General features: G+C 42.6%; 5 protein-coding genes across 26 annotated transcripts; 2 read left to right on the top strand and 3 right to left on the bottom strand.

The window, feature by feature from the left end:
* Positions 1 to 12,284: 12,284 nt before the first annotated feature.
* SQLE (squalene epoxidase) lies at positions 12,285 to 29,177 on the bottom strand. Its single transcript, XM_036407007.2, has 11 exons — positions 28,362 to 29,177; positions 26,101 to 26,353; positions 25,635 to 25,815; positions 22,894 to 22,990; positions 19,174 to 19,287; positions 18,193 to 18,364; positions 17,310 to 17,405; positions 16,609 to 16,751; positions 15,402 to 15,498; positions 14,889 to 14,976; positions 12,285 to 14,131 (listed from the first exon to the last, which is right to left on the bottom strand). Exons 1-11 carry the CDS (start codon positions 28,653 to 28,655, stop codon positions 13,939 to 13,941), a joined length of 1,728 nt encoding a protein of 575 aa, XP_036262900.1. The 5' UTR covers positions 28,656 to 29,177; the 3' UTR covers positions 12,285 to 13,938.
* A 77,105-nt stretch (positions 29,178 to 106,282) lies between these two features.
* Positions 106,283 to 230,784, top strand: MTSS1 (MTSS I-BAR domain containing 1). 15 transcript variants are annotated; one of them, XM_036379078.2, is made up of 15 exons: positions 106,283 to 106,941; positions 123,102 to 123,163; positions 125,896 to 125,969; positions 197,373 to 197,457; positions 198,869 to 198,960; positions 200,647 to 200,721; positions 206,429 to 206,440; positions 211,606 to 211,763; positions 213,004 to 213,111; positions 214,061 to 214,158; positions 216,114 to 216,324; positions 224,997 to 225,191; positions 227,247 to 227,411; positions 227,731 to 227,893; positions 229,106 to 230,784. In XM_036379078.2, the coding sequence occupies exons 1-15, from the start codon at positions 106,870 to 106,872 to the stop codon at positions 229,642 to 229,644; spliced, it is 2,109 nt and encodes a 702-aa protein (XP_036234971.1). In that variant the 5' UTR covers positions 106,283 to 106,869; the 3' UTR covers positions 229,645 to 230,784. The 15 variants fall into 15 exon arrangements, with proteins under 15 accessions (XP_036234971.1, XP_036234976.1, XP_036234968.1 ...); XM_036379075.2 differs by having other exon boundaries at positions 106,284 to 106,941; positions 216,198 to 216,324; positions 228,959 to 230,784; XM_036379070.2 differs by having other exon boundaries at positions 106,284 to 106,941; positions 216,117 to 216,324; positions 228,959 to 230,784.
* A 3,590-nt stretch (positions 230,785 to 234,374) lies between these two features.
* NDUFB9 (NADH:ubiquinone oxidoreductase subunit B9) lies at positions 234,375 to 238,010 on the bottom strand. Its single transcript, XM_036378967.2, is given in 5 exon segments — positions 234,375 to 234,620; positions 235,565 to 235,678; positions 237,581 to 237,744; positions 237,747 to 237,772; positions 237,896 to 238,010. Coding segments are annotated over 5 exon segments (522 nt in total). The 5' UTR covers positions 237,982 to 238,010; the 3' UTR covers positions 234,375 to 234,488.
* A 45-nt stretch (positions 238,011 to 238,055) lies between these two features.
* Positions 238,056 to 253,980, top strand: TATDN1 (TatD DNase domain containing 1). Of its 8 annotated transcripts, none has more exons than XM_036397825.1 (12): positions 238,056 to 238,105; positions 239,490 to 239,555; positions 240,139 to 240,188; positions 242,492 to 242,555; positions 243,759 to 243,902; positions 244,002 to 244,044; positions 247,619 to 247,704; positions 247,810 to 247,850; positions 249,206 to 249,282; positions 249,958 to 250,028; positions 250,892 to 251,018; positions 253,727 to 253,980. In XM_036397825.1, the coding sequence occupies exons 1-12, from the start codon at positions 238,084 to 238,086 to the stop codon at positions 253,827 to 253,829; spliced, it is 894 nt and encodes a 297-aa protein (XP_036253718.1). In that variant the 5' UTR covers positions 238,056 to 238,083; the 3' UTR covers positions 253,830 to 253,980. The 8 variants fall into 8 exon arrangements, with proteins under 8 accessions (XP_036253718.1, XP_036253743.2, XP_036253726.1 ...); XM_036397850.2 differs by lacking the exon at positions 238,056 to 238,105 and adding an exon at positions 238,122 to 238,158; XM_036397833.1 differs by lacking the exon at positions 238,056 to 238,105 and adding an exon at positions 238,164 to 238,211.
* Positions 253,981 to 254,504: 524 nt separating this feature from the next.
* Positions 254,505 to 261,806, bottom strand: RNF139 (ring finger protein 139). Its single transcript, XM_036397813.2, has 2 exons — positions 261,452 to 261,806; positions 254,505 to 256,559 (listed from the first exon to the last, which is right to left on the bottom strand). Exons 1-2 carry the CDS (start codon positions 261,630 to 261,632, stop codon positions 254,749 to 254,751), a joined length of 1,992 nt encoding a protein of 663 aa, XP_036253706.1. The 5' UTR covers positions 261,633 to 261,806; the 3' UTR covers positions 254,505 to 254,748.
* Positions 261,807 to 288,253: the final 26,447 nt, after the last annotated feature.

Here is a 288,253-nt window from a genome sequence, read left to right as displayed (position 1 = left end):
GCTGCTGTGGGCAAAATGAACTCCCTCTCAGCCAGAGCCAATATATACCCAATCACCCTCTGATTACCATTTGATTTTCATTCAGATATCAATTAATCACCATTTGTTCATCGTTTGATCACTTATAAAAGCCTTGTAGTTAATTCCATGCTGGTTGCTCTTCATGACTCAGCTTTGAAGCCAGATAAGCAAATGAAACTGTAGAGCAGAAGAAAGGGAGCATCATGGTAAGACAGCACAAAAAAAAAAGACAAAGGAGAAGGTGAAATGGGTGAGGTGGGAAGTCAGGTGTCACCCAGCATTAACAACCTGAAGTCTTAAATGTTTAACCACACAAGAACTATGTATTTCTAGTTTAACAGGTAGGAAAGCAAAGAGTAACAGTGGGAAAATATGAATTGGTGTCACACTCTTTTTTCTCCATTTCAATTCAATTTAAAGCTTTTCCTTTAGAAAGCTCTGAACTTTCCCCAAATGACTGCAAATATCCTGTCCTCACAGTAGTACAGTTTCCTAAAGATGGCTGAATTAAAACACACAGAAAACTCTTAATGCATTAAGACTTACATTACTAATGCAATTATTTATGATGAAGCTTCAAATTTTAGGCAAGAACAGCTACAAGGGGCATTCACTGACAGTGCACATTCACTGGCAGTGTACATTACATTGCTGGAACTCAGCAAGCAGAAAAATCAATGATGATATTATTAAGGAAAACTAAGGTTCACAGACAGACCAGGAAAAAAAATGGAAAAATAATTGTAATTGGTTTCTGCATCTGCAGTAGCCCATAAACATCAGCAGGAACCTTTCCTGTGCTCCAGATCATCACAATATTCTTCAGCAGAGATTATATCCCTGCATTTCTTATTCTGTATTACACCCACAGTCTTAGTAATGATTTATGAAACCCTGACTGAACTAATCTGCTTTGAGGTGTATCCACAATGCCTGGGTTAACTGGCTTTCCATCCCAGAAATGACCATATCTCCTGCCTCATCTGGGTAAAAACCACCAGTGCAGGGAATCCCTTTCACTCTAAGCAGATACAAACAGACCAATGAATAGTGTGCCCCAGATGTTAACATGCAATTAATGCCAATTTTAATTATGGTGCTTAATTTTAACTCCTGTGGCTCTTCAGATAAAACTAGAAAAATTCATATTTAGAATAATTATATAGGTGTGACTCTAGCAGACATCAATTAATTATACTCATGATTGATGTCTCATCTGTCCATAATTAAAATAAGTAGAAATCCATGAAAACAGATCATTTCTGCATGCCTGTGTCTTTCAAACCTTGTACTTCTTTGAATGTCATGTCCATCTCTATTTTGCATTTAGAAAATAAGCACCTTCACCAAATACTGAGGTAATAAATAATCAAGATTATTTCCTTCTAGAGGTATGCCATTTCTTAAAATCAGATTATAGGGATATTTTGAAGCTGTGCAGCTCCCCACAGTATTGGAACCGAACAAATCTTCTCAGCAGCATTGAGCAGTGATGACTGGTGTTATAGTTGCCTCCTCGAGCCAGGTCTAATAAATTTTTGGAGGCCTATAACACACCCAAGATATCTCAGCTACCTTTGGAGGCATAAAAATCAGCAGGATGGCTTCTGTTGCAGTGTTGGAAACAAAAAGGTTTATTAAAAGGCAAAATAACAAAGAGAAAAAACAAACCAAGTGCCAGACGGTCTTGCTCCTAGTAAAACACTTTACAAAAGCAGTTAATTTCTTGTTCTCTTATTTTTCTACTTAATTGCCTAAGTGAAACTTTTTAGCTTCCATCCAATTAGCTATCCTTAAGTTTGAAATAAAGTCCTTTAAGCCTATGAAGTAACTTGTTTTAGCTAATAAAAAAAAGAAAATTTTAAGCTTCTTTCCTTTTTTAAAAAACAAATAGTTTTGTCACTCCATCAACAAAAAGCACATTCCTAGAGACTGCTAACGCAGAAATTTGAGGAGAAATAGCTCCCTGTTCCAGGCTTTAATTTATCTGGCTATAAAGATGGTATGTGACAAATACAGTAGCTGATAGGTGAAAGGAAACAGCAAAGTGTGACGCTGCAGGAAATTCTTGGGAAGCACAGAAGACCTTGAATTACCCACTATGTGAGAACAGAAAAAGCATCCTGTTTCTTTGAAAGCCTGCAAAGCCTGAGGAAATTACCTGGCTGTCAGGCTGATGGATTGATTGCAGGCCTGCAGCCGGGATGTGTGCGAAGGATGAACAAAGATCCCACACAAAGTGCACAAGTACTGTCTTAACTCTGCAATAAACAAATTCATGTTGCTCTCAGCTGGTGAGTCTCGTTTTCATACACTACAGACAGGTGCTGTGCAGGCACTGTGTGGGGTAGAGCGATGCTGGGTGATGCTGATGGGATCTGACACATGGAAACAAGAGAGCTCTGATTTCATTATCCCAAGCTGGGCTTGCACATAACATCTATATGCACTGCCTGCTTGCAGATGTCATTTGCAGGAGAAACTAGCCTGTATGGGATAGAAAAAAATCACCAAATGCATTATAGAGAGACAGAGCAGCTGCATGTATGTCCTGCAGCAGCCAGCAAGTGCCCTTTGTGTACAAAGGTGTGCTGGTTTTGGCTGCAGTAGAGGCAATTTTTTTCCCAGTGTTTTGGATTTGTGCTGAATACAAGGTTGATAATCTAGAGATGTTTTCATTATTGCTGAGCAGGGCTTGCACAGAGCCAAGGCCTTTTCTGCTTTTCCTACAGCCAGGCTGGTGAGGAAGCTGGGTGTACAGGGGAGGCTGGGAGCAAACACAGCCAGGACAGGTGACCCAAACTGACCAAAGGGATATTCCTGACCATATGACATCATGCTCAGGATATAAAGTGGGGGGAAGAAAGAGGAAGGAGGGGATGTTTGGACTGATGGTGCTTGTCTTCCCAAGTCACTGTTACATGTGATGGGGCACTCTCTTGGAGATGGCTGAACACCTGCCTGCCCATGGTAAACAGTGAATTAATTCTTTGTTTTGCTTTGCTTGTGTGCTGTGGCTTTTGCTTTCCCTATTAAGCTGTCTCTATCTCAACCCCTGAGTCTTCTGCCTTTTACCCTTCCAATCCTCTCCCTGATCTCACCGGTGGGGGAGTGAGTGAGTGAGCAGCTGCCTGGGGCTTGGCTGGGGTTAAACCACAATAGGAAACTGTAGTAAGTGAACACCCAGTTTCCACCCCCTGTAAATACCTGTGGTTGCCCAGTTACTGTATGACCAAACCTGAGCCACAGTGGTGCCACTTCAGAGCTCACCTTTGGCACAGAAAAACTTGAGTACTGGATCTGATTCCTGCCTGGTGATGTCAGTAGAAATGGAGACCTTGGAGCAGAAAGCTATATGGGCAGCCTTAGTCAGGAAAGTTTTCTAGCATCAGAAAAGACACCAGGGGCACAAGTGACTGCCAGCATCCCAAGAGAGCCTGTTGCAAAAGTTTCTCTCGCTTCCTGTTGATTCCAAGTTGAAAAAGAATACTTGCCTAGAAAAAGCAGTGTAAGGCTGAAGGTTAACAGAGTCACTTATTAAGGGCTCAAGAGCAGATGGAGGCAGGGGCTCTGGAGAAGGTTTCCTGTAGGTGACCCTATGTCATCTCAAATCTTGATGGATTTATGTGTCTGCAACAGCTTGTGCATCAAGATGGGATCCTTATCACCAAAATACATTTCAATCCACATTTTAAAAAGTAAAGCAAAAATTAGCTGAAATCTGTGTACATCCACCACATTCCCAAAACAGTGACCAATTTCTTGTTACCAATGACCTCCTCTGCAAGAGTTTCCTCCAGCAGACACAAGAGCAAAGCATTGTTCTGACTTAGGAAATGCAGAGGCAGCAAATAGATCCAGTCACAAGGAAGGTGGAAAAGCTTTGTAACTTAAAACCTTAATAGCAGGGTTTTTTATGTTGAAATATAGGTGAGGGGTCCATTTATGCCATACATAAAAAGTTTATGAACCAGAGCTCAGCACTGTGCCCAGCAGCCCCACATCAACCTTTGCGTCCAGGATCTTGATTCACAACTGCATAAAACATGTCAGGACCCATCCTGCGGTGCAGCATGGCCCACACCCAAAATACAGCAGTCTGGTTCACCCAGTGTTTGCAATGATCCCTCCTCCAGGCTATTCCCTTTTCCCTGAAGTCATTCCCAGGAGGAGCCTGTGCCAAGGCCATCACAGGCAGAGCACCACCAGTGAGGGGCAGGGACATCCATTGTCCTTGGGTGTCTCCCAGGGTAGGTGAAGCCTTCAGGCTAACAAGCCACAGCAGAGATCATGGACCCTTATCCCTCTGCAAGCTTCCCCTGCCTGTCCTGCCCTTAAAGAATCCAGCCTCAGAGCCTAGAAGCAGCCATGTGGTCAAACTCACCCCACCAGTGCTGCCATGTGTGTACCAACACTCACAGTTAGAAGTCAATGCTTGTACATACAATTCTGTATACTTTTATACTGTGTATATATGTATATATACTGTATACTATACCCTTTTACTAGGCAAGACAAATTTTCAGGACCATATAAGTATCAGCCCCTACATCAGGGCTATCAGAAACCACACCAGGGAAGAGAGTGTTAAGATGCCCTTGCCTGAATGAAGGATGTAAATCTGGACCTGAAGGAAACCAGCTGCATCACAGAAACCCAAAAAAGCTGTAGTTGCATAAGAATGGCTCACAGGTAAACAAGGTGTTGAGCCAAAGAAAACTTGCATGTTCCTATGAAAAAACAAATTAACTACTTTAATAGCATAGGTGGAACCATCTAAAATTGGATGAGTATTCAACACACCCCACTGGGTGCTTCCCAAGAGCTGCTGACTACCCGTGTTCCTATTGCCTTAATGTTAACGAGTGTTTCAGCATTTGACCCATGGTTCTGCCATTTGTCATTGCTGGATTGGTAACCTGTGCTTGAAGAGGGTTTTAAGCTCTAAAACCTGGATGCAATACTAGAAATCACTTCTTCAACGGCCCTTCACTATCTCTACCTTCTGAAAATGATACCAGCAAAGGCCAAGCACTTCACTCTGCAGCTTCTCTTGACTCTGCCTGAAGCTCCTGCTCTGCCATACACCAGTCAGTGCAAAGGCCTATTTCAAGCAAAATTGTCATGTGCTCTGCTTAAGCCTTCCATAGCAATTTCCAACATCCTGTTTACCTTTTTATCTGATGCTGCCAACTGGGTGGAAGCATGGAGAGGACTAGTCATGGTGATTCCAGGACACTCTCCATTGGGTTCTACCATCATCACTGGTATTGGACAGCAGCACAAACAACACTGTGTGACCAGGTGGATGATTTGCTCAGCCTGGTGGCACAGCTAAAGAGAGGAAGCAGGATGGTTCAGGAATATCAGGGAGTCTGTGAAGGAGACAGACTGGTAGAACCTGCCTCCCTGAGACAGGAACAACCACCAGAAAAAATATATGATCAAGGGTCTCTGGTATCTTCCCCCCATCAGGCAGAAAACAGTAGCTCCAAAGAAAGGAGTAAATGGATAAAAAGTCCTTACCTGAGCAGCAGATGAAATCCCTCCCTGTCCACCTCACTCTCCCTGGTGCCCCTGTACAGTATGCTTGAGGTTCTGGAGGTGGAATGCCAATCAACATGTGATCAGGATGAAGGTCCAGCTATACCAGAGGTATTGGCAGAGTCAGAAAGGCCTAAACAAGACATCACAACCACCTCTGTGAGGAAGAAAAGGTGAGTTGTAGTTGTGGGTGATTCCTTTCTAAGGGGAACAGAGGGTCTAATGTGCTGGATAAATGCTCCTCTTGGGAAAGTCTGATGCCTCCCTGGGATCCAGGTTCAGGATAACTCCAGGAAACTTCCTAGCCTGACACAGCTCTATGACCCATTACTGGTCTTCCATGTGGGTGGCAGTGGAGCTGCAACATCCCAATCCAAGGGTCATCCAAAGAGACTTCAGCCCCTTGGCTTGGTTGGTAAGGGAAGTGGAGCACATCATTTTTCCCCCATCCTTCCAGTTGCTGGCAAAAACAAGAAGTAAGAAACAGATGGACCCAGCCTAGTTCATGGCTCTGTGGCTGGTGTCACTGCCAGAATTTTGGTTCCTCTGAAAATGGGATGGCCTACACAGCACCAGGCTTGCTGCCATCAGGTGAGATTCACTTTTCTCGAAAGGAGAAGGGGCTCTTTGCTCAGGAGCATGGGGGCTCATTGATAGAGCTTTAAACTAGACATGGCAGGGAAGAGGGATAATATGAGGCTTGCCCATGACAGGCTGTGGGAGGATGCACCAAGGTTTAAGGGACAGAGTGCTAGTGAGGGCCCTCAGACAAGTGGCTCTCGAGGTGTTGTCCTCATTGGAGAACATTGTAAATCTTATGGAGATGAGCCAGGCACACCTGGGGTAATAAAAGCAATCAGGGAAACACCAGTGAAATACCTCAAAGGAATTAAGGGGTGCCCCTCTAAGAAGGCGACACAGCTGACAGCCCAGCTGAAGGACCTCTACACCAATGAACACAATGGACATGAGCTGGAAGCCACTGAGCTGCTAGAAAGCTGTGACCTACTTGCCATTGCTGAAACTTGGTGGGACAGATCCCATGACTGGAGTGTGGCTATTGAGATGGGAATCTTGTGGTTGGTGTCACTACAGGCCACTGCAGAAGGGGAACCAACTGATGAAGCCTTCCTGCTCCAGCTGCAGGAGGCATTGCACTCTGTGGCATTCACATTCTCTGAAAAATTCTTTCACCCAGGGTTTTTCTCCTGGGAAGCTAAAAGGCAGAGAGAGGCCTCAGAGAAAAGAAAAACAATTCTTATCTTATTTGCTTCTCCTGTGTTATGCTCATTTGGAATGTGTTTGGAGATTGTTTACCCACAGGGTGATTGTTTCATTGGATTCTGGCGTGAGTTGTTTTGACTCATTGGCCAATTGGGGCCAAGCTGTGTTGGAACTCTGGAAAGAGTCACAAGTTTTCATTATTATCTTTTTAGCATTCCATAAGTATCTTTTCTGTATTCTTTAGTATAGTTTAGTATAGTATTCTTTAACATAATATAGTATAATAAAGTAATAAATTGGCTTTCTGATAAGATGGAGTCAGATGCATCGTTCTCTTCCCCTCATCGGTGAGGAGGGGAAGAGAACCTGCATTTACAATAGCACTCACAGACTCTTGTCCTGCAGGGGGACTTCAACCACCCTGACATCTCCTGGGGAAGTAGCACAGCAAGCTATGAGCAGTGCAGGAGAATCCTGGAATGCCCAGAGGGAAACTTCTTCAGCAAGGTAATAGCCAGTCCTGCCAGAGGGGATACAATGCTGGACCTGATGGCCATGAATGCAGTGAGCTCATCTGGGACACCAAGACTGGAGGCAGCCTAGGCCACAGTGATCATGCAGTGGTGGAGTTCACAGTCCTGAGGAATATGGGTCAGGCAAAGAGTAAAATCTGGACCCCGAATTTTAGGACAATAGGACCCCCTGGAAACTGCCCTCTGGAACAAGGCAGCAGAACAGAGCTGCCAGATCTTTAAGGCTGCATTCCATAGAGTGTGAGAGCTCTTAATCCCCAGGAGCAAGAAATCAGGCAAGGAGGGCAAGAGACTGCTGTGGCTGAGTAGGGACCTGCTGGTCAAACTACAGGGCAAGAGGCAAATGAACAGGCAGTGGAAACAAGGACAGGTAACCTGGGGAAAGCATAAGGATGAGGTTTGGTTTTGTTGGCACGGGGTGAGGAAAGCCAAGGCACAGCTGGAACTGAACCTGGCAAGACTCAAAGAATAACAAGGACATTTACAGGTTTGTTAACTAGAAAAGGAGGGTGAAAGAAAGAAGCAAGGCCATGAAGCTGGTAACAAGGGATGAGGAAAGGCCTGAAGTACTCAACAAGTTTTGCTTCAGTCTTCAATGGAAAACTCTCTTCCACCCCTCTCAAGTGGATGGACAGCAGGATGGAAACTGAGGGAACAAAGTGATTCCCACTATAAGAAAAGATCAGGTTTGTGAGGAATCTGAGTAGCCTGAACATACAAAAGTCTATGGGACCCAACAAGATACCTGCCTGTTGTCATTATATCACAAAAGTTCTATTATCATTACATTGCAAAGGTTCCACGTTGCTAGAATTTCATATCTCCTTGATGTTTCTTGTAGGCAGCTCCTCTAGGCACTGACTCTTCCCTATCCTCACAGCAGCCAACTGACTCCAGCTCCCCTCAACCAACCAATCCACTCTTTTATAACACTCTTCTTATTGGCTACAGCTGCGGCCTGATAACATTAGGCCTGCTCCTAATCTTTAATAATTAACCCAGCTGCAACTCTTTCGGGGGTAAGATTACTTTCTATACTACCTTTATTTACTCATATTCCATCCCCCTACACCTGCCAGAGTCCTGAGGGAATTAGCTGATGTAGTTGCCAAGCCACTCTCCATGATATCCAAAAAATCATGGCAGTCATGGAAAAGGGGAAATGTACCCATCTTTAAAAAGGGTAAAAAGGAGGAACCTGGGAACTTCTGACCTGTCAGCCTGGGAACACCATGGAGCAGATCCTCCTAGAAGCTGTGCCAAAGCACATGGAGAACAGGGAGGTGATTCAGGACAGCCAGAACAGCTTCACCAAGGACACCAAGGACTGTGATGGGGTGTGTTCATCTGTGGACAAGGGAAGGACTACAGATGTCAGCTCTCTGGACTTCTTAAGGCCTTTGACAAGGTCCCCCACTACCTCCTTTTTAAATTGGAGAGATATAGATTTGGTTCTGTGAATAAGGAATTCTGTGAATAAGGAATTAGTTCAATGGTCACATCCAGAGGGTAGTGGTCAATGGCTTAATGTTCAGACACAGATAGTGATGAGTGGTGTCTCTCAGGGCTCTGTATTGGCACCAATACTGTTCAATATCTTTACCAATGACACAGACATGGGAATTGAGTGCACCCTCAACAAGTTTGTAGATGAAACCAAGCTGAGTGGTGCAGCTGACACACCTGAGGGACAGGATCCCATCCAGAGGGACCCTGACAGACTTGAAGACTGGGCCCATGGAAACCTCATGAAGTTCAACAAGGCCAAATGCAAGGTCCTGCATATGTATAGAGGAAACTCCTAGCATTTATAAAGGCTGGGGAACAAATGGCTCGAGAGCAGCCCTGCCAAGAAGGGCTTGGGGGTGCTGGTAGATGGGTCTGGCCATGACCCAGCAGTGTGCACCCACAGCCAGAAAGCCAATAGTATCCTGGGCTGCATCAAAAGCAGCAGGGCCTGCAGGGCAAAGGAGGTGATTGTCCCCCTTTGCTCTGCTCATGTGAGACCCTCCCTGGAGAACTGCATCCAGCTCTGGGGTGCCCAGCACAGGAAGAACCCAGACCTGTCAAAGCAGGGCCAGGGGAGGGCCTGGAAGGTGATTAAAGGATGAAGTCAGTCTCCAATGAAAACAGACTAAGAAAGTTGTTCAGCCTGGAAAAAAGGCTCCAGGGAGACCTTATTGAGGCGTTCCAGTACTTGACAGTGTTCTATAAGAAGGATGGGGTCAAACATTTCAGCAGGACCTGTTGCAATACAACAAGGGACAACGGTTTTAAACTGAAAAAGGGCTGATTTATCCTAGCAATAGGAAGATGTTTTTACAATGAGGGTGTTGAAACACTGGAACAGGTTGTCCACAGAGATAGAGGGTAGCCACCCAATACTGCAAACTTTCAGGATCTGTCTTGATAGGGCTCTGGGCAACCTCATCTAGCTGAAAACGTCCTTGCTCATTTGCACTGGCATTGGAGTAGGTGAGATTTAAACATCCTTCCAAAACAAATTATTCTATGATCAGGATTATTTTTCCTATTTATGTTACTTTGCTTATATTAACAGTGGATTTCAGTTACCATTTAAAATACCCTGCCAGCTTTTATTGGCAGTACCTTGAGTAATTTCATCTCAGCAAGCTTAGTCATGCCTTTGTTCACTCTGCACGGTACAGGAGCTGGTGCAGCTCTTTGGAGCTTCACAGGGAACTGTTTAGCAACTGCTGACACTATTTTCCATGCAGTACTGTGTCATGCTGAACAAGCTAGAATTTCAGGATGAATAATTTATCAACTGCCCATATTTATTCTGGATTGAATGGATTTCACTTTTCTGCAGAATACACAAGCTGGTTTCAGAGAGAGGGCACTATGTACAAGGACTATGACCCAACAGTAAATTAATGCCCTACTGACACAAAACAACCCATGAGCACCAACAGTATTGCAGCAAAGACCAACACAGGTTGGTGGGGATGTGAGCAGCCTTTGAAGTAGCAAAGGTCACAGATTACACGTGGAAAGCCAGTGCAGGCAGCATGCTCCACACCTTTCCCACCTACCCCTGTGGTGTTTGTGATGTCCCCAGGACGAGGTAAGAGATGAGAATTTGACTCCATGTTCTCAGAAGGCTGGTTTATTATTTTATGATATTATATTAAAAGAAATTCTATACTAAAACTATACTAAACCATAGAGAAAAGATACATCAGAAGGCTAGAAAAGAATGAATAATAAAAACCCATGACTCCTCAGAGCCTCGATACAGCTGGACCATGACCGGTCATTAAATTGAAACAATTCACATGCTGGGTAAACAGTCTCCAAATCACATTCCAAAGCAGCAAAACAGGGAGAAGCTGAAGCTTCCCAGATTCCCAGGAGAAGAAATCCTGGCAAAGGGATTTTTCAGAAAATATCATGGTGACATACCCCTTCTGCAGTGCAGCAGCCAAATCCTGTGTCCAGTCTTGGGCCCCTCATTACAAGGACACTGAGGGGCTGGAGTGGGCCCAGAGAAGGCAATGGAGCTGGGAAAGGTCTGGAGCACAAATCTTGTGAGGAGCTGCTGAGGGAGCAGGGGTGTTTAGCCTGGAGAAAAGGAGGCTTAAGAGTGACCTTATCACTCTCTACAACTGCCTGAGAGGAGGGTGTAGCCAGGTCAGGGTCTGTCTCCTCTCCCAAGCAATCAGTGACAGGAGAAGAGGAAATGGCTTCAGGCTGTGCCAGGTGCACTTCATGTTGTGCATCAGGAAGAGTTTCTTCACTGAAGGGGTGGTTATGCACTGGAATGGGCTGCTCAGGCAAGTGTGGACTCACCAGCCCTGGAAGTGTTCAAGCAGCAGCTGGACATGGCATTTAGTGCTATACTTTAGTTGACATGGCGGTGTTCAGTCAAAGCTTGGACTTGATCTTTGCAGTCTATTCCAAAGTTTATGATTCTATTATTCCTTGATACTGTCAGTCTCCTCTTTCCACTACAAGCAAGTTTTCATACTCCTGCACCATGTGAACATCTACAAACTCACCACTATGTAGCTACTTCTTCCTCTACCCTCTCCAGCAGCTGCAGCTGCACCAGTCCTGGAAGAGAGGGACAACCACATCCCACAACTCGTATCTCCTTGTGTCCACAACACTTACCTAACAGCCCATCATTGCCTTTAAATGTTGCAGTGTAGAAATCCTGTGAACTAACCTCTTCAGAGTTAGAAAATAGACAACTCACAAGTTGCATCAAATATGCCTGCATTCTGCTCCTCTCAGATTCTGAATCGTGCCTGTGACAAAACCTTCCTCACATGCTGCTGTATTTGTGGCATATAGATGTAGAGAATGAAAATAAGGATTCTTACAGACCATCTGCTGCATGCTGTGGCTTAGCACTAGGTACTGTTGGATTCCATTTCTGGCTGTTTTACCTATGGACATGACTCACTGCCAGCTTTACTCCTCTTAGCTGACTCAAGAACTGCTTTTCTCATGACTTCTCCTCCACCAGCCAACATCCCTCTGCATCCAGGAGAAAATAACTGCAGTCAGGGACCACGGAACACAGCTTGAAATTCTGCCCTGCAGCTCTTCTCTGGGGCAGAGCTGGTGGGCCACCACCAGCTGGAGTAGGCACCCAGCCAACATACCAAAGACCAGCTCATCAGCAATCTCAGCCTGAAGCCCCATCCTGTGTTGCTGTGTCCCAATGATCCCACTCTGTCTGATAATTAAAAGTAAGCCTTTCCCCTTGCCCTGAGGGCAAGGCATGCAGCCATTTCATGGTCACAGTTTCAGGTTGATCCTTCTTACACACACACACACACACACCACCCCATTTATCTCTCCCCCAGCAATTTCCAATAAGTGATTGCTACCCTGACCAAGACACTTAACCAGGCACTGAATTCAGGACAAGAAAGAAAAGTTCTTACATATATATGTACATTTAAGCAGAGACACACAACAAAAATAATCTACAGATATAATAACTTTTTATTTACGTAAGCTGAGGATGTGTATTTGGCTCAGGACTTTTTATCCATGATTTTAAAGAGACTGACTGCAAATAATATAAAAAAATAAAAAATGTAAAATTAATCAATATTTTCAAAATTGTCACAAATTTTGAAAACACTTGTATAAATCCTGCAAACTTTGTGTACCCTTAAAGGGGCATAATTTAGTTACCACATATAATGATATTTGAAAATATTAGTACTTTACCCAAAAGTTTCAACATAGACATATTCATGATGAGTGTAATTTCAGAGGGTATCAAAAGTGATCATGGTTAGAAAAATATACATACTTTTGCTTCTGGAAAAGAAAAAGTCATTTGAAATATCCATCAAATAAAATACTAAATAAAGTCTCTCCACAGATTTTTTTCACAGTCCAAGATAAAATGGATGTTTATACACAGCTTATGCAATCTGTCATTTTCAAGGTAGAGTCACAGTTTCACCAGTACAGAAGAATAAAAACCTGTTACTACTCTCCAGACTGCTGGCTGCACCCACGTGTGATTGTTTAGGCATGCCAAAAGAGCAGAGCCATACAGTGATATCCAAACAAATCATAAGAAAGGTAGAGAAAATGCAGATGCACAAGAGCAAAGGAAATCACACTGGTAACATCGAGAGGAATAGTGACCAATAGGAATAGACATGAACTCTTTAGTAGCATGCAGTAATTCCTACAGGAAAAGTAATCCCACCACACTCCAAGTATTAAAAGGACACTTTCATGGTGCTTTTCATTAATTTTCAGAAGTAATATTAAAGATTACTGTCTACTGGAAATAGCCTGGACTTAATTTGTTTCAGTGGATACAGTTTGTTGCTGTGCTTCAGTTCATGGCAGTGTTAAACTTCAGTTGCACACACACCAAGCAGAACAACCCCAAACTTTCAAGATTTTGAAAGGAAATGAGAAGAAATTTTCAAAAACATGTGCTTTCACTACCTGAGTGCATTGCAGTAGCCAACAAAGCAAAGATTTGGTTATTACTTGTTAAAATGAATTCTGGTGTAAAGAAGGAATTCAGAAGAGCAACATGGCACTTGCAACAGTAACTGAAATTAAAGATATAGTGACACATCAAGATCTGACATCCTTTACAGTGTCCTTTTAAGTGTCAACAGACCAGTATCTTAGCTGCAACTGAAACAGAACAGATGCAAATACTAATGGAATAACCAAATCAAGAATATTATGCTATTTCACAGTAATAAAGTCTGTGGAACTACTGAACAGAAAAAAGCATGAAGGATAATAGCAGCATATGGTTTACAATTTTCACTTCTCAGTTTATTAATATTAGTGGTGCACTCAGCAATGCATAAAGCAAGGAAAGAAATTCTGTCAAAACTGGCAATTATCTACCACGTCAACACTTAATTATGGTCTTTGTAAACAGCTAACTCCTTTTTGAACTTAAATTGCAAAGAAAAAATATTTACATATAATATATATGTATAGAACCACAAAACCAAAATTAAGTTAAAACCTTATCAAGGAAATTGCATTTTGAGGAGAACATGATACAATATTAAATAATACACGTCCAAAGATTTTGAAGGCATTGTGATTTTCATGCTTTCTTCCTCCAGTCACTTTCCCCTGGATTTTAATAGACTAAATACTTCATTTCAGAGTAAATAAGTGGAAATATTATAGAGCAGCTCCGGTAAAGAATAGCTCCACTACTGAAAATTGCTCGAGGCGTGGTGATCCAGGACTCTGACTTAAAGCAAAAATAAACAGCATACAAGGCCACAGCAAAGAAGTGGCCAATCAGTACCATTGGTTTGGGAGATAACCTGCATTAAAAATAAACAGATAAAACTAGTAAATAAACAGCATCAGAAAGAACTGAAAAATTTCCATTTTACAAATAGAGATCACACACCCCCTTCTGATTTAGGCAGATCTGGTCCTGCCAACTCAACTGAAAAATACAAACTTGGTTTTCTTGGGCTGTCTGCATTCCCTTCTATGGCAAGGCCAACATACACTGCTGCTTTCTCTTCATTTCTAGTTCTCTTTGTCTACCTCTTACTCTTTGTCTTCCCCCAAAGGAATATTTTAAACAGGCTTTTCAGTTTTAGCTCTCAGTCCAAAAGGAGAGAAATATAAAAGCACACATTCTCCCATGTTCAGAGTAGTAGGGTTTACTGTGGATTGACAAATTTCTGAGAGGTCATTCAAACACCTTCCTAGCTAAAGATTTCCTTGTTCCTTACAGGTTTTCATGGGAGGCCTCACCCAACACTACTCCCAGCTTGTCAAGTAGGAAACATCTCCACCAGCTCCTCTGGACCCCTCTACCTTATTCAAATTCCTGAGCCACCTACACTAGGGGCTACCAGCTTTTTAGTGGCCTTTTTATGCATGAAAAAAAAAAGAATAAAAAAGAACCAGCTCTTAAAGACACAATTTCTAATATAGTTCCAACCTTCAGTATAATCTTAAAACCTAGGCTCATGTGGGCCATCCTCCCTGTGTTGAGCAGCCTGATGGCAGCAAAGCAGATCTCTCAGGGGCTCACAACAACCACTGCCAGCACAGTGAACTTACACTGAGAGCAATCCAACAGGACCTGCAACACATTCTCCTCCAAGTCTGAAGTAATGGAAACAGGCTTTCTTTAGCTGATGCAAGGAATCTACAAAATTAATTAAAATTAATAAACAGATATAATCAACACATACTGAAACATTTTTCTGCATGTACAATACTGATATTAAGTGCAGGACTTTGGTAGCTGTTGCTCTGTTCAATTCAGCTGGACTTTAGGCTACATTTATTTATACAAAGCGTAGTCTTACAGAATACTACATATTTTCATATTAACAGACAATTGTTTTCTTTGGTTTGTTATTTAGTCCTAACTCCAGACTTGCCTTCACATTGCTAAAACTCTATCTAAAAATCTAGGCAGAGAACACAAGAAAACTAATTTAAATTCTTTGATTGATGTATTTTCAATATATAACAATATACACACAGACAGACATGGACATCCCCTTCCCAGTCATATTTATTTACCAAGTTGTAATTAATCAGAGGTTAACTTTAAGATATATTTACCATCTGTGGCAGCAAAGAGCTCATAAAGTGCCTGGGCAAGAACATTCACTACAAAAGAATGAGATTTTTTTCTTGACCAGTAAAATGTTCTTTTTGCCTGAAAAAAAAAAAAGAAAAAGAAATATTTCTGTCAGTAAATACAAAGGAACATTCAAAAGATTCCCAAAGAGGCAAGGTGGCAAGAGTCATGCTCATGGATATGTAGAAGGGATTTAGTGATATGCTAGATTGATTCCAAGCTAGGTCATTAAGGAATTTCAAAAACTTGTTGAACCAGTTATCCAGGCTCCCTTTACCTTAAATATAGGAGGGAAAAGGTAGTTCCAGAGCATGTTTCTCATCCTACAGGGGGTGTTTGGGATACAGCTGAAACTTGAAGGATAATGCTCAGCTAGTTCCCTCAATTTACTGGTAATAAATAGGAAATGACCAAGTCTGAGGTGACTAGCTGCCACAAAAGTGTCTGCATGTGGTGAGACAAGTTCAGGTAAGTCCTGAACTGTCCTGGCATACAGGGTTCCTCTAGGTGCCTCTCAATTTTCAAATGCACTTTGGGAATCATCTACTTGTAGTCTACAATACACTACCTGTAATTTAGCCAAGACAATATGCCTAGCCCTGTTAAAAACAGTAAACAAATAAATAAATCTTATTATCTACTCATTAGAATTCTGGGACTAAGTATCAGAGAAAAATAAACCTTTCATGAACACCGATGGAGCAGATCCTGGGAAAGAAGGATCCCTTCTAATTTACCACTCAGATTAATGCAGCAGGCAAGAGGCCAGTGGAGGCTGAGATGTCTCTTGAAAGACTGAGTACACAAGCTCATTATTGTCCAAGTTCCACTCACACAAGTGTAATGGTTCAAACCCACCACATTTAGGATCAATCTGGTTAAAAATGCCCTATGAAAATGGGAATATCAGGTTATCCCAGCAAAGCATCCTGACTAGACACAGCACACAAGTCTCCTTAAGAAAACACAGCAGGTCCATGTGCATTCTTGAAACTGCCTCTGGTCGCACAGCACAGCAGTTAATTCACATCCACTGGTGAATGCCTGATATCTGATTATTCCAGCCAAAGCTTTGAAAACTGCTATGCCTCACCAGTAACTTACTTGTTCTGAGTTGCATAAAACTTAGAAGTGTGTCATTGAAGTGCAGCACAAGCTGTCTAAAATAAATCCAAAATAAATAATCACCTTAAGAACATCAGAATCTTCATAAAGGTCTGGGATATCCTGGAGCAAACTTCTCCATATTTTAACATCATTTAAAATAACACTCATTCCTCCACCAGTTAGAGGGTGTCTTATATTATATGCATCTCCTAAAAGAAGAACACCTAGGTAGAAGAGAAAAAACAATAGGATACTGCACATCTGCTATGGAATCTTAAAATTCAAATCCTCTATAAAAAACATCAAACTTACTAAGAATTCATTCCCACCAGAAAATAAGATGTATAGCAACTAGAAAATAAAAAGCAAAAACCACAAAGTATGTCTTTTAATTTAAAGGCTTAAAACAACTTTAAGATAATCAAGGTCAAACTATTTTTCCCTATAGGTATGCGTGTTCATGTGTCAAAGAACACAATTTTTAAGTTAATTTCTTTAATTTTTTTATCATTTTTTTTCTTAGAAAGGCCACATTGTATAAGCTTGAGCAACCGAGTAAATTAAACTTACAGATGAAGCAGGTATTGACTTAATATCTGGTGTCAATGTAAACACTCCAGTTAAATGTTGCCCAAGGTACACATTTTCAAAACATTATTTTTTATAGAAGATTTATGAGACAGTTAAATTGAACAACAAATATACATCCAAGACAACAAAGTCTTATGCCCCAGAAGAAGTTTATAATGCCTTTTTTCCTCCTTTTATTTCATAATACCCACCTTTCTTGTTTACAGCTGAGGGAGGCAAGAAGCTGGCTGGCATAGTCCTTAAACGATCATTCTGAACTGCTATTAAGAATGGCTCCTTTAAATGATCTGCAACAACCAAATATTTTAGTTACAGTAGTTAGACAAAGACACAAATAATTTATATACAATGCATTTTAATCTCTTTGGGATATCACAGAGTGAATGGTGTGGGTTGCAATGGGACCTTGAAGATCATGTAGTGCCAACCTCCCTGCCATGGGAGGCGAGACTTTCCCTCAACCAGACTGCTCAGAGCCCCATCCAACCTGTCCTTCAACATGTCCAGGGATGTGGCAACCACAACCTCCCTGAGCAACCTGTTTTAGTGCCCCACCACCCTCACAGTAAATAATTTGTTCCTAATATCTAATCTAAACCTACTCTCTATTTGAACTCATCCCCCTTGTCCTGTCACTGATGCCCTTGTCAATAGTTCTGCCCCATCTTTCTGGTAGAGTCCCTTCAGGTACTGGAAGGCCACAATTAGGTCCCCCCAAAGCCTCTCTTTTCCAGACTGAACAAATCCAACTCTCTCAACCTCTCCTATGGGAGGGGCCCTCCACCCCCCTGGTCAACTTGGTGGCCTCCTCTGGATCATGCCAACAAGTCAATGTCCTTCCTGTGCTGGGGACCCCAGAGCTTTATATAATCCTGAACTGCTGACCTCACAGATGTGAGCTGAACAAACTTCTGTGTCTTGTGTGGTGTGCAACCAAAGAAGGGTAAATGGCTCCTGAAACAGTGACTGTGCACACGGAAAAAGCCACACATTTCTATTAATTCAATGAAATGTGTCTCCTTTTTTTTGACATAAATAAATGTGACAATTCTCTAGAAGCCCTTCCAGACTCACCAGGTAGTTGTGGATGAATGGTCTCAATCATGTACTCTTTTAAATTTTTTGGCATTTCCCCTCGAATATCAACAAGGACCCGAGTTTCAGTTGAAGAAATCTTATAGATTAGCACTGGACTTGTTTTAGCTAAAACAAGTTCAGCATAATTAGCTTTAAACTGAGATGCATCCTTAAAAAGGAAAGAAGGGGAAGAAAGATTGAGACTGATTAATGAAAGGGTATTAAAAATCAGACATACAAAATTAATTTTCTAAAACACTTTTAAATAAAATGCTCTATCATATTAAGCTTGTGTTATTATTCTCTTGAATGAAGAAATGTTTTCAAAAAGAAAGTTTTGAATTTCAGTCTAGCAACAATTCTTTTGCCAATACATATTAATATTTACTAGAATCAGTAACTTATCCATTTCATTTGAATGCCTCACCAAGATTTAATATATGCCATTAAAAACCTGTAATATAATCAATGTAGGAGTTTTCAGTAAGATAATTTTGTTTTCCTTTCATAAAGAAAGTGGTGGGAGGGAAAGAAATCCACTAGTCTAAATATAACTACTTGGAGACACAACTGAAGAAGAATCACAGGGCCTTATCTAAAGAGATCTTAAAGGAGATTCCAAAAGTAGACAAACTTGGGCAGTGCTAACTGGATTAGAGACCCAAAAGTACTGGAGTTCCTACCACTCAGTGTTCCCAGTCTAGTGAAAATTCTGTTAGCTTCACTTCATGCTTAATTATTTTTGCTGTTAATGCATCAGTTAATGCAGCAGACACAGAGTGAAAGAACCAGACAGGATTTCTGCCTGGATTCTCCAACCACCCAGCTACCAACCCAGATTCCCAGTCCAAAACCAGGACACCACCTTCTCTCTTGAAGTTTGTAAGTCCTGAAGGCAAACCTGTTCATATAGGTTACAGGGTACCCCACCTTCAACAACAGCATAGTGGTTTATATAGTAGTCTACTTAAAAGTTACCTTCAAAATGCAACCAACAAAATGGGACGAAACAGTAACTTTGCTGGATATCAAGTTTTTCCTGAATTTGGAGAAAAGTCCATCAGCTACAACTGTAAGTGGAGCATGAAGTTCCTGCAGCATAAATGAAAAATAAAGATAAGACACCATCAATTTTGCTACAGAACAATGAGAAGCAATTCCCAACGTAGGTATTAAAAATACTGTGGGGTTTGCCTTCCTTGTATTCATACTTATCTATTTGCTACACAAGCTGATCTAACAATATACTCCAGCTTTTTTAGAAAATACAGCTATGGGAACTGTGTAGAAACTTGGATTAAAAAATACAATAAAGATAAGTATTTGCTCCCTTCAGGCTGTAACGCTCACAGAAGAAAAAAGAAAACAAAAAAGAATTTCAAATTAAAGAACTATGTATAAGCAGCTAAAGAAAACAAAACCAAAAGTATAACAAACTGACAAGCTGTAAGCACATAGGCTCTTTTTTAAAAGACCACAAAGGGAGCTCTGAGCAGTTCCAATACTTAGGAACTAGACAAATAGTATATATATGGACAAAATACAAATCTGAGTAAACTCACCAGGTTCAGCCTGAAGGTCTGTGCAAATTCTTAATGCTTAACACAAACATTCTTCTTGAACATAGTTTCAGTTACTAAAATGTACTTTTATGCCTTTTACTTTTATGGTCATACAACAACATTATTATTCTAGGAAGCATTTAAAGGTAGGTGTTTCCTTCTATCTACAGCTTTCTCAGTGTCAATATATTCAGTGATTGAACTTCAAATGACAATAGATTTACAACAAGCATTAGTCCTCAGCTTTCAGTGATTTCATCTGCTTGGTATAAGCAGTAAGAAGTATTTCTCCTTTTAAGCTTTCAGTTTGTAAGTAAGGCAAAAAAAGCACACTGTGTTTCATTAGTACTCCTAGGAAATCTTTTACTATTGTATGGGTGAGTCACTCAGTGAGTTCCTCTATCAGCAGTTGCCACCAGTATTGGAGTGAATTCATAAAATCATAGAATATTCTGAGTTGGGGGGACTTGCAAGGATCTTCAAGTCTGACTCCACTTGGTCACACAAACCTTAACATCTTTTGCTGTGTGAAGGGAAGTTGGACAAAATCAGATGACAGTAGATGTGAGTAAGGTAAAACATGTTTTATGGACCTGTGCTTATAGAAGTGAGCTCCTGAGTAGAGTTACCTCTACTATGAATTCACCTCTTTCCTATGGATTCCTAGCTTGGATGACTGCAAGCTCTAATTTTTCCTGCAATTAGACCAAAGTCACCTGTCCAGTCACCTGTCCATATCAGTTTCCTGCTGTCTAATGAGTAGAACACTCATGCTACAATTCTTCCACAGTCAACACAATTAAATTTGAGCCTATTCAGTTGCCTAGTTTTGAAACACTGTATAAGTTTTAGCATACTGGCTAGTTTGAATCTCATTTAAGAGAATAAAAATCTCAGAAGTAACGTGGTGGAGACCGTAGGATGGAAAGAACAGAAAAACACATACACAACACAGGCACTTTTCTTTATAAAAGCAGGCTAAGGAATGCAAACAGGCTTGAGTTTGGGGCTTTTATTCAGCTAAGAGCTTCCTAGCTGTAAAAACTCACAGGTAGGGAAACACAGTAAATAGAAATGCTTAATGGAAATTTCTTGTATACCAGATTTCTAAAATCAAAGGAGATCTAAGCCAGCAAATGAAACAGCTCTTTCCAGCCACAGAACTTCAGCATTCAGTGCAAAACATGAATTTGTTCATTCCCAGTATAGAGAGAGGAAACTTAAGGCCTTTAGAACAACATCCAGACTTTCAGGAAAGATGCAGGCTAGAACACTGGTCACCCCGTGTTCAAATAAGTCACACTTAAAATTACAACAATAATATCCATAAGTGTGTGAAGCTTAAAAACAGAGCTCAAAACAAAACATGCACGTTCTCCTTCTACCCCTCAAACAAAATAAAACAAAAACACCCTTCTCTGTTCCTGGATGATAAAGCCAATTGAATTTGGGAAATAAATCCCAACAAATACCCTTCTCCCTGCAAAAAATCCTCCTCCTCTCGAATATCCCTGTCTTTCCCATACCTGTGATTCAGTGGCTTATTCTCTTTCCTAATACAGTTTCATTTATTTTACATGGCAGCTAAGACAGACCAAGGAACAGACTTGGAACTCACTCCTCCTCCAGCTACCTCAAGAGGGGTCAAGGGTGTTGTTACTTCTCTGCTCTGTTGCAGCACTTAGCCATTGAGTGGCTGAAATGGCACTTGTCTGAGGACAGTCTAAAACCAGCTTGCTCCCCTAAGCTTTGGCAAGTACTTTTAAAAGGCTCTCTCCTATTTGGTTCTGTGCCACCAGTCCCATCTCTAAATGACTTAGAGATGGAAAGATGTCAGAGACGTCTGATCTTAGAGATCTGAGCAGGATCTTCCAGCTACTCAGGGACTTTCTCCATCTAGTAAGGAGGGGAGCACAGCATGGGCAGATTCCTATCTTTCCCATCAGAGTGCATCTACATAACTTTAGGCAACAAAGTAACCTCAAAGTACACAAAGATGATCACAAATTTGGTTTTCCTGGAGAAAAACTGGTCTCTCCTAAGTTCACACAGTTTCATAGCATTTAGCCAGCAGTTTAGCAGTAAAATATGCCAAAATTCTTTTTCTGTCATCCAAGAAATGACAAGACAGAACTTTCACTATCAAAAAGTAATTTCTTCATTTTCAGTCCCTCACTAGATGGTGGAAGTATATGTGGAAATGCAGACCACTACACACAGCTGAAGCACAAATCTTAATATATTGTTCTTTTCACCAGAAACTCCTGAAAGACTTTAAACTCCAGACTGTGGAAACCCACAGCACCGGGAGTATTTCACTGCCTGCTCTGGGGTGTCCTGACCCCCAGGGGAGCACTGACTTTGACCCTCTTTCATGGAGAAAGTTTCCTAGACTTCAAGATAGACTAGAATCCACAAAAGTGTGAAATAGATTATAGAGAATAGTATAGTAGAGAAATTTAGGTTTGGGGATTTTTAGTATGTTGTGGACAGAAGCAAGATGGAGGGCACAGGATGTCATCCTGGGTTTCTTCTTCATGCTTCTTCTTCCATCTTCTTTATGAGTTTGGGTGGCATTTTGTAATTGGAGAGAAAACTCCTCAATGTGGGCTCTTTGGGATCAGTTATTGGGTAAAAAGGGAAAATAATGTAGGTGTCAGTTCTTAATTGGATAGTTTAGTCTTAAAAGACCTTGTAACAAGAGATTGTTGGCCATTTTGTGCCTTGCTAACGAAATGCTGCTGAACTCACAGTAGGGAGACTGTTTTACTGATAAGAAATAATAAACACTTGAGTCTGAACATGAAATACCATCTCAAGTGCCTTCAATCCAGACCCAGAGAAACCCACAATGATACCACCACACCAGACATATGAATAATGAAACAAATAATGAACTGAATTCTCCAGAGAAACTGAAAGCAGAAGCTTCATAAGAAGTTATAACAAGAATTCCCATATTCCCAGACTGTATGCACGAGAAAATAATCTCCCTTTATTGAATCTTTGGCTTTCTTGATAACTACATTACTTCTGTACCAGTGGTCTGAAATAGAAGCTTTTAAAAAATTATATATCTAAAGTAACCCTCAATTTTCTCAACAGTTTAACAAAGATTATAACAGAAAGCTCTTACCTTAGTGTCACCAGTTTCTTTGTCCTTGTACTGAACACCCACAACACAGTCATCTTCCTCAAGTAACTGTAACACAGTCCCTTCAATGAATTTTGCACTGAAATGAAACAGAGGGGTTAAAACAGAGGAGGATTAATGATGCCAGCATTTCAAGGCACTAGACAAAGATAGAAAACCAAATTTTCAACAATGTTGTCTCTGCCAACATGATTAAAATTTTGCAAAAGAAGGGTTCTTGAACACTTTCTGAAGCCACATTAAATGTCAAAAAGTGTTGGTCATAAATTTCACTTTGACACTACCTTTGGTTTGATACCTGAATATTCAAAAGACCATACTGTTTATCATAAACATCCTGTCACTTAGAGTCTGCAGCTGTGCCCCAGGGCCCTGTGAGAGATGCTGAGAGGAGTTTCACACCTAATAATGGTCAGAAATCAGGGAGCTGCCTGAGTCATCCCTGCTAAAAGCTAGGAATCACTGACAATGCAGGTAAGAACTAACTGAGAAGAATTAAAGAGCAGGATCAGCAGCACTTAAACCCTTAACATGAATACTAGATGAAAGTCAGGCACGTAATTCTCAGAGCAGTCCAAACTAACCTAACCTGCTTAGGACACAGATATCTAGTTTGTCACCTCAGGAATTTGGGAGAGAGTTCTGGAGTTTTTCTATTCATGCTTTTAAGGTTCTGCTAACATGTTCAAGTGGAGCATCCCCTGCTTCCATCTCCCAATCAGAGCTGTTTTGAGTTCAGAAATTAAATCTCTCTAAACTTATATTCTTTGTTGGATCCAAGCTCTTAGACCTGCTCACAGCACTTCAGACTAAGCAGCTTGAAATGGGACACTCAATCTCCTGCAAATATTCCATATTCAGATGTAATTCCACAGCTTTAAGAACTGAGCTAAAGGTGCATGTGAGGATACAACAGCTTGCTATTTTAGGCTCTTAAAAGGAATTCAAGCATCTCAATTAATGGTTTTTTTCCCCTGGCATGCAGCACAGACATTTCAGAGCAGCTCATGACTGGCTTAATTTGACAATAAACAGGCATGTTGGCTGTATCAAAATATGAATGGTTATGAGTGAGCACTCAACAGAAACCTCAACAGCAAGGCACTGCAGCAGCATGCCAGGGAATCAGAGTCCTGCAGATCCTATCAGCTCTAAGTTTCTATTATAGCTGTCATTTCAGTTACCTGAGTGCTCACTTTTTCATCTCATTCTCATCCACTATAAGTGAGTTTATAATTATATATAATTAGTTTATTATTATAAACCAATGATGCCCTACCTCCTTCTGCAGCAAAAATAACTTTACTTATCTGAAATACATTCATATTGCCTAGTGCTTATAAAGAGGATATACTAACCACTAATAATAATCCCCTATATCTTCAAAAGCTTTGTAATAAAAGCCAAAATCTCCTGGCACTATTAAGAGTTCTTGATCTTTCACTGCACATAAACATGCAGTTTTCTATGCCACAAATTAAATGGCAAGCAAGCATATGCAAAACAAACATCCAGGAGTGTGTGAAAAATGGGAAAGAATTTCATTCAAGTCACAAACATGATTTTTGCAAGTTTTTGTTTAAAAGACTGTGTACAGCTACAGGAGTTTTTCCCACAAGTTGAGCACTCAGATACCCAAATTTCATTGAACTTAGAGCCTCAAGAAGGCTTTAGCTTTCAGAGATAGTGAACACAGTCACCATTAATTATAACTGTACTACAGAGCTGCTATCTTTAGTGCCACTTTTAGTAATTCATATGATATAACAAATATGAAAGGAGAAAGCAATTTTCCACCTCAGAATAAAGATGTTAGGTAAAAATATGATAATGCCATCTGTCCCTTTACAAGGGACAGATGGCATTATTATATTCTTAGGGGAAAAAATTATTTAGGGGGAAAAAAGACAATACAAAAAAAAAATACCACACAGAAAGCAGCACCTAGAATCTATTCTATTTCAATAGAAGTTTACTTCTCATCTCCTTTATAGAAGAAAGAAAACAGTTAAGAGAAAACACCGATTTTTTCTTTTAATTATGAAAAGAAATTGTCTTCAAGATTCTGAAACATACAAATTATTAACTAGAAAGATCTACTTCCATTTAATGCTCCTTTTTAGTTACTTTGGCTTACTTCTTGCTGTCCAAAAAGAAAGCAAAACAACATACAAATGTAAACGCTTGCTTTCTATCATCACTGATAACATCAGTGTCAAAGCTACATGCTACTGCCCAGTGCAGGAGGGTTGGACCACCTGACCTTTAAAGGTCATCCCTTCTAAGCCAAACCATTCTGTGATCTAACAAATAGTGCCAGATTTGCCACTCATGCCTTGCCTAAAGAAGTTCTGTGCACTGCTCACCAAGAAGAGGTCACTACTTCTGGTAAAATGCCAAACCCAAGAATCAGCAGAAGAGAATCAACCCTTTGCCTGTGAACTTTTCTCTCACACAGATGGGCAAATATCTCGCCTAATATTTAAAGCCCATACTCCCTTAAAGATTAAGTTGTCCCAAAGTGTGATATATATATATGATGTGTATGTAACCTATGAACTTGTCTACAGAGATCAGAATGAGTAACTCTAGCTGCTACATTCTCTCACTCCTGCTCATCACAGCCCTCTGGGTTGGGAAATGGTTAAGCAATCTCATAGAATTGATGGGAACAATGCTTCTGAATATCTGGACCCCAACTGTGCTTTCACAACGTGACTCACTTGGGCTCTGCCATAGCTGCCCTTCGGAGGCCCATGATAAACTGGCCATGATGAAAAGATCTTCCACTGGCCACACGTCCGTCTTCAGATGTTGGATAAGGAATCTCAACCTCCAATTTGCTCTCTAGATCATGAATTATGTAACCATTTACTATTTGTGAATCAATACCTTCTACTGTATCTGCAAGATAAAAGCCAACAGATGGATTAAAACAAGTCTTTAAGAAAGCCTAATTATTTATAAAAGGCATTTCTTTACACAGGGTCCAATTTTCTTAAACAAAATACACATATTGAAAGAGTTTTCAAAATAGCAAACTGGAAATACACAAGTGATTTTAATTAAAATGTTAAGTGCAGATAATGTTTTTCTTAATTTTTCCTGTAGGCATGCTTTTACTAAATACAGTGTTGAGCGTAGTAACTCTTGTGTTACAGATCTATTTACACTTTGAAATGTACCCACCTTCAAGACCCAAGTCTCGAAGAGCATTGAATCCTCCAGGCTGCAGCAATTCTCCAACTATCCTGTCAGGTTCTTTCAGATCCCTCTCTATCACAGTCACCTTCCTTCCATCTCTTGAAAGCACCGTGGCCAAGGAAGAACCAAGGACACCTGATCCCACAATGATAATTTCTGGATCATATTGGGGTGACAATGTTGTGTTTGGAGCGGTCTCTGTCAGATATACATCTGAGAAGTTCACTTCTCTTTTACCCTTTAGAAAACAAAGCCAAAGTTACACATGCCAATGGATATGTACCATAACCTTGTCAAGAGGGCTGACTTTGGAGCAGCTCTACTCTGAGGGAGGCTACTAAGGGTGCATTGGTAGTTGTAAGGCATCTTGCAGTTTAGTTTTGTCCAAAATTGAATGTGTCATACTCTACAAGGCAACAAAAGCACAACAAGCAGAGAAAAGAAAAAACAATACTGCTGCAAATCAAGACCCTGGCTAAACCTGCTATAAAAGGCAGTAAGAAAAGGCTGTCCCATATTCTTGTCCTATAAAGTAAGACTGATACCTTCATGCCAGTGAACCACTCCAGTATGGAGGCCTTAGGACTTTTTAATGAAAAAGTTATTAGATTTGCTGGAAAATGTATTTCTCTGGAAAACATACTCCTTTTAAATTATACTCTAACTGAACCTACCTCACTAACTAAACAGCAACTTACGGTAATATTCAGAATGAAAAAGCGTCAGCAGAAGCAGCTGCCTGGGAAATGCTTTTAAGAAATAGTCCTGAAATGAAAACTCATGTAACGTCTAAAAGTATAAGCAAAATCACCATTCATCTACATTTAAAGCTGTTAAGAATTGACATATATTGGACTGGACATCAGTGAATACAGAACTGGTATCTTAAATCAGCTCTATTATAGAACCTTCCCCAACAGCACCTAATCACATACACTTCAAGGTGAAAAATAATTTTAAGGGCAACTCCAATGCAAAGCTGCAAATCATTTCTCCAGCTGATAGATGAGAGTTCAATTCAGTCTTTCACAAATGCCTCAGCACTGCAGCGCTGACATTGGTAAAATATGATTGCATCAGTGAAACACACTGACACCAGAATTTTTAGTGGCCTAGAGTCATGTTTGTATTTACAATACAGCAAGACAGTGCAAAACTATCTGAATTCAGGTAACACAAGAAATTGGAAAAGGCAGGCTTGAAGAGAAAAATTAAATAAAAATCAATAACCTTTGACTTGCAGCCAAAATGAGTTTCATGTATTTCTGTGTGAGGGGTCAGTGCTCATGTGAAATTGCCCAGAAGTACACAGGAAAGGAGCCAAATAGTGCTGACCAGAGATGTACTGGATATCTATGTCCAGTTCATAGTCTTGGATGGCAGGACTCCAGCTAAGCTCCAGGCACCACCTACAGCTCTCCACTTGTTCCACAGCAAGGGAACAGACTGACTATCTGAGCAAGTCCTACACCTATTGTACAAGCAATAGGTCAGCAATCATTTCCCAGTAACTCCATCTGCAGTTGCATAAACAAATGTGTTTTATCCATAAATATCATGAAGCTCATCAGAGAGTTACAGAATGGCAGAGGTTGGAAAGGGTTTCGGACATCATGGGGTCCAAAGCCCCCGTTCAAGCAGGACCAGAGCAGACTGGCCTGGGCCCTGTTTGGGATACCTCCAAGGATGGAGACTCTTCCACCTCTCTGGGAACCTTGCAGTGCTTAGTCACCCTGACAGTAAATAGTGCCTCCTAATGCTCAGAGCAAACATCCTCTGCTTCCGTCTGTGCTCAGCACCTCTCATTCTGACACCAGGCACTGATGGAAAAAGCCTCGGCACAGCCTTCCTTGCACCCTCCCTGCAGGTATTTACACACAGCCTTCTGTTGGGGACAGTCACTCAGCCTCTCCTCAGAGGAGAGATTCTCCAGTCCTTCAGCTCTAAAACAGACTGGCAACCGAAGATATTCTTCTGCTACTACAATAAGCTTTTACTCCAAACCTTTCTTAAAACATATTTGTTTTGATGCTAGAAAACCCCTGGTCTACCACTTAAGTTTCACTCTTTCTTTTGCCATCCAAAACTGACACAAAATATGACAAATCAAACATCCAGCATCTAAAGACAAACCCTGTCCACCCCTTTCTTAGCTCTTTTCCCTCACCAGGGCAGAGGGTCAGTGGCCACAGAGGGAGGAGCAGCAGGACTTTCCACCTCACGTGCCGCGCCTGAATCCAACTTACCTTTCTGGATTTGGGCTGTTCAACTTGCTGAGACGCCGGGGTGGGTTTGGCCCAGAAGAAGCCAACCAGCGGCAAAGCTGAAAGCAGATCAGAGAGCATCCCCAGGTGCGACTTCTGCTTCTGCTGCTGCCGCTGCCTGGGCCCCCTGAAGTGGTACCTGTAGGACAGCACCAAGCCGAGCGAGAAAAACACCAGCACGGAGAGCAGCACCTCCTTGTTAGCGTAAGTCATGAGGTCGCCACACTTTTTATACACGTAAATGAAAGAGGCGATACCCAGAAAGGTCCACATCATGAGGGTCACTGATCTCGGTTGTTGCTCCAAAGCTTTGCCGCAGATGGATGCTGCCGAAAATAGGGTTTCGTGGAAGGGATGAAAAAATGTATCTATAGAAAAGCGACGATCTCCTTTTCACTGGAAGGTGGGGAGATTTCAATGGAAAAACACAGAGCCACAGAAGAGGAACAAGCCCCACCTCGCCAGGCTGCCACAGGAGCCTGGATAGAGATTCCGAAACCGGAAAAAAACAATGTATAAAACGTCTTCTCAAGAACCCCCTCCCGAACACACGATGCCGGAGGAGCTGGAGCTCGTCTCACCGCCTCCGGTCACCCCTCGGCCGTGCCCAGCCCCGGCCGGTGCCGGGACTCTCCTCGGCTGGCGGCGGCGATGCTGCCGAGCCCTCACGCCCGGGGATGAGGCAGCGGCGCCACGCGGGGCGGGGGGAGGACGGTGCACGCCCAGGGGGGCGCGGCTGATGCTCTGCTCTACCTGCCCGCACCAGGGCACCCCGCAGCCGCCTCACGGAGAGAAGATGCGGTGCCGCTGCCTCCCTCCTTGACCCGGTCGCGGCGCCTCGCCGCAGGAATGAGGCTGTGGGAGGGAACCAGGGGCAATAGGCGCGAATGGCGAGGGCGGCCCGCGGGAGGGGCGGCCCCGCGGCCATGCTAATGAGTAACGGCCGCCGCCGCCCCGCGGGCACCGCGCGCCCGTGCCTCAGCAGCGCCGACCAATCGGCGGCGCTATGCCGAGATGGCGCTATGGCCAGCGACCAATCGGAGCGCCGGTGGGGCGGGGCTTGCGCCCGCCGGGCGATGTGACGCGAAGGGCGGGGCGGAGTTGCCGTAGTGAGGGTGAGGGGCGGGGCCGCTGAGGGGCGCTGGTAGGCCGAGGGCAGCGGGCGGCCGTAGGGCTATGTCCCTGCTCGGGGAACGAAAGAAAGCAACACCCGTCGGAAAAATCCGAGAATCATGGAACGGTTGAGCCGGAAGCGAAATTGGAAGGTTGGACAGCGACACCTTCCACTAGACCAGGTTGCTCAAAGCCCCATTCAGCCCAACGTTGAACGCTTTCGGGAATGAGGGATCCAGAGCTTCCCTGGGCAGCCTGTTCCAGTGCCTCACAACTCTCACAGTAAAGAATTTCTTACTGATATCTGATCTAAATCTACTCCTCTTCAGTTTGAAGCCATCTCTCCTTGTCGTGTCACTCCATGCCCTTGTGAAAGGTCCCTCTCTGGCTCTGTCGTAGCTCCTTTACACTGGGATGTGCTGTCAGGTCTCCACAGAGGCTTCTCCGAGCTGAACAGCCCCATCACTCCTGGCCTTCTTCACAAGAGAGGTGCTGTATCTCCTCTGATCAGCTTTGTGGCCCTTGTCTGGGCTCATTGGAATGAATCCGTGTGTGTGCTGTGTTGGGCTCCCCACAGCACTCAGGTGAGGTCTCACCAGAGCAGAGAGCCAAGGAGCAGAATCCCTTCCCTCATCCTGCAGCCACCCTGCTTGTGATGCAGCCCAGGATTAAGCTGAGTTTCCTCTTTTAGCCTTGAACTCCTTAAGGGCACTAACCTGTGGTCCTCCCATTTCTGCAAGAGTGACTTTTCTTGGGCTGTGTACTTGTTGCTATGCAACAATATCAAACATGTCTGTCTATCACAGCATAACAATATTTAAGTGAGGAATCTGTGAAACACGATAGCACTTCAGGAACTGGTGAAATAATAATCAAAACCAATCACACTCATATGGAGCTAAAGGAGATGAGATCTTTCCAGTGGTAAAATGGAGTAGATTTTGAAGAGGGGAGAAACATCTGGTAGCTTTTCAGTAAAATGAGGTTAAACCAGTTTGACACTTGAATAAATCCAGGTGAAATTGGAAGCCATTAAGAGGTGGGGCTTTGGTTCATTCATCTGATCTGTCAGTTCAGGCTAAAAGTAAAGATTCTGTGAGCTAGAGAGATCAAACTCAGATTTTTCTACTTGGTAATAACCTGGGTCTCATCCAACAATGATGGTTATTCCTCAAACAATGAAATGAATTCTGGTGCAGCAGTAGCATGCAAAATCATAGACATCTATCTGTAAAAACATGTTCACAGCAGGAGCTGCTTTTCCCCAGTTTGAACAGGGGTTATTACAGCTGTCAACAAGTTCTAAACCACTGGAGACTTAACTTAAATACATCTGCACTCGATTTCCTATATTCAGTTTATAAATATTTCTTGTGCTTGCTAAAAATGCCTTTTCCTTATGGTCCAATCTCCACAGATGGAGCTAAACTGTGTTTAACCCTTCTGGGTATTTCGTGCTAGAGACCAAACACAAGAAGTGCCATAGCCTTGAAGTTACTGGAACCAACACAAACCTTCTGAAGACTAAGAAATGTAAATTAATATACATGAACCAACAATTGCTGAAAATTAATACCACACTAATGCAAGTGCATAGTCAGAACTGTACCAAGGAGCAGAACAAGCTGAAGTGGCTAATAGAAAGAAGGATGGTAGGCAAGGAGACAGATAGAAGCAGAATTCTGTGAATGAAGATACTGGAATGATGATTTTAAGACTAGAGTAGAATTTCTTCATTCCCTTTAGTGCAAACTACATGAAACCCTTCATCCAATGAGGATCCTGCTTGATGAAGCTGTAAGGTGATTTTGGTCACAACAGGTATGTGTAACCCACTGCAGAACATGAACTTTTTGTCTTCTTTTGTCCAAGTCACCCTGTAGCCACTGTGCAGCAGTCCATGGAAGGTATGGGAATGAGTAAGTGTGGGTGTTTCTCTGGCTGCAGGCTATAATTAAATCTTACTAGGTGATCAACAAGATTTCATGATTATTCTCCTTCCACCCCAAGAAATTGCCTTCTCTATATGAGATACTCATGTAAAAATTCTTTCAAGATTATGTAATTTGTGAGTAGTTTTTCTTGGTACTTCTGTTTGGAGTGGTTAGTGCTGGGAATTAAAGCAATTACAGAATTCTGACAGATGCATCTGTTCGAGACTCAGATGCTATCAGAACATTTCTGTATTTCCAGCCAAGACTTTGGAAATGGGTGGCTCCCTGCTCCTACTTAATTTACTCTCAATCTCCTTGCTGTGGTGAAGAGCTTGGCATATTTGCATTTCTTGAAATGCAAGTTCACTGTAAGAGCTACCTTTTTTTGCTTATGTTGTTGTAACTAAGGTGGATACCTAGATAGAGCTACTGATTTTATTGTTGTTAAATGCCATGACCTTATTTTCCAAGTTTACAATTTATGTGCATTCCTGAACATTTTTTTTCCTAGAATGAGGAACTTCTTGTTTCATTTGCATTGCCCTGTTAAAATTACTACTGGGAAACATCTTTTAATGATTTAAATCTCACAGTGGCAAATATGAAAAGGCTGAAGCAGGAATTTCTAAAATTTTGACAGCTTTTAACCAGGAAATAAAGGCTCCCAAGAAGAGCCTTGGAGGTTTTTCTTGCTTGGAGTTGAGCAGTCTTTTCTTTTAACCCTTCTCAAGATGCACCTTCCCTCAGCAAAATGCTGTTTTCAGACTTGGACAATCAGCAATTGGCAGGGCAGTGGTGTGATGTTGGAATAACCTGAAATGGTTGGCTGAACTCCAGGGTATAAAAACTAAATCACTTGATGAAGCCTGCCTCTTGTGCAGAAGCAGGCATTGTTCTGAGCCATCTTAAGCTGCAGAGCCTTAAAACACATGTCCCTGGTGGTTGCTGGTCACAACTGCCCCAGGAGCACAGTGTCAGTGACAGCATGTGCAGCATGACACTGACCCTTGCTGTCCATGGATGTGCTACAGGTGACAAAGAGCCTGGTCTCACTATGCATCCTGGTCATTAATTAATTAGTAATGGTCTTCTACCTGTACAGGTAGATAGATAGAGCAAGTCTGGTGTATAAACTGAAATTCAAAAGAAGATCTATTCTTGTGTTTCAGTCATCATCATGAGAAGCAGCAGAGCCTGGTAAAGGTTTGGACAAGGCATGGTAGGGATCCTGAAGAACTAGAAGAATAATTATATAAAACTGCAGTTACTCAGAATCAGAGATGCTTCAAGCTCTGAAGCAAGAGGCCACTGACATAAAAAGCCATAATCATTGTGTTTATATCACTGGGTGTGTGAAGGAATAAAAAACCCACTGTCCTTTATGTGGGCATTTTATTGAGAAGCTGGGCGGTTAAATCAATTTTTAAAAGAAGTAGGGCAGTGCAGCTAGATATTTTCTATACTGATTACAATGAACTCTGCAAATGTTTTCAGAATTATTTTAATGAATGTCAAAAAAACAGATTAATGACTGAACAACAGCAAAAACATTATCGAATATGTATGTAAAGCATGAACTGGAATTATATTAAGGTGTTAAAATATTATGTAACACATCATGAAAGTTCATCCTGATGACATATTTATTGTATTTTTAAAGTGTACCAAGGGATCTTTAGCAATATTTTCTCTCTATTCCGGCAGGAACATTGTGAAATAATTTGTGTCTTCTTAATGCATAATTAGGGAATTAAAGCCACTAGCTATTATGTTCTTTGCAGTTAGATAGTACAGAATATTTAAAAGGGTACCTATCTCGGGGCAAAGTTGTAATTCCTGGGGAATCCAGGCAGTAATTTAAAGTTGTTTGGGTTTGAGGGACACAGGCAACACACAGGCTGTGGTGTAGCCAGTGGCTACATATCCTGTGGCAGCCCCAACAGCTACATCCATAGGCATTTGTCCCTCCTGGGTTTTCTGTGTTTGAAATGACCCCCAAGGTATTAGAAAATCTCTTTTTCCCAGCCCTGTGACTGAAGAAGAAGTCAAGATTCATTGGTTCTGCTTTTCAAGGTTGTTTATTTTCTCTTATCTTTAACATTCTTTCTCTGACCTGCTGGGATCTCTCTGGCAGGTTGGTTCGTGGCACACTGACTGCCCTTGGGGTGGTGTTAGCTTTTAATACTAAGAACTACGTGTACTTTATTTACAATAAATTTCCAATGCCTATCACCTATGTTAGACAGTCTGTCTCTAAACCAATCCAAAAGTGTCACCATCACAGCAGAAGATGGAGGACAAGAAGATGAAGAAGGACAGGACACACCAGATTCCTCCATCTTGCCTCTTGAACCCCCTTTTTAAATCCCCAAAATTCTACTTTTTCACACTGTGACAAATCAACTATCATTCTACTCAAGCTCTTGTGGCTTGTAAATCTTCACACAAAGTTGGTAATTGTTTCCATGGCTTAAAGTTGAAGGCACAGGTGTCTTTGACTCTGTGCCAAGGTCTCTGAGCCCCTGCCAGGGTCTCGAGTCATCCAGGGCAGCCAGAGGAATGTCCTGGGTTCTGACAAGTCCCCTTCTTGGTTCTGTTTTCTCTGTAAGCCTGGGATTATGCTGTCCATTTTTATATAATTTTATCTCAGATTTCACATGGTGATTTTAAAATATACTATCAATATATTTACCTCTTTTTCTTACTCTATAGAAATTATATCCATATGATATCCATAATCGCAAGTCAGATAACTAGGATGGAAGGATGGAAAGGAGAGGCTAACTCATTATTTTAAAAATTATAATCCTTACACCAGTTTGTGACAGTGTTTTGTGTTTTTCTCTGACTTTGATTATGTGTTTCACAGACATTTCCTAGTTGTTTCTTGCTGAAGACAGCCAAATGTTTTCACGAGGCACTGCAATCTTCAGGCTTATTGTGAGAAGATGGTGATGTAGGAGTAGGGTTAATAGAGAGCAGATATGCTACAGATCATGAGAAAAGAAAAAAGGGTTGAAGAACTAGAAGGCAGAGTTAGGGTGGAGAATCATTTCAGCATTGCAGTGGCATTTTTAAAAAATATTTTCCTTTTGAGCAGTTACACAGCACTGAATAGAAATGCAGCCTCTGTACTGCTTTATTGCCACATGCAATCCAAACACATTCTCTTTATAGACCCCAGAGGCTGCTTCACTCCACTGTTTGCTTGGTGAGTAGTATGTTTCTACATAGCTGAAGCTCACCTTCACCCAGAAGACAATCACATCTTCAAGTTCAATATGCAGCAATGCTGAAGCAAGAGGTGCACTAGCTCTGTGAACAGAAGAGCTGGGCGTATTTGTGAATTCCTATGAGGTGGAATTGCAAATTACACATTACAGTAATCCATCCATGCTCTAGAAATTGAGAACAGGTGAGCTCTGGAGGGCAGATAGGAAAGACAAGCCAGAAAAGAAGGGAACAGGAGAGAGAGCTTAGAAAGTACTAAAAAAAAAAAAAAAAAAACCAAACAAACTTACAGGAATTAATCCACATCAACTCTGCTTTGAGTAACTTTATCCTGCTGCTGAGCAAACTTATGGGCGTACAAGTCTGATGAGGGAGCTGGGGGAGTTTAGCCTGGAAAAAGGGAGGCTCAGGGGAGACCTTATGGCTCTCTGCAGCTCTCTGCAACTCCCTGGAAGGAGGTTTTAACTAGATGGGGGTTGGTCTCTTCTCCCAAGCAACAAGTTACAGGATGAAAGGAAATGGTCTCAGGTTGTACTAGGAGAGGTTTGGATTAGTTACTAGGAAAAAAAGTTTTCATGGAAAGGGTTGTCAGGCTGGAACAGGCTGCCCAGGGAAGTGATGGAGTTACCAAATGTGGAAGTATGTAAAAGAAGAGTAGATGTGGTGCCTAGAGACATGGCTTAGTGGTGGACTTGGCAGTGCTGTGTTAATGGTTGGATTTGATGAACTTAGAGGTATTTTCCAATATCAATGATTCTATTCTATGAATCTCAAGAAGATTAATTGCCACATACTAAATTCCACATGACTTCATAACAAAAAGTACTGCTTGCTAATAAAAGCCCGAATAATTTGGCATCTAAGATAGGTGGAATTTATGACTGAATAATATAGGTTGGAAATGTCAGTAAGAATGAGGACAGCCTGTAATTACAGACTGTAGAGCAGCACGTTACAGCAAGATGTCTGATCTACAAAACAGTGAGAGGATCCACACAGCTAGCAAATTCCATTTAGCAGGGTTTTTTGGTTGCTTGCTTGCTTGCTTTGCAAACTAGAGATTGTCTCTTTAGACTGTAGGAACATGTGATAAAGCCTTCTGAAAATATATCATTTCAAGATGCAGATAAGTTCTTCCACTCAGTTCTGTATATTTTCTCGGTCATCCATCTTCCCTGTTTCCCTTCAGTCTCTTCTGCATCTACTCTAATTTCTCATTAGGGGGTGCAATTGCTTCTTAATCTTCAAAAACTGGAAAAAGTACTCCTAAACAGAATGCACTTTTGGATTGACCTCTAAACTCCAAGCCTAATTTAGTGGAATTTAACATCCCTTCTTTCATCTCCTTGAAGATACTGATCGCTACAGTGATTCACCCTGCCCAGATGAGGTGGTGAAACAAAGAAGCCACTTTGTTCAGGTAACTTTTATTTTCTAAGCAAGAACTCTTAAGGCAGGATAAACACTATTGAAGAGCCAACTGCCAAACCCGAAGATTTTTTAATGAAATACATAACAAATACAGAGCTGGAACTAATAATCTATGGGGCTCACTGGCCATGGTAAGATGTCCTACAGCTCTTTGCTTATCAGAAGAGAACATGAGTGAGATGGGGAGAGGCTGACTTCCTTTGCTTTGTGGAGCAGGGATGCCCTCAGTACTGCTGAGCTGCTCTCTTCTGATCTCCTGATTTTTTTGTCTTTCATATCAGAATTCTCCTCTAACCTTTATGCTCGTAAGTGTTAGAATTTCAACTGCTTCACTTACACTACTTATTTGTCTTATCTGGTGAGGCTCTCATGTATTTTTTCCCACCCTAATAATTTTCTCAATAAAAGTGACTGAAATTCACTCACCTATGTCAAATTTGAATGAGAGGCAGTGGAACCCCTGGATGAAAGGCTGCTCTGCCTTCTCACATGCTGTTCCTCCACCAGAGGAATATAACCTGTACCTCAGATGAAGCTCAGTCTCTTTACTCAGGTTGTCAGAACCATGGCTCAAGCTCACTCCACTCCTGCAATTATAGTCAGCTGCCTGTCTCCACCCTTCCTCTCTAGATGGTGACTGCTGAATGACCTTCTCTAGTTCTGCCCTAGCTCAAGCGTCTTCCACATGTTTTTGTCAGTGCCAAGTCCATGTCCCATGTCTTCTGCTTTCCCTAGCTTAGGGCAGGTCCCTTGCTCCCAATTTTGTTCTTTTGTGTATGAGATTGGGCTGGCTTTCAAGAATACTGATGAGCAGAATGAGGCTTACTGATGGTCATTCCTGGCTTCCTTTCTTCCTCTGGGGAGCAGCTGGGTCCCTCACAAGGGATGTCCAGGACAGGCAATGGACATCCTCTGTACAGCCATTAAAGAAGTCGGGCTTTGTAGAGCTGCTGCCTCCTACAACCAGCCACAAGCACCCATCCTGGTGGAAGGCCAAGAGGACTCACACTTAGGTTGGGTAATCTCCCTTCCCTTAGTCACTAAGAGTGAGGGAAAACCGCGGAGTTTGGCAGGTACACAGCAAGGACGGGTGGGATAAGCATAGTCTCCAAGAGAGCTGTACCCATGGTAGAGTGTGGTCACTCTTTAGATGCTCCAGAGCCCTCTGTCAAAATGTAGATGAATATTCCTACATGAAACCCTTGTAGGAAGTGCTTTAACAGTATTTACAGCCTCCTACAGGACTCTCTACCTGTGTGTAGTGAGCTAATAGCCACCTCTAGTGGGAAAAGAGCCCATGTCCCTTTCCTCCAGACCTGGAGTTTCAGCTACAATTACTGCATTTCCATTGCACCCTCTTGTTATAGATCTAAGTTACAATAGCTGCCAGGTGCTCAAATCTCCAGGATGACTGCAGAAGTAACCAGCAATCATCTACCTTTCAAAAGGAGAAAGGAGTGCATAATGAGTACAAATGCATTTCAGGGGAAATGTAAATGTCAAGAAACATATACACTGGGTTTACCTGAAATTACACACATTTACCTAAAGTTACCTAAGTTTTCTTAGCTAAAACTGATTTTCAAGAATGCTTGTTGCCTTCAGCTTTCATCAAGGCTGGAGAAGTTCATGCTGTATTGCTCAGAAATGTCAGGATCCTCAGGCTGAGCTTTTGATTCTTCAGGCAAACACCTATCATAGTGTCCTGATTACAGAAGTACTTCTCTACATAGCATTCAGCATTGAAGAAAAGAGAATGGAGCTGCACTGAAAATCAACATCTAAAACATCTAAAATTTTTCAAGACTTGCACTTTAGACTTTTGTGTTTCAAGCTCTCAAGATTGGGAAAAAACCCACACAAAGTATCTAGGGCCAAAATGTAAGAAAAGGGGTTAAATGGGGATTTAAGTACTGCTCTGTATGGTGCAGTCATATATGAGCAATGCTGGCCTAAGTGAGATCTGCAGTTTTGACTCAGTAACCTCCCCTGTAAAAAAGGGATCTCGGGTTTTTACCTTTCCTATAAAGGCATGGAAACAAATTCTATTGTTAGGTGCTGCTGTATTTCTTTCTAGAACCAGACTTTGTTTCCTATTATCTCAAAAGTTGAAGTAACTGATAGGATATTTTCAACTGTTTACTTCAATACATGTTATTATCAACTGTTTTGTATGGAAACTATTTCAGTTATTTTAGAATCCTAAAAACAACCGAGGTCGGGCTGTCTAAGTAAAAAACACACAGTGTCTCAGTCTCTCTGCGAGCCTCTCAGGAACCCTGGGCCAGTCCCGAGTCGGCAGACACCGGGGAGGGCAGCCCCGACACGGCCGACAGCGGGGAGACACTCTCTGTGCCCCGAGGGTATTGAGGGCACTTAGGCTGGTTGCCTTCGCCGCAGCAGAGACAGCAGAGACATCGGTAGAAGAGAAGGGGCCGACTCTCAGCAGGGGTTAGTCCAAGGTTTTTTATTAAGAGTCCCGGAGGAACTCCTGCACCCCAGGGGGCCTCCTGCCGAGAGCCCCGGGAGATGTCCGAAGGTCACATTTAAAGGGAGGAGGAAACCAAAAGTAGATAACATTTTACCAACCAATAGGTATCTCTGAGGGATGGGAACTGGGGGATAGACATATAGGGCAGCGTATGGGACTCGGCCTGGGGGGCTGACCCCTGGCCTCTGGCAAATCACTCGACAACTTGGACCGAAACTTCTGGATGGGGGGGATGGGATGCTGAGTGATTGACAGAGAGCCAGGGTGGGGGTTTAGGGATGATCTCATCCCAGGAGAGGGATAACACAGGTAAAGGGAGGGGAGTACAGTCTGGGATAAACCATTTGGGAGCAATATTGGAATACAAAACAAAACTACTTCAAAGTATTACAAAATATAAAAACACACTACAACAACACTGGATCTGGGTGTCCATCTCCAGAGGGTCCCCAGAAGTGCTGCCATGTAAGTGAAACCTTACTGAAAAACCCTCTGCAGACCTACCCAGGCAGATCCTATTTTCAGAGCAGGCTTTGCTTGTGGCTGGTACCCCCCTCTTGTGGACTTCTGCTAAATTACACACCAGAACTCCTGTATTTTGTCTGTGAATCAGTCTCTCAGCCGTGCTTCTGCCCTGTCTGCTAGTTTGCAATAGAAATGGACCAAAGCTAGATGGGAGGATTTCGGTAGAGAAATTTAATTTATTTTTACCTTAATCCCTAATTTCGGTTTATTTGGATTTCTCAATCCATGCCTTCAGCTTTTTCAGCTTTTCCAGTTTTATTTTAACTGGTTGATGCAGCATTTTTTAAAAAACTTACTGGTACTTGAGGCTCAACTCACGCTTTACATATTTTTAGCATCACAGATCTTCAAAGCTCTCTTGGAACTTTAGTCAATACAAAATGAGGGACTGGTATGGAAAGTGGCACCTGTGAAATTCACTAAACGTGCATATCCATGAAAGTGATGTAGCAAGAGATATTAAAGCAGTAATTTTTGGATGTATAAATGAGCATAGCAAGTAGGAAGAGTAAAACTATTTCACTGTGGTATATGGTATTGCTGATGATGATGCCAGAATGGTCTGTGGGAATTTGTGTCCTCAAGGACAAAAATCAACCTTAATAATTGAAAAAAAAATATGGGAAAAAGCGGTCTATACCTGATTTCTTAGACTTGAAAAAATGCATTTCACTACAATATTTAAAATATTGATTGTGTTGAATTTGTCAAATAAATGATGGAGAAGTAACTGGTTGTAGCAAAGAACCACCTCTGGAAAAAAAGTTTTGTGTGGCAATGGGTTTCTTACTCAAACAGCAGTGGCTCAAAAGCAGTGGCTGCCAACAGATCCAGAGTCATTCAAATGAAGAATAAGGCCCAAATATTTAGTGCTGAGTGTGATTAATGCCCAGAACTGATCTCTGGTGAGATGATAGAGACATGGTTTTTTTATCTGTAAATCAGGTGTCATGTACATATTTTAGTCAACCACAAGCTATGCTTTTGTTCAGCACAAGTAATTGGGTTAAATGCAGAGGTAACTGGTTGACATAACATGATTTGTGTCACATGTGACAGTTTAAATTGCTGTGTCCCCTCCTGGAACTCAGTTCTATGATTTTGTATTCTCTCGTGGTTTCAAAACCATCTGTTTATCAGCTGGAAAATTGTGCTGGTGGAAGGAAGGAGAGTAGAGCTAATGAATGGAGTAGTTACCCTTGCACTCCTGAGATACCATGTGACCATCTATAAAATGCCAAGGGAAGCTAATTAAATGAAGTATTAGGAAAAATCCCAAATACAAAACCAAAGTACTTGACTGTAGCAGAGTCAACTGTAGATGTCAGATTTGATGGTAAAAGCAGTGAGTGTTACAACAGCCTGTTTGAAAATGCTAGCTGAAAACCTTAAAGCAGCATGCAGCTTTGCCTTGCAAAGGGAAAAATTAGTTTGTTACTTCTTGATAGCTGACATAATGAAATTAAGATGAATATGACTCTAGTAGTGTAATGATTAGGAAAGGAGAGGGACTGCTTCCTCCATGAGCAAATACCTGAGCTGAGCTTGTAAAGAGAATTCCCAAAATTACAGTGACTGCAAGAAGATGGAAAAAAAATAGGCAAGTCTGAAGTGTCTGAAGTAAATGCATCAGTGTGGTGGTGCATCCCACTTTGACCCACAGTCTCACTGTGATCTGAGAAATGTTCCTTAGGCCTTGACCTTGATGAGCAGCACCTGGACTCAGCTCCTCTTGAGTTTGTCAGAAACACTGAGGGCTCCCAGGAACTAGTGCTGTCTAATGAGCTCCTGCTTTTTTAACAGCACTGGAAATTTATTTTTCTAGCCTGAATAACAACCCAAGTGAAATAATATTTTCATTTTCAAACTTTCAAAGAAAATTACTGATGCGAATTGCAGCCAGGATGAAAAATTACTCTGACTAAAGCCAACTCTCTCACAACCCTACATAGAGCAGTCCAAAGTGAGACCCTTGGAGCTCTCCTGGACTGCAGCAGCTGCAAACAGCAAAATCCCTCTGGGTGGGGCCTCTAAGAGCCAGTAAACTCTGAAGTTTGCTAAACTGAAGTTTGCTAAACTTGGAGAACAGCTGAATGAGGCTCAACCCTTCTCCTCTTGAGAAGATGCAAAGGCAGACATGAATAATTCACTGAATTCAAGGGGAATTTTTCACAGATAACATTGTACAGACTCCTTTATGTCTGTGTGCATGCAAGTGTGAATATGCTATAGCAAATGTACCAGGAATGTTCCTCTCCTAGATTCTTAAGTACTTCAGATTTGTAAGCAAAAAGGCCTGTAAGTAAGTTACTGTTGTGGTATTGTAAATTTTATAATGAATTTTTAATAAATTTCACATGAATCCTTTGTCAAGTTGTTTAACTTAAGTCATTGTTTAAGTGCTGTTAAGTGCTGTTAAGGTTAAGTGCTAAGTGCTGTGGTTAAGTGCTCATAAGATTAAGTGCTGTTGGGCCCTTAGGCATTACCTGTTGGTCACGTCCAAGCTCTGTTTAGTGAGGGGACAGGAAGGCTTTCCATATTCCTTTTTATCCTTACCCTTCCCTATCCTTTTCTCACCACCCTTTCCCTCAGCCTGTACATAGTTAGTTTTGGGTTTATTTGAGTTTGGATTGATTGATTTATTTTGGATTTTTGTTTGCTGTTTCTCTGTGTGCTTTAACCACCCGATAGGTAATAAAGTGAAAACTTGCCAGCAAACTTTGTCATGCTTTTGCTTTATATTAAATCTGGTTTTGCCAATAATACTCCTTTGAAGATGATTCTTTCAGTGACCTTAAAACACAGAGGGACAAAGGGGAACCTAGAAAAGGAGGCCTCTTCTGTTTTATCATCTACAGCAACCTTTCCATCTGTTCTCTATTTCGAGTCTGACAGGTGTGAAGAATCATAAAATCATAAAATGGTTTGGGTTGTAAGGGACTTTGAAAGATCATCTAATCCAATATCTCATCTTGCACTGGGTCAGGTTGATCAAAGCCCCATCCAACCTGACTTTAAACACTTCAGTGATGGAGCATCCACAGCTTCTCTGGATAACTTGTTGTTCCAGCATCTCACCATCACTGTAAAATAACTTCTTCCTTATGTCTAATCTAAATTTACCCTTTTTAGTTTAAAACCCTTGCCTTTTGTCCTGTCACTACACTCCTAGTAAAAAGCCTACCTCCCTTTTTCATATGAGCCCCCTTTAAGTATGGAAATGCTGCAATGAGATCTCCTCAGAGTCAATTTTCTCAGCCTTTCTTCACAGCAGAGGTGCTCCAGCCCCCTGACTACCCTTGCTGCCCTCCTCCTGACCTGTTCCAAGAGTTTCATGTCTTTCTTGTTCTTTCTTGTACATCCAGAGCTGGATGCAGCTGAAGGTGGGACCTCACTAGAGTGGAGGAAGAAAAAACCCTCCTCTATCACAACCTGCAGGACACACTTCCTTTGATACAGACCAGGATACTGTTGGTTTTCTGGGCTGCAAGTGCATTGTGCTGATTCAGTCAGAACTTTTTGTCTACCAGTGTCCCCAGGTGCTTCTCCATGGGGCTGCTCTCAACCTCTTCACTGCCAGCCTATGTTGATGCTGGGGATTGCCCCAGCCCAGGTGAGGGACCTTGCTCTTGGCCTTGTTGAACTTCAACAAGGGCCTACTTCTCAAGGAGCCAAAGTCAAGAAGATCTTGAGACTCAGTTGGACCAGATGATATATTCTATTTTTTGTTTTTAATGTTTTGTTACGCATGCCACCTCTATTCCTGTTGGCTGGTGTGTGGGATGGTTCAAGAGTGAAAGCAAATGGTGTGTTGTTGGATAACAGTTTCTTCAGTGATTATCAGTGACATGAGCCACATTCTTCACTTTTTACCAGTCAGCCAGACACAAGCATCAGGAGAGACTGAGAGATGAGCTCAGGGTGCTCTGACAGAAGAACCAGGTAGCAGGACTGGACAAATACCCTGCTTCTCAGGGAACTGGACACAGAATGCTCCCTGCTGCCCAAGAAGCCCTCCCTTTTCAGCCTACTGTACTGCTGACTGAGCTTTCCCTATAGTCTTGGTTGTTCCTTGTTCTTGCCAGACCTGGATAAGCCTGAACACAGACCTTGTTCTGGCATTTCAGGAATCCTGGTCTGTAATTACCTAATGGGCTGTAGCAATTCAAATGTTCCTGGGAGATCTGGTCTGAGAAAACAGTGCTGGGACTTTAGTGAGAGCAACAAAGACAAAACATGTTCATTAGAATTGTGTCAAGTGAGGTCTGTCCATTAGTGGGATGCCAGAAGGCATTCTTGTTATTTGGAGCCAGATCCAAAGAGAAGATCCCTGAGAAGTCCCGATTTCACATTCAAAACCATGCAAGGATTGTTATGACAAGTAGACCGTGCAGGGAGCATTTGAATTAGTGGGCAATTCTGCTGTGAAAGAAGTCATTAGCTAAGGTCAGAGTGGTTTGGGGCATATTCATGCTACTGTGCTATAAAGAAAAAGAATTGGCTACATGAATAAGGATATTTTTTGTCTCCTCTACATCCTGTTCCCAAGGACAGTTGATGAGCTAAATATTTAAAGATCAGCTAATACCTTTAATAGAACTGATCTCACCCACAAAACTTCAGTTTCTCTGGCTTTCAGTATGGTTTTTTTCTCACAGATCAGAATGAACATTTTGCTGAAGTTTGTCTTGTCCAATGACATTTCTTGGCTAAAGCTTCCTCTTCTCTGGCAGCAGCAGAACTGTACTTAATGCTTAAACACAATGTGATGGCAGATTAAAATTGATGGCAGATTCAGCCCACTCCATATATGTGCCTCACCCTTCCATGGAATAAGTATTGTGATAAGGCAAGTTGTATTTAGGATCCATCCATTTTTGGATTTTTGACTTAAAGCACTCTGGCATTAGCTGTGCCTTAAGGGTTTGGTGGATTGCCAGAGTCAGAACAATTTCAGCCAAGCAGATTTAATCTGTCACTGCATATGTGTCAAGGACCTAAAGGTGAATCTGCAGCTTCAGGAAAATTCTATTTTAATCTGATTTATTGTCGTCTATGAAAACATGGTATCACTCCTTTTTTCTGAAGTAAATAGTTTTATTTTGTTCTCACTTTTTGAAATTTTCCATCTAAAATAAACCATACAAATATATATTTTCCTCCAAAAAGAAATCTCTCATTATCTTACAAATGTCAAGTATTCCTATTTGTCAAGAATTCTGAATTTTTTTTTCCTAAGATTTTCTTTTGCATTTCCAACTAGCTCTATAGAAATTTCCATCATGTGAAGTCTTGCCTTTGCTGTAGCAGTACCAAACATGTTTGAGACTTCTGGTCCATTTCAGACTTTCTGCTGATTTGCATTTAGTTATTTTCCAAACCTTTTCAGTTTCCTTACTTGTCTGCTGTGTCCAGATTTGTCTGCTCTGAATATCAGTTTGAGCAATTCTCCTTTTAGTCTTGTTTTATACAACAGAATCACACATACTGTTCTCCAGTACTTGAGAAAAACTAGAAATGCAATGTGATGGTTTAGTTTACTTTGTAACCTACCCCAGAACAAAATGCTAATGAAAAGTAAACTCTTCAAAGCCTTTCAAGGTTCGTTGAAGAGTTTTGTATTTGAAATACTATTGACTAGTCTTACCCTTCCCACTCAAGTAGATCATCAAACTGCAAGGCCTTGCAAGGATTTTTTTTTCTACTGGAATAAAAATTGTTGGTACAAGTTTGATATACTCTTAGTATAATCTTGTTTATTTGCAAACAATGTACATAGATCCCATTTCTATGCAGGCAGAAGGAGAAGCTCTGCTGGGAAGTTTCATTGCCTGTAAAAGAGGGTTTGCCTGACTCCAGGGCCTGGTCCCAGGAAGACCAACTTTCAGCTTCTCCTCAAAGTCACATCCATAAGTCTTTCCTCTGCCTTCCTGCTGTTCCTATTCACAGCTTTCAGGCTACACCACAGCCTGTCTTTTTTCAACCACTTAAACCTTTCTGAGTTTATCTTCCTTAGTTCTGGGTATGCACATTCCTGTACATTTGAAAACAGGTCTGAACTGAGGGTCTATTGTGCTGATCTTCTCAGGGAGATAGTTCGGAATTTCTGATGATTTAAATTCAAAACAGCATAGAAAAAACACATTTTGAGCTTATCTTAGGAATTTTATAATCACAAATTAATATTATTCAGAAATTTTCTTTTGTACCCATTGTCTTTTGATAAAACTTAATTTGGAGAGGTCAAATTACCAAAATAATCAGTGTACACTTTGGTAAACATAACAGAAAGGTCAAAAAATTCAGTCTCTGGCTCTTACATAAATCCAAAAGCTACCACTGGAAAGATAACCTTTTAATAGGACTTTTACTTGCTTTTCTGACTAGCAGGAAAAAAAAAATAAAGCAAGTGTTATAGCACTTCATGAGACAATAGAATAGCTAGCGGATCCTAAAAATTTCATCACCAATGCATCAGACCCAAATAATGAAACATGCACAGTCAGTAAGGCTGTGGATCAAAAAAGAAAGCAAACATTAGGGAGAAAAATAAGAAGAAAATGTAAGAAGAAATCTTACATTTACTTTGTGCATCCACAAAGTTTCACATGATTAAGTAAGACTCCTGTTTTTTTTAAATTTTGAGGCTTTCTGTACAGGTTATAGGGAAAAGTACAAGTTGTTCCATAAGAATCTTCATTATTTTTTTCATCAGCTATCAAACTATCCCAGTCTCAGCTGCAAAAATAGCAACATTCTCAGTGTGGAAATAGTAGAAGCCAAAATCCAATTTTAAAAGTTCCTGGAAGTATTGAGTACCTTTTTTTTCCCCCATCATAGACCTGAGGTTGCCTTTTTGCACTGTGAAGAGGCGACCTGAAAATTGTCTCAAGATGGCAGAGCCCTGCTGAACAAGGTCAGCTCCCACAGGAACTTGACTTGTCTTTGATTCTCACCCTCAACATGAGTCACATAAACAGCAGTGGGCAGAGCTGCAACAAGGTTGAATGTTTCCTGGATAAAATCCCTGGGTAATGACCCTTCCTAGGAGTGGGAATAATGTAATACTGCTGGCTTTAATAAATGTGATGGAGAGCAGTGTAAGTATGGGCCAGAAGGCAGGCAGGAAGTGCTGCACTTCCCTCCAGGGGCTGTTTGTGCCTGTGGTGCTGCTGCTCAGCCCAGCCAGCTCTCAGCACCACATCCCCACAGCCTGGCTGCTCTTCCTGCCTGTTTGTGCCTTGTCCCCAGCAGCCTGAGGCAGGTGTCTCCTGTGAGCCACTTCTGCAGTGGTCCATCAGTAAGGAGAGAAGATACATCATAAACAAATTGTCAGATAAGGCCTAGCTGCTACTTAGTACATTCATGGCTGTCCTGAATAACTGTCTTTTTTTTTTTCTTTTTTTTTTTTAAGAAAGTCTGAGGTTTATTTTAGCAACACCTGGGAGACCTTCCCATATGATCAGAATGAAACCACTCATCTTAAATAGGGTTTCAGCATTTTATCTTGCTTACTTTTAGCACTGCCTGGCCAAACAGGACAGCTGGATGACTACAAAATCCATTTTTCCCTGGATGAAACTGCAAAGGACCACCCTTAACTTTCTCTTTTGTACCTAATTACATCTACCTCCTTTGCTCAAGTATTTCCCATTTGGTGTTTTGTAAACACTGCAGTGTCCCTCCAGGCACTCGGGAAGGTAACTTTGAATTTGGCCCAGGTTTGTTGGGGGAATTGGACCAACCTACCTTCAGAGGTCCTTCCAAACTGAATTATCTATCACTTTAGATTTCTTAAAAGCTGAGAAATCACTGTTGCATCAGTTTTTCCTTCAGCAGTTATTATCTCACCAGGATGATTATCCTCTTGCTTTTAACCTTGCACTTGCTCATTGACACAAATTTTAGTCAACAAGGTTAACTTAGGAAAAATATGTCAGTGTTTTCTCTGCTAATCAGCAAATAAGATCACTATGACTTTCCCAGCTAATTAGGTTCCTTATGAATATTAATATGTATTAATAATTAATGTCAAACAGTTTTCTCACAGTGAAACTTTCCTGCTTGTATTTTTGCAGAGCTTTTAAAGCACCATGAGAAAAACTCTCCAGCTGAGTGACAGAGGCAACAACACAGTTCCCCCTCAATTTAATAGGCTTTTTATTATATTGTGAACAAAAACTATATAAGAAAAAGACGCAATACAGAACAAGCCATAGGTAGCTTCACAGATAAATACTACACTCAGGCTGATGCTGGAAGAACAAATGAATTTTTAATTCTGCCAAATTTCCTTCTAAAATCAGTATAACTTGCATGTTTAAGTATGCCCCCCCTAAAGTCCTAGCTGGGTAGTTCTAAGGAGCTAAAAGGAGCAGGTCTTCTCTGCAGCTTAATGATAAGGGTTTCATGAACAAAAAAGGGCTAAGGGAAAAGTCAGAAGGGGAGATTTCTGCAGTTATCCATGAAAGATGATTATCTATTTACAAGATTTTATCCATGGGAGCTTTACTGTACTTCCTGCTTTCTAACCATTGGCATTTGGGATTCTGATTCTACAGTTACTGAGTTGTAATTGTCCTCTTAGGAAGAAAAGTAGGATGAAGGTCAACAGCCCTTTCAAAGGATAGCCAGGACTTGACCATTTATCTAAATGCTCAAGGCAATTATCTGGCTGCCCAGGCAAGGCACCCAGGATGTGGGAAACCAAAGTTCAAGTGCCAATACTCTGGAGAAGGTGTTAGTCCAGCTCCCTCCTCTTTGCTATCACTTTATCCATCTGCTACAGGATATTCTGGGAAGTTCTGCTTTGTATGACACACCTGAATATTCAGTAGGACAAAGAAAGCAAATAAGTATAGTACAGTGTGGTTGTTAGAGCATTCGAGAAGTGAGTGCTTTACCACTTCTTCCTGGTATTTAATAATTAAATGGAATGCCCGCTTTAGACCTTCTCCCCTGAGCAACTGGGTGACTACAGCACTCACCTAGCCAATACCAGTGTTCTGAGATAAAACCTGGAGGTGTTTTAGGTCTAGGTGAATGCTTCACTTCTGAGCTATTATGGATGAAAAGCAGATGCCTCCAGCCATGACTGTATAGAATTACATATCAGCATATACATTGTATCAAATCCTGCAGATGAAATAGGATGGGCAAAAAAATTGTCCCCTGAATCTGGGGTTTCTGTCTAAATTCAAGGTATTTGGGTCCTGTAAAGATACAGATGTTAATATTGTCGGGTTATGGCAACATCTAAGTAACTCTCATGAATTTTCTCTTTTGAAACAATGTATTTACTGATTTATTACAGCTAATAGCACCTATATTTTGCTCAAAACCACATAAAATCACATAGAATCACTTGAATTCTAGTTTTGTAACTTCATTCTCTAATGCTTTAAAAATTTACAGATTTGAATACTAATAAACACAGTGCCCAGCAGTCCCTCTCAAAAGAGAAACTAGGAACCTCAGTGAAGAAGAATTCTTGAGTTCAGAAATACATGAAGCTAATTCTTGCACAACTCTGAAGTTTTGAAGTTTTCTGAGAAAAGCCATGAGCTAATATAGTTGAAGGATCCTTCTGAGTCTTTCTGCCAGGCAACTTATTTCCTTCTCTTGTTAAACCAAGACATTCAATGTGTGAAAAGCTCTAGTCTGGTCTGCACTGCCTTGCACAACTATGTCAAATCTGGGACCTAGAAGTACCACATTCTCAGTCAGATAATACATTTGCCTCTGATACCACATATCAGCATTGCAGCTCTATAGTAATACTGTACCATTACTAAACTACTTTTTTACTGCCTTGCAATTCTATTAAAAAAACAAAACAAAACAAAACAAACTTGTAAAAACACAGATTATTTTTCCAAGAAACCTTAAGGTGTGTCAAGAACAATTCAAAATATTCCTTGGCTAGAAGATTTGGTACAGCATGCAAACATAGAGAGCAGAAAGAAGAGAATGAAAACAAGGAAATCATCCTGTTAGCCAATTAGGATAACATTGATAATTTACTCATTCCTACATATTTGTTATTAAAAAATGTGAATTCTTGGGAAGTTTTGAGTGTAGCACAGTGATGTCTGGTGCATAGCTCTGGGAATAATATTGTAAGCATACCTTCTGCCAAATGGTATCAGCAGCAAGAGGGAGCTAAATTTAAATATCAAAGACATTTAAATTGACACACACACACTGGCTGCTGGCCAGAGACCTAAGGAAAGCTGTGTTGCTGGGTTTGTTTTTTAATGAGTTCCTTTTTTGGATCTCAGGGAGCTTGGTAGCAAGCTGTCTGTCAGGATGTAGCACTAGGGAGGCAGTGAGATGTGAAACTGATGTGTGGAAGATCAACAGTAGATAAGTATTTTAAAGGTAGTTGGATAGAGGTAATAATTACATACACATCAACAGGAGAGGTCACCCAAGGACAGAGGACTGAGGATGGGGGGGCAGCAATACCTTTTGAGAAGGCTACACCATGAGGTGGGAGGAAAAGCTTTGGAGAAAGACACTTGAGGGAAAGTCTAGACTGAAACCTAAAGAGCATAAAAAAGTCCTTATGCCCAATGCTACAAGGTATCAGAGGACAGACATTTAACACTGGTGTCAAGGGCAACAAATACATCAGAGAGGGTGAGGATCATCCAAGATGTGCAGGTTTGAACCTTGGTTAGAAGTAGAATTTCAGTGATTGTACACGGAGGATGTCTATGAAGAGGAGCCATCAGGAACACACTGAAACTGGTCTAAGACTCAGATCACAGCTATTTATTTCCTTATTGCCACCACAGTCACTGTTCATCTGCTTTGTTTTTTGTAACAGTTGTAAGCATCAAGAGCTGTAGAACCAAGTGTTCTGTCTCTAGTCATGTGGACAGCACCAAAGGTCAGAAGAGATGCATAATGGGCCAGGAAGATTTTGTTTCCCAGGAAAAAATAAATCAACAGGGCAACTGAAAGATTAATGCAGTGAACAGGGGAATAGGGAAGAAATAGCACAGTCAGCAAAACAAGAATGAAAATAACAAAAGCTGTTAATTATCATATTACATTGCGGTTAGTGGGTCAATTAACATTTGCTACCTTTGCTGTGTTTGTTTATGAAACCTGCAACTAGTACAGAAAGTTGCATGTTAATTTAAAAGAAATCAAGAAACACAGATAATACTGTTTATTGCTAAAATCAAAGCAGTCACTTAGTAGCTTATCTTGATGAGGCCTTGCTGAAATGGGGTGGCATCTTCTCAACAGACACTGAGCTGAAGTAACCTCTCTGGAACCACTTCCTTAAGCATACCTTCAGCTGCCGTATTTCATTTAGTTTGCATATCATTTTCTAAGCACTTCTTAATTGATTAACATATTTTTTAAGTACATTAGGATATAGCTAATACTGGCTATGCAAATTTGGTAAATTAAAGTACAACCCGCAGCTCATCTGCAGTACATTGAATTTGCATTGTGTTTTTCAGGCCTGCCTTTCCCTGCTTGCACTCTGCAAAGCTAAACTCAGCAGTAGGGAAGGACAGAGGGTGAAAAGATTTCCAAGGACTCCTCACATATCTTCTAGCAAGGTGCAGCAGATCTTATTTCCCAGTCTCTCCTTCCTTGGGGCCAGCATCTCAAGAAACATCAGCAAGTATCAAACTGTGCAGGCAGGAATGGTCAGACAAGGGCCCCTTCCAATGATGCTTCTGAGACCTGGAGCTTCACCTGGCTTCTCAGTACTCTCTGCTGCAAAATGGGTATAATTATACTCATCTGCCATGCAAAATTGCAATGTTTTCATTAGCTAAGATGTGCTAAGTGTCTGGAAGAAAGTTGGCTCACATAAAGTGATTAAAAGAGAACACAAAGGCAGTATAAGTTCTCAACAGATCTCTTCAGAACGAGAAGCTATGATCAGATTAAATAGGTGATATTTGTTTAAAAAGACATTGGTGGTATGAAATACTGGCACCCCACCTTCTCCTTATGCCTTGCAGGGGCTTGTGCATAACACTCAGGATGCAGGGATGGGCCAGCAGGTGGCTGTAGATGGCAGCGGCTGCCTGGAATGGGGCAGGTCCCAGGATGCCAGAGGAGACCCGGAGCAGGCTCACTGGAGTGATTAATACCGGTACCTTTACAAGCAGTCTTTGGGCAGGGTCCGGCCCTTGGCTATCCATGCCCCAAATAGGCTCAGCTAAAATCAATTTCTCCTGTTCCCAGTGTTTTGAAGTCAAACCACTAACACCAGGGAATTTGTACTTCAGAAGTGCCTACTATGGAATAAATGGTTGCATTGCACTATGTAAAAGGTAGTGACAAATCATAAATATGTTTATCAAAGTGTTTCCCAACTCGCCAAGCCAGTATACCTCAATTCTGAACTCACCTGAACATTCACTGACACCATTCCTTGATACTCTAATTTTGTCAGGCTCTTTATCAGAAATTTGGATCCTGCAGTCTATCAAACACACGTCTCATTATGGCAAGTGGGACTTTAAGGAGAAGGAAAGTGGCTTGCAAAATATTCTCTCTAATTTCACCAAGAGGGTATCAAAAGACAAGAATCTTTCAGATTTTCCTTAGAAAGAGATTGGGAAAGATTTTGTATTGTTCTTCCTGCTGGACTCCCATGTTCTATGTTTTCAAAACACAGTAGTGCTTTTGGGGCTGTCTGTCAGAACATTCCCATGTCAAAGGATGAAGAAATCACCATGACCAGTGGAGGCATCAGAGAAGGGAACAGTCTGGAGCCTATCGTAGCTGCACTAAACCAAGAAAATTACACAAGCATTGCACAAGTGGGGATTCACTGCAAGTGTTGCCTCTGGCTCGCATTCCTTTTAAGCTGTTATAAAACTTTAAATATAATTAATAAATAACCAGGCCTCTCAAGCAGAGCTGAGTCCCAGGCTCTGCCCCCTGCATGAACCGCGGTTGTTATTTCAGCTCTGGATATGAAAGTGCAGCGTATGGCGGCGGCCGCAGCGCTGCTCCAGCTGCGGGGCTGCCTGCGGGGCTCCGCCGGACTGGCCCGGCTGCATTGCTGCTGCAAGGAAACAAACCACAAAAGGAGGGGCAGGCTAAATCACAGCCCTCATTCCAGGCCGGGATGGATGGAGGTAGCTCTTTCAAAGTGCCCTTGGGATGAAGGGCGAGGAAGGTTATCTGCTCCCTGACATCGGGGGATTTCCTGCTCCTCCTCCTCTCCCCTTCCCTTCCCCTGCAGCATCAGCAGTGGCCGGAGCCACCCCGATCTCAGGGCTGGGAGCCCAGGACTGCCTTTGCAGCCTTCGTTTCTGTGCCCCTTCAGGAAGGGGGCAGGAAAGGCGAGGGATCACTGGATTGAAGGAGGAGAGCTCTGCCTTTTGGCTGCCTGGCGGGAAGGAATCTTCCTCTCCCACTGTGCCCTCAAGGCGATTCTCTAAGGGAAAATTCTTTGACAATAGTCCTCCCCTCCTTTTTTTGTTTATCAGTCTTTGCAAAGCTAATGATCAGCTCTGGAATTAAAACACTCTCAAATTCTTTAAGTATGTAAAGACAAGTTTTTAGACCCATGTTACACGTTGTAATTTTTATCCACTCACGGTAATTTCAAAACTATCAGAAATCTGTTCTCTGAGACTCTGGTTGCAATTAATGTATTGATATCACCTGTACCCGTGTTCCTTTGTGCCACAGCAACTCTGTGAAACATTAATATCAAATTTAAGAACTACTTTTCTCATATAACAGGCTGTTTATTGGGAGTGTCTGGGCTAAAGAGATAAAAGAGTGTGACTAGACACAAACACCTAAGAGTCAATATAGACTACTGCTAATTAGAAATTCTAATAATTACGGATTTTATTGGAGTTTTTATGTTTCCAAAAATCTGATCACTTTCATCTAAGGGTATAAAAAAGAGTGCAGCTTCTGACAGCTTTGAAAACATCAGCTGTGGTTGCTGGTCTGAGACAACAGTAACTTGATTTCTAGAGCTGAGAAAATCTCTGTGCATGTCAGATACCACACAGAAGGTTTAAAAATGAATACTATAATCTCATGCTTTATATTGTAGTATTTGTCCTAGTAAGTGCAAATTCAATGCATGAAACAAAATAAGCACTGAGTACCAAATGCTCAGCAGCCAGATGCTTGTAGGTAGAGATGGAGAACAGGAATATTACTGCAGCTATATAAATATTCAATGTTCAGCTACTATGAAGCAATAATTAATATCAGGTCTTGTTTAGACTTTTAAATTAATGATGCATGACAAATTGCAGCTCAAAATTGACCTAAGGAGGGCATTAAAATTCACCATAAAGTATTTTCCAGGGTTGTCACAGAAGATAAAGCCCAGAGTACATTAGATGGCTAATTTGTCCCCTGGTTGATGATCCATGATTTCAAGACAAACTCTTGTTGCAATATATTCTTACAATGAATCAATTTAATATTTTACCATGTGTAAAATGGTGAAAGGCACCTTATAATCTGCTAAGGACCTACTCACAAACTCTGGCTTTGAATTTGGACACATGAGTGTACTAAAGGAATCCAGGAATTTTCAGATTTTATCTAAGAATAAAATACAGTAAAAGTAAAGAATATTAAAGTAAAGAAGAGCTAGGATCAACAAGCAGGTTTTATGCCAAGGATGACTATGTATTCAGGTAATGCATTTACATACCATGGAACAATAGTCTTGCTGGTTGCTGCAGATTTCCCTTGTCTTCAAGTGTCATTCTTGACTCATATCCTGGGACATCCAAGAAGAACTGAGACAGAGGTTGGAAAAGGGACAAAGAGAGGATGCTGGTTTAGGAGCTTTTAGGAGCTTACAGACCAATTTTTAAAGTATTGTTTTATTGAAAATAGAGCACTTAAAAAAAATCTGCTGTGTAGCTATGTCCTATGGATGATATGCAATTGCCTTCTCTGCTATTTTCTCTATTTAATAAGCAGCTCTATGAATTTTGGATGACCCCAGGTTTTGTAACATGGTTGATAATCCCAATTGTGGTATTGTGCCCAGGAAACATGAAAAAATTAATGAGGGGAGGGGAAGGGAAGGGAAGGGAAGGGAAGGGAAGGGAAAGACACAATGTACTTTAGGGGAGACAGGAAATGGCTGACCCCTTCTTCATGTGTGTTAGCAAGTCCTTGCTGTCCTACCATTGGAGCACCTAAGCTACAAGACAAGTTGTATGATCTCTGGGAGATTTCTCCTAGCCATGTTTCCAAATGTGGCAGTAGTCATAGGAGGAAAAGGATGTTATAGGTGTTCCCTGAGCACAACAATGGGATCAGAACTTTCAGGCAATGTGGGTGAGGGATGACCTGACTGTGGAGCTTGGCTGGTCCTTCTGAGTACTCCTAAAAGCAGAATTGTAGGTTGCTGGAAAAATTTATGAGGGGAAGTTTATATCTCTACAGACATCGTGTAGTGCTAAGTGAAATTTTTGAGATTTGCATATTTGAAAGTGAATACCTAAACACCACCAAAGCCTAACCTCAATAATTCATGGTCCTTCACAGATCCAACCCAGTGGGCTCACAGAGATATAGAGCAAAGATCATAAACCAAGTAAATTCAACATCTGTAATAAACAGATATTTTGTATGTGAAAGTATTCAAAAAACTCAATCTTTCCAATTCCAGATCAGTTCCCTCACATCATCACAACTGATTTTACTGTGGCTTACAATAAGGCAGGTGACTATGGACTTTTTTACATTTTCATCCACTAAACTATCAGCTTCTGTTTAAAGGATCCATTGTAGGAAGAGAGTTTCATAGATAGAAAATAAATTAAAACAGTTATTCCAACATTTCTTAAAAAATTATTGTATAGAAGAAAAGATACATATTTTATACTTCTCAAAAACAGCAGAACATAATCCTGATAATTATTTTAAGGGGTTATATGCTGAAAAGTGACTGTAAAAACATTTAAAGTATACTTTTTTCCCACATATTATTTGAATATCATAAAACACTGTTGTCCCATGTGTTCTGGGAGTCTGAACTGGTGATATGGGAGGGTGTTGGGTTTCAGTGGACAAACTCCTGTTACAGCATTGTAATAATTTGAATGAACACTTAAGGTGGTTTTGGCTGGGATGGAGTCAGTCTTCTCCATAGTAGCTCCATGGGGCTGTGTTTTGGATTTGTGCTGGAAACAGTGTGGTAATCCTGGGATGTTTCATTATCCTGAGCAGGGCTGACACAGTCAAGGCCTTTTCTGCTCCTCACCCCAGGAGCGAGGAGGCTGGGGGTGCACCAGGAGCTGGGAGGGGACACAGGCAGGACAGCTGACCCCAGCTGACCCAAGGGACATCCCACAGCACATGGCATCGTGCTCAGCACATGAAGCTGGGAAGGAGGAGGAAGGGAGGACATTCCCAGTGATGGCATTTGTTTTCCAAAGTCACTGTTATGTGTGATGGAGCCCTGCTTTCCTGGGGGTGGCTGAACACCTGCTTGCCCATGGGAAGTGGTGAATGAATTCCTTGTTTCGCTTTGCGTGTGTACACAGATTTTGCTTTGCCTATTAAAGTGTCTCTATCTCAGCCCACAAGTTTTCTCACTTTTACCATTTCAGTTCCCACCATCCCACCACAGGGGAGTGAGTGAATGAGGGCTGAGTTGCCAGCTGGGGTTAAATTCCAACAATGGTTCACAAAGACTGTTTTTCTCTTGGTCTTTTGGCACACATCTTTATGATGCATATCTTAAAATAACACAACAGCAGTCTGCAAGGAAATGAGCCTGATCATGGAATAGAGAGACTAGGACTTTCTTCCCACTGTCCTCTTGGCTGGCAGAATTTGTGCCTCATTCACTCTGCCAGCTACCCAATAGGTTTTCCTGTAGTATTGATTTCCCTTTAAGTATGCTTTACAACCTGAACCTACCAGCTAAAAACACTTCATAAGAGCAAGATCTTATCACTTGATGACTTGTGATATCAAGAATGTGTTTTAACTTTGGTGTCTATCCAAGCAGGTGTTTTATCTTTCTTATGAACAGCTTTCATGGTTAGAATTCATGCTCTATTTGCATGTCAGTAATAATAAAAAAAAGCCCCTTCTTCTACTTAATAGCTGGATACTGTTCACTGGAGAATGAATATTATAGATATCATTACCAAATCAAAGAAATTTTATTTTTCTTTTAAATCATCACAGACATCAACAGTGAGTTGTACTACAAGTATTCTATCTGCTCAGACACAGAAATGTATTGAATGACAAAATCTTCACCACAACCATAAAAAAAAAAATCAAAATAATTAAATAGGACATGAAGTAATTTGTCCACCTTATGTTATACCTAGTGTCAGAAAAGCAGATGATGTAACCTCAGGCATTTTCACTCACACCTCAGCTGTCCATCACTGTTAAACATAGAAGACTGGCTTTAATACAGCAAGAAGCTGATCTAGCTGATCTAACACTGCAGCACCTAATCTCACTGGCTAATTAGAAACACTTGAAATTGATTCTTTCTGAGGCCAGCAACAGCTGGTATGGTGCATTCAAATTGGCAGAAGCTGCTGTGATGTACTAACTAACTGCTGCAAGTGAGAACTGTCAACCCCCCCATGGAAAAAGTGAATCTCTAGGTGTTAGTTCTTTCTGAACTGCTGCAGTATTGTGCTGGTTTAGGGGAGCCTCTGAGTGTTACTGGGAAGAGTGAAAAAAGAATAATAGCAATTTATGCAGAAAATAACCATAGCTGCTACTCTGATGAGGCTTCACTGCTTAGAAGGGCATGTTTTGCTCAGCAGCTACTCAGCCAATCTATTTCTCTTCTGCTTTGCACTTGGGTTGGGGCAAATTGTCAGCCTGCCCTTCATACAACAGTGCCTTTAAGAAAAACAAAGGAAAAATATTTTTTCATTCCCTCCACCCTCCTTCAGTATTTGTTCTGCCTGTGCTGTGTTACTGCATAATCTTGCCTACTGCTGGTAATGTGGGTAATGTAGACATCTACAGTTTGTCATTACAGAGGTATAAGATTAGATATTGTAAAGACTTAACTTTTCTTATATTATCAAATACTGATTTGTAGCAGCCTTATTGCTTTCCATTGCTGATTAGCCTTTGATGAGGTCTGGTAGCAGTGCTGGCTTACATACCCTACCTGAACCCTCCTGCTTTTGCTTTGAGATTTGCCTGTTTGTTGACAGAAGAGTCAGGCCTGTCTGGCTTCTCTTCTCTTAGAACTGAAAGAAACAGCACAAGAAGATGTGACATGTCTAAATCGTTAGAATTCACTCAAAGGCCAAATTTAATTTAATTTTGGCTTGTATTTGGCTTGGGTTATTACTTCTGTTGTTTGTATCAGCCCAAAATACTGACTACTCCTATGATACCCTGTCTCTGTAAATGAAAAGGCAAAAACATTGACTAGCATAACTGTGCTTGTAGTGAAGGTAACATATTAAGTAATTTACCTCAAAATATCTTTTTTTTTTTAAAATTTACATCTATCTTAAAATGCAGTTGTTTTAACTATTAAGACATATTTGAGTTCACAGTGAAAAACTGTGTGAAGAGTATTATCATCCTTAACCCAGATCCTAGCTCTAAGGGAAAAAAGAGTCTTATATAAGAAATAGAGGAACAAAAAAGACTGTTGGGTCTATTCTATTAAAGCTCACTCCATTCAGAAAACATTTCCCTGCGGTCAGAATCTAATTGCTTTCTGAATAACCATTATGTATTCGCCTTTGCCCACTGGGCCATTCCAAACGTGACATTCCTTAGAGGGGAAAAATGACATCCAGCTGTCGTGTTTGAATTACTTTTTTGCTAGCAAATATCAATATTTCATCCAAGAAGCTGTATTAGGAAAAAAATTAATTATAAATGCAGTAAGTCTGATGATAAGTGCTAAAATTAACATTTGCCACATTCCTTAGTTTATTACCTGTCTGTGTTATGATACAGGTTTTCATTGCATCACTCTGTGCCATGTGCTCCAGAGGATGCTTGCTTTGCTTGGTGCTAAGGAGGGGTGACATGTTGAATGATCAGCTTCAAGAGTTTCACTGTGCAGCTTCAGACATTGAAATGTGTTCTGTTTAATACTGCACCCAAGTCACAAATGTTAATTTCCTCACAGCCTCCTCTGTGGTGCTTGGAACTATCATCAATATTGAATTCATTTTCATACCTTTCTGGAGATGAATATAATTCCTTGTTTTACTAAGGCAGAGCTGAAGCCCGGTTAAGCAAATATCAAAGATATCCACTTGTTTTGGATTTCCATTTTGGGGTCATGAGAATACTAAGCTTATTTGGAATACTTTTCATGTGCTTTAGATAACAACATATTATTACTGTGGAGAGAAAACACAGATGAGCTGAAAAGCAGTAAATTGTCCATCCAGTACAGCCCCATCACAACTGCTTTTCTTTTCGTAGTCCCATTCTGTTGGAACCCTTCCATCCACTGTCTTAGTCACCTGTATACTATTTTACTTGACTGCCAAAGTCATACCACTGGTGTTCTGATCTTCCTTCTGCTCAGTCTCCTCTCATTCAACATCCCAGGATATGTCTGAAGTAATTGCCAGGAAAAGCTATGCTGCTAAGTGTGGGGAAGGGAAGTATCTATCAAGCCTGTAGTTGTGCCAGTCTTTTAAGATCTTGATGTTTTCATGGTTGCTAGTGTCATTTCTATGGGAGGCATGAGAGGGACATGCAGTTCCAGCAGAAATAGCAAATATAAAGTGAAGAGGTGACTGGTGGATGAGTCAGACCAGGAGTGGCACAGGAAGGGAGGAAGGGAGGAAGGGAGGAAGGGAGGGAGGGAGGGAGGGAGGGAGGGAGGGAGGGAGGAAGGAAGGAAGGAAGGAAGGAAGGAAGGAAGGAAGGAAGGAAGGAAGGAAGGAAGGAAGGAAGGAAGGAAGGAAGGAAGGAAGGAAGGAAGGAAGGAAGGAAGGAAGGACTGCAATGTTTGGTTTTATTTGGTTTTACACTAATGAAATAGCTGCAATGGAGGAGCACAGGCAGGTGATAGCAGCAATCCCAAAGGTAAGCAGATATGGCCAAGCCATCAGGAACTGTGCTGACAGCCGTGAGCCACACGTGGATTTTCAGCAGTTCCTGTGTAACTCCTGTTCCCCAGCACCTCGGACCGACCAGCACAGCCTTGCTGTGCTCAGACTTCACCCATGGGATCAAGCAAGCCTTCAGCTGCCAAGGCTGGTGTCATCAGATCTTCTGGAGGCCAGCTGGGTACCTAAGACAGGTTTTACTGGCAAGGAAGGAATTACATCCTTGGAATCACTGATTTCCTGGCAAAATCTGTTGGAGTTTGCCATCAGTCATCTCTCTGCAGCAGCTTCATACTCTTGCTGGAGACAATTTCCCAAGAGATACCTCAACTGGAAGAGAGGCCGTGCTGGAGTTTTCTTAAAGGAGAGCTGATCTGTGTGTTCAGCTTGATTGATGTGTTCCAATGAATCCTGTGGTCTGGGACCTGTGAGATGAGGGGCCATCTTAGCATTTCTAGTCCTGAAAATCTGAGCACTGTATGCTCTCTGACAGCTGCTGATATCTCTGTTGGTTTTCATCTCCATGTTCCTCCTAAGGCTGTGGTTCCCCACTTGAAAGCAGAACCTGTGTCCTGTTGGATGAAATTAGTGGGTGGGCTGTGAGTGTGCTTTTGTTCAGCTTGCAGAGACTCCTGAGAAGAGGTTTATGCTGGTTTTGGTCAGCTACAGGAGAACAGACAGCATGCAACACAGCAATACAATCCTGGTTACCCTGCCTCGTCTACAAAAGTGGTTTTGGTAAAAAAGAACTGGCAAATGTAGAAGGTATTAATTGAACCTGTCCTTGTGTGCATGACATGTGAGATGCAGTACAAGGGCCTTGAACACAGACTTTAAGATCTCATCAAATTGTTGTCTGGGTTGTACTAGAGCAGTCCCACTGATCTAAGAAGTAAAGATAAATAAATAAAAGCCTACATTTTATGACAGAATTTAGTGACCTCTTTTTCTTTCTCTTGAAACATATATTTCTTTATAACATACAGTTTTTTTCATCTTAAATATAGGCAGCTACAAAAGGTATGTTAAAATGTCAGCAGGAGATTGACCTTTTTGAAACTTCTAAATAGCCATTCTAACTTTTAGTCTATTTTTTTTCTGAAAATACAGGTCTAAGTTTAAATGCTGGCTCCAGGCAAACTGTTTGAATTGTTCAACTGTCTAAAAATATACTTAAAAGCTGCATGTGAGGAGACAAGATGCTGATGTAGAAGCAAAGGAAAAGACAGAAAGTCAGAGCCTTCAGGAAGCTGTAACACAAAGACTCCACAGAAGTTCCCTTCAAATTATCCCTCATCTGCCTGCTCATAGTGCAGATATTCATGTGGAAGGAGCATGCTGAATTCTTCCATGAAAGTTACATAAAAAGAAGTAATCTAAAAATAACATTTTTTGACCAGGAGACCTGGAGGCAATGAAGAACAGAAAGATTCAAAATATCAGAATTAAAGAAGGTAATTTGCTACAGACAATCTTTCTAGTAAGCAGCTAGAGACAAAAAAAAGTAATGCTGTTTGACATAGCCTCTAAACACAGAAAACCTTGCAAGCTCCTTAGATTTTTCCTTGCTAGCATGACATAGCAAGGCTTTTTTCTTGGGTACTGGGTCTGCCAGATCAGGAACTGTGGAATATAAAAGCAGAAGGTTTCAACAGTGACCAAAGGGGCAAGGCTGATGAAATGGGCTCTTGGATTTTGTTCTCTGAGGCAAAGAAAATTTTGCAAGGCAGATCACCTGATTCCTTGCTTCATGCAATCTCTTTTCATTCAGTCACTAGAGGCTGGAGATAGTATGTTTCTTTATAAACAGCTTTGAAAGATTTCTGATCTGCCTTAATTGGGTTACCATCCTGTCTTTCCCTGCAGTTCTGGATGAAATGTTGCTTTGTGACATACATTTCCTCTTCCTTTCTGTACAAAAGAAAAAGATGAAGATCAAGTTATTTCTGAATAACAATGTCTAGACACTATTGCTGGACGCCATCCAAAAATGTTTAAACAGGTCATAGCTTAAGCTGGTGTAAACTGGCACAGCTGCAGTGGCTTTGTTCTCGTTATCCTGGCTAAGGCAGGTGGGGATGTAGCACATGTTAACCATGCCCTTCTTGCTCCCAGTGCTCTGACAAAGACTTTTCTGAGCTTTACTCAGGCTTATTCATTTTTGGGTACTCTGAGTGATGGTTTAATGTAAGAAATTATGAATGAGATTTAAGTGCATGACCCAGTATCGAGACTACTACTGGCACTTAATCTTCCACCTTCCATGTAGACATTGCTTTTGTACATAGTTTAATATTTTACTGCTGTTCCTGCCTGTGTGTTGGACTGTGTGCTCTTTTGTGTGTGAAACTTCAGGATTGCAAAGAGATTGCTCTGAGTGCACTGTATTACTTCTTTGTCTCTTTCTTCCTCCTCTCATCATGCTCAACCTTTGGTTGACAACAACTTCAACAAGTAATTATGAATCATCCAATCTGAGAAGAAATGCTTCAATTGCTTTCATAATCACCTTTCTGTCATCACTAACTACAGAAAAAACAAAGTACTGTCAAGATTGACCTCCACACTCTTGTAAACAATCTGGTCTTGCTGTTTGCCTGCTGTTGAAACAATGAGGTAGACAATGGGCTGTAGAGAAATGGGCCCAACCCCTTTGCCCAGAGTTTTACAGTGACTCCTCTCATCTCAATACGTGTTCATTGCTGGCACTGTACAGGTCTCAGCACGCTGTGCTTCATGACAATCTTACTAACTCAGCTTCAGTCAGAGGAAGAAATCCTTTCCTTGTTAGCTTTGGAAAGATTTGGGTTCTGTTTCAATGCATTTAATATTAAAACAAGAAAAAAATAGAGAAGTGAGACAAAATTGTTGCCGACACAGAGTGGGAAATGAGTGGGAAATGTTATCTCACCTAGAGGCACTTTGTTCAGAGAGACTCAAAATGCAAATTTCGTAATCTTGGTCATGTTCCAGGTGATGGCCCTGGTTAAGCAAATGAGAATGTTTTAACTTTGCAAACTGCTGAAAATGCAGGAAATAGAGAAAACAGCATGAGCCAGCAGTTGCCTTGTTGCATGGGGTATGAAGCAGGAACGGCTCCCCGTGGCCTCACTGCTTGGGAGCTGGAAGCAGAGTGCAGTGCCTTGGCAGGTGCAGGGGTCACAGAAGTGGCTGTGCTGGCCTGGTGGCAGGGGGCTGCTGCTGCTGCTCAGCACAGGTGTGAGGCAGAGAAGGAGACAGCTGTGTTACCATTGTCTGGGCAGTTTTAGTTTTGCACCTTTCTCTCTCATATTAGTGTCTAATTTAGCAAAACAGCTGAGGGTCAAGGCACCCCTTAAAAAGCTTGCTTCTATATTAATGGATTTCAGGGGTTTGCCATTTGACTACTTAACTCTTTTAATGGAGGGAAAATATTCTTTGGAGACTCAAGGATCATCTAGACAGATTGAGTTAATACTTGTGCTCACAGGCAAGCCTTGTGTAGGCAGGGAAATGATGGATCCCTCTCTGTGCTTCCTCATAGTCTAATAGATAATATGATGGAACTTGAGGGTATTTTTTTAAATGTCTATAAATGATAATGCCTGGGAAGAGGCATCTGAGACATGGCCTGTAGTTTAACTGCTGATACATTTATAGCAAGACATAGAAAAAGACCTCTAGTCTCCTTTGTTCCCCCTCAGTGACCAGAGCTGCCAGATCACTTTCTTCTTGTCAAAGCACAAACTTTTACCATGTATTTGCTCTCATTTGATTTGGCTTTTCTCCCTCTGCTGCATCTCAGGAGGCCTCACTCTTCCCTGGTGCCACCTCACAGTGTATAGGAGACCAGAACCTGCATCTCTCAGTTCATCACCCTATTTGAACCTCACATCCCTACTGCAGCAAGGCCTGTCCTGTCTTTCTGCTGCCAGCCTCCTCACCTGGCCTTTGTTCCTGTCCTCCCCTCCCCTCTGTCTGAGCTGCCTTCTCCTGTCACACCTACACCCACTCAGGTGTGCTGGATGCCTCAATCTCTATTTTATAGTCAGGAGGTTGAGGCTTGGGTTTCTTCAGGCCTTTCCTGCCTCACAAGGGGACAGGAAAAAAAGATTGCATGGGACTTCCTGGTGACATGGAAGGAGGAGGAAGAAGTGCCTGGACCTTCTCCAGCAGGCAGAAGCCCTCTGCATCCTGGCTTTCAGGGGAGGGCAACTCATGGGTCTGCAGTTCAGTGGCTGCTGCATGTCCTTTTGAGCCCAGCAGCTTGCAGATGGACAGGGAGGAAATGAACCAAAACTTTGAATTCTCTGCTTCTCTTGCAGTCTCTAATTTTTCTTGATGGCACAGGTCACTTCTACATACACAGCACCCCCATGGCTCTTTGCATTAAAGGACCAGGGAGGGCTTTGCTGTGACTGGGATAAAAATCAAGCATTTGAGGGCACGTTTGGCATAATTCAAGCTATGACTCCTGCTAAAGATTTTACAGAGCAACTTCACTTCTTGTAAGTTGTTCATGAGTAGACTACATTTTTACACATTTAGTTTATTGGTTGTTTATTGTGGGGTTGGGGTTGTTTTGTTGGGGTTTTTTTTTTACATTTTGGTTTGCATATTTTCTGCCAATTCTCTCCTTGATGTTTGTGAAAGATTGATTTCAAACATTTAGCAGTTAACATTTGAGCTGCCCCTATTGAATATATAGACATACATGAGATTTAAATTTCACCTAGCCATGACTTAAGACATTTAATTTGACTCTTTATTAAGGCTGATCATGCGGCCTAAGAAGTTTAAGCAAAGCTTAAAATCAATTGATGGTTGAAAATAGAGGCATTAAGTTTCCTGGGAGCCTAGGTCAGTGCTCCTGTTCAATTCCAATTCCCAGAGGTATTGATAGGAAGCCAAATACATGCAAATTCTGTCTCATGAACCTGGGAAGCAGTGAAATCTAGAGAGAGGAGGAAGATTCTCCCCTTTAGCCTAATGGCAACCTCAGAGGGTATGAGACCATTCTTTCCACTTCCTCAGAGAGCATCTTAACTATCCCCATGTATCTGCAGAGAACCATTTTTGGTTTTCTGGTGTCTGCTTGGGCAGGATGCCGGCTTTTGGTTGTGTAGCATTCTGCAAAATATGCAGAAAACTTTTTGTGCACCTTCCTACAAACAAATCCATGAGCAAGAATATCCTTAGCAAGTAAGCTGCAGTTCTTTCTACTTTTCATGCAGGTCCTGGCGCGATGGGATGTGGGGCTGTAATCAATACTCCAAGTCAATACAACACTAGGTGTGTACCAGTGATGTATTTTCTCATCATCCTGCAGCAGGAATTGCTGCACTGACATGCTGTGTCTGCTGAAGAAAGAGAGAGCTGCATCTTGGAAATGGTTTTTTTTTGGATATTAAATTAAATTGTACAAGAATTTTATAGCAAGGTGTTTAAAGTATAGCAAAAAAAAAAGGGCGCTAATAACTTGAATTGTATTCACAGTATTTTCATATGTTTTATATAGAATTTTGTATGGTAAGTTCAAAGTGTAATTGCTTTTGCTTCAGTGTCTTAAGCTTTATTTCCCCCTGTACTGTCTCAGCAAATTAATTGCCTCAACACCCTTCTCCCACTGACAGGAAACATGGTTTTATAGGCACTGTCCTTCAGTAACTAAGAGGCAGGGTATGAGGCAGTGGTGCTTAGTAGGATTTTTGAAAGGTGACTAACACAGCATTGCCATGGAAATCAGTGGGATTTAGCCAACTGGAAATCTCTTCCCAAAATCTGTCTACCAATGCAGTGAGCTCAATGTTTTGGCTAAAACTTGGTCAGTCACCTCTGCTCATGCTGTCATATTCCTCTGTAAGGGTATTTCAGTTTGGGCACAGGACAGGTTTCTGGCTCATAGGTTCTCTACCTGGTCAGAGTGACCCTGAGATAGGTTAGAAAGTCTCTTTTCCCAGCCCAGCAGTCGAAGAAGGAGTCAGAACTCTTCAATTCTTGGACTCAAGGTTGTTTATTGTATCTTATCTATAAAATTCTTTCTCCTGTCCAGCCAAGATCCGCTCAGCAAGACAGCGAGGGGCACTCTGCCTGCCCCCTGGTTGGTGTTATTTTTTTATACTAAAAACTACGTGTACAATATTTACAATTACTTTCCAATACCTATCACCTATGTTAGACAGTGAGCTTCTACTCCAAATCAATCTAAAAGTGCCAACATCACAGCAGAAGATGGAGGCCAAGAAGGAGAGAGGCTGGACATGCTCAGATTCCTCCATCTTGCCCCCTGAACCCCCATTCTAAAAACCCCAAAAAAATATTTTTTTCACCCCGTGGTAAATTCACTATCATTCTACTTAAACTGTGGTGGCTTGCAGATCTTCATCTAAGGTTGGTAATTTGCTCCATGGGTCATAATCAAAACCACAGGTATCTTGGGCTCTGTGCCAGGGTCTCTGAGCCCCCTGGCAGGGTCTTAGCAGTCCAGGACAACCAGAGGGATGTCCTGAATTCCGACATCTGGCCACATCGGAAAAGCACTGCAGTGAGAGGGAGCTGCACTGGATTATGTGCAGCTCCAAGCTTCCAGCTAGGAGGCACCAGTGGGATGAGGGGCACAGAAGCCTCTCCCTGGCACTCACTCCCTGATTGTAAGGATAAGGTTTCAGATGGCGAGGGAAGCGGGATTGTTTCAGAGGGGGAAGCTGCCGTGCTCAGTGTGCGTCCAACCCCTCTGCTCTCTGCAAGTTTGGGACTTCCTACAGTAGGAAGACGATGATCACATTCCCTCCAAGGTCAACCATCACAGTGGGCAGCAGGTGGGAGTAGGAGCTGTAGTTTTGGCTGGTGTCCTTTAGCTAGTCCCGCTAGGAGACCTCCCACTGCAGCAGGCAAAGGCTGCAAACAACCCATTTGCCTCTTGCTAATGCTGGAGTGCAAATTCCTTTTGCCCTGACCCAGGATAAACACACCTGCATTCTCTTCTTGCCTTGGCATTTGATTTTGCCCCAGTGAATAACAGCAAAACAGAAGAGAGAGCTTTGTGGTTCAGGAAGCTGACATTAAAAGTATTATTAAAAGTAAGTTTTACAAGAAGGCAAGACGGAGGAAGGGGAATTCTGACAAATCTCTGATATGTATGGAATGTTTTTTTTGCATGGGAATAAAGTAGAGTTCAGAGTTTCTTCAATTACATTTTGGGAGCTTAGTTATTTGAAAATAATTGTTTGCAGTTGCTTTATTTTTCCTGAGCCAGGGCAACTTTGATTGATGTAACTGGAACAAACAGGATTGCATAAGTCTGCAGAGGTTTCCTGGTATGCTGGCCAGGCTTTGTAGTGATTTTTATCATAGCTGTGAAATTCTCACCTGACATGTGCACATCATGTCATTTGCAGTACTGCTAACATAAGGCATTCCCACAGAAGGGTCTCCAGCATGTCACTGTGGAGGGATGGAATGCAGATGCCATAAGTTTCTGCTGGACATGGACACAGCAGCAATAAAAATAACTCCCCTGATTTAGCAAAAGAAACCACAAAGGCCAGGTCAGCTTTGCATCTACTAAAAATGGTCCAATGTGATGACATTTTTTTATATCACTTCTGTATTTAATTCTAGAGTCTTGTCATCTGGAAGCAGCATGGGCAGGTGCAAGTGAATGAAATAACAGCTCCAGGGGGTTTTTGTAATTTATCTTTTTAAATATTGCCTGCCATTTGTATTTATAACTAATTCAAAAACTTCTGGTTTATGTCAATGCCTTTTGGATGTTTCTAGGATTTCAAATCAAAAGAACTCTTTGAAGGACAAAATGCAATATTCTGCTGGAGACAAGGTTATTACCTGAAATGTTTGTTTGCATTTGAGAGAAAAACAGGCTTATAGAAATACAAAATAAACTGACATCCTGAATGTCAGCAGTAAGAAGAGAAAGGACATCTGTGCTTCAGACATCCTGTGACTGTGGTGGCAATAATTCATTACAAACAATTGAGAGCTGCAGAAAATCACCTGAGGAGGACAGTCTGTGATGACCAAAATCTCCTGACATTGACATTGGAGTGATTCCCCTGCAGGTAATAGAAAGGTCTTTGGGACACCAACTTGAATCTACAAGACAGATTCACAGAACCTAGAAGGCTGTTTTTCATCACCCATCTGATTATTTCTGCCTGCAGTGATACTGAGTCCTGGTCACACAGAAACAGAGAGGGGTGAGCCCCTGTGCAGCCTCTCCTCAGCCACGCCCTTCTGGCCTGAGGGGGGCATCCAGCCACCACAGTGATGCCCACATCATCTGCAGGGTGGAACTGACTGCAGATCTTCCTCAAGAATGGTTGGGCTTTTAAACAAGGTGGGCAAGTAGCATTGGGGTCAGGGTAAACTTTTCAAAAGAAGCAAAAGCCAGACAAAAATGTTCTTAATTGTTCTTTGGTCCTGCTGATGTGTTTCACAAGGCCATATTAGGACAGCTAAGGACTCCAAAAACCCAGCACTTTGGAGTCTTTGTTCCATTTCTTGTTTGTGAAACTCAAGCTCTTGGCACAGAGTCCCAAAAGTATTTGGGCATGTTGAATCCTAGGGATTCCTATGATCAGGTAACTCAGCTGCAGCTGCCTCGGAGACTCGAGCTCTAGGGCTTCCTATCACTTCTGAGAAGAAGATTTGCACTTTTAAGAATTTTACCCATTATTTATGGGAACAAAGAACCCTTTCAAAAGAGAAGCTTCTAATTCCATAGCACAAGGCCAGCTGTGCCATCATTCCCCGGGGTGAGGGCTGCTCTTGCTTTGCTGGGAGCAGCACCAAGCTCCATTCAGCAGGATGCTGAATTAAGGTTGGACTTTGGCACTAGAGTAGCCCTGTTGAAGGATATACCTGCCTGAGGTAACAACTGATGTTTTTGTTCCTCATTCCTGCTTATTTAGAAAGCAGGCAAATAGTGATAAAGCTTTAAAACAATTCCAAGAAGTTTGTAATTGCAAACAAGCTATGGGAACTCTGATTTAAATCCAATTTTTTGTTTTTCCACAGAACATACATCTTTTTACACCAGGAAACGAATAAACATAGTGTCAACAAGAGCCATCAGATTAATTCTTTAGGATTTGAAGGGCAGTTTGTTCATTGAGTGACTGGCTTCATTCCCTCTCCCTTCTGTGTTAATCTGAGAAACAAAGGGCTCTGAGAAACAGCAAGTGGGATCTGTGTCTGCATTTGGAGTCTTAGGGATTTTAATTTCATTCTTCTCCATGAGCTTTGTATAAGCCTGTCACTGGCCTTCAGTAGAGAATAAATAAGCAGCAATAGCTTGTGTGGTGCCAAAACTATAAAACAACTGATATTAGTGGGAGCTTCCAGTGCTTGTGAGATACTTAGAAATGTGAGCCCCAATGTGAATGACTCAAGGAATGATATTTCATATTTTCCCTGCTAGTACAAAATTCTTAAGTTCATACATTATTTTTAAGAGGCTGTAGCTAAGTTAAAATTCTTGAGGAAAGTACAGGCAATGGTAGGACTGGATAATGACTTTGTGATCTGGACTCCTGCTGTGTAAGGAGATCTCACATAGGATGTCCTGTGATGTAGATGTTCCATTTTTCTGAGAATAACATTAAGGGGTTTTTTCCTATTTTAGAAGGTCCAAAGCCTTGCAATGCCCCTATTAAAAAAATACAGAATTACTCATACACAGTAGAAATAATGTAGTCTGTGTTCCCCTTTATTTGAGTCCTATAACTGGACTTGCGTTGTCTAAGAAGGGTTGAGTTGTCCTGTCATGTGTCTGTCCATACACTCTGCTCCCCTCATGGAGACATTTTTCCATGAAAAATGTAGTAGGAACCTTGCATGTTTGAGATAGAAATTTCTCTTAAATCAACCAGAAGATTCAGAAGGGAGCTTCATGAGAAAGAGCAGTGGCAGTGCCTGTAGCTTAGCCTAGGGAGGGGTGATGAGCAAGCTGGGAGTTTATGGGTGGGGATTAAAGGGCAGACCAGTGTGAGCAACTGTGGTGGGTGTCAGCTACAGATCATCTGATTGGGAAGAAGCAGCAGACAACTGGGAGAAGTGTCATGTTTGCAGGTCTGGTTCTTGAACCACCCTGGTAGCTGCTGGGAGAAGAACACAGCAGGGCACAAGCAACCAAGGCTGTTGGTCTTTTCCAGACACAGGTGACAGAGAAGTCAGCAAAAAGAATCTGCTCTGCCTGATACTTAACAATGTAAAAAAACTGATCAGCAGTAGAAAAGTCAGGGGTAGCCTTGGTTGCAGTGATCATGAGATGAGAATGAGGCAGGGAAATTGGTGACAAAGGACATGGAAAAGGTCAAACTCAGTGCCTTCTTTCCCTTGTTTTTTTCATGTAATATTTGCCTACAGGAATCCCAGGCACCCGAAACCAGTAGGAAAGTTTGAAGCAAGGAAGACTTGCTCCTAATGGATAAGAATTAATTAAAGGAACATTTAGCCAGTCTAGATATATACAAGTCCATGGAATCTGATGGGATGCACCCATTAGTAATGAGGACCTGCTCAATGTCCTTGCAAGGCCACTCTCAGTTATCTTTGAAATACTGTGGTAACTTGAGGAAGTTCCTGAGGTCTGGTAGAAAGTCAACGTCACTTCTGTCTTCAACAGGAGAATTTGAGGAACTACAGGCTGATTAGTCTCACCACGATCCCTCAGAAATGGAGGAAATAATCCCAATTGCACAAATTTACAAAAGTCAAATCATACTTCACTAACCCAACAGATTTTCACAATGAGATGACTGGCTTGGTGGATGAAAGGAGAGCAGTGGGTGCTGTTTATTTTGCAAGGCTCTTGACAGTGTCTCCTGTAACACCCTCAAGACAAAATGTTGAAGTACAGACTAGATAAGTGGACAGTGAGATGGACTGAAAACTGGCTGAACTGCTGGGCTCAGAGGGTGCAGATCAGCAGCTCAAAGTCCAGCTGGAGGCTGAAGTACCCCAGGGGTTGATACTGGGCCAGTACTGTTAATTCTCTTCATTAGTCACCTGGAAAATGGGGCCAAATGCAGCCTCAGTGTGTTTGCAGATGATAAAGAACTGGGAGGAGTGATGCAAGAGCCACAGAGTCCTTGTGGTAAAGGTGGCCAGCAGCCTCCAGGGCTGTGTCAGGCTGAGTGCTGCCAGCAGGTCAGGGCAGGTGACTCTGTCCCTCTGCTCAGCCCTGGGAGACACCTCTGGAACGCTGTGCTCAGCTCTGGGCTCCCCAGTGCAAGACAGACATGGACCTGCTGGAAGGAGCCCAAGAAAAAGGTCACAAAGATGGTTCAGGGCCGTGTAAGGAGAGGTTGAATTGTGATTATTCAGCCTGGGGAAGAAAAGGCTGCAGGGGGACTTTATCAATGTTTTTAAATATCTGACTGGAGAGGAGAGTGGAGTAAGGAAGATGGGCCAGACACTTTCCATGGTGGTGCCCAGTGACACCACCAGAGAAGCAATGTGCATAGAAAAATACAGGAAATTCTGTGTGAACCAAAGAAGTAAAATTTTACTGTTCAATGGTCAAACACTGGACTCAGTTGCCCAAAGAGGTTGTGGAGACTCCATCCTTGGAGATATTAAAAGCCTGACTGGATGGAGCCTTGAGCAAGCTGTTTTAATTGCCCCTGCTTTGACCAGGGTTCAGACCAGATGGTCCCCAAAAATGCTGAACTGTTTTGTGATTCTATGGGATGGGCACATCTGTACATTTACACATGTGTGAACACACAGTATGACTACAAAAACTCTTCAGAAAATCAGGCTTACGAGGATAACAGAAATTTTAAGAGGTTTCTTTCAAGGGGAGTTAGGAAGTTTGGTGCTCATATGAAGAGCACTGTTTTAATCAGTCTGTGTTTAGGTTTGGGTCTTTTATGCAATACAGGCCACAGACTTTTTAGCATATACTATCCAGAATATTATTTAATGTATTTTGATGCAAATACTTCAAATCTAGTGGAAAATGCATATTAAATGCAACACCTTGTGTGTCAGCTAAGCACATTGGTCCAGGTTTTGGTTGCCTTACAATGTCCCTCACCAAGTCATGGTGTTCTAGCTCTGTGGGGTCCCAGGCTGCCCAGTCTGCCTAGCCTGTGTTTATTCAGTTTAGGCAACCACACATCAATTTGGGACCACCCACAACTGCCACAGAAATATTGAGAAGGACCTTCCTGCTCAACATCTATCTAGTGCAATAATTAAAAACACCCAAACAACTTCCACATTTTATTCCTTCCTCAGGTGACCAGGCAACAGCATCTTGCTTCCATCACTTCTCTCCTGTGACAGTGTTTAGGCCCTTTTGAACAGCAGCCCATGGAAGGCAATAGGTGGGCAGATTGTCTATTAAAACAAGTTATTTATTGTGCAGTAAATAATTCAGCACAAATCATAAAGTCTAGTTAGTCTGTTACTTTGAAAGTCTTTAAATCAACACATTCTATATTTTATTTTCCAATCAGCTGCAAAGATGATGCAGAACACAAACAAAGCAAGATCAAAGGCTGTGTATTATTACACTGTGTAAGTCTATAATGGGGATAGAAAGGAAAACAATTTCTCCTCTTCAGTCTATCATGTCACTGTATGTCAAGAATAGTAAATGAAGGCTCTTCCCTGATGCAGAGAAAAATAGTTAACAGGAAATCCTTAAGCTGAGGACAAGGCAGAACAGTTCTGGGAAAGTGCTCTTACTCTCCATCACCTGCCAGAGTCTGCTGTCAATCTCCAGGAGGAGCTTGGATCTTGAATCCAGTCTTGTTTTGAACCAGTTAGTGCAGCTGAGCCAGATAAGCTTGGTCAGTCAGAGGAAACATGGATCTTATAATTGTTCTCTTGAGGAGTTCCTATTATGTGTAGTATGCTAGTTAGGGTCTGAGTCAAGGAAACATATGACCCTGAGCTTTGTTCACACAAATTCAGAAGGGCATTTTGGAGCTTTGTGCACTTAAACATTTTTCTGGAGCGTGGTGGCTTTCTGAGGTAATATCTGTAGCCATCCCAGTGGAGCTAATGGAGAAAGACACTATTGACTCTTGGAATCAGCTTTCTCTGTAGTAATGTTGACAATGCTGAAAAAACCCAGGGATCATCCATAGGATGTAGCCCTACAAGGGGACAGGTTGAATTAAGCCACAGCCGTTGTTTTAACTTGGACTGTCCTGGAGCTTCAGGGATGCGACCATCTGAATGTTTCAGAGGACCAACAGTGAAGAGTCAATGACAGTTCAGACACTTGTGGAGGCTCTCTTTCTCTCTGCCCTCTAGCTGAGAGAGATCTAATATAACAGTGGTTTGGGTGACTTTATGTGACTGTGGAGACTAAACCAATGAGACTGGAAGAGATGAGACCCCCAGAACAGTAATTTATTCACCCCTGTTTCCCTGTAGCTGCCAGAGCATAACAGAGCAAGGTCTTTGCTGAGGAAAAGGGAATACCCTGGGCTAGAGGCCTGGAACCTACCCAAGGGGCAGTGCCAGCCCTCAGGCTCTTTGCAGAAACACCATCCCTGCTAAGAGGATGCCCTGCTTCTCAGAAAGCAGCAGTATAGATGGTCCACAGGAGTCCTGCCCTGCCTAGGAACAAGGCTTTCCATCCCCCCTGACACCACTCTGGCCTTTCTACACTGTCTGAGGTGGTGTCAGTTCCCATCTCTCCTGTGTGTGTATTGCTGCCCAAACCCAGAAGCCCTGTTAGCAACACGCAGCCAGGCCCAGCCGTGGCAACAGCGGATGTACAGTGACCTACTTTGAACACAGCTTATGTAGCCTTTCTTGCTGCTTTATGCTTGAATGGCAGAATTTGCAACAAAAGGTCAATTTATGGCAGCCTTTTATTGCAAGGTTCTTTTTCTGTAGTCCAAAGTTATAATGACAAAATGCTCTGTTGAGTACAATGAGGACTGCAAAAATCAGCCCCACTTTTTATATAAGGCTTTCAACTTTATCTGTTTTAAACAGCTTTTGGTGCTAAGCTTTTTGTTTGTGTTTGCTTTCTTATGAAGAGATCTTTATTACTTGCATGGAGAGCAATAGAGGAATGTGTCTGAATATGAATAGAGAGGGTCAGAAATGTTGGGTTTAAGTAAAATCATAAAAAATACTTCTGAAGCTCAGCAACCCACCCCCCTGCATAGAGGGAAAAGAGCCTAAGCCACAGCAGCCCAGAAAAGGGAAAACTGCATGGCAAAAATGGAATGGGAACCTGTCCCCTGCCAAGGGAAGGCATGAAGTAAATCTGTTGTGACCCAACCACATAGGGTCATAAACAAGCTGAGAAAAATACAGGAGGAAGGACACAGTGACAATAGTTAGCCCGGAAGGCTGAGACACATGGCTGAGTTTCTACATGTCAGCTCTGCTGCAAGAGCTGACTGATTCACACACTTGGCCTAAGGCAGCCAGGAGGTGAAACACATTATGTTAAGCCTCAGTGGAAGAGGGTTGGATGAACGTGCTCTCCTTGATTCTTGTAAAGGAGTGATGAGCTTTATTTACAAAATGACCATGAGCTGTTCCTGCGGTTCAGCTAATGTGGGCACCCAACACTGCACTGAGCATCCATGGCTCCCGTCCATAACTCCAACCCCTTTCTAACGAGGCTTAGCCTGCTGCAAATAGGGGCTGTGGAGCATGTTAGCATAAACCCTTTCTACTGCCTGCTCAGGGTAAGCACATGATGGAGAAATAGTGCCTGATACCATGTGGGGCTCCTTAAAAACCCCCTTCCAGGTTTGAGCCTTTAGCAGGGCCATGCAGTTGGCAAATATTCCTCTTGGGGAGATGTCCTCTTGGGGAGATGGCTGTACAGAGCCTTGCTGGGCTGACAGGGTGATGGCAGCCTGTGTCACACTCTCCTAGCAGGATGCCAAGGACTGTGCCCCAATAGGGGCAGAGCCTTGTTTTCCTCTCTACTCAGCTTTCTTCCAGATAGCAAAAGCAGCTTTGCCAAGGTTGCTCTACAGCTTCTACTGCTGCCAGTAATCTGGGTAATCTCTTATCTCTTCTTACTTTGCTGTTTATAGCCATGACAGCTGAAGCCTAGACAATGTGTAATGGGTGAGTTATGTTAGACATTGTCGAGCCAACAGTGATCTGGAGCCAGGGCATTGCAAGCTGTGTACCAGAGCTCAAAGCACCAGGGGTAGAAATCACCAGTGGCAAGTGATTTGAGAAATTGCTGTGTCCTGGCTTCAGTTTACTCATTCAGTGCACAGTCTGCTCCTTGGGACTGATGGAGAGTTTTGCCTAGAGGCAGTTGAGTGTTTCTAGTTTTGAGAGACTCAGCCACAACTTCAAGCGAAAGGCTTGTTAGTCATCTTCCCTTTATCTCATGTATCATCACATGAGGTAATAACCCTCTCACAGCTGCCATTCAGGATGCTGGGAAGTAAGGCTCTCTCAGTTTGAGCCTTCACTATCTCTGTGTGTTCCCCGTGCTTTGTCTGTCTTTCTGCTGGTTAGGACTCTGACTGAAGTGAATCTCCAACAACAATTGGAAAATATACAAAGAAATCACATCTTTCTTAGCTGGAGTGACTCCTTGACTCCTGAGTTTTGGCAGGACTAAGGAACTTTTCAGTCAGTATTGAAGCTGCTAATATAATCAGTTACTCCACACAGAGCACCATCTTTTGCATATAAACATATTTGTATAGTCCCTTTCTGAGTCTTAATGACTAGGTGGATCTAAAGATAAAGGGGATTTGAAAAATTCATCAGTCATGAACTGACATACTTCTTTCTGTTGAAGAAGTAGGTCCACATTTCTGTAACATTAAGAAACCTTAACACAAGCCATCACTGTAGAATTGGTGATGCTAATTGGTCTTTCTTATAAAAAATAGGGAAAAAGAATTCTTTTTAAGACCTGATCTTAAGTTGACCTGCACATCTCATGAGTCCTTTCCTGGAAAGAGCTCAGTACATTTCTGAATTGGCTGGTTGAAAGAATGATGTACTATGAAGACAAGGGTTTGGATGTACGAATTTTCTCAGATACAGCCATAACCACATCCTGAGTTAGGGCACCATGCTTGCAGTCATCTTATCAAGCAGCCCTTGCTGTTATCACCCTATCAGTGACAGCAAGGCATGAGTGTTGAAGTAGAGAGACAGATAAGGAGAAAGGAAAATTCTCTGAGCAGCCAGCTGGGAAGACAAATAATGGGTCCCCCATAGTTGGGTGTTCTCTCTGTGTAGGAGGGTCCCCCCACCATAATGTCCCATAATAACCAAACAGTTTTAATCAGGAACTCTTTTGGGGGAATTTGTGCTTTATTTGTGCTCACCATGCTTTTGGGAGAACAGTTTGACCAGGGTGGGTATTGCAGGCCTGCTGGTTCTTAATCTGATTATTTTGGGGTATCTCATTGCAAGATACCCTCAAGAGGAAGAGAAAGGGCAGGCATGAATCTCACCCAGTGGTACTTGCTCCCCTTGCTCACCTAAAGAAAAGTATAAGGTTGGCAGGTTCAAGGCCATAAGAGTAGCAGCATGGGAACAACAGTAATGAGAATAACTAACAGAGGAAACAACCACCCCAGAAGTGCTGAGAAACATTCCTGTGGCATCATAGGAGAAAGGGTACAAAGCTGTAGGTGAAAGGCAGGCTGTAGAATGGCAGCCAGAAGGGCCTGAGGATGACATGGGCTAAGGCACCTACAGCACTGCCACAATGAGGGGGCTGGCAGCCCAGAATGGGGCCCACACATCGAGGGTTCTGAGCAGGACATTGCTAAGAGAGACTGAAATGTGGAGAAGTCAATCCTGAAAATGCTGTCTTTGACTTAGGTATTTATGTGAAAGCTCAGATCAGGTGTCAGCTTGGGCCATGAGGCTGCAGAGCTCTGATGATGCACAGTTCACCCCACAGACCTCCATACAGACAAGCCAGGAACCAGCTGGGGTGGGCCAGGACTTCTAACCCACACACCCACATCTTCTTCCCATGAAATCCAAAGAGTGGAAGAGAATGGAAGGTTACTACACACCTTGGTGTCCCCATGGCACAGGGGGACAGGATGTGGCAAGGGCAAGCATCCAGGCCGGGGATTTGCAGAGCACTCCCATACATCACCATAATCCTCCCTTGGCTGGAGATTACCAGGTAGCTCTTTTTAAAAAAATTTTTCTTCCTGAATCTACCCGAAGCAGGTAATTCCTTCTTTTTGCATAAAAACCAGTTAATTCAAGCACTTGCCCAGAAATTGCAAGACCTGGGTTTCATCCTCAGACTGAGAGATTTCAGTCCCTCTGCTTCCCTTTCCACTTGAGCATCTGCACAGCTTTCCTTAAGGTCAGTGAGAGAAGGAAATGTTCTGTACATCCACATCCCTAATTGTAGCTGGTCTATTGTCTATCTTTGTGCAGGGTTCAGCTCCAACAGGAAAGGGTAAGGAAGAGTCCACCTTGTTGTTGGGGTGCTCCCAAAGTTGGCAGCTTTGGACTCTCCATTATAGTCTTCACTCTTCAGTTGTAAATTTTTCTAGACAAAGCTCAGATTTTTTGTGATGTGTCTATAAATCAGCTAGAATACCACTGCCAAGGACCTTGTTATTACCTTGTTACTCTCATTAATTACCTAATTAAAGCCAGTCATGATATGTTAATGATAAACCTCAGCATGATTTCTGAAGAAAACAAAAAATTGGCTTAGTTTTCCTAGCTCTGGTCTCATTTAAGCCTCATGTCATTCTCATTATAATGGGATTTTCATGACTTAATCCATTATTTACTGCAGGGAGAATCTGAAATGCACAGAACATATTTACAATGCGAAAAGGCTACTTGAGTACTGGTCTTTGAACCAGTGGTTTTGTACAAGGAATTGCTTTACAAGTCTGTCTTGTGGCTACTTTTAAAAATAATACTATTTAAAATAGCTATTTAAAGGGTGAGTAACAAGTCCTGGCTTTGCAAATGCAGACATTAGATCACAGTGACCGTCTGCCTCCTGGGAACAGCTTCCTTCTCACTTCCAAGCCATCAGATAATGTGTGTTGAGTAAAGTGAACTTAGGTCAGAGAGCTGCTCACATACACTGCTAATTGGTGAACTCCTCATTTAGTCTTTTAAGGGATCTGGCACCATGTAATGTTTCAGCCTTACTCTCCAGATGGCTCCTTGATCCTGTTGAGCTTGTTCTTTATTATTTTTCATTTCAAATAGCAATGTTTCCTCCACAGAAGTCTTAGTTTCCACAATCCAAGGTTTTTTTCTGTTTCATTCAGAAATGGTACCTTGAGAAGAACTATGTTTTCCCATCTCTGTGATGGGTTCAGTGGTGACTCAGAGTGACACGCAATGAACAGTCAGCGCCGCTCCCCGCAGTGTCTGGCCTTTCAGAATTCCCTCACCATCATAAATCTTTGTGGTTTGAGAGGTCTGACAAGTCTGCCATCAAAAGTGGAAAGTTCGGGGAAGCCCAACTCTGTTTTCACATCAGCTGTTGGTTTAAAATGCCAAAGCACAGAGAAAGCAAACCCACAAAGATAAGGGAACTGCAGCACAACTGTTGTCAAGGTAAATCAAAAGCATGGGGTTTGCAAGCTCCATTTTTCCTTACAGTCTATCACAACATGAATTCATGAGGATGCTGGAGGGGAAATGGCACAAGAATTCCCTTCCTTGTTGTGCCCAGGGAATGGGCCACCAAGAGCCGTGTCTCTTGCTCTCAGGAGGAGATGAATCTATCACGCCCAAGAGAGATGGAAGGTGCAGGAACAATGTCAAGCTCTCTGTCAAGCAGGTCCTCAGGGGACAGATGAGCAGGCTTGAAGTCTTCTAACAGTCTTCATGAACATGCTTCCTCACAGCCAATGTGCCCTCTTCCCACCTGGCCTCTATGGTTAAATCTGTGGATGTTTGATATGCTCAGAACTGATCAGCAAGAGTTATAGAGTCTCATTTCTCCAAAGAAAACAAGAAGCCCTTTATCTTCAAGGCATCACATAGTTTCCAGTGCCTCCCTACTTGAATATCAACTCAGAAGATTTTTTTGGTCAGGTGCTTAGTGCCCCTCAACTTCACAGCTATAAAAAGTGTTATGAAGCACCATGGTGGTTCGGTGTTTGGGAAGAAGCAGATGCCTGGAGTTGAAACACACCATTTGAGGCAGTTCTTTGAAACACAGTGGAAAAGCAGTCTTCTGTTGTCCTTGTATAAAAATAATGGGAGAGAACAGATTAAATAATATCTGGTCTTTGCCTTCAAATCCGGCCATTCATGATGCCTTATTTCTACTCAAAATGCAACACACCTCGAGATCTTGCTATCTGCTTTGTTTCCTCAAGGAAAATCTGCTTAATTTTATCTCCCTTAAAAATTAATATCATTAAGAGGAATGCACTTTGCCGTACTGGGTTGCAGTACACCAGGAGACAAAATGACCCCCAAGACCATATCCTTGACCAAATTTGCAATATCTTGGTGTGGGTGTTTAAAAGGTATCCACACCAAGTGATGAGTGTGCTGGAGCAGCAGTGCCAGAAAGTCACCTCTCTGTGCTGAAGGGTCATCTCTTTCAGGGGGCTGGTACTGTGCAGCTTGTAGTGCAGGAACATTAATAACCACACAAGGTTATATCTCCAGCCATTGCCTGTACTTGCATATCCTAAAGCTGCTGCGCCTTCATGAAGAGGAAGAGGGGATGACTTCTCTCCAGCCATGGAAATCCCACCAGGAACAGTTCCAGGTTATATGCTGAATGCCTGGATGTCCCCATCTGGCCACAGGTCTGCTGAAGGTTTTAAAGAGGCTGGAGCTCAGTGGTATTTGGGACAGGACCCACAGCATGAAGGATCCACAAGTGTAGGCTGGCAAGTGATGACCACACCTGTTTGGCTGAGGATTATTGGAATATGATCCCAATATTACCAGATGGAACGTGCCTGGGCTCGTCTGGCCCTTGCTGCTGGACCAAAGGCGGCAGCTGTGGTGTTTCACCTCAGAGACACCTTTGGCTGGCTGTACATGGCAGCTGGCACTTGGAACAAGTCCAGGCAAGCAGGAACTCAGGTTTACCTCTGGCAGGAAGGCCTTAGGTGATGGTGAAGAGGAAAAGGAGACGGATTCTGCCGGAGGGTTTAATCCAGAGTTTTATTCCAGGGTCACAGATCTCCGAATCTTGGTAACAGCTCCAACAGAATGACCACTGCGTGGTCCCAGTGTCCTTTTAAGCCGGGGGAAAGGGGGAGGGGATGGGGTAGGTGTCCCAGCCAGGTGGGAGGGGGGGAGTCCCAGGGGACAATGACACCCAGACTGGCCAATGACCCCAGGGCTGAGAAGCATCTTTTGAACTTGACCAACCAGACGACGCCCTTGCTGGAATGTTAAGATTGACGGACAGCACTTAGCAAGGGGGCAAGGGGGAGGGGAAGGGAGAGGTTGGCACACCTGAGGGACTGGGATAGGTGAAACAGGATATTGCTTCACACCGCAACAGAGGATGACGTGAAATGGAGCATGGAAGCACGAGAAAAAGGAAAGCAAATGCCAGTGTGGAAATAACCCTTCACCACCCCCTTCCTCACCCAAATTACCACACCAAGGAGATTTCTGGTAGAAAACAAACCACCTGCAGTGAGGGGGCTGAAAATATAAATTGAAACCACGGGGGAATGGGGAAAACCAGGATGGCACAGTCATAGTCAGATTTAGGCAAGCATATAGAGGTGTTTCTCAAGCTGCTGCCGAGGCAGGACACAGTGGTCAGCAAATTCTCAGGAACATGAGGACAGGGCTAAGATTTCAAGATGGATTTGAATCTCAGCTAAGTTTTTGTGGCAGAGATCATGGAGACATAATTTCATGCTGCAAGTGAACTAGAGAGAACTGAATTATTGCTATGTTATCATGCCAAATGTCCTGGACAGGACAAGAACATCCCCACTGCCAGCAGGATGAGGAACCACAGCAGTAAAGAGGTGATAAATTGCTCTACATCAGCCTCTGTGGAACTGAACTGGTATTTGGTGCAGTAAAATGCAATCAAATGTTAATCCAAATGGAACTTGGGTTTCTTTTTGTAGGGCCTGATCTCATACAGCTTAATACAAAAAAGGGAAGTAAAGAAAAAAACAGGAACAGTATTTGATTTCCTGATCAAAACTGAGCTCTATTTGTTTTGAATGAAAATTTTGTCTCTACAACAATGACTCACAAGCCACAAGTCAAGAAGAAAAGAAAAATTAATCACAAGGGAAGGGAAACACAAAAACAAAACCAAAAAAAAACCCAGAAGTTCTTCAGCTCTATGGGGCTGAGGGAATGAGTGTGTATCTTGTGATGCACTTGGCTTTATGCAAGTGGTTTTCCTACTGCATTTTCATCTCAGTAAAATTAGAGGTTGGAGTATGGGGGATGTGAACTCAGCTTTTGATTCTCCACAGCTTCCTGGGAGGCATAGGATGAATTTTCAAATCTCTCTGGGTCTCACCTGTAAAACAGTAATAATATTCTTTGGCTATTTAAATTACTTGTTCTTCCTATGAGTTTCTACTAGGCTTAGAGTAACAGGGCCCTAATGTATCATTACAATCTCTAGCTGCCACTGTGCTATGAATAATAATGTTTATTAGTCATAATAAACATGTCAGTGCTGTCAGAGCATGTGCATGGAGCAAGTAGAGCAGTGTCTGATAATCCCATCCTGCCATGTAAGGCTTGGGATGGAAAATAAGACTCATTTTGCAGGCAACACAAAACCCATGGATGGCCAAAGTCTTCCTGCAGGCAATGCTGGAGAAAAGAGAAAAGGCCATGTTTGTTCTAAAAAATAATGCAAGAATATCACAGTGTCCCTCTCTAAAGTGCCAAAATAGCTCCCCACATTTCCAGACTGCAGTAGTGAGGGATCCAAGTAGAATGCCTCCAATCCAAAATATATCTAACAGAAAACTCTAACTTACATATTTAAATTACTTAAATCTATTCCTTAAATCTTCCCCCCACTTGCTCTCCTCCTCTTCCTCCTTTATCCAAATCTCTATTTTGGTGAAGAGGCAATGAAAGGCAGAATTCAAATCATGCTATCTGATGATCTCAGTTACTAGTCCCTCCACCTGTGTGCCAGCAAGGGACAGACTTTATTTCTTATTTCAAACAGGTCTTATTTCTGACTCACCATACTGAGAGAAAGGGGGGATGGCAGCCCACCAAGGAGAACCTCATACTTTGCATGCTCAACAGATCTTATGGTAAGGCACAACTCAAAGTGGGTCAGGTTACCTTGCTTGCCAGAGTGGTGTAAAAAACCGAGATCATTCCAAAACCAGCTGGGGTAGGATCCACCCTTGCCCATATGAAATCATTGCTGCTGCTGACAGCAGGAGGTCAGCTCAGATTTTGGATTATTTATATTAAAACAAGATACATAAAGCCTTTGATGCTCCTGGAGTTACTTGAGAATCCAGCTGGTGTAAAGGAGGTTAGAACCTGCTTCTAGGTCCTTTGGTTGCATCTCATTGCTTGATCTATGCTGGAGATACTTGCTGCAGGGTTAGTCATCCTTGTGTCCTGAAGAGACCTCACAGCACTTTCTATTACTCAGAAATACCTGCTGGGAGGAATTGTCTGGTGAACTACAGGACTGGAACAAAAAAGAAGGAAATTCTTTATATTGAGAAAGAATCAAACCAACAAAAGCTCTGTAAAAATTGTGTGCTGTGCAATGGGGAAACAGTCTCTGTCCTTGCTTGATTGCCTGTGGATAATTACAGTGGCTGATTTATTCTCCCCTGGAGCACTCCTGGTCCCTTGCTCTGGTGTAATCCATCCCTGGCCACTCCTGCCAGCCCCACCACCTGGGAGCCAGACAGGTCACTGCCACCCTGCACCTACCAACATCAACCTTTGACTTTCAGTGACAGCATCTTCTCCACGCTGCAGCCCAAGCCAGGAATTATTGATCTGAATTAAGGAAAGAGCATAATTGCCCATTTTCATATGAAATTCAAGTATGAATTGTTTGTTATTTTAAATGCTGAAAGGTGCTGGTCACTCAAAACCCACTGAAAACTGTAGGATCTGAAGACCCAGCTCTCTCCTGTTCTTTCACAAATTTGAGCTCCAGAGATGTCCTGGTCTGTGAACTCAGCCAACACTTCACGTGTGACTGCCTTTATAATTTTCTCATTGTGGCACTGCCAATACCTTTGTGCTTTTCAATCACTCCCTGTTTGTTTTGGAACAAAACAAACATTGTTTGCAAAGTGTGTCTGCTTAAAGCAATTCTCTGAACTGTTCACACTGTGGGCATCAGCCATGCCAGGAAAATGTGTGTCCCCATGTAAAAACCAACTGTGTACCCAACCTCTGCAAACTTCCCATGCTCAGATGAGGCCCAGCTCCTCCATTATGCCAGAGGACAGTGATGATGTGCTCACTGCTGTGTTCCTAGTGCTGACAGACAGCAACAAGCACAAGGAAACAAAAATAGCACTTTTACTTAACCTATGTCCTTGTAGAGAACAGTCCCTGGAATTTTCAGCAGTGGCCACATCATGCCAGGCTCTTGGGTCTTGCTAATTTTCCAGCATCAGCATTTCTGCAAGGCAGGAAATACTGTTTGGTGCAGGCAGGAGAACCACAAGAAAAATAAAGTCTTGCCCTAAGCCACCATTTCAAATCAGTGGTGGAAACTAACAAATGCCAGGAGATTCCCAGTCCCTTGTTTCTGCCATGAGGCAAATCTGGTTTTGCAGTGACATCAGTAGCTCACTAACACCTACTGACTGTGACATCCAATTCATTTTTACAAGTTTTGTGGCACTATGGTTTGCCAAGGAATCCAGAGTGAACAATAATTTTCATTTGAACCATTTTTTAGCTGTGGATATTAAAGTCATAGGGGAATGGAAATAACCCCCACATGGAGCATCTGTCATTTTTCCACCTTTTTCATTGTCTTTGATGTGGGAGCTGCACCGCTGTGCCCTCCATGTCACGACATTATCTAATACATTGTTTAAAGGGTTGCTAAAATGTCTATACTAAAGACTGAAAACATGTCAGCTTGTTTTATTTAGATTAGGGCATGAATGTTTACCCTGCACTACCTTTGGAGAAGTGGCCATGCCCAGGATCAAAGCCATGGTGCCACCCAAACCTCCTGATCCTGAGATGTCACCCCTGGCATACAGGTTGGAGATGCTATTTCCCAAATGCAAATGTCAAAAGGGTGGCACTCGTTCAAAAATCAGCCCCTTGCTTTTGCTGACTGCATGAAATAGCTGAGAATGTGTCTAGAAGCAGGCCAGGTCCCTTACAGCAGGCTGTAAAACAGAAAATCTGGGATAGGGAGGAAGCAATTTAGAAAGAGATGAAGAGGACTGAGATAGGGAGAAGGGCCCTGGCAGCTGTGCCAGAGCCTGTGTGCCATTGTGGCATCACCATGAGATGAACTCTCTCCCTAAAGCTGCCTTATTTGAGGATGGGCTCTGGAACAGCATCACCTGTTCTCTATCCTTTCCAGCCTGGCTGAGCTGCCATTTGGCTCTGCTCTTTCCATGCTAAGGGCAGCTGGGAGCCAGGCAGATGGAGTGGGGGCACCAGCACTGGCACCACTTATAGACCATGCCATAGGGGAGTCAGGGCCTGACAGCACATGGCAGCAGCCTGGACCTCTTCCTCTCAGTTCTTCAGCACCATGTACCAAGAAAACACCAGACATCCCTGGCACCCTTCTAAACAGCATGGAGGGAGGGTCTGTTCCTGAAGCATTTCTAGATTCCAGCCCTCCAACCCAATGAACAACAAGCATGAAGCACTGGGTTAGCCCCCCTCCTCTTGGAAGCATCATCCCACTTGGCCAGCAGAATGGGAGGACACAATAAGATCAATTCTGGATGATCTGTGTGACAATATTAAGCATTTATTTTTTCTTTTTCTTTTTTTTTTTTTTCAGTTTGGTGCTGGATGAGATTGCTTCTAGGATGCTTCTGTAGCTTTTGGCTCTGGCTAAATAGCAGGAGAGCTCCCAATAGCAGGAGTCATATGACCATGCTCTTGTGCACTTGTGAATGGAAAATCATGTGTCTTCATAAATCACAGGAATATAAAGACCGGATGTGATGTTCAGAGCTCCCAAATATTCACATAAGAATGGGCCAATGCTAGGGAAGAAATATGAAAAGAGAATAATATGTGCTATGTGTTTTACTTTGCTTTAATACTGAATGTAAGTGGAGAAGTGAAAAAATACAAATAAAAGAGAATGTCAAGAATAATGAAAAAAAATGTGTGTTCCAGGCTCAGAAAAATTATTTTGACACCATCTCTCACATTTTTTTATTATCACCCCTTTGGGCAAAGTCATTCAAAAGAACAAACAGAAAATCATACCTCAGACTAAGATACAGAACCTACCTCTCTCAGCAAACTGGATGTGACAGCAGAAATAAGACCCCAGGATCCAAGCATGGTGGAAAATGAAAAAGTTATTTTAAAATATTAAAAAGATTCCAGGATCCAAGCATGGTAGAAAATAAATTATTTTAGTAAGTGGGGAAGTGAGGAGTGAACCCTCTGTTATTAAGAAGGTGATTGCCTTACCATTACCTTACCCTATTTTTTCCCCTAGTTTTAATACAGGCAGATTGAACCACCACAACCTGAATGTGATAAGCATCTGCCAGGATTCACTCCAGGACTTACTGGGGCTGTTCCTAAAGAGACCTGATTTGCCCTTGAGTGTGTCTGTCCTCTGTGGATGCTGGGGAGGCACCCACAGTTGGTGCAGAGGGTGCTCCTGTGTCTGGAGCTACATGTGCTACTTCTCATCTCACATGGAGTACCCACAAACCTACCACACTGGAGTCAGCAAACATCAGCTGGACTTCCCTTTGTAGCAGCTCTTTGCAGTCAATAGGGTGCACAGCTGGCCTTCCTTGCTCTTTTCCATTCATTCTTTCTGGTTTATAGTGGTTTTGGTTTTTTTCAGCCTTCTCCAGTATCACTGTCATGGGAGTTGTTTTACTCACCTTGAGTTGTAATATATGAATACACATACAACCAAGATCTTTGGACCATTGAATTAGCATTCTTCTGCCCTATAGGGCCCCTTCTTTTCCCTTGGGATTTGCTTTCTGACTACCTTTGGAGCTATGACTCTGGCCTGTATGAATTAAGTTTGCTCCTTAATTATGAATTCATTCATAATCCTCCTCCTCCATATAATTGCATGTATTTTACAGAAGGAAAAGAAATTAAGGGACATAAACATGGAATAGTTTGGGTTGGAAGGAACTCCAAAGATCATCTAGTTCCAACTCCCCCAACTATGGGCAGAGACACCTTCCACTAGACCAGGTTGCTCTGAGCCCCATCCACCCTGGCCTTGAACACTGCCATGGATGGAATATCAACAGCTTCTCTGGGCAATATGGAGCAGTGCCTCACCACGCTCACAGTAAAGAATTTCTTACAAATACCTAATCTGGATCTACCCTCTTGCAGTTTAAAGCCATTCCCTCTTGCCCTGTGCCTTTGTGAAAATGTCCCTCTCCAGCCCTCTTGCAGCCCCTTTACATACTGGAAGATGCTGTAAGGTCTCCCTGGAGCCCTCACTTTTCCAGGCTGTACCAGCCCAACTCTCTCAGTCTATCTTCATACGAGAGGAGCTCAAGCCCACTGATCATCTTCATTATCCTCATCTGAAGCCATTGTAACAGGTCCATATCCTTCTTGTGCTGAGAGACCCAGAGCTGGATGCAGTACACCAGGTGGGATCTCATGAGGCCATCACCTCATGAGGTCCCATCACCTACTAAATTAGAGAAGAATGTGCTCCAGGGGCTGCTGTATTGGCTTGTCTCTTGGAAGAGCTCTTTCACATCTTTTTCAGACTTTCCTCATGACCTTTCGTGAGCTATTTAGGATCTGAACCTCCAGGGTCTTAAAACTTTGGAAGGCTTGGAGCACAGGATGTGTCTATCTTGCAGAAATACCAGCTAGGTGTGCAGCCTGGGATTCAGCAGGGATTCAGCAGGGATTGGTTTATCTTGCTGTAAATAAATAAGGGAAATTTGTGAACTATGATTTATGATTACTTTAAACCAGAGATTTCTGTTGTATCTCTACAACACTGCTGCCACTTTTTTAATTGTAGTGAAGATACACACAAAGTGTTGCTGCAGATATGCCAAGAGACACATGCACTGAACACCGGGATACAATGAGGGGATTCACAGAAATTAACACCAATCAAACAGGGAAAAAATCCTTCATGTCTGGAAATAAGATATTGCTACACCACAAAGGAAATCAGCACTCATTTGGCATAGAGTACTGGAGAGCAGGGTCAAATACTGGAACATCAACACTGTGAAACTCTGGAGAGGTCTTGGCCATGACCATGGCCCAAGGTAACCAGCAGTCTCCTCAGCAGAGGTTCAGCACTTAGCCTGGACCAGGGACTAATAGTAATGGTAGGAAGTCTGCAAACTTGTTGGGGAACAAAGCTAAAAGAAGGGAGATGGGCAGATGATGCCAGCTGGCCCCAGGACCCAAGGGTGAGCACCAGTGCCAGCTCCTCAGCACAGGTGTAGCCAGGAGAGGCCAACAGGCCCCACAGCCATCAGTGAACTGGCACCCACCTGTGCTATTCATCAGCCACTTGGCCCTTTTCTGGGCTGTAATTTTTTTCTGCCCTAAAAAGCAGCTGGCACCTCCACAGAGCCAACAGGTTTCTGCTCCACCGAATATCTGTGAAGGTGTAAAGCAGATGTATCTGAGCCAAGGATGGAGGATGAGACACAGAAGGATACCACAAAGCTCTGAATGCTCAGTCTCAGTGCAGGCATATTTCAGGGTGTATAAAAAGTGATGGTGCACAAGCTGTGGGCAAAAACATGTAAACACAGCCCAGTGAACATAACAAGGAAGAATATGAAAGAATCTCAGTAAGTGTTTTTGCCAAGTCCATCGTGGTTTCGAAGTGACTGTACCTTGCACAGACTGAAGGGGTAAAAGAGGATTTTTGATCCATCTCATGACATGAGCTGTGAGAAGACCAACCAGGTGAAGCTAGCTTTGCACATGAGTAGAAGAAAACCTCTGTGGAATCTGAGGAGGTTTAGACATGTGCTTGATGTCTACACAGGCATTTCTGGTCTCACCCCAAGTCCCCACCTCATGATGCAGGAAAGAATTGTGGTTCTAGGTCCTCTCCCCACCCTTTACCTCACTCCCTGTGTCCCCCCTTTATCACTATGTTACATCCCTCGCACAGAAAGTACCTAAAAACAGCAATACACTTGAATTTTCATAGATGAAGCCTAATACTTCAACTTAGATTAAAATATTCTTCACAAAGACAGCTAGTTTTTGCCTTATTTTCCAGTGGACATATTGTGAGATGTATCTTTTAGGCACATCGGTGGGTACAAGGGATCCATGTAAAAATCTGTGTAATAGAGGAGTTCTGAACTCACAGCTCTACCTTAGCATGGCCAGAAGTCTTCAGAATGAGGCCTCTGATCTGCATGTTGATGATTGCCCAGGGAAAACTGAATGGACTTTAAAACATTTGTCAAGGCTCACAGTAAAGATTCAAGGGAAAGGATGATTCATAGCAAGAGTAAATTTTCCCAAGCAAATCAACCCTTCCACCAAAAGACACTTTTTGGGAACATGGGATTGAAGTTAAAACAAAATATCTTGTTAAAAACAGTTATGAAAGAGCTCATGTAGTACTTGAAATAGCTGGCCTTGGTGTACTTTCAGCAATTGTTGGGCTATATCAGGTGCAGGTGGATGGTTTTGCTTGGTTGAATCAACATGATTGTCGTTGTAATGCTGGCCTCCATGGAAAGAAACTGTGAACAGGCCTACAGCTGAGCTGAGCTTTTGTGAACTGCAGATCTGAAGGGGGACAGGGAAATGGAAAAATATGAATTTGAGGATAAAAATGTCACGATAAGCTCATGTGGCTGTGTTCTTAGTTTGAGTCCCGTTTGGGGTTTGTCATTGTTAACTTGAGTCCTGATTTCCCTGTGTAGAAATATGATCCAGAAGAGAAATTCTGGTTTTGAAGTTCAGTCCCATGAGTAATGCATGAACTTTTCAACTTAGCACTGGTTTTCAAACACTAACTGCAAGTTTGCAGTTTTTCATCAGAACCAAAGGAAAAAAGCAAAACATAATTTGCACAAAAAGTGTATTAAGGCTGTCACAGCAGAGCACACTAGGATGGTGCTCCTTAGCACTCACAATGTGAATGATGCTCACATTACATTAATAGTGAAGAGAAATGAAGAAATAGGGAAAAAATAATCTCTGCATCAGTGTGCAACTGTGCTGTATTTTATAGATGAATGATGATGCTTAATGGCTTAGAATAAAGCAAGGAGCTCAGGGTCTCCATTGGATGTCACCATTTAGGGCTGTAGTGCTATATTTTTGATGTAATTCGAATCTGTGAAGGTCTAATTCACCCATGCTTCAGCCCCTGAAGTGAGGAGGAGCAGGAGTGGGGTCACAGAGTAAGAGCAAGTCAATGAATTTAAAAGAAAAAACATCAGTAGATCAGAACACGTGGTTAGATCCTCATGAACCGTTCCTCTCTCTGCAGCACTCAGGCTCAATGGATTCATAGATGTAAACTGCTTTGAGATTTCATGGAAGAGGAAAACAGGTGTCAAACACTGTTATTTACACTAGGTAATTGCATAAAGAAAATCACAGAATCAGATCTTTGTTCTACATTCACAAATGTATTCTCTTAATGGTTTATTTTCAAGCATTTTGAGCTATAAATAGGTTTGTAAATTTAAGAGCTGGCAATAAGCCACCAGCAATAGTGACCGGGTATTGTGAGAAGGGTTTCTTATTTTTGTGTTGGGGGAAGGGGCTAGGCTAAATCAGAGTGGAACAGACATGCTGAAACCAGCCTATGCTTGTTGGGAAGGAGACCATGGGCTAGGATTCACTGAGGAGAGCGGGCAAGGAATGAAGGGAATAGGGAACAAAAGCAACACAAAATAATTGGGATTAATATGGTACCACATGTTAAAGTTTTTGAAAATAAGCAGAGGTAACAATGAAAAGTCCTTGCCTAGCTAAAAATAGTTATAGTTATGTAAACAGAGGAAAAACACAAGCACATAGAGTTATGCTGTAGGAATTTCTTGATGCAAGTGGCAAGGGATTCTGTTTCTCACAGCTAAAAAAACGTTTCACCACCAGACACTTTGCAGCAATGGGCCAGTGTGGCCAAGCAGGAGCAGCATGTGAGAAGTGAGTGGTTGTGATGGAAATCGGAGGAAGAGGGTCTGCTGAAGGATCTCTTCCTGTTGTCATTATATATTGCAAGAGTTCTATTGGCATTATGTTACAAAGGTTCCACATTGCTAGAGTTTCATACCTCCTTGATATTTCTTGTAGGCAGCTCCTCTAGGCACTGACTCTTCCTTGTCCTCACAGCAACCAACTAACTCCAGTTCCCACCAACCAATCCACTCTTTTATAACACTTTTCTTATTGGCTACAGCTGTGGCCTGATAACATCAGGCCTGCTCCTAATCCTTAATAATTGGCTCAGCTGCAACTCTTTAGGGGGTAAGATTACTTTCTATACTACCTTTATTTACTTATGTTCTATCCCCCTACATCTTCCCTCCCCAACAATTCGTGAGTGCTCTGCCTGCCTTGCCAACTCCACAGACTCCAGATACTAAACTTAGGACATCATCTGCTGGAGATCAGCTGGAGCAAGCCAGCACCTGCAAGGAACACAGCAGAATCCTGAAGCATGCAGCCCACTACTGGTGCTTCTCCCAGGAGTTAAAGCCAGGCTTTAGGCTTTAGAACATTTTACCCCTATTTGACAAAAGCTCCTCAAGGTCACAATTTTGGTGCTACTCATTGTGCATTTAGTAGAGAGTAATCAGCCTTTCCCTATGCAGGGAAATGTTTATTCTCATGTTATAACTCACAGAACAAAGTAACTGTGTCACCAAGGACATTTTTTAATGAACTGTGCTAGTGAAAATGACTCTAATAATCTCTAACATCTTGGATACATACATTTCTCTGGTCTACAACTGCCTAAAAGGGACTTCAAACCATCCTCCTCCAGCACTGGTCACAGCAGTGGAGGGCTGAGGTCTACAAAATGTCCCAGACTCCACACCCAGTGTGACTCCTATTAAAGACACCAAAGTAGGTTTAGTGATCAGTAGGAGCCCCTCTGTTCTAGCCTTTGGTTCACCATCCACCTCCTCTCTTTCAAAAGTATTTTTAATTAAATTTGCACTTAACTATCAGCTACATGATAGGGTTCCCTATGCATTGCACCAGGATTTTGTCTCTCAGTAGAACAAACAAATTTGTTGCTTGTGCTAAGAGATATACAGGGACCCAGGGGGGCAGGTAGAGGTTGTGGGAATTAGACAGCAGTGGATGAAACAAGTGAAAGAGTTAATTTCCCATTTTATTTTTTCTCTTCCTTTCTGGCAATGATCAGTTAATAAGACACAGACCAGGCTCTTGAGTTATTTTAATCTTGGTAGGTCAGAGCTGCATTTTAGCCTTTAAATAAGAGAACAGAGAAGACACCTGCCCCTATAGCCTCATGCAGTGAGTCTACAGCAGAGGCGGGGACATCTCAGAGCATCCTGCTCCTGCACAGTCTGTTCCCAGTCCCTCTGTGGTCTTGTCCCACAGCACACAGCCTAACCAGCCTGAGGCTGGGCTTGGGGGTGACAAAGAAGTGCAGAGGGCAACCTCACTTCATCACATCTTTGAGTATAAAATGTATAAGACCTACAGTCCCATCTTCTCTCAGGGGCCTCCCAAAGTGCTGTTGTCCCCTAGTAGAGCTGAGGTCTGCAGAGTGACACAGGTGCCAGGCGAGCTGTGAGACAGGAAAGAGGCAGGGAGGGATCCCCAGCTGCAGGCTGGGAAAGGATTGCAAAGGGAGATCACTCTGCTGCTGGCTGCTGAGGATGGTGCTAGGTGGGCACACACAGAGCTGACACAGGAGGCAGATACTGTGTGAGGAGCAGCTGCCATCCCCTCTCGCCGTGTTTGCACACACGGGCTGCTTCCTCCCTCTCAGAGCTGCTGTGGGAGGCAGGTTTGGCTGAAAACCACTTCTCACTGCTGAGTCACCCCTTCCTGCTGATACACTCCCTGATCCCAGGGCTCTTCGAGGATGGTGAAGCAAATGTTCCAGAAGTGCTTTTGAAAGGTAGAGTGGAAGTGAAGAAATCAGTCTGAGTTCTTCTCGGAATGGGAACGGCAAACAGGGGGGAAAGGAAAGTGATAAAGTCATTGGACTTCACAAATTTGGGTGGTTCCTTCTTTGGATCTAGCTTTTGAATCACCACTGTCTGGTCTCATTTGCTGAGAAGCTGAAGACCACCAGCTTAAGATCCTCAGATATTCAAGTACCTCGGAAAATCAGGCCAATTGGATCAAAATCACTGTGCATTTGTGGAAACATGGGTCTGCACATTACATTAGAAGCCTGTTGTGAATAGACCCAGACTTACACTTACCAAAAAGAAACTAAACGGCTTGTACTTTTTCAATCATCAGAATTATATTGTAGATTCAGAGCTACACTGCTCTTGGAAAGAGCATAGAGAGTGAAATATAGTGTACATCCCACTGGGTAACACATTCCCTAATGGCATTTTTAAAGCATTTCACACTGGCAATAAAATAGAGAGAGAGGGAGAAAAGAGCACAGCCTTCTCTGAACATAGAAGATGAAAAAATTAATAATCTCAAGAGCTTTCCACTGATGTGGGCTGTGGCACCATGCTATCTGCTGCTCAGAGCAGACAGTGTTTCCAAAATATACACAGCCCAAATCCAGCAGAGCGAAACTTGAATAACTAGTCATGATCCCCCAAATTTAAATATATTGCCAGCTCCCTATGGAAAGAGACACCAAAAATAACTAAATCTGGATTACTGGAATAGTTGTCCTTCAAATAAACAACCTCTGTAGCAACATGTGATTTCCAACAGTTTCCCAGTGAAGCTACAAAGGTCTGTTCATGGTACCCAGTGATATATGACACTGCTGATCCCATTTCAGGATGAGTAGGGAGTATTTATTTGTTGTTACCCCTTGAGAGAAGGATGTGCTTTATCACAAAAGAATGGTGAATTTCACAGGAGGGTACCAGGCTCCATTCAGCTGTGATAGAAAGGTCAGCATTGAGCAGACAGTGGTTTTTGTACAGGCCTGGAGATATTTTAGGACAGTATTACAACAAGGTGAAATTCAGGCACCATTGAAGTTGATTCCAAAACTCTTGTTGACTTCACCAGAGCCAAGATTTCCCCAAAAGAATCCCTATGCATATTTTAAGTCACTGGAGCTTTACGTTAATAACAATGTTTTCTCCATGGAACTAGAAATAAAGAGGAAAAAAACAGAAGTGAAGGCATGTTGGAGAAAGAGGAATCAAAGCTTCCTTCCCCCATTTCTTTCATAGGAAGATGCTCCTGATTACCCTCAGAAGTCTACATCTCTCTGCTCTCCCCTTTTGCTCTGAGAGGTCTCATCCCTTCAATGCAGAGGAGCCCATGGGCAGCCTGAACCTGGTAGTGCTCCACTGCTGGCACTTCTTGCTCTGTGGGATCAGCCAACAGCTTAACAGCATCCTGCTTTCTTGTTCACCTTTATACTCAGTCATAAAAGACTGACAAGGCAGAAGTGTGATGGCTTCACTGCGCCCACAAGTGAAGAAAAGGCAATGACTTCTTCTTTCAAGAGAATCCTGCTGAAGATCCAGCTTACAAATGGCCTGAAGTGGGGCTTTAGCTGAGGTACCTAAGACTCATCACCAAATCCCTCAGTGTGTTGTAGGCAGTCAGTGCTGAAGAGGAAAGAAACATGACAAGCTGTATGTATGACAGTCTGTTTCTCATGAATGTCTTACCTTTAATTAGAGATAATCAGAGCCTGATTTAGTCCCCAAACAGGAAACTTCTTTCTCCTTTTCAAAATTGGTGACAAACTGTGATTAGATGGCCTTGCTACCTGTAGAATTGGCAAGGTCTCTGATTTGATTCTAAAGTCAACCTACAGCCAAGCTGTCCACAGCCAAAATGTATGTGAAATAAAAGCAATTTCCTTATTTTGGTGAAAGCTATTTGCTATTTCAGTCAGAGTGATAGTGCTTTGAGAGAATCTGATGGCTGGAGTTTCAGAGGATGTTTTGCCAAGAAATCACCCATCAGAGAAGGCTGCTTGCAGCAGGACATCTTGCCTCTCCTCCCACTTTATATTTTTTAATCTATTTTTTTCCCGGGAAGTCATCATTCCCCCAGCCTGGGGAAGGAGAGAGTGCTGCATTCCTAAGACCAGCAAAGAGAGAAGAGAGCCACTGCTCCCAGTGAGCTCCTGCAGACACAGTGCAGCAGGTGAGCAGCAGCACTGCCTGTCACTGTGAGCAGATCCCAGCTGCCAGCTGATGGTGATTTCCTGCTTCTGGGACAGGCTGGAGCAATGGGTTTGTAATCCAATTGAATTTTGGCCAGAATGCAGCCTGGGAGACTCACTGCTGAACCATTTCGCTCTGACAGCTGGCAGAGATTTGGGGAGCACAGGCAGGGCTGCTGAGCTCTCTGCTCAGAGGTGGATGCAGGCTTTCACAGAGCTTGCCCATGGGAGAGACACCTGCTCCTGCCTCCCAGCTCCCACCTGGAGATAAAACCCTCAGTGTCTCAAGAGACAGAAATTCTCCTGTCACTTGTGAAATGCAGGAGCCCCTGGCATATAAACCATCCCTTTTTCTTTTCTCTTTCTCTACTTTGGCCATTGCAGAAAATAATTTTAGAAAAGTCTGCTTTCATTTCAAGGACTACATTAAGTTCAGAGTCGTAATGCAGATCAAGGCATGGACATTAAATCAATTAAATAATGCAGTGCCATATCTACAAAATCCTCACTATCAGATTTCACATACAATATGCTGTTATCACAATAGACAGTTCCTCCTCCCAGCATTTCTAAGTGGGAGACTTGCCATCAGCACCAATACAAAGTGCATTGAATACTGAAGAAATAAAATAGCAACCTGGCAAAACACAGTTCAGGCATTACATAGACTGCAATGGTATAAATAAACACCCACATCTTGAAAAATTAATGCTCCAAAAGCTCTGTTTTGTTGGGATATCAGAGAGACAGGTGACACAGTGCTTCAAAGAGCTTCTGCTGCAGCAGCTGGGCACTTACTGTGCCTTCTGCGTTTGGTCCACGTGGGAGCAGGAGGAGCAGGTGTCACAACACAGACACAGACCATCGTTCCTCCTTGGCACACTCAGCTTCTTGCCTGTGATGGAGGCATGGGATGGAGGAGGAAAGCAAGCACAGTGAGTGATCACAGTGGGATACAGATAACAAAAGCTGGAAGCATATTTCCTGTTTGGTACCACTATCTCAGATTGCATTGGCAATCAATGAGTGATTAATGCAAGGAAATATTACTGTGCTCCTTTTAAAATTACTTCATCTAGCTGCATTAAATTCATAAATAAAAAGGGGAAAATGGAACACATCTATTTTGCTAGCCCTGATAAATATTTTAAATGCAATGCTTGCCATCTTTGCATTTACTTTATTACTTGGAAAGCTCAGTATCTTTAAGAATAAAGTTGCTGAATTCAACTGAAAGTTAAACTCATGACAGGTGACAGACAAATCAGCTCACTGACTTCTCATATTACCTTATTTTTAATCCACTGGTGCCTCTGCAATGCTATGCAGTGGATTTTGTATGCAGAAAGAACCAAATCATCTACACTTTTCAATGAGGTACTCAATTCAACAATTTGAATAGAACAGCTTCTAATAACATCCTGCCCCTCAAAAAAACCCAACCAAACAAAAACCAAAAACAAACAAAAAGCACAAAACCCCAAACAAAATAAAAACAAAATAAAAAAACCCAACCAAAAACAAAACCAAAAACCACCCACAAACCCCAAATATAGTCTATACTGCCAAATCATATATATCTGCTTAAAACAGCCTCCAGACCTACATCTCTGATCACATTACTCTGTCTGCCTTTGCAGCCTGGGGAAGATGGACCTTGCAATGTGCACTGAGAAGTGGGGAAGGCAAGTCAATTCCCAGCTTCAGGAACCCTTTCTGGGAAAGATGGGAACAAAAGATTCAGCTTGTTTGTCCTGGGGAAGCTTCACCTCAGTTTGGTTCTGCTCAGCTGAAATAAAGTTGTGTGGCTCTGGGCAACATGAAGCCTTTCCCCAGAGTAGTGGGGCACCAAACTTTAGGGTGTCGTGTCCTCTTTCACCTGACAATCTCCACAAAAGTCAGCTGGGCACTGGCTTTCAAGGCTGCCAGTCTTCCTTCCTTCCAGAGGGAGTCCATCCTCTGTCCCTAACCACACAAGTGCTCTGAAGTCTTCAGGGAGTGAGAAAACATCCTGTATACACTTGTTCCTTGGGGATCTATTCTCAAAACCCAATCCTGTTGCCACAAAGTTTCTCCATCACTCTCTCCTGCCACAGCTTTGTTACTCTGACTTCACTCTGTGTTAGAGGATTTGGCCCTGGCAAGACTGTGGATGTAGAAGAAAGATCAGAGGTTAAACAGAGGTCAGTGAGGGAGGAAAAATAAGTGTCTTGAGTTAAAACTGAGGTTGACATTTCCTCAGACCAGTCCTTGTCACAGTCCCTCCATTGGCAAGAGCCCTTCAGGAAACACTGCTATTTTTATTATCTCAAGAAGAAAAGCAGCAGACAAAGATCGTAGGCCAGGGTTCTCAGAACTCATCTCCTTTTGGCTTCCCCCTTTTTTAGGAAAAGATGTCTCCTGAAGTCAGGGAATCCTTTAGTTCTCTTGAGATGGTCATCTTTACAGCATTGGGTTTTTTAAATCCTAAGAAATGGTCAGGCTCCAAAGTTGTATTTTTATATATCTTGGAATAAGGCTGCATTGTTTCCCCTGGCTTCTGCATTATTCACTTACTGCCCTGCAAATCCTGCTGAGTGGATTACAGTGTTTATTGCTCTGCCTTGCAGTATTTTCTTCCCACTTATTTGAGCAATATTGTCTGCAAGATAACCTGTCAGTAGTGGTCTCTTCTGTCATATGAGGCTGAACACATGCTGCATGCCACCAAACACAAAGCCATAACCACATTGAGCATCCTGCTGGACAGACACCACCACAGCTCTGGTGCAGCACACAGGGGCAGTTGCTACCTCTGAGGCTGCAGCAGCAGTCTAATGAACATTGGAAACCAAGGGATGGAGTTTAAGCACTCTAGCCCAAATGATTCATTTCAGGACACACAGAAGTGGCATGGAAGAGCAGAGAACCAAGCCTGTGGCTCCACATGGTTCAGAGCAGAAAGGCACACAGGGATTTTATTCAGAGCAGTCAGTAGTGCACCTGGGTTCTATCAAAGAGTCTCCACGCCCAGGCAGCTCTTGTACTACCAAGGTGGCAAGGGAGCACACTGTGCTTCATCCCGCTGCAGGATGCTCTGACTTCTCAAGGCCTTGTGCTGTCACACCAAGCAAACCAGGAGGAGAAAGTTTGTCTTCTGGGATCTTCTGCTGGTGTTGCCTTGTAGTCCTCTACAGGAAGACTACAAAGATGAACATTCCCCTTTACTGGTATTCCCACATATACCTTTATACCTGTTATTTTTTTAGAGAAAAAAAATAGATTTGACAATGTAATTTGATTCTAGTGAAATTTCAGAGGCAATAAAGTTTTTGGCTTTTTTTCAATTCCTCTCTAGTGGACACTAGCAGCTATAAAGACACTTTAATATTATCCACTAAACTGCTTATATAGTCAGAAGCATTAAGGTTGGAAAAGACCTCCAAGGTCATAAAGTCCAGCATTTGACTAATCACCACCTTGTCAAATAAACCACAACACTGCCACATCCAGTCATTTGTTGAACACTTCTAGCAATGGTGCCTCCACCACTTCCCTTGGCAGCCCATTCCAATGCTTGACAACCCTTTCCATGAAGTTCTTCCTGATGTCTAACCTGAATCTCCCCTGGCACATCTTGACACTATGTCCTCTTATCCTGCCACTCATTGCCTGGGAGAAGAGCCCAACCCCCACCTGGGCCCTCCTACAGGTAGCTGTGGCAATAAGGTTTCCCCTGAGCCCCCTTTTCCCCTGGCTAAACACCCCCAGCTCCCTCAGCTGCTCCTGGTGTGACTTGCTCTCCAGACCCCTCAGCCGCTCTGTTGTCCTTCTCTGGACACACTCCAGCACCTCAATGTCCTGAAGTGAGGGGCCCAGAACTAGACACAGGACTCAAGGTGCATCCTCATATGTGGATGGACTGGACTGAGTGCCCTGCCCTGTTAACAACACACCCCTGGAGTGCTACGGGAGCATCTCAGGCTGCTGTCAGGGGCCTGGGCTTGCCCTCGCTCTGGGCTCCCCTCTTTAGCTCATAAATTGCTCTCCCTACTCTCTGTTGACATACTATGGCACACATGGAGGAGATGCAAGGAAAGCACAGAGTGGAGATGGCACATTTCTCTTCTCTTAAGGACAGCGTATGTTAGAAATGTGTCAGGATTCCTGAGTTAAAGCAGCACAGTGAGATGTCAGGGAAGGTGAACAGAAGGGGAAAATTAAGGCAACAGATTTCCCTGGGAAACTCTGTTTTGCAGAAAAATCATTGGAGGAAAATGCTATTCTGATTAACATTAATTTGTCCCTCTTTTTTCTTTTTTTTTTTTTTTAATTTAATCTCCAGGCAGGATATAGGGCAGAACAGAGAGCAGGGAAATGGCAGCCCCTGGCTGAGCCAGCGCTGCAGCAGAGCTGATGGAGTATCTGGGTCAGCGTGCAGCAATTCTTTGCAGATGACTGAGACCAACAGAGCCGAAGGCCAGCCTTGGCAGTAGAGCCAAGGGCTCCTTTTGTGACTGAAGGGATGCAAAATCTGCTCCCCCTTTCCAGCAGCATTTGCAGGAGGGAACCCCATGCTGCAGCCTCTGTCAGCTGGAACTAAGCCATCGGCTCCGCTCACCCATCCCTGCTCAGCAGAGCACAGGCTGGGAAATCAGCGTTGCCATGGGATTCAGCTACAAAAGGCCAAAAGATGTGGATGTCAACCAAGTATCCAGATAGACAGGGAGGGTATTTTCTGCTCTAACTAAACCTGATGTGGAAGCTCTTCTCTAAGAAACAACATTTTGCTTTTTTTACTCACAAGAGCAATGTCAAAGGTTACCTGGAGAAATTTTTTTGTATTTTAAAGGTCCTGACTTAGCTTTGAAGATCTTTGTGTTTCAGGCAGGCTTTAGGAAAAGCTCATTCATGCATTCAAACATTTGGCTTCTTTTCCCAAATATCCTGCTAGGCCTAATGAGAGACATTACCTTTGCTGACAGCTGTGGTGCCCTCAGAAGAGATACAGCTTTGGAGAGACCAGCACGCTGCCCACTGGGCATACACAGATCACATATCATGGGATCTTTGCCCTTTCTGCTTCTGTGCCTCAACCCACTGGGACAAGAGCATGAAAGGATCAGTGCTTTCCTTATCTATCATCCCTGATCATCAGTAAGACTGGCAGCTGTCTCTCAAGATTTGTGGTAAACCCTTTGTTAGAGGTTGATTCACACAGCCACAGCCTTCAAAGTCAAATGACACAGTTAGATCATCCTGTCGGGTAGCACAGGCCATCAGGATTTGTGCTGATTTGTGTTTTGTTAAAAGATGTCCTTCAAAAAAGGGTAGTCCACCTTGGATTTGACAGCCACAGAAGAGGGAAGATCTGTCATTCCCCCATACTAACCAAAGTTTAGAAAGTCATTCAGGATTTTTCCCCAGATGTTGAAAGCTCCAGGAGAATTTTTCTGATGATCTTGACTCCTGGCAGAATACATCAAATTTAATGCTCAGGACCTAAACTGGTAAAATGTGATGCCAACCAGCTAACTAACCTGCCTTGCCACTCAATGTTTAAAGACACAATATAGAAGAAGTGCCTGATTTTCAGCAGTAATATTGAGGAAAGGTCAAGGCCAGAAGAAATGTTTGTGTTTCTAGAATAACAGCAGCTGCTTCTGCATATGCTTGAAAGGAGGGTGGATATTAACACAAAGATTTTGAGGAAGTAGCTATTTACTACTGGAATTTTTGACGACAGCTACCACATTATAGGTGTTTTTCTAATAATATTCACCCTAACACTGCTATGCCTTGTCTGAACTAGTCAGCCTAATGCAGATCACTCCTTTGTTTCTGCCATAGCAGAACTTGCTAGAACAGCGTTTTTTACTATGAACATTTCTGCTCAAATCCTTCATGTTCTGATTCTGGATAATTTCCTCTTCAAACTGATAATATAGGGCAAAAGACAAAAAGATCTGGATCAGAAAACCCTTAATTTAGTGAGTAAATAGTATTGTACTCTTTTTATGTGGACACATAGAGGTACAGCATTTGACAAGGCATAAGGATTCACACCAGTCTCAGACCTGTCCACGCACTTTTGCCCTGGTCCACAGAGATGACCTCATAAATTAGGTGCAGGGATGGTTGTTCACAGTCTGAGTGATACACAGACATGTTCTGAACAGCATATAATGCACATTTAATGGTATTTATTTAGTGGCCATGGTTACAGAGATGTGACTTTTGTACTTTGTTCACATTGTAGATATGTTACATTGAAAAACTCTCTGTCCATCACTATCTCCTGCATAGGTATATACCCATAGGGGTTAGCAGAAAATAAGAAGGCAGGGAGGCCTTCCTGTAATCTCTGCATCCTGCTGAAGCTTCACACATCTGCTTACTAAGAAAATAAAGGCTATTATGTTCCCAGACATGTTAAGTCCGAGTCTTGTGGAGTCAGGAGTATGGCAATCCGCATGGTAAAACTGGTACAAAATGTTGGTAATCAAAGGCTTGGAAAGAAGATGAAGGGAAGAGGGAATGAAGCTGTGACAACCCACTATTTTGACTGTTGAATCTGCACTATTCATAGTAACACACCAACTGTATCTAGCCAACTGCAGTAATGAGTGATAGCTCACTACTCAACAATTAGGTGTTCCTTCCCCACCTCTGCAACTAAGGTCATAACCTTTTCTATTTACTTTTGGGATATGGTAAATTAGAGCTTCGGCTTCATTACAAAAATTAATTAAAACAGTCACACAATGGCACCATTCATGGCTGTGCTTGTCCTTCCCTGCAGTGTGTCCTCATGTCAGCTCTCATTGGTTTCAGTCCCAAATTCCAGTACGTGCTAGTCTGCCTGTATTATCTGGATCAGTAGACTAGATTTTTCTTTTTGTCCATCTTCTTTGATTCATTGGAAGGACTCCTCTTGTTTCTAATCCCTCTGTTTCTTTTTTTTTCTTTTAAGAAAGTGTACACTAGCAGGCTGTCAGCATGATCTGATTGCCTCAAAATGCTTTCTGGCCACAGACTTTGCAGCAGAACCTTAACTTGGTCTCACAGCAAAGACCTCTGCCTAACAATTTCTCTTAGGGACATCCCAGGTGTCTAGATCTGGAAAAGAGGATTAGTACTCTTTTCCTCAGAATTTCAAAAACTAAACAGAACTACAGTGATAGGAGGATAAAAGCCTGACTATTCCCCAGTTACACAGAGTTGGGAGTCTGCCCATTGAAATAAGTTTGGGTTGTTGGTTTTTTTTTCTAAGCCATTTCTTTGTGAATGTAGTGCTTGTTTTAAAAGCTGGATTTATGAACTGGCAAAAAATAATATTTTCTTTTGTAAGAGAAAGTGTTGCATTATGTTTCACATGACCATGTCCTGAGGTGGTTCAACGTACTCAGTTCTGTGCATACCAATAAATACAGATCTCAGAGATTTCAGGAGTAGTGATTTACTAAAAATTATTGCTCTATGGGAAGTAGAGAAGAGCTCAGTTTCATTTATATAACACCTGAAAGGAGAAATGGCCAACAAAGGCTTGGACTAATATATGTGCTGGTGAGAGAGTCCAACAGGCAACTTTGATACATATGTGTAATTATCCTGAAGTCAAAGCTGATGTTGCTCTGGAGATGAGGATGTGAGATATTTGCAAAAGTGACACCTATTATAGCCTTTATTTCTTCAGAGCATTTAAGCATGTGTGTAACTGCAAGTATAAAAACCTGATTTTTTTTTTTTTAACTTACTGCTTGACTACACAGGTGCACTCAGGAAATTGTATCCAAGTTAATTTAGGGCATGACTTCAAGATGCTGAACAGCTGAACAGCTTTAAAATGTAAAAGGGAGGCTTGGTTTTGTGGAGTGAGTGTGTCCTCACCAGAACCTGATATAAGGTGATGAAGCCAGTTTGAACAAGGGTTCAGATCAACAGTTCCTAAACCTGTGTTGGCTACAGATGAGAAACAAGAAGGTATCTAGTGGAGAATGACCATGGGAAGGGTTATACAAGCTGCCCCTTCTTTGTGAAACACAAAGAGGCAGGGTCCTCCTCTGGGCCAAAATGACCTTTCCTTGTCGGCTGAGTTTTCTGCCAAATCAGCTCCCATGGGTGCCTGAGCTGGTGCTGGTGGCATGGAGGGGCAGGAAGGAGGCCATGGATGGGAGGTGACAGTGGCAATACACTGTCTGTGCTGCTGCAGACTTGCACAGGATGAAAGTGCCCACATCACCTTGGCCACAGGACCCCCTTGGGGGTCTGTGGTTACTGAGGTTGATCATGGGGGAGATTTAAAAGCAATGATGGGAACATTGCTTTGGAAGGACGTGACAGACCTGAGCTCCTTTTCTGAATCTGCAAACTTCAGATGGCACATGTGAGCAAAGACATCCCACCTTCCCACTACTACAAAATGTAGTCTCTCTCTAAAGCCCTTGATATAATACACAAACTCCAATTTTCAGATTTTGTGCTTTGCACAGTGATACCTGGGAGCAGGACTTTTTTAGCCTATTTGTTGGTGAGGGGGAAATGGAAGACAAGTTTAGTCCCTTAAAAATAAGCATCTTGTCCTCTATGTGCCCTGAATAAATGGCATCCCATGTTGAACTTTGCTGAAAATGCTTTTTTTTTCCTTCTGAGAAAAGCTGAAAATGAGACCGCATTGATATTTTGCTGCAGAGTTGTTGCCTGTAGGTAGGCTTTAGATGGAGCTGTTCTATGGAAATCAATCCTGGTAAAGCAATAACAGCTGCTATTTTGCCAGCACACAGCAAGCAGAAACAATTGCAGAGGTACCCCCACTACAGCGATGCTACTTGGTAATTTGAAAACAATGCATGACATAAAAAACCCGGATAAGGCTGGAGAACCACAGTATTGTTATTCCTCCTGTTCTGAAACTGCAGACTGTAAACACACACTCTTGGAAAAAAGGGAATTCCTTCACCTCTATGTATGGCCAGTGAATAATATATTATTTATAATGCTGTTGGGACAGCTGTGTGAAATGGATTCTGTTTGGTTTGCTCAATTTTTCACCAATTCCTTTTGTCATCCTTCTGGCTGTGTTTCCTGGTATTCTACCTCTCTGTCCAATAGGGCACTGCAAAGCGAGCTCATCTGCTCCCACGGACAGAGCAGGATCATACCCTGTGAGCACTGTGAGGACTGGAGGGATGGGAAAGACTCCATTCTTGGAAGCTCTTGGGCTCTTTTTTCTTAATCTATAAATAGGAAAACACCATCATCCTTCAAAATATAAATCATTATTAGAAAACTTCAAATGGGGACGGAATACACTGGTTTCAAAAAAAAATAAAGTATTCATTTGCTTCTCAAGTTTATTGATATATTTCATGAAGGCTCAAGGATGAAAGATTCTGAGGCAATATAATGGAGTATTATAATATTAATTTGCATCAATTTCTTAAAGAGATAATTCAATTAAATAGTTCAGCCTTTAGCAACCTATTCTTTTAAAATCATATCTCTTTTTGAACTGTCAACCACTTGGAGGAACAGCCCTTGATTCTTTCTTGATTGTAAGCTAGATGAGGCAATTTTTCCTTGGGGAATAACATTAGCTAAATTAGGAACACTGTAATTTAAAGGTGATTAAGTACCTTTTGTGATTATTGTTCTAAGACTTCAATCTGATAACACTTAAGTGCATGTGTAATCTAGTCTTCCACAGGGCTACTCTCATTCATAAGTGGGTTTAAATCCTCATAAGATCAGGACCTAAATAAGTACCACAGTTAAACCTTTTATGGCACATTGACAGAGCATGTATTTGTTCTGATTGCAACATTTCACACTTGGGCTTGGTGCATAAACAGTAGGAATGCTTTTTACAGAAGGAGAAAGCAAGGAACAGGAATGTGAATAGATACATTCTGGTCATAAGGCAAGTCTGCTGGAACACCTGGGAACATACTGTGGACTCCTGACCCTCATGAATTTGTGTCCAGCTTTGCTCCAGCTGTACTTTGTGCCTTGGTGCTCAGCATGGGAGAAGCAGCAGGAACCATCCAGGCCAGGCAAAGTGACCAAGTCATTGCTCAACCTGCTCACTTATGTGTGGAGAAATTCTTTCCTAACCATCCGTCTTCTTAGGGTTTCAGTAGAATTTTGTCAGCAGAGCACCCAACGTGTTGAAGGATGTCAGAACATGGGCTACTATTGCACCACGGACAAATTTAGGGCTGACATCTGTTGGGGGCTGCTGAGCAAGATGCACTCAGCTGACCCATTGTCAAGAAGTGCTGCTGGCATATGTCCATGCACAGGATATTTTACAGAATGTCATCACTTGGTAATGAAATGCTCCCCGGTAACGATGGCTCACAAACACAGAAATAGCCTTTGCCCATAATAAAGTTTTGCAAATAATGCTTGCAGGAAGTGATTTGCTATGAATCAATCAAGCAGAGCCCAGAAATAATGTGACAGATGGTAACCCGACATTACTGCAACATCACCAAACTACTTCTTACTCGCACTTTAAACAACCATTTGGACTCAGGTCTTTAAAGAAAAATGTTCACTCTCACTCTACAGCTGGTTGAAGCTGAATTGTCACCCCACAGAAAATTCTATCCTTAGAATCAGTAAAAGACAGGATAAAATTAAGTCTGAAATGTCCTTCAATGTGAAAGAAAAAAATATTCTGTTATCAAGACTCTATTTTGATGCCTTCAGGCTATATGCCCTTTCTCTATTTTTAGCTATGTTAGGCTACAAACAAATAAAAATTTTAAATATAAAATTAACACAATCTTTGTTCTAAGTGATATATACAAAGAAAATGTAACAAAATAGATTTGAAAAAGAAAATGCTGGAAAGAACAAATACCTTCCTGTTGGCATTTTGATTTTTTGTCCTATGAATATAAAAGTTTGTTGAAATCATCATGTCTCCATTTTTCATGCCCTAGAACCTTCTGACAGAAAAAATAAACCACCTGAACAGTTTTGATTAGGTCTCTCTAGGTCCTGCCTGGGTACACTCAAGTTACAGTGGTTTAAAAAGTTACTCATCGTAAGGTGCACTTTCTTATTTGCAAGGTAAGACCCATTATCTTACATTGTATGCCTAACTTACTTGTTATAACTGATTGAGATTTAAAATTATTAAGTTTTCTGTTTATGCCTGCATATTCTTCATATTCTTTCAACACTGTATAAAGACTTGTTGCATGCCACAGAGCAGGCAGCCCTGATTTATTTACTACGGTATCAATATAGTCCTTAAACAACAGCTTTACTTGCAGATGGAGATTTTTCACCCTCCTCTCCCATGTGCATCATTGCACTCTGAAACCTTTCCAGAAATGAGGTTAGCCAAGGCACTGTTTGCACTAAAACAAGGAGCATCCCAGAAATGGGGTGGCTGAAGAAAGCAAAGTAGGCCACCAACTTTCCCCGCCGGATTGCTGGCTGTGAGCGTGTCCCACAGGAACGCTGTCACGCTGGTTGTGCGACAGCACCTGGAGCTCGGCCTGGGATGAGCAGTGTCATTATCACTGGGGACATTTGCTGGGCTCTCTGGGAATGAGGGTCATGCAGAGCTCCAAATGAATCGCCTGCTCGGACCCATGCAGGTCAAAGCAGAGGGAAATTACTGCGGCAGCCTGTGCTGCCATGGCCCTGCTGGAGACAGGGCACCTGCCCAGCACTTTCCCTCAGAGATCAGTAACAGAGGATGATTCCTCATGGGCACCTACCTAGGTACTGGCTGAAATGAAGCAAAATGCACTGGCACAGGCACTGGCTTTTCTCAGGCAGAGTTTGTAAAGTAAATTTCAATAACTCAAATTCCTAAATTTCCGTCTTAGCCGTGGTTGTTCATGCACCACTGTCAGTATGAAGGGAAAGACCCTTGAACCTCCCTCAAGGTCTAAGGCTTATTCCTCTGTACATGCAGGTTCCTGGTTCTACAGCAGTTTCATAGTAAAACTCGTACACCACAGCCCGTGCTGTTCCCTTGGTGTGTGATTTCCCTGGGGGGAGCAGCAGCAGGACCTTTGGAGCTCTGCCCCTCAAACCATGCAGGCAATGCTCCATTCACACCACGGGAGAGTCCCGGCCCCTCGGTGTGAGCGCCATGTGCCAGTGTCACAATCGTGCACGGTGTGAGCCACCGCCTGTCTGCGTGCGGAAACAGGGGATTTTGACCACAATGTTTTGTAAAATCTGGCAGAGTTAATGTGCAAACTGAATTACTTCAAACCCCCACGTTTTACACAACCCACTCTCACAGTCTTGCCTATCGTCTGGCATTTGTGGGAGAGGATGAATGAGCAGCCTCACAGCTGCTGCCGGCTGCACTCCCCAGGCTGCAGCTTTGCGAGGCCTCTCAGCTCGCTGTCGGGGGGCTCAGGCGGCTTGTCACCAGAAACAGCCGAACTTGGGGCCATTTCGGCGAACGTCACCAGAATAAAACAGTTTCTTCGCCGAATGCTAAACATGCAAGTCAGTTTCTGCCCTGGAGAACGGGAACGGGACCGGGAACGAGACCGGGTCCAGCGGAGTCCTCGGGGCGGCCCCGTCCCTAGCGGGGCGCGAACCCCCGGCCTCCGGCCCACCGGCCGCGCGGGGCCAATCGGCGGCGGCGCTGGTGACGCGGCGGGGCGGGCGGGGCGCTGGGCGCGGGGCCGGGCGGGGGCGGGCGCTGCCGCCGCGGGAGCGGCACGGGCGGGCGGAGCGGCTGTTCCCGGAGAGAGCAGGCAGCGGGTCGGGTGCTTTGGCTGTAGTCTGGTCCGCTGGGGTTGACCGAGACCCCCCCCCCCCCCCCCCCCCTCCAGGCTACTCCACGAGCACCGGCTTGACGCTCGATCTCTTTTAATAGACACCGATCTTTTTCCCCCGCCTTGTTTTTTCGGGGTGCGCTTCACCCAGCGCCGCGGACGCCCGCTGCCCTGAGCGCTGCCGTGCCGGGAGGCGCGGGGGGCCGGGGCCGCGATGCGCGGAGATGGGGCCTGTGGCTGCTCCCGCATGGGCTCGTAGTGCCCGCTCGGTGCTGAGTGCCCGGGTGCCGGGGAGGTGCGTGTAGGAGAGAGGCGCCAGTAGCGCTGGATTTTATCCCCTTGTAGAGGTGCAGGCAGACAGGGGTTCAGGTGTGTTGGTGTGTATTTTTTTTTTCCTCTCGTTGCCTACATCAGCTTGCTTGCCCCTTCTCCTTCTCCCCCTCCATTTTTTTTTTTTTTTTGGGGGGGTGAGGTGGGAGCCCGGGGTGGCTGGTTTTCCTCCAGCTGAGCAGTGCAGTTGCAGCGGTAGCGGTGAAATCCTGCTCCTCCTGTGAGCTCCAGCCAGGAAAATGGAGGCTGTGATAGAGAAGGAATGTAGTGCGCTCGGAGGGCTCTTCCAGACCATCATAAGCGACATGAAGGTAAGAGGCTGAGGTGTGTGGGGGAGCACAGGGGAGGGGAAGCGTCTTCCCACCTGGCCCGGTGAAACTTCGCCCCGGGCGGTGCAGCCGCATCGGGGGCTGCTGGCGGCGCGACCTCCCCGCGGCGCTGGGGGGACGCTGCCCCGGGGCTGGGTCCGCGTCCCCGCCGGCGGGACCGGCCTGGCAGAGGGATTCCTTGGCTTCACACCCAGGATTTGGGGCTTGCGAGTTGGTTGCAGGATACCGCCTCTCCCTCCCTCCTTCCCTCCCTCCTCCTTCCTTCTTTTCTCTATTTGTCCTGCTCAAACATGCAAGCTGTTACCTTGCACCAGGGTCAGCGATTTGCCTCTTTATTTTACAAATATTTTTATTCTCCTTTTTTCTCGCCTGGTGTGGGCTGTCAGATCGGTAGCAGAATGAATGCAGCGGGGCGGGAGCGTGGTGCGGAGGAGCCGGGCACGGAGCATGTCAGCCGTGGGGTGGGGCTCGGAAGGGCAGTGTGAGCATTTCGGTGCCAGGCTGATGAGCGCGATGGAAAAAAAATCTCTGCCTGGAGATGCTCAGAAGTTGATGTGTGCCTGGATTAAAATTGCGGCTCAGGGTGATATTATTTTCACGCTGTATATGCTCGTGGAGGTGGCATTTCTTTTTTTCTGTGAATGGATGCAAAGGTTTCAAGTGCGGGGGTCTCTCCACCAGCCACCAGAAACCTGAGTGTGCTGATCCCGTCTCTGCCAAAGGGTCCCTTTGAGAGAGGCGCTCCCACTCTATCCTTGGCAGCCAAGGGCACTCCTGCAGGGTTTTCTTTGGGTGAGCGGGTGCCTCCCACCCTTCTCTCGTGGAAGTAAATAGCGTAAAAGCGTTGCTGTGTTTTGCCCGTCATGTCTCCCCCAAAGCCCGGGGCTGGAGGCGCCCAGCCTCCGGCACACGGCCGTACTGCAGAATACTGCAGTGTTCCCCTGGACAAGGGCAGCTTGTCTGCCTGCCAGGGCCGACTGGGAAGGATGCAGTTGTCGGGAGATGTTGAGGGACGTGTCAGATAATGGGGACTGCCGTAATTTAAAGGCGGCAACCGTGCACGCTGTGCTTTTCCCAGGGCATGGGATTTCTCTGGATGTTTTAATTCATGCGGGGCTGGTGAGCAGCGAGGGCTGCGGGAGAAAGAGCTGCCAGGTAGTATTGGAGGACAGGGTCTGCTCTAAGAGGGAGCCTGGCAGAGGTGAATGGCTTCTAGTGTATTTTTTGGGGAGGGTGGAGAAGCTGTTTGCACTAGAAGTTATTTTTTGGCAAATGTTCATATGCACGTTCTTCTCAACAGATCTTAGGAGACATTTAATTAAAAGCGTGGCTTGTCAAGAGCAGGCAGGTTGCAGAGAGGAGGGGGGAGTCTGTGTATATCTGTCAAGACAATGCTGCAGACCTGGCAGTGGTGGTCCTCAAGCTCTCAGCCTCCTTGGATTTTTAATAATGACTGCACTTTAAAATAAAAGAAACCCCCCCAAAAGCAGGAAACGATCACAAATTCTGGAATAATTTCGGTGGTCAGTGCAGGGAACAGGCAGGAGATGTTCTGTTCCAGATCAAGTGTGGTTTTGGGTTTCATTACAGAGGAACACAGAGTATGTTTATTCTTTCCTTCTTTTCATAAGTGATGCATTTGGTTTTTCTTGCTCTTAAACCAGTGGGCCTCTGTGTTGATTCATTTTTTTTCTTCTACACATTGCTACTTGCATGGGAATGTTGCTCATCAGAAAACATGTTGACATGAGTGTATGGAGATGGGCACAGGTGTGAATATTTTTTTCTTAATGCTCCATAGTAGTGGAACCTGTTTTGTGAAGTGGCAATTACTGAAGGGGGAGGTTTGGAAGGAATAGCTGCAGATCTTTAGCAGCATGGTGGTTGTTATGGTTAAAAAAAATCTGCTCATTATTTAGCATGAGTAGAACAAAGAATTTTTACCTGTAGTGCGATTTGATGCAGCTGATGCTGTACTACTGAGATGCACTAGGATTCTTTCTGAATTGAGCACAAAGGAGCACAACAATTTCTAAGGAAAAGTAGCTATTTTTTTGATAGTTAACCAGAACCTTTCAACTAATCATACCTTTAGTAGTAAAGTGAAAATTAGCATTTTAAGTGCTGTTTCACGTAGTCAGATCTGTGTGGGCAGGCTGCTGGCAGGATCTCGAAGATGTTGCGTAGGGGTCTGCCCACGCATCCCCAAGTGCTCTCTCCGTGCCTGTTTCTCATGGCAGGCTGTGATCAAGGCCCCACATGCCCTGCAGTGCTGAGGGATTTGATGCAGCATCTGCCTTTTTTTAACCAAATGGTTCACAGGTTCTTTTATGATATGTATTGCTCTACCTTAAACTTTGTTATAAAGATGGTAGGGTTAATCAACAGCTTCAATTACTCTGAAGTGTTGCCAGTGGATGCAGATGGGTGCTGCAGCTGAGGTGATGAAGATACAGTACATGAGGACTGATTTTTCTCTTTGTTCACAGTAACACAGAACTGGCTCAGGTGTACTTGTTGTTAATTTTGAGCTCTGCCTGGTTCTGCCAAGGTTACAGGAACTGGAATTACAATTCTGAGCAATGTGATTGTTTCCATTTATCTCTGTATACTCTGTTAGATCTGAAACTTCATATGGGCAATATATGTCAGTGTGACTTAACACATCACATTTTTTGACAGCAAGATTGTGTCTTGCTGGCTGAGGTCTCTTGAATGGCATTTAATGTTTTCTCATGTTTTCTCATGCTTTCTCCATAAACCCCAAATTTCTCTCCACCCTCTATCAAAAATATTTTTGTGTCTAATACTCAACAAAACCTGCTCCAAAAAAACTCAGCATAAAGCTAAGTGATTTGGAGAAATGTTACTGTGTAAATGTAAGAACAGTTAATAAACATCCCATTGTACTGCACATTATTGTACATCACAGTGTCACAGACTATTTTGAGTTGGAAGGGACTCACAAGGATCATTGAATCCAACTCTTAGCACTGCACAGGACACCCAAACAACCCCACTGTGTGCCTGAGTGATTTGTCCAAATGCTTCTTAAAATCTGTCAGGTTTGGTGCTGTGACCACTTCCCTGGGGAGCCTGTCCCGGTACCCAAACACCCCTTGGGTGAAGAAACTTTTCTTGATCTCCATCCTAAACCTCCCCTGACACGGCTTCATGCTGTTCCTTGGGTCCTGGCACTGGTCACCCGAGAGCAGAGATGCCCCTCCACTTCCCCTCGTGGGGAAGCTTTAGACTGCAATGAGGTCACCCCTCAGTCTCCTCCAGTCTGAACAGAACATCTGGAACTTCAGTCCCCTGACAAAGGAAGTCCATTTTTTCCATGCCAAACAAGGGTCAGATTTGTTGAGTAATATGGTGGTGTACATGATGACAGGGTTGTTTGTGTAAAGTCCACAATGGGAACTGAACTTGGCCGTTGTGCTCTAGAATTGGATTTCTGTGCTTTGAGATTTCAGGACCTGATTAAACAATCATAAAGGTGGGAGCGTGTGTGCCCATCCCATCCTTATTTTGGTCCACTGTCACAGCCCTGATGTTTCCTACAATACATCACTGAGCATGTGGCACTTACAATTAGTTACACTCTTATGCAAGATCTTTTTCAAAGCAATTACAGTTTATAAAAACAAAAATAAAATGTCCCCTCAGAGGAGGAGTCCTGTGTGCTATGTGCAGACGCTGTGTGACTTGTTTTTGAATGCGGCGAATTTTCTGTAGCTCCCTGTGGGAAGGGAGTATTTGATCTGAATGGTTTGTAACTCATTTCTTGCAATTGAGAAATGAGATGCTGCAATGTGCTGTTAATTTCAATATCTCTTTTAGTGCAAAGCAAATCATTGCAGTTAATTTTTGGGAGGGCCTGTTGCAGATGGGTTTCAAAAGAACTTGTCTTCTCATGCAGAGCAGATCTTTAATGCTTCTTTTCCTTCTGAGTTGATTTTACATTCCTTTTAATCATATTGTTCTCTGCTATCCTGAAGAAAAAAACCACCGCCTCTGAAAACATTGAAATTGGCTGTGTTTGTAGTTCATCACTTGCTTGATGGTGTTTCTTTGGCTTTTAGCATTCTCTTTATTTGTCTTGCCTCTTCTGCCAGCATGTGTTTTGACAGAGCAGGGGCTTTCTGTGTATGTACAGCACCTGACATCTGGGGGGTGGGCATGGGAGGAAGATGAGTAATGAGCAGTTGGTTGAACGCAGGTTGTCTGTGACTTCATTTATACCAAGTCAGAGGATTTACTAAATTTTTATGGGTCAGGTGTGTATTACCAGTTAATCTCATTCATCTCCCTGCATGTGAGGGATGTGCAGGTATCGTCCTGAAACAGGGTTCCCAACAGCCATGTGAGTTTTTGGAACAATTATAAACTTTTATTATCTGTGTATGTGCCTTATTTTTATTTGTTTAGCTGAAAGCACAATAAAATCAGTACTAAATCATTAATCTCTACTATAATACTCCAGAGGAGCTGCTGGGACTCCTGGACTAGGCAGTGGCACATGTTTCCTTTCAGCTATGCAAAACTCTTGGTTGATACAGAAGAGAGAGACATGAACATATGAGCATGAGAAACATTTATGTTTTTGCACCCTCTAACCTGCTTTTAGAAGGTGATCCGTGAGAGGCAGCATTTTAATTTGCTTTTGTAGAAGTTGGGACCAGGGGTGGCCACATCAAGGGTTGAGAGTTATTTGTTTGGTAGCCCTGTTTGCTTACAAGGGATGGCCTTGTGATATTCACACAAATAATATAAACTGAGGAAAAAATATTTGATGGAACAAATAGAACTGCTGAGACAGTTACTGCAGCAAGTACAGCTGCAAGTCCTCTGTGTGTGTTAGTCCAAGGAACAGCACGCATGTACCAGAGAACCTGGGCAAATTTATTTTCCCGTGACATGTCGTAGTGCAACAGCTCTTCCCCAGCTGTGCTTTATTTGAAGCTTGAGATCTCTGTGGAGATTAGGAATGTTCAGTTGGATGATTTTAAGGGTTAGTTTCAATCCAGCTGTTAAGGATGATAACTACTGTAAGGAAAAACAAATGTGTCATGCACTGGGACTGGCACTGTTTAACATCTTTGTTGGTGACATTGACAGTGGGATTGAGTGTTCCCTCAGCAGGTTTGATGATGTCTCCCAGCTGGGTGGTGCAGTCACCGTGCTGGAGGGGAGCAATGCCGTCCAGAGGGACTTTGACAGATTTAAGAGGTGGGGCTGTGTGAGCCAGGGAGACCTTATTGTACCTTGAGTACCAAAAGGGGTCTGCAAGAGAGTTAGAGAAGGACTTTTGACAAGGGCATGTAGTGACAGGACAAGAGAGAATGGCTTCAATCAAGAGGGCAGGGTTAGGTTAGGTACAAGAATTTTTTTACTGTGTGTTGAGAACAGATTTTCCAGAGAAGTTGTGGTTGCCTCTCCCTGGATCAGTTCAAGGGCAGGTTGGATGGAGCCCTGAGCAACCTGGTCTAGTGGATGGGGTTAGAGCAGATGATCTGTAAGGCCCTTCCAACCCAAAGCATTCTGTGATTTTCTGTGCAACAGACAGGTAGGTCCAGGCTTGGAGAGGAAGCACACCTGCCATGTATGCACTGGCATGTCCCTTATACAGCAGTCTTTAGGACAACTATCTCTTTCAAACCTAGCAAACTGGTGTTTCTTCCCCTTCACAAAAAGTCTGAAATGAGTTAATTTGGAACTTTTCTTCCCATATATTTTGTTCCTCTAGGTTTTACCACCAAGGCATTTGGAGCATAGCTGGCTGCTCTGATTTCTTATCCCTCTGCCTCCCAACAACCTGCTTGCTCAGGCAGTTGGTTTGTGTACACTGAAATTCTTGCCTTTTCCAAGCAGCTGCAGTATCTTTCTGTGAACATCTCAGAGGGGGAGGGGTTGACATGCAGCAAAGGCTGAAAGATGGTGCAAGAAGAGAGCCTCTGCATGCCTGCCCAGACACTGAGGTTCAAGCAACAGGGCATAGCTGGGAACATACTTAATCACAAGTAGTTTATTTTTTAGGGACACATGCTTTCTTGATCCAAATACTCTTGTGTGAGTGTTAACAATTTATACAACTGTTGAACATTTGCTACATAAGTGTGTACTGGGCTGGCTTATCCTGTGACATACCCAGAACAAGGATTTTTAATATCTCTTGAGAGTTCTCCTTTTGGACCTGGCAGGATGCCAAGAGCTGCACAATAAGGTTTGTGAGGTTCTGAGTGTGGAAGGAGTTGTGCAGTGCTGCATGAAACACAATTGACTGAACAAATGTTGGAGAACAAGAAGTCTGTGTAATTACGGGCTTAGTGCTGGTTAATACCTAACAGAGGTGATATTCAGTGGAGGTTGCTGCTTCCTACCTGAGATCTGAGTGTGCATGAACTGAACCCAAATCTTTGTTATAAAATACCTGAGAAGCTAATTTTATTTTTTTAAGGACAGAAGTTGCAAGAGTTGATGGAGTATACTTGTGAATCTCTAAACAGCATTCTGAAGAACATTTTTAAGGTTCATAGTCTACCCAAAGACAGTTGATCTTGAAGATAAGCAGGGAGCAAAATAGGAACTATATCTAAAAAGGCTTTTTGGTCTACTTCAGATTGTGCAAAGATGAGTACAGAGAAGTTTGAGTCAGTATCATAAAGTCTACCCTTCAGAATAAGGTAGTCTCTTTAGGCTACATATATGGAAATGCCTTTTCCTCTTCAAGGGTACATTTTCAATTTGAAAATTATTTCTGCCTTGATACTGTAAGGTGCAAAGCACTGCTTTGTTTGCTGGGATCTACGCTGACCTTTCAGGACATTGATTGACTTCTCCTGCTGGGCTGAGATACCTTGAATGCCAAGATGTTTGGAAGGATTGGAGACAAAATGTCTGGTAGCTTTGTGGCTAAGGCCATAGCAGCTTTCATCTTCAAAGTGCTCTCTGAGTGACTTGGCTGCAAAGAATGGCTCCCATTTTACAGAAAGGCAAGCTATGGCTGCAGGTTTAGTGACTTCTACTCCCTCCCCCTAGGACAAGAAGAAATTGGGTGCATCTACAACATGGAGTTAATGAGGGAATGTTGTTTAAGCTCCCAGTGTAATAGGTTTCTATCTTCATGTACACACTACTTTGTTTTTACTGATTGAGACGTGTTGCTGCTCACCCCTGTGATAACCCGATGCTTGCAGGCAGAAGAGATGACATCTAAAGATGACTGATAAATTCTCAACAGAAGTGTCCTGAACTCCTCTCCTGGAACTGAAACTACAGGACCTCTCTCAATTTTTAGTGGGGAAGCCTGACTGAACATCTTAACCATAAGCTGGTTGATCATGAGGAATTTGTGTCTTGTGGGGTTTTCTGTGAGCTCTGTACTTTTTACTCTTCTGGTCAACAACCATAAGTGATATGTAGTTGATTTGAATTCTAGGATGCTAGCTGGAGTACAGTCATCCTTTAACAAACCATTCTTGCAGGAATGAGCTTGTGTTGTGTGTAAAATGCTGCTGATGAGTGTGTAACTAGAGACACTTGGTTGATAGTACAAAAAGATTCACATTTGTTCTCATTCTTTCTTCCACATAAACTGCCATCATACTTCTCACCCAAGCATGAGATATATATTTTTTTTTTGCCACAAAAGTCACGTGTGCTTTGTAATTTCTCTGAAGCCACCTGTATAGAGGCATAATTTCGAATTTTTTGTTAATAAAGCTTTATTTGGGATGTCTCCTAACAATAGCATCCATGAGCAAACCAGATGGATGCTCGTTGTCCATGAGCAAACCAAGGGTCTAATTTGGAGTTTGAGAGGGATTATTTATCTTCTCATGAGTAAAATGGAAAGAGAGTAGCCTGCATTAAGCATATACCTGCACTTCACTGTCTGTCATGAGACAAAGGTCAATAAGCATTAAAAATGTGGGCACCTGGCTGCTGCCTTTCTCCCAGTAGGTACTTTCCTGGTCAACTCAAGTGCTTGTTAGTAGTTTGAGTCCTGGAGATTGTTATGACTGCTTGTGGGATGGAGATTGTGTTGAGTGGATGGTCAGAAATTAGGGTTTCTGCTTGCTTGGAAAGAAAGAAGTGATGAGACCCCAGTGGTGTTGGTGACATTACCAACACCGGACTGTTGGCTTGAGGCTGTCCTGTGTAGGTATTAACTTGACTGACTGCCTCCTGATATTTTAATTATCTTCATTTTGATCCAGCTGAAATATTGTGGGTTTAGAAAATAGCTGCTGAGTATGTAGAGTGGCCACTTAATGATTGAGTGGATGAAAGGCGGTATTGATGAGTCTCTGAGGAGAAATCTGCTATTCAGGCTTGCAGACTTGTTCAGACCTGCAGTGAAGATTGTGGAACTAAATGCTTCCTCTGGAAGACTACTTAATGTCCAGCTTTTTTCATGTGGCATGGGATAAAAGGTCTCTAGATGCTGTGGCTAGTTGTTTCCCACCGCCCCCTTGTCTTTTGAATAACTTCCTATGTTTAGAGAAGGAGAGACTGTATGTTTATGCCTGATGTATTTTCTCACAGTATGAGTCTAACTTTTGTTTGCTAATTACACAATCTTGGATTTAAACCATGAAGTAGCTGCTTTGGAGCTGAGTTTCTTCATGTTATAAACCATGAAACTGAACTGTGGACAGTACAGATTTGAGGTGGTCCCTGTTGACATAGAAGGAGGCTCATGAGTTGGATTTGTAAGCCAGGATAAGTTTTCACAGGTCCTTGCCGTACTACTACTAGATTGGAGTCACAGCCATAAGGCATCTGGTACCTGCACTGGGGATGTTTAAGCATGGGCTAATGCACTGCAGGCATTATTACAATACAAATTAAAGACTCCAGAGCTCTGACAGCAGAATGGTACCAGACTTAGGTTCCCTCTCCCCCTTTAAATGGTTAGTGAGATCTAATATAAATGTGTGCTCTTGCAAAGTAGTGCTGCACTTCAATGCTTCTGCTAAGGGAATTGGGCATTCTTTAGAGTTCTTCAGGTGGTTTGAGAATGTAGAAAAATTGGGTATCTGTGGTGTTGCTGTTGTTTGGGTTTTTTACCCCAGTGGTGTGAATAGCCTTTTCTGGATTTTAATCACTGGATTTTAGTCTTGATTTTTTTCATGTCATTATCTGTTTTCTTCATTGTTCTAATTGTACTATTTAAACTAAAAACTAAACAGTTTTGAAAATACTTTTTGTGTGGTTCTGTGATATGTAGAAGTACCCAGTTGACAGGTTTTTTTAATAGTGTATGAGATGTTTTCAGCAGCATTTTGTTGCATAATTTTCAATGTTCTGATAATGTATGTCCTTGAAAAGCAAAGCTTGGCATGCCTGTTTATTCTATGCATGGTGAGGGAAACTAGTTTCTAATCCTGCCATTCCCTAAACAAGAGGCAGAAATAATGAAAGTAAAGGTATGGATACAAGACTGTGATTTACCCCTGCTTTCTTTCCTGAAGGGTAGTTACTGCTTAAATGACATCTTTCATGTGCTTTTACTTTCACCTGCATGCACTATAATCACTCAGACCCTGAGTCTGTACCTGCCTGCTCTGTTCAGTGATGTGTGTGTTCAGCTCTTGCTGTGAGATCCTGTGAAGTTCATGTCTTTTGCTGTTGGTGCCTTTTCACTCCTGGCCCAGCACAAGTTGAGAGTCCCTTTTGCTGATGGAGCTCAAACTTCCCCTATGCCGGGCAATACCTTCAGCTTAGAAAGACAGATGAGACTTTGAATTCAGCTGGTCCCTTTCCTTGTCTTGTGGCAGTATTTCTGCAAGACCTCTACACAAATGTGTTACTCTTCCTGAAAGAGGTCTAGTGAAAGGAAGCTGCCTGACCTTTCAAGAGTTGCATGTTACCTGGTCTTATAGTTGAATGGGTTGTGCAATCTGAAACTTCTCTGCTGAAGCCAAACTGATTGTTTCTTGTTCTGCACCACTGGAAAAGAGATGATGGACAGCATCAGGGATGCTCTTGAAATCAGTGTTGGGACTTGCTGCTGAGTTCTTGTTCTGAATATAAGAAATAGGCAGTAGATAGGGTAGATTTAGATTGGACACAAATTGCTTTAATTTACAGTGAAGGTGGTGAGAGAGTGGAGAAGGTCACCCAGAAAAGTTGTGGATTCTCCACCATTGGAAGTGTTCATGTTCAGTCTGGATGTGGCTGAGAACAACCTTATCTAGTAAAAGATATTCCTGCTCCTGGCAGGGGGCTTGGACTAAATGGTCATTAAATGTCCCTTCTAACTTAAGCTGTTCTGTGAATGTGTGTATTTGAAAATCTAAGGAGTAATGGAATAGATTTTGTGTACATCTCTATGTCATAAAGAATGAAGTTTCTCTTGCCAGCAAAATTCCTGTTTCAGTTTGTAGAAAGATTTGAGACTTTAGATGCAGCTTAGGAACATTCATGATACTCACTCTTGATGCTTTTCAGAGTAGAAAGAGGGAAAGCCACCAAGCAGAGTTTTTTGGATGGAGAAGAGCAATTCTGAACTTCAGGCAAGATGATGCTGATTCTGTTCACCCCTTTATGTTGCAAGACCTTTTGTGACTTGTTAAGGGTCTAGGCAGTCCTGTCCGTGAGTCGTGGACTTGTTTAAATGAGTGGATTGTACAGAGGAGGATGTGCTAGTCTTTGGTAGCAATTTTTGACTTCTGCAGTTATGGCTGGCCAAGTGCTTTTTCACCCAATTGACTATTTATTCCTCTAGAAAAGAGGTAAAACTTCCAGTGCCAAATATTACCTGAGAAGGGAAACTGCCTCTCAAATGTTGTGTCTTCCAATGTGTTGAGACATCTGTGGCTGTAACCATTGTTTTTCCCTTTTTTTCCCTTTTTTTTAAATTTATTTTTTCCCCCTCCTTCTTTTTCTTTCAGACTGTTATTGTTTTCCTGTGCTCTTTCCCTCCACTCTTTCCTGGTTTTGTCTGTTAAAGGACTCTGGAAAAGTGGTAGTGTCTATGTGCAAACCTTACTTGCTGATTGCCATTTGTTATGTGTAACATCTGTGACCTTGTGTGGTGTTTAGCACAATAAAGTCTCTTTGCTACTTGGAGGTAGTGTATTGAATGCCACAAAAATGAGACATTCATAATAATCCTTGTGATTCTGTTATCTGGTAAAATTATAAAAAGAAATCTTTTGTTTCCAGCATGATTTACTTTGGAGGGGTGGGAGGTCACATGCACAAGCCAAGTTAAAATTTTTGTTCCAAAACCAGATCTGTGGCATTTGGATGTATTACTAGGGCGTGGATCTCTGTAACACTGTTGTGTGTTTGGGACTCAACTTTTTAGCTTATCATAGCTGAACAACAACACTGAGGTGGAGAAGTTCTTACTCCTGTGGCCTGTGCAGTTGTTTTCTTTTCCATTTCATTGAAGTCTTGCAGTTAGTCATTGTTAGTACTTTCCTGGAAGGCATGCAGCTCCTGGTTTGATAACCCCTGAGATAAAACCAAGGCACTGCTGTCTCCTGGTTCCTCTCTGTTACCTCTCTAGCTGAAACAGCCAGAATTGGGTTCTGGATTTGCTTTACTGAAGAGCACCTCCCTGGCTCTTTCCCCCTGTCCCAGAAGTTTAGATGGGTTTTTGCTGTGAACAAGATTCCAAACTGTTACTGCTGCCTTTGTACTTGATGTGTCAGCAAGAGCTGGTAATAGGGCTGCAAAGCCTTTCTGATAAATGAAAGAAAGCACTTAAAACAACACTGTCAAGGGTTTTTTGAAGATGGAATGAGTCTTGTATGTGGGAATTGGGGTGCAAGGAAATAAATTAATAAAGTAAGCATCTTTTTGCCTAATGGGAAAAAAAGAATCATAACTTCTTGGCAGAAAGAGTGAGAGAACATTTTAAAACTGTCAAGGCTGCTGATACTTAAGTTGTAATCTTAGATACAGCAATCTGGGTTCCTGTTCGTGCCTTTAGATGTCATCAATAACAGTTTCAGTAAATATCCTTTGCTGCAAGTCTATCCTTCCTTTTTTGAGAAATCATTGAGTTTCTCATATGTGTCTCTTGTCATTCCTGGTGTGGGATCACTGGCCTGAAAGGTAGGGAAAAAGTATCATCCAGAAATCTTTTGTTGAGTTGTGTTTATGTAGAGGGGTTGTGCTGGTTCACCAAAATATAAAAATTTCCCAAGGCTTAAATTCTTTTTCCCAAGCTGCATCTTGGTGATAATTTCCTGCTCTTCTGTGGTGTGGAGGGCTGATCTTGGCCAGCTACTTTTTATCTCTCCTTCCTCAGTGGGGTAGGGGAGAAAATCATACGAAAAAGCTCAATGATTGAGATAGAGGCAAAGAAATCACTTGCTAGTTATTGTCATGAGCAAACCAGACAGGGTGGAGAAGATGAAATTTATTGCCAGTTAAAATAGATGTGAATGGTGAGGAAGGTGGACAAAAATGGAGACATCTGCCCATGTCCATGGGGTCTGGGTGTCAGATGGGATTTCACTGAATGAGGATGGGTCACCCTTTTCCCCCTGGCAGTGTGGGAGCTGTGGCTCTGGAGGGCTCTGCCCAGGTCTGGGTGTTTGTCTGGCACTCCCAGACGCACTCGCTGTCCCTGGGGGAAGTTGTTTCATGTCCCTGATTGCGGAGGGACAGGCACGGGGCGCCGGGTGTTTCTCAGCCCTGAGGCTGAAAGGTGTTTCCCGTGTTTGCCCTGCCTGTGTTTGGCTCAGATTAGCTGGAGCTGGGCTGTGGGATCAGGTGACTAATCACCTATAAGCCCACTAATTAAGCAATGGGGTAGGATAATGGCATGCTGCAGCTTTCTGGTGACATGCTGGGTGACATGCTGAGCTCTGCTGAGGAGCTCCAGGGGCCTTGGTGCCGTGGAGTGTCATATGGCAGTGGGAAACACCCATGCCATGGAGGACAGGTCAAATTTCTTCCTTCAATGACTAAGATATTATTGGGCACAAAGTTATTTTGGGGGAAATAGTCCTTGGATTAATCCTTTAACAATTTAAAAGAAAATTATTTAAACAAACCCTCACTGTAATCGATCCTTGGCTTAATCCACGAGGAGCTAAATGGGAATTTGTGACCCAGGATCCTGCAGTGGCTCTTCCCTAAGCGTGGCTGCACCTGGGGGAGGCCTCCTGCTTTCACAGATAACACCAGGCCTGAGTAACCCTGACATTTAAAAAGGGAAAAATTAGTTTCTTTATCAGCCAGCTGAAATTGGAACTTGCAGAGGGAGCACAGGAAGCTCTGGGAGAGGCAGCATTAAAAATAGTGTGTTATTATTCTTCAGATGAGGCTTTATGTCGCAAAAGCGTGTCATGGACAAAGACATCAAATTCCACCTGCTGTTTCTTTGTGTTTAAATTGAGAAAGTAATACATGTTGAATCAAGGATGTGTATTTTTCACCACTGTTAACATTTCTCTTGACGCTGCTTTGACAACAGTGAGAACAGTTGCTGGAGGGGAGACACAGCAGGGCTGCCGTGCTCAGGAAGAGGTCTTGGGGAAGGAGTTGCTGGCCTGGGCACTGACACTGTGTGGATTTACAGCATTTGATTCCTGCCATCTCCTTAGTTTGTCCCCACAGGCATCACTTACATGGCTTTCTTGCTTCCTAGCTGCTGGAGTTGGGATAAACCCCTGGTTATTTGGTCTTGTAAAGTGGTGGTAGGTGTTGAGCTCTTTTACTGTAGGTAGGAATGAAGGGGGTTTCAGTTTCAGCAGGGATGTGGTGGTGGAAATGTTCTTTGGAAAAGCTGAAAGGAATGATGCAGTTTAGTGCGTGACTTCGTGATCTGAGGGAGAGATGAGCTTGTGGATGTGGCTCCAGCAGGGAAAAGTGAGAGCAAATTATTCTGGAAGCCAGATGAAGTACATGCCTCTTACTTTCAGCTGAGTGTGAAACCAAGATATGGCAAGCTGAGCAAATAATATAGGACTTCATATCTCCAATGTAAAACTGCTGGAAGGTTTTCTTCAAAAATGCAAAAACAAGCAAAAAAAGAACTCCAACAAAATCCACCAGCGAAGGTATTAATTCAGTGACATTTAAAAGCCCCAAAAGCTCAATTTTTCTACTGTCTGAAATGAGATCAGATGCTCATTGCCACTATATAGGGAGCCCAGGTAAACAAACTGCATTGATTTCAACCAAACAAATACAGCAAACAATTAAACAAAGTGTGCTCTTACCGGTTACTTGAGCAGCCTTGGTTTGAGGAAAACGGCATTTTTATAGGCAAGAACTAAATAGTTGTGGAAATGTTTGACTTCTCCAAATTTGCTTTCCAGACTAACCAAAAGTAAAAAAAAAGGGGGGTTTCTTCCTGAGCTGTGTTTTGATAGGAACAAGCTTGCTTGGGAAGCAGCTAAACACAGGGCTGCTTGTGTCAATCTCCTCCATGCCACCAGGTGTGTTTAGCTGGATAATACACCAGGGAGATGGAAACATAATCGGGCTGCTTTGGTATCCTCTGCTTGCCGGCTTGCATTCTGCTGGAGAATCCTGTAAAGCCTTGGGCCGTGCTGGTGATTGTCAGGGCTCCTGGCATGCACATGCATAATGCATGCACGGGGTGCAGGTGACACTGAGAGATGGGGTTCAGAGTAGGGATTGCAGTAAGACTAATAGGTTTAAGGAAATAGCATTTTTTGCCTCTTTTAAATAATTGGGTTTCTTTCATTTTTAAAATGTCTGACAGTTTTTTGCTTAGCACAAAGCACTTTATATTCTAGGTCTTGCCACCCAGACAACTGCTATTTTCTCTTCCACTTTCTGTATTTGCCATTGGCTCTGTCATGTGTAGGGTATAACAAGGTTTTATGAACACCTGCTTTGCATTGTTTGGGGTCTTTTCCCTTTCTGTTTTCCTCTTTGCAAAAACTCCACAAGCTTTGCTGAGAAATAGAGTACCAGTAGGCTTCCAAGCAGGTGTCTTGGGAAGGAAGCTGCCTTGCCAGGGTGTACTGAGGAGCTGGAATTTGTCTGACAGCTTTTGGGGAAGGACCTGTCTTTGCCCTGAAAACAAAACACTGTCTCTCACGGCAGTGGATTTTGGTTTACTTACAAAAATCAGACCAGTTTATAAGGGTGGATTGAGTTTGCTACAAGCAACTGCACTTTTCTTGCAACCTCTTCCAGTCAGAGCTGGGGTAATGTTAGCCTTGAGGATCTGCCTTATCTGGGTTTTATTGTGTTGTTGCTCTGGTAACAGCAAGTCTTATACCTTTATTAAAGGAAGCAGGGATATTTTATTTTACTCTCTAGACTCCAATCAAAGGGAAATGTTGAGGTTTCTTTCTACCACATTTTTGCTGTTAGCAGAAAATTTGTACTTGCTCTGCAGAGAGCAATTTCATGGCAGAGAGCAATTTTTTGTTTTAAATTTGGCAAATAAAGATCAGGACTTGCAAGAATACTTTGTGTTCATATTCTAAGTAAAACTTTGGGTTTTAATCCAGTCTTTAAAAATGGGGGAAATTCTATAGGAGACTTGAAGTCAGGAAGAAATAAACCTTATTAAGCACTTTGTATACACTCAGTGCCATGCTCTTTTATCAGCTTCAATTCAGAAATTGTCTCCAAGGCTTTTGACTGTTTTGGAAACAGGTCTTGCAGTGACAAGGTAGCTGTTGGGAAAGCTGATTGTCTTGAGCTGTCACTATGCTTTTCTGTGTGCAATTACAGAGTTATATTGAGGCAGTGCTTGAAGTGGTGTCTTAGTCAAGTCACACTTTATTGTACAGGCTCTAAACCTGGAAAAAAACACAGATGATCACTTGGTAAAGAAGAACAATTCTGATGCTGCCTTTGGTTTTGTGAGCCTCTCTGTACATGCTGTTGCGGTATACTAGTGCCCTGCTTTGAATGGGCTTGGTTTTTGCTCTATCCATCCAAAGGAAGGCTTTTCTTTTTGCTGCTTCAGTTGAAATCCCTCTTGCCCAGTGTTTCTATTCAGAAAAACTGTAAAGCCTCATCAGAGGACTACTGTTTCATCTGGATTTAGAAGCAGTTGATTTTGGTGTTCATGGATTTAGTACAGTTTTAGTTATTGTTTTACATCCAGTTTAATTTGATCTATAGTCTTAAAATCAGAATGGTCAAATCAAGTGTTCATTGTTGTGTTTTGTTTTTTGTTGCAGGGAAGTTATCCAGTATGGGAAGATTTTATAAATAAAGCTGGGAAACTGCAGTCTCAGCTTCGGTAAGTTTTATGTTACACAGTCAAGATCCCCTACAGTTCCTTGGATGTGCAAACATTAAGATTAAACACAGCTTTTGCAAGGATAATTTTCTAAGCATGTCCTAGTAAAATTGTGCATATTTCTTAGTCAACACCTGCATGTAATTTTTTAAATACTACTACTGGTGTTTTATCATATTTAGGAAAATTCAAAATATGCCACCAACTATACACAATAAATATAAAATGAACTAAATTCGATGGATATTGATGAAAAATTGGAAAGAGTTTACTGTTGTTTAGCAAATACACATTTGGAATTAGGTCTGTGTTACCCTTTTTATTAGTGTAGAGTACAAAGGGGTTATGTGGGAAGAGGGCTCAAAATATTAAAAAATCTTTGGTAGCCTTAACAGTATTTTCTTCTGACTTGAAAATGAAGATAATTGTTTTGCTGGATCATACATTGGTGATTATTAAAACCTAAGGATTTGGGGTATACTTTGAAAATGACATTCTGGATTTTTTGATATATGGCAGAAGTATCACACTCAGACCAATTCTACCTCTAGAATTCATTCATTTGTAAATTTGTTTCTGCTGATACACATACAAGCTCCATTTCCTCACAACTCTCCCTAAACCACAATCTCCTCTCTGTTCTGCAGAGCACCAGTTTTTTTCCCCAGCAGCTGTGGTGGTAACAGGTTATTGGCAGTCTGGTTTGTGGTTCTGTGTTGCATTATGAACCATTTCCCAGAGAAGCTGGGGGTTTGCTTCATTTCCCCTAAACAGCTGGAATATGCTGTTCTGCTACACTGTGCCTAATGTGCCACACTTGCATATGTTTTTTTTCCTTTTCCAGCAATCATGTCACAGTGAGTATGGAAGATGTAGAGGAAGTAGAGAAGGAGGAAAAATGGAGAACTTTCCTAGCATTTTGTACTCTCCAAACACAGGCCTTCTGGGATGGCATGAGACACAGTTTTGTTTAATTCCCAGTCCTGTGGTGTTGCATTCTGTCAGTGCAGTGCTACAGGAACATGCAAGCAGGCAGCTTGAAAGCCTGTGTTCGAGGATTTGCTGTTTGTTTCTAGCAAATGTGAGCCTTTTACTGCTGTTTCATTTCTGTGTGCTCTGATAAAGGACAGCAGATGCCATTTGAGCTGGAGCCAGATCTTTCTGGATCTTGTTACTGGGGAAATGGAACTTTGTTATTAGCAATATAATTAATAATTAACAACATAGTACATGAATAACAGGGTGACCCACAAGTTTGGAAGATGAACATCACAAACAGTGTTAAGGAAAATTTTAGAAAATATTTTCTGGTTCCAGGGCCCAATATTGCTAGCTAGCTGTCAGGGTGGGGGGTTTGCCCTCCCTTTAATCTCCTGGGCATGTGGAGAGTCCTTATGCATTTGCTTGGTCCTGTCATGCCTGGGGTGGTTTTTTCTGTGTGTGTTCAAATCTTTTGTGCTGTCAGTAGGCCATTTACCACACTACCAGTTATGTCCTCTGTACCTTGAGCATATTTGGAGTGAGACTTGCATAAAATCTGACCTAATTAAGCAGTCCTGTGGTCTTTCTGGCTGAGGATCAGCTTCCCTGCAGGTCTGCTGGGTTTTTTGAGGCTACCAAGGAACTCTTGAAACAAAGTGAATGTGATAGTCCCTGTTCTGGATTTTGCTTGAAAAGGCTGACTGACACCACCAGGAGAGAAAATCAGAGTTACTGTTAGAAAAGATGTGCAGAAACAGAACCATGAGGTAACTGTGGAGAGGGCACAATTGTAGAGCCCTGGCCTACTTTCTCTTTAATTGGGTCAACCAGACTATAAACCTTCAGAAATTGGGACTGACCTGAGGTGTTCAGGGCTCTGGGGCATGCTTATCTAGAACAAACGTGTCTGGAAATGGTAACTCACGTTTGCTGTCCCCTTGAACAGATCTGTCCAGCACAGGTCTGGGGGTGCTTTCCACACGTGGAGGGAGATTGGGCTAGGGAGGTTGACACTTTGGATTGTGAAGTCTGAGGTTGCTGCTGTACCTCTCAGGAAGGGTCCTGCTTGGAGGAACACTAGATCAGAAAGGGGTTTTGGTAATTTTGGGGGTTTGAGGGTTGGTGTTTTTTTGTGGGTTTGAGTTGTTTTGGTTTTTTTTTCTTGAAATGGAGGGGTTTTTTTTCTTCTTTTCCCACTTTTCCATTTGTCCAAGAACTCCAGACCAGTCTGATTTCCAAAAAATTTTCTGTTTCAAGGGATGCTCATGCTCCCCACATGAAAAATGCAGGCAATTGTTTGGCTAGGATCCTAGATAAAAAGAAGTTCCTGCATGTTTATTCTTAAAATATGCATGCTCCCTGAAAATAGCAGTGGCTATAATTTGTTCACTAATGGGTGGAGTATAATGTGTGTTAGATTTGTTTTTCATGTTTGACTGCTTAATATTAGTTCTTCAGAGGAAATCAGCTAGAAGGAGGGTGGCTGTGCTCTTTTGAAACAGCACCTGTCCTGTGCAATTCTCAGCATGGAATTAGCGTGGCTGCCTCCAAGTCCATAGTGCTAACACAAAGCAAGGAAGGGATTAAGAAATGAAGGAGGGAAAAGGCTAAGTTCAGATATAAAAGAGCATACTTTTTGTGGCCTCTGCAAGTTCACAGTGTTATTCTTTATAAGCCTAAATGTTTTTGGCAGTAATTAAATAGGCATCAATGAGACACTGCTAATGTTTTGTTATCTGTATGCATTTCAGGACTACAGTAGTAGCAGCTGCTGCCTTTTTGGATGCCTTTCAGAAAGTGGCTGACATGGCTACTAATACACGTGGTAAGCAGATGTGTCAATATTGAGTTTAACAGAATGCTGTGTGGTTTATACCATTTGTAGTAATAAAAAGAAGTCTTGTTACGTTGACAAGCAGATCTGTGAGACATCTGTTAGATGGACTTGCACTTTGAAAAAGTGGCACGTGAAAAAGGAAGTTGTCTTTACTGAAAAAAAATGCTGGAAACCTGTAATTTAAATGTGTCATCAATCATGTGAACACTTCTTAATTACCATTTGAATTATACGTTGATGAATAATATTTTAGAAAGCAAGATTTACAGAAATCTGTATTCACTAACGCCTCTGTACCTTGTGGAAATGTAAAAGGCTTGATACTCAGCTGGAATAAATAACTGTGGGGCTGCTGGAGACAGAGCAGACACTGGCTGATGCTATGGCCTTCAGGGTCTGCCAGTAATGATGACAGTGACCTGTACTTAGATCTGTGAGCAAAGACTTTGTTTGTGATTCCCCTTTAAGTCTGAGGTTCTTGGTCAAACTGAGTTTTCCTGGGCTGTGGGCTTCTCTGGGTAGCAGTCTCAGCTTATTGGTGAGTATGGAGAGCCAGAATAGTGCAGCTGGCATTCTTTCCAGCCTGCTGAGTTGGAAGGAGACAAAAGGCTGCTTCTCTCTGATGCTGGATGCCCAGTGACCAAGGCATCATGTGCAGATGTCCCTGCAGTGGTGTAGGGCATTCCCCATGGTCACTGTCCTTGGACTGCTGCTGAAGAGTAAATCCAGAGTGCAGATAAATCACTGCTGAGGGAGCAGCTCTTGGTCACCTCTAACCCTAAAGGTTTTGTAGCATTTTTTAAAGTCCTAATGTGCTATTGGCATTTGACTTGGAGAGTAAAAAGGTAATATTGCTGACATGAAGGGTGTTCATTCCCATTAGCAGAGTGCAAGCTCAGTCAGACTTCCTTTACCTCTGGCTTACAGGAGGAGTGGCAGCTGCTGGAGTGAGTTCCAAGTCAGAATGACAAGAGGGAAAAATACTTCTTTTTCCTGTCTAAAGCTAATATTTACATTCTGATAAGAAGATCCTCATTATATGCATACCTACTGTAAATTAGAGGTAATCTACTCACATAAAATAATAAACATGACTGAAAGTGGAATAAACTAAGGAAGAACTTCACTTGGATTTCTAACATGTCCTTCCTTCAAGCATGTTCTCTTTCTTCTGTTCTCCCCAAGGGGAAACAAAGTCAGTGACCAAAATCCTCGAGACTTGTCTTCTAGCTATGCTGGCAGGCTTATAGGACTTTCATTGAGATACCAGAATGACTGAAACTTTTCCCACTCTCAAACAAAAATGGCTTGTGTGGGTTTTTGAAGGCTATTTTGCACTTTCTGCTGTGTCGTGTCTTGTCTCTTATCTCTTCGAACACATCCTTTACAAAAGGAGCTCTGTGAATCCAGGCATGCCAAATTTGTATAGCTCCTCTGTTCTGTCTTCTGCCTTTTCTGACTGAAAGGATAGAAGGGAATTTTGGTTTTATTTTTAGGAAGTGATGTTCTGGGCATTGAATCAAAACTCCAAGTTAGCTGCTGGTTGTGATCTGCCACCCAACCCAAGTTCCATTTGTGCCCATTCAAGTTTATCTCTGAGGTTGCACCTTGCTCCTTTAACAAATACTGATCATTCTACCTTGCTGTGGACAAGGATAAACACCTGTCCCCATGGAAGGTGATGGCAAAAATCCCTGTGGCTTATGAGGGCACAGTTCAATAAAAACATATTTTGCCATCAGTTTAAGGAATTCTATTCCAAAACTGAAACAGAAAAACTTAATATTTTTTTCTCTGATATGGGAATTTTAGCAGGTTCTCAGTTTTCCCTTTGAGTGGTTACCTAAAGTGAAAAATCCTTTCTTAAATTTTCCCTGTTACTTACCCAGTATGTAAAATTATGTATCTGATCGTCTAATCAAACATCTGGCTGTGTTCCACCCTGTTTAGAGGGTTAACAGATAAACCAAAGTTTACAGTTAACAGATTAACCAAAGTGAGACCAAGTCATGTTCAGCTGCTGGGGATAAATGAGACTTGAGTAGCACTTCCCATGACAAAGGCAGGGAGGTTGGTATATTTTACATCATGAGGCTGGTTTATCATTGCATGAGCCAAATGCTTCTTCTGGGAACTAACTGTGTATGGAAATGCTGGAGCAGGTGCCTGCTCTGGAGGGACAGTGTTAGTTCCTTGTAGGATGACTGAAGTGTTGTGAAGCTGGTGCTGCCTTTAATTTGTAATTGCTTGTAGTTCTACAGAAAGTGGCCTGTTATTTTAAGACTCATTGATCTAGCCGATGAAAGTGTTTTATCAGTCAACAGAAGAACTCTGGCTACTCTTTAATCTGTTTGCAGCAGCATTAGCTTTGAAAGAAGAAAAAGTGTTTGCCTGGATATACATGTGCATACACATGCAAGGGGAGACACTCTCCTTTCAGTCACCAAGTGTTCAAGAATGAGAGCTTATTTCCATCATTGCCAGTCCCTGTTCCAACTGGTAGCCTTACCTTGTGTGCCATTACTGCTGTTCCCAAGCACTGTCTTTGCTCTTCTGGTGCATTGTTCTCTCCAAGCCATTTACTTCCTTCTAATCCTGCAGTGGTAGCAATGTTAATCTTCACGTTCCCATCTGGAGCTCAGAAGGCATAACTGGAGCTCTGCCTGTGGTCAAACCTGATTGGATGAGTCAGATAACCTGTACTTTGCTGTATTTTTTTCTCTTGGTAGCTTCTGAAGTAGGAAAAGCCCTGAACATGAAGTACCTGATGTTTTGTGGTGACTCAATACACAAATTAATTCCCAACCAGCTCCTTTCAGCTTTTGCTTCCCCCTTTGCTGTCTCTCCATTTTGATGTGCATCAACCCAAAGTTATCTCTTTTTTCCTCAGTTTACTTTCCTTGGTTCAATGCTTTGATTTTAGCCTGACAAGGGAAAACACAGGGAAATTAATTCTGATGCATGTATCACCAAAATGTTAGATTTCTGTGGGTCTGGTCATCTGAGAATCATCATTTGAGTGGGGGAGATTGTTAAGTTATGTTGCTAATGTAAAGTAATGCTAGCTGTATAGCAGTGTGTGCTGTTTTTGCTGGCATCAGAGATTTTTGAAAACAAAATTCCTTCAGATGTTTTGATTTTTGAGCTCTGACAAAATAGAGACATCTATGTAGCAGTTTTTGTTGTTCAAGCTGCATCTGTTTGGCATACAGCCCAGCAGAACTTGGTAGTCTGCAGTGAATCTGTATTATCTCTCACTATGATTATTAAAGAGAATGCTTACAAAATATTAAATGAATGAGGTGCTTCAGGGTACCTTTAAATCCTTAATATTCCTTAAATAGTGTAATAATAACTCTTGAATACCTTAAAAGTGAAGTTTCCTTTTGGGGAGATGTGTGCTCATGAGTTTTCGTTCAGGCTTTTTTAACATGGCTTATTTCTTTCAATATTTGAGATTCTGAATGTTTTTACCTGCATCAATTCTAACTGAAGCATGGAAGACATTTAAATCTAATATAATTTAATTTCTGTTTACCTGATTATTTGTGCAATAAAAATATATTCCCTTATGAAGACAAGAACTGTGCATCACAAATACTGTGTTTATATGTGATATATGTTCAAGTTGGCTTTCAACAGTTTGTAAAAGGACGTGTGTAAATTGCTTTGCTTTTTGTATGCTAGTCTTCTTCTGCCTCTGCTGCATTTGAATGTCCTTTGTAGATAAGTACTAGAGCTCAGGAACTTGAAAAAGTAGGTGTGAAAAGTGACTATCCTCCTTGTGTTATGAGGGAGATTAATGTGAAGATATGCACACTTCTTATATATCCACTTAATTCACCATCAGCAGCTTCCCAATAAAACCTTGCCCCAATCTTGCCTACCTGCACAGGTGTAAATTAAAATTTATGGAAAGATGATCAAAAAGCTTTGATTTACTCAAGCTTAAAATTGATCTTCAAAGTGAGATTGTTAATGAGGCAGCTGATACTCAAGTCTTGTGGTTTTTTGTTTTTCATTCATATTGAAGGGTTTTGCATATACATAGGTGTGCTTGATATTAGCAGATTAGTTAAATCACTTCAAGGGGTGTCAGTGTATCACACAGCTTTCTCTGGCCAGCTGGATTCCATGCATTGTAATGCTGTTTGAAGTTCCCTCTTGGCAAGTGCTACTAGAGGTATGTTTTCCCTGCCTTTGGTAATTCTGACATCTAGTATGTTTTCCATCTCTTTCATTTTACAGGTGTCTGAGAGGATTTTAAGGCAATGCAGTGTTGCAGGACATTCCACTTGAGCAGGAGACCCTTTCTGCTGGACTGAGGGTTTTGAGATCAGGGAGGACATTGTGGGTAGTCAGCCAGCTACCAAGGGGCACTGAGTAGATTTGGAAGCAAAACTCAGTCTGTGTCTGCATGGCATGCAGCAGCAGCAGGGACCAAAATCAGCACAGTAATTTTAATGTTACCCTTTCAAGGGGTCGGATATATCAGTGTGGAAGAAGTGCTACATTAAAGTGCCTGCACTTTTTTCAGGCCTCATTAAATTTCAACAGCACACAAAAATGTAAATATGGTTTAACACTTTTACTTATTAAATTTGATTAATATTTGTGAGTGTCTATGTCAGGTAGCTCTTCTGTGGCACTACTCAGTGACTGCTCTTCATGTTTAATAAGGCTGCTTAAAATAGTACCTTTGCTGCAGATTGGTGTTCCTGGACAGACTCTGCATCCATGTTGTTCCAGGTAGTGTGTAAGTACCCCTTCAGACACCCTTAGTCTGGGTGATCCATTGTTATTTTGGCCAGGATCTATATTGTATGTACTGAAGTGGTTTCCCAAGGTGCCAAGCTGCACAAAGTGTTGCAGGGCTGGAATTATCTGTGAGCTCCCAAGTGAGTGTGCTTAGGCATCCTGAACCAGGAGCTCACTGCAAAGATGGCAGAGTGTGAGCCAAGGTAGGGTAGGGTCTTGGTGCTACAGCAAAATGTAATGGACAGTACTGAAGGGTGTTTTCTATTGATTTATTTATTTCCATGAGGGGAAAAAAAAAAAGATGGAACAGAAGTGAAGGCTGGGGAGGAGAAAGACATCACAATCTACAGCAATAGACATACAGCTGTATAACATTTCTGAAATGGACTGGTTTGCTCCTGGCTATGGACTGGGGAGATGTGATGGTGATCTGTGCCTAATTTCAGAGTGAAAACAAAGCTGGTCACAAGAGGAAAGGCATTCTCATTGTCCCATTCCTTCGTCTGACTCCTCTTTAATTTCAGATATTCATACTCAAATAGCAAAACCTTTGTTTGAGCTTCCTGTCAGATAAGATACGACTGTCATAAGTACTTATTCTCCTGTGGAGTCTTTGAAGAAAAATAATACAGTCCAGACTTTTCCTTTGTGGATATTCATATATAAAATAATCAGGAAGAAAAGTATTAAAATGAGCCATTCAGTCTTCCATTATGTTTTCATGAAGATGTTGCAAAATGCAGGACCAAAATCAGAATCACTGGCAGATAATTTTGAAGCTGGATGCATATTACATATCTGTTGTGTTTGGAGAAATGGGACTTGGATATTCTGCTTAACAACAGCTAAAACTACAAATCACAAGGCCATGTTGTGTTACTCACTGTTTCTGTGTTCTCACCTCTCTCTAGACCAGTAGCAAATGTCAGTCCGTGTTTGTCACCATGTGTGTCGTCCTGAGAACTCTGCTTCTGATGTGAGCCCCTTTGTCTGGAGCAGACAAAATGGGTTGAACATCTAAAATGCTCAAACACAAAAGAAATGGTTTGGTTATTAATGATTTTATACTTAGGGCTGGAAAGGGCTGCACTGCAGGTAAAACATTGCCATTGTCTTTTCTTTGGAGAAGTGCAGGCACTGCAGCTTAAAAAAATCTTACTTATTTATGCCTTATTTTTTTCCTTGAGGTCAAGACAAAATCTAGCTCAGGGTCATTGACAACATTTGTGCTGATTTATCCTTACCTAAGGAGTAATATTCAGGGCAAAAGTGAAAGATAATTGCTATAATAACTTACATAGTCAGATGTCCCTTTGTAAAGTGCAGAGAGTGACACAGGAGTGGAGTTTGCATTTGCCTTACAACCCAGTATTTTTTTGAGCTTACTGAGGTGCTGAGAGACTGAAATGTTGTTAGGAAAGGGTGTAAAGCCACCAGGTGATTGTGTGTGCTAAACAGAAAATTTGAATCCAAGACCAGCTTCTATGAGCGGGGGAAAAAAAAGGGCGAGGGATGAAGAAGCAAACAAACTTCTTTAGTACCTTGTCCAAGAAGTGGGCTGGTGTGTTAAGATAGCAGTGGCTGGACTTTTTTCACATGACTGAATGTAAGTCTGCTCACTGTCATCTGAATTGGAAATCATTGGGAGTGTGGGGAGGGGGAACAGCTCAGAGTTAATTTTTCATACACTTGGTTGTGGTTCTTTCTCCTTACTTATACAGCTGTGTTGCTTTTAGGAGGGTAGAATATCAGATCCTGGTTTTTCTGCAGGCTTGGGATGGATGGATTGATTGTTGTTTCCAGCTACATTATGAATTTATATCTCTGTGGGCATCTTCACACAGAGCACCTACACTTCAGTAACTAAATACTGGTTTTGTAGCTGTAAAGAATTTTCTCAGTCTTGGCAACAGAACCAAACTTTTAATGTCTTAATCATCCAGTTTGGGAAGTAATGAGGATAAACTGTAAGTGGCTTTAGGATTTCCTTCAGATGATTTATTAGTTTAGATGCAAAAGCATCCTTTTGATGATGGGATGTGGATTTGAAAGTGGAGGCTGAGGTTTTGGTTGGTGGTTGATTTTCCCAGTGTAGCACGTTTCTGTGGTGGGAGATCCCCTTTCAGGCTAATTCAAGCAGCCTTTTGATGTGATAAATTACTAGTTGGCACATAGTTACAATCCTGTAGTAATCACAACAAGGGAGTTGTTGCAGCTCTTATTTATTTTTAATCTGTCACCAGCTGGGTAACAAAGGTAGCTGAAGATCTGCTCTCATAGAGTTTTATTTAGTATCTTTTTTTATTTGCCATACAAGAGAAAGGGAAGTTCTGTGTCATGGGAAGAGAATTAGAAAATCAGTTCAGACTAAGCAAGTTTTCTGTGAAGTAGGGTAGTGCTTCTTGCCTCATGTACCTTGCCCATAACAATCTGTGGAGGCTGTGGAGCAGTTGCTGAGCTTCTGTGCCCTTGTGCTTTGTCCCTCACAGCTGCCTGGAAATGCAGGTTTGGGGTTGTCCTTTTCTTGGTCACCTCAGTGGTGGCTTCCTAGAAGACATATGTTGGTGAAGTATCAGATTTGGTGCTGTCAGCTGGCTTCTTGCAAACTCTCCAGACCTGGGGGTGTGAGTGTGACCAGAGCCCTGCAGTTCACCTCACTGCAGCCCAGTCCACCTGTCCTAAAACCACTTGTGAAGTTCCTTTGTATCAGCAAGGCAGTTTGTGCAAAGGCTGTGATATAAAATGTGTGCTTTCACTTGGGGTGTCTTCTCCAATTCCCTCAGTCTATTCCTATTCTGGCTGTACAGAAACTGTGTGTGTTTCTAATGACATGAGGGAGCTATACAAAAAGTGAAATTACAAGCTGCAGCAGACTAATTGTGAGTGGAGCGTCCATAACAATGGACTCCATCTAATCATTAACAAAAGCAGTAACAAAAGTCATTTTCTGAAGCAGCAGTGACATTTGCATTGTCTAACAGGTTTTTTTTTGCTCTCCATAAATCAGGCTGCCTCCCAGAAGGATGCTCTTCCACACATTTTCGTAGGTGTCAGGCCCGTAGATCGTATGTGTTCACTCTGTGTGTGTCCATGCAAACGAGTGTGCTGCTGCCAGGTGATTTACTCTGTGATATGATTCATCTCATGTTTGCATACCTGCTGCTTCTTGGGAAGCAGTGCATGTTCATGGTAATAATGAGGTCTTGCTTAAAAATAGACCAGCTTCCTTCATTTTCTTGTCCTTCTGTTTGCTTGATGATTTGTCGGCTGTTGCCAGCACAAATGTTTGTCCCTGTTGCTGTGCAAGCTGTTCACCCCTTCCCTCCTCCCTTCATGTTAGTTTTTTTCAGTGAAGCACTTCCCTGCTCTTTTCTTCCCTGGTTGATGTAGTAAAACCTGCCCTGTTCAGGCTTATAGGCTCATTTAGAAAGGTGAGGAAGAGTCCCCCCCGCTGTTTGTTGAATTTCAGTAGAAAATTCAGTTCTGCCTGGGACAAGAAGTGAATTGTGCTGTGTGTCTTCCTCTTCCACCCCCACGCACGATGGAGTCCAACCTGTAGAACTACTTCTGAAAAGTTAGAATAATATTACCTCACTGTTTCATTTCAGGGCTCAGAGTCCTCCCTCTTGTCTTTGTGCTTTCTACAACAGTTTTTTTCTACAAATTTATCTGTGACCTGCCTTCTATTCAGGTTGTTTTTTTGGACAGGGTGGAGAAGGAAAGGAAGATGGGCTATTTCCAAAGAAGCCCTGGGTTGTGACCTGACAGTACTTCCTGTAAAACGTTTGGACTGTCTGTACTTGCATACATGCTTAAATCTTCCTACTGCTTTGCAATTGGGGCTTGTTTTATTGTTTTCAAGATGGGCTTCTTGCATGTAAAAATGAGTACGTTTTCCAGTCTAATGAAGCCACTGAAAAATGCTGCCACCTTTCCAGCATCCATCCCAACTCAAGCTTTGTGGAAACCACTTCAAAACTAGGAGCAGTGGCAATTGTGTGCGTGGGCACGTTCATCTGCAGTGTCGTGGGGTAGAAGAGGTCTGAGTTTGTACAATCAGCTCCTGCAATTGTTGTGAAATTCTCCTCTCCCGCAGCATTTATTACTATGTAAAATTGAAATCTGCATGATTTCCTGCTGTGAGCGCCTGTGCCGAGGGACTGGTTTCTATAGTAACTAATATCAAGGAGCTGGCTGGGACTTTAGTTTGGAGCAGTATTTGAGCCTGTTCTGCAGTTCAATGCAGCCCTGTGCGAGTACCTGATGGATGACAAGCAAGCAGGCAGGTTTGTGGCTGCCATTACTACAGCAGTGGTGCTGTGCACCTTGGTGTGTACACTGAGGGCTAAAAATAGGCATTTTGCAAAATGGAGCTGGAGGTGAGGAGGGGGGATGTCTTTTTCTCTAACACCACTCCCCTGCCTTGGCAGAGCTGCCAGATGGAAGCACTGAAGAATACATAAATGAGTGTTTGTCCTGGAGTCACTTCAGCTCACCCTGAAGTGAAAGATATGCCTGGGAACTGGGTTCATTTTCTCCCAAGAGTAACAGCCATTGGTATTGCCATTACTCTGTTTTGAAGCAGAGCTGGTGTTTGTTCTGCTGAGTATGATAAATAGCATTGTTAATGTGTTTTTGTCTGCAGGACCATCTTCTGCCCTTACTTAGTCCCAGACACACCTGCTTAATGTATTTGATTTCGCAGGGTTAAGCAGCAGGTGGGAGTGTTAAAGCTTGGCTTGTAGAGACTGTAGGCTTTCAGGGTGCCGGGCAATATGCAAAGTCTGATTTGCACCATTTACAGTTAGTCCAGAATTAGTCCAGGGGTCGGGTGCATGAAAATGAAACTGATTCTTCTATTTATTCTATCTTCACTTTTAAAATTTGAATAATGTGATGGAGGTGAGAAAGCAATACAGAGCAGTGCTTGCTATCCAGACAAGTCCTCTAAGTACAGAAACTGGACTTAGGCAGCAGCAATGGTTTGGTCTCTTTTTTCCCAACCGCAGAAGTTCCCCAAATTATGATGAGATCAAGCCTGATCTCTGAAGTAAACTTGGGGCGTTGATGAAATAGTCTGAAGTGTGAAGATGTCATTTTTTATGATTGAAGGTTGTTTTTCCTGGCTGTGCTAGAAAAGGAGATATATTTTAGATATGCTTGTCTTCCAAGCCCTCTTCCCCAGAAGCAAGCATCTCTGAGGAGAGGGTGAAGTTGTATGTCCTGTGTACCTATGGACATGGCCGTGTGTACACACAAGAAGTGCCATTTGCTCAGCCAGCTCAAGGGGAGCCTTCATTTGGCCACCCTCAGAGCAGCCTCTTACTCATTTGGTATTTAGGGATGCTGAAAGTGAGTGTAGAGAGAAAGAACTGTATGGTGGACAAAGAGGAGCTGGGTGTGTTGTGCTGGGAATATTTAGGGGACATCCAGTACATATCCATGAAGAAGCAAGGGGTTTTTATCTTTAAAAAAAATCCTTTCAGACAGGTCATCTTTTATATTCACTGTTTACGTCTGCAAGTCCATAGTAAAAGTATTACAGTGATTTTGAAAACCCCAATAAATAACTGGATTAAACTATTTGCGTCAAGAGAGTAATGATGCATTCGAATAATCAGAGAGAATTTGGCACTGAGATATGACCAGATTACAGTTTGAGAACTAGGATTGGAAACTGTTATTTAAGACTATAATGACTCATGGTGCTGGGAAATCGTCTTCACCTTTGTTCTTGTGTTAAAGTTAAAAAATCTCCCTTTCTTTCAAGCAGGTACTAAGCAGAGTGCTGAAATGAGAATCTTAGAGTAAGACTTGGTTACATTTATGCAATATAGTGATGGAAGTCCAGAACGTTGAGTTGTTATAAATAAATTAAATCCCAAGTAAATTTAGTAAATACTTTAAGTGCATATTGTGATGGATTATCCGTTTTCAATGCTTGTTCATTTTTTGCTAGTTTGCAAAATCACTGGAGTCCAGCAGAGCACATTTCTGTTGGATGCTGTTGTGACTGTGTATCCATTTTAAATCTAGGTTGTGTTGCATGGAGAATAGCAGCTCTGTGTGAGCGTTAGTCACTTTGGTTCAAAGGTAAAGAGTTCATGTGTAACTTATGGAGCTGCTGCAGAGGCAGGAGCCTTGGTTATGAATGTAGTCAAGGGAATGTTTTAGCTATTAAGCTGAAATGTAGCTTGCTGCTGGGGAAATGAGTGTTGTACTGAGTGTGTACTGTAATGCAAAGCCCTCCCCAGACTGTTGGGTTCAAGTGCACAATGTGTGCTCAGGACGGATAATTGATTTAGACGAACAGATTTTAATCTTTCATTGTAAGCTTGAGGCTGGCTTCACTCAGAGCTATAAACTCCATTTTTCTCAAGCTGCACTTTCACAAGTGTTTTAGCTGTTCTGTCTGAAGTGGCTGCCTGCTTTCAGAGACTTTGTTCTTCACAACATGTTTTCTTTGTTGGCAACCTTACTAATTTAACATGGCTTTCAAAATTAGGAGTGGGAGAAAAAGCCTTGTTCATGTATATTCCCAGCTAGAGTGAAAGTACTAAACTTGTGTGCATCTCTAGAGACAATGAAGAAACTGGTTGATATGTTATTTTAGGGTGACTTTATGCACAGTGTAATTAAGCTTGAAGTTTAGGTCTAAGTATTTTAAAGCAAATGTAGTTGTTAGAATGAAGCTTTCTTGTTAAGGCTTTATGTTTATGTAGGGTTAATGGGGTCTCTCACAGACAAAAAGCTAATGCCTTCAGAACAGCAAAGAACCACCCATCTGCTCATCGTGAATACTGCTAAGGGATTTTTGAGCCTAAGTGGCAAGAAGTCTGTCCTGTCCTCTTAGGCTGGTTAATGAAGGTTAAAGCTTGGTCAGTTTAAGAAATTCATCTATTCAACATCCTTTCCAAAGCTCCTTGTTTCCAATGTTTACTGTTGCCTAATCTGTTTAAATTGGTCCGAATTTCAGCCTCTCTAGAGTTCAGTTTTTCAGGTTGTGATCATCATGGATAAAGCAATGTATGTTTTCTTGTTAATGCTTAACTTTTGTTTACTTCAAGTTAGTCTGTTTGGTTTCAACTTATTTTCATGTGTGATTTTTTTTTGGTCAAAAAAGGAAGCTGGACTCAAAATTTGTGCTTCTAGGTGTACCTATAAAGTGAAAGATGTATGAATAACTTCTTAAGAGAAAAGGTCTCTTAGGTGGAACATATTCAGCATATAAAAAGCTTCTTGTGACCAATGGGAGTAAACATTAAACATTGATGATGGAGCTTTAAGTTGCATGGAAACAAACTGGGGCAAGTCAGTTCATTTTACCTTTGATTCACTGCTTCCAGCCGTTAGGAAAGGTTGAAGGGACACAAGGCAAACAGGAATATCTTCCTTTAGCTTTGTCTTGTGATGACATATTTTGCCTCACACAATAGTTTCAGTAACTAGATGCACAAAATTTATAATTTATAAAATTTAGGATTTTTTTTTTTTTAAAAGCAAGCAATATGATAACAGCAATTTACATAATTGCAATGATTCCTAGTTAAAGGGAGATCTAGTTCTGTTTAAAGGGAGACTAAAATAAAGACTTCCAAGAATAATCCTGGATTGTAGAGGTTTTGACATCCTCCTGGATGGAGGTATAAAGTGGTAGTGTGACCCCCAAGGCTTGGATGTCAGGCACATGTATTTTGTATGACCTGTCTATAGCAATGAGAATTTCTTTTGATGTTAAGATCTGCAAAGATTGTTCAGGTTACTTGGGGGGTGAGATGGTGCTTTGGAGATCTGGGTGAGATGCCATGTAATTCCTGCTGAGCGACTGCATTAAAAATGGAGGGTCTGTATTTCCTGGTACCTAATTCCTTCAGTAATGTTATTTAGGATCCTAGATATGCTGCTTTGCATGCCCAGAACTATCCCAAAGCATTACTGAGAATGCACAGGTGGATATAGGTGGATAACTGTTCACAGGATCCAGGGGGCAGCTAGAGTTTCACACTCCCCCCACTTTCTTTTCCTTTTTAAAAGGATGTCTGGGGTCACTTGTTTTCTGGTGTTTCGTGGCTCTGTCTGGATTTCCCTCTCTGGTACATTTAGTTGTGCTTTGCAGAGGGCATTGTTTGTTTTTATTGGAAAGAGGCTCACCTGTGGTTTTTTGTTTTCAGCTTCTGTGGGTTTCTGTGCATTTTCCTTTCTGACTGTGGCCCTGCATGTTCCCTGCAACATTTTCAGCATATTTGCATTAAGATGGATGATTGGGAAATATGTGTGTAGAACAGCCTCATTTTGCAAGAGGATTGGTAATAACAAGAGATGAGCAAGTTGCAGTATTGATTGGTTGAATGGGATTCGGTGTAACTGAAGTTATGCTATTCTTTTCTTGATCCCTGAAAACTTCCAGTGCTCTTCTTGTAGCACATACAGACCTTTCTCAGTGGTTGCAGAGGAAGGATTAAGGCAGACAAACTTGTTTCTGCCACGTAAAGAAGGTGTCAAACTAGACAATCCTGTAAGCCTTGTTTTTAAGGCTCCACTTCCCTGGCCATATTAGTTCAGGGCTTAATTACACAATAATAAGATTTCTTACATGCAATATATTTGAACAAAGACTTCTCCATGCAGCAATGAACACTTTGTTTGAAATAACTTACTCTCTCTTTTGTTTTCTCTTAACTTGTTTTTGATTTCAATTCTGCAGGTAGAGCTGCAACTCCTTTTAGGATATTTAAAAAGGTTCTACAGGGAGTTTGCTTTGTAGGAATAGTTGTCAAAATCTTCTCACTAGTTTAAGCTATAATGAAACCCATTTAAATATTCTTATAAGGCTATTTTTAAACTCATTTATGCTGATGGAAGAGTAGGAGTAGAGTTGCTTTGGCACAAACATGAGGAACAGCATCCTTAGGTTTGATGGATATGTTCTCAATATAATTTATCAGCTAATTAATTCTGCTGGGGAAGCTTTCTGTGAAAGCACTAAACAGTGATGGCTTTGCACAATTTAAATATCGGTGAGCTGCTTTAGTATGGACAACTGGACAGGTCAATCTTGGAGAAAAACTAGCTTCTAAGCTTAGGAAACAGCCTCTTGGGTTGTCCTTGTTAATAGCCATCTACTGCACAATTCAGAGGTTTTTTTAAAACAATCTTGTATAAAGTATTAGGGTGAAGCAAGATCAGAGGATTATTCAGTTACCTGTACAAGAGACAAAACTATGTCCACCTGATGTGAGAACTGTTCTTTGGTGAGAATGATGGAGTGAATGAATAGTGGGGACCAGTGGCTGCCATTTTAGGATTTACTTATGGAAAGCATCTGGCCAGAAAGCCTCTCAGGCTCTCTGTCTCCCTACCCTTTTGTTTCTTAGCCATCTGAATGCCTTCCTGTCCTACAGAGAAGCCTGTCTGGCTTCATCTCTCTTCTCTGGTCATCTGCTTCACCTTGGTTTTGAAATATGTCTGTGCTGCTGACCACAGAAGTAAAACTTGGCTTTGATTTGAGTTTCATCTTGCAGTGGCTGGTCTCTGTCTGTGGGAGAAACTGGACCAGGGCTTCAAAGCATCAAAGTGATTCACCTCATTTTCTTTTTAAGGACCAGGAGGACTATTAGATCATCTAACCTGATTATCTCTGGAGGGCTGGTCAGGGCTAAGCCTGCTGCAAGCCTTGTGCTGGACACAGCGTGGCTGGGGCCCTGCAGCACAGAAGCCGTGGGAACAGGCAGCCTTTCTGCAGTGCAGGCGTGCTGGAAAATGCTCTAGGTGCATCTTCTTTGTATAAATATATATGTAGAAAAAAATTAAATCACACTGGTACCCATAAGAAGTCTTGCTTGGATTTCTGAAGGAAATACAGACTTTGGGTTTGGTTGTGTCTGTCATCTGTGGGTTTTGCATAAAATTGACAGAGAGGGAGAGATGGTCTTGCCTCAACTCAGAGTGTGCAAGAAAACATACCACCTTCTATAACATGATTGTCCTGGTGCTCATGGACTGCATCAAGCCATGGCCTGGAGTGCAGTGTCATGGCCAGGAGACAATAAAGTGCTGTGGAGATTCTGGTGACTCCCATTTGGGGGTGGCTAGCTGGAGAGGTCAGGTGAAACTGCTGTGAAGAGATCTGCCTTTGCCCTTGCAGGGCTCATGACCTGTTCAGCACAGGGCTCCTGTAGCTCACACTGATGCTAGTGGCTGAAATCCTCTTCAGAACTGTCACTTTTGTGTGCTTTTTCTTTCCTTCCTCTTGTGGATGGGAATTTCCCCGTGGCAAATGATTCTATGCCCAAACTGCCCGAAGGTTACCCCTTCCTGGGAAATAAGCAGAGCTGTGTTGGAGGGAGCAGAGCCAAGAGTAAAGGCTTGCATCTTGATTTCCTGTGGACTTAGTTTATTAATGAAATGGATGGTTGTAGTAGTGGGTCACTTAACACTTGTGCTTTTGCAGTTTTTGTCAGTGAGAGGAGACAAAAAGCCCAGCTGCAGCAGCGGTCATGGAAGCTGCAGGTGTGAGCTTGGCTGGAGAATGCCAAACTGCCATCTGTGGTGAGGCTTTGTGGAGATTTTTTTTGCAGGCTATTTAACTAGAAATAAGAGCAAGAATACAAAATAACAGGAGATTAACTGGAGATAGCTTTCCTCCAGTTTCTGCCACCTTGCTGGTTAGCCAGAAGTCTGTGAAAGTGTAAGAGTTGAAATTGCATCAGGCTCAAGGGATGAATGTAAGTGCATTCAATTAGGTGCAGCATGTTCAATCTTTTTAGGTATTTCTTCCCATGTTGCTTTAAGCAGGTTTGTCCTCTGCTGTCTAGAAGATGTGGAAAAATAGCAGAAAAGTTGCAGGTGTTACTTGCATAAAATATATAAAGAGAAGAACATCATCAGCATATTGCATTGCTTGCTTATGTGGTTAATATCCATTTTTTGTGCCTTTAAAGCTAGATAAGTACAGTAAGTAACAATAAGCATTTTAAAAAAAGAAAAATAAAACGTGATAGTTGCCATAATTAACTCAGTCATGTCCTGTATGCATTTTAAATTCCTAGTCCCCCTATGCTGTTAAACTTTTTTCTCTGTTATGCAGCATGTCTGCTTGTTTACAGAATGCCTTGGAGCTGCATGGATTTCCTCTCACTGGGTGCAGAGTGGTTTATAGCAGCTAGGCATGTGTTGTTCTGACCAGGGAGATGTACTTGGAGCTGTGCTTTGGATTGCACAAATACCAGTTTCCAGGAATGGTCATGAGGATCAGCAGGAGGAGCTTTGAAGAGTGCGTGGGTGCAGCATGATCTTTGGCTGAGGAAAGCCCTTTGCTGGTGGCTGGGGGAGCTGATGCTATTCTGAAATGCACAGCCTGAGCAGTTATTTTCCCAAACAGCTTCCTGGAATAACAGAAAGAAGGAATCTAAGCATGCTGTCTCTCCTCCTTTTTCCTCCTGATTTGCACTACAAGAAGGAGTTAGGCAGTGAGGAAAGTGGGTTTTTTTAAAGTTGAAAACATTTGCATAGGGCAAGTTACATTCACAGCTGCCTACTTTTGAGAGTCTTTTTTTGGAAGTAGAAGCTTTAAGCAGCTGTAAGACCAGAAATGCAGCACAATGCATTAGCGATTGTATTTGTCATTCTCATCTAGAGAGAAAATGTGCTGATTACATTCATTTCTTTTTTTAGCTGGAGAGAAATGAGATGCTGGTCTTTATTCAGCTAGCTTTGTATATTTGCAAATTGCAATTTCAACTATCTGGGCAAAAGTGATGGGCACTTAACAGGATAAAGAAGTTAATATCTCACTATCTCTTCATAGAGTTGATTGACTAGTCTTTTCATAACAATGAAATTTACATATTTATGAGCTGGTCTTAGAGTTTGGGTAATTTTTTTATTGCATTAAATTTAATTATATCAACTACTGCTAGATGATTTTTCTTTTGGTAGAGGCCGAGAGATCTTCTATTTGACAAGACTTGAAAGAATTAACAGATGATTTTGCAACAGCTTGTTACTTGGAATGCTGATTTCCACTCTAAGCCACTTCAATTGGATGTGTCCACTATATTTGGAGTAAACAGTCTTGGCATTTTCAGATTTGCTAGTGCTTCTATGCAGCTGCCAGACTGGCAGGGAATACTTTTGTTATTTGCAATAACATCTTAAGGTTGCTTGTTCCTCCAGCATACCAGTCTCATAGTCATTCTCTTTAGAGCCTGTCTTTGAGTGGTAAGCATTGTATTTTTGGTGTTAAAGCAATAACAGCTTCCTTCAGAGGTGGATCTCTGGTTTGTATCCAATTCCTGTGACCTGGGTAGTTAGTCTGTACCATAGGCTGCAGCCTTCAAGTGTCTTCCATCATACATTCCCAATAGGGTCATAAATCTACAGGTGGTATGACCTGGCACCTGCTGTAAAGGGACTGAAAATGAGCTCTTCAAGGCTTTGTTGAAAGGATGTATAGCTCCTGCAAGTTAGCTGATGGAAATGACCAGTGTGGGTGCCTTCCTGGATGTGCTGGATTAATTACTGTAATAAGCAGGAGAAGATGGTGGACCAAGACAGAATGTAAAATGGGGAGGATTGCATCATACCCATTATCCAACTGTTGTCTTTCTCTGTGTGCAAGGTTTGAGAAGACAAGGAGGAAGTATGATCCTGCTCCCATAATAAGCTGCTTCTGGCATGCAGGGACCTCTTTGTCAGTAAACTGTGGCCGTCCTAGTGGTCTGAGGAGCTGGTTGGTTAAAGATGGAATTGCACAGGTCTACAGAGGTTTATGTCTCAGGACTGAGGCTCAGTGTTTTACTTAAGTGGGATGCTCTGCAGAAAGTGTTAATGCTAGACCCCATACATCTGCCCTGCTTTAAGCCTTGTCAAGGCACTGATCTTGTCAATTGCTAAATGTCCTGAAAACAAGATGAGGCTTAGACTATGTGCAGAGGATGAAGGGCATGGAAGCTGAGTGACAATGCAATTGCAGTCATTAGTTGGAAGTTACTAGTTAACAGTATGTTTAATGAATTTCTGATTGCAAGACCTGTGAAACATTGTGATTGCATCCTCAGCACTGTGTGTGGCTGGGCTTGCTTGAAGGAAGGAAAATTTATGTGCCTGGTACCATCAGAATAACAGCTTGAGAGCCCTTCACTCCTCCAATTCCTGAGACATTTACACCACAGAAGTAATCAAAAGCATACAAATTTAGTCCAGAGCATGATTTCCTTTAATCCATTACATTTAAGGCATCACTGTTTTGTTTCTATTAATGCAATGCAAAACATGTGTCTTGCAGTTTTTGAGTAGTTCTTACTGGTATGAGCATCTCTAATAGCTCAGACAGATTTCATTGAAATGAAAATATACAGGGGCCTGTTTATGAACCTCCAGAGCCAGGTTTATGGCACAGACATTGGCTGAGGCTACTTGTTAATTGTGAGAGTGGACTGGTATTTCATTCTTAATTCCTGTGAATAGGGTTTTTCTTAGCTAACCTCATTTGAGTGGGAGACTGGGAGAGGAAAAAGAAATGGGAGTATGTTCACATTTTTTGGGCAAATGTTTTTCAAAAACCTTAAAGTTACATGCAGTAAATGATAGACTATAATGCACATATATAAGCTGCATTTTTCTAGTTGATGGAATACACACAGATGGCTGTGACCCTTTGAGATGAATATTGCAATCCTAAATTTAGCACTTCCTAATTAAGGAACCTCCCTTGCTAATTTGCACCACTGAGTGGAATAAGGGCTGTGCACTGAAAATATATTCCTTAAAATTGTGCAGATCTGTTTGTGACTCTGTGATGCTGTGTGATATTCTAGAGAAGACTCAAGTGAATCAGGAGGGTTCTGGGGCAGCGTCCTGGTGTTCAGGGACATCCCAATGCAAATTCTTGAATTCATCATACATTTGATCTTTGTCCTTGGATGTTGTATGTTTTTCATTTGGTGGCAAATAGAATTTTCATGTATGCAAAAGAGATATTAATGTGGTATGTAAATGAAAAATTATGGGAACAGAACTTTATTGGTTGCTTTATGAAGTATTTTTCTCATAAACATTATTGGCAGAATGTATTGCAAATTTACAGCTACAATAAGGAATTTTACTACACCCCCTTTAGCATACTTGGAAGTTGTTTTATGGCACAGCAAGTCAATTTTCTGGACCTACTAATATCTTCATTTTTATAGAGGACAGAATCATACAATCATTTAAGCAGGAAAATACCTAGAATAATCTAATCTAACCGTAATGTTCAGGTTTTGTTTAAATTTTTATCTCTCTTGAGTTCTGAAGACAGGATGTGTTGTTTAAAAGTGACAGTGCTTGATTTAAATATAAAACAAGCCTTCAACAAAATGGCTACCATGCAGCTAACATACAAGTCAAAAGCAAGGCACTCTGCTAATTCAGACAGGATTTGTTCCTGCATATTAAACAAGCTGAGGACAGGGACAAAATAACTTGTTTTTCAGCTTGTGTACTAAAAATAGGTTTTTTATTGTTGTTGGCTTCAGAATCTCTTCAGACAAATGATGGTCAGACAAAATATAATGTAAGTATTTAAGTGAATAAGCAATCTGCCCCAGTAATAATATAGGACATCCTATCACTTCCATGTTTGTATTGCTGCAGCTTCAGGTGCAAAATTGATTTTTTTCTGTACACTCATGCTACACATCTTTTTCCAAATCTATGAATTGATACAGCACATCTGTGCTACTTGAGAACAAAAAAGTATGAAGTCATAGTCCCATAAATAGCTTGTAGGATGAAAATGCTGAAGACAGCCTTCTTTTCATCTCCTGTGGGTCTCTTGTACAGGACTCTGGAATCTTGGCTTTGATTCTTCATGCAGAGTCTTCACAATATCCACATCTGGGCTATGAATGTAGCTGAGAACAGATCTGCTTTAGATCTTCGTGGCTAATAATAACTTCAAGAAACAAATGCTTCTAGCAGAAGAATGTTTGTGTGGTCTCTAAAACAGACCAAGTTAAGACAAAAAGGAGAATCCAGAGCATCCAAATAGTGCTGAACTGGTATCAGATGCCAGAGTTGTAAAAGGAGTTTTCTCTCAATTGACAAAGAATTTATTTTTTAGCTTTGCAATAAATCCTCTCTGTCACAGTGAAAATTCCTGTCTCATCTTTCTTTGGTGATATCTGCATATTCTCCCAGATAATCTGCATTGTATTCAGCACAGTGTCTATTTTAAAAAGGGCATTTTGCAGAGCTTATTGTTTCCATTGTTTCCCTTTTTGTAATAACATACTAGGTCCTTTTCACTAGCATACATTTTTAATCATATTTTCTTGGAAGCAGGATGTTATCTATTTAAATAGCGCTGTTCAGTGCTTCTTAATAACTGGTAAAAGATCAATCTGTTTTTAACTGGTAATTACTTTGACTACACCTGCATCTTGTGAAAACACTAGCAATACCTTAAATAGGACTACATCAGGCACAGGCAAACCTCATAATTTAAATATTTGAGTAAACACATCAAGCACATTTTGGGTGGGAGGAAGAGAAAATTGATGGTTGGGCATTTTTATTTTTAAATGTCATGAGGGTTGTGCTTTGTTGTGAAATAGTGTCTAAAAAATGAGAGGAGGAAAAGAGATTGGCAGCATTTCCTCATTCTTCTGAGAGGAAGCAGTATTGCACAGCTGACCTGGGAGCGTGTGCCAGGAGATGACAGGAGTGTCTGGGGTTCATGCCAGAGGTGCTGTGCTCCTTGCAGGGGCTCAGGGGCTGGGAGAGGACCTCAGGATTTCCAGCGTTTGAACAGAATAGGAAACAGGATTCAAGTGGACTTTTGAATGAAAGTTGGAGGAAGTCAAGGTGACAGCAACCTCACTGCAGGTCTCAACACTGACTTGCCTTAGTGTGAAGTTTGTCCTCGGTGCTTGAAAGAAGAAGAAAAAAAACCTAGTTGGATTTGAATGTTTTGCACTTCTGGAGTTGTGGGGTTGGGGTTTTTTTTGTTTGGTTGGTTTTTTTTTTAATTGCAAGAAAGGAAACATTGGAATAGGCAATGCTTATAATGGTCTAAGGTATTTAACATCACACAGTCCCATCAGCACTGAAAACAGGCGAGTTTGACAGTAAATTCATCGCTTCAGATTCATGGAAGTTCACATGCATCGTTGGTGGCTTGAGAGCTGCTCAGCAGAACAGGACGTGGGGGTGCAGCTTGACAGCAGCTAAACATGAGCCAGTGTGTGCTCAGGTAGCCAAGAAGGCCAGTGGCACCCCAGGAATAGTGTCACCAGCAGGACCAGGGCAGGGATTGTCCCCCTGTACTCAGCAGTGGTGAGGCCATACCTGGAGTGCTGCATCCAGTTCTGGGCCCCTCAGCTCAGAGGGATATGAGGGTGCTGCAGTGTGCCCAGAGAAGGGCAGTGGAGCTGGTGAAGGGCCTGGAGAACAAATCTTATGAGAAGAGCTGTCAGTGTTTAGTCTGGACAAAAGGAGGCTCAGGGGACCTCACTGTCTCTACAGCTGGAAGGAGGTTGTAGTGAGATGATGGTCGGCCTCTTCTGCCATGTCTCAAGTGAAAGGATAGGAGGAAATGGCCTTAAATTGTTCCAGGAAAGGCTCAGATTCTATATTAGAAGAAGTTGTTTCTCTGTAGAGTGCTTCGATATTGGAATGAATTACCTAGGGAGGATGTGGAGTATCATCTCTGGAAGTGCTCAGGAGCCATCTGGGTGTGACACTTGGGATTGGTTTAGGGGGTGACTGTGGTGGTGCTGGTTGATGGCTGGAGCACATGATCTTGAAGGTCTCTCTAACTTTGATGATTCTGTGAAAATCAAGTCTGGCTCAATTGGTTCACATGTGTTTTTAAAAAGTTTATAAGTAAAGATTTAAAATTCAAGCCTTGACGTGCCTTTTCCTGGGTTGAGCATGAGCTGTTGCCAGTGGATGTAATTCACTGCCCGTGAGATGTGGCCTTACTAAGTCCCCCTTTGAGAGCATGCCTTGGTGCTGCACCTGTGTTTGCTGGTGCCATTTTTAGCAGTAAATGACAATCCATAAAGCAGCATGAATGCCCAGTATAACATCCTTGATCTTTAGTCTTTGGAGGAAATGCTGTAATTTAGTCTTTGTGGAAGTAAAATGTAAATCTGTAACTGTGTAATTAAAACTAAATAAAAATTTTGATTTCTCATTCCCTACATCCACACAACAGTAAAAGCTCAAAACTATCAACATTTTAAACAGGAGAGAAAGAGGGATTGAAAAGTTTCACATAACCTCATGTGGGGATGGAAGAAGTAAGAGTTAAACAGATATGTGAATTTAGTTTTTAAAAGAATTAAATGGCTTGTTTGTTCTGCCTTACTCATTTAATTACAGCAGTGTATTAAACTTCTTATTTGCAGTGAAATAACCAGTAAGAGACATGTTTAGGTTACATTTTTTCCAGAGACAAGTCCCTGCAAAAAAGTGTATTTTCTATATTTGCACACCCACATAGGTATAATAGGTGTCTGCTTTTAGTTTGGAATACTTGTTGAACAACCAAAAATAAGTTTCTGAAAACCAGAGCTTGAAAGGGAGGCCAAGGTTCATATCAGTTATGCATGGTAGTGTATTTGTTATCATACTGTATGACAAAGAATAAAAATTTTAGGGATTACTTTGGAGGCTTCCCAGACACGTGAAAGGAATGTTCAATCCTTCTACTTTGATGTAAACTCAAATTAATTTACACATTCCCATGGAACTTGGTCTCTTCCCAGCCTCCCCCTCAATATTCTCTTGGATCAGGAATCCTCGATATTTCAGTGAAGGGGGACTTTGGCATTTGAGGTAGCTGATTTTCAGTTTCTATTCTTCATATACATTTTATCAGGTAATGCTGAGGTGGCACAGTTAGTATTAAGAAGTGAAGGATTAGGGTGCAGTTGAGATTTTGCTGTCATTATCCATTTTCACATGTTGCAACCAGAAATGCTTTTGCTTTCTCTGCCAAGAAGCAGATTAGTTTATGTTGCTCCAATTGTGGAATTATATTTTCCATTTTAAATACTGCATCAGAAAGTTCTGTTTCACAGTCAGGAAAACTTGCTTCCAAAGTATTTTGAATCTCTTTCCTACAGAAAGAGAATGGGAATCAAGTAGATATTAAAAAAAGCAGCATCTGAATACATAATTAGTCATCCAAGCCTCAAATAGAAAGCCACTTGGAAGCTTACATTTTCTTGTTTAATTCTCAAGCCAAACAAGTGTCTACTAACAGCATTAATTCTGGAATTTGGAACTGTTTTTTCACCACCATAAAAAGGTACAGTTGATAACCATTGATACAGTTGTAACTATTCCAGTAGTAGTTTACTAAAAAAAAACACCCCCTCACCTTTTTTTTTTTTTTTTTACTGCCCAGTTAGTTAATTTGTGAAAGGAAAAGAGCTATTTTCAGAAACTGAAAGGGAGGGTTCAAATAGGTCTCCTGTTTTATGAATTAACTGCTGAATACACCTTCAGTTTTGAAAGAGCAATTTATTTTCCTGTGACTATTTGCAAGAGGGAAATGAACTCCTGGGAAGGAAGCTGTGGAGAAACAATAGGACACACAGAATACATTAATCTAAATGTGAGTGCATAACTGGCATAAAACGTGTTCTGGAAGATATGCCTTGGAGAGGGGTAACCTGCACTAGCTAGCAGAAAGCTGCATCCTGTTGATGTCAACCAACTGTAAGGAAACACTGTTGGATTCTAAAAATAGGATTAAAATAAGCTGTATGGCTTCCATGAAAGTGTATCATCCTTGACTTGCTGGGACTGACCTCTTCATGCAGAATCCAGAGAAAATCCTTGCCTCTCTCCAAGAAGCTCAGCTTTGGTTCCCCCAGATGCATGAGTGGCTGATGGCAGCTGTCTGCAGCCTGACTTGTCCCCTCCTAGGAGAAGCTCTTAGCTGGTGAAACAGTTCCCAGCTCCTTTAAATATGGCCACACCATGAGTAGTGAAAGTGGAGAGAGTATGAACTCACAGTATTGTAGCAAGAGTAAAGCTTTGGTATCTAACCATCTTACTTGTTTCCTACAAACTGGCAGTGTTTGATTTACATGGATTAATGTATCCCAGTATTCTTTCTTACACTGCCTGACTTGCTGGCTGAAGATAATTGTCTGCTCTGTAGGGGGTGGTGGGTGGGTGTGCCTGGTGCATGCACTTACAGCAGTTAATTTCATTGCCTTTAACTTTCAAAAAGATAGAAAAAGTAGCTGCACTTGGTTAAGGACACAGCTTTGGAAAAAATACCTGTGGAGTACCTGATTATAGATAAACAGATTTGGTGCCATGGCTTTATTGACAAGCCAGTTTTGTCAAAATGATTTGTGCTAGGTGCCTGTAACCTCACAGGGATAGGGAAAAGGCTTAGAAAGCTGGATAGCTCTCATGTGATTACATTATCAGGGGTGTATTTACATCCAAAATAGAGAAAGCACCAGAATAAATAGCACCAGTGTTTATTGCAGAACTTTGTGTTCTGTTTGTTGTGCTAACACAGCAAGTAGTGTGAAATAGTAGTGACAGGGAAGTGTTTATGTAATTAGGTGATTTCTACAATCACCTTGTGTACTTGCTGCATGAGAACACCACCTCATGCTAAACTATGTGTTTTCTTTCATTTATTTATTTATTTATTTATTTATTTGCATTCTAGCATTAATTTTGGGACTGAAAGTTGTGTTGTAGTCACACTTAGGAATGATGTAGTTTGTCTTGACCCGATTTAGCAAATGGTTTCTCTGTACCAGTGACTTTAAAATCTCCCATACAGTACCTGAAAAATAGGAGCTTGCTTATCTTCTTCCTGGGGAATCCCCATTTTGGCTTCTGTGGTCTTTGACATTGTGACTACAGCTTGTCCTGATATAGCCCAAAGAAATAAATGGATCTCTTCACAGAGGGGAAATCATTGGAATAAATGGGAGAATCCTGGCCAAACCCTACCCATTACACATGCCTTTTCCCATGGCCTCTTTCACAGGACCATTGCAGTACTGTTTACCATCCTTTTTTTTTTTTTTAGTACAAGTTTTGGTCCACACACCAGAGTTTATGTTAAGGTGGGGTGATAAACAGGGAAAACAGGCTTTCCACCTGGTCATTCAGGGTGCTTCTTTGCATGGTGTTTTATCCTTTAGATTTTCACTGCAGCTGAAGTTGGCATGTAAGGGAATGTCAGGATGGAGTTGCTTTACTTGGGTGTAAATCTCTGGTGTGATGTCCATTGCCCCTGCAAGCCTCTAACTCTGCTTCCCTGGGTTTCCTCTGTGCTCTCCATTTCTCAGCCCTGGTGGGGATGCTACTGGCTGGTTAGATCAGTATCTGCAGAGGTTACAAATGTGCTGCAGATTCTCTATATAAACATTTTGTTCTTGTTTTTGTACTAGTCCTGGTACTGTTGCCAAATACTATTATCATAATTGGCCAAAGGAAACAAGGGGCTCAGGCTTGTACCAGAAATAGCAGCTCTTGTTAATGTACAGTGGTTTGTGTTGTCTGTGTGTCTTGCTCCAGCTCTCTGGGAGGCAGCTGGTTGTGTTGCTTTTCTTTTTTTTAATGTTTGTGTCAGAACTGGTTTTGGAAGAAGCAGAGTTCACTCCTGGTCTGTGCTCCAGGGAAGGTGGTACTTGGTTAACTGGTAAGGGTTTGTACCAGAGGAGAGCATTTGTATGATTGCACTTAATGAGGAAAAGAGAGACTCTGGGAGTTTAAATAATTCATCCCTTTCTTTCAGTCACTTCTTTTCAGCTGTGGTGTGTATCTTCATTAAATCTTGCATGAGTGCTGTGATGAGAGAAATGAGTTCCTGGCATTAGAGGCAGAATGCAAACCATTTGGGATGGTCAGTGACCGCAGCTGGACAGAGGTGCTGTGGCAGCAGCTCAGTCTGCCCCATTCCAGCCCCATGGGAACAGCAAAGCTCAGGAAGTTCCTTCAACAAACAACAGCACATAAGCTGTCCTTGCAACAGGGTTGGAAGGATTTGAGAATTATTAAAGTTCACAGTTTAAAAACCACTTCAGGCTCCATTCTGCCCCTGTGTAACACTCCATACAGTGCTATAATTGTTTACCCAGTGGGTCAATCTGTCTCACCCCAGTCTGAGAGGATTCCCCCAAAATGGTTCTTTCCTTGTGCTTGTGGCTGACAGGAAGGCCAGGCTGAGACTGTGTTTTAGATTTTGTTGCAAAGCTGCAGTTTGTGGTTGCTCTCAACTCCTCTTGAGCAGCTTGTTTCCAAAAAGAGCTGCTGCCTTTGTGTGCCCCAGTCAGGAGATTGTTTCCACCAAAATGGAGTGTTGTTGATGGGAGGCAGAGGAAGGACATTGCCAGCCCCCCCAAAAGGAGAAAGGTGCCAAGCAAAACTCAAACCTCTGTAGGGGACTGGTAGCTGAGCGTGCAAGGCTCAGTTGTGGCTGTAAACATGCGGTGGAGCAGCAAGCTGCTGTGGGTTTGGAGCTGCTTCCTGCTGAGCAGTGATAGGCAGGAAGAAGTGTCTCTTGAATTTGAAGATGACTGTCACAATGCAGTGAAATGCACTTGAATTTGTTGGTCTGAAATAGCACTGAAGTGAGCAGCATTGCATCAGTGCCTTCACATGGCAAGTGGCATGGAGCAAGGGCTAATACTTTTGACTTCCCTCAGAGGTTTGCCTTTGTCTTCAAAATAAAATATTAAGAAATTGAGAGACAGTGTTTTTCCCTCTCATTCGCCTGCCCATACCCAAAGGGTGGAAGCAGTGATCCTGCAGACAGAGGCAGGGCTGTTGCTTTGGGCCTGTTTAACCCTTTGGAACCCACTGAGCACATGGCCAAACAGCTGCTGCCTATTTACATCCTACAGCAGCTGCCCCAGCCCTCCATTCCACGGCACCAGCTGGTGGGGAAGCCACAGAGAAAAGTCTCTGCACCCACACATTCCTGTTCCTCTGAACTGCCTGTGGGTTGCTGGCTGGCTAGGAGTCTTCATTGCAGGTTATTAAAAGCACCCAAGTCTGGTGTGCCTGAGAAGTGCACTGGTGTTTCTGTGAGTGGTTGCTTTAAAATTGAGGGGAAAATACAGATGCTTTATTTATAATAGCCAACTTTTCTGTCAGTGAGGAAAGGGTTTCATTTGCAGGTGACCATTCATAGTAGCAGAAAAGTTGTTTTTCACTCTGTGTATCAAATTCTCCATGTCTTAGATGCTTTACTTGCCCTTTAATCCTGGGACCCTGCCTGGCCCAGGAACTTGCAATATATTTTTTTAGTTCCTTTTAGCCCCTATCCATCTGGAACACTGCATTTTTTTTTTTTTTTTGACCAGATGAGAATTAAGTAGCTGAATCCAGTTGATGAGGGCTGTTCCAAATAGCTCCTGGTATTCCCTATGTCAATGTTGAGGTTGTATGGCTTGGTTCCTGTGTCTGCAGGGAGCTTATTTCCATATTAAAGACTGAACAAATACTTTCCTCTGCAGAGTCTTCTGACAAACTGGTGAGAGGAAGCCTGGTTTCACTGAATCACAGGAGAATGACCCACGGTGGCAGAGCTTTGATGTGGTGGTGCACTGGCACAAGGAAGCTATTGAACATTAAATTATGCCATTGCTGATTGGGATCAGTGAGCTGCCTCTTAATACTCTGGTTTGGTCATGGGACAAAACTCAGCACTAGAGATCTGTGTTTCTTCACTGCCATTTAAAAATAACTCAAATGAAAGAGTTTGAGCTTACTTGATGTGCAGATCCCTTTGAGGCAGGAGAGCAGGGCTGTGGCTCGACTGAGCAGTGCCTGGTGCTCTCAGCAGGGCCACAGTCCTGTGACTAACGCAAGTCTGGGATATTTTTAGTGTTCTTCCTTGAGTTGTTTGCCTGGTCCTCTCTGCACTTGGTTAGTGCTGTGAAGGTCAAACAAAGATAATAGACAGTTGTAAAGAGTGCTGAGAGGCCCAGCTGGTCGGGATGGCACTCCACCAGCACTGCTCTGCTTTTGAGATAGAGGGATGGGGAAGGGCTGAGAAGTACTGGCATGCTGCTTTCAAGATATCAAACCCAGCTTTCTTCACACCTCTAAGCTAGGGAATAGGTATGTGCCAGGAAACAAATCCAGGCATCAGAAAAACAGTGACCTGGTCAGTTTGTCTGAAAGGATTAGGGAGTCATGTACAGCCTGCAACCCAATAGTCAGGATCTCTTATCTTGCATACTTCTCCATTCAGCAGGGAGTAGCAGCACATGCTGTGGAGGGGAGGGATCTGCCATCACTGAATATATTGACAAAGGGAAATGGCAGGAGACTCCCTTTACTGCTGGACTCTCCTGTAATCAGGTTCCCCCAAGTGTTTGTTTTTCTGCTTCTTACCTTTCATCTTGCATTGTGAGTATTAAAATTGCTGTTGGTGGAGGGTGAAATTAATCCATCCCAAGGACTGCTGCTGTCCTTACACAATGCTGCTGCTCAGGTGACTGGGAACTTATCTGGCAATGTCTCATGAAGAGACCCTAAAACTCACTAAGGAGATCAGGGCTGAAGGGAAAGTATGCAGCTGAAGCCATCTAAGACTGTCTCTCAGGAAAAACCTCTGGGAAAAATGGGGAAGAAATGAATAAAATAAGTCACCAAAATAACACAGTGGTGTGTTATCACTCCCTTTCTAGCTACCAGTGCAAAGCATGACATAACTGGAAGGAAAGGATATTTTTGGGAGTAAATAAGAATACAAATAATAAATGGTTTTTTTTTCTGTGTGTATTAGATATTGAATGAAATATGTTGGGCCGCCTTCAAAGCAAGAACCATGAGTGAATTGCTCTAATTTACCTTGCAAAGCAGAGTTGTTTTCCCTATATCCTCTGTCTGGAATTGCCTCATTCAAGGGATATTCAGCAGAAGCAAGCCTTGACTCCCAATTATTCCCTCTGCTCCTCCTCCTTGTTTGTTCTTCTCTCCATTTACCCAGGTTCTCTTGAGGGGATGAGAGATGCTTTTCATTTTTTGGAAACTTCTGGCTGTGCTGTTGTGTCTGTGGTTTCCTGAGGAATGGTTGTGTGGGGTTTCTGAACAGCTGCTCAGGGCAGACCCAGGCTGACAACACAGCAGCCTTGGAACTCTTTCCATTACACTATCAGCATTTCCCCTGAGGCAGGACAGCTATCTATCTAATGGAATGACACATTTTTTCAGCACTGTCAGTCCTTAAATATCAAGTAAGTGAATAAATAGGGAGCAGGTGAGTGTTTCTTCAGAAGAAAGTTTAATGTCAGGTAGCTGTTTGATGCGTTGCCTCTGGTGCAACTGTCTTGTCATAAGACCTGACACCATTTGTTCAGTTGTCTTTCAGAATTACTTGCTGCTTTTCAGGGTTGTTAATTATAAGTGACGTTACACGTAGTCTGATATGAGCTAGAATTACAACTTCCAGATTGACTGCACAGAAAGCAAGCACATTTCACTAGGAGACAGTGCAGCCTTCATCAGTGTACCCATCTGTTGATTGACAAATATCTGAAGGAATGACTTATTAGGACTGCTCTGGCTCCAGCATTCAGTACAAATAGGTCTTTTTGAGTAGCATGGCACTGCCACAGGAGCCTTTCATCAAACAATATCAATGGGCTTTCTGCTCTGTACTCACTGCCTTAATCCAGTGATGCAGGTGTGAAACCACACTGCAGACTGAGGAGGCTGATGGTGCTAAGCTGCTGTTGCTCACTCAGTTGTGGAGCATGAACTTGTAACCTTTATCTGGGCACTGCTTCTCCCAGTGAAGCTTTTCATTCCAAATCCAAAAAAAGGCAACAATGAAAGCCCCACACCTTTCCCCCAACAGTAACACACAGTTACACAGTTACTACTACTTGTAGTAGTGGTGTGAATCAGCTTTCATAAAGTATATCCCCAAAATGCTGTCAGTTGAACAGGAAAAAGTGGTTTAGAGAATCATATGTCCAGTAAATTAATCTCTAGACAGAAGCAGGGGCTCTTAGGAGCATATGCAGTGAGATAACTGCTGACTGCAGTTGAGGGTGAATGCAGATAAACCTTTCCTGCTGCAGCTTGCTGCAGGATAAATGGCTTATTAGGGCATAGATGCAACAGTGTGAAATGTGGGCTTGTGGAGTTCATGTGGTTGTCTGAGAAGGTACCATGGAAAAGGGAGTTGCAGCAATTTCTTCCTGTCTCCTCTACTCGTTAAGCCACAAACTTTGAAGAGGGCTCAAAAAAATCCAAAAGGGGATGTCTTGATCATTGAGCTGCCCCTGTTGGGAAAGTCTCAGTGTGTTGAGATAGCTTTTCATATATCACAGAGAACCTTTGTCCTGCTGCTTCTCCCCCAAGACTGCAAACATCAAGTAAATACATCAATATGGAATGGAGTCCTTTGCCTCCCACTGAGCCCAGTGTTCTTCCAGTATTGTGCATGTCCTTTGCCTTCAGCGTGCTTTATCTGAACTGCCTTAGTATTTATATGGTGATGCTCTATGCATTCTGTTTTCCAGAAAATAACTATCAAACACTTTTCCCTATCTTTAAGTAGGTCAACCGTTAATCTAATCGATTAACTTTGTAGGTGGTCAATTAAATTGATTTACTCATATATGGGGGGCATATTTATTCACTGTATTGGTGTAACTCACTGTGTAGTTTTATGTAGAGGAGTTGTGAAAAGCTTTGCTGGACAGAACCTCAAGGGGAAAACCCAAAACCTAATAGGGAAGGCATTGCAAAAAGTGGTTGAACACTGACGTATCTTTTAAAAACACGTTCAGAGATGTTTTTGCCTGAAATTTCAGACTGTCAGCTCATGGGTGTCTTCATTGAGTGGTGAAAGTTTGAGGGTGTTACAAGGCAGTACTTTGCTGGAAACTACTAACCTGTGAAATGCCCCTCTGTTTTGACAAAGGAGTCACTGAAAGATAGTATTTTTAAAGATTGGTTCCTTTGGGGAGTTCAGCAGCCACTGCACTTTCATGCTGGAAGCCTGAAGTAGCTCTAACAGCTTGTTTGTGTTGTTGAGGAATGGACCATCATTCAAAAGCTGCCATGAATTATCCATGGAAAACAGCCCTTAGATAGGAGCCCCTTGGTGGTTGGTTAGTATAATTAATATAAGCATCTTGCTGCAGCTTTACATTTTGGTTTAGCAACTTCTCAATTTGAGAAGAGTCTTGGGACTGCCTAGATTTCAATTATCTCCCTGATGCTGGAGGTGGGTTTTTAACTTGATGTTAATTACATTCCTCAAGGGAACTGCAGACAGCAGGCAGTGGGTAGGGTTGTGCAGACAGCATAGCTCACACCAAACATCTGAACCCAAAGCAGATGTACCATTTAGGAGTTAAAAGTGCTATGCTACTTGCTTTCTATTTTAGAAAGCCCTTTTTTTTAAGCTGGCCTTTTTGGGATACAGCAAATATGGAGTGTTACTGGGCTTGTATTCAAATCATGTCTTCCACGATTTTTTCAGGTTTTTTGTGAATCTTACTAAAGACTTGATTAAAAGAATTCCAGTGCAGGAGAATGTGAAAACATGAACTGAATGTGCTGTAAACACTGAAAAGCTAGAAGACAGCTCAATTTCTTTACTTGCAGTACCTTTTACTGTTGATGTTGGCTGTGCTGCTGTCATGGTAGACAGGTAAGCCTTTGCTGTAAAAATGCAAAAATGATGTAAAAATGATGGATTAATCAAGGTTGGTCCTTCAGTTCAGTACTCTCTCTCTGGGCAGATGCAACATGCAGGAAATGCTGTGGAACAAATCCCTTGGGCAATGTCTTAGGCATTGCTGTCCAAAAAGAATCGTGTTGGCTTTGCAGAACAATGAGCTAGAAGATGGAAGAGAATTTGAGAACAGGGCAGACAGAAGCCTTTCCTCTAATAAGCAGAGGCAGCAGCTTCAGCCAGACCCATGGTCACAGATGAAATTGTGAGGGTCCTGTTGAACTCTGTAGCATTCCCAGTCTCACAGGGCTCATTTGTCCAGCATATCCCAGTGTTCTATTTAATGATCTTGTGAATTGCTGCTATTTTCTGTTCTTGGGAAAGAAGTGGTGCTGGGCCGATGTCCTGGAGGATACAAACACCCTTGGTACTGCTATGAGGGAGGCACAGAGGGATGGCTGCATGGGCTACTCTTTCATAGTGGGGAGGTTGTAAGGGTGGAAAAAGGGAGGCAAGCAGTGCTTGGCAATTGGGAGTTAATTCAAAGAATGCTCGGATTTTGTTTTCCCTTTTGTCTGACAACACAGCCTCCTCCCAGATTTCCCACACAATTTCACAATTAAAAACGTTTCAGCACTGGCTTCTTTATGCACTTCTGCATTTTCTGGAGGCAGATGTGCTGAATTATGTTGCTGGTTTTTTCGTTTAACATGGCCCATGCTCCTTCATGCTGAATAGGTCTTCAGTATTCAAAACATGGGGAACTGGGATAAGGCTCAGCTCTCTTTATATGAACAGCAAAGCATACATCCTTCTGAGCAACATCTTTGTCTGTAAATGCCTTTGCTTCCACTACCTGTTAGAATATGGGTGGATATTGATGCCTTTTTATAGATGGAGCAAGTCAGCTTAGTGTGCTGGCTTTATGGCTGTTCTTTTGAGAGGGGAAATGGAGTTAGTGCTACCATGACCAGGCTTTCATGCAAAGCTTCCATTTGCAAAATTCTTTCTCACTTGTTTTATCAGCTGCACCAGATCTTATTAAAACCCAAACAGTAGCCAGCTCTGACTATTAGCTTAATGGTTTAATACCAGCTTCTCCATCAAGTAGAAGCAACAGGTTATTTAAAACATGTAGGTCAGATTGGTCTGATGTTTTCCAGTGAGATTATGTAAACACATTATTATTACTATCAAAACTCTCAAATGCTGCAGATGCACCTAGGGCAGGATGTTTTTTGTGCGTGTTCCTCTTTGCTTCCTGAAGTTCTATTGCAAAGTATACTCTAAGGAGATTTTTTGTCTGTGCTTTCAAACTTGATATTAACACCAGAGTATTTCTGCTGACTCTTTTACAATGGTATTCTTAATGTAAATGTTCCACTACAAGTTTAGGCTCAGGTTAAAAATGAAAACGTTTTCCTGTGAGAAATCCTGTCCTACTTCTTCAAGAGGGCTGCAGTATAAAACAAAAAGTAAAATGAATGCTAGGTGGCCAGTCCATTCCTGGTTTTTGGTTATCAAAGCTAATAGCTGCAGAAAGTAAATTGTTTAAAAGATTTTTAATTCTGCTAGAGTACTGATTACAGTTAGAAGTCCTAGGGTTTTTTGTTGGTATAAGCACAGATAACTATGTAACATAACTTTCACATTATGGGAAAACTAGGCTGTGTTAAAAGTATAAATAGATGTTTATGAACCTTTAGGGCTATTTGCTATAAAACTCTGAAAGGATCTGTAAATATTTAGGGCAGCCTTTTTCCAGAGACAGTAAAATCCATAGGTGCCTTGTAGGAAGTGAGGAAAAGGGCAATATTTACATACAGAAAGGAGGCAGATGCTCATCTGCTGGAATCTCAGCACTGCAGAAAAGGTACCATTTACAATCTGTTGTAAACTCGGGTGTTCAAAGGGCAGCAATAAGACTCCCACTCAGCACTGAAGCTCGAGCAAGTCTTTCTACAAATCTGTCCCTTTGCTTAGTTGTTGTTAATTGGTTTGGTAATTGTTGTGACAGCTTTCTGTGGAAGCAGCAAGCCACTGCATTCTGGAAACAGCTTGGTAAATTCTTGTCATTTTAACTGGCTGGCTTTAATATTACCAGTCCACAAAGAAAGGGTGGGGAAAATAGATTTTGGTGTTACTCTGAGAAGGTGGAGACAGGCAACCGTGAATTTTATCAATCGAGGCAAATGACATGCTGCACAGGCAGGTTCAGAATTCATAGCCCTTTTCAAAAATAATTCTTGCAAGTCACAGAAATAGAGACTTTTATGTGTGTGAGAGAGAGAGAGAGAGTAATCATGGAAAACTGCACCACCCTTGGAGGAAGGAAACAGATGGCAGGAAGAGCTTCCAGATACTTGACAGGCTGCAACAGACTTAAATGCAGGCAGTGATAAATGGGCATGAGATTGGGTTTTGCTGTAGCTATTGTTGTTTAGTCTTGTTAAAATGCCTGATGTGCTCTATGTTAGCAGTACCAAAGTTTTATGTTCTCTGCTTTGGTGGTCCTTTGTTTAGCTGCTGTGGCCACTGGGGTGCTGTGAATAGGAATGAAGATCCAGGCATTTCTATGAAAAATGAAGTTTTTGCAGAGCACTAATAGCAGGATTTAATGTTGAGTAACAGCAAGGGAGAAGTGAAACTGAATTTAATCCTGCATCTGGGTTATTCCAGTCTCTCTGGCAGAAATGGCCATGTGAGGCTAATAATGAAAAAAAAAGAAGTTTTTGTATGTGTTTGAATGATTCATTCCTCCACCATCCTCAAGTGTAAAGTTACAGATGCTGTGATTTCTTATCTTGGGAGCCTTATCAGGGACAAAAATGGGTAGCAGTTATATTTTATACCTTGTGCAGGCTGCTGGGAATACTGGAGAGCAGCCTGCTGTCTGTCCTGTAAGCACAGTACCTGATTTCATGTGATTGATTATAACAGAGAATAGACAGTGTATACTGAGGAAAGCCTGTGGCTTCTGATAGGAGCTACCAGTGTGGACTTCTGTGAAGCTGTTTGGACGTGAGTGAGTAAACACAGCACCTCCTCCTTTCAGGTAGGGTAGAGCACAGCTGATTTTCCTTCCCAGGTTCAGCCTGCAGTTGTGCAAGAAGACAACTATGCTGCAATAAAGCTAAAACCATCAAGCCTCAGCATGAGGGTAAAACTCCACAGGGTTATTCAGGCATGTGACTTCTCATTGCTTAAATCCTCTAATACTTAACAAAAGTTTCCTCCTACGAGTTTGCAGAGTGGTTTTATAGGGCAGTTTAGCCTTTTTACCCTTCGTGCTCTTTTCCCCTCCTGTCTTGTGGCCTGTCAGACCTGTGTGAGTTTGTTTTCAGCCCTGAGCTGAAGTGTAATGTTCCCCAAACTCAGCAGAGAAGGAGCTGCTGTATTTGCAGGCAAGGCAGAGCGTGGGCAGGGAGCTGTGCGAGCTGTGTACGTGACTGAGGACAGCTCAGTGAGCAGGTACTTAACATGAGCAAGCAGTTGAAGGAATGCAGGCTGGGACAGATGGCTTTGGGGCAGTCTGAACAACAGGGAAGGCAATTAAGTTGAAAAGTGTCTGCCTGGGTTCTGGAGCCTGTGTGCTCTTCCAGCCTGGGTTTTCACTGCTGTCTGGATGGCTTCTCAGTGATGGTGCAGTGCTGCCTGGGGCAGTGGGCTGCACATCCACCACGGAGCTGTGTGCAGCCAGAGCTTCTCAGCCAGTAGCATTCAGGCTGACACAAAGCCAGGGTATGTGTAAAGTTCTGAAAGTTAGTTCTAGAAAATATGGCCAGAAGGAACTGAAGGCAGTCTGTTGTGTACTGACTGTTAGAATGAAAACACCTGGGTGAGGTGCTGCTGGTTCCACACTGAATACCCAGACCCTGCTCTGCACAGGTAGTGTAGAATGGCCCATAGGGAATGTCTTTGAGACCACCTGGTCCTGGACCACTTAGGGCTCTAAGTGCTTCAGATAGTTAAGTGTGAATATGATGGCCTCCTTTGGGCAGGGAAAAAAAGCCCTAAGGAATTGCTTCTCTTTTGCAAAGTCTCAATTAAAGGAGAAAGTCAAACGTCTGTGTCCTCACTTGACTTGCTGATGTAATATTAGACTGGACTGTAGAAAGTATCTGATGGAGCAGCCCTGATGATACCAATGATCTGCAACAGAGATAAGTTGCTATGTAGCATCTGATTGAAAAGGTCACGGAGTAAGATTTGGTTATTTGTGATCTGGATTATTGCTTGCTTCTCTATTTGCAGTGGTCAGGTTTAATGTTAGTCTGAAGTAATTGTGTCCTGTAGCAAAATAACTTGAAAAAATTAGCTGTTCTATTCAGCATGCTCTTAAAGCAGCCCCTTCTAGCAATGAAAGGCCTTACTTCAGCCTGAGCTTGCTGCTCTGCATGGGTTTTCTGAACTTTAATGACAATGCTTTGAGATTGAGGTGCTGTGGGTGCTTTAGTTCTATTGGCTCGTGTTAGGTAACTCAAAGGGCTCCCTGCAGAGAGGGCTCCCTTCTCCCTGTGCCTGCATCAGCAAATGGAGATGCTTTTTAAGTGCCTGGCAGCAGTTCACTGGGAACTGAGGACTACAGAATGCCTTTTGTTGGGAGGAAAATACTAAGGATGCCCGATTTGCTTTTTATTAATTTTTTGATAGTTGGATTACTCTTTTTATTAATGCCTTGACAGTTATTTACTTCAGCATCTGTCCAAACAAGGGACAAAAAGTAACTGGCTGTTGTGAAATAAGGCCTAAATGTATTGCATATTACCTCCAGTCCAGTCTTTTGCTGGCCTGGAATACTGAAAGAAGTAGGGCTGTCCTTAAATTTTCCTTCATGGGCAATAAAGATGGCAAATAACATATTTAGTCACACCAGGATTATGGTTAATCCTGTAGGTCACATCAAAAGAAATCTCTATCATTGAAGTTGCATCCCCAGGTTTTTGCCTCCAAGGCTTGCCCACTGATGCAGTCTGTGATCTCCTGGCACCACATTTACTAGGAAAAGCTACCTCCAGGAGCTGCCAGTCTGCCCGGTGTGAAACAATTAAAAAACTGAAAAGATCTGGCGAGTGTCTCCCTGGTGAGTCACTGGGCAGAGGGAAGCAGAGCTCTGCATCATCCTCCCCAGCCTTGCCAGGTGCTTCGCTGCCTACCTGAGGGTACAGACACTTCATTTTTAAGAAGAGAAACGGTTCCTTCGTGATCCAGATACAAAACTGCTGTCACTTATGTAAAAATGGAATTCCTGCCTGGTTTTGTTTTGTCTCCTTGGGTGTTTGTATTGGCTTGGCATTTTCATATTTTGTATCCTGTGTCAGTATTTGTTTCTGGGAAGAAAGTTTTGCCTAACTTTAATTCCTGCAATTTGTTTGTTTAAACTTGTTGGCAACTTTGAAATGCTGCAGTCTGCTCCATATGCTAGTATCAGTGCTGCTATTAGTGACTGCCTTCCAAAGAAAAAAGCAGCAATTAGACAGGGAATGTTTTTATGAAATACTTGGGAGTATTCTCAGTTATAATAATATTTGGGAATATTTTTGAGCTATTTTGTGGCTAGTTTTTAATAAATGTAGGCTTACTTTGTGGCTGGTATTTAGTCAAGATTGTACAGAGCTGAACCCGATGAAAATTTTTTCCCCTCCGCAGACTTGCAGTGTATATGGTGGAAATAGTCCATGTATATAAAATATATATAATCATGATAACAGTATGGATATGATAGGTGACAGCTGACTTGAGCACAGCCAAAGCTGTGAGGACAGACAGACGTGTGTTTGTACATGACAGATGAATGGTGAGTTCATTGGAGAAAAATCATTTCAGTAGCTCTGTGTAGTCAGTCTGTGAAGATTGAAATAGCATGAGCCTGATGAAAGGAAAGAAGTTGAAAACCAGAATGCAAGCAATGATTTTAAGAGTCATTGGTGGTACCAGACTAGTGGAAGGAAAGCCAGGTCTGAACAAAGCAACAGGACACATGTATCAAATACCAAAACCCAAACTTAGTTAGGAGTGTCAGTGCTCAGATGGATGGGAAGAGCCATCTTTGCTGCTTTCAGGAGGAAAGTTAGGATCAGGAGAAAGAGTTGAGAAGCAGAAAGCAGCCCCCCATGGCTAGGTCTGTCATTTGGGTGGCTGTGTCTCCAGTGATCAGGAAATGTGGCTAGAGGGGACTTTGTGACCTTTTTTCAGCTCTGGTTCTCTTAAAGTAATGCCTGAACCTCTTTAAAAAATGGAAGTGATCCAAGATGTAAGACAGGGAACCAAGACTGAAGAGCTAATTTGAGTCATCCACATGAAGTTGTTTATTTTATGTTTAAATTTGAGAATATTGAAAACACAGATACTTTATTCAGTGGTTGAGGATGCTTCACTCCAGCTGATCACAACAAAAGTATTTCAGTGAGAGTTTGGTTCCCCAGGAGGAAGCTGAGCAGAGTGCAGAGAGCAAAAAGCCTGGGGGATGGAGCCATGGATGACTCCTGGAAACAGCTGGAGTGGGAGGGATGAGGAGAAAAATGGGAGAAGACTAAACCACAAGAAACAAATGAAAGGGTAATTAAAAGAAGGAGGATGACTGCTTGTTCTGAAGACAGCTGGCAGGCTGGGGAAGAAGGGAATGGGTTGCTGAATGTTGTCCAGAGAAGGTAATTATTTCTGGCTTTGAGTTCTGGCTCTGATTCATATAATATTTAAGGAATACATCTATATTTTTCATGATAAGCAGCCTGAAAGCAAATGCTGGAAATTTTCCATCTGTGGAGAAACTTCTTTGCTGTGGATATATACCACGAAAGTGAGTGGGACTGAAGCAAAGTCCGTTAAAAAATTCCTCTTTTCATGGGAGTAAGAGGTGAATGCTCTGGACCAGTTGAAATACCCAGTTAAAAAAAGTGCTTAACTGCTGAATTCCTTTCCTAAAAAATTAAATAACATACGCAGATTTTTCATTACCAAAGTCAGTGTCCAAATTAAAAAAAGGTGTTGGAAGAAGGCAGTACAGGGTGTATTTTGAAAGTTATGGTCTAGATGCAGGAAAAAGGGCAATCATACTTCATGTTGGATTGGCCTACTATTATAATAAATGAGGATGGTTGACCTTGCTGTGAGTATTAAATTTTACAATTTTACCCTTATCTGGGCTAACTCTGTGAGCTCAAGAGCAATCACTGGATGTATCCCTAGGTAGATATATTAACTTTTGCCTCTATTCAGAGAGCATGTGTATTTTGGGGAGGTTTTTGAAAACACCCTGTCTCTTTATCTTGCCTGATCTCTTATTCAATTCAGACCCGAATTTCACATAGAAATTCCTGTAATGAGATCTCCTTGATTTGACTGGGAAGCTTTTGTGCCCAGAGCATTTGGGCAGGCTGTTCAAATCTCAGATTTGGAAGCCTGAGTGGGGATGAATTTATTGCTTTCCTTGCTACACTGGTAAATCTGACCCAACTCGCTTCTGCTGAAGAGAAGCAAGAAAGCAAGAATTCACAAAACAAACTCAGATATTTATTTACACAGTCATTTGGGAAGAACACCATTCTAACAAGCTATTTGAGCAAACTCAGAGGAGAGGGGGAGAGTTGGGGTGGATGTGTTCAGACTGCACTGCACAGTGGTGAGGACACACAAAGTCACACACACAGCACCTGCGTTAGCTGCTGTAGCTGCAGCTCTGAGCACAGGCTCTGCTGTGCAGGGAGACAGGGACTGCCAGCCCTGCAGTGCAGAACTCTGGAATACCCCTCTGGAGGGCTGTGCTGGTGTAGTTGCTGCTCTGATCATGACCCTTCATGTCTGGAGATAATTTTGGCCCAGCTGTTATAAATTAGAAACCACATTTGACTTTATTTCATCTGTCATGTAGTCAGTGATTAAATTTTACTTTTCTATATTAATAACTATCTGCAGGAGGCAGTTTATAACCCTACTTAACTGCTTCAGAATAAAAACCTACATGCTTTAAATTGCATGTTGTGTACAACCTGGGTAACAGGTTACAGGATTGTGCAGCTTCCTACAGACTGGAACTTCCAAATACTGAATATTAACTGTCTGAATATACAGTAGATTGTCTGAATATACAGTAGATTTGCAGTTTGTTGAAAATATCTGGGAGCAGTGTCTCATATTTAAGTGTATTTTTGTTTGTAGTGGGTTTCTGTGGTTGATTCTCTAGGATGCAGTCATCTTCTGCTAACCTGAAAGACAGCATCTGAAACATAACCCCCCCCCAAAAAAATAAAATTATCTTCTGTGAAGTATGACTGTCAGTTGGATTTTGTATATTAAGCTGGTTTGTCTCCATTTTTAAGTTTGGGCTTTGGATATGTATATATAACCTTGTCTAGGGAAAAGTCTTGAGCTATATGTTTGCATGGAGTTTCTTAGAAGAGCAGGGATAAAGCTGTGGTGGTACTTGCAGGTTGTGCAGAAAGCCCCTCTAAATCATTTATCTTTGAAGGTGCCACATGTGAGATGTGAAGGTGTTGGAAGCTACCCAGGAGAGCACAGCATGGAAGATAAAAAGAGAATATAAAGCCTTTCACTGGAGGCTGCTGGCTTTCATGTCTTTGTGCATGGGAGAGACCTCATCTGAAGACCCAACCAAGGGATGAGTGTCAGCAGCAAGGGGAGGGGACATTCAAGGGGCCACTGGAGATAAACTGCCACCACTCCCCCCCCCTCCTTTCCCAGTCTGAGGTTACTATTCCAGGTTCTGATGGAAGAAACCATGGTGGGAGGGAATTCTGCTTTTGCTGTGTGGCATGTGAAGAGAGAACTTTCCTTTGTAAAGTTACTTTTCTGGATCCCATCTCATGTTTTCTAAATTCTGTGTATAAAATCATCTCCATGTGAAGAAATCTCTCTTGTTCCTTAGTAGCTTCAGGCAGGTTTTTGAACACTGAATTTCTACTTACACCAGATTTAAATGCGTTGCGGCAGATTAAGAAACAGTTACTATGTTATTGGCAGGGCAGCCTCTTTGCACATCAAATGCCTGTAGAGGGTGGCAGATTGTGTAGTTGGGAGCTGTGTAATAGGAACAAAGTCTTGTCACACTGAGCTCTGACATCTGGGGAGGTCTGGGTCCACACTGTGTGGTATGGAGCTGACTCCAGCAGGGAAGCTCAGCTTCCTCCCAGGCTTTGCCCTGACTTGCAGTGCTGCTGCAGCAAAGCTGGGGGGCCCACACAGGACTGGGGGATGGTTTGTGTGTGTGTTTGTTAACTTCACTGCACAGTCACCTACTTGAAAGGAAAAGATAATTAAAGAAAAATAAAGAGGGTGGGTAGGGAGTGGAGGAGACCTCTGGTTTTTCTGTGGCACTAGAATTGACAATTTTCATATTGTTAAGGCCTTGTCAAAAATGTTTTGTTCTGCCTTTGTTTTATATTGAATCCTCTGTGCTTGGTTAGCTTCTTTTCAAATTAAAAAAAAACCCTCCATACATGGATTGAAAGCTTTATCTGTTTATCTCCTCATTAAAAAGACTGTCTATGAAATGTGCTGACAGGGCTTTTACTCTCTTGCTTTCTATTCTCATCACATTTTCCACTGAAAGCCTCCCCTCTGGTATTTCTAGTTCCATAGTAAATGGAGCTTTCTGGTGGTGGAGGCTCTGGATGCTGTTCCTGGCTCCTCACACCCTGTGTCCATTGCTGTGTGTGAGAAGCCTCAAACAAGCAATTCAGGCAGCAAGGAGGCTGGTTTGGAGAATGGGCTTCCTCTCCTGAAAGGTACTTCTAACAGCCTGGAGGGGTCCCAGGGTCAGACCTGGTGGGAACACATCACCGTCATCTTCCAGCTGGATATTTAAGCCAGAGGCCCCATTCTGAGAAGTGTGTGTGGAGTGAGCTGCTGAGGGAGAGCCTCAGTGGATGCTGAGCTTCTCAGGAAATGGTGTCAGGACTTCTGGAGCCACTTTAAGAAATTGCTAAACAATTTGCTTGAGGGGAAAAAAATAGGTACAGCAAGCATTATACCATTTGAACCACTTAGAGATTTCTAGTGGCTGAGTGTCCTTGCAGCCAGAGCAAGTTCTGGTTACAGAAGAAATTGTGAAGAATAACTTTTGGTATAGGCTGTATTTTTGCTAATGTAATTGAAATTCTCACAATAACAAGTGATAAAAATGGTGACTATTACCCCAGATGTGATAGCATAAGATCTGGTCTTGACACTGGACCAGTGATCTCCAGCCTTTGCTGATCTCCACCATTGATATTGAGCATTGTTGCTTTGCTATTGAGCATTGTTGTTTGCTCTGCTTTACCTGTAACTTCTGTTGCACCCAAGCACTTTTAGAGAACTTGGTGGTTTGTGAATGACCACATCATGCAATTAAAGAATACATGCATTTGTATATATGTCTCTATATCTGAGACTCTTTTGTTTCCATTTGCAGATCAAGAAGTTACTAGATAAAACCAAGTAAAGTACTGTGTGTTTCACTCCTGTGCAATGGCATCCCTTGTTCTCAACTGTGACAAAAGAAGCTAAACAAAAAGAATAAAAGAAAAAATCTTTTCATTGCAATAAGCAGAAGTGCAGAATTTTTGCAAAAGATGCATCACAGTGTTCATGGGCCAAATCCTGGAAAAGGCACAGTTGCCTGTGAGGTGAAAGCACAGTCATGGATGAGCGGAGTAAACACTTTGTTCTGGTTTATGCGCTGCTTTCACCTGCTCATCCCTTGTAAAAAAAAAAAATCCTGTGCAGCAACATGAACTTTGTGACATGTCATATGTAGAGCAGACAGCTGCAGGCTCAATTAATTCACCCCTCTGATTTTTTTCATAGTATTTTTTTTTTCCCAGGAGGCTGTAGTGACTTCCAAAGCCTCCCGGGTGAGTGGTGTTTCTGGCTTGTTGACTCTGATGGAAGTGCAGTGCAGAGTGCTGCTCACACCCAGAGAGAGTTTGCATGTCAAAGTCTTCCCTGGATGCCTTTTTGGGTGGATGGCCCAAGCTGCTGGGTACCCACAGCTTCACTGGCATCCATCCCACCCAAAGCAAATGGAACTTTGGGTGCTGGGCACAGGAGGCTGAGGCTGCCTGGAGCTAAAGCAAGCCCTGGGAGGCAAAAGCAAGGAGCTGGCTATGGAAGCAGAGGGGAAAGCAAAGCATGGCAGCCCAGTGTGCAGGTTTGAGCCGTGTGTGCTGTGAACACACCGAGGAGAAGTTGGCAGCTGCCTCTCCTCCCCTCCACCCTCCTTTGCAGTCCCCTGTGCCTGCTCCGGGTGAGCAGGAGGAGCAGCTCCCCAGTGCTCCCTGCCAGGCCCACACCTGGAATTCAGACCTGGTGTCTGTGACAGCCCCTGGACAGGTGCTGTGTGTGAGAGAGGGGTGGTGAGGAGCAGAGTCAAGAGCAGAGCTGGGGGTTCTTGCTGTGGAGCTTCTGAATAAACATGCAGGAGGGGGCAGAGCAGGGGCCAGTGTGGCAGCTTTGGTGAGAGGGAGTGGGAATCCACCAGTGTCTGTCCATTTGTCTGCTTTAGAAGCTGCCATCCTTGAATATGCTTCATCCACATCCCTGCTAGTGGATCTGCATAGTTTTTGTAGTCAACAGGATTGTGTTATTTTTATTATATTGTTTTGTTGGTTTTTTTTTTACAATAAAAAGTGATTAAAGAACAGGCTGTGCTATACCAACTGACTGCTTTATTTTTATAGTTAATAGATTAGATTTTGTCTAAAGCACTCTTTCCCCTTCCCCAGCAGTAAAGCAGCATGGTGCTGGATATGTGCCTGCTTCATAGTACCCTTTTTTTAAGCTTCTGGCTGCTGATATAGGTGACTGTGGGATATTCTAGTAAAGCTGGAGTTATTAAAAAAAAAGAAATCTATTACATTTCAGGGATGCTTGGGCTTCACACTTCAATAGTGCTAATTAGATATGTGACCCATTTTCATTCTGCTTTAGCTCCTGGGGATGGTGGAGCCTCATTATAAATAGAAGGACAGAGAATGCCCATGTTCCTTACTCTAAATAGCTTCTTCAAAACATGCCCAAAGGGCTTTAGGGTGTTTTCTGTGTGGGCATTGGTTATGTTTTCTTTTTCTTTAAGTGAGGATGTGGGACAAGGGGAGATTTCTCTCTCCAGAAATAAATAATTGAATATTTTTTCTTTCATTTGGAAAACCTAGTGGCAAATCAAGGTCCTCTTGAATTCTAAGTTTGCCTTGTTTTTATTGACAAGGGAATAAACTTGAATTTTTTTTTCAGAATAAAAATGTGTTTAATATTGCAGTAGCTTCCCATTAACTGGTATTTTTAGCTCACAAAATCTGTGCAGCTCATGTCTTCGTGGCATGCACTGAGTGGCTGGCTGGATGCTGACGAAAGGCAGCAGTCATAAGAGGTATTTGTTGGGAAACATCCTGACAAAGTGCACGGTGTGACACAAAACTGAGGCTGGAAGGAGCAAACAGCCCATTCCAGACTCTGGCCTTGGAAAGCCCTCCTATTCTGTGCTCTTCTTGGCAGGACTCACTTGTTTCCAGAAAATCTGTAGTGAAGAGACACCCCCAATGACTGAAAATGCTGAACTCTCTTTGGAGTGAACCCTGGGTGAGACCTGGGGATAAGTATAAGTGTATTAAAAATAATATAAATGAATAAAAGATAGCAGAGTGTTGCCAGGCAACTGTCAAAGGAGCTGTGGCTCCTGCATCTCCGGGCTTTGCTGAAATGACCTCTTACATTTTGAGCATCTTGCCTGCCTGTGGATGAAATGATTGTTCTGAACTTTGCTGATAAACCTCACAGGCAGCAGTTGAGCTTGAGTGCTGCTGTATTTACTGTTACAGTTCTGATGTTCCTGCCTTATAAAAAAAAAAAGTAATTAAAAAATATAAATAATTAGCTGAACTGGATACAGCTCTTAGCAGAACAGCACTCATTTATCACTGAATAAGTACATTTTTGTGATTTAGCTATGTCAGTGGGGTTAATCTGAAAGCAGGCAGAGAAGGAACTCTCCTGTCACTACACTGTTAAAGACTACACTAAACAAAAAGATAAGCTGGGTTTTACATTTGAATTTAATGGTCTGAGGACTTGTCCATGAACTGTGACTTGGAGGCTTGCTGTTAAAATGGAGTCTTGTAAAGAAGCAGGCTGTGTCAGAGGAATTTGAGGCAGGTATGTCTAGTCCTGGGGTGGTTTTCTGGGCATTTTGCTGGGATCCTCCAAGAGGTCCTTTGGTGCAGAGGAATCCAGGGCTGTGCTCTGCAGCTCCTTCCTTCGCATGATAGTTTGATGTGTGTGCAGCAGATGATGAAGTTAACCTTTTCTGTTTGCAGAGGAGGAGGGAAATAACCTTTTCAAAAGCTGTGTTTATCAGTATAAACATAACTTTTTACATCGTAAACATGAACAGCATGAGTAGGTTTTGGGTGGCTGCTTTATTGCTTGTATCACGTTCCCATTTGGAGTATGTTAGGTGCTGTCATCTGTCTCCACCACGAGAAAACTGCTGTCTAAAAATTCCCAGTGTACAACAGGATGAGAAAAATCACTCCTACAGGGAGTCTATGATGGAATCTTACAGTTATTTAAGCTTAATTCACTGTAGATATGTAGGACTAGACAGAGTGAGTAAAGGTTAATGCATTTATAAGGCTTTGAAGATCAGAAGAAAACTTGATTTAATTTCAAATTTGTGTTACATTGTGTGATGCCTCACTGCTAAGTATTTCTCAGAAGATGCTGGTGGCATGTTACATGGCTGTTTGCTTTGGTCATGGGTTATTTTGCAGTTTTTTTTCTCACAAATCTATTTCCACATTTTTCCTCATCTTCACCACTTGTTTTTCTTAATTCTGCTGTTTTAATTTCTCTCCGGTGTATGTTGTTTTCAGAAATTTTAGCTCAGTTGGCTCACTGAAGACTTTGAAAAAAAAATTATAACTAGAAATAAATTCTGAATATTTTCCCTGCACAGAAACATTGAATAGAAACCAGGTACTGCCAGGGCAGAGCCTTCGGCCTCGTTGAGCTAACAGCTGACCGTGTCGTGTTAATTACTGCTGTACTGCACAAATGTACAGTGCCCCACAGCTGTTGATAAGCAAGCTTTTCCTTGCAAAAAAAAAGTGGTCATGAGGTGGTGATTTGGCTGAATGTTTGGAGTGCATGTGCCCAAAGGCAGCTCCCTCCCCAGGAAAGCATCCGCGATAGGGCTGCGCTGGAGGCTGTGGAGGAATGCGGCTCCGTGCCGCCGACGTGCCCTGCAGCTCTGCATTCCACTGCAGATAGCGCCCAGGCACTTTCTCTTGAGAAGAAAACCAGAAAACACCTGTTACTGTTGGCAGCTGGTGCCTCAACAGCAAACAGACAGACAGACGGACCAGGGCTCCTGCATTCCTGCCTACCCCGTGCATAGGCTTGGAGAGTCCTGCTTGGGAATAAAGAAATGATGTCTTAAAGAAAAAACGAGTGGTGGTTTTTGAGTCTAAATGGATTAGACTCGCTGTGGATCTGTTATCTAGGAATTTTTAAGGAAGCTGATGGACACATCCTAGAGGTGGTTTTTTCTTTTCCTTTAAATTAACTCAGCAACTAAATACATTGAAATGCTGAATGTATAATTGATCAAAGCTTTCTTCTTTGGTGGGGCTGAAGTATAAGCAGATAAGGAAAGGGTTTTTATGAAATTAAGGGTAAGTATGCAGAATTTTGCTCTGAAGGTTGCAAGGTCCAGATATGTTCTCAGGCATAAAGACAAGTTACAAAAAAACCCCAAACAAATTAATTTATGTGTTTAGTCTTTCAAAATAGTATTTCAGGCTGGATGAAACAATTTTTAAATCTCCTGGATTGGACCCAGCAGTTAATAGCTATAAATAGCACGTTCCCCTGCAAGGACTGCATTTTACAACCAGGCATGCAGGGAAGGGATGCAGAATTTAAAGCATCTGACCCAGCTTTTGTTGTTCCACTGGTTGAAAAAGAGCTGAGGGACCACGATAAACACCTGGGGAAGCTACTGGTGCATGTTAACCAGTGTTTGTTTTTGAAGGCTTGGTGTTGTTAGAGAAGCAGCATTTGAAGAGGTTGCTCTGTAGAAGACGCTTTGTTCCGCTGTCTGGCTCCATGGCTGGGTGCTTTCCCCAGCATGGGGATCATGATGTGCCTGTAATTGCAGTTAAATGAACATGGCTGGCTCTCAGGCAAATGAAACCTAATTTGTCACAGCTGTCAGAATGATCATGTCATGTTTGTTGCCTTCAGGAGCAGTTTTAGGCTGCAAATCCTGTTAAGGTCACAGCTTTTTCTTGTTAAGTATTGCACAGCATGTTTGCTGACCCTAAGATTTATCTTGGTGGGGTTTTTTTAAAGGCAAACACACAAGTTCTGTCTCTTACATAAGCTGGGGTTGAACTTCTGTGAACCTTAGTCATGTGGGCTGGAGCTTATTAATTTGGTGGTCTTCAAGGACTTGAGCATAGCAGTAATTTGAGGGTTTGCATAGACCATTTGAGAGATTTGCTCACAGATTTGTATGACCAAGATTTTGGAAATCATGCTTCAGCTCAGCTTTTAAAGGGCAGCCTTGCCATGATTGAAAACACAGTTACAGTGAACATCAGCAGCAGCAGACAAAAGCAGCACAGCAGCTTTGAATTTTGCATTTGTGCCGGCAGGAGATACAATGGAATAAATGTTAGAGTCTATTCTTAATATCTCAGGAAAACAGTGTAAAGTGTAGGCTTCTTGAAATCCCTCTTAGTCATAATTTCAGTATTTTTTATGCTTTTGTTTCTAGATTAACAGATTGTGTCTAAATTGAATAGAGCAAGTCCTGTTCTGTAAAACAGACAAATGCTAAAAATTTTGGGATGTCAAGCCTGAGGGAGCAGAGACTTCTACTGCTCTATTCCTCTTCTAAAAAGTGGAAACAAGGTTTAATACAATTATTTGGATCCCTAAAATACCTGAGGCTAATTTCTTCTTCCTCTGTGCTGGTGGCTGTAATAGAACTTCAGACGAGAGAGGTGAAGGATCTGTGCCTGTAGATTGTTGGAGTGCAAGGCTGGAAAATGTCAGTGGTGTTCATGGAGCTACCCAGAGTGGGAGGAGCTGAGCTTTTAACAGAGAGATCATGCAGATGCATTGCTCTGGATGCAACACTGGCTGCCCCTTGTTGTGGTCGCTGCTGAGTCTTGGGGACATGGCCAAATGTCCCCATGTCCCCTTGGGCTGCAGCTGCCCCTCTGTGTGCACCTGCCCCAGCCTGTGGGGGAGGACACTGGGGCACAGCTGTCTGCATCTGCCATCAGCTGGTGTCCCAGAGGGGTGTCTGCAGGGCCATCCTCCTCCTCCTCCAGTGCCCAGCCCTGGGCTTTCCATCTTCCCAGCTATTCTGGGGCTGGGGAGGGAGAGCAGAGCTGGCTGGGGGAGGACCAGTGCTGTGTGCAAGGGAGAGGGGTAGGAAAGCAACTGCTGACCCTGAAAAACCCCTTCTGCTCTTGAAATGAGTCTGCCTTCTTCCAGGCTTTCTGCCTGTCCTCCCCTCCCATGGCAGGAGTGCCACAGCTCACAGGACTTTCCTTCATTGCTGAGGAGCTTTAAACTGGCTCTGCTGCTGCCTTTGCCTTGTTGTATGTACCATATACTTGGAAGTGTAGGCATGGAGTGTAGAAGTCTAAATGAGGGAAGATGGAGCAGAACTGGTAAAAATAATCTCGCAGAGGTACCCTGTTAATGAAATTTTGGGCACATCTAGCTGCTGGATCATCAGCAGAAGGTGAACAGCCTCACCCTCAAACCTTAATTTGCATATATTTTATCTCCCATTCCTTTTTCGAAATACAAATTGGCATTTAAGTATCCATCCCTTCCATGACAAGAAACTGCAGTCCTAATGCTCAATGCTTTAAAAAAAAAAAAAGCTTCAACCTTTTGTAATAGTTACCTGACAGTTTAGCAGTTAATAGAAGAAAAACAAAAAGTTATGCATCTGCTTTTGTAGATTGTGAGGACATGACATTGCAAATAAACATTATAAGCTTTAGCTTAATGATTTATTGAAACTCATTTTTTCATTTTATTGTAGCTTTCAGTCTCTTACTATGTAGCTGTCTGGTTTCCCCAGAGAACAGAAGACTAGCTCAGAGATATAAATCTCTGTTAATGATTTTAAATAGCTATCTATCTGTATATAATACAATTTTTTTTTCTTTTGCCCTGGGCATTCAATCATGGGATTAGGAGAGGATAATCAATAACCCTAAATGCACAGCAGAGCATGTTGGTGCTGAGGGCTCAGAGCTGCTGCAAAATCCCATTGCTGCCTTCCAGCCTCTCGCTGTGAGGCCCCTCTCCCTGCTGAGATTTCTGGCAAAAATGGTCTCTCCATGACCTGCACTGCCTGCCAGAAGAGATCACTGTTTTCCCAGACAGCTCATGTGAGCTGGTCACCTTAAGTCTCTTGTAGAACAAGAGAAATGAAGATCTGGGCTGTAGCTTGTTGGGAACACTCTGGGGTTCCATTAGGGTTTGTTTGTCCTCGGCCAAAGGAGGTTGAGGCTTGCACAGATAGAAGAACCTGTTGTGAAATCAGAGATACTGTAGGCAGCTCTACTAAGGACCATGCAGTGAATGTGAACAGACCCCTGGGCATTAGCCAGGACATTCCTCATCTCCTGTAGTTTGTGTCTGAACCAGCCCTGGAGGGACCCTTTTCATCATGGAGAAAACACGTAAACCTTGGAGCTAACATTTCCATCTATTTGTTTCCCAGTGATCCCAGGCAAGTTCCTGCAACTGGGATGCAGGAGCAGCAAATACTAGGAGTATTTAAAAGGGTAGGATTATTATGATTTCATATATTTTCTTTTGTTTTATTCACATTAATGATGTATCAGGAAAGTAGTGATTTAGGAGATGATGTGTGGCTGCAGGGCCATTTAGCTGTACTTTAACTTGGAGCAGAGTGGTTGTGTGAATATTGCTTCACCTTCAAAGCTCTCCAAAGGCTTGTGCAAATAAATTTGTTTACTGTCCTTTTTGCACTGGAGACATGCTCCCAGCAGAGAAGCCAGCACCAAAGTTAGTGTTAGATGGAAGTGTCTGCTGGAAGTGAACTGAAGGTGTCAATATCATTTTAGATCAAATGATGTGGTGGTGTTGATTTAGGTGAGCAATACAGAGGCTTGTTGACCACAGCAAACAAGCTTGGGCTACTGCCTGTGTTTAGCCTTGAAGGCCAGGTTGTACAGCAGGATGTGGGTTGGTGGTTATGGGACCTCATTAGAGGGTCACTGTCCCCTGTACTGAATATACAGAGGCTCATATGGGCTCTGTAAGATATGAAAATCTTATGTAGCCTTGAGATTGAGCCCTGCCATGCAGAGGAGTCTGGTTGTGATGGCAGATGTGTAGTCATTTTATGTGGAAAACAGGAGGAAGAGCAAACCTGCCATTGGTAGCTTTGTGCTCTGAAGACTTTTCATTCCTCTCTTTCACTTCCCCTTTTGCTCCATGTTGTTTCCTTTGGTCATTTATCACTGGTGGTAACAGTCCTGCCCTTCATCATCTCTGTAGGCTTCTCTGATGGCCCTTTAGGCACACCTGCAAACAGGACTGCCTGGAACAGCCCATGTTCCCCTCCAAGGTGCCTTGTCCAGCAGCATTTGCAGGCTAGCTGTAACAGCAACACCATTTCTGTAATACCTCAGTTTGTCAGGGTTCAGATCACAGGTTCCAAATAAGAAGGAGTCTGTCCTTGGAGGTAAGATTACCTGCTGTTAGTGTTCCTTCCCATGGTCATTGAGTAACTCACATGCCTAGTGTGCTTTCTGAGCTTACTGGTCATGGTGCAGCCGTCCCAGCCTGCTGAATTGGTTGGCAGCCTTACACGCTCACCAGCTTGTAGACACTGCAGGACTTCTCCATTTTTTTCCATCAGTTTTTGGCTTAACACAAGTGAATTGGGAAGGGCTAGAAGTAAACCACTGCAGGTGAAAGTCCTCATGATGTGCTACTGTGCCAAGTGGACTTCTGTCATTGATTTAAAGGCAGACACAGATAGCAAATAGGGCACCATTAGGATTCATGGTGCTGTTACAGTGTGAGACCTAATAAATCTTATGTGTGCCTTTTACTTAGTTCATGTAGTTGTTCTCACCACTGGGATCTATTCTTAGCCCTGCTTTTTTTTTCAGGAATTGCTGTTCCTTCATCAAATGGGAGCAGACTGTCTGCTGTGTCAGACTCAATTTTCTCAGCTAGGCACAGATAGAGATGGGAAATGCCTTGGAAAATGAGAGAGAGGGCAAAGTCAGTTTGGAAGTTGGAAAGGGCCAGATCTGATCTTTTACTTCTGGTGTTATTTCTCTTCTTGAACCACTTTTTACTTTCTGAGTTAATGCCCATTTGCCATTTTCAGAAAGTCAATAAATACCCCTGGCAAGAAGACCTGTCCACCTCCTACTTGATCTGTCCATAACTCCAGATTTAACTCTAGTATGAATCTGCTTGTGTTGTTTTACATATTGAACTCTAAGGAATATGAGTACTTTAACCATTTACATAAGGTAAATTTTTTTTCCTAGTTTCTATGCTTTTGAGTTTGCAGTGGTTGTTTGTACTCTGGGACCCATGTTCACAAATTTAAATCCAGGAATAGGAACATATTAGGGGTAACCAGGAGTGGGAACATATTAGGGGTAACTGGAGGAGCATGTGTTGGAATGGACACTGTTAGTGCTGCTTTCTGTCTGTCACTGAAATGTCAGTAACAGGTTGTTACTGATTTGAAAAAAAGATGTGTAGCTCCTGCGAATGGAGAGAAGTACAAATAAACCAACCCTTCCTACAGAAACTTGTTTGACATGTTCTCTCTTTTCATATGAGAGGCACCAGATGAGTTTTGCTGCCGTGGCTCAGTTTTACATCAGGAGAACCCAGAAGGAGCTGCACCCTGGTGATTCCTGGCCCTCCTCTCACCTGAGGGTTCATAGTTGTGTCTTTTTAACTTCTTATAGTGATCTCTCTATTTTGTTTTGATGCTGATGCAGTTCATCCGAGATGGAAACAGTGATGCTGACTTCTGTGAAAATGGTGGCTGGCGTTCCCTATGCTGGCTTTTTGTGGAAGTGGTTTAGAGGGTAGGGGGGTTAAATCCAGCTGGTACAACAGGAGCTCTTCCATCTGCTCTGCTCTGGTGTGCAGTTGCACAGTAACAAGCCTGATCAAGCTGGTGGTGTGTTTAAGTTAAGGCACTTGCTGACTCATTAGCAGAAATACAGTTGTAAGGAAATCCTCTGCCTGCCAACTGACCGTGTACTGTTACAGTCACTGTGGCAACACGGTGTGCTGCCTGTCAGGGATGCCCATGGCCTGCCCTGTTTTATTTTTCTTTAACATAAAAAAAAAAAATTAAAAAGCCCTGAAATGGGAAGGAGGAAATGTTGCAAAGCTGATTAAGGCTCCTCAAGGTGGTCTGTGGAAAGTAGTTTTAGAGTGCAGATTCCCTTTGTTTCATCCTTCTCTGCCTTTCTTCCATGAGCCGCCCAGACGTTTGGACAAGCCCCACCATGTTGACACAGACTAAATGTTTCTTCTCAATCGCTTCTCCACTGTCTCCTGTGCTAATTACTGCTCTGCAAATCTACTCTCTGGACTGATTTCTAAACTCATCCAGGAGGCTGAGCAGCTCTGAGGATCTGCTGTAAACATGACTTATCCGGCAGGCAGTAAAGCTGCTCTCAAGCCCTCCAAGGAGAATTAAGCCTGTCTGTTGGACAGCTGGTTTTATCAGTCTGTGTTGCAGATTAAAACATGTTTCAATGTCTTTTCTATCAAATCAGGAAGAAAAAAAAAATGTTCTTGTTACCAGGTCCCTGGCTGCATGTTAATAGAGAACTAATTGACCAAATGTCAATCACTTGTGCTCCTTGGAGGGAAGGACCATCTCCCCTGTGCTGAGCATACATGAGCACAACCTGTGCCTGTTCTCAGGCTGATGATGAGTTTTATGTTTTATGTTTTACCCACCAGAGACAAGAGCTGCTGAGGTTACAGTGTGTGGAGCCCAGACTGCCAGGCCATGGATATATCTGCTCCCACGCTCCTAGGACATGGATGTGTTGTAGAGGTTGCACTGCTTTTGAAATGGAAAGGTTTAGGGCCTCTCCTAGCCTAGCTGTCAAACATATGCTTTATTCAGACTTTTTCCCCCTTAAACCTCCATTTGCCTGTGGCATGCCTCTTTTCAGCAGAAAGCTTCCTAAGTCACCAGTTCAAGTTTTGAAGGCATTTATGCCATCTCAGAATTGGCCATTGTCTGGTGGGGAGATGAAATCTTATAGGTAGAAGAGCCTCACAGCTCTGTACAGGTCACAGGTATTTGGGCATTTTGGTTGTGTGGGGTAACTCACTAGGTTTTTCTTGTAGGAGTGTTGAGGGGTTTAAGCACTGAAGGTGATTTTAGTTGAAAGCAAAGGTTGTGGTGCCTACATACTGCACCCTTACAGTTACTGTGCAAACCAAGGTACAAGATTATAATGGCACATAAGAGACAGGGTTCAAGGCCTTCTTAGAAAGAAATATGAGGATTTGGATTTAAGTACAAGCCAAACAGATTGCATCTTTCTTGCTTTTTAGTCATGAGGTTGATACATGACTTCACTCTTCACCTGCTTTTTTTTGGCCAGCTTATCTTGCTGTGTGAGATGATTTTTTAAATCTTGATTCACTTTCTGTTACAGGGACAAAGTGTTAGTTTTTTACCCCTATAAAACAAAATATCTCCCATTCAAATAGGTATAGATGTCTCAGACATAGATCTTCCTGTCATAACTGGTTCTGGAGCCCTTTTGCAATAGTGTGTTGCAAAACTCTCATTAGGGCTTCCCTGTGTCACAGTAATATTATGCCCATTAAGCCGTAACCCTGCTTTGACACCTCTGTGAATAGCAGTGCAATGCCTAATAAAAATGCAGTTTTACTGGCATGAAAGTGTTTATGTTAATGAAGCTGTGTTCATACATGCTGGAGCTTACAATACAGATATTTTTCTTGCAAACCCCTGAGTGATATGCTGATAAGTGTCTTGGTGAGTCTGATCTAGATTAAAAAATATATCATATTCAGTGTGGCTTTAAAATACAACCAGGGTAGGTATGAGGTAAAAATATTTAGTAACAGGCTTTGATCAAACTACCTGCTGTGGAACAAAAATGTTTCATTGCTCTCTGGGAAAGCTTGTAATTTGTTTTTTTCCTAGTTATTGCAACTGTACAACCCAAATGAACAGACCCAGCAGTGGAATTTGAACCCAGGATTTCTGGATCAAAACCCATGACCAAATGTTTTGTAAGGTTAAGCACTTACCTATTAGCTTGCAGCCAGTAAGAGATTCCTAAGCCTTATGAAATGGCAAGTAACAGGTGACCAAAGGTAATTTTAAAGTAAAAACTTGACCTGTGTGCCTAATGGTGCAGGTTTGGAACAGGAGACACTGTGTGTAGTTCAGTTCTCAGTAAGCATGTTCGACAGTGGAGTGATGAAAGAAACATGTGCTCTGCCCACTAATTTATATTTGTGTTTTGGTAACCCTCTGGACTGTGAGCAGAAACAGGGGCTGGTCCTGCAAGCATGAGTGCAGCTTGAGTACACTGTGCTGTGCCTGGGCTTGGTGAACTCAAGTGCTCAGGGAAAGTGAAGCAATTCTAGGGGTCCAGAGGCCAGCAGGGTACAGGCATGCTTCAGGAATTTGCTGTTGCTGACTCAGCTATGGGGAAGAGGCAATGTATGTTTTTCGTTTTCAGAATTGCTTGTCAAGCTGTTGGGGAAAAAGAAACTACTCTGGAGAAGTGGAAAAAGCTTTGTCTGTCAAAAAGGCAGTTAAGTTAGAGTTTGCAGATCCTTTCCTGTATAACTTCTGAAATCCAGGTGTGGTTGAAAGACAATGAAGTTATGTGTTACATATTACATGGGAAACTTTTATTTAGTTTCTCCAGCAATTTCCTGATACCATAACAGCAGCTGAGGAATGGATCAGGCAGAAGGTGAGGATGGGTAGGTGTTCATACACTGCCACGCTGAAGCCATTTCTGGAGATTTGAGAGAGTTCCTTAAGAGTGTATTTGCAGCAGCTGCAGCAGAAAGTGAAGAACGGTGTGTCAGAGGTAGCTGAAGGATGGTGGACAGCCTGAGCAAGTGAAGTACCTGCATCCTGAGATCAGTGAGAAAGAGAGGTTGGGCTCTCCCTTGTAGCTTGCTGGAAGTTTGCAGCTTGTATCCAGACCCAAGCTCCAGACCTTCTCCCAGACCCCAGTGCCTGCTCCGGAAACAGGCCCATTTCTTGGAGCATCTGGGATTTTCTGTGAGGCATCTCCTTCAATCCAGCACTGACCTGGACTGACCCTGTGTAGCCCATGAGGCAAAACAAAATTGTAGCTAGGGGATGATGGCTCTAGTAAGCAGATCCCAAACAAAATTGAAGGCTGTTAAAATGTCTCATTGAATTATGGTGCTACAGGAGTGGAGTGACTCATAGTGAAGCTAATCACCTGCTGTTTTGTCTTGACTGCAAAGAATAGATTCCTAGTTAAACATTTAAAGGTCATAATCCTAGCTGTATTAGTGTTGCTTTCCTCCTTTCCTTCTCCAACCCCATTCTTCCTGAAGTTACTAGGGGAAATCAAGTAGATACTCTGGAGGTCTGTGTTCTGAAGGTGAGACTCAGAATGTTTATCTTTCAGGCTCACACTGTGGACCTCTATGCGTTCATTTATGAGAGACCATGGTGAAAAACATTGCATTAGCTCTGCACAAATTTCCCCAAAACATCACCAGTATGACACTGGTGTTCTGTGCAGGGTCCAATTTGAAGTCATAGATATTTGGGAGTTCATTTTGTTCACAAGGAATTCCAGGAGTGAAACAGGAGCTCATGTCCCTATTCCCACAGCCAGGGAAGTTGAGTATTTTCAATTAATAGTGCTTTGTTCATTGGGCAAGAGCATCTTAAAGGAGACAGAGTTTTCTTAGTCCTGCCTAAAGGCGCTGTAGACCTTGTCTAGTGGACTGGAGAAAGAAGAGACTTTCCTTCTGCCATTAACTTGTCTGTGTGAGTGCAGAGAGGAACTGTGTCACCTCGATGGAACAATCATTACTGTCCTGCAGTTGTTCCCAGGTGCAGCAGCCATTGTCAGGAAATCTCTGTAGAGAGAGGACGTGGCTCTTTGCCTGGTGGATCTTCCCATACTCTGCTGGAAAAGAGCCTTCTAGGCTGATGAAGGTGATGCACTTTTCTATCAAAATGCTGGTGTGGCTCTTCTAAGTGATTCGTGCTCCTTACATCCAGTTCACTGCTGTGAGTCACCAGGACAGGTGGTGTCTGCCTTGGTGGCTCTCCTGGAGAAGTATTCAGATGGTGGTGGAGGAAAACTTATAGATAAAATAACAGGAAGCCATGCTAAAACATCTAAACCTCGAGGTCACTTCAAAAGCAGTGAGTGCAGTGCATATCACCAGTGACATCAGCAGAGTGTTAGCACTCCAATTTAAATACAGATTTTGAAGGAAGTTTATAATATTTTCTGCATATGTATGTGTTATGGCAGGAAGCATATCCTGCTATAAATTACTCTGTTTGAGAGGCTGCATTAAAGACTGTGTGTGACTTAAGCCTGGAAGGTTTTCCTTTTGGAAGTGTTGGCTGTGCTAAACTGATAGACCAATGGAATGTTTTAAGCTTGACCATTGCCTTACTTTGGACTGGGCCAGAGAGAGCATGGTGTCAGGACAACATGTTTCCTATCAGCTGCCAAGTTCTTGTTGTAGAACGATCTGGACAAGCTGAATCAATGGGCCAAAGCCAGGTATGAGGTTCAACAAGGTGATGTTCTGGGTTTGTACTTTGGTCACAACACCTCCCTGCAATCCTACAGGCTTGGGGAAGAGTGGCTGGAAAGCTGCCCAGCAGAAACAGACCTGGGTTTATGGACCAGGACAGTGATTTTCCCCTTGTACTCAGCACTTGTGAGGCCACACCTTGAGTCCTGTATCCAATTTTGGGCCCCTCACTACAAGGAGAACTTTGAGGTGCTGGAACATGTCCAGAGAAAGGCAGCAGAGCTGGGGAATGGGCTGGGCACAAGTCCTAAAAGGAACAGCTGAGAGTGTTTAGTCTGGAGAAGAGGAAGCTCAGGGAGACTTCAGAGCTCTCTACAAGTCTGAAAGGCTGAAAGGTGGCTGTAGCCAGGTGGGGTTTGGTTTCTTCTCCCAGCAAACAAGTGAAAGGACAAGAGAAATTACCTCAAACTCTACCGGGGGAGGTTGAGGTTGGATATCAGGAAGATTTTCTTCACTGAAAGGTTGGTTAAGCATTGGTACAGGCTGCTCAGGAAGGTGGAGGAGTTTCCATCTCTGGAAATGTTCAAGAAATGACTGGATGTGCCATTTAGTGCTATGGTTTAGTTGACAAGTTGATGTTTTATCAAAGGTTGGACTTGATGATCTTGGAGGTTTTATCCAACCTAAGATTTTGTGATACCTTGGTGGCCAACAACCACGTGAAGCATTCTTGTGAAGTGAGGTAAGATGGACTTGGTCTCACGTGTGGTGAGGTGTTGAGGGATGCTCTGTGTTGGTTTCTGTCTCTGTGCCCATCTTTCTAGTGGTTGTCCTCATCTGTAGTGGTTCATATTTTAGGAGGGATCCTTGGATGCCCTAGTGGCCTTTTCCAGGGCTGCAGAACTGCTGTTGGGAGACACTGATGTAACATAGAGACAGGAGGGGCCCAAAACTTCTAAAGGAATAGGGTGGATAGCAGCATCCTACTGTACATCCAGAGATCCCTGTCTGTGCCTGGCTTTGCAGTGTGCCTGAAGCTGTCCCTGGCCAGCCCTGCTCAAAGTGACCCACGTCACTTTGGCCAAAGAGCTGGCTTCAGTCCTGAGCCCATCAAAGGTGTGCTGCTGGCTGTAGGGAAAAGGGCCCCTCACTTGTGAGGGCTGCTGGCTTGTGCAGATTTTGGATTGACCTTTGACCTCACTAACAGATGGCAGAATAAATTGATGGTGGATGTATTTTTAAATGAGCAGATTGTACTTCCCATCTTTGCATGCTTGTCTCAGAATATTTTTTCCTTGAGGTGTGCCTTGGCAGAGAGATTACTGAGGTAGGTGCTTATCCTGCCTCAAGCATTTGAGGTACACCCAGTTTAGAAACAGGTCAGTGTTTCACCCTGACAAAGTCCGATAGCATTGAAATTTTTGGAAATGTGTCCAGTGCAACTCTGTTAACAACACCTTAAAGCAAAGGTACATTTTCAATAGTCAACAGCTACATTTGGCTGAGGAGCACCTGTCCATGTTACTCTGTGGAGATGATTCTAGACAGGGAACAGGCTGAAGGAAGGGGGTGCCCTCTTGGAAACCAGCTTCTGCTGAAAAGTCTCACCATTTTTTTGCAAGCTGATTTGTGTAGATGTTGTTTATTCTTCCTTTTGCAAAAGGCAGTCAAACTTCAAAGGAAGCTGTATCATACCATGTTCTCCATGCACTTTAAGTTTAAAGTGGAGTCTTCACACATTTGGTTATAGGTAGAAAAAGGTGTCCATGGGGATCTGCTCCCTCTTCCTGCCCATTGTGACTGCTGATTGGACTTGCAAGAGCTGCCTCTAGTAAGGGGCAGTCATTGGATGGGTAATTGCTAATGCTGATTTATATCTGTTTTCTCTTAAATCACACTCTTAAGTGCTTTAAAATAGTATTAGGTTTACTTTTGTTTGCATGGCAGATAACTTGCCATGTCTTTCTTTGTAGCTCAATACATTTTTTAATTGCTTCATGCCTAAATCTCCCCTTAGCTCACCTGCATTTTAGCAGTCCTGGTATAAAGCTTTGTTAATAGATTTACTGGAGCTCCTTCAATGTGATTCTGTTCTTACTAATGTTTACAATTCAGGAATCTGCCACAGGATTTTTTAGTGCTTCCCACCTCTACTTCCATAGGGTTTTGCTATATCTTCCACACAGGAAAATAATGCATGCCCTGTGAGTACTGGTGATTTATCCTGGGTTGACAACTAAGCTACCTCTTGCTTCTTTTATTATCATCTGACCTGCAAGCCATTCCTTTCATAGCCTTTTGATCCTGTTGGGAATGCCAGATTAATGAGACTAACTACTTTGGCCAGATTTTTTTCTTAAGCAGAGAAATACTCCTTACATCAAGACCCAATTATACCGTCCTTACTCCCGTTTCAAAAACCAGTTCTTTGGGGGCTACCTTTTTAATTGAATCATTTATTTTACCTACTTTAAACAAACTGTTCCAAAAATCTAGGCTAATGCCTTATAGCAAGCAGTTGTATCTGAAATGGATTGCAGCTGGACAGATTGAATGTGGCAGTGATTTCTGTGGATGACATGCCCTTGAGTTCACTCAGCATGAGTGGCAGTGCTGCTGCAGAAAGGAATCCAGAGATGCTCGTGGCCTGTGCAAGTGCTGCATTGCAGTTTCTGCCAGCTTACGTCACTCCAGACACTCCAGCAGCCCAAGGGCTCCTCAGGAGCCTGAGGAGAGCGTGGCTATAGTACCATGGAACAGCAGATCTCATGGTCTGTGTTTTCTGTGCTTCCTGGTGCATATCTTGTGCCTTCTGTGCAGGGAAGCCTCTATCAGCAGCTCTCTGTTCTCCTTAATGCAGTGTAAAAAGCTGTGTGTGCTTATCCATTTACAGCATTTGGGTTGGAGGGCTTTTTAGCCTCATTTTTTAATTCGTGTTTAGAGACTTACACATGTCATACTGTGATTACAGCATTGCACCATTTGAACCTGTCTGTTTTAATTAGCAGTTGGCATTGCCCTATTTATAGATAGATGGAAAAAACACAAGCTAGCCAGTTTGCAGTGCAGAGTGTATTTTCTTCTGTTGGCAAGTAGTTTGTATCCATTTTTCCATAGCTAAACTGGCTTGGCAACCTGCAGATGTTGCAGGCATTGGGTACTGATGCTTGAAATAGAAATGGACTCTGAAGAGGATGTGGGGTGGGGAGGAATAAATCAGAAACTGCTGTTGCATTGGAACTCCATTAAGACTGATGATACAACACGCTTACCAGAGTGTAACTGCAGAAGTTGACCACATGAAAAACGAGCACATTAAAAAAAAATATTTTATATCTTGCTTCTGTCACATTATTAAGGTTCCTTTTCACTTTGGCATGTTGTGGTAACAAAACTAGTTACCAGTACAAGTGTTTGGCTGTCCAGCATGGTTAAGTTGGTTGGTGGGTACTTGTACAAGCAGAAGAAACAGATTTCTATCTTTCTGGAGCAAGTTGTGTCTAGTCTATAAATAATGTGAAAAGTATATGTGTCTTTCTTTTTAACTGCAACTTTAAATTTGCAAAAGTGTTGGCTTGTGTTGACCCTGCAATGCCCAGGAGACTGTCAAGAAACCAGAACAGCATTGTGTTATTAATACTAGGTGTTAGCTGCTCCTCAGGAACTGTCTGCTGATGCACTTTACTCTGGGGAAAACAATTTGAGGCACCTTTGCCCTCTTCAAGAAGCTCTCCTTAAATAAAACCATAAATTACTTCTCAATGCAGATGCTAAATACAGGCACAGGAGTGTTGTTGAGCAGCTCACATGGAGGTTGCTGGGTACAAAGTGACAAATGCTTTGCTCTGTGGCTGAGCATTTGATTGCAAGGATTTCAACACAGTTGTGTTGCTGCCTGGGCTTTGCAGAGCCTGTGGACTTCTGGTAGGGTACACACCATTGTCTTGAAAAACACTGCTCATGAGTCAGTGCCTTAAAGCATTACTGCCTAGCCATGAGGGGAAGGCAGGCAGTTCAGTAACTCCCTTTTCCCTGCACACCTTTTCAGAGCAGCTGCATCCTTATACTCCAGCCTGTATTTTCCATTGTCTTGCAAGATTTCAGCCTTTCAGTCTAGGACTGAGCTGACCACGCTGGTAGCAGCAGGTGGATTTGAGTCAAGCTTACACTTGGTGATTTGGGAATAAAGCCCAAGAGTTAAAGCTTCCAAAACCTGGGGGCTCTCACTTTGGTTAGCAGACTAAAATGTCGTCATCTCTGTTGGCTCTTCATATTACAAACTGTATTTGAGACCACATGGCAAGAGTTGAGTGATCCAAGACTTCTCTCAGCATGTCCAGCACAGTAACACAAAAATGGGTTTCCTCAGACAGACTGTGACTATGTGCACGTCTGTGTGTGTAATTTCTGAGTGACCTGTCCTCAGGCTGACTGTCTTTGGGAGAAGAGCTGGTAGAATTGATCCTGCTTCACATGGCTGAGCAGGATGCAAGTAAGGGGAAACCTTTCATGTAGCAATATCACAGTGAAATATTGGCATGTGGGTTACATGGTGCTAAATCAGGGTAGTCTCTGGGGGAACACAGTTCATAAATTCTGAATAGGAGGTGACCCTTTCTGAGCACTTTATCTACACTTGTAATTTATGTGCTAGTCCTGTGGATTGCAGTGCTTAAAGCCTAGGTCAGAAATCCTCCATGCAAATTTGGCACCTAGTCTTGTCTTTAATGGCCAAATGAATAGCCAGCTGTTCTGGAGGTGCAGGCTGATGAGGTCTGTTAGAAGAATGAGGGAGCACCAGAGCATGTAAGGAGTTGTGAGGTTTAGATGGATTTCCTGCATTACCAGAGATGTCAAATGACCAGATGAATGTTTCTCTGCTGAAATCAACTTAATTGTAAAGCACTGTTCATTATTTTTTCTTTTTTTGAGGAACCTGAAGAAATGAAGCGAGTTAGCAATTGGGCTGGCTGCTTTTTGTAGGTAAACTTTAATTGGTTTTGTGTCATTTTCAAAATGCCACAGACTTCATTTTTTCATAGACTGGGTTGTGACAATGCTGGTTTGTGTACTTATGGTGGGTGTTCACATTCCTTTGATGTCAAAGCTTTTACTTGCATAAAACAAATAAACACTTTCCACATATATTTGCTGTGTTGTGTTGACAAAGCAGTGCCAGGGCTGCTTGGAAAACTGTATATTTGAGCTGCTGGGACAGTGGACTCTGGATTTTAGGTTAAGAAAATAATTTTCACAGTGGCACTAATCAGCAACTGGAAAAGAAGCCCAGGAATCTCCACCCCTAGAGACACTCAAAATTCGGACTGGACAGGCCCCCAGGAACCTGATGGAAGTTTGTCCTGCTTTTAGTGGGCAGTGAGCAGACCAGACAGCCTCCCAAGGTCACTCCCAGTCTTGTCTCTCTGGTGAGATACTGAAAGGAGGGACTAACAACCAAAAGTGTTATCTCAGTGTTTGGAGGGGAGCAGGGACTCGCTCCTCTGGAGAGAGGGGCATCCCCTAGGAAGAGTGTTAATTTAGGTTTACATGCTACTGCTAAAGCCTTAGCAGCACTCTGGATGTGGATTGCAGCCTTCTTCAAAGCTGCCCAGCCCTAGGTGGTCTGAGCATCAAGGACTGTGAGATGAGCAGGACTTGGCTAGAATAGTAATAGTGCTCTAAATGTTTGTGTAAGGTGTGAATACCCTCCTGCTCCTCTTCCCAGGGGCTGTTCAGTGAGAGGGGGTTCTAAAGGTGATCTGCATTGCAGTGAGAGAGTGGATAAAGCCATGGAGAAGGATAGCTTCTGCTCCTCTTTCAAGGTTTAAATTTGAAGATTTGTAAAGCCCTGTTCTTAATTAATCTTTGCTTTTTTTCTGCCTTTCGATTTCTAGTCTTTCTCATTGATTCAGGTCCTGGCTTTCTGAAGCAGTTGTCCTCACTACTAAGGGTGATGGAGTGACATTTCAAAGCTTGGCCTTCCTGCCCAGGTCTTACAGACTTGGTGTGTGGGTCACAGCAGGCAAGTCCAGCCAGGTCAGGTGCATCTGCTGTTCCAGGGGTCGAGGTGTGTTCACTGCAGTTCAGCAGAGCTTGTTTGCCAGAGGCAATGCAGTTATTGTGCCCTCACAGCAAGGGATAAGCACATCCCTGGTGTTGGTGTGCCAGTCAGTGCTGCTGAGTGTCTGCTCTACGCTGTGCTGGTCATGCTGTACACCAGGGCAGCTTCATTTCAGCTTTTCTGCAAGATGTGCCTTTTTGTGGCTCAGAGAATCAAAGCTTTTCTCCTGCTGCACTCTTCATGGTTTAAACAGGCACACTTTAAAGGCAGCCTGACAGCACAGATTATTTGGAAGGATTCACGGGATAAACAGGAGTTTGCCTGCAGAGCATGTGAATCTGTGCATTCAAAGCAGCCAAAGATCTGGTGAGCCCAGCCCTGTGCTTGTAAGATGTCTCACCTCTGCATGCAGCCTTCTGTGAACTTCACTTGCTGCTTACAAGGAGAAAATGTACTTTTTCTAAATTCAAAAGTTCAGAATTTGCTGTGTTTTTAAGAACATGTGTTTACTGAGTTTCAGGCCAAAAGCAGAAAGACCTCCAGTTTCTCTGCTTGGAGATGGCTGTCCTCATTTCACTTTCTGTAACAGGTGGAATATATCTTTTTTTTAAGCTGGGTTCACTGTTGTGTATCAAATTCCTTTGTACTGCAGGCTCAGGCAGCCAGCTGGTGTCAAACCCATGCAGTGACATTCTCCTTTGCCTTTGTGAAAATTCATTATATTTTAGTAAGGCTGAGGAAACTGAAGTGAGATGCAGCCAAATTTAAAATAAAAGCAGCCTATCAGTGAGGACAAAACTGGTTAACTGTTTGAGAGCTGACCTGATGAACAGCACAACTGTCTTTATACCAGGCAACAGGAGCTTTGAGGCAATCTGGATAACTAAACACCAGTCCCCTGGGTTCCTGATACCCTCTTGCTATCTGCTACTTGATTAAAGAGGTGTACAGGTTCTCCACGTGCCTGCTGCAGAGTCTCCAGGGGTTTAGAGGAGAAATCTGCAAAGTCAGAGTGGTTTTAATCTCTTCTACCAAGCCATGTTGAAATGAGCTTGGAGTCATAGTAAATAAATCAGTGGGGTTGAAGTTGAATAATGGGTATTTCAATATATATTTGAGATGATTTTTAAATGGTCTTTAGAACACACAGAGCAGCTGCCTTGAGAAAGTACCAGAAAGAGAATGTATGGCCTTTTGAAGCACCACCATACCCCATGTATGGATGAGCTGCAGTTAGAGATTATTAACCCTGAGCAAAAGCACAAGATTGCCCCAGGAGAGGAAACCATGTCCCTGAATACCTGGGGCAGGGACAGAGCTTTCCCTTGCACCCAGGGCCTGAGATGTTGCACTCAATGCTTAAGTGTGCATTGAGCCTTTTGATGGCTTGATGATGATTTATCTCTGTATAAATAACTGAAAAATAATAGACATTCTCCAAAATGTCTTGTACTGATAATTTCTTAAGGTGGTTTGAATGATTTTTACCTCCCTTTGTACCCTCATGATCTTTTCCTCAGTTCACTAAGGAAGTGTGCTCTGCTGGAAGAAGTGACAGCATGTAAAAATAGCACTGCCTTATTTTGCAGATCTGCTTGCTGTTAGATCTGCTGACTTGGATTTAAAAATAAACTTTTCTTCTGCTTTTTGCACCTGCTTGTCCTGGCGGTGCTTGATCTTGTGCTTCAGAGCAGCAGCCATTTGGTGGTAGCTGAAATCCTTGCTGGATTGGGATCAGCAGCACAGGTGGTTGGGAGACCTGAGTTAAGGGGCTTTTGAGGCCAGAGGTGTTTGTGAGGCCAGTAACTAAACATAAAGGGGAGAAAGACCTTGTAGGCTTTTTAGAGCCTCTGTGGGAGTTGTCAGTTCAAAATAAGCAGTGTGTGTTTTGCCATGTGTGCAGTGGAATTGCAGTTGGTGTTCCAAGCCATTTGCTGTAAGTGTATTATCCCTTCCCCTCACTGAATATTGCTCTACTCTAATCAGATTGCATCGCAGTTCATCGCTGGGCCCAGGCACAATGAAGAGCTGAACTTCAAAAGAGCAGAAGTATCTTGAGTTCCTGCCTTCTTCACACGTTGGGCTGACATTAAGTGTTCATTTAGAGCCAGATTCATGGAGGTATGGAGATCAATGGGTCTGGCTCTCTAAATAGCCTGAACCAGATCTCCATCTTTGCACCATCTGGAGCATGCAGTGCAGTGTGGTCCTCAGTGCAGAGTGTTCCTGGCTGCTGGAGCTGCCTTTCCCTGCCCTTTGGCTGGCAGCTCAGCCTTGGGGTTCTGCACAGGTGAGGGGTTACTCCACATTAGCACACAGGCTTGGCTTGTGTTCTTCAGCTTCAGCAATTGTTTTCCTTACAGAGTTCTTTGTCTTAGCCTGTTCTGGTTTTCACTGAGAACACCAGCTTGGTGACTCGTGTCACCTGCTTTCCTTGAGCCATTGATGGGTGTAGCAGCTGGAGCAAAGCAGTTGCATCTGCTCAGATTAAGACTGTAAGGTTTACTGAGCTATGCATAGACTGTTCCTGGAAATACATCTCTCTATAAATCTGAAAACAAATGGGGAAAAGGTATGGGCAATATTAGTGGACAGCTTGATTGTGAGTACAGAAGTTTAGCAGACCCTGTATGTTTTCAGTACTGAAACTATTTGTGTTCTAAAGAAAAAAATGTAAATAATGGAAAACACTGTTGTGGCATTTGCTCTTTTAAACAAATCGGGTTGTAATTGCAGCTTGGTTTTGTGGGATTAAAAAGTTGATGCAGAATTCTAGGTTCATAGAAATGAACAACAGGCACCTGTTAGGAGGGATGGATATTAATTCTTGCAAGAAATCACCAGAAGCAAAATTCTGTCTGTGTGGCAACACCGTTTGTGAAAGGGAGAGGAGGAGGGAGCAAGCCAGCCTGCACTCCTGACACAAACACCTCAAACTTGAGCATTTTGTTCCTGGGAAACACTTCTGCCTGGACTTCTGCTCTCTGACAGGATGTCATGGTTCAGTGATGCATTTTGTGTCTCCTTACAAGTTAGTGAATCAATGACAGACTTACTTTCTCAGAAATTGAACTGATGCATCCTAGGATAACTTAAACCTTGCCAAAGCACTTCTGTCCACCTTTGTGTGTGACATCCTCTTTCAAAGCAGAGGGCCACGGGTGAGCTTTGCATGCACTGAAGGCTGACTAAAGCCAAAGTGTCCAGAAATTATAGCAGGGCTGGTTCATGACCATGTTTATGTGCTGGATGGACTGTGCACTGACCTCTGTGTGCATGGGTGAACTTCTGACCCTGCTTCTGTAATGGCAGGGCTTGTGCTGGCTCCCATGGGGTGAGGATTTTGCCCAGTGCTAAGCTGGAACAGCTAAAGTAAGCAAAAATGTTGCTCACTGAAGGAATAAGCAAGCTCAGAAGAAGTCACAAGAGCTTTCTTGCATATTCTTTAACAAAGTGACTGGAACATGGTCACAGCCTGGTCATAGCCTGTTACAAGGACTTCTGAAAGCTGGTGGTCACCAGGGCAGGCTGTGGGCTAGGGGTGGCTCAGGTTTCCTGTTCCTTTGGCTTCTTTGCTGCTTTAACTAGCTGCCACTGCCACTCTTCTCAACTCCTTTGTCATCTAAGGTCAATGACAATGCAGTTTGAGATCCTGCTAGTCCCATCCATGAACAAATGCTAGTTTCTTCTGCAAATGAGAAAATAAGCCATCCCCTCCTGCATTTTCCTCTCAGCTGGATTGTGTGGGGCTCTGGCAAATGTGATGGAGAACTTCATAGCAGGCCTCTGTAAATATGTTTTCCAAGTAATTTGCCCAAAAGGGCATTGACCAAACATTGCAAGCAATCTGTTCCTTTGCAATGACAACTGCAGAGGTGCAGTATATAACAGTGGCCTGCCAGAGCTGTTTTATTAAATTTGGTAATCTAAAATTCATAGGTGAGTTTGACCTTGAATCTGCATTTGTTGATCCAGTCTTCACTGAGAGATATCTAAATTAATTTTTTTTAAAAGCATCAGGATTTTTTTTTCTCACTTTGAGCAGCAGCTTTGAGAGACTTTACCAAGGGCTGCTCAGAAGGGCTCACAGCTGTAGGAATAAGGGTGTCCTGTTTTATTTTCCTGCCTTGTGGATGCTGAACAACATCTGTCTGTCTGCAGTTTTTGATGTGTTTTTCCAACTTGAAGCCTTACCTGGAGACTGTTGACATCCTGAACACAGAGAGCTGCCATAGCTCCACTTTCAGCTTTCTATCCCAGTAGTAATACCTGTGCTTGTCAGTTTTAAGCAAAAGCTGTCCTTTTTTCTCTGTTTGCTGTAACACCCTGGAACTGATCCCATCATCCTTGAGTTTCATGGAAGCATCTGTATAAAAAGTTCAGCAAGATCAAGGTCTGTGCCCCATGTAATCAGTGGTAGAAACTGCTTGCTCTTCTAGCAGCGTGAGTTTGGATAAGGGTTGGGTAAATGGCCATTAGCTTAAAATGTCCTACTGTTAGTCATTTGTCATAGCCTCCATGTTCAGAACTGCATTTAATAATCCAGCCTCCATTCTGCTTCTGCTTTAATCTTTACTCAGAAATGGAAGCCTCTTCTGATAACTTGGAAATTACAAAAATATTACAGCCATTTTTCATTATTCTCTCCCTTTTGGGAAAGAGGGAAGTAGCTGACACATTTGGAGTATGGCCTTGAAGATAAAGGTGAGCTCATTAGTAAGTTGGAACCTCAAAGGCACTTCCTGAAAGGCAGCATCTTCTGAGGCTGCTGGAATTGCTCACGAGTGAAGTGAGAAGAGGAAGATAAGAGGTTGATTGTAGCCAGTTGTTTGGAGTATATAGAGGCCATGCAGTTGTACAGCTGCACATTTCAGCAAATAATCATTTCCTTGATATATGATCATGATTAAATACAAACATAATGACTCCCACAAAACAATTGAGTCTCTTTCCTACAATCTCTCCCTGTTGTCTCTCTGTGATGTTGAATGACAATCAAGCATCGAAAGAAATCCATTTATGCCCTTCAGAGTAGACTCATTGTAGTGTTGTGGTCCACAGATTTTTGTTTAATTATCTCACATGAAAAAACTTTGTGGTCTTTTACAGGCTTAGGCTGGAAAGGGAAAAGCAGGGAAGGTGAGAGTGAAGGCACGTTTTGCCTTGCAGAATTGCCTTTTACTTATGAGAAGTAAGGCTGATGCTATCACCCACTTTCTAATCAAATTTGACAGGAGCATTTTGTTAAGCCACTTTCTCTGAGTGGGAATTCTGATGAATACAGCTCTCATCTCCGGTTTCCAAGTATTACTTTACACTGTTCCCAGGCATTGTTTGCCTTACTGGATGAATTATTATAGTATGTCAGAGGAGCAGATGATTCACGGCCTCATTTTATAAACTGAGAGCCCAAGGCAGAGCAGTTTGACTTGCAGAGCTGCAGGGCAGTGAATGGAGCCCATGTTACCCACCCAACATATTGATGGTTTGGTAAAAGGTTTGCTAGTGTGGCCTCAGTATTTCTGTTTGGGAAATCACAGCTGCTGGAGGATGTCCTGATTTTCTTCCAGGGACCTGCTTATGAGTGGAGATGGACAGTGCATTTGGTGTGTTCCTGACACACTTCTCTGCCAGATGCTCTTTTTGCCACCACATCTGGGGCTTGGCAGCACTGAAAAAGAAGTTATCATCTCCACTGCATCTGTCTGCCTGGCTCATGGTTCCTTGAGTCAGTAGGCAATTGGTCACTTATGGAGCAGGTTTTGAAAAGATAAACCTTAAATTAATTTGGAAGGTGAAGCAGGTGTTGTGTGACTGTGGCATTGCCCAGTGCAATAACCTTGTTCCTAGACTTTGATTGCTCTGGTGCATAGCCAGTACCAGGACTTGCACACACATTAATGCTGCTTGTAGGGCCCATCCCTGTGTGCAGAGTGCACATCTTGGCTGCCTGCTCTGGCTGTGAGTGAACTACTCATCAAACTGTAATTTATATAAAGCATAGATGAGTCTTATTCACTCCAGCTGATATTGGATAAAAGAAACAAATCCAAATTACCATCCCTTGTTACATTTGGATATTTTCAAACCACTGCAGTGGTATAAAATGGTTCCCTCTGCCAGTTTGTGTAGCCAGCTGATCCCAGACCTTTGGAGGCAGGAGCATCAGTGCAGTTCTGCTGTGGGAACCAGCCCTACAACAGCCTGCTGAAAGCTGAGATGAGCCCTTTGCACTGTGGGTGTTCCTGGAAGAACAGCTGAATGCATTGGTGATGGCCATGGTCCTCCAGCTCAATAAATCAAGGGGTGGTGAGAGGCTTGTATTTAATTTTTTTTTTTACTTTCTCGGGAAGCATTTGTATCCTTGACAGTTAATATAATTGAGAACAAGGAAGTAAAGCTCTTTTTAACTCCAGTGCTGTTGGAGTCAGTCATTGAGGAGGAGTGGTGGGATTCAGGTGTGGGACAAGATGGGCTGGCACTGTCCTTTGTTCAGTCTGGTGACCCTTGCCAGCCCTGACCACCTCCCTGGGTCCCTGCTGACCAAGCAGAGCTGGCTCAGCTCTCCCAAACTTCTTAACAGCCCCCCTCATTCTTCTTCCCAAGCAGAATCCTCAACCCATCTTCAGCAGCACCTTGTTTCCAGAATTGACATCAAAGATTTTTCAAAACCATTTCTTTTCCTTTCACCTTCACTTCATTAGAGTAGTTTTCATTCACAGAATAAAATTAACACCTCATTGTTTGATGTTCTTGTAAACACTTATGGATAACATGAAGTTTCAAAAGGTGGGAAGAACCAGTAGCCCACTCATCACCAACCAGTTGTGTTTGGTTTTTTTCCATGGAAAAACCTCTTATTCCAGGCTTAATTTATTTTGTTGTATGTTTTGTTGGTTTTGTTTTTTTTTAACTCTGAACTTTGTTTTGCTGTTCTGACATTGCCCATCCAGCTGTACATGTGTTGAGGGGATATATTTATACTTTGGTTGATTGTGTTTCAGTTAAAATTCTGTTACCTTAGAATTTAATGTTAATAATAACTGACCCTTGTTTCCTAGTCTCCCTAAACACACAGTTTCCTTTTTATTGTTATGATACGACCCTTCTTTTTTTCATATAACAGACTTAGGGAAGCAGTGTCACTTAACCATTGATGGTCCTTAATATTCCAGTATTCAGTGAGTTCTCAACCTTAAAAACCTACCTATTGCTTAAACTCAGTGCTGGTAGCCAAGGAAATTTTTGGTTCATTTCTTCTTCTCTGCCATTGCAGTTGTGTACCACATTAGCCTCTGAAATAAAATTACGTTTATTTGGCAGTGGATCCAGAGAAAAATGCCCATGTTTTGGGACAGAAATCCACTCTTTGTGTATACTGTCCCCTTTCTCCACTTGCTTTCTCTCTGATACACCTCTCCCCATCTTTGCTTTTGTTCTGAGTTGCTTTTTGAGTTTCTGGAGTCTGTTTCAGCTTGTGCAAGTGCAGCATCACTGGAAGAGCTGGGTATAGATCCAGCCTGGAGTCTGTGTGCTTTTCCCACCTGTGTGCAACGAGGCTACAGCTCTTTGATGTTACCAAATAATATTATTTCAAAAGCTCATTATAAAAACATGATTAATCAGGCAAGTGACAAAGGACTTTGTGTTTATCTTTTTGAACAATACCAAAGAGCCACAATTTGTTCCAGTTATTTAGTGTCTTTGTTCCAGAGCCATTTTGTGGGCACAGAATTTAATTCTGCAAGAATGCAGGAAGATGGTGACTCGATTCCATGTTTAAAAAATTCAAAATTATCAAAAATGTTAAAGTTTCTCAGGAAGATTTTTGTTTAACTTGAGCAATACTGTTTTTAAGGCCTAGCAAAGATTTTGCTCCATGATACAAGTCTAAGATTATTTTAATAATAAAATAAGACTTCTAAATAGATGCTGATACATTCACTATTCCAGAGGGTACTACAGCTGGGAAACAGTTCGTTAGAAGGCTGATGTTTGTATTCTGAAATAGTAGATTTGACGTGCAAATGGGAACTAAGCAAGTACCAAAACTGGCACTAACCAAAACAAAGTTCTGTGGAGATGGAATGGGCTGCTCGGGGCCGGTGTGGCCGGTGGCAGAGGGGAGGGAAGGGCTGTGCTGGGAGCAGGGAAGGGATGAGCTGGGAGCAGGGAAGGCTCTGTTGGGAGCGGAGAAAGCTCGGCAGGAGCAGGGAAGGGCTGTGTCGGGAGCAGGGAAGGCTGTGCTGGGAGCAGGGAAGGCTGTGCTGGGCTGTGTCGGGAGCAGGGAAGGCTGTGCTGGGCTCTGTCGGGAGCAGGGAAGGCTGTGCTGGGAACAGGGAAGGGCTGTGCTGGGCTGTGCTGGGCTGTGCTGGGAACAGGGAAGGGCTGTGCTGGGCTCTGTCGGAAGCAGGGAAGGCTGTGCTGGGAACAGGGAAGGGCTGTGCTGGGCTGTGCTGGGAGCAGGGAAGGCTGTGCTGGGCTCTGTCGGAAGCAGGGAAGGCTCGGCGGGAGCGGGCGGAGCCCTCGGCCCGCGGGGTTTGGTCCCGCCCGGCGGCCAAGGGCGCCACCTGCTGGCCATGCCGGGATCGCGGCGGGGCCCGGGCCGGGCTCTGCGGCCGCCCGACCCCTCTGAGGCGCCGGGTCTAAAGAATCCGGGGACGGGAAAATTGCATCGAATCCCCTAGGTCTATTTTTAAAATGTGGAAATAATTTGTTCACAGATGCCCACTCCCTTGACAGCTGTGCTACTTGGGTTTTGACATCTCAAACCCTTTTCTTTCAAGTCTTGTGCTGCAGGCTTGAGGCTCATGGCACAGAAGGGGCCTGGAAGATCTGTGTTTTAATTGTGTTTGGTTGCTTGGTTCTGGTCTCTAGGTGAACAGGAATTAATCTCTTCCAGAGGTGGCAGATACCACTGAGATCTGCCCTGTTAATAGCCTAGTTGATTATACACATATTATTAATCTGTTTTACAATTGCTCTGGAAGACTTGGCACCCCCCTCCTGGTTGTTATGCCTCTACACCACAGGCAGGAATCTCATCAGGGGTCTCACCTGCCTTTTGGTTTTTGTTTTTCAGGTGGTACCAGAGAGATTGGGTCTGCTCTCACCAGGATGTGTATGAGGCACAGAAGTATAGAGTCCAAACTCAGGCAGTTCTCAAGGTGAGTGGCTCCATACCTGGCCCAGCACTGGAGGTTCCTCTTTCATGTGCTGCTGGGGAGCATCTAAAGCTGTTCGTCAGCATTGGCTTCTCAAATGACCTCTGCCCATGTCCCTGAGAGCAGCAATTGTTTTCTCCCTGCAGCACATTAGGTGCTGTGAACATGCTGGGTTTCACTGCACATTTTCGGGGCTGGGCCAGTTCACCTCAAATCACCTCTGAATGCTGCAGATTCCCACTGTCAGTCCTGGTTGCTCAGTGCTGAGCAGGCGGCTGCTGATGTGACCAACTGACCTGCCTTTGTGTCAGGACTTTAGGCTTTGTCACTGGGTTTTAAACAAGCAGCAGCAGCAAGTGTTGTGCTGCTTCCTCAGCTTACTGCAGAGCCCAGATAGCTTATGGCCAAGAGAAAAACCTTCAGCAGAGCAGTATAGGAAATGCAAATTCTCTCATCCTGTTTTTGCAGTTGAATTTAGACTGCAGAGGTAATGTGAGAGCAGTAACTCATGTGCAACCTGGGCTGTACAAAAACAACCTACTTCAGTAGTTAGTAGTAGTTTGCATATGTGCCTTTTTTAACCAGACTTAAAAATGATGCATGACCATAGGTGAACAAAAATGATATTTCACCATTTACCTGATGACCTGCTATGTTTTTCCCTTTTTCCCCAATCATTGAAAGTGTTCAAAGCCAGGTTGGATGGTATAAGCAGCCGTGGTCTAGTGGAAAGTGTCCTTGAGCATGGCAGAGTGGTTGGAACCAGATGACCTTTGAGGTCCCTTCCAATCCAAGACATTCTATGATTATGCTGTGATTACTTTAAAATAAAGTTATTTATGAAATTGGCCATGAGGAGACAATTTTAGTTTCCAGTTACCACAGTTAGCTGTTTAAATGGTTTGATCCCAGTCTCATTAATTAGTGGAACATTACTAGTGCTGGACTCCACCAGTGTGAGGTGAGGCACATCAGTGGGCAAGATATTGTTCTTTTGTACAGCTGCTCTGTCTTCTTGTGTATATACATATGCTATTTCAGTTTATAATCTCCATGGCTGCATGAACCTTTCTGGTCTCCTGAGTTTCCATTTGAATTGTGTGACAGCTGAGTAGGATCTGTTTACTCTGAACTGTTTCGGGTCACTCCTCTGCTTTATTCTCTGTTCCTCTCTGTCTGGAGCTTTTGTAATTCTGGTTATCTTGTGATGTGGATTTTTGATTTTTTTTTTAATCTATTTTTTTCTTTTGCTTTCTCTAGTGTAAACATTTTTATGTTCTGATATTTACATTGTGACACTGGTAGCTGTCACAGCAAAAAGTAAAAATACTCCAGTATTGACCTTGGCTCTCTCTGTAAGAATAAGGGCATCTGCAGGATTTGATTGCTCTTTGTGTTTTTTCAACAAAATTAGTGCTTTAATTGACTGTCTGATAAACCCACTTCAAGAACAGATGGAAGAGTGGAAGAAAGTGGCCAATCAGCTGGATAAAGACCATGCAAAAGGTAGTTACAGAGGAAGAATTCTTTAATAGGAGTAAGATTGTAATATCAGTTTTGCTTCCTCTTTTCATGTTTGTACTGGAGAACTGAATGACATGCTTAAATATGTATAGCAGTTTTTCTCTTCTGAAACACTCCTCTCCCAAAGTGCCTAACAAAAATTTAACCCTTGCTGTATGCATTTTGAAGGTTTAGTTTGCTGGACCCCGGGGGTGGGTTGTTTTCCTAGACTGATAAGCAGTAATTGGGTTTTACTCTGTTAGCCCACTCTCCCTGTATGAGCTGAGGATTGGAGATGCCACATGTATCCCTGCAAAGCCCTGGGGTGTTGTTAAAAGCAGCTTGTAAGATCATGTTATGCCTCAGCCAGAGCATCCCCAGAGAGTGCGCAGCCCTGTAGAGCACTGAGCATTGTTATTTTGTACCTGATGCCATACAGAGAGTGCTCCTGTGGAGCAGGAGAGCTCTGCTGTGGGACATGGGGTGCCCTGGGCTGCAGGGCTGATGATGGCTCCAGAGGCTTTCCAGGGGGACTGAGCTGCAGGCAGCCAAGTCTTGCACAGCAAGCACACGTTGGTAGATGCCTTTGTACTGGGAATGCTGGCCCTCTAACACAGGTGCTGAAAGCAGGTTGCAGTTCACCACTGACTGACCCTTGAAAATTTTAGACTTTTGTTATGTCTGAAAGAAGCAGCAGCACCATGAAAACTGATAGGAGGGAGTGGGCTTGACCTCCAAAAGAGGATTTCCTTATGGGGTCAAAGAGAAGCAGTTGAATCAGCAGCTCTTGAAAAACTTCCTGCCTTGTGCTGCAGAGTGCTAAGCATGTAGTGAGCAGGAGAGAGGAATTACATGGGGTCATTGCCAGAAGGGGTGACCCAGGCCAAAGTGGCAGTGAGATTTAGAGTTTAGTGGGCAGACTTGGGTGTTGGGAGTGCATCTGGCCTCAGTACAGTTCTTGTGCCTGCCATGAATCTGCTTCTGTTTTTCCATCTACAGAAGAGTACTAACACTGATCTCCTTTGTTAAAGTGTACGTGTACATGTATATACATGCATACGTGCCTTGTATCTTCTTTTTTTTTTTAAGTATCAGTTTTCATATGTGGTACCTTTAGTGTTCCTGCACTAGAGGTTGAATATTTTGTTCTGGGATTTTAATCCTCCTGGAACGTACAGCTCATCTGAAAATGAGGACAAGTGCAGTATGCTCCACTTCATCAGAAGGAGCTGGCAATGTGACCCTTCCTTGGGCAGAGTTTTAGCAACCTCTTCCTCTGCCTGACTCTCATGCTGGAGAGGGATCACAGGATATTCTCTGCCTTGCCATTTCTGGATTGCTGTTTTTTGCACACAGATGTTTCGAGAAACCTGTCATCTCTGTTTTCCATTCCTGAGAGTGGATGAAATGAAAAGCACTCTAATTTTGTACTGTGTTCTCAGTTGTTATTTCTGTAAAGGCTTTGTTTATTTGCAAAAGATTTTGGTATGTGAATGTGCTCACACCCTAACATGTTACATTTAGCCAAATGTATAGGCTTTACAAAATGTGAGTTCTAAGCTGCTTTGTTTAATGGTAGCTGTTCTCAAAAAGTTTGTAGTCTAATGTCTTTAAATGTAGCCTTTTCTGTGAAAAACATTCATTTTGGCATTGATTATATTGATAATAGAGATTGTGTGTGTTTTTTAGAATACAAAAAAGCCCGCCAAGAGATCAAAAAGAAGTCATCTGATACACTGAAGCTACAGAAGAAAGCAAAGAAAGGTAACTTGCTTCCTACTGTACTGTTTACAGCCTTCTGAGCTGTGCTCATTGACAGAGATTGAACAGTGATGGAACTTTTTACTGTAATAATCCTGCCCCTCTAATGTATTCCTGGTACCTACTTGGGTACCAGGATACAATTACTGTGTGTCATTTAAATCATGTTCTGAAGCTGCTGTCTAATGTTCTTATACAAAAGCCTTAAAACTGTTTATGCAAAGTCAATCATGTTTTAAAATAGATCCCTTACTGCTAACTTTTTCTTTTTAGGAACACTGACACCCTTAACATGACTTGTGCAGATACCTGTAAAATTTTCTAGACTCTTTTGGAATCATATAAAAAAAGCCATTATGTAAATGTTCCCTAACTATTAATGTTTCTCGCTGTTCTTCCTTTCTGGCACTTTTCCTCTTTTTTCTTTTTTTTTTTTTAGCAGCCTGTAATCTCCTAAACCTTACTTTATTGATCAGACTGAGACAGTGGCATGGGTTGTTTTTGGGGGGGGAAGGGCTCTTGGCAGTCACAGAAAACTAAAGATGAGTGAGAAGAAAAAGGGAATTTTCCTGAAAGACAGTTTGTCTTTTTAGCAGCTGTATCTCATGTTGCTCTCCCACCTTCACCTTGTCATAGGGGTTTCATCACTGTTTTGATGGAAACATGCAGCACTGCTAGCTGCAGCACTGCCATCACTAAGGGTTTTACTTGGCCAAGTGCAAACCCCACCAGGCTTTGGAACAATACAGGGAGCTTGTACAGAAGACTTCCTGGTTCCCTTTCCTGGTTCCCTTTCCTGTCCTCTGCTGGGCTCTTCCCAGCTGGGTCAGAAGTGTGCTTTGAGCAGCTCTCAGTCTGCAGGTTGAAACTTGTCCTTCCCCTCCTGCCGAAAAACTGAAGCCAGGGACAAGTAAAATAAATGCAGGGGGTGGGGAGTTTCTTGAAATTTTGAAATTGTGTGTTACCCAGAACAGGTAAGCTGTCTCTAGCTGTCCTTCCATATAGGTGAATCAATAATCACACTGGTGGAAAGCCAGGTGACTGGAAAACTGCTCTTGAATGTTAGCTGATTTTAGATAAGAGATGAGGAAAGGAGAGATGAAAGCCACCAAGAGGGAGCTTAGCTCAGTAGGTTCTGTGTGTCTGTCAGTTAGTTCAGTGTCCTAAATCAGATGGTGACTGTTACCATTTGAGATAAGACTTTTTGTGATAAGATTTATTTTTTGGATAATGTGTAAACATGTTTCTCATTTTGTGTGATGAAATGTCTGATTGCAGACCAACAGCTTTATAGAGTTTGTGGTATTCCTTCCATGTCTTCTCCTGTCTCTCCCCTATCTTTTCTAGTCTTATTTCTTCTTGTCTTTGTGTGATAGAAACAACCCATCAGTGCATGGTAGGTAAGCACTGACAAAAACATAAAAGCATGGAATCGTTTGGGTGGATGTCTGGGATCTGGGAGGAGGGAGCCACTTTTTGAATCTGTTTCTATGGATTGACAGCTGTCTGGCTCCATCTCCCCTTTATCCTGCTTCTGAGTGTTCAATAAATCATCCTGCAATATTGAAGGAGGAGACATCATCTTCTGTGAAGTGTGAAGAGGAAAGAGAAGTACTTAAAAGCTGCTGGAAAAAAACCCCACTGTTCTCATGCTGCAGATGCTACCTGCATCTGTTAGCAGTGGTTAAAGCAAGCAGGCTTGGTCCTTGGATTTTCTGCTTTCATATCCCCCTCCTCAAATGTGAGCCAAGTCTCATGATGAGAGTCAGGAAACTGGTGTTTTGTGCTCATTCAGGATTGAACATCTTTTAGTGAGGAGTGGAACAGGCCTCATTTTGCCATTGTAGCAGCCATGATGTGATTGAAATTTTGTTTTCTTTTTTTTAATCCAATTCTCTTGCTTAATTTTGCCGTTATGATGTTCTTTTGGAGATGTGGTGAAGGGTGCTGTATTTCTGTGCTGTCCCTCTGGGAGCTGCTGTCAGACTCATGGTGTTTGCTCCAGAGCACAAAACCACAGGGAGTCAGGGGATGTTTGAGTGCATGGGGCAGGTGGAAGAGCTGAGGGCTCACAGGCAGCCAGTACAGGGAAAAGCAGGAGCTGCAATATTTCTGAGGAGCTGAGAGTTGTTCTCATGGCCCCTGGGGAGAGGAGGCCTTGGCTCCTAAGGCTGTGAATATGAATACCCAAAGCTGTTGGCCTCAGCAGGAGTAGAGAGGGGATGGGAGGAAGTTCTCTCTGCCTTCCTGCAAGTTATCAACAACGCTTAAGTTAGAAGAAAAAAACAGGAGTAGATGCCTTTTCTCCTCTTTGTTGTTTTGGTCCCTATCTTGAAGAAATAAAGCTTTGGTCTGAGTGCAGTGTCAAATGTTGTTGTGAAAATGTTTTTGTATGTACCATCTTGACAGACCTGTTCAGTGTCCTGTGTGGTGAAGTATGTTGCTCTTGCATCTACCAAGGGATAAAAAAAATCAAGAAGGGGTTTATTTTGTAACATGATAAAGCTGCAGAAGTGATTCTGCTTTAGGACACAAATGTGATTTGAACTATGGAAAAACTGTGCTGGAGGCATGAATGTCTTCCCATGTCTTCAACTCTCCTGTTTCTCTGTTTTACAGACTTTTTGTTCTGTTCTTCCTCAATCAGGACCTGTCCCTTTGATTTTCTGTAAAGTTACTGACTCACCTATGGGAAATCTAAAACAGGCAATTCATTCCCTTCCTAGCACTTGTAAGAATACTTTTGAATTAACTTTATGATCACCTGTGGGCAAGCAGGATGTGTGCTGAATTCTGGATTTGCTTCAACACCGTGCATGCTACTGTAAAGGTCCTTCAAGCTTATTCTGCTGTTTCCCATCTGACCTTATGGGAAAGTGTTTTCCTTCTGCTTTGGGCAGCTCCATGTGGAGGAGCTCACATAAAAGCCTCTCCTTTCCTCGTTCCCATCCTGGCAGTGGTGGCCCCCAGCCCTGATGTGTCAGGCTGCAGGGCTCTGTCACAGCTGATGCTGCACAGCAGCTCCCTTGCTCCTTCTCTGCATCCCAAGGACGTTCAGGAAGGAGGATCATGGGCTGTGGGGCTTGTCCTGGTGGGAGTGCTGCAGGTTGGGTTCCCTGCCTTAGCTCTGGGGGTTGAATCCACAGGGGTTTGCCTGTTCCATGGCTTCTGTGGGGTCTCTTTGTTCCTGTTCCACATGGCCAAGGTCAGAGTTCAGGCTGGGCGTTTAAGATCACGTGTTAGAAATTATGTTTGCAGAGTAAGTGTGTTCATTGCAATAAGGGTGTTTCCAAAGCTTGAAGTGATGGGGAAAACACTAAGCTTTCCAAAGAAAACAAAAGGAAGTCCAGGGTCCTTTCTGGAAGTTTGTTAGGTTATTTTTAGTAAAGTGACACAACTGTGAAATGAAAGTCTTGCATTTCAAAAGACCTCACAGAGAAAATTTTCACCCTATTTGTTGTCTTTAACTATTAAAAAAAATCCACATGAAGCTAAATCTATGTAGTCTTAAATAGGATGCTGGTGCACCTCCCAGATCCATGCAGTCCCTGAGGGTTTCATGGGGATCTTCAAGGTTCTTCTTCAAGGCCTCCTTGCACCCTTGTTCCCATGGGGAACAGGCCCCTAGGGCTTGTTGCCCACCCCAGCATTGACACTTAGCTCCTGAACAGATGCAGTTGTGTAGTGCATAGAATTGCAGACATCTCCTAAATTGCTCTTGTTTTCAGACAAACATTGGCCACCAGAAGTCAGCCCAGCTAACCTGAGTCAGCAGAATAATTATGCATATACTTAAAATAAATTCCATATTTAGGTTTCTGCTGATTCAGGGCCTCATAAGTGGATCCATAGCTGCTAGAAGCTATTGATGCTATATCAGATCAGGAGAGAGGCAGCAGCTGTGGCTCTGCATGTAACCATTTGGGAAGGTTAACAAAATGCATTATTCTTGAAGAAAAAATGATCAAGTGATCAAATTAAAATATATCTGAATGCATGTGTAAAATCTGGAGTGCATGTTGGGTGTATTTTCTGTATTTCAGCTTGGCTATTAATGAATAAATAAACAGGTTCCCCTCCTACCTATAACATGACTGGTTGGTTTCATTTTCAGGTTCTTCACGTGACACTGAGCTTTGAGGAAAATGTTTAAATCCAAGTGGATATGTAAGAAGTTGTTGGATGTAACACTCCCCATAATATAACACATATTAAGAAGAAAACTGAGTTTTATCTGTTAGACACCTAGAAGTTTCTGCAGAATTCCCTTAACATTCAGTACAACATTTCTTCTTGTGTTCCCATCAATGCTGAGTATCCAAACTGGCAGTCTCTCCTTTTGAGTAAGCAGCAGTTTTGGAAAGTATTCGTGATTCTATTGAAATTCAGAGAATAGGACATGATTTTTAATTTACTGTAGAACATGATTATTAATTTACTGTAATACTGCCAAAAATGCTTTTTCTTCCTCTTCCTGGTTAGCAAAGATGACATCTTTGTGTTTCAGAGCCTTTTTAGGATTTTTTTCCCTCTGGTCTTTGTAATATTGTTAGATTGCTCTCAAGGATGGTTGTGCAAAGCCCATGACTCTAAGCTAAAAAGCATAAAGCTCTTCAATGCAATTATAAGTGAAGAATGTCTCATTCTTACAGCAAGTGCTGACCTTCTCATTCAAGTACTTTGCACTCTTTCTGTACATGGCACTTGCCCCATCTGGAGTGGCAGCCTGGAGAGGGAGAATCCCTGGCCAGAGCCTTCCTCCCCAGGAGGGAGCCTCATTCCTCTAACTTGATCAAGTGTGGCACCATGACTGAAGTGAGAGCCAAAACTCTGTGGAGTCAATAAGATGCAGCTCAGAAGGAGAGAAGCTAATGAGAAAATTATCCTTATCTTTTGCAGGAAAAAATCCTGTGTGAATGAGGCCATGGTGCCTGCAGGGCTTTTTGGTGTGTTTTGTTTTTTTAGGGTTTTTTTCCCTGCAAGCTTATAATGTGAACTCTCCTTTGCAAAAATGCAGTGAAGACATGTTGCTAAATCAGTGACTGAAGACATTTCTTCAATTTACTTTCGTTCCTTGAGTTTTGAAGGCCTCTTGATAGTTCCCCTCTTTTTGACAGCAAGCCAGTTTTATTGCAAAATTTTATTATATAAAGTTTTTAAATTAAAATACGCATATCATAGCTAATCTTTTTGATGTTCTTCCACATTGCATCAGCAATTAGGTTTTCATTTAATTAACAATCTGTTAATGTAATTGCAGTAGAGAACATCAAAAAGTGCTGTGGTTTACTCACACAGCACCAGTCTAGAGTTCTGCAGGTTTGAGTTCCCTCTTCCCTGGTAAGGAATGATTTGTGCCACTTGACCAGGGTCTGGTTATCTGTGTTGTGCACTTTCTCTGAAGCACAGGTTTACATCTTCTCACTGAGGAGTCTAAACTGGTTTAAGTCTCATTAAATAAAACTGTATGGTAAATAACCAGGGGTTTCATTTGCAACAGCTCTGCAGGATGCAAAACTAATGCGTTTGTCTTTATCAGCAATGGAAGAATTCAAAATCCTCTAGTCCAAACTGCTCACTCTCTTGTCTTGGCGCTGATGATAATGTCTAAATTCTAGGAATGCTGGAATACCAGTTTGACTTTTTTTATTTTCCTTTCTGTGTCAATTTTGTGTCCTGCAATTTCTCACCATGCGCACCTGCCTGCCAGCTGAGGCTCTAGGTAAGTCTGTGCCATGCTGTGACCCTGGTGGCTGGTTTATTGTAGCCCTTGCTGTGGCCTCTTTATGGTGTCTGGTCTCCACTAACTGCCTAGACTTTAATTTCTAATGCAACTAAAATATTGCCTAATCTTGATGAACAAACCATCTTTTGATTTATTTTCTTTTGGCATCTAATTGGAACGCTGTAAAAGAAGAAAACCAGTGTTGTGGATAAACCTCTGGTTTATTTTAGAAAGGGATAACATGTTCAGATAAATCTTGTCACAGCTGGGAGAGAAGTTAAATGGAATAGACATGTCATCAAGGTGATGTTCAAATAATTGAGTATCTTATTGTTAATATGACTTTTAAAGTCTAGAGCCTGAAGTCCTTAATGTTGGTCTTTGTAACCTGTGATCCAAATTCCCTTTTTTATGAAAATTGCATGCATCTTTCTTACCTGATAGATAAGGAATCACTCTATTTACTTCATGCTGGGGAAAGGGTTGGAATTCAACATCACAGTTGTCTCCTGTTGCCTGATCACATCTCAAGTATGTTTAAATTGGGATGCTGTTTCAGCTATTTTGCAAATTTAAAGTAGCTGCCTTGGGATCCCGTTGTGAATGAAGCATGGTGTTTCTGAATCTGAGCAAAGGACTCATAGCTGCACTTATAAATGTAGTGATGGAGGTGTTGCCTTTGGGAGAAGCCTGAATTGATTAAATCAGCAAGCTCTCAAACAAGGTGTCTCCACTGGGCTCCTGGAGCTGGGCCTTATTGAGGCTGCTGCTTGTCCCCATTTTTTGAAACCACATATTGTGGTTTTCCTGGTTTGTAATTCAATCTAGAAATGCCATTTGGCAACTTGTAGCTTTTCTGTTAAGGCAGAACTTGGCACTTTTGAACATGAGCAGCTGACTCAGATCTCCAGTAGCCAAAGGAAAGACTCGGATTTGGTTTCTGAAGGAGTCTGAGGTTCATCCCAGTTATGAGGTTTATGGTGGCAGAGTTCTTCTGTTCTCAGCACAGATCCATATTAGTTCATTTGTTTGGTTTACTGTGCAGAACTTAAAGGAGGTTGTTCATTCTGGCAGCTGGAGCAGGTGTGCTCTTGTAAAGAGGATGGTTTGGGAATGACTGCCATGGAGCCTACTTTGATTGTACAAGTAGAGGTGTACTCAGCATTGTCTCATGTAAATTCTGCCACTCTGTCAAGTGTCCAGTATTGAATATTCAAGTTCTGTGCAGATGCTTTAAAAAGTGTCTTTCTGTGAGGACATGGAAAACAGTAATTTCACCAATATTTGCTGCATTGCATTGTCAATAACAGCAGTAACTTTAGCAGTCCAACTTGCACAGAGAGAATTTAAAAATTATTTGGTGTTGCTGAGAGTTTTGCTAGTATGTCCTATAAAATATAGGCATGAAATTGGGTTGAAAATTGGATTTGCCTTTTCCTTTTTCCCTAATATTTTTCCTTCATCAAAGTTTTTTGAACAATAGTTATTTAAGAAATTGCATGAGGCTTTTAGCCAGGATTCACACAAAACACTGTAAAATGCAAGTTCTGTTGCATGTTGGTCCTTTAAAGCCCTTGCATGTCACAGTAATGATGTAAAGCACCTGCTGTGAGGATGACATTGAGACTGTCCTTGAAGAAGCAGCAGATCCGTGTTAATTTTGATGAGCAATTCAGCTCCCTGCACTTGATGAGCTGTCACTTGCCTGTGTCCAGGTGCCGGTCACCAGGCTGTTGGAGCATGGTGTTGTTGGGGAATTCAGTCCACAACTTCTGGTCTTGCATTTGTGCTCCTCTCTGCATCACCAGAGCTCCTCTTTGAGAGAGGCTGGATTTGAATTCCTCCTCAGTGTTCAGGTTGTTGACTTGTTCTTCTGGGTGCAGCTGGACACGCTCTGCAGAGCCATCCCTACCTCCTGTTCATGTCAGGCTGGTTCAGACCAGTGACCTGTGACTACACTGGATGCTTTTGACCATTGCTGTTGCTGATTGCTGTGGTGGGTCACTCAAACCTGCCTGCAGCTGGGGTAGGAGTGTCCTTCTAGGTGCACTTCCACAGCTACTGCATGATAAGACTCTTCTGGAACTATCTTATGTCATTGTGGTAGTTGTGTTGGTTTGGAAGTGTTTTGGAATGCATAACCTAAAGGCCAGAGAATGTGGGCTGGAGGGAATAATCACTTGCTGATATTCTTCATGAAAGTGTGTCTTGTGACCACTGCAATCAAAAATACTGCTTTGGCCATTAACCTTCTCCTTGTTGTTCAAGGGGGAAAAAAACTGCATTGCTCTCCAGTGGTCAATATTTCCTTCTGAGATAAGTAGCAGATTTAAATCAGTGAGGACCCAGGGAGTCTGAGGAGCAGAGGTGGTCAGCAGTTGGCCCTCACACCTTTGCTGTTCTCTGGGTGTAGGAGTGCTGCTGTGGGGATGTGCTCTGCTCTGCTTAGCGAAGGAAACTGCTTCAATTAGGCAGAGATCTCATCCCTCAGATTTCCTGAGCTGAGTGCAGCTGGCGATTCAGGGAGTGGGAAGAGCCATGCCTGCTTTCAGAAGACTTGCTAGATTGATGTCTGCATTGTGGAGCTTTCAAAGGATGTTGATAAAGCTTTCCTCCTCCTAAAAGATGATTTAGGAGAAGTCACCAGGAGAGAGCTGTATTCATCTGTAAACATCTGACTTCAGAGCTTCATCTAAATGATTCACCTAAGCTTGTTTCCTGCTCTGAATTGTACCTGAGACAGCTTCTGTGTTTTCATAGACTGTCCAAATGCCCCTGAGCATAAAAACGGGTCTGTGAAAATACTGGTGAGAAGCTGTGTGTCTGTTACTGTACTGACTCACTGGAAGAAATAAAATGGAAATTTTGTAGAGGTACAGAGGAAGTTGGAGAGTCGTGCAGTTTTACACATGCTTTGACCAAAGAGTTAAAATACCAGCATTATCATGAACATATGAACATTATCCTCATAACTTTGTTGAATTGAGTGAATTACACAGGTGCAAATGGAGTTTATTCTTGCCCCAGGTTTAGGCTGCTCTTGTTTATCTGGTCCAAGATGTCCCACTCTAAGGTCCACAGAAAGTACCAAAGTTCACTGTAATTGAACCCACTTTGTCAATGATGTCCAGTTGCTTTTTAAGTGTGTGTGTTCTCACTGCATAGGTAAATGCATTTAAAGAGGATTTACTGCATTATGTGCATGATTGTGGTGGAGCAGCTGAATGTTTATAGCAGTTCTGCAGAGCCAAACTAATGAGTGTTTCATTTAGTTTGCAGCTAATGTATTTTGCACTTGGTACATCCATGGTAGTGAGCCAGTGTCTAGGCTTCAACAACAGGTAGTTTTTTTACCCACTGTAATTCCAGGCAGCACTCAGGACCTGACCAATGATGCAAGTTTCTGTTTCCTAAAGAATTTGAAAGAACATCTCCAGAGAAGTAGGAAATGTTTAACCACTGCATCTGATGGCAGAGCATGGGGAGGGCCTGAAATGTACAGAGTGGTCTTGAAGCAGAAGGCCCAGTTTGTCTCCTGAGGGTGACAGAGAAAAAGGCACAGGACCTTCAGGGAGGTACCCAAAGCTCTGCTGTAACTTATTTCTGGTAGATGCTGATTTTGATGGAGGAAGCAGAGGCCCTTCAGACTGTGTTCTTCTTAAAGTTTATTTACTTCCAAGTTAAGTAAGTTTTATGACCACATTAGAGCAGCCAGACTGATCTGCAGGATCAGACACTGCTGGAAGTTTGGTACTAGGTGCCCTTGGCAGTGGCCGTGTCCATGTTGCACTGCATGTGATTCTTCCAGGATCCATTGCACAGCTCTGCATGTGGGTGTCAGTGCATTTTACCTGGACTATGTCTAACTCTGCAGAGATTTTGATATATCCAGCCTGTGATTCCACTAAGCCAGTGTGATTCTCTTTGCTTCCATCGCTGCTCCCTTTTCCTGCAGCTCTGGCTGTGTATCAGTGCAGGGAGGCTGATGGCTTTGCCTTGCTCTGGAGTATTAAGGAAATACATATGTAAGGCAAAGGTTTTTCCTTTTTAAGCCTGACATTGAGTCATCTGCATTGTGTACTACATACATAAAGAGACCTTTTTCCTCTTGCTCTTAGCTTTAAATCCTCTGTGCAGAAAGGTTATCATCCAAATAATTGATTTTGGGTAGCTGCTTGTAACTCACCCACGATTTTTTCAGTGTTATCTTCTGAGTAGTTAAATTGCATGTGATGGCATTTCTGGGAGATTTGCAACAAATTTATACAACTGAGGTCCTTTAAAATATTTAGGGGTGTAAGCTGCATGAAAACATCTTGCAACTGCAACATTATTGGTTATAGTATATCTAAGCATCAGCTCTTAATTCCTAGAGGAATATTTTTTTGGCATGATGCAGCGTAAGCAGTCAGCACAGAATAAGGTACTGAGTTGTCACAGGAAGTTCTTGTATTATGAGTTGACTGTAATTAACACATTGAAGCTTTTCATTGCAAAATATTGGAATTTAATTGTATCCATTGACATATTTTGGACATATATCTATATATACATATATGAAAACAATAAATATATGTAATCTATGTTGAGAAATTTTGTTTAGTTTGGGCTCTGGAATGAAGAAAATGGTTTCAACAGTTGGTTTGTGCAGAGTACTTGAACCCAGTGGTCCAACGATCAGTAACATGTCCATAGTAACATTTTGTATAGGAGATTGATTCATTCATTTAGTGGCTCCACAAAATTCTCATTAGGACCTTGTTAGGCAGAAATGCAAGAGGGCAGAGGAGTACACCTGGGCTAGTGATTTGTACTCTCCCAGTTAGTAAGATGTTGGTTTTCAGCAAGGATGATGTGAAGAGTTTCTACGGCTAATGCTCTGATAAAGTCCTTATTTAAAATGCTGTCTTTGGCTTGTTGAAACCTTTTGAATTGAGCTGGATTTCTGTTCTGTGCAAGAGGGGAAAAAAATAAGTGCTTTGAAGTGCTTGATTTAATTGAGGGGGGAAACATCCTTACTGATTTGAATTAAGGGAAAATGCTGCTTGAGACTCAAATTGCAAAAGCACAATCCGGCAGCAGTGCTGGCTGAAAATAATGTCATCTTCTCTGGAGAGGCACAGTTTTGACAATATGTGCTCTTGATTGTTTCCTGCATACAGGACGGGGTGACATTCAGCCTCAGCTGGATAGTGCTTTACAAGATGTCAATGATAAGTACCTGCTGCTTGAAGAAACCGAGAAGCAAGCTGTCAGGAAAGCTCTGATCGAGGAGCGCGGTCGATTCTGCGCTTTCATCTCCATGCTGCGCCCTGTGATCGTAAGCGCTCTTCGTTTTCACTCAGTACAATGCACAGATTAGATAAGTGGCCAGAAGCCTCTGAAGAGAGTATCTCATTGTGTCTTAGGAATTAATTTCTAGAGCCAAAATACAGCCTGTATCTCTCTCTGTCTAGCAAGTGGTGAGAGTTGGGGCCTTTCTTGTAGGCACTTGGAGTAATTCACCAATGGAAAACACTGAACACCTTCAAGGTGACTGATGTGTAAACAAAGACTGAAGTCAGTTTGTGTTCTTTCTGCATTCCAGCCTGAGACATTGCAAATGCAGTTTTTTCCACTGCTTTCCTTCTTAACATCACATTTTAATATAAATCCTCCTTATCCTACTCCAGTGCTAGGACTGATAAATGTTTCAAGACCTCCCCTGGGTATATAATGACATTATCTGACAAATTGCAGGCTGCTTCCATGCAGTTTTCTGATAGCTCCTTTTCTTCTACATGACAGTTTTTTAGTTCATTGGAAAGGTTTGGGTAAATTTTCATCATCTCAGGTAGTCTGAAGCCTGACAAAGAATTATTCATGACTTTGTGCAAGTGAGGTGCATTTCTGAAGGGTCACCAACCTACTGGGAAAATGTTCCCAGTGCTTGTTTACAAAGAGCATCAGTCTCAACAGAAAACCATTGTTAGAGAATTAGAAAAGTCATGGCTGAGTCAGGAGGAGGTGAATTCCAGACTGAGAGGACCTGGAATAAATGGTAGCTGAGGAATTACTGTGGTAGTTTACAGTGTGGGAATCATCATCTGAGTTAGCTGTCAAAGTAATTTCAGCCAGAATCAATCATAGATGTATTAATGCTCTGTATTTCTATAATGCCTTTAACTTAACTATCAAAAACTATGAGTTTAACCCCTGTTTACACTCAAGCTTAAAATTGTTAGGACACATTAATGAGTGTACTTAGAACAGTTAGGTAATTGTCAAGTGCAGCAAAACTGACACTCTCTCTAAAGATCACAAAAAGAAGGCTGAGACTTATTTATCTTGTTGATGAGATAAAAAATTTCTGGGGTTTGGAATTTACAGCAATCTTAAAGTAGTTACAAAACTCTAAATTAATATTTTCTACCTTTCATAGTTACTTAATGTAGAAAGAAAATACAGCTCCACTGGGCATCCCCACAATCATCAGCAAAATAATAAAGGTCATATATTGTGTTACAGGTGTGATTTTTAAAACCAAGGCTGTGGTTATCCTGGCTTGCTTTTCTTTTCAGGAAGAAGAAATATCAATGCTAGGAGAAATAACCCATTTGCAAACCATATCAGATGACCTGAAAAGTCTCACCATGGATCCACACAAATTGCCATCCTCGAGTGAACAGGTTAGATCTTGTTACCTGAAAAACATTTTATTTGTGGCTTGCATCACTTTTGTGTTGTGAGGAATATTGACTACTAGTGTTTAGTGGTTTAATGTGATGTTTTGTAGAAGCTTTTCAGCAGCAAGGTCATTTTTAACATGAGGAATTTAGAAAAAAAAACCAATCTTGTGAAAATTTGTTTTCAGGGGCTGAGTGCCCCTAAAGTATTTGGTGAGAACAGAGTGAAGTGGTAGCAGTAACACTTTGAGGGGTATGAAGATGCCCAATTTCTGTGGAGAGTGTTTGAGAAATGAGTGTCATCTCCTTGCCCTACCTTTGAGCATCCTGTGTTTTTGTAGTCACAAAGTTGCTGGGGTTGTGTAGCTTGGTGGAGTCTAACATTTGAGCATTTTTCCATGCTGTCTTAAAATGCATAGGAAAATGTGTGTCATTAAATGAATCCATATAGGACATTTGTCTGCAGCCCTGCTGTGTGAACTCAGTTTTTTTGTCATACTTTATAATCACCTTATCACTGACATAGAAGTGTAAAGCTGTGTTGTGGTTGAATACTGAATCTTCAGTTAATTGTTTAAAATGTTTAAGTACTTCAGCTCAAAGGCTGTAATAATTTTTAAGTCAAAACAAACAAAAGAAACAAAACCCGGAAAAGCTTCCTTAATGCAAAAAATAAATCTCCAATTTACTTCCTAAAAGTTTTTTTTCCATTCAGATCTGAACTTTCTTTCTGTGGTGGCAGCCTTAGTGTTGAAGTATGCTGATATACCAGGAAAGCCAAGGATGAAACTGACTCACCTGTGTGATACAGCATAATTTTGGAAAAGAACTGAGACTCAATTGGCACTGAAAGTTTGTGGCAGCTATGAATGCTGTATGACAAGCAGATGCTTTCTTTTAATAGGGTGAATTTTTTTCCACATCCTTGATGCTATTGATTATCTTTCATCAGGTAATTTTAGATTTGAAAGGTTCTGATTACAGCTGGTCTTACCAGACTCCTCCATCCTCTCCCAGTACTACAATGTCCAGAAAATCTAGTGTTTGCAGGTAAGTCAATTGGTAATACTTATTTTTAACCTGTTTGGGGACAGAAGGAAGCAAGTTCAGACTGTGAAATGGATTTGTATACATTCTTAAATCTTAAATAGCAAGTCTTAGTACAACAGTACCTCATGGTCTTTACTCATTTCAGTATGTGCTGGGGATATTAAAAAGGATGGGCAGGACTGAACAACTTTTGAATTCAACACAACTTGGAGATACTTTCGATTCAGTTCTCTTGAATCCATTTTGGATCAAAGAGCAGATTGTACTGATCTAAACTCTTGAGATTGTCCATTCATAATTTCCTTTTCTGTTTTTCATGTGATGACTTTTTAGATTATTCTAAGTAGCTGTTACTAATCAGTAAGTTAAACTATTTGAAAAGGGGAAAAACATCCTTGACAATTGCCCTATCAATCTGGTAGATGGAAATGCTTTTTGATACAAGTTTTTTTGACTATTTAATGCTGTCTAATGCTGTCCTGAAATATGTTGAAACACTGGATTCTGTCTATGCTTTCTCTGTAAAAACTGTTTTCTCTCATAAAACAGTTTATTAGCATGTTGCCCCCATATCCTGGTGTCCACATTTACTCTTTCCTTTTACTGAAAAGGAAGATACCCTGTTGTGTATTCTGCTCAACACCTCTCTAGCTGCTCTCAAATGATTACCTTTCAGTTTGCTTTATGAGCTATGTTCTGCAGGTTCCCTGTGTATGAGCAAAGTTACCTACAGCATGTCAGAGCAAGTGAACACAACTTCTATGCACCTACTTGTCTCTGCATGCAGATATATATAAAAAAGTCAGTATTTTATATATATATATGTGAAAATGTGTATATTTAGAGCAATGAGCACAGGCTTAAAGATGCAATATCCTGAAGCTATAAAAGAAAATGGCAAAAAAAACCCCAAAAATTCATCATCTCTTCCTAATGAAATTCATCTTCTTGTATGGTAAAACCTGTATGGCACAGACTGATGTGTGTGGGTAAAACAAAGCAGAGCTCCTCTTGCTCTGCTCCCTGCTGACTTGCAGGGTGTGTGTAGGTGGTGTTGGTGCACAGGAGGTGCAGCCTCACCTGTGCATCTTTTAGAGCCATCCTCAGGCCAGGCTGCTGCCAGTGCAGCAGGGAGCTGCCATCAGATTGGTACATCCTGCTCAGCCACCCCAGCAGGAAATTCCCAAGCTCCCACATTGTGGCTGGCATGTATGGATTCTGAGGATTAAAAATCAGTCTCTTCCTTTGAAAAATCACTGTGGTTTGTTTTAATGGATAGTAATTTTGGGGTTTCATTCTCTGGTTGTCCTTGTTACTGACTAAAGCTCCATACCCAGTGGCTTGGCTTCACTCCATGTGCTGTCCTGTGTTTTATCTGGTAGGAAGCCTTCAAGTGAGCAAAACGTGTCCCAGGTACTCTGAAGTGTGGGGGGTTGGTGGTGCTTTCAGATGTCTCACACACTGTCCTGCTGGCTGTCTGCAGCAGCATGCCCAGGGGCAGACTTTTAGATGAACTCCAGTGTCTTTGGTCCCCCTGCTAGAAATCCCATTGACAATCTGGTCCAGCTGTGAGTCAGAAATAGGAGAGAACCATCAGCAGACACGTTCTGAGCAAGTGCCATGCTCAGGGAGGACATGTAGCAATTCCTTCATCCCTAACCTGAGTTTGAAGTCTGAGTGGTTAAGATTTGATCATTTGAATGACACTCAAGATAAAATGCCATTTTCTCTCTGGTCACCAGGGATACTGCAGCTGCTTATGGTTCTTCACTGATATATATGTGCATATATATATATATATATTTAATTTGTCAACATTTTTCTTTTCCGGTTTATGCTGCCTGTTGCTAGAGACATGTGGAATGTTAATTGTACTGTATATGGGTCTCTCCCCACCCCACCCTTGTGTCTTTTCCTCTCCCCTTTCCTTTCTGTGTTCCTTTTGTCTCTCACAGCAGTCTGAACAGCGTTAACAGTAGTGATTCCCGCTCCAGTGGCTCGCACTCGCACTCACCTAGTTCACACTATCGCTATCGCAGCTCCAATCTGCCTCAGCAGGCACCCATGAGGCTGTCCAGTGTGTCCTCCCATGATTCTGGATTCATGTCCCAGGATGCTTTCCAGTCCAAATCGCCATCCCCCATGCCACCAGAAGCACCTAACCAGGTACGTGCAAGCATGAGAACACAAACCTGAGTGTGAGCTGGACTCTCTAACTTGGCTCACCCTTCAGAAAAAGGAGCTGGTGTGGTTTTGGGGTACCTGGAGTCAGTTTAAACATTGAGGGTAAGGGTTGTCTCAGTGTATTTCGTTTATCTAAAAGTTGGGCCTCTAGCTGGAGTGATTTAAGCTGCTTTGGCATAAAAGGGATGAGTTGCTCTTGGGCTGTACAGTTTTCCCTCTGGTCCCGGAGGGAGCCTAGATGCCTAACTTTGAGATAAATACAGACAACCAAGAGCAAGAAGACCCACGTTATATGAGGGAATAATATTCACTTTACCCACTGAATTTACCAGTTAATATCCTGCACAGGTTGCAAGTGGTTAATATCTGGTGGCGCTTTGTTGTTTAATGGGCAAATATTGATGCCAGAACATCCTTTTGGCAGCCATAGTACTGATGCTGGTGCCTTTGGCATTAGAGAGACTTCTTTAATTCCTCCTCTGCAATGGGTCTGGGATACTCTAAATGCTACCAGCATTATCATATGGAATTTGTTTTGCCATTTTTTATGACACCTATTTCTGTGGATAGACTTGAATTTTGGACTCTCAGTTGAGAACCTTGCAGAAATAAGGTTTCTGCATGAAAATGGGAGGTATTATTAATTCTTCATGAAACTCATAAGAAATGAGTTTTTGTGTAGTCACATACTATAACTTCATATTATCCTGAAGCCAGACACATGGAGAGGATTTCCCTACAAATATAAGCAAACTGAGCATTTTTGGGTCTGCAGAAGGAAGCTGCTACTCTGTTCATGGCATCCTTCCTCTAAAAACTCACTGGCCATCTGCAGGCAGAGATTTGCAATGCTCTGTGGCCTGTATCTTTCAGCACCTGAATTTTCTTTGCTGTTTTTTGAGGATTTTTTTTAAGAAACCCCATAGCAACTGTAATATTTTTAATCAAGGCTGAATTGCCTTCTCACATTATAAATCCCATTGAAAATTTACCTACAAACTGAAAAGGACCTAGTATCCTGTTGTTGAGTATTACTTTAATGCACCCTGAGGTCACTGGAGAAAAACTGTCTTGTACTTCAAAAATGTAGTTGCACTCCTTTTTACATGTTGAGGAGCAGGTAGTTATAGGCATGGTTGGGGAGTGTTAATCCTCATAGTCAGCAAATGTTAGTGGTTATCAAGTGTCACCTGCCCATGGAAACCACCCTAGACCACCTTTGATAGCACACAGACCCTTGCCTTTTGCAGAACATTTACTAAGTAGTACCCTTAGAGAAATTTTTAAAGTATCATCCAAAACAACACTGGTTCTTTTAGGCTTGGAATACATTCTCAAGGGAAACTCAATGGTTTTAAAATTTATTTCCTTCTTTCATTTTAATAGAAATGCTTTCTTTTCAAATGATACCTCTTCTGTCCTGAGTCTGGACACAGCAGCTTTTTTTTATAGATGACATCCTGAAGAACTTTGTGCACACTAATAAAATGAATGTTTTGTTTAGATTGGCTATGGCTAACCTAAGTGAAATGCAAAAAAGTAAATGAGCAATAATAAAGTAAACTGGAATAGTAACAAGGTAAGGAAGTTGACTTTTAAGATACATACATCAGTTACACATGCTAGCATCATCTTTGGTTTTCATAGTATCCACTGCACCTGCATAAAAGGGCAGTAATCCACATGATGATGCTGTGTTTGCAGACAAGGATGTAAATTTGCAATTGCTCTTAGCATGAAAAAAACCAACACCTCTCTTTGCAAATTCCCCTGTTAAACAGAGGAGAGAACTTAGGCTGGTGTTAGGTGGCAGAACATCCTGAAAGTCGATGGGAGTCACGCTGATTTACACCAGCTAAGTTCATATGCTTTCACTTCATTTTAGAAACTCTCCATAAGGTTGCAAACTGATCCAAGCAACCCTTGAGCTTTTCATGAGCTGTAGAAGGCTGCAGCAGTGTCACAAGTGTAGTGTGTTGGTATAACAAATAGGTATGTGCTCTGTATGTCTCTGGTTCTGTTTACCTTTACACAGAGGAAAAGGTAACAGATCATTGCCTGGCTGCTTCATCTTTGCTTAAGTGTCTTGCTTTGTATGTTCAGCACTAAGTAAATTGTGTGTGTTGTGCTGACAGGTGACTGTGAGCTGAGCAGGAGCTGTTCAGTGGGCAACATCACCCGTGTTGTGTGTCTCTAACCAACTGACAGATCTCCCTGGGGCTGTGCTTGGTGCTGGGTGGGAGGAGGCTGCTGCTCTGTCTCAAGCACTGATGACATTGTTTCTAGTAGTGACACTGAGAGGCAGAAAAGCAAGCTCTGGAACCAGCAAAGGAGAATAAAAGCTGTATATTTCATGCAGGTGGACACTTTGATGGTGTTTGCTAGGTACATGCTGTGGCATATGTTGGATCAACAAAGCCCTTTTTCATTTGATAATGAGTTTTAGAAAAAAAAGTAGAAGGGGGCCATGTATAATTCCATATTATAGGAATGTGAATATATGAGTTCTGTGAAGCTATTATGTATATAAGCTCACCTATATTTTAGGCAAGCAAGTGTCACTGAAAACTAAATTGAATTTCCTCAAAATCACAGATGGGGGGTGGGGAGTTGGTGGGAATCTCAAAGAGTAACTGGAGATTGAAAGAAGATACAGACCATACCAGAGGAGAGAAGTCTGACAAAATGAAGATTGCTTTCCAGCCTGTAGTTGTTAGTAAGAGTAGTAAGTGTTTATTGTTATCACACTTAGCATAGAGGATAAGAAAAAGAGCAATTACAAAACCAGACTGCTCTTTCACTGGTGTGTGAGGAGCACCTCTCTGCAGTTGCTGGGAGTAAAAGTGTTAGCCTGTAGCACATGGCTGTACATGAGGGAAGGTCACTGTAAAAGGCTTTAATCCTAATTGAAAGGGTACATTTGGTTGTAGCTGAACAGCTGGAAAAGCATCACAGGTCTCTTTCTGGAGTGGAACAGTTTCTTTAAATGCCAGCTGTAAGGTCAGGCATGGCCAGCATTGCCCATGACACACAGTGACCTCATACAAAGCCCTTCTGGCAGAGCTGCTGGAAGCACAGAGTGGCTCCTGGCTGGGCATTGGATGTGGCTGCTGCTGCTAAACCCACACCTTGCCCTGTGTGGTAGACAAACTGAGGCCTGGGAGTGTCTGTGATCACATGGTGTGATAGGAGTATAGTGATGTTTGATCCAGGGCATGATAGTAGTAGGATCCACTGGATTTGAAGTGAACATGTAGGGAAGCACTTACACAGTTGGATTTTACAGGCTCCTTGTGACTTCACGGAGGTGAAAGCAAAAGGAGAGAAAGAAGCAGGTGAAGATAAAAATGTTGATATTCTGTCAGACAGCAGAGAGATAAGTCTTTACTCTTAGAATGATCTGGAAAGCACTTTCCCTAAACAGTGGAGGGAAACTGAATGTGAAGTTCCTTCTGCATGTACAGGTTACAAAGCTAGAAAGATCCTGCTTTTGAGTAGATTCTATTGCTTGAAATAGCTGCAAGTTAGAACAGGGGAAATATATTGTTACAGCTGTTCAGTTTTCCATTTAAATTAGGAAATGCTTCCAAATCAGACCTTAAAAGAAATCCCAAAACAGAATAAAAAAACCCATCAAAAGCAAACAAACAAAACAAAAACCAAAAATCAAGTTGAAACTGAAACACATCTGTAACTTATCACCAGATACTTGTTTCTTCTAAAATTCCTTTTCTAAGTTACTTCACAATAGTTTGTCCTGACTAGAAAGATAAATACAGAGATATTTATCTAGAATCAGTAGAGGCAGATTCCTGGAAATTAGACAAATTCAGGAGCTGACCTTGAGTCAGTATCCAGAGCTTTTCTAAAAGTAGCTGAGCCCATCTTCCACTGGCTCTAGAGGGACATTGGACCACGCTCATCATTAGGATTTGGTCTCCTGGGAAACCCTTGTCCAGGAATCTCTGTCTCTGTTTGAGAATGGGAGAGGGTTAAGAAAGCAATGCCATGTCTGAGTGGAAAACATAGCAAACAAAGGATGCAAGTAATCCAAGATAACCATGGTCCTTTTATAGGTTAGTAGGACAGCAGATTGAAAATATAATTGTATAGTCCAGTAGCTCAGAAAATCTTTTTTTTATATCCCTGCTGGCACTTATACATACCACACCAAGCAGTGGGACACTATCCATGGCTCGTCTGAGAAACCAGAGACCAAGCTACACTTGTCCAAATGTACATTTGGGGCACTGCTTGTCACTGCAGAGCATAAAGCTTTAGCTTTATACTGTTAATTTTAAGCTTTTTCTCAGAAGAGATAATTTTAGAACAGAGCAGAACTGCCATTATGCAGCTGTGGGAAAAAAACCAGCTAAAATGGAAGAACTGATTTTAAAAATTATTCAAACAAAACAGTCATTTTAAAAAAGGAGTCTACTAAAGCAAGGTGAAAAAGGTCTGATAGTCAAATTTCTCACACCATGGGCTGGGAAGTAGAAATTGGTCTGCCCTGTGTGCGTGCTCCCAGGAGAGGGTGTGCCAAGGCTTGTGCATCTAGAACAAGCACTCCAAAGCCTGGGACTCTTTGCCCAAGCAGCAGTTGTGCAGTTTCTCTTTTCAGTCCCTCATGTACTTCATGGTAAGAAGGGAAGTCTGTCCTTCCCACACCTGGGTGGAGCCATTCAGGACTGGCTCTCCAGTCTGACCCGAGCATCCTTTGACCTGCTGCCAGTCATGTTTTCCTTGTGCTTTTCCTTTAGGAGTTCAGTATTCTTCTGCCTCCCTCTCCATTGCTGGAATCCTTTTTAGCAAGACCAGAGATTCCCTTTCTCTGTGCCTTTGCACGTTTCTGAAGATGAGGAGACCCTGGTTCTGTAGCACCACCTCTCGCATTTCCATCAGCTTCCGGGATGTTTTCCCCATGGCACCTTGGTTCAGCCTCTGTCCAGCTTTTCTTGCTGAAAACAGACACACTGAATTAGTGGGAGAGTCCTTTTTGTCATCTTTTTTTCATTTTGGAGGAGTCATTTTATTAAAAAAATAAGTTCACCAATTCCAGTCTTTTCCCCCCATACTTTGCATCTTCAGAATCTGCATTTTTGACCTTATTTAATGCATCTTTTTTGGTAATAAACCTCATTTATTAGCTCCCTCTACTATTACATGACAAAACCTTGTGAAATTTCTGTCTTGTGAACACAAATAGTGTATTAAATGTAAATTCCCAAGTTCTTACTTGTCACCCCTGGGGCATCTGTAGAAAACAAGGTAGCATGGGAGATGCTGTGCTTGGCATTCAGACCCTTCCTATCTCTCCTGCCATGTGCAGAGCATGCAGACCCTGGAGGGTCATTCAGACCATAAGTAGGAGGTTTCAGAAAGTATTTTCTGTAATTGCATTTTTCTATCTTCTTTTTTTTTTTTTCCTGGCTAAACCATAACAGTGGTGTGAGTATTCTCCTGAGAGCTTCTTTTGCTGAGGTACCTGGAATGTCAGGCAGAACTCTGGAGTTTAGTGTAGAAGCTAGTTTTCTATAATGTATTTTTCTCTAGGGACAGAGGCAATAGTCTCATGTCCATGGTTATGACTGATGGCAGAGTCAACTGCAGCTCATCTTCATCAGTATTCTTATTTTCAGAGGCTTTTTTCCTGTAAAAGGAGTTGCATTAAATCAAGAATGTGACAAGTTCCACTAAATATCATGCCACTGCATCATCAGGTACACCACTTCACTGCTGTCCTTAACAGCAATGTGTCATTTGTTGCTGTTCCCTCTGATTGTACCTTCACCTCAACTCTTCCTGCCCTTTGAATACAAGCCTTGTTAGCTGAGCAGAGTTGCAACCTAAGCACATTTGACAGGTCACCTTCAGATCATCTCATGTCAGCATAGGGTGGCATGAGTGTTATTTCTATAAAATACTCCATCACTCTACATGCTTTTGAAAATTTTAGCAGCCTTTGCAAACTTTCACTTAAATCACAGTTTACCAGTAAGCTCAAGATCCTGATACTGTGTTGACTTATCAGCTGCCCCAGCAGCCTTCACCAAAATCCTTATGGTGACCGTGTTCCATCCTGGGACACCTACATTTCCTTCTACCCAGGTGCTGGCTGTAATTACCCATCGGTAGCTCCTGGTGAGCAGTGAGACAACTTGTGGGTTTTAGGAGAAGTTACTCCCCTACACTGCCTCATACCCAGCTGTCCTTCTATTCAAACTCACCCCAGATCTTATCTAAGTTTAACTGGGGAATTTTACTTCAGGTGACATTTCCCTTCCTCTGCAACATGTCATTCCTTGAAATCGCTGTCTTTTCTACACAAACTGGATACAGCAGCACATTCTCTCTGCTGTCATAAAACACCTTTTATAGACTTGTTTCACAGGTCCTTGGCTACTAAAGGATGAATAGGTCCTGCTAGTGTTGGATTTCTGAGAGTGAACAGAGCTCAGTACTGCCCTGACAACTCTGCCAGTGTTCCTGACCATGTCCAAGTTCTCGGTTGGACCTGGACACACATCCCCGCAGAGCAGGATGCCACTTCGAGGGGGAGATGTGGAAGAGCATTGTAGTTGGTAAAATGGTTCATGTGGTTATTCACCTTGGCCTTTGTGCAGTTGAATTAGATGCTGTTGTAGAGGTCTGACAGCAGCAAAGGTACATAAAGGTGTGCACTGAAAACTGGAGAAGTTCCTAGGTAGGAGCAAAATGTTTGATGTGTTCAGTGGACATTTTGTGTCCTGCATTTTCCTTTACTCTCCATCCAAGTCCCTGGTATTTTCTGCCTCAGCAGTTGGGAGAAGGCAGGTGGCACGCACATGCCAGCACTTGTGCCCTCAGCAGAGTGCATGTACCTTCCTGCTGGCTGCTGGGCAGGAGGGTTTGAGTCAGAGTGCTCTTGGTGTATGCATCCTACCTGCAGAGGCACATGCATACAGGTCATGCACTTTGGAAACCTCCAGTTTTGGTAAGTATCACTTCTTTCTCTGTTCCATAATACTTGAACTCAGGTGAGCTTTTCACAAGCACTTTTGCAGATCAGAATGTATGAGAACTTGTGAATCTAAGTGATGTTCGCTACTCCATGTTTTAAATCTAAACTTTGTGTCTTTGAATTACTGATGATCTGCTTTTCTGTATAAATCAGTTGTCTCAGTATATTGCATGTTTGGACCACAGGTGCTCTCAGGTCCCTCAGCTTCTTGCTCTGAGACAGCAGCAGAATTGAGATGCTGAAATTGCAATGAGGAGTTGAGGTCTCTGCCTCAATCCCTCATTCCTAAGCAGTGTGGCAAGTTCTCGCATTAAGCAAATAGCTTCTTTTTTTTTCATAGATTTCATGAACATTAGCAATAGTTTTGAGCAGTTTCTAATTGATCTTTAAAATCCTAACCCTTTGCTTCTCTCATCCTTCCCTCTCCTGTGTGTCTCTGTGTATGTGCTTTTTGTCTTTTTGTTTGTGATTTTTTTCTTTTCTGGTGGCTTGTGTATCCTTTCCCTGCATTGCGGTGCTGTTTTATGCTGCAGAACTCGTCCAGCTCTGCCTCTTCAGAAGCCTCTGAAACCTGCCAGTCAGTGAGCGAGTGCAGTTCCCCCACCTCAGTCAGCTCAGGCTCCACCATGGGGGCTTGGGCCTCCACAGATAAGGTGAAAAACTTCATCTCCAAGACATACAAACCTACTAGCTCATTATCCAAACCCTGCAACATTTTGACAAAACCTCCATGCATGGGATGCAGCCAGGATTCCTCTTTGTGGGGATGAGACCAGGAACTGCTGCACGCTCCCTTAGATGTCAGTATGTTTGAATAAAAACCACAATTGCCTTTGAACTAGCTACTGGGAGAAGCTACAAATTGGGCATTTTACAGAGGTCGTTTTCTAAGAGAAGGTCATTTTCCAGCTTTTCTACTCAAAGAGATTGTGGAATGCTGTCCAAATCCAGCTGGTTGCCTGACCAAAAGCACCTTGCCCAGGTTGTGCTGTTTGTGGCTTCTCCCATCTCTCCCATTAGGTAGCATACTTTACACTGATTATTGGTTGTTTTTTTATTTTACCAAAAAGGCAAGCAAAATAGACATGGTTGGAATAAATTACATGGGATACACTCTAAATTGGGGGAGGAAGTGATAGCAGTCTCCTTTCTCATCTGGTAAATCCTTGCTGTTGGTTTTTGTTGTTTTGTTCTTCCATATCATCACACAGCCAGAACATGTCATGTTTGAAGGCTTTATGCTTTTCCTCTCTGTCCAGCTACACTACAGACTAAATACCACCAATGCAAATGCCTTCAGGATTGGAAAAGTTCTTTTTCTATGTCCAGAGTCTGCAGGGTACCTAAATTGCAAAGGCTTTTTCACAGTGTGCTGCTTTCATGGACAGAAGGAAAAGCTGCTCAGCCTGGAGACAATGACCGCTAGATTGATGCCTGAAATTTGTTATAGATAACAGTTTTCAGGTGATCTCACTTTTCACAAGCATTGTATCAATTTTCTGGTTTTTATTTGCAGCAAATTGAAGAATTTCCTTTCTTTTGTTTTAAGATACAGAGATTTTCTCCCTAGAACATCAGTCACAGTGTATTTTCGTGTTCATCCTGTTTATATTAATTTCTCTGTTTTTGTTTTTTTTATTTGTTTCATTTCCAGTTGTCTAATGGGTTTTATCACTGTAGTTTATCAAGTGACCCATCCGTAGCTTCAGTTGGTGCAGGTCCTTTCCCTCATTTCCCGCCTGTCTCCCGCGCGTGGACTCGGGCTCCCTCAGCCCTCCTTCCAGACTACGTTCATTATTACACCATTGGGCCAGGCATGTTGCCATCATCTAAGATCCCTAGCTGGAAGGTTTGTGTTCCTTTTGTTGTGGCAGTCCTCACCTCCTCATACCAACAGCATGCACACAGCAGTTGTTGCTCCCTTTCGGTCCATGTAATTCCTGGGTGATTTGCTCTGTTTGGTATCACTCTGAATGGGCACTGCATGGTGAAAATCACACCTAAAATCCGGTTGTGGGTATTTCTGAATTACCTTGTGCATTCTGGCACCAACTGAAACATACCAAAGCTGACAACATCTAGGTAGGAAGGAATAATTTAGCTCTGAAACATTGGTGAAAACACCTGGGCTCTATTTAGGGGGGAAAAAAGTTTATTTATCATGGTCAAAATGCTCACTTGAGCAGGGAAGGGCATGCAGTTGTTTCAGTGGCACCATACATGGGACAGCCTGATGTTCTCCCTGTGGCTGTAGGCAGGCCCACTCTCCTAGATACAGCTGGAGTGGTTTAAGAAGGTGCTCAGCACCAGGTAAACCCAAGTGGTGACTGAAGCTTTATTGTCACAGTCTGGATGTGCTCACCCAGCTAGCTCATTTTGCTCTCTTGGGGAGACCACCAAAAAAGAGTGCAGTATCTTCTCTCAGTTGCTCCAGCTGGATCTGCAGGTATTTTACTTGGCATCAAAACATGTCTGCTCTGCTAGAGCCTGTAAGTTCATCCCTGCCAGGTGGTTCCCCTGGGAGACTCTGCCCTAGAGCAAAGGGGGAAGATCTCTTGTCTGTTGCTCTGGATGTTTAGCAGGGCTGATGTGCAGTCATCAGTCGCTGTGCAGATTTTAAGTGCCTGTGGATGGTTGTGTAATACTGCATAGGCACCACAGGACCCATGTATATACATCTAAATTGACATAACTTGTTACAGATGCCCATACTCTCTCTCCAGCAGCTGGAGACTGTTGGGATACATCCAGGGTGGCCACAGTGGTCCTGGGGCTTCAGGGTCATTTGTTGTGTCTCTGCTAGAAGCTCTTTGCCAATCTCTTTCACAACAAAACACTATGAGAGCAGAGACACAGCTGTGAAGGCAAAGCAGAGTTTCACATGAGTTAACAAAACCAATACCTGTCTGTCCAAGGGGGTCTGTCAGTTCAGCAGCCTTGCACTTCTGGTTTCTTGGACTGAGACACCTCAAAAAGCCTGCAGTGTGGTCTTGGTCCATCATTAATTGTCCATCAGAAGGCTGTGGGAGGCTGCCCAGCAGGCAGCTGGGAGGGTTTGGGGCCCATTCTCATGCACTAGTTGTTCCTTCCATTTTTAAAGCAGCCTTTGTCTCAGTGAAGGAAAACTTTTAGGATTGGGATTGCCCCTGGAGCAGCTGGTGTTGGAGGTGCTGCTGCTTAGCACTGGTTCTGCATGCCAGCACAGGGCCTGGATCAGTCAAGCTCTTTGTGTGCAGCGTGTGGGTTCTGGACACCCTCAGGACTTTGCTTAATAGAGCCCCAAGTGAATACAGACCTCATGGCCTGAGGAATTTCTGTTTCAAATTTAGCACCAGTAATTCAGAGTGAGGTTAGTCTTTGTTCAGTACAGACTATCGTTATAAACTAGATTTCAGTTAGTAAGTAAAGTGAGAGATAACTCACAGTAACTTGCTCCACTAATGTGTATGAAAAATCTGTTCAAGCCTAATTTTTCAGAACTGAAGACATCTGTAACAGCATGTAATACTAGAACCTGTGTATACCTGGAACAGTTTCATCATTGATTGGACATTTATCTGTATCTTCTGCTGTGTGACAGTGATTTTTGTGCTCGAAATTCTGAAAATGTAGGCTTTGACACCATGGAATTGCATTTAGATAAAACTACAGTATCAAAATGTTAAATACCTTCAGAGAAGAACATTTAGGTAGAATGGGAAATTTAGATTCCTTTTAATAAAGGAAATAGGTTTAATAAACGAGGATTTTTAATATCCTCAAAATTAATTCCTCACCTTATTCAGAAAGGCATATCCAGTTTGACACACAATCTGTTGCATTAAGATTGCCCTGTTGCATAGTTTTGCCTGTGATTTAGCACAGTTCCTGATGGAGGCTGTCCCTAACGAGCTGCTTTCCCCAGGACTGGGCCAAGCCGGGCCCGTACGATCAGCCCGTGGTGAACACGCTGCAGCGCCGCAAGGACAAGCGCGAGCCCGACGCCAACGGAGCCGCTCCCAGCGGAGCGCCCGCCGCCCCTGAGGAGCCACAGAGACCTCGGAGCATGACGGTGTCAGCTGCCACAAGGGTGAAGCTCTCATTTCACATACCCTCTTTGGTGTAAAGGAAATGGCCATGCTGGCTTTATGTTGTGTTTGTCTGGGAAGTGGTGCCGGTGTAGTCGGTGGGAACCATGCAGGCAGGAGGGAATGCGCTGTTGGGCACTGACTTTCATAGAGCAATGTACTCCAAAGAAGCATCTGTTCCCATGGCCAAGCTAATGGCTGGGCTCCGTCCTGCTGGATTATGATGGTGACAAGCTCCGGTGGGGAGGAGAGCTAGCTAAAAGTGGGTGAAGGTGACTGACCCTTCCAGGTGTAATGAGTCTCTCTCCTGTGTGTAAGCAGCAGGGTGAGGAGATGGAGGCCTGTGAGGAGCTGGCACTTGCTCTGTCCAGGGGGCTGCAGTTGGACACCCAGAGGAGCAGTCGGGATTCCTTGCAGTGCTCCAGTGGCTACAGCACCCAGACAACAACTCCGTGCTGTTCAGAGGACACGATCCCATCTCAAGGTACCCGTTCAGGAGATGTTCCTTTCTAGAGCATTCCCACCCTGGCCATCACACACTCACCCCCTGGTGCAAGGAGCAGCTATCCCTTGCTGGCTTTGTAGGCAGCTGGGGAAGAAGGCTGGCATTGCTGTTAGGAAGATTTTTCCAGCTTGGAATGCAGCCTGGATTTATTAACTATACAGAAACCTGCACTACTGCATAGTGTACTGAACAATTGTATTTTCTTGTGCACCGCTTCAGTGAGTTACAGCCTAAGGATGCCACCATTTTAAAGAGGCTCCTGGAATTGTAAGTGACACTGGTATTGCATCCAATACTTCTTAGGTCCTTTCTGAGCTATTGTCTCAGCAAATGCACACTCATGAGCTTTGCTGTCCTCCATCAGCACTCTCAATCTGCTCTTGGTTTCCCTTAGTGACCTTTTATTTTCCTGCCTAGGCAGAAATGTTGTAATTGGAAAAAGACTCCATTGGAGACTTAGGCATAGCTAGAAAGCTGCAGTAAGTTGTTGGGCTTTGTACCCTGTTTCAGAGCAACAGCAAGCTGAGAGAGACCAGACTTGGTGTTTGCCAAGCCTTGTTTCCTCAGCACTTATGTGGAGAGGAAGGAACCCAGTGCAATTATTAAAGCTGAGGCTGAGTTTTCAGAGCTGACAGCTGGGATTTACTTTGTTCGCAAAATAAACAAATTTGCTGCTAAAATCACTGGTACACAGTCCCCTGAACCGACTTGCTTAATCTAAAGTACATTTTTCAAGTATTTCTATCTACAAGTGGTGGCACGTGGCTTGTAGGTTTTGGTGTCTTCATGTTGGTGACAAATATGGAGCTCGTTCTCTTTCACAAGAGCCATGGGGCCCCTGCAGCTGTAGGACTGATCTGCTGTGATGCCTTCAGGCATCAAATCTTGGTCACAGAACCTTGGACTTTCTTCCTTCTAAAGGTGGAAACTCCTTTCATTCTTACTGACTCCAGGCTTTTTTAGCTACCTGTCCGTACTTCAGACTTACTGACGCGACTCAGCTGTCTGCTCCAGCTTGATCCTAACTCTGTCTTTTGGCATCAGTTTCAGATTATGATTATTTCTCTGTGAGTGGTGACCAGGAGGCAGAACAACAGGAGTTTGACAAATCTTCCACCATCCCAAGAAACAGTGACATTAGCCAGTCCTATCGCAGAATGTTTCAAACCAAGCGTCCTGCTTCCACCGCAGGTCTGCCAACCACGCTGGGACCGGTCATGGCCACCCCCGGCGTCGCCACCATCCGACGGACGCCCTCCACCAAGCCCTCGGTCCGGCGCGGCACCATCGGCGGAGGCCCCATTCCCATCAAGACGCCGGTGATCCCCGTCAAAACGCCAACCGTCCCCGATATCCCGGGGGGGCTGCCCGGTGCCCTCGCTGGGACAGAAGAGTGTCCCGAGCAAAGCCTGGAGTCTCCAGCAGCGGGAGAGGGCGGGCAGGCTGTCACCAGCGTGCCCTCGTGGAGCGGGCAGGCAGCTGTCAACCCTCCGGCGTCGGGCCAGAGAGCGGGCGCCGCCGAGGAGCAGAGGCAGACGGTGCCCGAGGGCGAGGAGGGCGAGCGCGATGGGGTCGGCAGCCTGGCGCCCGCGGGGCCCGCGGAGCTGGAGCCCGGCGAGCTGAGCCCCGGCGATGCCCCGCAGGGGGAGGATATGCTCAACGCCATCCGGCGCGGCGTCAAGCTGAAGAAGACGACCACGAATGATCGCTCGGCGCCTCGTATTTCCTAGGAGAGGAGAAGCTGCCAGACTACTGAACGCCGAGGAGGAACTGTGAGAAAACGAATCTGTCTCTATCCATTCCAATCTGTAATCAGTGATTTTTTTAAGATACTCGGTAACAGACGGTCTGAAAGTACTCTAAAAGAGAAAACAAATGAAAGAGCGTAGTAAGACATAATCTTCAGTGGTGTTTTAATTTGTAAATATCAATGATTTTGTTTCTGCATTTTTTTGATCTAAGTTACACTTTTAATTTTTTCTGAAGGTGCCAAATCCCATTTACCTTTTTTATAACTCTCTTTGTAAAGTTTTAAATCATAGAAGAAAAAAAAAATTGTCGAGTAGTTAACTTCAGCAAATGAATTTAATGAAAATTTGGCTTTTTTGCAAGCTTTTGTAGAGCGCCTTGTAATAGTGAGGTTAAAAAATAGAACAATGGGACTTATTACAGTTTAAGTCAAACTATATGGAATGGATCGTCATTTAAGTATTTAAAAAAGTTTGAAAAGCAGGAATAAAAATTGACAATAAAGCAATATATAATGCAAGGAAGAAACCTGCAGTTGGTAGAGTTATTGGGGGGTAGTGGGGGAGGGAGATGCCATCAAAATAGCAGATGCTGTTGCACAAAAGTAGCCTAGTAGGATGAATTACTAGTAGCTTCATGGTAAATGCATCAGAATAAGCCATATTGGATTGCAGTGTTTTGTTTCTGTAGGGTGTTTTAAAAACTGAGTTTTTCCACATTTCTTTTTTGACTGCACAGCAGCAACTCTCAGTCACATGCATGCAGCCTTAACTGTGTAGGCTTGGTTCTTCCACCTTCACGTTTTGTTCCACTCATCCTTCCGCTGAATACAAACAAGGACAACAGGCTTAAGGCAGTTAAAAATGTGAAAACATTTGTAAAATGCAAGCAGGGAGTTCTTAAATGTTATCAAAATGCCTTTTTCTGACTGTGCCCAGCAGGCTGGGCACCTAAGAAAGCCCAACTATTTTGAGAAAACACTTAAAAATTTGACAGGTGAAACCAGCTTGTGATCTAATAAACTGCGAATGTTTCTTTCCAATACAGGGGCTTGTTTTTCTTAACTTCTTTTAAATGGCAGTTGATTGGCTTTTCTTAAATACCGAAAAGAAAAGGGTTGAGGGGTGGGGGGTGGGGGGTGGGGGGTGATACTGGCTTTTTGATAATACTGGGAGTCTGACCACTGTAATCTCTTTTTTTGTACTTTTAAGTAATGTTTTTTGGAACGCTATTGATAGAATCATTAAGAGTTGGATTTTTTCCTTAAAATAAAAGTAAGTTATTGCTGTAATACCAGTCTCCTAAAGCTGACAGAAATGTGCAGACCCCTTGGCATGACACGTGTTCCAGTCAAGACAATCCAGAAGGATGTTGTCTGCCCACCCACGTGTGGAGGGACACCAGACTTGCGGATTCGGGATTGTTCCAAAATGCACCAAATAACACACGTGAGGGGCTGGTTTCCACCACACACTGCAGATTTCTGTTGGCTCTAGACTTGCCTACATGACCTCTTATGCTTTAATACATAACTGCATTGGATGTGAAACTTCTAGTAACTGTGTAGTCACTGTGTTCTATATGACATTTTACACTGCTGTGCTTGCTGAACTTTTTTTTTGTTATGGCTTAAAAGCAAAAAAAAAAAAAAGCATGATTCTTAGAAAATATTAAACCTTCCTTTCTTTGAAAAACAAGCTCCTTATTACAGAATATAATAAACAGTAGTGCCTGTGGTGTAGCCCACCAATCTTGATACAGTAGCTGATGCATTGTGCAAATGAGGCTTTGAGATGGTTTTTGCGTAAACAAAAACTGTTAGGAGATAATCTCAATAGTTAAAAGTGTTATTTAAACCTTTGAAATAAATGGATGTAACTGTACCCAAGTACAGCTTTTCACTTGTTTAGTTCTTAAACGTTAGTATAATCAGTAAAATTTAATATAAAATGTTGCCAAATTCAATGTAGAAAGAATGTGACAAAACACTTTGGATAGTTCTATTGTTTGTGTTTTTGCATATTGTAAAAGCAGTGTCACAGCTGAAAAATAAATTGTTTCTAATGGTAAATTATTGTGGTTTAGTTGCTAGTTTGTACTGAGAGTTGACCTCTCCCTGTGCAGTTTTTTGTTCTAAACTGGTATAAATAATTGCTGTAAGTGTGTCTCCCTTCTACATTGTAATGATTGCTTAAGCCTACATTATAAATAAAGAACTGCTGAAAAACTCCTGTATTTTGCTTCTTAAAGACTTTTTGCTTCCAGAGCATTGGACATCAGTGGTGGCCTTCAAGATCATGCAGGTTCCATCTGCGTGTAATTGAAGCAAGAGAGAATTAAAAACCAAGTAAATAAAATTGCATAAAGCTGTGTTTTACTGATGGGCACCAGCAGGGTAGCAGTGGAGCAGAAGTGCAGTGCTAACGATAGAAATTCCTGTTAAACAGTAACAGATGACATTTCCCTGCACTTCACTGTTGTTACCTGGCCAGGAAGCACAGATGACTTTGCATTTTTGTGCATCCATCTCAGTGCTGGACCACAGTTCCTTAGGCCAGAGGAGGAAAATTGCTGCTGACGACAGACACTGCCTGTGCTACAGCCAGAATTTATCAAGCACAACACCAGCACCATCTCCACAGCTCCCCGTGAAAACTATTTTGTTCAGCTTTCTCAGCACTGAAGGCAGAAAGGGGAGGATGTTGTTCCCTCTTGGAGTTGCCACACAATAGCCTGGTTTCTTTGCTACTGCAGTGATTTCATTTTTATCTAAAGGTATCCATTTGTTGCTGCACTGGGCTTATAAGGCCAGGTTTTAGTAGCAGGGGGCTACAGGAGTGGCTTCTGTGAGAAGCTGCCAGAAGCTTCCCCCATGTCTGCAAGAGACAATGCCAGTTCCAGGATGGACCCTACCACTGGCCACGGCCGAGCCCAACAGTGACAGTGGTAATGCCTCTGGGATAAAAGATTTAAGGAGAAAAAAGTTGCTGTGGGACAGCAATAGCAGGTGGGGAGAGGAGTGAGAATATGTGGGGTAAACAGCCCTGCATACACCTAGGTTGTAAGGAAGGAGGGGCAGGAGCTACTCCAGGTGCTAGAGCAGAGATTCCCCTGCAGGAGATGCAGCTGTGCCCCTGCAGCCCATGGAGGCCCAAGGGGGAGCAGAGATCCACCTGCAGGCCATGCTGGAACAGGTGGATGCTCGAAGGAGGCTGAGAGCCCATGGAAGCCTGTGCTGGAGTAGGCTCCTGGCAGAGCCTCTGGAGCCCTGCAGAGAGGAGCTCAGGCCCTTAGGTCAGTTTGGGTCAGCTGTCCTGAGTTCTGACTGTCCCTCCCAAGATCTTTCCCACCCCCAGTCCACTGGTGAGGGGGATGCCAAGTGGCCACGCTGGATGTTGTGGAGCACTGGTGTGCTCTTCACACCTTCCCAGGACAATGAAGGTTGCTCTGTATAAAGTTGACCCATCCCATCCCAATACAGTCAGGAAGATGTTAAAGGAAAAACCAATGTGGTTTGGATGGAAATGTCTCCAAAAGGATCATAGTTTGATTCCCCCTTCTCTCTATGGCTGTAGAGCATCTTGTCTCACTCTGGTGTCAGTGCTTTGCTCAGCTGTTTCAATACTGAAGGCACTTGTTCCAAGTGACAGCTCCAGCCTGAGGTGTGGCATGTGCTGAACAGCTGTGCTGGAAGAGGGCACACCTCAAATCCATCACTCCTTTTAACTAACTGAGCACAGAGAACAGATCCTGCTTCTTGGCAGGAATGGAAATTTCAGCTGTGGAATATGTAAAGCTGCTGTTCTGGAGTTTTATTTTCAAAATTCATACCTATTTTAGCACACAGACTTACTGTAAAGGAGCAGATTGAAAGTTTCTAAAAATCAACCAGATTAAAGCCTTATTCCTGAGCTACGTATCTTTGGTTCTTAGAAGAGCTGAAGCTTTGTCATCTTTTGTTCAATTGGGGTTCAGAGAAATATTAATCTTTAGGCTTAAACATGGGCACAGTCAAGTAACTACTGTAGAATGGAAGTCAGATTAGGCACCCTACATCTCCTAGCCCTAAAAACAGGAAAACAGCTGAAGGACCAGGTTTTCCTGTGAGCTTTTGCTCAGTGGCTGTATTGCATCTGTTCTCTCACAGGGCAGTTACTGTAGTGTTAGCAGAACTTCCCCTGTGTTGTACCAGTGCTTTGGGAACGTGGCCAGAAGCAAACAGCTTTTTGTCCCCACTTCATTGTGTCACACTGCCAGAATCATTTGTGACCCGGGAATGGGCACACAACAGCCACAATCCTCAGCAGCCCATGCAGGTTAACTGATACAGCTCAGTGGTTATCTGGGCTTCAGTTTATGTGGGGATCAATTTTCCTTTGGTTTCTACAGCACTGGTATCCATGCCATGAGGAAAGCACCATATTGTAAATGAAGTTTGTGTCTTGTGAGATTTGATACAAAAGTGAAAAATGCAGCCAAGAGCCTAAGGAGGAGGGAAGGGAGAGAAAGATGTCTTTATCCTGCAGCAAGGTCAGAAATACCCTCATTACAAGAGAACCTAAAGCCCATGTCTGCTGCTGCATCTTTAACTCCAGCTTTAACACTTTGCCTGTCTTTAGTACCACATTCCAAGTTATGGGGCTGATCTGAACTGCCTGCACAAGCTGACAGTGAAGCATCAGTGTGTCAGAGGAGAGCAGTGTGCCAGAAAAACACCTTTTCTGTTACTTTATTTGGCTTTATTTTATTACTCTGAGGAGCAAGTGGTCACTGAGGTGCCACCTGCCTGCAGCACAGACTGCTGCCATCCACACCCAAGGTGCTCTCACATGGGCTGTTCACGAGGTCGAGTGACATGATGCCACCACATGGGGGGCAGATGCCCTTCCTTACGAGCTGGAGGCAAAGCTTCAGTTTTTGGACCATCAGATGGAGTTTCTTCTTGTAACTGCTTAACCTAGAAGACAAGACACAGAACTGCTTTAGCAATTAACACACACTTCCATTTCCAGTGCCCAGGCAATGAGCAAAACGAAGAACCACTGGTTCTTCTCTACTTCCACAGAGAAGAATCAATGGTAACACCTTTGGCTGACAGGTTTCATGTTCCCCAACTTTAACTTCCACTCAGTAATCACTGTAGGCTCATACTACCTAATTAAGAAGGAATTTCTAGGAGCGAGAAGTGATTTACAAGAGAAATTTCACTTAAAAGGTCATTATTTCCATGTAGTTCACATCCATCATGACTCTCTCAAACAGGCTGAATTGTGCTGCTCAGGAAGCTGACAGATAATTCTAAGTCTGGACCAAGTTTCCCTGCAGTCAGTAAATAGGAGACTTCTGTTCCTGCATGCCATCAGCAGCCCCTCACAGGCTTTCAATACCTGTTTCTTGAAGCAGCACAAGTGCCACATTCCATACAATCCAATTGAATCAAAGGACTGTTCTAAGAACACCAACTTCTTCCAACCAAATCTCAGTTCAGGATGGCCCAGAAATTGGTCTCAATGCCCAACTGATGACAACTGCAGCACATCACGTTCAAAAGGTGTAACCAGAAAGTGTCAGAGCTCCACAGCAGAAGAAGAGGAATTCTCTGGTTAGTCTCCTTTCATCCAACTTTGGATTTCCCCCCACCACAAAACTGCTGTAACAGCTCTTACTAACTGACACAAGGCTGCAGGTTCAGCTTTAACTTCAAATTCCCTCCACAATCCTCCAGAAGCTGTAACAAATGTGTAGGCATTTTAGGTTGTTTCACACTGACAAAGGCTCCAGCACTGAAGAGTCTAACTGAGGCTGCAGTAGGCATTCAGTAATTTTTCCAAGAACACATCTGTGCCACACAGGATACCTGTGTGCTAAAGAGACTTTCCTTTGCATAGAGCAAGCACTGACCTCTCTTTCCCAGCTTTCCCTCTGCAGCTTCTTCCACTGCTCTCGTTTGGCAAAGTAATCAGGATACATTGCCTTCTCAGAAGGGTGCCAGAAATCCAAGCACCATTCAGGAATCTGTTGAAGAAAATTATCATTTAAAATACTATTTTTTATATATGAAATCACATTTGTACACACATGCAGAAGAACGAAACACAAAGGCTGAAGCCAGTCTTACTCCCTAGGGGGTTTTTCCCATTCTGAAGTACTACATAAAAACACCATTTAAGAGCTGCCTGACTATCTCAAGGCACGTGGCAGAGAGCAGAACTTCACACATTATCCTGATCCACAGGAAATCACCACAGTGACTTGCTTAAATCACACCATTCTAAAACAAGTCCCAGGTCATCTCAGTTTACTCTAAACTTCTCAAAATAATTCCATCTGGTGGAGGAGAAGATCTGATTTCTTCCTTCCTTCTCTCAAAGGCAGCAGGTTAGAGGAATCCTTCTCTCCAACTACTGATTTATTTTACTTGACAAAGACAGAACATTACAGCTCATTTCTGCTTATCTACAACTACTAAGAAATGAGCAGTTTCTTAGGCCTTTAAGATCTTGAGAATGTTCTGACCTCTAAGATCTTGTGACAAGGGAAAAAAGCAAAATTTATAATTTTGTAGTGATTTAAAAAATATCAAATTGTTTACATTTTAAAGAGAAGAACATTGATTAAAAAACAAAATCCCACCAAAACACCCAATTAAAAAAAAAAAAAGAAAGAATTTGCTCCAGTACCATCATACATTTAGTGACATTCACACTTTTTTCTTCCTGCTGTGATTCTCATCACAGAACAAATGTTTGACTGAATGCAAATAGCACAGCTGCTGAAGTAAATATCCACCCACAGTAAGCTCCAATTAAAACCACCAATCAGCCTGAGTTCTAAAACCTACATTTTGGAGCAGCATCCACAATGGACAGTCACTGATACACAAACCAGCCAAACCTTGTGACAGTCATTTTGTTAAGACAGTTTTAGCCCATTAAACTGGGAAAAGAAAGCATAACCCAGTCTGTGTTTCTGTATGAAGACTAATATTGATCATTTATTGCTCAGCTGCCTTTTTTTCTGTCCATACTCTCTGTCACTATTATCTCTACTACTGTTCAGGCCCTTGACCTTGGCACCAGTTTAAGTAAGTTCTTCTCTTTTCACTCATATATTCTTTATTCTACCCCTGATAAATCTATGTCATACTTTTCTTTTTCCATGGCTTAATATGCAAAAAGATCTGACCAGATCCAGTCTTGTGCCAGCACTTTTTTCAAATTTGGGAGGAAACGGGTGCAAGCAGTCCCAGTATTAACTTCTAATGCATTAAAAAGATGATACCAAAAAAGCAAAGTCCCTGTGTTTTTCTATGGAACTTTTGCTCCTAAATAAAACAACCTTGATGATCAATACCTGTAGAAGTGCCTTTAACAGTCTAAACATAAGGCTTCTATTTCCAGGCAGTGCTGCTCTCACACAGCAGCACACAAACTGCTCAATCTGGCACTGCAGCACACGAAGGGAAATGGTAACTTGTACCACTACTCAAATGCTGGAAGAACCATAGGACTGAGTGAAGGGAAGTCCCCACAGCCAAGGTGACACCTGAGCCGAGCAGAGGAACCCAGGCTGTGCTCGGGAGGCAGCAGAGCTCCCTGGGCACTGCTCACGTCCCCAGCTCAGCTCCCTTCCTGTGCCAGCCTGACCTGCTTGGCAAAAGAGCAGATGGTTATCCCCAGGACAAAATCCCAAAAGAACAAGTAGCGGTGCTCAAACTGATCAAGAAACTCCATTTTCAAGGACCAGAGCAGCTCATCCCACACAAGCAGCAAGGTGTTCATGGAGCGGTGAAGTGACCCTGCCGAGCCAAGCTGCGGCCCTGCCCACGACAAGCGACACAAAACAGGAGCAAAGCCAGAGCAGGAGCGCCCAGCAGGAGCGGCTGGGAGTCCCCTGTCCCCTCGTCCCTTGCCTCACCTTGTACATCTCGTACCGCTCGTACGCAACGCCCCCGGGGGAGTCGGCGAAGACGTACGGCTGTGGGTGCTGGTTCGCCCAGAACTCCTCCTCGCCGGCCTTCAGCAGCTCGGCGGCTTTCACCATGTCCTTCACATCCTTGTTCTTATCGAAGCGGTCCCTCAGAGGCAGGCGAAGTAGCGGTACTTGTCTCTACGGACAGAGGTCACGCACAGTGAGGAGGAAAACAACCACCCCCACCCCGGGCCCAGCCAACGCGGGGCTGAGCGCCCCGATGTGAGGGCGGCCAGCGCTCCCGGCTCCCCTCGCCCTCACCGATGGATGCACCAGGACTCGAGGTGCCGCAGGGATTTCTTGTACAGCCGCAGCACCTTCTGCTGGTGCGTCAGGTAGGCGGCCATGGCGCCCGGCTCCGCGGGCCTCCCTCCGCGCGGGGGATGCCGGGAGAAGGCGCGGCCCCGCCTTCCCTGACCCCGCTGCCGCCGGGCGCGCCCGGAGCCGCCATGAGCCGCGCCAAGTTCATCGGTGAGGGGATGATGGGGAGGGCGGAGGGACCATGAGCCGCGCCAGGTTCATCGGTGAGGGGATGATGGGGAGGGCGGAGGGACCATGAGCCGCGCCAGGTTCATCGGTGAGGGGATGATGGGGAGGGCGGAGGGACCATGAGCCGCGCCAGGTTCATCAGTGAGGGGGCGGTGGGGAGGGAGGGGGTTTCTGCCCAAGCCCAAGCCCCCGCTCCTCGCCCGGTGCCGGGCCGAGGCGGCCGCCGTTACCCCACTGCGTGAGGGGCCGCGCTCAGCGGACGGGGCTTCGGGCTGAGCTGTGGCAGTGGCAGGGCTTGTCCCAGCCCTTCATCCAGTGCTTGTCGCCTCCTCTCCAACCCCTTACCCAAGGTTTATCGCAGTCTCTCAGGCTTATTACAGTCTCATAGGTTTGTCCCAGCCCCTCTGCCAGGGCTTGTCACTTCCCGCCCCAGTCCCTGCTTGTCGCCTCCTGCGGTCCCTCCCGGTGTCCCGAGGTTCGGCGGCCTTGGAGCCCCTGGAAGCGTTTGGGAATGTTTGTGCTGTGTCCGGCACCTGGGGCTGCTGCTCCTCCGTTACCCCCAGCTCCGGGGGCTCGGCCGCCCTTCGCTCCCTGTCCCGCCTTGGTGCATTAGTCGTGGTTGTTTCTGATTGTATGCAACTGGCTTGGGTGAAAATGTAAGTATTTTTAGGAAATTCGACGGAAAGCATGTAAATAACTTCAAAAGGCCCTACGTGTTGCAGAGCAGCTTAGTATTCCCTTGGAAAATTCCCCTTTCCGCTAGAATCCGCGCTGGAAGCGCTGGCAGCTGCAGAGGTGGCTGCTCTGGAGCCGGTGTTGGCCGAGGCTGCTGGGCCAGGCCGGGCCGGGCCGGGCAGGGCAGCTCCAGCCGGTACCTGCATTGCAGGTGTCCCGTCAGTGCTGCCGGGTGGCTGGGATGGCCCAGGGACGGCACTAGGAGGGAGAAAGGCAGCCCTTAGGAGGCATTCCTCTGCTGCTGCTCCCACCCGTGAAAGGCTGTAAGGGAGATGCTGCATTTTCCCTTCTTTAATGTTTGTTTGCATACGTTTGTGTTTTCGTGTGAGAAGCAGATGTGTTTGCAATAAAAACATATGCGTGTTCACTTTGGTGGTTATGAGGATGTGTGTAATAAACTCACAGAAAGTCTAAAGTTGTACCGAGGGAAAAGTTTAATTTTTCTGTCACTTCTACTAAGGTGTAAGTTTTCAAGTTATGCAAGTAAACATATGCTTAAACATTTTATGACTTACCAGTGTGCTGGTTCAGGGTTTAGATAGGGTTTCTGTTGTCTTCCCTAGCTTATTAATACTCAGAGTAAAATACAGAACAGCTATAACTTCTAATTTCTATTTTTGGTTTTCCATAGATATTGGTATTAACCTGACAGATCCTATGTTTAGAGGAATCTACAGGGGAACACAGAAACATCAAGGTAAATATTTCTTTATCTCTGCTGGAAGACAGGATTCCTTTTGCTGAATTAGAAGCCTCTTGCATGTCAGAACATGATGTTAGGGTTTCTTTCTTCTCCTCCTTAAGTACTTGGGCTTAAAAAAGAAAGCCTGACTAACTAAGTTGGATACCCTAACCAAAATGCATTGTCTTAATTGCTTTTTACATGCAGGTAACTGCTTCTGGAGCAAAATGGACAATTGCTAATCTACTTAGGATTGCATCGATAAACTGATACGAGAGTTATGAACAGTGCTCTGTCAATCTATAGCATTGCTGAATCACAGTTACTAATTATAATTTGGGGCTTTTTGCTCTTGTGACCTTTAGATATGGATGTAAAAGCAGAGAGCCTTCTAAAGTATGTGGAGAAACTTCCACTGACTTCATGGATTTAAATTGGATATCCAGTTATTGCACATTGTTATTGTCTTATAAAGATTAATTAAGTATGTTTTAAAGATTTAATTATAAGAATTTTGACTGCATGAAAATTGAAAAGTAGTTAAACTATGCTGTGAAACCTCAAGTTCAGTTTATGACATTTTTATGAACTTTTGCAGATGACTTTCTGGATGTAATAGAGAGAGCAGTCAAAGTTGGCATTAAAAAGGTAATTTCTTATAATGAAGTGGTGTTAAAATTTTAAGCTGTTTTCTAATGTTTGGTTTTTTAGTGCTCTCCCACCAAAACAATGTTTGTGGGACTGAAATAGAGGATGCAGTAACTTCCTTCAGTAGCACAAAACAAAAGTGTTCTGTGCAGAGCGTGGTTTTTCCGTTTGCACAGATCATTATTGAAGCTGATTGTTGGAGTTCAGTGATATTATAGGTGATGTGGAGGTAGAAGTTGTACAGTTTCAACAGAAAGATATTCTCCTCTGACCCGCTGCCATGAAGTGGTAAATAATTTTCCATGTTGCATTATAGGCAACCATTCCTTTTTTCTTATATTCTGTATGGCTCTTAGAGAGTAAATCCAATGTGGAGCAGCTGTGGGAGCTGGGAATTGTTTAACCTGGAGAAAAGGAGGCTCAGAGGAGACCTCATCACTTACAACTCCTGGAAGGAGGCTGTAGCCAGGTGGGGGTCAGTCTCTTTTCCCAGGCAAGAAGTGACAGAAGAAGAGGAAATGACCTCAGGCTCTGTTCAGGTTGGACATCAAGGAGGAATTTCTTCCTGGAAAGTGTGGTCAGGCACTGCAACAGGCTGCTCAGGAAAGTGCTGATCATCTTCCCATGGAAATGGTCAAGAAATGACTGGATGTGGCGCTGAGTGCTCTGGTTTAGTTGACAAGGTGGCAGTGATCAGTCAGAGATGGAACTCAGTTGTCTTGGAGGTCTTTTCCAACCTTAATGATTCTATGATTCTTAATCAACAATTACTGCTGAAGATCAAACTCTTCTGATTGAGGTTTTCAGATATTTCTATATGTAAAGGAAATTGGAAACTGCAGAAGACCTGGGAGTGCCCACAACACAGTTGAGACATCTTACTCATTGCTTGTAAATATTGGCTTACATGTATTAAAACAACATCCTTATGAGAGAATTTGTAACTCAGAACGTGAAATTGGTATTTCCAGCAGTGCATCACATCCCATAGTTTAGCCTGTCTCCCTTTCTCTCAAAACTGAATAAAATTTTGACAAAAAAATGAATTACCATAGAATACAGTGCATACTGTCACAAACTGTTCTACTGCACTACCAGATTAGAAATAAAGAAGCAAATGCTCCTGTAGCAGGAACAGGCATCTTGGGAGTTTGTTGAAAAATTCTCATCTGAAAAGAATGGGAAATGCACTGGGAAGCAAAAGAAGAAAACTAGTGATGGAGAACTTACCTCACTGCAGCAAATACAGGAGTGAGGTCACATTTTTATGTGCTAAGTGCTATTTAATTTTTATACCACCCTCTGAAAATAAGTGTAATTAAAAAAAAAATTATCATCAAAAATAGATTATCTGCGTAACTTTCTCAAGATGCACAGTGGATTGAGAAATGTTGTGCAGGAGTTCCTGCCCTTAGCTGCTCTCAGTCTTGCTAGTGGCCTGCACAGTGTCAGAAGCCTTTTCAATCACAGATTGTTCCTGCTTGCCTAGAACCTTAATCTGCTGATTGGAAAGTACTTTTATTTTTCTGTATAGCTGCTGCTTTATGGTAATTTTTTGTGAAATTTTGCTCTATGTCATGTATGCACTGAGCCATTTTCAGCTTAACATTTCTCAGTGATGTCGTTGGGATGTGTCCGTCTGTCATGAGTGCCCTGGGAGTGTGGGAATGTCTGAGCTGGTGCTGACAGAGCCTGCTGGATAGCACCTGCAGGGGAAGAGTTGTCCAAAACCAGTGTAGACATGGCTGTTACAACCTAGGGTGAAATATTCTGCAAGTGGTGGTTCAAAAAGTACATTGTAGGCAACAATTCTCATATGATAATGTTAAGGTAAAAATAAAAGATCAGAGATGGAAATTCTTAAATTTATAATCCCAGCTCTGATACAGACTCAATTTTTGGTTTAACTATTTACTCATGACTTGTTTTGGGTCTTTCCCCAGCTGTAAGACAGGGAGAATATTTCCAAGTATCAATTCTTGATAAATGCAGTCTTCAGTCATTGTGTGAGGAAGCTAATATTGCTGCAAATTGAAGTATTTTATTCCTTTAGTGATTTAAATGCTTAACATACAAGATACTTGAATAAGAGGGAAAAAAAATAGTTTGCAGCCTACTGTATTTACTAGCTCCTGAGGACCATTGAGGTTTATTGCTGATTTATGAAATCTTGTTTTATGTATGTTAGTAATTGTATTCTGATGTTCTCTGTTGAGATCTTTCCTTGTATCTGTGTGTTTTCTAAAGCATTCTGTTTAAAGTTCAAAGAACATCCACACTGACAGTATTTCTCTTGTTTCAAGTTTTTGATTACAGGTGGGAATCTAGAAGATAGTAAAGATGCATTGCAGCTGGCCCAGACAAATGGTATTTTCACTTTAAATTTACAATGTCGGTCAAAAATATAACCTCTGCTCTCAGAATTGAGTTCAAGAGGACCTGCCTCAGAGGTGTTTACAGACTCTCAGATTAAAATGAGAAATTACATTTGCAGTGGGATGAATGCATTGTGTATGAGTTTGTGTGTTGCTCTTTAGATCCCTGATGCTGGAAGGAATCACTCTTTTCCTGCATGTTTTATTTCTAAATAAAAACAGAAATTATAGAAAATTTCTGGAATAAAAATATTGATACAAGTTTCTGTTCTAGAAATAAGATAAAGTGCTTACATGTTGTGAAATATAGGGGATTTGTTGGCTTTTTGTTTGTTTTTTAATCATCAGTCTGTTATGACCAGCTTGATCAAGAGAGGTATCTTTCTTTTGATCATTCCTCTGGCTTTTCCTTTCTTTCTGTGAAAGGAGAATGGCTCTTCTTTTTTCTTTAGGCAGATTTCATTCCACTAATTACTTAAATATGTATTTGAACTAAAACACATGATAAAGTACTGTTACTAACAGAAAGATAAAGTAATTTTGGTTTGAATGAACTCAAGGAGATAATTTGGTCCAAGCCAGTCCACATCCCCAGTTCCCATCAGGAAGGCAGGACTGGCTTGAACATTAGGGCCAGTTGCTCAGGGCCTTACCTGTTTTTTCCCTTCCCCAGTGCTTTTACACTTAGCAGAAATGTTGGTATTGGTATGGTAATCTAGATCAGATACTTGGGTAAATCAGGAGATGTGAGCTCTGAAATTCTCTAACAGCTTATGCAGGGGACACAAGGGAAATGCTCTCTGCATTCTTACAGCTGGGATAAGCTGATGCATTTTGAACAAGATGTATTTCTAAATATCTCAAGAGGTCTCATCCAGTCTCAACAATTATATGATTTATTGGGGGCTGCTCCACCAGAACAGTTCAGCTCTAAGCTGCACTTTTGGAGTACACCAAATAATGTGTACTAAAAGAAGACATGTGCACATACCCCCACTGGAGATACTGTCTGACATTTTTAAGACAGAAAATGTCTGTCTAATGAAATTATCACTAAAATATGGTCAAAGGGAGTTTTCTTTTAAAATTGTGACCAATAAAAAAATCTCCAGAGGTGATGTTGTCTATACCTTAAATAAATTTTCTTTTTTGTTTTTTTTTTTCCTTAAAACCTCCTAATACTCTCTTGCTTTAGACATGTTTTTCAGTACAGTCGGCTGTCATCCTACTCGCTGTGGAGAATTTGAGCAGAGTAGCCCTGAACAGTATTTATCTGAATTAAAAAATCTGATTGAAAAAAACAGGACAAAGGTAGTAGCAGTTGGAGAATGTGGCTTAGGTAAGTGTTCTCTTACTACTTCAATATTTATTTTTTCTAGACATATCCTAAAAGAAATCCTAAAATAATAAATGGGGTTTTTGTTCTTTGTGTTTGTAGATTTCGATAGATTAGAATTTTGCCCAAAGGACATCCAACTCAAGTAAGAAACTTTTGATGACTGTGAATTGACTTGTAGCAATTTACAGTAGTGTTTTCTATCTTGTGTTCTGCCATGTAACTTACTATCACATCTAGTCCTGAAATTTGTAAGGTTGGGCCCAGAGCTTTTTGGCAGAAATGGGAATTTAAAGAAATATGCCTACATTCAAATAGTGCAGTGTGCTTGTTGACATATGCCAACATGTCTTTTTCTGTAAAATAGACCAGAAATTGTGGATTTCTGGGTGTGACAGATGTTAATTCTTGCTAATAGTAAGAGCTCTAAGGGAATTATGGGGAAAAACCCTCATAAATGTAGTGTGTGAAAGAGTTGGGTTGTTGAGTGAAAGGCATGAGGAAAGGAGCAGAACTATCAAAAGCAGGTAGTGGGTAAAGAAGAGCTTTTAGTAAGGAAGGTGTTAGCTGGGAGCCAATAATGGGGCGCTGACAGTAAAGGTTGTCTCAGGAGGTGCAGCATAGATGCTGAATGGAAGGAAGCTACCACAGCCCCTACAATCAGCCTGTATTCTTCATTTGAGAACTTCTCTCTGCAGAGGGAACTGATTGAAAGATATAGGTGATAAATTCACATGAGTGATTAATGAATTACATTTGCATGTTACTGTTTTGAGTAATTTAGTCACTGGGGGGCAGTGGTTGGTTTTGTTTTTTCTCATTGCTGCATATTAGCAGTAGGAGGATTCTTCATAATGCTACAGACCTACAGTGAAATACTCAGCAAAGGGGACAGGACTTTTTGTCCTGGCAGAATTCAGTGTATGTGAAGTTCAGCAAAGCACACCTTAGAGTAAAATCTGTTTCTTTTCTGTGGCAAACTAAAATACTGATGGAGTATCAGATTTTAGCATCCTTAACTGCCTTGATGTTAGAGAAAATATATATGTCTGATTTCTTTGTCCAATGTACTGCAGCTGAAGAGCAGCTAATTGGGTGCACTGAAATTGAGTTGTAAAGAAAGAGATGACAGGCTGATCAGTGGACCAAGCAGAGGAAGGCAGAGTGAAATACATGGGGACAGTTCACTGGTTTGCAGCTGCTCAGAAGTTCAGGTGCAGCAGTCACAGGGAGCGGTGGCACGCAGCTGCACACTTTCCCCACAGAGGAGCAGTAGGTTTGTTTCCCAGCAAATATCAGAGCATGACCTCTGTTTCATTTAGTACTTAATCAACATTTTTCTGGCTAGTTATGCTGTGTTTTCTTTTGTATAATTTTCACCTGTACATTATTTTTGATGCTTTTTTTCAGTTTAAAAGTTAATAAGAATCTAATAAAGATGAAATTTCTTTGCTGTAGTGTTCCTAAGAACTTTTTATTTCAGAAATCTTCCCATTCTCAGAACTTTTCCAGCAGAAAGTGATGATTTGAATGGTAGTAAGATGAAGGTACTGCCTTCATATTAAAGTGAAAGATGTGTTATAAATGCCCTGGTAAGCATATAGAAGTTTGACATCTGCCGTACTACTGTGAGGGGTCTGTATAATCACAATATCACATGCACCATTACTCAAATTAAATCAGAAGTGTTTGTCTGGAGATCTGCCTCAGCAAGGTCAGTTTGCTTTAGCTCCTTTAGTGTCTTGATCCTGTAGCATTTGAACGTGATGGTCAAAACTAAGCTTGCTCAAAGGAACAGGTTGTTCCTTAAGCACTGGAACTCATCATGGTTAGTTTCCTACTGAGTTATTTTATTATCATTCCAGTCACTGTATGTCTGGTTTCTTCATGCTTTTCCGGGGGTTGGGCTTTAAAATTTTTTTTTAATTATTATTTTTGTCTCTTCAATAACTGCCCCATCCACCTCCCCTTTCAACATGAGTTGGGCTTTGTTGTTGCTAGGAATGGAAAAAGCTTGAGTTACATTTCCATTTGCAGGGACACTAAACTTTGTACTTTCAAGGGCTCTATCATTCTCCAAATTAGATGGAAATTGGCCAGTAGGTTACTTAGAGAGCTTACTTGCAGTTCTGTCTCTAAAACCTCTTTCCCATATGAAACAAGTATTCTGTTAAAAGAAAACTGACACCAAAAATCAAACAATTGTAGCTATTTAACCACAAGAGCAATCATGAATTGCAATTAATTTTATTTAGTCAAACAAGCTAAACTAAGCATGATATCTAGACAAAGAAGATTCAAAGTAGGTGTAATGCATTGTCATGAATTTTCATGTCAGTTTTCAAGGTTACAGCTAATTTGTTTAACCTCTTTTATCTCAAAGATTTGCACTGATTAACAGGGAAGGTAACTTTGATCTGAGAAATATCAATTTGTAATATACAGAAAACAGTGACAATGACATTAAATTAAATGACCAATTGCACATTAGTTTAGGATCGGTTTTTTTGGTTGGTTTTTTTAGGAAAATGTAAATCAAACTAATGGTTTGCTGCCACTTACCCCTGATTGATAAGTGACTGATACACAGCAGCATACACAGATCACTCAAGTTTCCCTTTGAAATGGCTGTGATAACTGGTGGTGGGAATTTCCCAGTGCCTTGGACTGTTTTAACAGCAACACCTCAAGAAATCCAGTATGTGCCTGGAGCCCCAGCCTGCTGGGATGGGCAGTGTTGTTCTCCTGCTTCACCCAAGTAACATCATCTTTCAAATGGCATGAGGACACTGAGTCACCCGTGCACTGCTGGCCTTCTGCCATGCTCAAGTTCCCCTGCTGTGTTCCTGAGCGTGGGTGGTTTCCCTGCCTGGGTGGAGCAGGGCAGCAGAGATGTGGGATGGTAATTGCAGAGCTCCTGCTAATGACAAGCACAGGTTAGTTCAGTGCTGAGTAGTTTCCTTTGGCAATTGCATTGGGGAACCTGGCTGCCTCCTTACCTTCCTTCTGCCAACATTCCAGTGTCTCTTCACAGGGTGGGGCTTCCCTGTTACCCCCCCATCAAGAGCAGCTCTGAGGAGTACAGAGTTGGAGAGGAATAAAAAGGAGTGAAAAGGAAAGGATGCAGAAACACAGAGGAAGGGAGGGAAAACAGGTAAAGACAATAGGCAGAAGTATGGTGTCTAATCTGATATTTGTTCCACCCCAAGAGAGTGGATTGTTGCTCACAGGTCAGCAGCTCTGATGCACTTTGGCCACTGGAGGCTGGAGAAGCCTGCACAGTGCCCCCCTGCTCACCCTCATTGTGTTTATGAGTGCTTCTTGAAATAGTGGCCTCTGTCATCCTCAGTCTCCCATTCCTGACATTTCAGAACTTTGTGGAAAGAACAGTCAGTTCCTCTTCAATGAAAAATAAATAAATAAAAATGAACTCCAGCACCCACACTACACCAGAGTATATGCTCAGCATGTATACATACATACATTCTGCAGTACTGAGGCTCTTGGCCACTTACCTGTCTTCAAGCATAGATCACAGCTGTGGCAATACACATAGGAAAGAGGTTCTTTTAAATCCTTGCACAAATAAGAACTTTTGCATGGCAAATCCATTAATTCTGTCTTTAGCGCTGGAGGACAGAAGCTTGGGTAAAATTTTTTTACTGTCTTTATTTGTTATTGCACTCAGTTTCTCTTTAAAGGTGAATTTTATTTTACAGGTATTTTGAAAAACAATTTGACTTGTCAGAGCAGATTCAGCTGCCCATGTTTCTGCACTGTAGAAACTCACATGCTGAATTTTTAGGTGGGTTTTGTTTGAGAATTTCATATTAAGAGCAAATTCTGAATATAAAAATCTTCTATATTCATCTGTTATAAAGCTGTTTTATATTTTTATTTCATTTCCTAGACATAATGAGAAGAAACAGAGATAGAATAGTAGGAGGGGTGGTAAGTATGGACTTCAGTGTAGCATTTATTTTTCCATGCATGTGTGTGAATATTGTTGCTTAATACGCAATTTCGTGTTTGTCATAGAATCTGTGTAGGCTTCCTGTTACATCATTTAAGCTGTTATTAATTAGTAAATTTTCCAGTCCCTTTTGCTATTTTTATTTTCATTGCTTATTCAACAGGATTTTTGCAAGGTAAGAAGATAGGCTGAGAAAAAGCTCTGCAGCTGATGTGAACAGTTTTTCTTGGCCTGCCAGCAGGACAGTCTGAGCACCTCATAATTGACATTGGCCCTTTCCCAACTCCTCAGTGTCTGTAACTGCAGTGCATTCAGACCACAGATCATTTAGATGCTTGTTCCCAGTGGAAGCCATAACCTCAGACATTTGCTTCTGACGTTGGACATAGTTTTCAAATTAGATCCAGATGGAACTTTTGATTACTTTATGTCTTTAGATATTCAGATCACGTTTTTTAATTCAAGTCTAACAGGAAAAGCTTTGGGTGAAATGGGAAGTCCAGCAATGCTTTCTCAGGTTTCCATTATGACTGAATTTTTCAAAAGTAATAAATGCTCGTGATTCTGGCATGACACCGCACCTCCTACAAGAATATTGCAGTCCCCAGGTTTGTCCTTTGTTTCCACAAAACCCTTCCCCACACTCAGTGCTTTGCATGTGTAATGAAGTCTCTCCTTCCTTCCTCCCTTTCTTTTTGCCTGCACAGCCAGGAAAGAGGGGAGAAACGAGCAGGCATCTTCTTCAACTGCCTGTCCCTGTCACAGCACAGGGAAACAGAGCAGTCTCTTTGCTCCACTTAGGCTGAGAAGATGCAGTTCCCAGCTGCATTACGCTGTGTAACTTGTGACCCTCCACTTTCCTCTCTGGAATGACCAATGGACTGTCTTGCTAGTTCCAGTGGACTAGCTGACACCTCTGGAGAACAGAATGCTGCTCTTATGGTGGCCCTGACAGTGCCTTGAAGGGAATACTGAGGAAAGAATCTAAAAATTCAGCATGCACGGGATTACTTCCTGAGTATGATCTCCCAGTTACAGGGAGTTCCAGGGCCAAAAGAGTATCACTGGATAGGCCTTTATACACATCTCTATCACTGTTTAAGTGTAGTAACCACTTCTAGTGCAGCATTCAGATCACTTCAGCCTGAACTTTGCTCAAATTCAGAATCAACTGAGCCATGTCCCATCTTGATGTTTGTAATGATGTGTAATGCATACTGCTGAAGATATTTGATGCTAATAAAAGGTAATACATACTTTTGAATGACTGGAGTTTTAATAGAAGTACATTAGTATTTTTATATGTCTGTGTATCTATTTTTATATGTTCTAGGTACATTCTTTTGATGGCACAAAGGAACAAGCAGCAGCTCTAATAGATTTGGATCTTTATATCGGAATAAATGGCTGGTAAGTTCTTTACAAGAAATACAACTGCTTTAAAATGGCAGCTGTAGTGAACTCATTGCTTTGTTTTAAACAGTGAGGTCAAGTTTTCAAAGCTCACTAGACCCTTAATCATCTGACAGATTTAGAATTGCTCACATTAGTCTGTTAGCCATCAAAGCTCTTGCTGTGCAGCTCAGTGAGCTAATCCACGTCCACTCTACTACCTTCAGGACAGTCCTTGTTTGTAATTAAATAAGGTTGTTGAACATGGGAAGATTGCTTCTGAGGAGCATTTAAAAAACAGCCTGACTTTAAGGTGCCTGTCAAATGCTGGAGTAATGCAAATGTAACGTGAGTGCCTCATCTCCTGGTTATGCAGTCTGGATTCTCAGCAGTCACCTGGCCAAATGCCAGCCAGCACCACTTTGTAAGGCACAGAGGCTGTCACAGGCAAGCAAGGGCAGCCAAAGGGGTTCTGCAGCTTACTGGGGTGAGATGGCTTCTCCACTAACTCTAAATTTGCTGTTTTCTGCACAGTTTTAGTTTACAGGCAGTATTGTTAAAAAAGGAAGCAAATTTCATTAATGAACAAAATTATTTAGGGAGCTGTCTTTGCCACAAAACACTGTAATAGGCACAGTAATTACTTTAATATGCTTTTTATGGGTTTTTTTAACCAAACTCTAAATTTTCTAGTTCACTGAAAACAGAAGCCAACCTGGAAACACTGAAATCAATTCCTAGTGAACGATTAATGATAGAGACTGGTAAGATTTTGTATCTTGGTCAGTTTGTGACAATGGGCAATGAGATATACTGGTGTAGCAATCATAAAGCAGAATCAAGACCTAAAGAATTCAGAACACTGGCTGTTTTCTTTACTTGAGAAAGCAGTTTACAGAACTACTCCTTTCCAGCCTTCTGCTGGAAGGAATAAGCTGCTGTGTCAGTTCCTGACGTTGCAGGGGAAGATGAAAAGGACAAATTGACAATTTGGATTTTTAAATGTACCAGAATCCTGCTTAAGTATATTTTAAAATGTAGCTTGCTGGAGATGTGCCAGGCATAGGGCAATGGCTATGCAGTAATGGCATTTGGAAAGAACTGCTCTTTAAGTGGAATAGGTGGAAGAATGCTTGAATTCCCCTCTTAGCCCACTGAGCAGTCATTTTAAGGGACTGATTAGGGATGTCGTGTTCTCTTTTTTCATGTTCAGTTATCAATAACTGACAGTACAAATACAGTATTTATTTTAATTTCTCACTCTTGAGAAAGGAAAATGCAAACTGCTAAATCCTTAAATGTATTTGCAATGTAGCAATGTATTTGAAGTACAGACCTGTTATACAGGAAGTTTCTGTGGAATGCATGCAATGTATCTGGCTCTCTTTATCATGTCAGAGGAAATTAGTGTTATGTATTATTATTGCTGATCTTTTCAAGTGTAAAATCCTGAAGATAGTCATATAAAAATCCAGGATGTTAAATTGCTCCTAAATTTCCTTTTGAGCTGGAGGTCGTTGCTGGAAGGAGATTGCAGGAGCTTTTGTCTGTAGAAGTAGTCAATCAAACTATCTCATGCTATTCTGAAACAATTGCACTCCTAATTCTTTCATTCAAATTAAACTAGATGCACCTTGGTGTGGAGTGAAAAATACTCATGCTGGATCAAAATACATTAAAACTACATTTCCTACAAAAAAGAAATGGGAAAAAGGGCACTGCTTGAAGGACAGAAATGAACCCTGCCATATAATGTAAGTGTACCACTGCACTCTTACTTTAAATTCTTCAACTCTGATGTGAAAAAAAATAGAAAAATCCCAGTTCACTAGTAATGTAGAAAATATAAATTAATTCTAAATATACTGAACCTTGTGCAAGGTTTTGCTTTATAAGCTGTGGAAAAAATTAGAAATCCTAATTTTCCTACTTCGGCTATTCTGGATGTACAGTGCTCCAGTACCATTTTTATTTTTTCACTTGATGCAGTGTAGAAGAGGTTAAACCCTCTGAAGTAACCTGACTTGGATATTCATTGCACTCAGTTTTTGTTCAAGTAATTTTAAAAACTGATCCAGCCCTGGGGATCAGGGGACAGTCCCACAGGTGGGACAGTGCTGAGGCACCAGCAGTGCCTGTGACACTGCTGCTGTCACAGGCCTGTGACACGAACTGCCACAACATGCATTTTGTCAGGGATGTTTCTTACTTCTGCTGTTGTGCTTCAAAGAATCCTGTGAAATTTAGATATGAATGACAGCAGCCAAGATACAGAGTAGTGAAAGAAAACTCCAGGGGCTTATGAACAGAATTGGTAAGCACAGACACTGTTTTCTGCCTCCTTTCCACACAGTTCCTCACAGAAGTGTGAAAAACAGGAAAATTTGTAATTGTTTTAGTGAAATGTTTAGCTATCTGCATTAAATACTATTAAATAGATGAAATACTATATTTTCAGAATTCCCTGTCTAGATTTTGAAATACTGCTCAGGATAATACTAAAGATCCAGGTATGCAGTTAAGGTGTCTAAACAAGAATTTGAGAAGTGAAGGGAAATCTGATGCTTTTCGAGACATGAAGGAACTTGGAAAACCACTGATGATGTAAAAGCACAGTTTAAGCTTACATGGTGACATCTCCTAGTGTTCAGATATAATCAATGCAATTAGGTCAATTGTAATATTTGTTAATTTTTGTTTTTAATTTTAAAAGTGAAGAGGACACATTAGCACAGAAGGGTTACTTCAGTATTTTAAGACTTTCTAGGGTCAGTCCATGATTTTGGAGTTGTGGAAGAGATCAATAGAAAACACTCTTCTGATCACAAGTGAAGGGCCTCCACTGTTACTATTTCAACCAGCCCATATGTCAACGACACCCCCCACATATTTGTCTGCTGCCTTACTTGTAGTTTACAGAAATGTTTCAGAAACCCCCAAACTCGAAATGCACAGTGTGTTCTGCATAGATGCAGAGTGCACAAATGCACTCAAGATTATTACACAAATGCTGTGCTTTGGCTTTTGCCTTCTTTTATGAAAAAAATACTGTTTGGCTCAACACAATAATGTTCATTATAAGCAATTGAATTTAAAGAACTTTTTAAACCTTAAGAAAAATGAAGAATGGTAACTGATAATTGGTATTTTGTGACTTCTCAAGTAGCAAAATCTGGTGTGAGGGAATGTTACTCAGTCCACAAAGCGTCTTTAATATTTCAGGTATATATACAATTTAATACAGCTCAGTTGGCAGGAGGAAATTACCATTTGTCTGCTTTTGGTAGTGCTTTTTGGACACCTTTCAGTTTTGATAGCGATATTTCTGCTTCATATATATATATTTAGAACTACTCCCCTTGGAAGCTAATTTTTAAAAAGTTTAGCCACAAGAGACTTGTCTTTTCTCCTTCTGCAGTTTCACATACACAGTGTTACAGTAACTTACAGTTTTCTACTGCATCCAGGTGAGGAGAGATAAGTAAACCCTAAGTCTTCTTGGGTGAAATTCTTTGATACTTGTTACTTATTTCTGTGTAGGCCCGATCTCACTCAATCTCACTGCTAATTCTGCATCTAGAAAAATATTTTCAATAATGTAATTATTAGGAGCAACTTCTCCTATGCTGTCTTTCAAAAAAAGTTTAGCTATTGCCTCAGCTTAGAGGCAGAATCCAAAGCCCACCAAACCTTATTACCAAGCTTAAGTTTCTTACTTTTCAAATTGGAGTTTAAAGGCTTTTTGCTGCTACTGGAAAAAATCAAAGTATGACACATCTCTGGAAGGGTACAGAATATTACTTTTTTTTTTTTTTTTTTTAAGAATGACTGATACAAAATCAAGAAAGCAATTGCAGAGAAAAGATTGTGGCTTGGTTTTAATCATGTTCATCCCATTTCTTTTGCCTCCTCTTCCTGGCTTATATCGAGGCCCTGAGCCTTTTGAAATTGCTCATTTAATATTTACTGCAAATACCTGGGCACATTAATCACAACTAAGCTAAAGAATGGGGAAGTAGGAGTAAGTTACTTTGGCAGCACTGTGCTCTGATAAAGCTGTGTCTGGAATTTAAGATTTCCCATAGACCAGTCTATTCATAGTGCAGCTTTAGCCTTGACAGGCTAATGAATTTTTGTTTGAAAAATGAAGATCATTGATAAAGACACCCACAAAATGACACTTCCTTCAAAACAGAGAGCTGTTTAATTACCTCCAAACAAGAGTCAAAAGACCAAAGATGAGTCTGTACCAGTAAGCAAACCAGTGTTCAGTGTAAAGAAAATGGCAGTTAGTAACTTAAGAGTGAAGCTATTTGCATATCTGAGCACCCTGCCCTATTGCTCTTAGTGTAGGTTTTTATTCCAGCTTAATCTCAGTGAGTTGTACATACACATGCAGCAATCTGAAGTACATTCTGAAGTACTGGGTTTCAGTCTTCTAATATAAATCTTTCTTTTTTAGTCAAATACTGGAAATAATGGCGGCAGTAAGAGAAGATGACCCACTTGAGTTGGCCAATACTCTATATAACAACACCATTAAAGTCTTCTTTCCAAATATGTAAAATTGTTTTTCTTACATTTATTCAGCATAACTTCAGTAAAGATATTGCAAAAATTTAAAAATCATCATTCCTGCAAGTTCTAATCAATGGAAGCCAATCTGTAGTGGGTTTGGGGTTTATGGTACAAGATTAAAGCTGCTTTTGAAAAGGTGGTCTGCATTTGTGCAGTTTCTCAGCCCTGCTCCCCTTTCGTCAAGATTCAGGATTGACTTCAAGGCCAGGCCATGCCTGTAACTCCAGCTAGCAGTGGAGGCACAGGCTGAGCACCAGGCTGCTGCATTCACATGTGAAGCACTTCAAGCCTCTGCTGGCAGTTCAGGAGGGTCAGACACGTCCATGGCATGCGCTTTGCTGCTGCACCAGAAAGCTGAGCAGTGTCACCTTTTGTTCCACATATGCAAATGCTATAGCATTAAGTCTACCAACCTAAATTTTTAATTTTTTTTTTTAAAACACAATTCACTAGTTTTTTTGCAATAAAGCTCTGCTAATACTGAATTTTAAGTAAAGCTGCTTTGGCTCAGGCTTTCATTTTCTGAGTTGACCGGCTGAACAGTCTATTTTCACCAGTATTTTTCATTTGCATCCAGAAGACATTGATTGGGGATTACTGGTATACAGTCTTTGGCACAGCATTATCACTACCTCAATTAAAGAGTGTTTTTGCCAACCATCTTAAAAACGTGAAAACATTTTATTCCATGTACAATAATGTACATAATTTTAAGGTGGTCATGAAAGAGACCAGCAAAAATTAGAGGTATATTTACAGTAGCACACACCACAGTAAACAACCACCATTCACAGACTCAACATTGAGATACTGCTGTTGTGCTTAAGTACAATAACTACAAAGTGATACTTTTATTCTGTTGGAGTCAATCTTGAACAAATACCTCACGGCTTAGTAAAGAACATCCTAATCACCAAGAGAGTTAGAGTCAACATTGAGAGTCTCATTCAAGTGCTGTGCCACACAGTCGCCATCTTCCTCATCACTATCAGAACTGTCATTATCTTCATTTAATTCATTTTCAGCATCAGCAGCTTCTTCTGCAACCCGTACAGGATTTTCATTTGGTGCAACAAACCCGTTGTTGTTAGAGATATTGGCATTTTCTTTGTCCTCAATATACACTTTCTGATGGCACATTGGGCACGTGTCCTGAATGTACAGCCACTTCCGAAGACAAAGTGCGTGGAAATAATGGTTGCACGGAGTAATGCGCGCAGAGGTGGTGAACTCGTGGTAGCAGATTGCACAGACGTCATCAATTTCCTGTAACCGAGCTCCTTTCACCTCTGGAAGCGAGTTGATTTTCTTCACAGCAGTGCGGCGGTTTATAAAAGTCTTCCAGCCATTCTTGGCTTGCAGGTAGATGTTGAAGTACGCGTGCAGACACATCATGCAAGCACGAATCTTGCTTCCCGATTCAAAAACCATCGTGTAAGCTCCATTTCCAAACATGATTACTCCAAATATAAACTCAATAATATTGCCAGTTGAGCGAACATAATAGACATAATCATCAAGTTTTTCCCATAGCACATTATAGTAGCCATCAATCATAAACAATATATAAACAGTGATAGAAACTATTACTTTTAGGCAAAGCTCTACACAGAACGCTGTGACTGCAAAAAGCCAAGTATTTAGTGCATAGTGGTGCCAGAGGATGTAACTGAGCAGAACTGGAAGAATGAAAAGGCAAGCGGAGACAAACAGTACAGGAAAGTGTCTGCGGAACGATGACACGTGAGAGGCACTGAGAGACATCAGCACAGGGTCTGTCATTCCATGGATAAAATGCAGGACTGCGGTCAACAAAAGGCACATGTTTCGACTCAGGCGAACTAATCGTTCCTCTGGTTTCAGCCCACTTAATCCAGTTTGCAGAGCCAAAATGAAAAACAAGACGGGGGCTACAAACCCAAGCCTTTTGTCATCCTCATCAGTTGATCCAATGAAGGCCAGGATACCAAGTCCCAAATAATGCGCTATTGAGGAAATGACGGCACTCATGCCCAATACAGTTAAAGTAGAGTCACACCCACTTATGATCAGGCTGCAGATCAGTTCCCAACAGTTATCCCATGATATCAAGAAGAATTTTTCTTCTGTGTTGTTTTCAGCCATCTTTACTACATAAGTTAATACCACAGCTTGTGCTGTAAGTCTTGTTAGCCAAAAGACACGGAGTACAGCTGGAAACCGAATCCTTTTCCATGTGTCTTCCATCAATAGCTGTAATCCATAAATACGATACATGTGCCTCACCAGCAGATAAACGTATCGTACCGAATAATAGAACCACTTAATTTTTGTAGCTAAAATGGCTGTGGTATTTAGTGTCAGAACTAGGCCTGAAATAAAAACAAGTACTTGCCGGACATTTAAAGGTAATTCAACAACCAAGCCAATTACAGGAATCAGTATATCCAGGATGATGAGTTGAGAGTATATGGACTGCATGTTTAGCAAGGTAACATATCCAATTCCAAAGGTAAGCTGAAGGATGGAAAGTGCCATCCATAGCGAAGGTCCTTTATGTGGGAAAATCTGAATTCCGAATGCAGCTGTGTTGTAGGCACTGTAGAAGTTTATGTGCAAAGCAGCATAGTAATTCACCAACACTGAAGTTGCAGCCAGCAGAAACGCTGAGGCGATCATGTAGAACTTGAAAAGTGCTCGCTGTTGTAAGACCAGAACAACGCTGGATACAAAGACACCTAAAACCAGATTGAAATCATTTAGTTCTCAGTAGAAGTTCAACAACAGATTTTAACCAACTAGCTCTGGAGCTACATTTATGTAATGTATCACTTCCCCATTAGTCACGTGTAACTTTCCATTACCAGTGGTGCCCTTTTCAGAGAACAGGCAAGAGGACCAGTTAATCTCTGCATTTAACATCTGTGCACTACAGCAGTGATGCAAAGCCACTGCAAGCCCTAAATCACAATTACTATGAAGTTTGTTGCAGTTTTAGACTAGAATAGTGAAAACTCCCAGCCTTTCAGCCTTAGTCCTGAAATCCAAGGGTAGACAAGTTCTAAAAATAAACCAAAAAAACTCCAACAGATAAAGCATCACCTTTATAAGGAAAACTCATAAAAAAAATGAGTAAGGTTTACTAAGTCCCCTAATTCACTTGAGCAAGGCACTCAACTACAGCTGTCTAAGTTGGAGTACTGAAGATAAGTAACCAAAACCCTTTAGTTAAACTCTTTAATGGGAAATAGTGAAAAATTGCTGTACTTTGCTGTAGGGAAGGCACTTCCATTTCCTTTCAGTTTGCTTTTATTTCTGGTGAGTGGTGACAAAGGTCACATGAGGAACACCTTCCACAGTATATAGCTTTTGTGCACAGAATCCAAAACTGCACCAATTGCCTCTTTGCCAATGCCAGAACAAACTTGTCTGTCTTGTTATAAGCCAGACTTAGGCCTAGAAATTCCTGTTTGCTAACCTCTCCCTCATACTGACCACGACCACATCTTGACCATGCCTGGGAAGTCTGCACCTTCCTATGAGAAATCCCATCAGAGCAATTGCAGCTTTGGGAGTTTGGGGTTACATGTCCCTGTAGTAAACTTCTGTAGTGTAATTTATGAATTCCATCACTGTGCACCACATAGGTGAGAGCTCTGCCCTAAGAGGTGTTAAATTAAAAAGCACTTAGCACTAGATAAATTTCCTTAAACAGTTTCTTTTTCAGGAAACACACTGCCTTTGTTTTGGACTTCTCAATCAGCTTCCACCCTATGTAATTGCTTTCTCATCCAAACCAGTTTGGAGAGATTTCTATCTCTACAACTTATATTTGATTCTAAGTTGCTTTCAATCTCTGCATTAAAAGCAATGAAATTAAGAGTAATCCTCTTTCTGCTGGAGGGCAGCATCGGTCTTCTCTGACAGTTTAGGCTGTTCTAAATCCACCATTAACAAGTGTTTAAAAAAAATTAAGCCATAGCCTCTTGATCAAGAAAATAAAATCTTTGAAATAGCATTTGATTAAAAAAAAAAACAAACAAAAAAAAAAACAACAACCAAACACACAAAAATATACAAAAAAACCTCAAACCACCTTCAGATCCTGGAGGATTGAGAAGAAGGGAGAGGACCAACATGAATCAACTGCAAAAGGCAGGCTACAAATAAAGTTATGAATTTGCCTGAACAATATTCCTTGCCAGTAGCACTGGCTGATATTAATACATTCTCCTTAATCAATCATTAACCTGGTAACTGTGTGAAGTGGACTGAGGAAAAGCCTCTATCAGTTTTCAGAAAGCCCCTTGCATCGTAGCTCAGTTCTTCCAGGAAAAGCTGAATATTGGTTCCATGCAGCACTTTCTACAAAAGACGCTTGACAGCTACCTTGTCATTTTAACCACCACAAACATCTTTAGGAAAGCCAATACTGCTGACAAGTTTGTAGCCTTTGTCTTTTCTCAGGAGTCACAGAAAAGGCTCACATGCCTGTGCAAGGTCATTATTTATGTAATTCTGATCATTTGAGCCAAAGGAGATGCATTTTGCAGTAAGCAGGCTGCTCTGAAACACGCCTTAACAAAACCTATTTTTGTGCCTTGCAGTGGCAGTAACAGGCCTGTATTTAGATACTGCAGGTCATCCTAAAACACTGACGTTTCACATGCAAGACACATCTCTAAAAACAGTACAACAGTGAGTCAATAGAGCTTGTCCTACTGGTTCCTCTGAAGAGGCACTAACAAAAAGTACAGCATGTCTCTGTTAATCCATATAGGAAAAGTCAAGACTCACTGAAGGAAACTCAAAAGACCCTAAGAGGTAACAGATCTCAGAAGGGACAGTGAGCACTCCTTTCCCCCATCTCCATTTATGTCACTTGGTCCATCTCAACATGAGAAGACTTGCCCTGCCCTGTGCCCTTCAAAGCAGTAAGTCTTTTTCCATTTTCCCTCTGCTAGGAAATGCTGCAGTTCCTCCTTTGATAAGGTTTGTCTCTCTACTCATCTTTACTATTTCTACTTGTGCCACCCCATTGCCAACTGTCCCAGTATGGCCTCCAAACACAGCACTGAACCAAACCACGCTGTGCTTACTTTTAAAAACTTCTTTGTGTTACAATGAATGTCTCTGTCTCATTCTTTTTCCTTTAAATCCTGAAATTTGTCAGTATCTTTATAGCAGCCCAGCACTTAGGATTCAACTTTCAGTCATGTGCAGGGGACAATCACTTTTACACATCAGCACTTCGTTCATGTGGACCTGCCAAACTATTTTTCCCTAGCTCCAGTCATTCTGTTTACTTCCACATCTTTCTGCAGACTCAAGTGTTTATAGAACCCTTCTCAAAACTCAGTGTCCTCACTAAGAAGGGACTGCTGTCTGAGGTGACAGTCACACACTCCTGGAGGTGGTGGCTCTGCTGGAATTGAGATACTTAAACCCAGTGCAAAGATACAAAAGGTAAACATTGCATTGGGGACAAAGCAAGGTTAACCAAAAACAGGAAAGGAAACGTGCTCCAGCTGTGGAAGTTGGTTCTGTGCCATGTATAACTCTATTTACTTGTGTAGAGAGTGATGGAAGAATCAGACCAAGGAATCCTGCTGTAAAACTTTGTAACACCCACGCAGATCTCTATTAGCATTCCTGAAGAGCTGTACTCCCAGAATATTTCAGAACTGTTTAACATCACCTCCAAAAATCATCCATCTCTCCAGAGCTTCAATCTTTGTGTCTGGTGGACAGATTGCCCATTTATCCTCTGCTATTATGCTACAGGGAAAGTTTGGATCAGTACTTCAAAGTCTGCAAATGGTAAGTAAAAGGACATTTTCCCATTATTTAATACAGAATGATCCAAAATAACTATATCACTTTCCTAACAGCAGCAAAACCCCAACCCTGTAATCCTTAAATTCAGATGAGAAAAAAACATGCAAAAGCATTTTATTGTCTGAACCACATGGAAGGTGTTTAAGATCATCTTTAGGTGCCTACATTTTAATCTTCAATTTTGGAATGCCAAGAACCACAGATCCTTTCCTAAATGTTCGGGAGAAGTTTCTTGGCATAAAACATTTCCAAAGCTTTTTTGCAGAAGGCAAAAATTACCCACTTCTTGCCCAACCCCTTCCAGAAAAGTGCTCATATAAATGCAAACCTCAATCCCAATACCACACACTTAAGGGACATCACTGAACAACATATCCACCACTCATTTACACAGGTGGGATTAATTTTGATGCTCTTCTTACAGCATCTGGATCATATGATGAAGGGCTCCTAAAATTAAGTTGGTGAGGCACTGCAATGCAATTTTTTAAAAAAGGAATTATCACGCCTAGCAATTCCATAAGTGTTGAACAAAAGGTCAAGAAAATGGGAAGCAGGGGGGAAAGAACCCCTGCTCCCCATCCCAGACACATCATACTCATGGCACAGCAGGCACAGGAGGCAACTTAGGTCCTCCTCAGCATCGCTTCTCATGTGAGCATGGACTTCCCCTGGCACTCTTAACCAAAGCAATAATAATAAACATAAAGCATATAATAAATGTAAAAAATCAAAATAAAACACCTGCTGTGTTTTGTTACCTCCTTCCTTTGCTCTCCTCTCCTGCTGCCTTGCTATAGGTTATTGTTTACTTTTTCCCCCTCTGCTCCTCGACTTGTGTGATGCAGTCACACCACACTTCTCACTGTGCACATTTCCTTTAACCCTCTCTTCTCTGCTTCCTGCCCCAAAAGCTGTATTGCCTATTTCCTTCCTGTTTTTCTTCTACTATAAACGTCAAATAAAATCCATCTCTCTCGGGCCTGCAAAAAAAAACCCAAATAAAACCGAAACAATAACTTGATTTGTGTTCTCCTTTCTGCCTCAGGGTCGCCAGCTCCAAAACATGATCCGCAGCACGGTATCACCTGTACAGCAGCTCACTGAACGGGACTCCACCGAGCCGAGGCTGTGGAAGAACCCAAGCTAACGACATTGGAAACAGTATCACCTAGTTATACCACTGACTTTCATCCATCATGGGAAGAAAAAAACAAAAGCTTGAAAATAACCATTGGCAAGTTTCAAGAGGCTTCTCTTTCCTCTGGGAACCAAATTCCCGGCACTTCTGAACTGCTGTTTCCAAAATAAGGCTTTAACAGAGTATTTCAGGAAGACATCACGCTATCCAAAGGGTTTTTTAAAAAACCACATGAAAACCCTATACCCACTAAGTCACACGTCTTCCGCCCTCAAAGCCCCCAGAGCAGGAGGGGGGGTCACAGCCCCGAGCCCTCGCCGGATCCTTGCACCGCTACGGGAGCAGGAGGAGGCGGAAGGAGCCGGGGAGACAGACTGGGGGGGGTGAACGGGGCCCGGAGCGGGCACGAGGGGCCGAGGTGATGATCCAGCCCAGGCGGCCGAGCAGGGGCTCGGCGGTGGCAATAGGAGCCGGTGGGGACGGGAATCGGGGACGGGGGAAGGGGAGAGCCGGGCCGCGGCACTAGCAGCAGCAGCCAGGCGCGGGTGAGGGGCGGGGAGCAGCGGCGGCCGCGCCGTGCCCGCCGAGTGAGCGGGGCCGGCGGGGCACGGTCCGTGTCTCTCGGGAGGGGAAGAAGGGAAAGCGTCTCACCCAGCAGCCGCAGCAGCGCGCCCAGCAGCGCGGCGCTCACGGAGCCGCCCGGCAGCGGGGCCGAGTTGAAGATGGCGTCGATGAGGAACAGGCTCGGCACCCGCAGCGCGACCTCCAGCCCGGCCCGCAGCCGCGGGCCCAGCCGCAGCTGGGGCAGCCGCGGAGGGCCCGGGGCCGCCATGCCCTGCGCGGGGGGGCAGGCGGGCCGCCTCTCTCCGCCGCTGGAGGAGCGGAGGGGGCGGGAGCGAAGGAAGGGAGGGCTGAAGGGAGGGAGGGAGGGCGGCCGGGAGCCGCTACCGCCCCGCGCCCGCCGCCCGGCGCGCCCGGCTCGCCCGCGCCGCCACCTCCATGTTCCTGCGCGCGCCCGCGGCAGCGCCGCCCGCCGGCTCGGGGGCGGGGCCGCGCCGAGGGGGCGCATGCGCAGCCCCGCCCCCGGGACTGCCGGGGTCGGTTGGGTTGGGGAAGGGCACGGAGCGGCCGGGGCCGGGCCGTGACCTGCGCAGCGCCCTGAGGGCCGCCCCCGGGCTTTCCTCAAACACCTCCAGGGACCGTGACCCCACCGCTTCCCGGGGCAGCCCATTCTACCGTCTGAGCAGTCTTTCTCTGAAAAACTTCTGATGTCCAACCTACACCTCCTCTGGCGCAGCTTAAGGCCATTTTCTCTCATCCTATCGCTCCTTTCGTGGGACCCGCACCTGGCTACAGCCTCCTTTCAGGGAGTTCTAGAAAGCTCTAAGATCCCCCTTGCATCTCCTTTTCTCCACGCTGAACGCCCCCAGCAACCTCAGCTGCTCCTGGTGCTCCAGCCCCTTCCCCAGCTCTGCTGCCCCTCTCTGGACACACTCCAGCCCCTCAGTGTCCTTCTGGAACTGAGGGGCCCAGAACTGGCCCCAGCACTGGACACAGCGGCGGGGCTGTGACCGCAGCACGGAGTGCCAGAGGACAGTCACTGCCCGCTCCTGCCGGTCACGCTGTTCCTGATACAATCCCGGGTGCCGCTGGCCTCCCTGCCCGTGAGGGCACGCCCTGGCTCAAATGACGGCATGGCAGCGGGCCTGGTCGCATGAGCGCTTCGGCTCCTTGTGTCCCTAAAGTGCCCCTAAAGCCCAGCCTCATGGCAGGAATCCCCTGCTAGCCGTAAAGAGGCGGGTTCGTGCTGCAGCCCCTCGGGACGGGTCAGCCCCGCGTCCCCATCCCGCAGCGCTTCTCACGGCTGCTGCTTTGCCCCGCGCTGTCCGGGAATGTTGGAGCTCGGTACCGCCCAGGGCTGTCAGGGAGCTGTGCAGCCTGATGAAATGGGCTTTAATCAGAATTCCCATTTCTCTTGAGTGGGATGCACAAGACCTGTCCTAGCCAATGCATAACCATAGAGAAGGGTCGGAGGAAGAAAGGCATTTTCCTTTCAAATCCTCTCTCCTTCCTCATGCATTTTCACGGAAGCCACAGATTACAAGGGCAATTGGAAACTTCAAGCTGCCTTGATATTTCATCAAGAGCTGTAGTGATAGGACAAGGAGTAATGGATACGAATTAAAAGAGGAAAAATTTAGGGTAAACATAAAGAAGAAATTTTCCACTGTGAGGATGGTGAGACAGTGGAACAGGTTCCTCAGGGAGTTTGTGGCGTCCCCAACTCTGTCAGTGCTCAGAGCCAGGTTGGATGGGGCTCTGAGCAACCTGGTCTAAAGGTAGGTGTCCCTACCAGGTTGGGACTAGATGATCTTTAAGGTCCATTCCAACCCTTTAACCCTGTGATTGTACCATTTTTACTAAATAAAGAAATTATTACTAAATTGAAAGCAATGTGTAACAGTGTTAGCCCATCTGAAACTGGGACATTTCCCACCCCAGCCCTTGTGGGAATTAAAAGTTCCAGGACACAACTGAGATGAGCTTGTGAGCCTGTTGGCATCTGCCATGCTGCAATTTCCCAGCAGTGTCTGCCTGCTGCTTCACCTGCTGGGGCTCAGCCTTTGCATGAACCTCATTTGTCTATGGCTTAAGCCCTTGGAAGCCTTTCTATTGTTTCCAAAGGGGTTTGGATCAGACCACAACAGTATTGCACAGGAATTTTCCTAAGCAATGGCCCAGCTAACAAAGCCAGAAATGTTGCCAGATTGCTAAAGGATTGTATTACAAAATCCATGGACGTGGACAAAGTGCATGTTTTAATCACATACTGAGAGGCATTACTCTGACCTAGTAAGTCTCCCCACAGCAAATAATAGAGGTCAGGGTTTAAAATGTGAAAACGTTTGAAGATGGCTGAATCACAGTGATTCGGACTTGCCTGAATAATTTTGCTCCTCAACTAAGTATAAATCTGCTGAATGTAAATAACAGTATTTGATCTGAAATTAAAAACAATGTAAATCAAGCACATTAGAGTACTTGATAAATCCCAGTAATATATATGAAGATATTAATTTCAAGAAATGAACAACTCAAAGCGCTATTTATGGAAATGAAATTACCTGACCTCCCAAAGCCCTTTCAACTTCATTTAATTTAACCCTATTCTCATCTGTAAAGAGGATCTTAAATCTATTTTTGCAGTACAGGCTTCAGGATCAGAGGTGATGCTGTAAAACAATATTTATATTGCTTTAAGGACATGTGGATTAAATGGAACCCATTAAATGGATTTTCAGGTTTAAATACATGTATTTACTGACATATTTTACAGATGTTATTTGGGCATGTAAGTGCAGTCACGGATGTCTGCAAATTACTTTGTGCAAGAACTCTTCCAGGTTGTAAATATTCCAGAAATCTTAGTGTTAGTAAGGTGCATCACATCAAATGAGTATGTTTTACACAATTTTTTCAGAAAACTTATTTCTGTTAGGACTCCTACTTTTGATTTCAGTTCAATTAAAAAAAGGTAAATCTAAACTGGATTATCAGGCACATGGATGCAGGATGATGACATCTACTGGATATATTTCATTTTGCAATTTGCACCACCGCGCCTCAAATAGAATAATAAACCAAATTCAGTGTTGTTTCACAAGCACACCTCTGCTGAAATCACTTCAGTCATAGACACAAGTGCAGGAAAACCTGGCATATAATTTTGAGAGTTAAATGCAGTCTCAACTTCTTTGTATATTTGAGGGTTAAATACTCTTCCCAGTACATTTCTATTAATGCATCAAAAAAAGTTTCCTTGGTTGAGGAATTCTTCAATTTCTCATTCATAACTAACATACAAATTAAGAAGAAAGCTGCTTTATTTGTCTGTATAGATGAATTGTTAAGGGGAAATAGTGCTGGCTCAGGATGAAGGTTGTTCCCTGGAGTGTCACTGGGACAGGGTGTACCTGCCCTGGTTTGGTGTCAGGTGTCAGGCCCACACCCAGGACACAGCAGCACAAAAGAACAAGCCCTAGGGAGCTGTTTCATAATAAATAAGAACGTAATATTCAAAAATAGTTTCAGAATAACTTAATACACCTCATGTAAGAGGCTGAGTCAGACAGATGCAGATCAGTCTATTTCAATAACAAGTCACTGGAATTCTTTGATGTTCTTTATGGTATGTGGCAGAAGGTTGGGGTTTACTCTGTCATGTAAAAATGATTGTTGAGGTATTTTTGATAGTTTGGAGTGGTCAAAATTAATATGATTTTTTTACAAAAACTGTTAGCATTTTTTTCATCTGAGATTTTTAGAACAAGAGGAACTGCATAAATGCAAATTATCAGCTGTATAAGTCACATGCCTTGAATTAACTGGACATAAGAGAATTTTAATTATCTTCTGGAATGGTAGAACAGCCTATTTTCTATGTCAGTCTGCTGAGACCCTGCTTAGAGGCTGTGCCTATATAATATGACCAAATCTAAACCCACTTTTTAGCAAAACAACTTTAGATTTCTTGAAACTCCCCCATTTGCTTAAATGCTTTCATGATCCCTTTGAGCCAAAGGCTTTATTGGATTAATACAAGTGCTCACATTGGATAGTGAAAAATCACATGGTCTTACAAAAATCACATTTTGATAATTAAAAAGAATAAAAATGCAGGGAGGGTTTTAAGAGGCTTAGCTTTTTTTTTTTTTTTTTCCCTAATGACAAGATCCTGAAAAACTAAATGCACATAATACCTTTGCCTTGAAACACACTGTGTAAATTTAGCCTGATTCAGTAACAGTAATTTTTGTAAGAATGAAAACAGTTGTCTCCTAGGAAAAACAGTGCAAATGTGCATGTCAACTGTGTTTTAGTTTGCAATGTGTGTAGCAATCCATTAACTATTCCCAAATTTCATTTCTCCTTTCCAGAGACCTTTCACAGTGAATTCTCTGATATTGTATTGCATTCCTCGTATAAGAATAAAGCTCTGTACAATCTATCTTTCTTTTTGTTAAGTTTTTCATTATGATCACTAAGGATATCTGTATTTTGGACTGAAACAAAAACCAAAGGCTCATGAAGGGAACCTAATGTGGATTTTCTTCTCCTAAGATGATCTTCTTGCATTAAATAGAGTGATCTGCATTTTTAAAAAGCCAAATATCAATGTTTTATTAATGTGGGCTTTGGTGGACTGAGCTGCAGCTGTGCCTGGTGAGCAGCTCTGTGGCTCCTGCAGAGAACAGCCTGTGCCCCAGCTCTGCCTGGTGCTGTTGGTGTGAGCGCTGCTGGGACGGCAAAGTGCCTGCCCAGGCACGAAGATGCACAGCTCTCCTACATCTCTGGTGTTCAGGGTAGACAGACCTGCATAGAGGGCACTGCCAATGCAGTAATGGCAAAATATTGAAAGATGAGTGAACATATTGCTGCCTAAAATTCAATAGAAATTATTTACACTCATGTGAGTATTTCTAATATTTTTATTAACAACATCACTAGTCTTTACCCAGGAGCAGTTTATATCTGTGTCTTCTTCTGAAGAGAAAAAGGCAAACCAAAGTAATATTTTAAAAGCTGAGATAAAACCTGTAAATATAGTTATTGACCCAGGGATCTTCTGAACATATTAAGGATTTCCCTACAAAAATCCATGTGGTTAAGATTAGTTATTAAGTTTAGGTTTTACTCCTTCTCTACAGCTAAATGCCATGGGCTTAGATAGCATGTCTTAAAAGATGCTAACAAAGCAGAAAGAGATTTACTTATAGTTAGCATGTAGCAAACCAAATTGTAATAACTTGTTTGTGTGAAGGATTGATTTTGATTTCTTATCTGCACAATGTATGTAACATATGGCTTTGCAAATTTCTACAGAACAAAACTGTGCAGATAAAAGACCTTTGGCCTTTGCCTTCTGTGAAAATAAAAAGAGGCTAAGAGAACAACTCTATGAACAGTTGCTCATTGGCACACTTGTCTCATTTCCTAACTCTGACCAGCATTCTTAGCAAGGAGACAAGAGGGACACAAGGAATGTGTCTCAGGAGTGCAGCCCCCTTGCTGCGTGTCTCCTGCTCCAGCAGGGATGCTCTGGAGGACAGCGTGGGCCCTGCCCAGCCCCTGCCCGAGGCACCGTGCCCCGGCAGCGTTCCCCTCCGGCCTCCTCGGCTCCCCATCCCCTCTCGGCCAGGCTCTGGGAAATGCAGCCCTTTAGATTGCTCCTCCCAGATCCCTCCTGATCCTTGTTGGGTTGTTTTGTTTTCCAAGCACTACACGGAGAAATATCTGTCTTTCCTAAGTCTCCACACACACATTGCAGCTCTGCTACAGAGATTTACCTTCTTTCCCAGAGCTGCTGACTCTGTATTACAGGCCTGATTTGAAGATATAACTAAGCAAGCAGGAACCAAAAGAATGAAGATCCCTTTTTTTCTCATTTTTGCCATGTGTTCTTTTGTCTCCTGCCATTGTTTTCGAGTGTTTGAGTGCATCTTGCTTGAGAGAGGCAGTATTATGAGCTTGCCTGTTGCGTATCATCCCCTTTCTTAGTGGTTTTCCCAACTCCCTAATCCTGTTATTGATCCATAGAAAAAAACCAGCATGCTTTCCTACAAATTGCATACTCAGTAAAAGCAGGTCTAGAATGTTCAAGAAGTAAAATATTTTAAAAGTATCTCAGACCAGATGCTAGAAATTTTTCCTAGGAATTAATATTCATTATATTTCTAGTATTTCTGTATTTTAATATTAGTTTCTGTTCTGTAGCTGTTACTGACTATTACTTCTTGTAATGGAAGTTCAGTATCTATTTGTTCAAAGAAAAATGTATCTGCTAAAACAGCCAGGAAGCTGGAACACCCTGACAGCTGGTGCAGCACATTTTTTCAATTGCCAGACAGCAGCTCAGAAATGGTGTGCCTGAGAGGGAGGAATGGAAATGATTGTGTTATTGTGTGGAGCACATGGAAAAGCACATGCTGCCATCACAGCAGTTTTTCTGGCCTCAGCCATGCTTTGTGTTAGGCAGTTGTAAATGTAAGAAATAAAATGCAGCTCTTGTGTTAATTTTTAAACTCATTAATGAAAATTTTCCCTTTGAAGCAACAAATAAAGTAACAGCTGTACCTTGCACTATACATTGTTTTTTGCAGCTAAGGAGATTAATTATACATTACACTCAACATTTTTTCCCCTTACAAGGTGATGCATGGCTGTATGTGGGGAGTTTGTATCACTGAAATGCAAGATCTGCTTATTCTAATTCAGTATTTGCTCAGATATTTAGTAACAGCTGGAATGCAGTTATAGAACTGCTGATTTACAAAGTGAAATAACAGAGGGCAAGGCAAGTTCCTTTAGTGTGGAACTTGACATTCATTTTACTATTTGTGCTACTTGTTTTGTGGAAGACAGAAGTGGAGAGAATCAGGATTTTACTGGGAACTGGCCATGGCACAGCAGAAAATGTGGTCTTCCTGCAAACCCTGCCTTGCAGAGGAAATGTCATCTGTGATACTCCTGTCACCCTGAGCTGAGCCTGCCTGCCAGCCTTGCCTCTGCCTTGAGCTTCACGCTGCCATTCCCAGTCTCACTGAACTCCGCGGTCAGTACAGAGCTTTGGTGGAAAAAATCACAGTGGAAAACCTCTGCTCTCCTTTCTGAAGTCACACACAGGACAAGCCTGCCCCTAGTTCCCCTGTCCTCTGCCCACACAGCCCCAAACAGGAACTGTTTGCTGATCTGTGGGCTGCTAAATTTAGCTGGCTCTTGATAGCTGAAAACAGCTCACAGACCAGATTGTACTGCTGGTCACCAGCACCTGCAGCCAGATAACACCAGCTAGCTGATACAAAGCTAGGTGCAAACAACTGACTGTGTCAGCTGCTCTCTATAGTAGCATTAAAAGAATAGTAATAGTATTAATAACACTAATAACTGTTATTATTGTTATTGTTATTACATACTGGAAAGAATAATTTTTATACTTTTGGTCTGAAGTGATTCACCTCTCAGGATGATTTCAGTCTTCAGAAGAGTTGATCTGGGGGATATGTGTTCATAGAGAACATAAGAGAGACAAAAGTAGAGAGAATGCAGAATTATGCAGGAGACTAGATTTGCCATGGCAGAAGATGTGATCTTCCTGAAAGATCCTCCCTGTTTGAGGAGGATATCAAGGTGAATATCAAACTATAGCACTGGCTTTAATTTCAGCCACATCAAATATTTGTGTTGGAACCTGATACCACATGAACTTTGTTCAGCCTCACCACCTTCCACTGCAAGGTTAGTGTTCAATAACTATTAATGAAAACTGTAACTCCAGTTTTGATCAACACTGGTTTCCTACAAAAGCCAATAAAACTTATGGTTTAAATGTAAAATTAGCATAATAATACAGGCTTTAGTCCAATTGTTTTCTTTAAGCTTTGAATAAATAACCTGAAACTCAGGATATTTGCAGGTATGAATACAGAAGCTGAAACTCATGCAAATCTTTATGAATCAAGAAAGACAAACTTTGCATGGCTTGAAAGCTTAATTCTTCTTGATAGGGAACTTCCCAAAGCAAAATTTCACTTCAAGCTGCTTGCTTGGGTGGTTGTGTAAACAGCTGGGAAAGCCTGTGTGGTACAGACAGTTGAGAGTGCATTTCCAGCCAGCCCCGTGATGCTTGGTGGCCTGGCCAGAAGATGGCAAGCGTGTTTTGTGGGAGAACAGAGCTGTGCCAGGCAGGCAGGTGCTCTGCTGCTGTAAGAATCAAACAATTCACAGTCAAGACTAGGAATGTTAACAATACTTACATGCCTTACGTTGTAAGGCTTGAACTGTGAGAAAAGAAAAGAGACAAAAGCTGTGATTTACACCTGTATATGCACAGGGGGAGGGAGGAAGCACTCGGGGAGGCAAATCCCTCTGACCCCACAGACATAGGACATGCTCCTGAGGGATGGAGCAGGTGCCAGTCTTGCACCTCTGCTGCCCACATTTAGTGTCTGTCTCTGTAAGAGCAGTTCTGAAATAGCTATGGATGAATCCCACACAGGTCACAAATAGTACCCAGCATCTCCTCCCAGCTCTGGCCTTTCTGACCCAGCATCCACCCTCACAATGAGCAGGAGATGTTTCTTGCCTTATGAAGTGACAGTGAATTACAATCTTCAGTTAATTATTTGCTTTCTTCTGCTATTTCTTTCTTTCCTTCCATACCTTTGGCATGGGGAGGGGCAAGGACAGGCATGCAGTGAATTTAGATACTGCTTTATAGCCTGGCATTTCTCTCTCTCAGCTATCAAAGACTTGCAGTTCCTGAATCCTTTCCGGAATGCTACACAGTCCTTTTACTTCCTTAGAAGTAGAATAATTCTGTCTAGTGTTCCAGCCACTGGTAACTGGATAAAGCTCTTTGTTTATCAACTCATTTTTGAGTTGGCTGGAAGTGCAAATTGGAGAAAGCAAAATACCTGCTTCCCGGTAGAGGCTGAACATTCAGATTCTACAAAGCTCCTATTCACTGACCTGGCATTCTCCACTGTGGGAATAGTCTCTGTAGGGAAGACTAAATTGAAGGGATACATTTACCACTTAGGGCAAAATGTTATGATGCTCATAATGCCTCTGAACTTAATGGAAGTCATGTCAGAGTTTTGGATCAGGACTGCAAGAAGCGTGACTTTCTAGACCAGGGAGCTTTAGTGTAGTTGTAAGATAATCTGCTCTAGTAGAGAGCTGAATTGCTGACACTGATTTTCATTTGTAGCCCTTAGCTGATCTATCAGATATCCTGGGCACAGGCCACTGGTTACCCTAAGGGTCAGGACAGAGGTCTTGAACTTAATTACACTTTGTAATATGAACTGTCATAGGGACCCAAAGGTTGGGTTGTGAAGAGATAGGGCAATATTACAAAGACATTTGTCAAAGGTTTTAGACCAGACGTGTTGTATCGCTGTGATGCAGCTGATTCAAAGGCACAGGATGTTTCCCATGGCTGCAGACTGTTTTAGGGGAGCTATTGGGGGCCTCAGACAACATTTTAGCCACAGAAGTGGCTGAACATGATGGCTCAGACAGGTGGGGTTTGAGTATTGATAATGCTTGAACTGGATTCCTCTGACCAGGCCATGAGGGGCTGCATTCACTCATGGACCAGAGAGAAAATGGATCCTCTGTAAAATGTTCCATTTTCTGTCATTTCACAGGGTGAGAGGTTCCATTTTCTGGTTCCATTTTCTGTCATTGCACACTCAAACACTAATGCTGTCCAAACACTCCAGTCACTTTGGACACAGAAGGACTCAATGATCCAACTTTTACAATTCTATGATTCTATGACTTGTGGTGGAGCTAAGGAGTGGAAAAGAATTTTTGGGAAAGAAGGCTGATGCAAACAAAATAGAACATACCACAAAGAGGGGAAAGGCTTTTTTTCCATGCATTTCCATTACGGTTGACTTTTGCTAAGCTGATTTTCATATGCACATTCTGAGCAATGTGCACATGTGCATATGTGCAATGAGCAGAAATTTTAGATGTCTCAGTAGTCAAAAGTGTGCATGGAAATGATACAGGAAGGATAGATTTCTTCTGCTTATTGAAAACACTGCAGCTTTGCCAGAAATTTCAAATATTCCTGAAAAGGATGATGTTATATATGAGGCTGAGGAAGAAGGAGTTACCTTCTCATCTCAATTTTTTCATTTAAGATAAGATGCATTTTTTCTAGTTAAAAGCATTGCAGCCTTCAAACGAAAACATATCCATACTCCAGTTGATTTTTTGAGGACAAAATGACCAGTGGTGATAACATTCTCTGCATTCCTTTTGAGGGCAGGAAAAAAGTGGATGGCATAATATGCACCAAAAGATTATTCAATTAAGTATTACAGAAAGCTTTCCATCTCCAAAGGCAGCTCAGCACAATGATGAGCTTCCTAGGGAGCTGTGGAAATTCTACTATTGATGGTTTTTATAACAGGAGGGCAGGGAAGTAGCTATGACGATTTATTTTTATGCCTCCTATCAGTGTATTGATTTACATAACATTCATAATTAATTTCTATACAGTAAATGATGGAGTGTTTCTAACATTTGTATTGTGTCACTGTGATGTGCTCTATTCTGTTCTATTCTATTCTACTCTATTCTATTCTGTTCTGTTCTATTTAGCTGCACAGCATCTCTTCAAGGTGAATTGAACTTTAAAAGGCCTCCCTCTGGGAAAAAAAATCTGGAAGGAAAAAATACTTCTCTTCTACTGGCTTGGAAGTTCCTGTGTCCAGCTTAGTGTTTCCACATAAGCCATGTGCCAGGAATGCTTTTGAAGAAATGTTCCTGGAATTGCACCTTTAGTCGTGTCTGGCATGACAATTCTTACAAAAGGATTTATTTGCACTGTCAGCAAAAAAATTATGGTGTATTCTCCTTTCTGAGAGCCAAATTCTTGGTCCCTACACAGGATCTTATTAAAGAGGATTCACTCCCTACAGCTCAGTGCTGTGAGAAACCTTTGCAAAGTTGCAGTGGATGATCCCCAGATGTTCTGGCCAGGGTGTCCGCACTGCTGCTATGAGTCTCTCTCTCTCTGCTCACCCATCCCTGAAATCCTTCCAAGAGGAGATAAAGTAGAGGGCTCACAGTGGCTTTAGCAGGATTTGGATCAGACCATCTGGCTAAACTTTCTTGATCTGTTTGAACCAATGGACTTCTGTGTCACTGGTGAAATGGGTGGTCCTTGGTTTAATCCTTGTCCTCCCTTCATCCCAGCAGGGAGCTCTATGTGGCTTCACAATGAACCAGACTATGGACTGAGCATCCTTTTCTCCCAGCCCCAGATTAGTTCCCTGATTTGCATTATCCCATGAACACACCATTGCAATTCTGGCCTGAGGAAGCAGATGGGATCACACACAAAAAAAAGGGATAAGGACAGATCCACCTGTGCCAGATCCTCCTCACTTAATATGGGTGAACAACCTTTGAAAACCAGTTTGTAGTTTTTCCTTATCAGTGTCCCAAAACCTTGCAGTTCACATATGGTAAAGATTGTAACTACAGGAACTAAGAGCTTTAGCAGCTTTTCCATTATCTTTCCTTGATATTCCTGGATGGAATATCTCTTGGGAGTCAGAATTGGCCTTTAAAAAAAAAGAAACTATCAAAATAAATTTAAAACAAACAAACAAAAAACCCCAAACCAAACCAAAAAAAAAAAAAAAACCAAAGCAAACAACCCTGAAAACTCCCAGTAATCCCTTTTGGTGAGGCTCTTCACAGGAAGAAAATAAATGTCATATGGTCAGACTGGCTCAAACAAACTCCTAACCAAACAGGCTTGTGGTAATTGTGGGAGGGAGGAGAAAGCCATGCAAAGATCTTAGTACATTAGACCTCAGAGTAATGCTTCTGACTATCCAGGGCTGAGTGGCCCAGCCCTTTATTATTCTCTCTCTTGCTGCAGATTTTTGTAGCACTTTGGGCTTTTTTTTTTTTTCCCTAAGCCATTTTAAAAATAGAAACAGTCATAACTGGAATGCTTTTCTTCTTGTGTTGGAAGACAACAAATTACAAATGTGCCACTGGAAAATGATGCATAGGTATGTGTGTTTATGAACTTTGCATTTTTCCAAGGCAAATTAATCTCTAGAAAATACGAAAGAATTGTGGCTGTTGCCCAAAGTCTGTTATACAGGGACCACCTATAGTGTTGATATTGTTACATCTTTGTTACACATTCTTAGAGACATTTTGAACTACCCATTCCTGTCTGTTCCCACCAAGTTATGTTGCTAGATTTAATTAATATTTCATTTCTGTCAACATTTTTATGTCAGCAACCAACCTCATACACTACTTTTACCTTTTCTTCTTTTTGATTTTGTGTATTGGAATAACATCCAGGATTCATATAATGGAATAACATTTAGCCATAAGGACAAATTGTCAGCTATTCTCAGATTATTGAGCTCAGTGGAATGAAAGAAACCAGCTAAGTCTATGACAAATGGGGAAAGTTTCTCTAGAATTGGCATTATTTCTGTTTAATGACACAAAAATCAATCAGAGGTGTCTAAATCTAAATGTTTTTCTTCAGCTCTCAAGAGAAAATTATTAGAACTACAGCTGTTTACCTTGTTTCTTCTACTGTAGCAGCAGGCATTGCATTAATAACAGTGATTTGTATAAATTCCAGCAATACTGTGGCATGCATTTCATGGTCTGCAATCAGTGCATATTCAGCTAATTTCAGATGGAAGGTACCTGGGGGTGATTTCACCTTAGTTGATGAAAATTGACTGATCTGAGGGATAGAATTTGAAACTCCTTTATTTGAAATGAAGCCTGACAGGACTTTATGTTTCTAATATAAACATTATAGAGACAGGTGACAAGCATTACTTAAGCAAGACACAAATATGTGCATAACAGAAGCTGTTTTCTTACCTGTGGCAGTTCTGAGCCCTCAATGCTTGTGCTGTCCAGTGGAAACTCCACAGCTTTCAATAGAATTCTCTGTTTTCTGAAAAATCTCCTACTACAAGCCCTCCTTCTCTTGTGTTCATCATTCCAGTCACTATCAAATCTTAACAGCTCTTTTAAAGGAAGGATTCAAAAATATACATGTATTATACCATATAAAATAATCAGATTTGAAAGCATTTTCTTCTGTAGCTCCCATATTTCGCTGTGCTCTTTCTCATTATACTTACTAAAGCTATACTTTTAAAATATATTGTGTGCAGCTTGTCTTTCTGGGAGATCCAAGATGCACATTGGGAGCTCTCTGATGGTTACCAAAGGCAGCAGAGTGGGGAATTACAGGTCATCTAAACCTGGCTGGGATAAAAGTGTTAACCCGTAGCACATAGAGAACATTCCTGGGTTGGACTAGGGGGATTAAACAACATGAGCTGATTATGCTAATTTTCTTCATCTCCTAATGTCTTTGGATTTCTTCACTGAAGTTGAAAGAAAAATTCCCAGTGATTTATGTGTAGAGATATTTCAACCTTCATTTCCCAGAAAGATATCTGCTTTATATGATAAATACAAGATTAAGTATGAATTTGTTCTCTACTCAGCCAAACACTTTGCAAGAATTCAGAATCCAACAGTAAATGCTGGGTTACACAGACCTGGTTTTAGTGCTAGTCATCCACTGTGACAAAGCTTAATACACTGTTACTTTTGCTAGCACCAAATACCTGGTAGCTTTTCACTATGATGTGAGAGCAGCAGAGTAATTTACTTTCATTGGCTGCACTTTTTCTCATTCAGTCTGTTTTCAAACTCACGTAGTTTTCACATTACTTAAGCAATTAACCACATGAAACCTCTTGTTCTCACTTCTCTGTCCCCAAAATGTAACATTCCACCAGACAAGCACATTAAGTCCCCATTCTGGGACACATTATCACCTCTGCTGCCATGTACACAGAGGTGGTTGGAGCAAGGACCAATTTGCTGTTTTCTAAATGTTCCTCACTTCCATATGTGCTTAGACATCAATAGAGATGGCAAATAAGGAATGAAATAAGCTGAACTGTAACTGGGAAGAGATAGAAAGCCTTCCTTCCTTTCCTATTGGTGCTTTTTACCATAGTCTTCAATGTAATGCTGAAGATCAGCTAAAGCAAGCAGTTACAGCAAGATATGGGAGCCAGCAGATTTTTAGGATTAATTTATCCTATAATGGGCTATCCAAAGGAAATGCTGAGCCTCTCCTAATCACTTTAGGAAGACATGGTCCCCTACCCAAGTGCAATGTATGACATCTTAGTCCCTTGAAGTAATGAGAATTTTGCAACTGAATTCACTGGGGCAGGTTCTTGTGTTACTGCCTCCATTCCTAGGACTTGTTTTCCCTGCTGGAGCCAGTTCCAGGATGGCATGTACTTTCTGGGCAGGTGGTTCTCCTGCAGCTCTGACTCTTGGTGCAATGTGGTTCCATGTCCCTTGATGGATGTGAGCCTTCAGAGCCCTGCTCCTCTCGTCCACAGAATAATGGCTGCACACAGATCTGTGTCAGGGGATGTTTGGGTTGGATATCAGGAAGGCTCTTCACCCAGAGGGTGGCTGGGCACTGGAACAGGCTCCCTTGGTCACAACATCAAGCTCGTCTGAGTTCAAGAAGCCTTTGGACAATACCCTTGGGCACATGGTGGGACTCCTCAGGTTGTCCTATGCAGGGCCAGGAGCTGGACACAATGATCCTTGTGTGTTCTTTCCAACTCAGGATAATCTATGATTCAAATGCCTGGCATCCATTGTCTTTGTCAACTTGTCAGGTGTTGCAAAAACTGTGATGGCTGAGGGTTGTTAACTTGGGAGAAAACCAAGCTCCTCCTGAGGCTTTACTTGCTTTTAAAGTAAAGCAAAGGTATGGGAACATGCCCATGGCTCCCAAGTGGGGGTACTGAGGCTGCAAGGTGCTGTCCCAGCTGCTAGTGGGTGCAGGTTCAGGCACAGTGCTCTGCAGCTGCACCAGCTCTGTGGGCTCTGGAGGCTGGGGAGAGAAGCACAGGTGAGAGTTGTGTCATGAGCTGTGTCCTCACTGGCCTGCTGGATGGCTTCTGAAGAGCAGAGCCACCTGCCTGCACTGGGCACCTTTAGGTTTGTCCCACACAAGCTTCTGCATCTTCTTAGTCCTGGCCCAGCCTCTTTGTCTCAGCTGCTGCAGGCTTGGACTGGGATCTGAAAGGCTCCAGCTGGAATGCTCCTTGGACTGGGATCTGAAAGGCTCCAGCTCCTTGCTCCTGTTTCCCCAGTGCCCACCCAGGGTCAGAACTGAAGTAAATGTACACAACAGCCTCAGCCTCCTGAGATGGCTGAACAGAGGAGGTTGGTATTTCTCCCCTGTAACACATAGCTGACCTTAACACTGTGGATAAAATTATTACAGAAAATCACCTGACGGCTTCACCTGTGCCTCTTTATTATCCTCTTTAATGTAACATATTTCAGTTCCTCTGTTGCTTTCCCAGAAACAAGTGGAAACCTCTTTAAGCAGTAAGAATAAATTTGTATAAAATCCCATGTTTTCAGATTGCTTTTAAACCATCTGAGTTGCTAATATGATATGGACATGACTTGGACACAAACTTCATTGCTGACAATAGATAAGAAATTTGTAGTGAACTAATTTAGTATGGGATATTTCTGTAGTAAACAAGCAGGAGAACATTCCACCAATTTCTAATTTGTAAAACTGAATGTCTACAGCAAAGGCTGAGAAAAATGCTTTCTTCTTTTCCTCCCAAGGGTGTACTAAAAACTAACAGAACTATGATGAAAAGTAACAGTCTCATTTTTATATACAACCAAAATTCCTCTTCTGGGATTGAATTCAGCTGAGGCACCAACGAATTCCTCCATAACATCAAAAATTAAGTCTGAACAAAAAAATCTGACTTTAGTGGGATGTTTCTGACTCTGATGAGAGAGCACCAAAAAAAAAAAAAAAATCAGTAGTGTCAGTCTAAGCTTAGAATATATTCCAGGGCAAGGAAATTTAGAAAGTAGCAAGTCTGAATCCACCAGCCGGTACAAAAACTTCACAGATTCATAATAACTAATCAAATATGCATAAAGGTATATGATCATTTCAGCCCACTATGCACAGTAAAATGATCATTTTAAAATTAAGAATATTTTAAGACAGTTAATGGTAAAGATACAATGTATCTTCACAGGAAAGATACTGACAGTACGTTTCACTACCCCTCATTTTCCCTCCTCCAGAACTGGCAAAAAAAACATGAAATGTCAAGCACAACATCAAAATAATTCAAGGGTGATTTGCTGTTCCTAAAGCATTTGTAGCCGCATAAACCATCAATTTACATATTAGTGCCCACACATGTGTCTGGCTGACTGTGAATGCAAACCAGAGCATGTTCCTAAATCCAGCTGTTTCTCTTGCTGCTGCTGGCCAGAAGTGTGAGTGGAGGGGGTCATCAGAGAAAGGCCCTGGTGTGCTGGTGGAGTTGCTTCATTAAGATTCAATCCTGAGGCTCGAATTGTGAGAATGAAAAGACACAAAATAATTGGCAAAGTCAATGAATGCAGGAAGAAGGGGGAAAGGAAGTTAATGGGGCTTCCTGCAAGGTTGTGAAGCTGAGAATGAGAAATGTTATATTAATGAAGTTGATGGTGAAAAGGAAGTGCTCAAAAAAGGAAGAAACAAATGACACCCAGTTTAGAAAGTGTGGGTGGCAGGAAGAACAGTGACACCGTTAGTCACAGATAAAAGAAGCGAGGGGACAGGAATATTAAGAAAGATGCAGAGTTCAAAGACTACTGCACTGCCACTATGCAATTGTGTAAAAACCAGTCAGTGGAAGGATCTTCTTGTATGTCAAGGAGAGAGAACTGTCTTCATTCACAAACTTCAGAGGTTTGGAAAAAGGTTTCCCTATTGCTTACCCATGCAAGATGGAGTTATACAGCAGGAACAGATGAATCTGGGATAAGGTCAAAGAAAAGGGAGTATGAGTAAATATTACATTATATTGTATTGAAGAATAGAGTAGAATAGAGCAGAGTAATATAGGGTAGAATAGACAGTTTTGGTTAGAAGGGACCTACAGTGCTCATCTAGTCCAACTGCCTGACCACCTCAGGGCTGACCAAGGGTTAAGGCCTGTAGACAGGCTTGGGGCATTGGCTGCCTCCCCAGGAAGCCTGTTCCAGTGTTTGACCTCTTTCTTGGTACAGCAGTGCTTCCTATTATCCAGTCTATTCCTACCATGGGGCAGCTTTGAACCGCTCCCTGCACCCTGGCACTGGATCCCAGGGCGAGGAGCTCAGCCCCTCCCTCACCCCTTCCCCTCCCCAGGAAGCTGTCAGGGAGCAATGGGGTCAGTCCTCAGCCTCCACCTCCCCAAACCAGACAAACCCAGAGCCCTCAGCTGCTCATCACAGGACCTGCCCTCCAGCCCTTCCACCAGCTTTGTTGCCATCCCCTGGATGCATTCAAGGACCTTCACATCTTTCTTCACTGGTGGGTGCCAGCACTGCACACAGAGCTCCAGCTGAGGCTGCTCCAAGGCTGAACAGGGCAGGATAATTGTCAGAACTCCTCTGGCTGCCCTGGAGAGCTCGAGCCTCTGCCCAGGGGGCTTAGAGACTTTGGCACAGAGCCCAAGACCCCTGTGCCTTTGATTTAGCCCTTGGAAAAAACAATTACCAACCTTATATGAAGAATTACATGCCATGAAAGTTTAAGTAGAATGATAGTGAATTTATCATGGGGTGAAAAATTGATTTTTTGGGGTTTTTAGAATGGAGGTTCGGGGGGCAAGATGGAGGAATCTGGGCATGTCCAGCCTTTCTCCTTCTTGGCCTCCATCTTCTGCTGTGATGTTGGCACTTTTGGATTGGTTTAGAGTAGAAGCTCACTGTCTAACATAGGTGATAGGTATTGGAAAGTAATTGTAAATATTGTACACGTAGTTTTTAGTATAAAAAGATAACACCACCCTGGGGCAGGCAGAGTGCCTCTCACTGTCTTGCTGAGCAGACCTTGGCTGGACAGGAGAAAGAATTTTATAGATAAGATTCAATAAACAACCTTGAGACCGAGAAAGGAAGAGCTCTGACTCCTCCTTTGACCGCCGGGCTGGGAAAAGAGACTTTCTAACCTATCTCAGGGTCACTCTGACCAGCAGAGATCCCAAGAGATAATCACCTCTTTCTCCTGGCTGGTATGCTGTGTTTGTGACAGGATGGGGTTTGCCCTCTTGGCAGCCAGGGCACACTGCTGGCTCCTTTTGAGCTGCTGCTGAACAGCATCCCTGGATCCCTTTCTTCAGAGCTGATCTCCCAGTCTATACTTGTGCCTGGTGTTATTCCATCCTAGGCACAGAATCTTGCATTTGGATTTGTTAATTTCCATCCCACTGCAATTATCGTATATTATATGATATCAATAGATTTTTGCTGGACAATATAATCAAGTATCTGGCTGGTATAGACTAGTTTGTTATGATAATTCTTTTGGGATCTAGAAGAAATTTTTAAAATTAATGTAACTGATTTTTCATTGAAATTACTTCTATTTTTTTGCAAGTTTATCAAGTTATGCAAACTTTCAAGTTTGCTGTTTTGAATGATTGCATGAAGGTCCAGGTGTTTAATGGTCAAATATTGCTTTAATTTGAAATTAAAGAGGAATACAGAGGCAGGCTACTTTGGAAATAAAATTTGACAAATAGTTTTGAGTTTGTGCTTCTTCAGCTGTAGTGAAATGCCAGGATCAATGTGTAGAAACGTTTCCTCCTTGTAAATAATATCCTCATTTGTTGAGGATATCATCTTCCGAGCTTCATGGTCTACAAATAACATCACATGACTACAGAATAATAACCCAGTGGAAAAATCACTGAAGAGTTAAGAAGACATGTTCTTTGTCCCAAAATCTCCCTCATATGACAGAGAAAGATATAACATATGACAGATAAAGAAAAGTTTTTTAAAGTAAATGGGGAAAAGAAGAGGGGATTTTCCAAACTTTCATCAAAAGGCCTGGCTGTGCATGTCACTGTTAGGCATGCTGCCCCCTTTCTGTTTGTGTTTGTGAACACGTGTTTTATTTGGACTGGGCTGACAGCTTTTCTGTGCTGAAAAAAAGTCTGTATTTATCTCACATGGGATTCATTTTGTGTACTCCACAATGGAAACCATAAGGACTCAAAAAATGAATGAAATCCCTAAAACACATTCTTCTCTGTCCCCCCTTCCCCTGAACTCAGCTTTCCCCTGCTGGGCTCTGCATGAGCGCTGCCCTTTATCGCCTCCAGAAGGAGCCGTGCTGTAACCTGCCACACTTCTGAGGAAAGCCCCACTGAGCTGGAGTGGGGTGGCTGCCTGAAGATGGGCTTTTGAACTAAATTTGCTACAGGATTCTGAGTAAGCAGGTGAGAGGGGTGATTTCTGCAAAGAGGTAGAGATCACATTGCTAATGAGACCACTCAACATGCACAGAGAATGTCTACATGACCAGAACAATTTCACCCTCTCTAAGGGTGGTAAAAACACTTTATGTGAGTTGATCATTGTCTTGGAAAGTAGTTTAATTGTAAATATATAAAATATATAATTTAATATACATAAATAAGAAATAATAAGATATGCATGGTGTAGCAATATTCATTACTAACCTACATAATTTATATTGGTACATAATTTCAAGCACACTTAAATAATGGAAATATTTTGAAATCTACCCAAAAGAAGATACTGTATGTTTGTTGCTCAGCATTTTTATTTGCTATTACAGAGAGATGATGGTCTCTAGTGAACTCTGTATAGGACTACAGCAAATCTGAGGCTTCAGGATAGATTTAATTGCTACTATTAGCTTTTTAAAACCCACTGCACACTGGGGAGTTGCTTTGTCAATTTTAAACTCAGTTGGGGCTATTGGATGGACAAGGCTTTAGTGCCTTGGACTCTTTTTACTGAATTTTAACAGCCATTTTTAGAAGGCTTTAGAGCCAATTCAGGCTGCTTGGCACATGACCTACAGTGGGACTTCAATGGCTTTGAAAGCAGGATTAACTTGTCCCAGTGCTGTGTGCCGTGTCCCTGCGTGTCAGATCACACGAGGTAAGCCTGCATCACAGATCACGGTGCAAATCTGCAGCCGCGGGCTGTGGCTCCTGCAAGGGCTGGATGGCCTCGGGCCCTGCAGGGCACAGCCCGCAGCTGCAGAGGGCAGCTCCCAGAGCTGCTCACAGCCCCCAGCTGCAGAGAGCAGCTCACCTGCCCCTCGCAGCGGCTGCGGCTGGGAAAGGGCTCTGGGATGCCCTGGCAAACAGACCACAGCACCCAGCTGCAGAGCAGGAGCCAGCAATGGGGCTGCACAGCCAGCTCCTGACTCGGGACTGCCACAGCAGAGGATGATGAGAGGGTATCAAATGAGTCAAGTCTCACATGCAGTGGATACACCTGGGCAGGTCTTAAATCACTGATTCACTGTGAAGTGTTTTCACTGCTTGTAAAATAAAGTGGAAGTGCTTTCCTCCAGAGAGAATTAATGCACTGGTGTTTATCTGCCTCTTCAGAAGTATAAAGTGCTATACAAACATGTTGCCAGAATGGCAGGAAGAAAATTTACCTGTGACTCCTTGATTGCTGTGTATTCTTGTCACTACCATTTCATAAAGATTTGGTATCAAGGTTATTGATAGGATGGTCAGTGCCAGACTCCTGTGGCACAAAGCTCTCCAGGTCAGGGCCCTATTCTCCTATTTCCTCACAATATTTGCAGCAGCTGCAGTAAGGAGGCCTCTGTGGAGACTTTGAACTAGTAAAACAAACAAAAAAATGCATCTTATCATTTAATCCACACAGATGATTATGTATTAAATATTCATGAATATGTGTATGTTCTCCCATATTTCAGCCTACAGAATTTTACCTATTTGGCATTTATTCTATGTGTAATTGGATCCTTACAGAACATCTTTCTATATACTGAGCCAAGTTCTTCCTTTTTCATTTTATGATTATAAAGGAATTCTACACAGGCTGTATTTTTTTTCTTTTTGTTAAGTCTTCTATTGAGCAATTCCCTTCCTGATTATTTACTGAGAACAGGATGGAAAAGGAGAAGTTTCAGTCAGATCTTCCAAAACAAGACAGAACACGCCCAGAGGTAAAGTGCATGCTCAAGTAGAATTTGAAACAAGTTTTGTAACATACTTCAGGCATAATTTCATATTCTATATAAGAAATGCAGATTTCTAGATAATCTTGGCTGCTTGTGCTTCAGTTGCACAGAGCTCTTGTAAGAGTTCATGGAGATTTCATTAGCTCTGTCGTAAATTTGTATTTTAGATTAAACATACCCAGAAATCCATTAACATGGAAAATTCCATTATATAGACAGTTTGGAAGTCTGGCACAGTTTTTTTCAAAACCCTCTTAAAAATCTTAATTCATTCATTTGACTACAAACAATATTCATAAATAGAGCTGTAAAGTCAAAATTGACACATGGCACCAGGCTACTCTTTAAGTACCTCTGACCTTCAAATTAGAGTACACATAGCCCTAAATTTCCAGTGTCTCACTTTCTGTCTGATCTTAGATGTGCTGATGATTGCCCTAATGTCATTTAATTTGCTGAGGTAAGCAAACCTAAAAGCTATGTGCAAGCAGTTTCACCCTTCCATGGAGTAAAGCTCTGATCTGGGCAATCATTAATAGTTTTAATGATGCTCATGGTAACAGGTGGGGCTTTTGAGACCTCAAGTCTAAAGTTTACACAATAGCTCCTTTTTGTTGTTGTTTCTTCATGGAAATTTCTTGCCATTGTGACTATAATAAAAACCTTTAGAACACTGACAGAATGTACTTTAAAAGCCCCAAACTCCCCAAGAATTATAAAAGTGAGAGCATGACCTGAATGGTGTTTTGTAAAGATGAAGCAGTACAACTTTGTAAGGGAACTTCTGACTCAGGTGCCTGAGCTGACCTGGGTCCCAGGACTGCCCACCACACCACCACATGACAGTCATCCTACGGTGGCCTGGGCTCAGGTCCTTGGGCAGGACAAACCTAGAATTACGTTACAACTTTCAAAAACTTCTTAAAGGTCTTTTGGACACAGGGGCAGATGTGACAATCGTTCCTTCTTGGGAATGGCTGTCACATTGGGAATTGCAAGACGTGGCTGGTCACATCCGTGGTGTCGGGGTTTTGCAATTGGCGAAACAATCCAGGAGCATTGTGCAAATTAAGGGGCCGGATGGGCAATTGGCGTCTATACGTCCATTCGTTTTAGACTATATGGAACCCCTGTGGGGGAGGGACCTCCTTGCCCAGTGGCCTTCCAGCAGCTCCTCAGGTTTTTTGGGCAGAGGTCACTGAAGAGCGCCTTACCTGGAAACTGAATTGGAAATCAGATAAACCAGTACAGGTAATGCAGCGGCCGCTCAACAGACAAAAATTGAAAGCGCTCAATGAGCTCGTCAAGGAGCAGCTGCTTAAAGGCAACCTGGTGGAGACCATCAGAGCTGGTGGCAGAATTGATCCGTAAAGCAAGATCGCGGATCAGGGAGCTTGCAGGTTGTGACTTTGACTGCATCCACATCCCCGTCAAATTAGAATCGGGCCAGTTCAAAAAGAGAACCTTTGATGAACTGCTGGAGATCAATGAAATGCTACAATTTGCTCTGGACAGTTACACTGGCCAAATTGCTGTTGATCGGCTGGCCCACCCACAAATTATTTAATCAAGATGTGGAGTTCTCTCTATCACTAAAAAAGGTTCAGAGCCAAACTCCCTTGAATGCACTGACTGTTTTCACTAATGCGTCTGGAGCATCCCATGAGTCAGTAATGACTTGGAAGGATCCTCAAACTCAGTGGTGGGAGGCTGATGTCACTAAGGTGGAGGGCTCTCCACAAGTAGCTGAGTTGGGCGCAGTCATCAGGGCTTTCGAGAGGTTCTCTGAACCATTCAATTTGGTCACAGATTCGGCATATGTCACAAGTGTAGTGTCCAGGGCAGAAAATGCAGTTCTTCAAGAGGTGTCTAACATCCCATTGTTTAACTTGCTCTCCAAATTGGTTACATTAGTCTCCCGCCAAGAGCAACCTTTCTTCGTGATGCATGTCAGGTCACATAGCGACCTGCCGGGATTCATTGCGGAGGGTAATCGAAGAGCTGATGCCCTTGCCGCTCCTGTTCAAATGTCCCCGCTCCCTGATCTGTTTGGTTAAGCTAAGATCAGCCACCAGCAATTCCATCAGAACGCCCCTGGTCTGGTTCAACAATTCCAACTTACGCGTGAACAGGCCAAGGTGATTGTGGCTACATGTCCCCAGTGTCAGTCCCAGCAGCTCCCCGCACTCAGTTCCGGAGCTAACCCCAGAGGTCTTTCCAGCTGCGAGGTGTGGCAAATGGACGTAACGCACGCCCCTTCTTTTGGCCGATTGAGTTATGTACACATATCTGTGGACGCTTTCTCCAGTGCCATCTATGCTTCTGCCCACACAGGTGAAAGGGCAGTTGACACTGAAAGACATCTCATACAGGCTTTCGCTGTCCTGGGCATCCCCAAGGTCATCAAAACCGATAATGGCCCAGCGTATAAGTCTAGGGAACTAAGAAGCTTCCTACAGCAAGGGGGAATAGAGCACAAGACTGGCATCCCCTATTCCCCGACAGGCCAAGCCGTGATGGAGAGGACCCACCAGAGCCTAAAGAGGGTTCTTGAGCAACAACGAATGGCTGTGAAGGTGGAGTCCCCCCATATCCGTCTCACCAAAGCACTTTTTACCATCAATTTCTTAAATTGTTCATCTGATAATCTGAACCCTCCAATCGTGTGACACTTCGGGCAACACGAGCAGCTGCAGCTGAAAGCCAGGCCTCCGGTCCTTGTTAAGGATCCGGAGACCTGGAAGATGGAAGGGCCATTCGACCTGGTCACCTGGGGGAGGGGATACGCCTGTGCGTCCACTCCCTTGGGTCTCAGGTGGGTTCCATCCAAGTGGGCCCGGCCCTTCCTCCCAAAAAAAGGCACCTAAGGTTGGAGTGGTGGCACAGGTTGAGGAGGCCTGTTGGCGAAGGGGGCGGAAACCCTTCACCCTTGATCTCGACCTCCTTTAGGTCTTCCTCAGGGCAGAACCCAATTTTTCCGAACAATTCCTTAACTATATTTCTTTTTTGTTTTAGTGACCCACACCCGGATGGCCCCTTTCCCAATCAACATCATCCTGCTGATGGTAGCGCTCGCGTCCTTCGTTCCACCTTTGGACCCCTGGGTCGTCCCTCAGCCGAAGACAAACATCTGGCAGACTCTTGCCAAAGCCCTTGGCCAGGATCACATATGCCTCAACAGTGGCTCAGCAGAGGACCCCATGTCGTCGTGCCTTGTGGGGATCCCTTTCCATCCAAATGATTTTCCCTCCTCTCTTGCCACCTCTTTCGCTCCTTTAACTTCAAAGAGGGTCGCCAGTCCATTCGGCTTTGACCCGGGGTGGCTTGGAGGAATGGGATCAAAGGGCTGGTCCCTTTAGATACCAAACCCTTTGAATTCAAACTACTCAGCTCCGCCAATGCTTCCCTTTGTTTTCAGTTTCTTCCACCCTTCACCCCAGCCCCCATGGGTAACAGCTTCCAGGTGGTGTGGCAGTTTAAAAAGGAATAGACCAGTGGTGCAGGTCTGTCACCAAAATAAATGCACCGTCCACCCCTGGAGGCAAACCCTTGGCTTTATCCTGGGGTGTGTTTTTTTTTAATTTGCGGAGACCGAGCGTGGGCAGGCATCCCCTCTTGGAGGTCCCTGCACCATTGGGCGGCTGTCGCTCTTTACGCCCAACGTGACCCAAATTAGAGATTGGAAAGCGAAAAATGTCACACTGAATTCAGCCCGATCCAAAAGAGACATTACAGATCTTGACCCCGAGTGTGATTCAGAAATTACTCATTAGTCAAAACCAAAAACAGTTGCAGTTACCTTGTTTTTGCCCTGGGTATCTGCAGCTAAGTCCCTAGGTGAATTGGCCCGCCTAGAGTGTTGGGTTGCTAAACAAGCCAATTTTACATCAGCCGCTCTCTCAGACCGCTTATCAGATGAGGAAATAACAAGGAAGGCGACTCTCCAGAACAGAGCAGCGATAGACTCTCTGCTCCTCCTCCACCATCATTGGTGTGAGGAGTTCGAGGGCCTCTGCTGCTTGAAATTGTCATCCAAGGCCGAGGACGCAAGAGCTTCTATCAAAAAGATGCAAGACCTAGTGCATGACATCAAGCAAGAGACGTCAGACTGGCTGGGGGACATCTTTTCAGGATGGGGCCCTTCCGGTTGGGTGGGGTCGATTTTAAAGACTATACTTTTGGTTATTGTCATTTTAGTTGTAGCTTCAATAGCGTGTTCTATCATTTGGAAATTAATCAAGCGGTTGTTGGGTAGGATGGTTCCTACCCCGGACATTAACCAGGTGGTGGCTTCTGAGGATGGACAGACGGAGGAAGCAGAAGCCTCAGAAGAAGATCAATGGGGCTCTGCCACCTCGAGCCACCCCTGGTTTGGAGATGAATACTCGGACTTTGAGCATGACAACCAAGTTCAGTTTACTTCTGTTTAGACCTTAGACCGTCAGTTGTTTTTCTTTTTAAACAAAAAAGGGGGAGATGTAGTATTGTGTTGGTTTGTTCCATTCCCCCTCTAGGTTAAAATGGTTCTGCCCTGGTTCTCCCTCCCCTCCCAGGTACTGCCTGTCACCCCAGTTGTTATAGCGACTATTGTATCTTTTTACACTCCACCCCAGTTTCCCTAGTAACCGAATGTATCCTTTCCTCAACCCCACCCCAGTGCCCTGCCAGTCACTCCCTGCCACCACCTTCTTCTCCAGAAACTTCTGTCTAGGGTTCGGAGTGATTGGATCAGGGGCCGGGGACCCTCCCTCAAGTTACTTTCATTGGTCTTTTCTGTATGTCAATTCCGTGTACCCCACTCCCCCCTGGATTCCTATTTGCTCCCGACCTGGTTCCACCCCTGCCTCCCACACCCTTTATAACCTCGTGTAATCCTTCCTCCCGTCTCTTCGGTTGCTGGCCTGCCTAGGACCTTTAATAAATGTAGGCTTTGCCCCGACTGGAGAGCGCCCTCTTCTTTCCCTGCTGACCGCAGCCATTCATCAGCCTCGTCCTGCATCTGGCAGCGTCTTCAGCTGTAACGCTGGGCGTTTTCCTGAGGCGCTGACCCGAAGCACGGCTATCGGTTTAAGTGCCCGCCTGTGCTGCTCGCTGTGCTGGCAAGCCAGCTGGGACGCTTTTCTCTGGCTGGACAGCTGCAGGGAAAGTAACATCCTTCTGTTCTGAAACTCTTTCACATGCATTTTGTGGTGTCTGATATACACTGTCAATTTAACAAAAAATGACCTTTTCTATTACTAGAGCTCCGATTGCATTTTCTAAAAAAATCATCTCATATCTTGGTTTTATGGGTTATGTGCGATGTTAAACTGCAAAGCTTCAAATCACAAGTTCATTTGTTTCTGTGCCTTGGGAAGTATTTACTTAAAAGTGAGTACAGTACGCTCGTAGAACTACAAAGAGGAAGAGGTAAAATACACAAAGAACACAAGTAAGGACACAATGCATTTTTTGTCACACATTTTGAAGAGTTTGGTTTTGTTTTTTTTTAATATAATCATGCAACTATCTTGCATTGGGAGAGACAGAAATCAGGAAAAATTGTGTTGCAATGACTGGTATAACCACTGCTATGTAAGTAATCCTTTACTTGGCTTGTAGCAATACCAGGAGCAAAACTTCTGGTCATGATTCCACTTGTACTTTTAAGTGGCATTGCGATCTGCATTGGAGGCTGCTTCTCTGGAGGACACCATATCCCCAGTACATCTACAGAGGAACATTTGCCTCCAGTCCTTAACACTGTGTCTAATTACCACCTATATTTGTCA

This window comes from Molothrus ater, chromosome 1 (genome assembly GCF_012460135.2).
Source record: "Molothrus ater isolate BHLD 08-10-18 breed brown headed cowbird chromosome 1, BPBGC_Mater_1.1, whole genome shotgun sequence".
NCBI lineage: Eukaryota > Metazoa > Chordata > Aves > Passeriformes > Icteridae > Molothrus > Molothrus ater.
This window is presented reverse-complemented; position numbering and strand designations above follow the sequence as displayed.

Coding starts and splice junctions, on each gene's coding strand:
- SQLE (XM_036407007.2), bottom strand. CDS start 28,655: ATGATGTGGACCTTTCTGGGTATCGCCTCTTTCATTTACGTGTATAAA. Junction 25,816..26,100: donor TCGAGACTTGGGTCTTGAAG/GTGGGTACATTT, acceptor TTTATCTTGCAG/ATACAGTAGAAGGTATTGAT. Junction 16,752..17,309: donor CTCAGCTGTAAACAAGAAAG/GTGGGTATTATG, acceptor TCTTCTACCTAG/GTGTTCTTCTTTTAGGAGAT.
- MTSS1 (XM_036379082.2), top strand. CDS start 106,870: ATGGAGGCTGTGATAGAGAAGGAATGTAGTGCGCTCGGAGGGCTCTTC. Junction 200,722..211,605: donor ACAGAAGAAAGCAAAGAAAG/GTAACTTGCTTC, acceptor TCCTGCATACAG/GACGGGGTGACATTCAGCCT. Junction 213,112..214,060: donor TGCCATCCTCGAGTGAACAG/GTTAGATCTTGT, acceptor ATCTTTCATCAG/GTAATTTTAGATTTGAAAGG.
- TATDN1 (XM_036397825.1), top strand. CDS start 238,084: ATGAGCCGCGCCAAGTTCATCG. Junction 247,851..249,205: donor ATAGAATAGTAGGAGGGGTG/GTAAGTATGGAC, acceptor TATATGTTCTAG/GTACATTCTTTTGATGGCAC. Junction 251,019..253,726: donor AATGAACCCTGCCATATAAT/GTAAGTGTACCA, acceptor TTTCTTTTTTAG/TCAAATACTGGAAATAATGG.
- RNF139 (XM_036397813.2), bottom strand. CDS start 261,632: ATGGCGGCCCCGGGCCCTCCGCGGCTGCCCCAGCTGCGGCTGGGCCCG. Junction 256,560..261,451: donor CGCGCTGCTGCGGCTGCTGG/GTGAGACGCTTT, acceptor ATCTGGTTTTAG/GTGTCTTTGTATCCAGCGTT.